This window comes from Pleurodeles waltl, chromosome 5, assembly GCF_031143425.1.
Source record: "Pleurodeles waltl isolate 20211129_DDA chromosome 5, aPleWal1.hap1.20221129, whole genome shotgun sequence".
Taxonomy (NCBI): Eukaryota; Metazoa; Chordata; class Amphibia; order Caudata; family Salamandridae; genus Pleurodeles; species Pleurodeles waltl.
The window spans coordinates 1,141,678,245-1,141,966,602 of NC_090444.1; the positions used below are offsets into that span (position 1 = coordinate 1,141,678,245).

The 288,358-nt window shown below is 45.3% G+C and overlaps 1 protein-coding gene across 1 annotated transcript; it reads right to left on the reverse strand.

Annotated features, from left to right (window-relative positions):
- Window positions 1–1,022: 1,022 nt before the first annotated feature.
- On the reverse strand, window positions 1,023–196,543 carry LOC138297098 (G-protein coupled receptor family C group 6 member A-like). The gene is made up of 6 exons (XM_069236599.1): window positions 196,531–196,543; window positions 190,885–190,981; window positions 123,298–123,601; window positions 103,051–103,779; window positions 102,703–102,808; window positions 1,023–2,161 (listed from the first exon to the last, which is right to left on the reverse strand). The coding sequence occupies exons 1-6, from the start codon at window positions 196,541–196,543 to the stop codon at window positions 1,134–1,136; spliced, it is 2,277 nt and encodes a 758-aa protein (XP_069092700.1). The 3' UTR covers window positions 1,023–1,133.
- Window positions 196,544–288,358: the final 91,815 nt, after the last annotated feature.

A 288,358-nucleotide genomic window follows, 5' to 3' on the forward strand; every position in this document is an offset into this window, starting at 1 on the left:
ACAAGTGTTATTGCCCCTTGTCTTTCTCTACATTTTTTTCCTTCCAAATGTAAGACGCTGTGTAAAAAAGACATCTATTTGAGAAATGCCCTGTAGTTCAATTGCTAGTATGCCCCCCTGGAATTCAGAGATGTGCAAATAACCACTGCTTCTGCTCCGGGTACCTAGGGATCTTGATGAAACTACAAGCCGTATATATCCCTGAAACCAGAAGAATCCAGCAGACGTAACGGTATATTTCTTTTGAAAATCTGACATGGCAGGAAAAAGTTAAGAGTAAAACGTGGAGAGAAATGGCTGGTTTTTTTCACCTCAATTTCAATATGTTTTTATTTCAGCTGTTATTTTCTGTAGGAAAGCCTTGTAGGATCTACACAAATGACCCCTTGCTGATTTCAGTCTTTTGTCTACTTTTCAGAAATGTTTAGCTTCCTGGGATCTAGCATTGGTTTCATGCCCATTTCTGTCACTAATTGGAAGGAGGCTAAAAGCACACAAAATAGTACAAATGGGGTATGTTCCAGTAAAATGCCAATATTGTGTTGAAAAATGTGGTTTTCTGATTCAAGTCTGCCTGTTCCTGAAAGCTGGGAAGATGGTGATTTTAGCACTGCAAACCCTCTGTTGATGTCATTTTCAGTGAAAAAGCACCACAAGCCTGCTTCTGCAGCAATTGTTTCCCATTTAAAAAAAGAAATCGCTGTATTTTGGCTAATTTCTTGGTCTCCTTTAGGAGAACCCACAAACTCTGTTTACCTCTAGAATCCCTAGGATGTTGGAAAAAAAAGGATGCAAATTTGGCATGGGTAGCGTATGTGGACAAAAGGTTATTTGGGCTTAAGTGTAAACTGACCCAAAGAGACAAAAAAAAGGCCTGGCACCTGAGGGGGTAAAGGCCTGGCAGCAAAGGGGTTAATTATGCTCCATGTCGTGAGCTGCCTTTTACCTCTGTTGCTGGCTCTGGCAGCAGCCATTGTGACCTCAAAGCTCGACTGTAATTGTCCTACAATGGCCCAGGTGTGTGTTTTCTTTATTATTGATGACTTGGTGTCAAAATTAGTGACTGCCGTTTATATAGGGTTTTCAGAATTCCATGCATTAGATATTGATTGCACAATGCATATTTAAGTATTTTAAAAGCTGCCACATCTTTTCCTGATTCCTTTGTCATGGGTGATTTGTAAGTTGGTCTGAGATCCCTTTGAGTGGAAATGAGTAGCCTCTTTCGTTTCTCTCATAGAAAACACGGGCCTTCTTAGTTTGTAAAAGGTTCTGATGCTCTGCAAGTACTTGCTCTTATTATTACTATTTCTCTTGAAAACAATAATGTAGGCGGTGGGCAGTAGGTGGCAACATATTATGCCATAGCTCGAAGCCAAAATGGCCACCACCTGAACAGCAGGAAGATACACTCCAACCGTAGTGACGTAGATTGGGATGAAAGCGATCCATACAAACAGGTAGATGAGCATGCTGAATGTAATAAATCTGGCTTCGTTGTACTTGCCGGGAAGGTTCCGACCCCTGAAAGCAACACCAAAGCAAATCAATGCAAGGACAGCGATGTACCCTAGCATGACACCAAAGGCCACAGTCGAACCTTCCATGCACTGAAGCAAAATCACCTTGGGGAATGTATAGATTTTTTTAAGCAAAGGTGGACTGTAGAGGAGCCACACACTGCAAATCAGAACTTGAAGGGATGTGACAACAAAAATAACAATGGCCGGCTGATAGGTGATTTTTAGGTTTGCTTGCAGTCTGTCAACCATTTCAAAAGCTAGTAGGATCCTAATAGATTTTAGCAGAACGCACGCCACACAGAGTGTGAAACTAATGCCATATAGAGTCTGCCCTGTCTGACAGAAATAATTATTAGGTTCACCCATGAAGAACGCAGTGCTTACAAAGCTACTCAAAAGAGAGCCGTTCATTACACATGAATAAATTCCACCTGCAGCCTTCACTGCTGGTGTATTCATGTGGATCAGAAACAAAACTGCTATTGCCACCACTGTTAAAAATCCAAATGCAGCAAAAGCTGTTAGCAAAATGGCGAAGGGGTCTTTCCATTGCAGGAAGCTTTTCGTTCTGTTTAAGCAGTCAGACTTTTCCCTATTCGGCCATGTGTCTTTTGAGCATGGTTTGCATTCCCTCATATCTGAAAAAGAAAAGTATACGTTAAGCAGTGATATTGCTGCAACAAAGTAATTTTATCATCATTATCATCACTCATTTAAGCAATACACTTTCACAAGAATTTATTATAAGCACTGTTGCAACTATCTCAATATTCACCCAAGTGTTAACCAGGCAAACATTTAGATCATTAAAACAGTCGAAGAAGAAAAGAAAAGTAAACTTGCCTGAATTGCAAATTAAATGTGATTTCATTGTATAATCGGACTCGGACTTACCACTGACCCTCGGGTAGGTCGCTCCCCTGCTCACGCAGCGCCTCCAGTCCCTGACTGCCTTCCTCTCCTGTGAGTGTGCTCCCCCCTTCTTGCCCGTGTACCCCGAGTGCTTGTGCTTGTGCTGGTGCTGACTAAAAATCCCTTTTTTCTCCTTGTATCCCGTGCGTGTGCCCCCGAGTGACTGAAATTCCCTTTTCTCTCCTTGTATCCCGTGCGTGTGCCCCCGAGTGCCGTGCGCCGTCCTCCCCTCTCAGCCCCTCCTTTTTAGTAGATTTTAGTAGGCTCTTGTTCCCTTTTCACCGTCTTGCCGCTTTTTCCCGCCGCTCCTACCGCGCTTTTCCCGCCGTTTTTTGCCGCTCTTTTTTGCCGCTCTTTTTTGCCGCTCTTTTTTGCCGCTTCCAGCTCCCCTGCCCGCCCACCTCCCGCCTCCCAGCTGACCCCGCCTCCCCACCTACCCCTTAAATGGCGGCCGCTGCGAGGCCGCGCAGCGGGCGCGCCACTGGCGCGCCGAAGGCGCGCCTAAGGCAAGCCCGTCTGCGCCCGTCTGCGCCTGGACCGCGCCCAGCGCCCGAACCCCTGGCCCCCGCGCCCCCCGCTTGACCTATGACTCCGCCACCCTCGCCAACCTCAACCCTGGCCGCGTGCCGGGCTGCTACAGCGCCACCCCGAAAAGAACCCACGGACCCTTCACCTGCAGCAACTGCCGCTTCACCTGCCTACGGACCCACACCGCCACCACCAAGAACGACGCCCCCGGAAGCAACCTCGAATGCATCCTGGTCAACACCCGCTCCGTCCACAGGCACGCCATCGAACTGTGGAACCTCATCAACTCAACGAACCCAGACATCGCCTTCCTCACCGAGACCTGGATGAACCCCTCCTCGGCACCCGACATCGCCATAGCCATCCCCGACGGCTACAAAATCATCCGGAGAGACCGCTTCAACCGCACCGGAGGAGGCATCGCCATCGCACACAAAAGCTCCATCAGCATCTCGACCCACACCGACAACTCACTTCCCGACACCGAACACCTCCACTTCGCGATCCACATCGACCCCAAGACAACCCTAAGAGGCACCCTCATGTACAGACCACCAGGACCCCGCACCAAGTTCAGCGAAGACATCGCAGACTTTGTCAACCCCCACGCACTCTCATCCACCGACTACATCCTCCTAGGAGACCTCAACTTTCACCTGGAGAACCACACCGACAACAACACCACCGCCGTTCTAGACAACCTCGCCAACCTGGGACTGAAACAACTGGTCAACACCCCCACCCACTACGCCGGACACACGCTCGACCCCATCTTCTCCTCAAGCAAACACATCACCTTCAGCCACACCACCGAACTCACATGGTCGGACCACAGCTGCATCCACTTCAGCTTCAAGAAAACCACCGTGCATCACCACACCCGGCAACCACCAAAAAGACACTGGAACCGAATCACCACAGAACAACTCGCAGCAACGCTCTCCCTGAACCAACCCACCAGCACCAGCAACCCCAACGAGGCCGCCAACAACCTCACCAACTGGATCTCCGACTGTGCCAACCTCCTGGCCCCTCTGAAGACCCAAACCAACACCAACAACCACAAGAAAAACTCCTGGTTCACCACCGAACTCAAAAACTCCAAGAAAGAATGCCGCCTCCGCGAGAAGACATGGCGCCTCAACCCGACAGAGGAAAACCTGACAGCTCTCAAGGACACCACCCACCAACACCACCAACGCCTCCGCACCGCACGAAAAACAGCCTACCAGAACAGACTTGACAACAACGCCCACAACAGCAAGGAACTATTTGGCATCGTCAAAGAGCTCTCCAACCCGGACGCAGAAACCAACCCCATCCCTCCCTCACAGGACCTCTGCGACTCCCTCGCGACCTTCTTCCACCGTAAGATCGCCGACATCTACAACAGCTTCACGACCACCAACATGAACCCGCCCCCGGAAGCCGCAAACGACATCTCCACCATCCTCGCCTGGAACCCTACCACCACCGAGGAAACCACCCGCGTCATGAACTCGATCCACTCGGGATCACCCTCCGACCCCTGTCCTCACCACATTTACAACAAGGCCGACAACATCATCGCACCCCACCTCCGAGACGTCATCAACGCCTCCCTCACCACCGCTACCTTCCCTGAAAGCTGGAAACACGCAGAACTCAACGCCCTCTTAAAGAAACCTACAGCAGACCCCACCGAACTCAAAAACTTCCGGCCTATCTCCCTCCTACCGTTCCCCGCCAAAGTGATTGAGAAAATCGTCAACGCTCAACTCACCGCCGCCCTGGAAACCTCCGACTCCCTCGACTCCACTCAGTTCGGATTCAGGGCCAACCACAGCACCGAAACCGCCCTCATCGCAGCCACGGACGACATCCGAGCCCTGACCGACAAGGGTGAAACCGTGGCCCTCATTCTCCTGGATCTCTCTGCAGCCTTCGACACGGTCTGCCACCGCACCCTGATAGACCGCCTCTGCAGCGCCGGCATCAGAGGCAAGGCCCTGGAATGGGTCATCTCCTTCCTCTCCGGAAGAACCCAGAGAGTCCGCCTCCCCCCCTTCAGATCCGCAGCCACGGAGATCATCTGCGGCGTACCCCAAGGATCCTCCATCAGCCCCACCCTATTCAACGTCTACATGACCCCCCTGGCAAACATCGCACGCAAACACGGACTCGACATCATATCCTATGCCGACGACACCCAGCTCATCTTATCCCTCACCAACAACCCCACATCAGCAAGGACCAGACTGCACGACGGCATGAAGGAAGTAGCGACCTGGATGACAGACAGCCGACTGAAACTGAACACAGATAAAACGGAGGTCCTCATCCTCGGCCCTACCCCCTCCGCATGGGACGACTCCTGGTGGCCCCCCGCCCTAGGCAGCACTCCCCAACCGACCAACCACGCACGCAACCTCGGCTTCATCCTGGACTCCTCCCTCTCGATGACCAGACAGGTCAACTCGGTGACCTCAGCGTGCTTCAACACCCTCCGCATGCTCCGCAAGATCTTCCGCTGGATCCCCATCGACACCAGGAAGACCATCACCCACGCCCTCGTCACCAGCCGCCTGGACTACGGGAACACTCTGTACGCCGGCATCACCACCAAGCTGCAGAGGAAACTTCAACGGATCCAGAACGCCGCAGCATGACTCATCCTGGACATACCTCGCCACCACCACATCTCCGGACACCTGAGAAAACTCCATTGGCTCCCGGTCAGCAAGAGGATCACCTTCAGACTCCTCACCCACGCACACAAAGCCCTCTACAACCTCGGACCCAAACTCATCAACTCCCGCGTCTCCTTCTACACTCCTCCGCGCACTCTGCGCTCCACCGGTCAGGCCTTGGCAGCCGTTCCCCGCATCCGCAAAACCACCGCCGGAGGAAAATCCTTCTCTTTTCTGGCAGCGAAGACCTGGAACTCCCTGCCCAGTCACCTTCGCGCCATACCCGAACACCTCCCCTTCAGAAGGCAGCTCAAGACCTGGCTCTTCGAGCACTGACCCCTTCCCCCCCAGCGCCTTGAGACCCTTATGGGTGAGTAGCGCGCTTTATAAATGTGATTGATTGATTGATTGATTGCAAATAACACCATTTATAAAATTTGCTTTGACGTAGATATCAATGTGTACCATGACCATAGGGATCAATGCACCATTATGTGTAATCTAATTCAATTATAGGTAAGCACTGGCCGATTTTTTAAGTCAAGCAACTGACGCAATTGACAATAATTGTGATGAGGAAACCTAGGGAAACATTTAGGACCTTTAGATTGTATTTGTGTCTAGTCCTCCAAAGCACGCCATCATTATCCACCATAAAAAAAACACAGCAGAGCCTAAGGCCCTTATTTACAAGCGGACTTTGCCGCAGGTGCGTCACTTTTTGTGATGCACGGGCAGCACAGGCTGCTGACCCATACCTACAAGGCCACACAAAGCCACTTTGCGTGGCTTTTGTTGACCTTATAGATATGGAGTAAGACAACACATCGCAAGTCACTACGTTGCGTTAGTGAGGTGTTTCCATGAGTGTTGCATGGGTGTTCCCAAGCAACAGCCATGGTTTTTGATGCATTCCTAGATTTACAAGGTTTTGTAAACCTGGGAATGCGTCAAAAGCCTATACCACCCGAGGGGTGGCGTAAGAGTGACACAACGGGGTGAAATATCTTTATTTCTCCTCGTATTTTGCTCTTTCTATGTGAGCTGCATTCAGCACAACACATAAAAGGTGGAAATCTCCTCCATTGATTGTTTTTGTGCAGGAAGGTGTCCCTATCTGCACAAAAACAATCATCCCTACAACGCAGGCACCCTTGCACCATTGTGCAAGGGTGCCCGCATTGGTGCATGGCAGCAATTTGTGCGCCAGCGCAGGGGAAGAGGACAGAAATGTGCCATATGTTGTAGATATGGTGCATTTCTGCCCTTTCCAGGTGGCGCAGGGTGGCACAGCAAGACACTTGCTGGGCCTACCTGTGCCACAGGCCTTGTAAATATGGCCCTACGTTTTTTTCTGACTACTGACAAAACACCAGGGTGTTCTTTCCCAGCAAGATGATCAAAAGGGCGGTAAAGGGACACATGTAAGAGCCAGTTGAACCAAATAATACCCTCTATAACCATGAGTATTGGTTAGGAGCCTGAATCGGCCATAGCCAATATGAGGGAGGTTCTCCCTTGTTCTACAGATGCAGATACAAACCGTTAATATAATATACTCAAATACAACAGTGACATCCATATAATACAGCTAAACATGCTGCAATATAGGGAAGACACACAAGGGATTGCTTTGCCATTAATGCAATCTTTTCTTTTCAAAAACTGCCAAAAAACAGGATCAACACAGCCAAGACATCTAAGGACAGGATGGCCTTAGGCATCTGTAAGATTCATCCCTCTCTTGCTGATTATATCCTATCTATACATGCCCCAACACAGACAGTCAAACTCTCCCAGCTGAGTAGCCAAATATATGAATGTGGATGATATTTAAATTCACATCTAGAGAGACAACCAACCATTTATTCCCATCAACATCATACTGTGCTGAAACCATGTACTTCACTAGAAGGATAACTTCCACTGTGTTGTGATTCCCTCACCTTTATCTGCTTTTTGTATTGTGTGTAATAAACTCTCAATGGGTTGTTGGCTTGATCATGTTCAATTAATTAAAATTAATTAAAAGAAATAAAAAAATTACAGAGTAAAATGTGGAGAGAAATGGCTGTTTATTTCACCTCAATTTCAATATTTGTTTATTTCTGCTGTTATTTTCTGTAAGAGCACCTTGTAGGATCTACACAAATGACCCCTTGCGGAATTCCGAATTTTGTTTACTTTTCATAAATGTTTAGCTGTTTGGGATCCAGCATTGCTTTCACACCCATTTCTGTCACTAACAGGAAGGAGGCTAAAAGCACAAAAAATAATAAAAATGGGGTATGTCCTAGTAAAGTGCCAAAGGTGTGTTGAAAAATGTGGTTTTCTGATTCAAGTCTTCCTGTTCCTGAAAGCTATGAAGATGGTGTTTGTAGCACAGCAAACCCATTGTTAATGACATTTTCAGGGAAACAAACATGCTTTCTTCTGCAGCACTTTTTCCCTTTTTTTGCAGAAAAAATGAAATGTTAGCTGTATTTTGGCTAATTTCTTGGTCTCCTCCAGGGAAACCCACAAACTCTAGGTACCTCTAGAATCCCTAGGATGTTGGAATAAAAGGACACAAATTTGACGTGGGTAGCTTATGTGGACAAAATGTTATCAGGCCTAAGCGCAAATTTCTCCAAATAGCCCAAAAAAAGGCTTGGCACAGGAGGGGGAAAAGGCCTGGCAGCGAAGGGGTTAATTGAACATGTTGTAGAGAAATCAAAGTGTGTTTTCAAGCATCAGAACTGGCTATCTCTAGGTCATATTGCACCCTGCAATCTGATCAAAATGGTGATCCTTCCTAAATGTTTCTACCTATTTAGGGCCATTCCTCTATAACTAACAGTTGTGTTCTTTTCTCTGGTGAACTGGTCATAGGGTCAGGTTATCTGGCAATATAAGTGCCCATGCCACGCAACTCAGATCTTAAAATTTTCGAAAGATTAAGGCAGATGCTTGCTCTTCATTTTTTTAATACCTTTATTTTTGGATTTTACATGGTTACAGTATGATGCTAAAGGAGCACAGGAACTATTGAGATATACCATCAACAGTTAACGTGCTGCCTATCGTTCCCGCACCCAGTGTCAACACAGACAGCAAATATCCTTTGGAGAGCAACACACACTTCAGGAACCAAGACAGAAATCATACATGCACTTAGCCCAATTAATATAATACCTGGAGACTGAATTCATACAGAGGTGTGCTGAAGTAGTAGACTATGGGGGTCATTCTGACCTTGGCGGTCCATGACCGCCATGGCGGAGTGCGGCCGAAGCACCGCCAACAGGCTGGCGGTGCTTCCTGGGCGATTCTGACCGCGGCGGTAAAGCCGCGGTTGGAAAAGGGGAGCTGGCGGTTTCCCGCTGGCCCAGGGAACCCGCCATGGCGGCGCTGCTTGCAGCACCGCCATGGGGATTCCAACCCCCTTACCGCCAGCCTGTTTCTGGCGGTGTCCACCGCCGGAACCAGGATGGCGGGAACGGGTGCCGTGGGGCCCCTGGGGGCCCCTGCCCTGCCCATGCCACTGGCATGGGCAGTGCAGGGACCCCCTAACAGGGCCCCACAAAGATTTTCACTGTCTGCTTAGCAGACAGTGAAAATCGCGACGGGTGCCACTGCACCCGTCGCACCCCTTCAACTCCGCCGGCTCCATTCCGAGCCGGCTTCATCGTTGAAGGGGCTGTCCCGCTGGGCGGGCCGGCGGTCTTCTGGCGGCTGCCCGCCGGGCCAGCGGGAAAGCCGGAATGACCACCGCGGTCTTTTGACCGCGGTGCGGTCTTTCGGCGGGAACCGCTTGGCGGGCGGCGACCGCCGCGGTCAGAATGACTGCCTATGTGTCTCCCTCTCTAGAGCTGGTGACCCAATCCGACTCAATGTCACTTTCACTATGAGTTTGAGCTTGCAGACTTGTGTGTCAATTCCATTCTGTCAGTAAAGGGGTTATTCAGTTCTAATTTCCATGCCTTCTGGCCCGTAATGATGGAAGGGCTGTATCATTGTGGGGACCCTGTACAGGTGTGTGATGTGGTGCAGTCCCCCATGCACCTGTCTGAGGAGCCCACCTAGTACTGGTGAGCATTCCGGCGCAGCCAGGAATGTACACCACACCTCATGAGCAGTACTTTCCAGTTTTGCATGTTACAAAATTGCTCCTTTCCCACTTGAAAAGTGTCCTGGCCCTCTGAAAGCATATGAAGACTTCCCCAGGATATAGGTCACCAGCTAAAAGAGAGCCACCCCTCCTCCAGAGCTCCATAGACATGTCTGCATCTACAGTGTGAAAGCAATGGAGATCTCACAATCTGAGCTCCCTATCTAATGGCACTCTTCAGATTATCTAGTGACCAGCTTTTCCCAGATAGCTGCAGTCTCTCATATCAGGTAGAGGATTGGAACATCTGCTCGCCCTCCCCTCATGAGGAGTCAAGGCAGTGTCTCGACACCCAGTATCCCATGCAACAGATGTTTCTCCCAATTGTCCAAGTCAACAGGCAGCTGTGCCATATATTGCTGGTGAGCCATATAGTAGCAGTGCCAAATATCAGGCAGAGACAGCCCTCTGTCAGTCATATGTCTTTTCAATACTCGTAAAGCAACTCTACTATGGTGGCCAGCCCATACTAAGGAAATTATCAAGCTATCCAGTTTCCTGAAGACCCCCGAGGGTATCGGACTCAATGAGTTCTGTACTGTGCAAAAGAAGCAAGGAAGGGATACCACTTTGGCAATGGCTACCCTGCCCATGAAAGAGAGGAGTAGCATTTTCCAAAGCTGGATGGACCTGCGAAGGCCCATGACCACTTGGTCTAGCTAATAACAATTTTGTCATGACTTCGTAGGAGCCTAAATGACCCCCAGGTACAAAAAGCATTAGGTCTTCCAACAGAATCCAAGCTCTGCAAGGTGGTCTTGTGGGACATTTGTCAATGACCCTGGGGAACATAATAGGATCTACACCTTTTGACCTAGAGCACAGAGAACTCTCCAAATGCTTAAGCATGGCTCATTAAGGCGCAGTCCTCTTACCTGGGGGAGCCTACATATATGAGCGTCATCCGCTTAAAGCAAGATAATGTGTATAGAGTCTCCCACTAGGATTCACCATTCTCTGATCTCCCTGTGTGATAATATAGCCAGTGCTAATGCAAAAAGCAGTGAAGAGAGACAGGGCAACCCTGTCGAGTGCCCCTTCCTAACATCCAACTATGTGAGAGCACACCATATTCCCTGACCCAGGCCACAGGCTCTGTGTACAACAATTGCACCCAGGCTATAAAGAAGGGACCAAACCTCATTGCTGTGTTGAAGGCCTTCTCTGAATCTATGGTTATCAGGGACATATCTTGTTCCTTCCCCACAATCTCTTGTAAGACATTGGTCAGTTGATGTATGTTCATCACCGTGCTTCCACCTGGGATAAAGTCTTATTGATCAGCTTGCACTAGATCCGGTATCATTACCCCAACTCTGGTTGACAGTAAATTACAGAGAACCTTGATGTCCGAAGTAATCATAATAAGAGGCTGGTACCAGGAAGGGTCTGCCATGTCACCTCCTGGCTTAGGCAACAGGTATGTGAGAGCCCTTGAGAACAGTTAAAGGGAGAACATTCTTGGCACATGCTTCCTGGAAGACCTCCAATAGTCTTTTTGACGAGTGGGCAGTGTAAGCTGGGTAACATTCTGCCAGGAAGCCATCACATCCTGGCATTTTAGATTTATTAAGGTCCTGTATGGCCCCTCCTCAGTTCCTCTAGAGACAGGTTGCCATTCAGCTATTGCATGCTCTCCGTGACAAGCCGGAGGAGCATTGTCTCATGAAAAAATGGCTCCACTATTCCTTTGTCAGCAGTCTATCCCTTTCTGTAAGCCATTTGTAGGTGGGCCTTAAAGGTTTTCAGTATGTCCAATCGACTTCTAACTATGTTCCCCCTGGGGCCCTCGGGTGCAGTATGGGAGGTTCTCCAGTTCTCACTTCAAAATCCATGCCAGGAATTATCCAGATTTGTCCCTGTGTCTATGCACGCATTGTCTATGATGAGTGAGGGTACACTTGTCCAGCATATTCAGAGGTCATGTAATCTATGCCTTGTGTCCTCTACCCCCTTTCTGCCCTCAGGAAATCTGCTTCCTCCTTCTGCTGTTCCACTAACCGCCTCTCCTGGAGTGCTACATCTGCTGCAACGCATTTTTGCATCCGAATGGTGGATCCAATGCAGATTAAATGGCCTCCCATTCACTGACTCTGGTAGTCGTCGTACCTCAGTTGTATTCTAGATACTGCATCAATGCTTCAGCCAATGACACCCTACATTTGTTGTCTGGGTAAACACCATTTTCTCCCCACCACATCTTCCTCTGTGCATTGAATACAAAACTCAGGTGGGGCATGATCAGAGAGAAACCTCCCCAGGTGTACTGCCTCCTTCGAGGCATAATGTGGAAACCCGGCCACTAGTTTGTGATCTAACTGACTAAAGGTATTGTGCTTTAAGGAGTGACAGGTGTACTCACACTTTCGGGGGTGGAGTGTCCTCCGACTATCCAGTAAGACCAGATTGTGCATGACTTAGGGCTGGATTTAGATTTTGGTGGACGGGATACTCCATCACAACGGAGATGGGTATCCTGTCCACAGAAATATAAATCCCATTATTCCCAGCAGGATTTATATTTCGGCGGACAACATATTTATCACCGTTGTGATGGAGTAACTCGTCAACTGAAATCTAAATCATGCCCTTAGTCATAAGCCATTTCAACCCCAGACGAGGCGGGTGGCGATCAACAGTACCATCAAAAACTCAGTTAAAGTCCACAGCCCAGCATATAGTGGAGCCAATACTATCCTAAAGTATGTCTTACATCTCTATAAAAAAAGTGTCTTTCACCTAAGTTGGGTGCATAGGTATTCAGGATAGTAATAGGTTTTCGCGCCTGTGTACCCTGTACCATACATATCAGCCCTTCAAGGCCACCTCAATGTAAGTGTGGTGGAATGGCACTCCCATATAATCACCTTTTTGGCGTAGGAAGAATATGTGGCAGAGTGGAGCTTCCCCCAACATTTTTTGCCAGTTTTGTTATTTCTTCAACTATGAGGTAATTGATTCCTGCAAACACACTATGCTGTCTTAGTGCTCTTCAGGAAAGAATAGACCCGGCATATTCTCTCAACACCAGACATTCCAGGAGATCACACTACTGGGGCACATCATGGAGGATCGTTTGAATCTTTCTGTGTCCCTTTATCCCCGATATGCAAGTCACACAGTGACTTCCATCTCCCCCTGTGTTTTGATATAACCAAGGACAATGTGCAGTAACCATGTCTTAAAAAACCCTGCAGAAAGCAATAATAAACCAAACAGTAAATGAACCCATCCCCCTTCCCCAGCAAACAGTGGGACAAAGAACAACAACAGTCATATTTGTCCATCCATGTGAAGCTACCAAGATCTACAACATAAACGCTGACCATTAAAAATGGCCTACCACTCCCAGAGTGGGATTAGGACCCCCAACCTCATGGATAAAGCCAGACTCAAAAGACACATATGAATGCACCCTCTTACCTGCTACCCAGCTATCTTTAAATGAGTATCACATACTCTCATGTTCTTCTCCAAATTCAATAGAAAATCTGCATTACAATGGGTAAACAAGGGCACAAAGTCTGCCCTCCTCGCCGAGCAACACACTCAGTTTGAGTACCAGTTTCAGTTGTAGTCCAGAGAATACACCAATGTTCAGGTAAATACCAAACGGTCTCTCTCCACAAGGGTGAACGTAGACTGCGGCTTCTCCATCTCCATCGAAGCCCCCTCTCCGCTTCCTCCACCCCCGGGGTCAGATTTACTGCCATGGTGCTATCTGATTGGATCACTTTTCTAGGAGATACTGGTCTCCCATCAGCAGCGGTGGTCCCTTCATCCATCTTTATCCTCCAGTTACAGCAGGGACCAGCTACTCAATCGGTGAGCTTCTTCATGGTCCACTGCTTTCTCGTGATACCTTATCCCACATTTCCAGCCATCTCCAACCATCCTGTGGACAGTTGCAGAAGTGTGATTGGCACTTTAAGACCACTCGCAACATGGACTGATACAGAATCATATACTTCAGCCCCATGGCTCTCAACTTTCTCTTGACCTCCAGGAATAATGTCCTGTCCCCCTGAACTCGCTGTGTGTAGTCAGGGTAAATGGAGATTTTGTGGTTGTCATAATGAGCGTTATCTGTATCACGAGCAGCCTGGAGGATACTGTTTTTATCTTTATAGTTCAGAACACAGCAATCTACTAATGGGTGGTGCCCGAGGGGGTGGTGGAGCTGTTAGTGCTATATGTGCCCTTTCTATGAAAAAGTAACCCGAACCTTCTGCTATCCTCAGGACATCTCAGACCATTTCTCAATAAATTGCTCTGTAGACCTCACATCAGCATGCTAAGGAAAACCCAGGAGCCGAACATTATTACAACGTGATGTTTCTTCGGCATCCTCCACCCGGGCCTACAAAGTTTCCGTCTTGGTGAGGACACCAGCCATCTGTTTTATCAAAGTGGCCACTTTCAGTTTGAGGCCCCCAATGCTCTCCTCGGCTGTATGCACCCTTTCAGAGAGTTTGCATAAATCTGCACAGAGGAAAGTGACTTCAATGGATACTGCCTCCATTTCTCCATCCAGCGCAACCCTGAAGCCCTGAATTGCTGTTACGAAGTATACTCTGGAGTGCTGTCCCTCCTGCAAATCTGGGGTGGGAACCCCCCCTGAAGGCACCCATGACACTTTTGTCTGTGAGTACCTTCTTGGGGTGTGTTATAGTGTTCCATAGTATTTCCCAGGCATGGGGGTTCCCAGGTTCTACCCTTCTCTGATCTAGTCTCTCAATTTATGATTCCAAGTACAAGCTTTTTAAAATATTTGCGAATTGAAAATGTTTTTCATAATCAAGTTAAGCACTCAGGGATGCTGGATAGTATTCCCTGCATTGAACTTCTGTGACACACTTTCTGTAGTGGGAGGATTAGTCAATTTTAAAAGCTATTAATTTCAGACTAGGCTGACACTATATCGGTTGTAGCCTCTAAATGGACATCTAAACTGTCAATACAAGTTGGCATTGACATGATCAGGGAATAGATTCAGTTGAATAATCGATTTTTAAATATATCAAGTGTTAGACCTGGCATCCTTGGTGTGGTCCACCCGTTTGCTTCAACTCCCCCCCCCATGTTTTGCTGACTTAATATTTGCTGGCTGTGGGACTCTGGGCACTTTACCACTGCTAACCAGTTCTAAAGTGCATGTGCTCTATGCTTGAAACTTGGAAAGGTTGGCTTATCCACAAATGGCCTTAATTTACCTGCAAATCTCTAATAAAGTGTGCTATATGTGCCCCGGGCCTGTAAATTAAGTGCTAACAGTGGGCCTGCAGTATTGATTGCGTCACCCACTTAAATAGCCCTTTGAACATGCCTCAGGCCTGCCACTGCAATCACAATTTAAAATCACAACTGATAGTGAAGTCAGATTTCAAATTGTAATTCTGAAAACTGCACTTTTAGAAAGATGACATTTTCTTTAACCATCTGGTACTGTCTGTCTGTCTCCAATACATGCCTTGGGTGAGTGAAAGATGGCTTCCTATATTCTATCTAGACATCCACACACAAAGGAAGGTTAGGTGTGACTGAGTAGTCATCTCCATGTTAGTGGGTCATCTTGAGCCGGATGGAAGGGAGAAGCTAAGACTTTCTCCATTATGGGCTGTGTTCTGTTCCCACACAAAGGGATGCATACCCACCTGTGGTGAGTCTGGAGCAAGGGCACTAAAGAAAGAGACTTGTGCACTTCAAAGGCATCTCTTTGAAGTCTCTCCCACTTCAAAGGCTGAACTGAGTATAAGTACTGGACCTCAAACACCAAGAGCTCAGAACACTTCTGGAACTGAGGACATTTACCAGTAAGAAGGACTGCTGTGCTGCTGGAGGGACTGCCACTTTGCTGAACTGCTTTGCTGTGTTGGTGTGCTGCGCCTTGCCTAGGAGTGAGAAAGACTGTATATACAATCTCTACATCCCAAAAAGTACGTTTTTTCCAAGGGCTTGCTGACTTACCTCCTATCCTGAAGACTCAGGGACATCTAAGACGTCTCGTCCATCTACAAACAGCACCTGGACTTTGCTTGCTGAAAGTCTTTCTCTGCCAAGTGTTGCAGACCCAGTCCAAGGCCCTTGGAAGTGCATATAAAGTTCTGCATCTGCCAGGAGCTGTGTATCAACACTGTTGTAGCGATCAGCACTGATTCATTCCCTGCTGCATGATCGATGCATCATCACTGTCGTAGAGACCAGATCAGCACTTGCTAGTTGGAATTGCTGCACTCTGAAACAGCATTTCGCTCAATCAAACTGACTGTTGCACGTAGAAATCCTGCACAACCACCCAACTGTGTGAGGATCATTGACGCATGTAGTGCTGAGACAAGGATTAAGGTACTTTTGCTCAGCGGACCCATTAATGGGTCTTGTAGACGGCCTGGGCTCCATCGCGGTCACCCTGAACTTTTGACTTTCTCCCGGCCCAGCATGACCAGATACACCAATAGGCGCTTATTGCTTCTAAGCAATATTTTTACAGTTATTCTTTAAAAGTCCATATCTCAACTTCGACTTATTCTATTTTTGTCATTTTGGTCTCATTTTACTCATAAAACTATAATCTATTTTTCCAACTTTGGTGTGGAGTCTTTTTGTGGTGTTTCCACTGCTCTACTGTTTGAAGTGTTGCACAAATACTTTTGACATTGCCTCTTAAGATAAGCCTGCCTTACCTGTGCCAAGATACCAGAGGGTGAACACAGGCAAAATTATGAAATGTATTGACTTACTTTGACTGAGATTGTGTTTCCTGCTTGGACAGTGTGCATACCTCTGCCAACCAGAATTCCAGTTTCCAGCATCTAGATTGAAGGTTTAAATCAATATTCTTTAGGCTATCTATTATACTCCTAAATGCCTATTTAACTGAGGTTGTCAGATAAGCTCTGAATGCTTCCCATGTGGTGAATCAGGGGCAGATACTGGTCATTACTTTACTGGAAGAGGCTCTTTCCTGAGATCTCCAGGGTTACTCAAAGTCATTTTTATCCATCTGCTCAGTTGAATATTTTTGGTACATTGGGGGTATTGCCTAGGAAGTGAAAGGTATTGCTTTTTATGATCTTAACTGCTCCTTTTTGTGCGACATTGGTTTGAACCGAATCCACTACTGGCTATTAGTTGGTATAAGCAGTTCATAATAATTTATGGAATTGAGTTGCCCCTTGTTAAGGGGAATCCAGCAAGGAAATGTTTAAGACAATTGTGGGCCAAAATGAAGATAGATGAGCTGGTGAGCAGATGGGAGGATCCATGGGTTTTGGTTTCATTGGCCTCTTTTTCTTTTTGTTATTTCTTTTCTTTTTTGTGTTATATGGTGTTACCTCTCTCTTGCATTAACAAAAAAAGGTGACCGGACCTAGAGATATAAGTATTGCTCACCTACCCTCAGTGAATGCAAGGATATCAACTTCAGGTCTGCTTACTTTGGAAAATATTTCCACTATTTCATAATAACTATTGCGTGTAGTTGAAAGAGTACTTGCCATGGCAAGCCTACAATACTTAATGTACAATCACCTACATTCATATCCTCAAGTCCCCAAAGATCACAAAGCTAATTAGATGGATTGTACCAAAATCTCCATAAACCACATCAAACACTCACTGAAAGCTGCCTGATGGCTTCATTTAGGATCAGTGACCATGTACCATTCGATGTATGGTGAGTGTTGGAAATTATTATCTTTTGCATGGTGTTCTCACATATTTGACCATCTTTTGCTGATCTTTGTTGGTCACAGAACTCGGCACACTTTACCCCTGCTATCCAGAGGTAAAGTTCCTGTGTCCTTGTCTTCAAGCCTGGTAAAACTGGTATACATAGAATACAATTGTTATATTTCATTTTTTGCATGTCCTGGCAGTGAAAATTCTCCAATGTTGTTTATTACTGTAGCAAGGCTTGCTCTCTCATATAGGTTAACACTGGTTTATATTATTATATTTCATAAGTGCTAAATTCAGTTTGGAAGCTGTTAGACAAATGTTCAAAGCACTCGTTTTATTAGTAATTTAAAATCGATTGTAATGGGTATGCCAGGTCTTATATTACTATTTTCCAAAACTTCACTCATGGACTCTTTTAATTATAATTTTCCGGCCTAAAACCAAAAGGCTTTCCTATCAGTGCACAAATGTCACCTGACCCCTGATAGCTCACCTGTGGTAAGATGTGTATTGCCCCCAGACATGGACAAAGGGCTCTGGATGTGGAAAGGGGGATCATTGCCCCTGACAAGTGGCCTAGGGCCTTGCCCAGCCCCTTCCAGATCTTCTAGTGATGCCTACCTGGTTACTGGCAGATAAAGCCCACATGTGGGCCTACCTCCCTTTTCGCGTCTCTCAAGTCAGGCTGGATCCAACCCAGTGGGAGGGGAATAAATGAGAAGAGATGATTTGGGGGGTGGGCAAATGATTACCCTAGGCCCATAAGCCTGGCATTGGGTTTAAAAGTGGACCTCTCATACCTTTCTCAGACCACTCCTGGACCTGTGAAGAATCAGAAGGGCAGTCCTGCTGTGTAAAGAACCTGGTGGAGGATTGCACCTGCTTTCCTGGACCAAGGGGCCCGTAGTGACTCCAAGGATCAGTTGGCTGACCTCCTGTTTGAGCAACAGAGATACAACAAGCTTCCAGAGACCTCTCTTCTTGCAAATACCCAGCTGACCATTTCCAAATGGACCTGCTTGGATCCTACTGCTGGCCTCAAGTGAAATGAGTCACATGGTGCACCCATAGGTCCTGGACCGTTGGCTGATGTTAGAGTGTAGTTCAACTGTCCCCAAAATGAAAAAAACAGCACAAAGAACATTTTTACCAGGTTTCTGTTTTGAGGACCAGTAGAGCTAGAGACTGCCATCGAAGTCACAGCCATCGACGATGAATCACAGGTCGACCTCAAATTGCTGGTTTGCCCCAATGATGGACCTCTGACTTCCACAAAAGTTTCTAAGTCCATACATAGACGGCGTCACCAGGACCAATGCCGAACAGCAATTGTGGTCAAAGAGATCTTACTGAGCATGGACCTTTGATTTTGTACACCTAGATCTTTGAAACCGTCCATGATGACTGCAATGGAACCCCCCTCCTCAGCAACCTGCCGTCATTGAGCCCCACTTCAGATCCAGCATGCAGCTTGCCCCGCTGACAACTCATTGACAACCATTTTTCTTTCATTAATATCAACATAAATAAAGCAAAGGTAGTAGTAGTAACCTAGAAGCACTTCCCATGAGTGTCCAACAATCAAACTCAGAAAGTATGTTATGGTGCTATGTGGTCATTGATGTCCTACTACCTGAATTCAACAAAGTATGTATCACAGAGAATACACCACATATGAACATTTACTGAGGACCACAGCACTCCAGCAAATATGTATAAAACAGTAATTATTAGTTGTTCAGAAGTCAAACATTTAATAGATTAGTCTTTGAAGAAATTCCAATGAAGACCCTCTTTAGAAATAACCTTGTGGTTTATTTATATGAAGAAAGTCCTCCTTGACTTTAGTTTGTTCCGATTTAGTCAGTCCATATGGTAACAACACAAGTCAATCTTTGCAATAACAGCCACACGCAGTCAATCTTTGCAGTAACAGCCAACACGTGTTTCATCACACAGCAACTTTTTTCAAGGCTGTGAAGAGACTAATATATGTACTTATTGGAAAGTACAGTTAACAAATGCATAAGGACATGACAGATCCAGAGGGAGCTCAATTACCAAATGTGAAAGAAAAAAAAAGGTTTTTATTTTTTTTCTTAATGGTGCATGGGTTAAAAAGGGTGGCATATTGTAATTGTTCCAGAGGAGCCACTTACATCACCAAAGCAAGTCATATCAGTGCCAAAGCATACTACCTAGGTGAACATGCAGTCAGTGTGTGTGTATATGTTAAAAGCACAACTGAAAGATGTGGACAAGAGACCCTGTATCCGAAACAAGTAAAAAGGTAAGAAGATGGTCAAAAATACTATTCAGGCTTGTAAACCTACCAGAAATGTTAAAATGATGGGTCCTATACATATTTCAGATCAGTCAAATGAGAAAGCTGAAATATAATGATATAAGTGGAAACTAATGTATTAAGAAGGATAAAAGATATGGAGTGTACATTGCTCACCAACCGTATAAAAACGTGAGCCAAGTTATATGGGGTAATGTCAAAAAATGACCTGCATTAGAGATGTGTAGTAGGACAACTGTCACAATGTGGTCCAAATACCAAAATGTCCATAGTGTCCCCAATCTGGGCGAATTCCAAGTATTCCAAGTTGTATAATGTAGTTAGCAGTTTATAGGGCCATGATAAGTCCTGCATCTACACAGAAACAAGTAAGATGTAAAAATAGAAGGAAAGGAAGAGGAAAAGGTTGAAAGCAAACATAGGAAAGTATATCATTGTATTTTGGAAAAGTAGGTCAGTCATAGCATTGGCATAATGTAAATTTTAAATGAATACTATATAGTACATAATACCGATTTGTCTCGACTATTTTACACAGAACAGGGAATATACAGCTTAGAAGAAGCAAAATGGGTCCAATGAGCATAAAGTTCAGATGAACAACAAGTAGAGTGTCTAAAAGTCCATCTATGTAACCCAGAAGTTAAACAGGACCTTAAGAAGAACTTAGTTTAAACTACTACATGTGAGTTGTGGTTATCAACTCAAAATGCAGTAATTGGCAGTTCTATATAAATAGTTATGGTGGTTATCAACGCATCATACAGTAGTTAGCAGTACTTTATAAATAGTTGTGGTACCCCTAGGGTAGAGGGTAAAGAGAAGACCCATATATGAAATATAATGTCTACATGGGGGAATATTGTTATAGGTTTAACCAAAAGAAACAAAAAGGTAGCAGCGTTGTGAGACTTGTTTATAACACAGGTCTATGGACATCTATGTTGAAACATGAGTCCCGATGATGTCATAATTTAAGCAAACTAGTGGCCAAACATTGTAAAAGAGCATTGTGCATATAAGTAGCAAGTGTCTGCCATTAATTGCTGCAAACCAAAGTCATATATAGCAATTACGTAAAAATCAATCCCGAAACGCCATTAGAAAGTATACAAATCTGGTACCATCTGTAAAAATCCGAATGTCTGGGTCGGGCCCCTCTAACATAAAACAAGAAAGTAATTTTGTAACATACCTCGATAAGTTAGCGAAGTGTCCGCCATCAAAAGTTAACTGGCAAGGAATCGAGGAACTGTGTAAAACTAACTTAAGTAGATCCTAATTGAAATAGACATAGGACTAATGCTCATTGGAAGTCCTCCAAAGATAGGGATGACGGCGGCCATCTTAGGGTGTAGGAATTGACATATATCTATTGCGTGTGTCTAGTACCCTCCGTAAAACTCCTGAATGTCAGGATCAGGCCCCTCTAACATAAAACAAGAAAGTAATTTTGTAACATACCTCGTTAACTTAGCGAAGCGTCCACTGTCAAAAGTTAACTGGCAAGGAACCGAGGAACTGTGTAAAACAAACGTAAGTAGAGCCTAATTGAAATAGACAAAGGACTAATGCTCCTTGGAAGTACTCCAGAGATAGGGATAACCGCTGCCATCTTGGAGTGTGGGAATTGACATATGAGATAAGTATTGAAAACAAATAAGAAACCCAACATGAGTGATTGCTAAATGAGAACGATCCCACCAGTGAAATAGGGAGGGAGCATGTGAAAAAAAGACCCGCAAGATATGTGAAATACGTGCCAGGAAAGTTAAGGAGAGGACTTCTGAACAACTAATAATTACTGTTTTATACAGAATTGCTGGAGTGCTGTGGTCCTCAGTAAAAGTTATTTCATTAATAGTTTGTAAGTCAAAGGTAAATGTTTCACCTGGACAAACTTTGTACCTGTGTCTGACCCATGCTCTATTGTGGTTGGCCTTACGTTTTAACTGTGACCCAGTGGCATTTAGGTTATGTCTAGATGATCCTGCAGAGCCTAACAAAGTTATAGAGTTTTTTTTAACCATAATGACAGGAATTTATGGTGGCCTATCAGCTATTAAGAGTAGTACATTGTGTGAGAGAAAGGGCTGGTTTGATTTGGCATACCAGGGCCCATAAGAGATAAATGGAGGCCCTGTATAAAACAACTAGATGCATGCATGAGGTCCAGGCATGCAGACTTGATCAAAAGCTAGCTATTAAGAAGTGGAAGAGAGGTTGGAGGAATGAAGCATGAAGCAAACCTCAGTAATGACAATACTGCTTTATGGCATGTCAATAACTCTCCTCTCTTGCAAGCAGCAGATGACCCACCGCTTTGAGATCGCTATTGGTGAAACAGACTGGGTAGATCACTTCTGGAACATCTGTTCAAAGTCCTGTGAAGGGCCGCAGGGCTAGGTTCAACTGCTCTTGATTTTCTCATTGTTCTCCATCCCCAAACCTCACCATCCTTTCACTTACCTTAGAGGAGGTAAACGGGGCCCTAAATGCGAGTTAAAGGGGAGGAAAGTGCTGGGTCCCGATGGCATTCCTGTGGACCTTTTTAAAGCTAATATTCCTTTATGTGACCCATTATTAACTCTGGTCCTGGAAGCCTGTAGTAGAGTAAGGTTCTTGAAAACTTGGCCCAAATCACTTATAGTGCCTATTTACAAGGTGGGGGATTGTCATAATCTTGCCTGTTATAGGCTGATTTCTCTATTAGATTCATTGGTGAAGGTAGTTGGACGTATTATTTTGAATCACTTACAGGAATGGGCAGATTCTAATGAAATACTTTTAGTCTTACAATATGGTTTCTGAACAGGTTTGGGGCCAATAGAACAGGAATTAAATTAAAATTTTCAATTGGGAAATGTTCCCAAATAAAATGAGGCACTTTGTTTTAGCTTTTGTTGATGTACCTTCCTCATTTGATTGTGTTGAGCAGGATAAGCTGTGATCCATTATGTTAGATCTTGGGGTTGACCTACCCATAGTACAGTTCTGTGGGAGCTGTACATGGGGAGATACGCCAGGGTACTATACGGAGCTAAGGGAGAGTGTACCCATTCGTTCAGCATTGAGACAGGGGTCAGACAGAGCTGCACACTGGCACCCTTCCTGTTCACATTATTTATAAATATTTTGGAAAGTGTGCTGGTCAGCACATGTAGAGACCTACCCCAAATAGTCCATCACACAATCCGGGACCTCATCCTTGACCACCATTCTGTGCTTATGGCCCGTACACCTCTGGGACTTCAGCATCTACTTATCTGTTTTGTTATTTACATGCAGGATTTAGGTCTACAAATCGATGTAAGTAAAAGTTTTGTCAAATGTGGGAAAAGGCCATTGAAGTGCTGAGATATAACGATTGGAGATACAAATATCTGTTTTACTATAGTGTTTTCCTAATTGGGTATTCTATTTAATAAGCAGGGTTTTCAGGCATATGCTATTAATGCCAGGAGGCTCCAGTTTGTGAAAGCTACCACAGCACTTTTTAATTTAGCAAGAAAACTCAGCAAGAGGTCTCCGAATGAGGTGTGGATTATTTATAAAGCAAAGTGTTTGTCTACCTCCCTATATGGGGCAGAAGTGTGGGGATACAATAATTGTCAAACTTTAGAAACAGTGGGAAATGCTTTCTTACCACAACTTCTATCCGTTCCTAACAGCAGTTTATCAATTATTTGCCATGCTGAGCTAGGTGCACATTTTTTAGTTGATATAGTTAAGACCCAGTCAATCTTGCTTTGGTATAAATTCTGGTCTTATGAGCACACTAGTCTAAATTGTGAAATTATTAGGGACCGTCTTAAATCACCCTGCACTCTTGAAATACTGTGGTTGAAATATATTAAAAACTTTTCAGGTGATCTGAGGCATCCAGCCTATTTTCATTGTCCCGAAACCCCGGAATGTATTAGTTGAAAGGAATTAAAAGCTGATTGTATGTCATTGCTTGAGGATCTAAGATTGTCCACAGAGGTGCTGAAGCCAAGCGTCCTGAAAAATCAAATGATACTGGCCAAATTTGGCATGCAACCTAATCTTAAACTAGTACCCAATGCTCAACAAAGGCTTGTTTTAACCTGTTTTAGAATGGGTATATTCCATCATTTGATTAGTTTTCCTAATAAAAATGACTGGTCCTCAATTTTAATTAATTGTTCTTATGATAATACTTCGACCCCAAAAATACCATGCATACTGTTCTATTTTGTAAATGCTATATTACTTAAAGGAAATTATTAATTTTACCACTGCTAAGGTCTTATGATTTTGTACAATGTCTGCCGGCATATTTATTTCTACAAACCTTGTTGAACCAGTTTATTTGTAGTATTATAAGGTTTCTTGAGGGCTGTGCAGAAAGAATGAATAAGATTGTAAGATTGTCCTTGTGGCGTATTTTATTCTTATATGTACTGTATATATGTTTTTAAAGAAATCCTGTTTTTTGACAAAATCTGCAATGCTATATTTTCTGTTTTTATGATTTGTAAAGCAAAATTGAATAAAGCTTATTTGATTTGAATTTGACTCTGACCCTGTTTAGCGCAACCAAATGACAGTGGTTCAAGTTTGGTGCTTCTTTTGTCAATTCAAAATTGAAAATTTTATATCTCCATTTCTATTTTTAATTTTGGTCATTTTGGTGTCATTATATTTATTAATTTTAACTCTATTTTTCTAAATTGGTTTGAGATTTTTATTGTGCTGTACTTCTATTTTATTTCTATTTGAGTGTTGTATTACATACGTTACATATTGTCTCTAAGTTAAGCCTAACTGCTTTCGTGCCAAGCTACCAGAAGGTTAAGCACAGATGAATTTGGTGACTATTGTCGTTCACTCTGACATGCATCATGCTTGGAGCTTGAGTAAGGTTTCATCATCCTCAACCAATAACCCAAGTTCTTACAGATGCCATTTCAAATGTATTGATGTTAGGGCACTGCAAAGGCTTCTTTGGAGTGCATTTTAACAGAGATAACACCTCTCCCTTGGCCGTCTCTACTCAAATGTCCGCCCCTTCACTCCATCTGTAGTGGCAGAATGAGAACAACTTTATTGCCAACACTGAAGTGCACCTCCTCCCACCCTTTTGCACTGATGTTCTCCACCTCTGTGAAACAACATGGCTTTAGGTGCTGTGGGACTCATTCAAATCTAGGACATAGACAGAGTGAGGGATGTTCTTAGCAATGAAATAGAGAGGAACAACAGGATCTGCTTTTGCAACTCCACCCCCCAGATCCTAGGTACCTAGGCAATGTACATTGCAAAATATATCTTGATACAACATAATTTTTGTGCAACAGACGATCAATTTCAAGAGTGACATGACTGTAGGTAGGTATGCCCTGTAAATTGGAGAAAATGTAGTTCGAATATCTAAAAGCTACCATTAAGAAAAATAATATTTACAACAAATAATAATTATTCATTTAAAATGTTAGTTACATATTTCTGAAACATACACTCACCAAAGTATTTAGTGTAGTGTCCTTCTACGCAAGGGCTGCAATTGTAGCAACAGCTGATCTGTGAATGAAGTTTGTACTGTCCAGGTGTGCAGCGTTGTGAGCAGTTCAGATTGGGAACCTGCAGGATTATAATAATGCAATAATGAAAATCATGCCTGGAGGTTGGCAGTATACAGATTCATAAAACCTAAAAATCGGATGGTATGGTTTATTGGACAAAAAGAGGGTCATTATGAGTTCGGCCGATGGTTTTTACAGTCCGCTGAACTTCCACAAGCTACCTCCCTGTCGGCCCCATTAAGAGTGTCCTGCTAGGCCAGCGGGTGGAAACTTGAGTTTCTGCCCACTGGCCTTGCTGGAAACAGGCCACAGCATTGTCTTCAGCTCGTAATCGAGCCGGCGGCAATGCTGTAGCCTGCAGGGTGCATCAGCACCTTCGCAATGTTCACTGTCTGCTAAGCAGACAGTGAACATTACAATGGTACTGGCCAGGGGGATCCTGCACTGCCCATGGCAAGTGCATGGGCAGTGCAGGGCCCCCCTTTGGCCCCCTGTACCTGCTCACTGCCAGCATATTCATGGCGGTGGTACCGCCATGAAACCGCTGGCAGAGAAGGGGGTCGTAATCTCAGGGCAGTGCTGCTTGCAGCACTGCCCTAGCGGATTAGGACTGCCACCACCTTGAGACCGCTGGGATCTAAGATCCTGTTGGAGCTGGCGGTACCCTGGTGGGCCAACTGCCAGGGTTGTAATGTGGCGCTCGGACCGCTGCATTGGGGCGGCCTGACTGCCACCCGCGAGTCTGGCAGTCTAGTGACCCCTAAACTGTTTTGCTTATTCAGAAACATTTCTGATTGATGTATTTAATCCATTCATGTAAAATTTTGATTTCTGGCTTTTCTCCTAGGCCTACAAGCTCTGCTTCATTCATGCTAGTGGTAATATGTAGTCTTCACTAGTACCTAGTTTTGGGGAATAGGACTTATTTCTCATCATCAAACTTAGACAGAAAGAAGGCAAGAGGGAGGAAGCTAGAGCATTGAGACCGAAGTGTGAATACAATGAAATATACTATAATGCTGATAAAGGTAGAAAATAAGTGTGGCTAGGAACAATGAAGAGTGAGATAAAGAGAAAGGAAGTTCAGTATGGCGGAAGAAAGGCATGCAGTGGAATTAAGTCTAGACATCCTTTGTATTCTGTAACTTCAGCATTCAGAGGAGTCAGGTGTGGGGGCTGTTAGGGTAAGCCTTGATCCTTTGCATTTATTTTTGTTTTATTTGCAAGTTAAAGCTTCCCTAAAAGTGGATACTCAAAGTGTGAAATTATCATTTAGACAGATGGGAACGGGGTGCAGTCCAAAGGTTTTTATTTGCACTATGGTTAAGTACAAAAACCTAGCCAGATAAAGCCCCCAGAGAAAAAAAAAATCTATTTAAAGTATAATTGTGCCACGCGGTGGTAACGTGGACAAAGCCTAAAAATATTAGCATCAAGAAATGGTATTTGTTAACTTCCACTGTATGTTATAGCAAAATGAGAAGGGGAAATAGAGGGAAACCTAGTTTAACCATTATAACGAAACTAAAGAAAAGTGGTCACTGACTTGGTGGTCTATTTGTCGAGAATAAGGAGGCAGATAGGAAAATTCTGTTGTTATCAGCGCTAGGACAGACATCAGCCTATCTTCTGATTGTATGCAGTCAAAGTGGTATGGGTGTTTACCTTTTTAACCAAGATACCTTCAGCTGTAGACATTTGAATAAATCTCACTTCTCTCTAGAATTGACTTTATTGAAGCTTTATCTCATTAGGATTTCACTTGGTCAGATAGGCAATGCACCAGTTTCTTGTGAAGATGACATGAGGAAATACAATTTCCAACTGGGTTAAAGCACTTGTCACGTCTGGTGAAGTTGCTGCTGGAAATTCAGACTGAGGGGGTCATTCCGACCCCGGCGGGCGGAGACTGCCAGAAGACCGCACCGCGGTCAAATGACCGCAGCGGTCATTCTGACTTTCCCGCTGGGTGGGCGACCGCCATAAGGCCGCCCGCCCGCCCAGCGGGAAAGCCCCAGCAACGAAGAAGCCGGCTCCGAATGGAGCCGGCGGAGTTGCTGGTGTGCGACGGGTGCAGTGGCACCCGTCGCGATTTTCAGTGTCTGCTAGGCAGACACTGAAAATCTTAATGGGGCCCTGTTAGGGGGCCCCTGCAGTGCCCATGCCAGTGGCATGGGCACTGCAGGGGCCCCCAGGGGCCCCACGACACCCGTTCCCGCCAGCCTCTTCCTGGCAGTGTAAACCGCCAGGAACAGGCTGGCGGGAAGGGGGTCGGAATCCCCATGGCGGCGCTGCTTGCAGCGCCGCCATGGAGGATTCATTTGGCCAGGGGAAAACCGGCGGGAAACCGCCGGTTTCCCTTTTCTGACCGCCGCGGTCAGAATTGGCCAGGAAGCACCGCCAGCCTGTTGGCGGTGCGTCCGTGGTCGTTGGCCCTGGCGGTCAATGACCGCCAGGGTCAGAATGACCCCCTGAGTTCATTCAGAGGATTTTGCCAGAAAGGCATTACCATAGCATATGAAGGCATGAGAGCCTGAGAACGTGGTTTTGAGGACTTTGATCCCTACAAATGAAGTGGTACTCCTTATGATAAAGCGATATGAAACACATTCGTCAATGAATGCCTAAGTCGTTCGTACAGAATTTAAAGGAGGCTAGTTTATGGATACAAGGTCTGTCCTAAGCCGTCATTCGGTTTGGACTCTACAGCTCCTTGACCATCTGGCTTATGGAAATCTGGGGGTCAGTTTTCCGGTGACACAACATGTAGATTTGTGCTTAAATGTAATTATATCTTCTCTTTAGTCACTTTGTGCCCAAGGTTCAACTCAACTCACGAGATGTAAACACACCTGCAAAAACATTCAGTGATAGATTGAAAAAAAGATACGCAGAATTGTAAAAAGTAAGTAGTTTCTTATTTCTTACCTGGCCTTTTCTTTTTTGTGATAGAAGAAACACTAATTGTACACACTAAAACGTGAGGCAACGAAATAATCAATGAAAATAGTAATCAATGGAAATACAGATCGGTGTCAAAATAAGTGGCAATACCAATTTTGTTATAGTGAGAGGGTTCGTTTCCATATGAAACTGACCATTATTAATTGCTTTTTTTGAAAATCAAAACATGGATTCACTTTTTATTGAAACAATACTTCGCTCATAAAAATATCTGAATTAATTTATTCCACTATTCCACTATTGATCAAATAAAGGATAATCTTAATTAGGCCACCCCATATACCAATCTTCCCAGCATTAGACAATGTACAAAACACAACCTGGGCCCTCATTGGATTGCATTTTGTGTGTCTGATAGAGCATAATCCATTGGCAGAGATGAGTTTATCAATGAGTTTTTGCATACATATCATTAATCTTTAGAAGGATCAGTGCTATGAACTGTAATTTAGCTGGGTAGCTTTCTAACATCAACACCCAACAGAAGCACAGATGTTGTAATGCAAGGACAACCGCTAACATCACAGTAGCCTGTCTAAGGAACCAACTAGAAGTGGTGAGGTGCTACCCAGAAGGAGTGAATAATACTAAGGAACTGCCGAGAAAAGGTAATAAATGGCATTCCTGTGTAAGTAGTAACTAAGTAGACCATTATGATGGGTGACATATGAAGAAAGATATAGAGGGGTATACAGGCCAAAACATGGAAGAGGTCACAGGAAGATGCTCTTATCCTTTTTACCCTATATCAGGATGCCCTTGCTGAACACTTTATAAGGAGAGGTTAAATGAAGTGTAAGATAATGATATCAGCCGCAGTTGCTCATTGGCAAAAAAGAAAAAGAGCACAGGACAGGAAAGTGTAGGTGAAAGCTATCCAATTGAGGTGCAGCTGATGCAAAAGTTAAAAACAAAGGCAAATATTTGCACAAAACCACCATGATGAACAAATCAATATCTCCACCCCACAGATGGCTGTTCCACCTCAATGTAGCAAACACTGGGCCTGATTTAGATGACAGTGGTAACAGTCCCATCGGTATTCTGTCAGAAACTTGTCTACCGCCATGATGGTCTGCCCGCCGTATTTAGCTGTTGGCTGTCCCATAGACTTGAACCCATTCGAGTTCCGCCAACTTCGCCTTGGCGGCAACATAGGGGAGGGTGGATGACTGTGGGACTCCACTCATGCTTACAGCCAAGCAAATTTGGATGTGCCATATCGCCAAGCAAAAAGTGGTAGCTTGACCTTCACTTCTTACTTGGCGAACTAGGGGAAAAGAGAGTGAAAACTCACCTTTTCTCCTGATTCCACTTTCGTTTCAGGCTGGAAAAGACTGGACAGTACCCTCTGTCGCTGCTGCCACGAGGCCCCGGAGAAAACATGACCACCCATTGTTGGACACGAAGGTAGGCACCCCACATTTGGGGGTCACTACACATGGGCACAGACCACTGAAGACATGTACATGTCACAGTAATTATTTTAGTTACTGTGACATGCATATGTCGAGGACACAAGTGGGATAAACACAAGTGGGGACACACTGGTACACAACACATTTTGCACATATACACAACTGTCATTATGGTACCAGTATTCTTTGGCAAATGAATGCTGGCACCACAATGACGGTACATGCACACCTGTCAACTGTGTCCATGTGTGCACATTGCCAGGGGACCTATACCTGTCATGTTGTGCTGCGAGTTGTGTGTGTGTGAGCCTTTATGCGTGGGTTTGTGTGTGTGATGCGACTGGCTGGGTGAAGCGGATGGTCCTGGAAAGGGTGATGTGGTTGTGTCAGTGTGTATGCCACTTGCATGTGGCTTGGACACTGTTATGTATGTTGTGTTGTTGCGTGCAACATTCAGGTGAAAGTTGTTGTTTGACGTTGTTGTCATGTTGTGTGTAGTTGTGCTTGTGTGTAGGTGTGTGTGTATTGATGAGTGTGTAGTTGTAGCTGTGTAGTGTGTGCAGTGTCACTAGTGTATGTAGGTTGTGTGATAGATGTATGTCAATGTGTGTTGTGGCATGCACGTTTTGTATTGTGGTGGAATGGCAATGGATATTGATGTGTATGTGGTGTTGTGTGGTGTGTTGTGCCATGTGTGATGCAGGGGATGCATAGGTGAAGGGTAAAGTATGTGTGATTTACCAGTATTCCGCCGCTACTGGCATTGTCCGATGTCCATTGGGTCCAGCGATTTCCTTCCTCTGTCAGAAAACCACCGGCAGGACACAGCCTATCGAACTGTAGCATCTAATTATGACTGGCGAGAACCTGCCTGCCTGATGGCTAGAAAGAGCGCTCCATTGTGGCAGTCTTCGGCTAAGCTGCAATGCATCTAAATATGTCAGGCAGAACACCGTCAACTTGACGGTCTTCTCGGATCCGCCACCAATGCAGCTTGGTGGTGCAACTGCCAAGATCTAAATCAAGAGCAAAATCTGCAAAATTAATTACTGCAATTTTAAGGTCATTGGGCCACAGTAAAGATTTAGAACTGAACTGAATTACTTCAGTGCATCACAACAGTAAGGTAACATTAAAGCATCAGACATTTGTGTAGAAGGTGAGCTGTTCTGACAGCTGGAACTTCACATACGCCTAAATGAGCTGGTAAACATCTATGCACAACCCCATGAAATTAATGAAGAGTTTGTTAATGTGGTTAAGGTTTAGCCTTGATGGCTTTGCAGGTCTCCATTCACATACTGAACACCGTCAAAGATATGTGAAGTTTACACTGGTTATACATTGTGTCAAATGGGAAGATACATCAGTGTGTGTGTGTTCACATTTTATAATATTTTGTGATGATTGTGTATTGTGAGTGATGTGACTGTGGAGATGATACAGGGTTATGTTACACTTTAAAAATGAGGATGGATTGTGGAAATGGGGCTGTCAGTGTTCAAATGTTATAAAATGGTATGGTGGACTGATCAAATGCAAAAGCGGGTGTTACATGTTTGAAATGGTTGTGGGACGGGAAGATATTTTTCTTACAACAGCCCCTCACTAATACACACCTTCAATGACAAACTTGTATAAGCAATAAAAATATATATGCAAAATGTATATACATGTATATAAACAACCTTCACTAAAGCACCATGTTTCAAACTATAATGTGTCACCACTTTACGTGAACCATGATACTTTCAATATTCCAGGGCATATTTACTAGAAGTGGTGCAGTGCGGCCTTTGAGCCAAAATTGGCAGTGCCCTCTGCATAATTTCTAAAATGCAGGGATACACCGTGTTTAAATGAATACAGCACACCCCTGTGTTTGTCCCTGCACAAGCACTAAATTATACTTTGTGATTATAATGTTCTATTTCTCCTTTTTGTTCAAGTTCAAAGATTTTGATTCATTTGCTGACTCCTGGCGGTTTTGGCAGTGGTTGACCGTCAGTTTACGTAGTTGCATGTGTTGGGTAAGAAAAACTATTTACTCCAAATCAGTGTTATTGCCATGCAAAAATTACTTCTTTTAAATGATGTACTAAATGCAGGATTGTGTGTAAAATTGTCTTTAGATTTGTGCACAATATTTGTCTTGTTTTATGTGTAATTTTATTTTAATTTTCCTTTTTAGTGAGGTATCACATGTGCTTGCTGTGTCTGTCTAGCTTTTTCAGGCAAGTGAGTGGTATCATTTTTGAGTACATAGGTCTTTGTGATAAAGCCACACTTTGTTTATTACTTGTTTTACACAGTGTTGGTTGTTGTTGCCGCATTTGTCAAGTTACTTTTATTAGGAAGGATCATGGCTAGCTGCAGGATGACCACCTAGCAGGCTGTTTGCATGCTTTTTGAGTCATCTTCTGACCATGATTATGAGACTGACTCTGCATCTGTGGCAGAGGAGGAAGTGCAATATTCTAGCAGTGAATTTGTTATCCAAGAAGAATCATCTGATGATGAAACCCCTCTCAATGCAGATGAAGTGCCTGTTTTAGAGGAGGACACTGATGTGCCAATAGTGCAGCAGCCTGGGGCTGAAAGGCTTTGCATAGGAAGACCTGAACTCTGGGTTGCCCCAAACATCGAGCATCTGGTGTTGCCTCCCTTTAGTGGTCTCCCAGGGTGTAGAGGAATACAGAAAACGTTTTGCCTATCAATTTCCTTCAGTTGTTGATGGACAAATGTATTTTTGAGAGAGATTGTTGAGCAGACTAATTTGTATGCTGAACAGTATTTGAGGGACAGCAGTGCCAGACTTAGGCCACACTCTAGAGCTACCCGGTGGATTCCCGCAAATCTGGAAGAGTTGAAGAAGTTCTTCGGTTTAACTTTTTGATGAGGCTGATAAGGAAGCCATCACTGTCTTCATATTAGTCTACTAATTCCTTGATAGCAACGGCTAATTTTCTGCAACCATGAGTCATAATCGGTATTTGCTTCTTTTTCAGATGCGATGTTTTGTCTCTGATCACTTTTTTAGATCGTTTTTCAGAGTTCTGTGTTCCAGGGAAAGAAATAGCTGTGAACGAATCTTTGGCCGTGGTCAAGGGGCGTTTGATTTTTAGACAGTACGGTATGGAATTAAGATGTATATGCTGCCTGAGAGCAGTACAGGATGTGTTTTTATAACTTCCAGGTCTACACTGGTAGGGATTCCAGTAATGACCTCCCTGGTTGTCCGTCCCCTTTTGGAGTTAGTGAGAACATTGTGTGGGAACTTGGTAGACAACTGTTTACAAAAGGTCATCATGTGTACCTAGGGAACTTCTACACTGGAATGCAATTGTTCAGGGAATTGTTCAAAGTGGACACTGTTACTTGTGGCACAATCTGCTCTAACCATAAAGGCTATCCAAGGGAGCATGTATGTTAAAAACTTGAGAGGGGACAGTGCAGTGCCTTGCGTAATGATGAACTGCTAGCTCTGAAATTTGCAGACAGGAGGGATGTCTACATGCTGACTACCATGCATGATGAGTGTACTTCACCTGTGACTGTCTGAGGTCAGGTTGTTGAAGTAGGTAAACCTGTGTGCCTTTTAGACCACAATAAGCACATGGGTGGAGTAGATGGAGTAGATCAGAGGTTGGAACCTTACACTGCTGTTCGTAAGGCTTATGTTTCATATAAAAAGGTGGCTAAACATCTCTTCCATTTAGCAACTTTTAATGCTTTTATTGGTTCAAGGATTGTTCCCGAGTCAAAGATGACATTTGCTAAGTTTCAGGAGTCTGTGATAAAGAGTCTTGTTGTAATGGAACAGGCACGAGTTCCAAGAGAAGCAGTGGTGGAGGCTGTGGCTAGATTGAAAGATCGCCACTTTCTGGATCACATTCCTCCCACACCCTAAAAAGACTTTCCTGCTAAGAAATGTAGAGTCTGTGCCGCAAGAGGTATCAGGAGGGAGACTTGTATGTACTGCCCCGATTGTCCTTCTAAGCCTGGGCTGTGAATGGCTGGCTGTTTCAGAAGCTACCACACTCAAAGGAATTATTGGAAACTACCATGAGCATAAAAGTAAACTGCCTGTTCTGTATTTTTTTATAATTTTTGTTCAGTTTCACGGTTGGCATTACTGTCATGTATTTAGTTAGAGCTTTTGTGTTTGTAGTTTTGTACTTACTTATAATTAGTTAGTGTTTTCTTTTTTGTAAAAAAAATGTGATGGTGGTGTGCATGGAGTTGCGCTTGGCTGGCGGTGTGTGTGTGAAGTGGCTCCTGGTTGGCAGTGTGTGTAAAGAGGCGCTTGGCTGGTGGCATGTGTGGAGCCATGCTTGGCTGCTGGTGTGTGTGGAGTGACACTCGGCTGGTGGTGTAAAAAGTGACTTGCTGTTGGTCACTACAATACATCCTGTCGCCAAACGCCAGTCTACAGTCTCCATCAGCTGGTATGATTGCTGTGTCAGGTATGTGGGCATATGAAAGTGATGGGCCCTTGAATGGCGCTGTCTGTTGATGCGAGTGTTGTAATGTGCTGGGCCTGTGGCTGGCAGCATGAATGGTCTTCTGCATGTCATATATGAAAGGTGTGTGAATGGGCTGTAAAGGGGTTGGTGCCTTGTCGTGGCTTTACAGCTCACAAGCGGTTATTCACCTGTTCAGGTTTTTGGCCTTTCAGTTATTAACAGTGCATTTCATTTTTGTGAAATCTCTTGTTAGTAAAATTTGATCTATTGAACCATCACTCATCCTCGTGCCGAATCCAATCAGTATGTGTGGTAAAATAAAAAATGAAAAAACCTGCTTCTCTTTAACCTGGCATCAAAGCACACCCGTGGCATGCTAGGTGTCTCAGGTGGGACCCCAATGAAGTAGCATGCCAACAACTAGGTTGGTGGGTGAAGGGTATTATTAACAAAACCTGGAGGGTTTCTTTTCACAATTTGAGTGTTTCGAACATCACAGAAATAAGCGTCTTAGTAGTGTGCTCGCTTCTTCTCTAGGGAAAATGTACCAACTCTAGATAAGTTCCAAAACTAGATACCCATTGAAGGTCAGGTGCTCTTCTTGTGGATCCCAACAGGTTTTTTAGCCACAATATCCTGTAAACTTTAAAATGTGACTAAAATCACTCAATTTTCTTGTATCTCTGTGCCATATTCTTCCAGAAGCCAACATAAAGTAGAAACTTCCTACCACCCACCATTCCCCCGGTCTCCTGATAAAAATGCTACCTCACTTGTGTAGGTGGGCCAACTGTCCACAACAGGGAAGGGATCAAAACACAACGTGGACACATCAAACGTATCTATTACAAAACGACCTGTTTTTACAAGTGGGGGCACCTGTGTTTCTGGTCCTGGGTGTAGCGGTCATTTTGTAGTTTGGAAACCTACCAAACCCAGACATTCTTTTAAAACTAGACACTGGGTGGAGTCCAGGGAGGTGTGGCTTGCATGGATCCCCCAACATTTTCTTGCCCAGATTCCTTTGCAAACCTCAAGATTTGCTTAAAAAAAGCACCTTTTCTTCACTTTTCTTTGTAGGATCACTGCACCGGCACAAATTTCCTACCACCCAGAGTTCCCCTTTGTATCCCAAGCAAAATTATACCTCACTTATGTGGGTCCCCAAAGCAGTCAGACTACAAATGTATAAATAAATTGTGCTTATCAACTCGCTGTGATATACCCCTCAATCTCTACACATTGTTGTCCCTGCCCTGTTGCAGGCACGTGGACCACCCACACAAATGAGGGAAACTCTGGGTGGTAGGAAATTTGTGCTGACGCATTGATCCTACACAGAAATGTGAGGAAAAGTGCTATTTTAGCTAAATTATAATTTTGTACAGGATTCTGGATAAGGAACTGTAGGGGGATCCATGCAAACCACACCTCCCTGGACTCCACCAGGTGTCTAGTTTTCAAAAATGTCTAGGTTTGGTAGGTTTCCCTAGGTGACCCGGGACCAAAAAAGCAGGTGCCCCCCTTGCAAAAAGAGGTAGTTTTGTAATAGAAAATTTTGATGTGTCCATGTTCCATTTTGGGGCATTTGCTGTCATGGACACTAGGCCTAGCAACACAAGTGAGGTACCATTTTTTATCAGGAGACGGGTGAATGCTGGGTGAAAGGAAGGTTGTGTTTCCCCTCTGATTCCAGAACTGGGTGAAAGGAAGGTTGTGTTTCCCCTCTGATTCCAGAACTTTGCATCAGCAAAATGTGAGGGAAAAGTGTTTTTTAGCCACATTTTGAGGCCTGCAAAGGATGCTGGGTGACAGAACCCATTGACAGCCCCACAAGTTCCCCATCCTGGACTCCTCTAGGTGTCTAGTTGACAAAAATATATAGGTTTGGTAGGTTTCCCTGGGTGCCGGCTGAGCTAGAGGCCAAAATCCACAGCCAGGCACTTTGCAAAAAACAAGTCCGTTTTCATTGGAAAAATGTGATGTGTCCATGTTATGTTTTGTGGCATTTCCTGTTGCGGTCTTTACACCTACCCACATAAGTGAGGTACTATTTTTATCAGGAGACTTAGGAGAATGCTGGGTAGAAGGAAGTTTGTGGCTCCCATACGATTCTAGGACTTTCCATCACCGAAATATGAGGAAAAAGTATTTTTTTAGCCAAATGTTTTGATTTGCCAATGATTCTGGGTGATAGAATCTGGTGAGAGCCCCACACGTCACCCCATTCAGGATTCCCATAGGTGTTTAGTTTTAAAAAATTTACAGTTTTGGTAGGTTTCCCTAAGTGCAAGCTAAGCTAGAGGCAAAAATCCACAGCTAGGCACTTTGCAAAAAATACGTCCATTTTCATTGAGAAAATGTGATGTGTCCACATTGAGTTTTAGGGCGTTTCCTGCTGCGGGCACTAGGCCTAACCACACAAGTGGGGTACCATTTTTATCGGGAGACTTGGAGAAATTCTGGGTGGAAGGAAGTCTGTAGGTCCCTTTAGATTCCAAAACTTTGCATCAATTGAAATTTGAGGAAAAATAGTTTTTGGGGACAAATTTCCAGGTTTGCAAAGGATTTTGGGTGACAGACCCTGGTGAGAGCCCCATAAGTGACCCCATTCTGGATTCCCCTAGGTTTGTAGTTTTCAAAAATGTGTGGGCTTGGCACGTTTCCTAAGTGCCAGCTGAGCTAAGGGCCAAAATCTAAACGTAAGCACTTTGCAAAAAACGTGTCATTTTTTATTAGGAAAATGTGATGTGTCCACATTGAGTTTTGGGGCATTTCCTGTCGCAGGCACTAGGCCTAACGACACAAGTGAGGTACCATTTTCATCTGAGACTTGGGGGAATGCTGAGTGGAAGGACGTTTGTGACTCCCCTCCGATTCCAGCACTTTCTATTGTTAAAATATGAGGAAATTCTGAGGTTTGCAAAGGATCCTGGGTGACAGAACCTGGTGAGAGTCCCACATGTGACCCCATTCTCGGCTTCCCTAGGTGTCTAGTTTTGAAAATGTGTGGGTTTGGTAGGTTTCCCTAACTGCTGGCTGAGCTAGAGGCCAAAATCCACAGCTAGGCACTTTGCAAAAAACATGTCTGTTTTCTTTGGGAAAATGTGATGTGTCCACATTGAGTTTTGAGGTGTTTCCTGTCACGGGCAATAGCCCTACCCACACAAATGAGGTACCATTTTTATCAAGAGACTTGGAGAAATGCTGGGTGGAAGGTAGTTTGTGGGTTATCTCAGATTCCAGAATTGTGCATTACCGAAATGTGAGGCAAAAGTGTTTTTTTAGCAACATTTTGAGGTTTGCAAAGGATTCTGGGTGACAGAACCCAGAGAGAGTTCCACAAGTCACTCCATCCTGGATTCCACTAGCTGTCTAGTTGGCAAACATGTGTACATTTGGTAGGTTTCCCTAGGTGCCGGCTGAGTTATAGGCCAAAATCCAAATCTAGGCTCTTTCCAAAATACAAATCAGCTTTCATTGCAAAAACATGGGGTGTCCACGTAGTGTTTTGTGGCATTGTATGTTGTGGGGACTAGACCTACACACAAGTGAGGTACCATTATTATGGGGAGACTTAGGGGAATGATGGGTGGAAGGAAGTGTGTGGCTCTCCTCAGATTCCAGAACTTTTAGGCACCAAAATGTGAGGAAAAAGTGTTTTTAGGCACATTTTGAGGTTTTCAAAGGATTCTGGTTAACAAAACGTTGTGAGAGCCCCACAGGTCACCCCACCCTGAATTCTCCTAAGTGTCTAGTTTTTAAAAACTGTGCAGGTTTGGAAGGTTTCCCTAAGTGCCGGCTGAGCCACAGCCCGAAATTCACAGCTAGGCACTTTCCAAAAAACACATTAGTTTTCAATGTGAGAAGTCCATGTTGTGTTTTGGGGAGTTTTCTGTTGCGGGCACTCGGCCTACCCACACAAGTGAGGTACCATTTCCATCAGGATACTTGGGAAAACACAGAATAGAAGAGCAAGTGTTATTGGTCTTTCTCGAAGTTTTTGCCTTCCAAATGTAAGACAGTGCCCCTCATCAAGACATCGGCGGTAAATCCCGCTTACCGCTGCAGCGACGGCTGCCAACATACCGCCACGGTGGCGAATATCCGTTTGCCATGACACTTTAGCGACTCTTGGACTTGGTCCCCTTCCCTTACAGGTCCTCAGGTCCCAGAATCTGTCTTCAGTGCTTTGCAGTCAGGTCCTTGCAAAATCCTTTATCACAACTTTACTCCTGCTTTCCTGAGTCCTGGGGTGGGGTCTCCTCTACACCCTTGGTGTATTCCTACACTCCCAGTGACCCTCTACACACTACACTTGCCTAAGGGTGCATTCGTGGTTTGCATTCCACTTACTTAGTATATGGTTTGTGTTGCTGCTGGGCCTATTGCATTCTATTGTGTTTTACAGTGTTTGCACTACTTTCTGACTGTTTTACTTACCTGATTTGGTTATTTGTGTATATTTTGTGTATGTTACTTACCTCCCAAGGGAGTATATCCTCTGAGATGTTTTTGGCACATTGTCACTAAAATAAGGTACCTTTATTTTTAGTAACTCTGAGTATTATCTTTTTTATGATATGGTACTTATATTATATAGTGGTATTGCAGGAGCTTTGCATGTCTCCTAGTTCAGCCTTGGCTGCTCTGCTATAGCTACCTCTATCAGCCTAAGCTGCTAGAACACTACTACACTATACTAATAAGGGATAACTGGACCTGGTATAATGTATAAGTACCATTGGTACCCACTACAAACCAGGCCAGCCTCCTATACATCTCATACCCTCACCCTCACTCCCATCACTCAACTCCACCCCACACAATGCACCTACACAAATGACTAACCCCAGTGCCAAGCCCTGCATGCTATACCACTGCATGGACAGCCCTCCCAGCCCTGCATGTACACCCATCACCAAAGCATGCACAGTGTGTAGAACTAACAATCCCACAATACATCACCATACACAAACAAAGGTGGCAGGGCAACAGCAACAATAGAGGGGAAGCTAGGGATGTACAAGATGTCACAGACATGACCTCTGGACTTCAGGATCTGGATGATCTACCTGGCCAATCAGGGACCACTGGTCAGTCGGTCACCTCAGTCCACTCGCAGTCAACCACAGTGCGTCCCCCATCAGTATCCAAGACCACAGCACCCACCCAGTGTACCCACACCTCTGTCCCGAGGACACATCAATCAGCAGTGTGCCCACCTGTACAGGGACGCCAGTCCACACCTCACACCCAAGACAATCAGGGACCTGAGGTCAGTGGTAATGGGCACACCATTCAGGAGACACAGGCACAGGGCAGCAGGGACACAGGGAAGACCGCTGTGTGCTGGGGGAGGACAGGCCCAAAGAACCGACTCTCCAGGAGGCACTCACCAATGCCTTGGTGACCTACCAACAATCCCAGGACACGATGGGCCAGATTCTTAGCAACATGTAGGAGAACAAGCGGCTGCAGGAGGAACACCATCAGGAGATAAGGGAGGACTTGCAGGCTCTCAACACCACCATGACCTCCATAACAGGGGTGCTGCCACTACTGCTGCAGCTAGTGGGCAGGAGGCCGCGCCACAGTTCCAATAGGCCACCAGCACCCCTCCCCCTGCAGAAGGTGAACCACCTCACAAACATTCCCTGTGACCCAGACAGAAGCCAGAGGCACTTGCCAAGACCAAGACTCCCACCAGGAAATGAGACTCTCCTGAATATCCCCCTTGTGTCCCACGCTGTCACCTTGTCCTCTTTGAACTGCTTTTGCTCCCCTTCCGATGGCCCATTGGGCACTGGACCTGTGCTACAAACAGACTAGAACAATACCCTGGACTTTCCTCTACCCTCACCCCATTCCATTGCACATTTCATACAATTATTTGCACTACAATAAACACCATTGAACACAATTTGAGTGACACCGTTTTATGTGTTGAAAAGGTGCATCTATGGGAACAGTCACATATAGTGTAAATGATCTGAACACTGTGATAGCCTACACATAATGACCTGTAGCTGTCTGCAGTTAACACATCAGGACACTGTTGTCATATCACCAACATCTGTAGAAGGGCAAGCCATAGGTGACAGTAAGTTGTGTTGCAAAGGACGTGAATTCCTTCATGCTACAGCCACACAGAAATATCAGTAGTCAGAGTAATGGTCAGTTGCAGTCTCACCTGTGTGTCATTGGAAGTATTGACGTATAACTGATGTTCTGTTGTCCACATCCTCATCCTCTGCCTCCCCATTCTCACTATCCTCAGGGTCCACAGCTGCCACAGGGCTATCTCCAGTCCCCTCCTCCTGCTTAAAAGGCACATGTCGTCTGAGGGGCAGGTTGTGCAACATGCAGCATGCCACTACTATCTGGCAGACCTTCCCAGGTGAGTAGCACAGGGTTCCACCTGTCAGATGCAGGCATCTGAACCTGGCCTTCAGGAGGCCGAAGGCCCTCTCGATTATTTTCCTGGTTCGCCCATGTGCATCATCATAACGGTTCTCAGCCCCTGTCCTGGCATTCCTCGCAGGGGCCACGAGCCATGATAGGTTTGGGTAGCCTGAGTCACCTGCAAATAGTGAGGGACAAAATTTAGCCTTACACAATCCTATGGGGATAACACTTGAAGGCATACCCTGAGGACTCAGGCTCACCTATTAGCCACGCCCTATGCCTCTGTAGTTGGGCCATCACATTTGGGATGCTGCTATTCCTTAGAACAAAGTCGTCATGCACAGATCCAGGATACTTGGCAGTGACGTGGGAGATGTAGTGGTCCGCCAGGCACACCATCTGCACATTCAGTGAGTGGAAACTCTTGCGATTCTTGAACACCTGTTCATTCTGGCGGGGGAGGATAAACATAATATGTGTACCGTAAATCGCCCCAGTATATTGGGTATGTGTCCCATTGCATAGAATCCGGCCTTCACCGTGGCCAAATCTTCCACCTGGGAAAAGAAATGTAGCTGCACATGCGTTACACCAAGGCAGACAATACCCTTGCCAGCATGATTGAGAACATTGGCTGTTACAGTCCTGCTGCCAAGCCCACTGTCACTTTGAAAGAACCAGTTGCCAAGAAATAGAGCACAGATAGAACCTGCAAAAGGGGGGTATCCCAGTGGGATGATGGATAGTTGACATCAGGTCATGCTCCAATTGTGCACACAGCTCTGTGATTGTGGGACTGTCCACTCTATAGGTGAGTATAATGTGCCTGTCCTCCAGTGTAGCTAGGTCTACAAGAGGTCTATACAAGGCGGTTTGTCTCCTCCTCCCGTTCATCTGCATTGGTAGGTATCTAAGGGACACAAGAGTGAGTAAGACATCAGAATTTGAACAATGGAACCACCACCTCAGTGTGCATACAGCCTTAATGTGATGGCACAGTGGGAATGGCAATGTATGTGAAATATTTGGCAATGACGCAGTTATGGAAGATCTGTATGTAGTCCACCACCATGGAATGGAGACCGTCTGTCCTGTACCCAGGGACAGGTGGAAGTGAGGTAACTCTGCCGACGTTGGGCGTCGTGGCAGAAGGCGGTCTTGCACCGCCATGCAATTCCTCATTGGCTAATATGGGTCTCTATGGAGTACAATGGCCAGTGGGGGTCAGCGTCAGTGGTGACGTTGTACACCGCCCTGGACGTGACTGCCATTTTCTGTCTATAACTTCACTTTGATTTCTGACTTTCCACAGGAGAACACCTACACTGTGTGGGCTGCTGTGACATGTGTCTGGGACCTACTGTGGCTTGTGTGACCGGGGAAAGGGCCCCTTCCTTTACTTCGGAGGGTTTGGAGCGGTTGGCAGATGGGGTCCTACCCAAGTATGGACAGCTATATGGGCCTCCAGACCAACAGGTGAGTACACCTTGGGCACGATGCATGTGGGAAGGTTGCATGGAGACGTGTGTGCAGGCATCGCGTCATTTGGGGTGGATGCCCATGCACCTGCACCCAAGTCCAGCAGATGTACTCCTCCAATAACCACTGCATCAACCTCTACTCCCATCTCTCCTCCCTCATCCTGCCCCACCGTCCCTAAGAAGCTTTTCTTAGCCCAACTTGACCACTTCCCTTCCCACCGTCCTTCCCATAAGAGCAGGATCCCAATGAACGATCCAGCCTAGCACCTCAGCCAAACAGTTCACGGGGACAGTGGGGGAACCTCCTAATCGTGAAGGCAAGACAGTGAAGGGTACTACCAATGCAAGAAAAGATTCCCACTCAACCACCAATGTAAGAAAAGGTTCCCACTCAACCACCAATGCAAGAAAAGGTTCCCACTTAACCACCAATGCAAGAAAAGGTTCTCACTCAACCACCAATGACAGGCAGAGGCTGCCCAGGTGACACCTCCCCCAGCAGAGACAATGCAACCCTCACCTCCAGTAGAGGCTGCCCAGGTGACACCTCTCCCAGCAGAGACCATGAGGCCCTTACCTCCAGCTGAGACACAGCAGCCCTCACCTCCAGCAGAGAGCATGTAGGCCACCCTCCAAGGACTGTTGTACAAGGAGCCCCCTCCAGGATCAGTAGGCAAGTTCCCCACCTCAGTGACTGTAACCTTGCACTCCCCAGCATTGGGAAATGGGCATGGAGTCCCCTCCAGGATCAGTGGGCACGTTCCCCACCTCAGTGACTGTGACCTTGAACTCCCCAGCATTGGGAAATGGGCATGGAGCCCCCTCAAGAACCAGTGGGCGAATTCCCGACTTCAGCTGAGGTGCCCCTCATCCCCCTTATCCCTGAGGTGACTGTCCACTTCTGTGATGATGCCCCTGCACATTTTTGTGCGTAGTTAGTCAGGATCAAGTTGGGGCTTGGACTGTGGCATTGGCCCTTTCTGGACAATTGTTTATGTCTATCTGTTCAAAATTGGTTCATATGGTGGTTTTTGCCTTGCAAATACATTTTCAGTACTTCCAACCTCTAGGTATTGTATTATTATGCTGTATGCCATTGGTTTATGTCTTTTGTGGATGGTGTGTGTTGTGCGTGTGTGTGTCACTCTCCTTTTCCTCCTTCCCTCCCTCCCTTGTGTGTTAGGTGGCTGTACTCACTGTTGTAGTCTTTGTCGGCGTTGGTAGTCCAGGTGGGGCATCGCATAGAAGAGCATCGGGAAGACTTGAAGTTCCGGTTCCATGGCAGTATTGAGCTTCTCTGTGATGTGTTTAGGCCAGGCTTTTGATGGCGTTGGTACTGCCCCAGAAATCGTGGCAGTGTGCTGTTTCATAATGTGGTGGGCGGTACCTTGTCTTCTGCCTGGCTCTTGCTGGCTACTGCCGTGGTACATGGTGTTTACACCCTAGCAGATGGTGTGGTACATTGGCTGTCTATGGGAGTTATCACTGCCATGGTCATAATTTGGTCGTAATTACTGCCAGCCTGTTGGCGGTATTACTGCCACTTTAACATTCACAGCCAATGTCATAATAATCACCAGTGTGAAAGAAAGAAGTCATTTTGAGAAATGCCCTGCAATTCACATGCTAGTATGAGGACTCCCAAATTTAGAAATGTGCAAATAACCACTGCTTCTAAAGTCCTTATCTTGTTCTCATTTCGGAAATACAGAAGGGTCCAGCAGATATAACGGTATACTGTTTTAATAAATCTATCTGTCATGTAGACGGTAATGTTAGCACTGCAAACCCTTTTCTGTTGCCATTTGCAGGGAAGAAAAACATGTGCTCTCTTCTGCATCACTGTGTTTCCCATTTTTCCCCAAAAAAACACATTTTAGCTGTATTTTGGATAATTTCTTGGTGCTCTCCAGGGACACCCACAAACTCTGTGTACCTTTAGAATCCCTAGTATGTTGGAAAAAAAGAATACACATTTGATGTGGATAGTTAATGTGAACAACAAGTTATGAGGGTCTAGACACGAACTACCCTAAATAGCCACAAAAAAGGCTTGGCACAGGAGGGGTAAAGGCGTGGCAGCGAAGGGGTTAAAGAAGATGCTACATCAGGTTCTGGAGAACACTCAGAATATCATTGTTCACATGATGGCAACAAAAAGACTGGATTATGCAAGCAGTCTTTATTTGGGTCTTCCTGCTCATTTAACCCACAGGTTCCAGTTGGTGCAAACTGTACCAACAAGACTGATTTTAAGAATTTTAAGAACTCCATATCATCAGACTATTTCTCCTCATTTGAGATGTCTACACTGGCTGCCAATTGTCAAGCATGTTAAATTTAAAGCACACACCTTGGCCTTTAGAGCAGTCTCAGGATTCAATCTGTTTTATTTAAGAAAAAGATTACTTTCTTACCAACAAGCAAGAACATTAAGATCAAACTGCCTTAGACTTCTGCAGGTCCCTAAAAGGATAGAAAAGGAGGCAAATCTTTGCATGGCTGACTTTCAGACTATGGAATACACTGCCTTCTAGTCTTTGGATGTCTCCCTCTGAGTCTGTTTTCAAATGGATGCTCAAACCTCTGCTTTTTGATGAGGCTTAAATTCTGTTCTTACATTACCAGCAGGCTAGTGTATCTTGCTATTTAGAGCTGGCATGCCTCTTCTGAAGCAATTGTGTGCTACAAAATCACAATTTGAATTTGATTGATCTATTAATAGGTATTTAAATTCACCCATTTCTATATGATGACCAGCCTACTAGAATCTTTGTAAACTTGGCAAACGCCATTAGGTCTAGTAAAGTTGCAGACCCAAATATTTATAAATATTTAGGCCCCGATTGAAGAAACACTAGTGCCACATTAGAGTCATTTTTTCCACTAATGTGGTGTTAGGCTTCAGAAATTGCCACGCCATATTTGCAAAGTGGTGCAATCCATGCATTGCGCCACTTTGTAACAGATTGCGCCACAACATACCTGAGCCAGTCATAGTGTTTTCAAGGGGGTGGGCATTCCCCCAATATGGAGACTGCAGAAATGGTGCAAAGAAATCTAAAAAAAGTATTTTCACCATTTTTTTCTGCATTTTTAATGCCTGCTCAGAGCAGACGTTAAAAGGGGACACACCATTGGTTACAATGGGCCCCCATGTACTGCTCAAGGTTAGCGCCAAAAACATTACATCAATAGCATCAAAAATGTTGATGTTATAGCCCCCCACCCTGCACCATGGTGTGCCGTATTTTAAATATGGCATACACTTGGTGGAGGTACGGGGGGCACTAAGAGGTGCACATAAAGTGCTGCTGCACTGGGTCCAGCGCCACTTTTCTTAAATCTGCCCCTTAGATTGCTGTCCAATTTTTACTTGTAACATTCCAGGGGGCTGGACCATAAAAACCTCAAATTGGTAGAATAGACATTTTGGGAATTGGGGAAGCATGTGAACAACATCTAGTTGATAGCAATGATACTAATTAAAAACACAATTTCGGACACTGAAGAAAAGGCACGCTGCAACTACCCACAAATGGTGTTTTGCAATTTTTTTACAAAGCCTTTAACTGTTAATGCAAAATAGAATAATATTGTTCTCCATAACAAGACTTATGTCCTCATTACGAGTTTGGCAGTTTGCTGGTCAGACCGCTGTAATGCCAGCCCCCAAAAGGCCACCATATATGGCGGGAGAGGTACACAGCTCAGAATGCCAAAAAACAGCCAATTTCCCAAAACCGCCAGGACACTGGCAGAGGGAAAAAAGGCAGTTCGACCACTAGCAATGCCAGCCTGACAAAATTCAACCAATTTAATTATGATCCACAAATCACAAATGCGGTTCTTCCAAGGTGGAAAGCCACTGGCGGTACGAACCGGGGTGGTCTGAACTCACATAGGTCAGAACACTTCACCACATTGGATAGTTTGAATACCCCACACCTGACACACATTCACACACTAGACCCACTTACAAACTGCACTATAAAACACACCCCTCCATAACCAACAATCCTTTGCAACCAGAATGCCACTAACAGCCAGAGAGTAGCCGAAAAAAAGAACTAGCTAAGCAAATAATAGGCCCCACTACACATTTCACTAAGCACTCATCCCACACTTGCACAACATACACAACACATAATATTCCAACCCACAATATACACAGCCATCACCTACTCACAGCATAGCATAGCACCCACACCTCATCACTTATATTACTCCAATTTTTTCACTACCTCACCATCTTTAGCACCACTACTATGTCACCATAAAAACATACATGTTTCACTAATGATGAGGTGATGGTCATTGCGGTCGAAATTATCAAGGTAGAGCCATATCTATTCGGATCACAGGTCCAGCAAACATCAGTAGACAGAAAGATTGAGTTGCGGCAAAGGATAGTCAACAGGGTGAATGCTGTATGCAGTTACCCACGCACAAGGTAGAACATCAGGAAGAGGTGGAACTACCTGAGGGGGAAGGTATGTTACATGGCATCCAGGCACCAGCTAGTGGTCCTCAAGACTGGCTTCCACCTCCACCCCCACAGTTCACATCAAGAGAGGAGGAGGTCTTGGACATCCTGCATCCTGATGGCCTGACAGGGATACCTGGAAGAGTGGAGTCGGGTAAGTCACAACACTGAAAATGTCACCCTAATGTTCTGTCTTGCATGCTCACTGATCACCTTTCCTCACCTCAATGACCAAACCAATTACCACACCTCTATTGAAATGTCCAAATACCCCTCTCTGCCATGCCACAAGTCAAGTAAACTCACCCTGGGCCACAGTGTTTGAGAAGGGCACGTGAAGTACTGTGAACTGACAGCACTACAACTCCCAGAAGGCACTGTTCCACCATTAAGAAAACCAGAACAGTATACAAAATTTGAAATGTCTTGCATGTGAAACTAACAATCAAAGTAATCCATCCTGAATGTTCCACCATAAAACAGTTCTTGGCAATGACAGCTATGCAATGGCCCACTTCCAGTACCATTACAAGCAAATCACAGCTACTGCTTTGTGCCATACCACACTGGGCCCTGAGAGAAGCTCCCTAATCATGCCATATACTCACCTTCAGGGACAACTAAATGGCAAACTGGATTCACTTGCAGTACATCCAGACAGATGCCCAGATCAAATTGTAACTCTTATATCGTGTGCCAGCTCTGTCACCATTGTGCATTGTTCAGCTTCCAGATGACTCAATGATGCCATACACCTTACTAGAAGAGAAATGTACATTGTTATGTCTTTATTCAGACAAGATATGAGGGTTTCAGCCGCATCTAAACAACAACATACTCCAAGAGCTTGGAGCCTGCTGTATGCAACTGCAATTCCCTGTGTTCCACATTGCACTAACCCAAACTTTTACCGGAGCTGTCATTGTCATTTCAGGGGATCATGTAAAGGCAGTGTGTGCATCTCACATACCATGTTTAGTTGTCTAATTCATACATCACTTGTTGCATCACTTATAGCAACTGTGTGTTCTACTTCTCCTACAGCTAACCTTGCCATACCCAACATGGAGAGGACACCAGAGACTGACGCTAGCCATCTGGTTGAAGGCCCAAGTTAGGAAAACACCCCTGGATGTTTGGACACTGAGGACGAATCTAGCCCATAAGGGACAACTGGTCAGTCAACAACGGACAGCCTCACCCTGCCCACAACAACTCCTCCCAGCCCTGTTGCAACCCCATCACAGGCAACCATCTGCCCCCAAACCTGTGTCTCAAGGACAGTCTCTTCCATTGTGTGCCCACCAGTACAGGTACCTGAGTCTCCTAATGTTCCCCCTGACAATGATGGTCCTGCCACCAGTGGGAGTGGGCACACTGTGCCAGGGTCACAGATACGTGAGGGTAAGGTGCGTGGGAGGGGTGGTGTGGGCCAGAGGATGGGGGCACCAAGGGACACAACTGACCAGGAGACCATCTCTCCAGTCTTGGGAGCCTACCAAAATTCCCAAGGCATGATGGGCCAGGTACTGACCATGATGGGGAAGATCCAACACCTGCAGAGGGACAGCCACCAGGAAGCCATGCAGTAGTGGCAGGCCCAAAATGACATCCTGGATTCCATTGCTGGGATGCTGAGGGACATTAACACTACCTTGAGTAGGTTTGGCACCCAACATCAGGCCTCTCCCACTAGCAATGAGACATCAGGCCCTTCTACATCGATGGCTGCTAGTGGAATTGAGGCCCTGCCAGGAGAAGGGAATGCCTCAGACACCCAACCCACTGTAACAGAAGAACCCCCCAGCAAACGTGGACATCCACCCAGACATCCAGGAGGAGCAGATGCCACGCCCAAACCCACTGCCAAGATGTGAACCTCTCCTGATTGGTTCCACTTGTGTGTCACTAATACACCCTAGTGACTGTTCTGAAACCTAACTCCATTTTCCTATGGTGCAAGGACACTGGACTTCTGTTCCGAAATGGTGTAGCAGCTACCCTGGTGATTTCATTCGCCATGACTGAACCCTTCACTCTTAACCTTGTGTTATTTCTGTTTTAAGTTACTAGTTTTGTTGTGCAATCCACAATAAATACCACTTAACCACACGTCCTGTGTAAGTGAGGTATATCACACATATACAGTTGTCATGTATGATAACTATTGTAGCAAACTGTTACTCTACAATGTTAAACCTTTGCCATGGTAATCACACATGTACTGGATAATCAGATATGACGCAAATTACCTGTATTGTACATCTCCACATATTACTTTGGAGAATGGCAATCAGCACATAGCGAAGTACTGTTGTGGACTTCAGTGTTTCTGCGTAGGTATCATTCACTACCAATCAACAGAGTTCAGAAGTTAGGGACATGTCAGTCTTTCACCATCCCAGTAGGCAGACAGATTGGTTCCATGTTTCATCAGCTAAAGCCTTATCACATACCCATACCTTAGCTTCCAAATAACCATAGGCTATGAAACAGTCAGAGATCATTACTAATCTCCTGAGTCATGGAACCTTACAATTACATGGTCAGGTATCAGTGGGCTCGCCACTCACCTATGTCAGTCTTCAGACACATGCACTTTGGTTTGCAATGAGGAAACATGCTGACAGCTATGCACACGTCTGTACACATACAACACAAACCATAATGATGGTTGAGGGTCTAGATACCACATCATGACATGTGTTAGACACAAATGCACACACAAATGGCACCATTAAAGCCACCTGCAATAACTAACAGGTCTTTTGTGTGGGAAATGACACTTCCATCCCACTGTCCTGACTGTCTGGGCATAGAACACTCACACCACAAATCTCATGCTAAACAGTACCTGTGTAATACATGTCCACTTTTCATGTCAGTCTGCAAATCCCATCTGCCTGTGACACTGTCTGAGACCGCCAAATGAGGATGAGCCAAACAGCCAATCTGCAAATCTGTAATTGACAAAGATTAGGTATAGGCCAGAGTGGGACACATACCTCACATTGTCAATGCATAACTACAAATGTGACTTTGATTGTGCATTTACAAAACAATAGACTCCATACACAACAGTTCGGTACACAACTCCAAGTAACAATCTGCATGCATATCTGAGTCATGGGCTATGGAGCCTCTTAAGACCTCACTGATGGTGGTAAATAGAACATTACCTGGCATGCATAACCTAAACAATACCCCAAGGAATCACATTTGTAACATCTCATCATATACCTTGTGTCAGTTGAAGTACTGATTGATCACATATGCCTTGGTGTCTCCACCTTCAACCTCATCATGCTCATCCTCAATTGGAAAATCCGCTGGCTCCCCCTCATCTGGTATGAATGGTATCCAACATCTCAGGGCAAGGTTGTGGAGCATGCAGCAGGCAACAATTATTGGCATACCTTGTAGGGTGAGTAGAGGAGGGTTCCTCCAGACTTGTCTGTATTGCAAAGTCTTGCCTTCAGGAGCCCAAATGTCCCCTATACGACATGCCTTGACCTTCCACGGGCCTCACTGAAGTAGATTTCCCCCGGCTTGGACAGGTACCTCACTGGGGTCAAAAACAAAGGACAGTTTGGTTAGCCAAAGTTCCCTGTAAGATATAGTTACACCAATCCAAACTTTAATCTTGGACATCCACATACATGGTTGCAGGAAAAAAGGTACAGACACACATGACATAATTAACTTACCTACCAGCCAGGCCCCCTCTGTGTATAGTCAAATCATCAGCAGTGGGATCTTGGTGTTCCTTATGATGAAGGAATCATGGACTTATCCTGGATACCTTGCACAAACTTGTGAAATGTCTAAGTCACCCAAACAGACCACTTGGCCATTTATGGAGTGGAAGTTGTTCTTGTTCCTATATATCTGTTCATTAGAACTTGGGGGAACCAAGGCTACATGGGTGCCATCTGTGGCTCCAACCACATGTGGAATATGCCCCAAAGCATAGAAATCTGCCTTCTCATGGGCCAAAACCTCACACTGGGGAAATCTGATGTATCTGTCCAGGTGTTTTAGCAATGCAGACAGTACAGCCTTCAAAACAAGACTGGACATGGGCTGAGACATCCCTGCAGTTAGGGCCACTGTATTCTGAAAGGACCCAGTGGCCAGGAAGTGTACGTAGCGGACATGAACGCCATCTTCTGAACAATCCCTCACTTGACTCCTGACACTGCTGCCAGCAAAACCTCCATGACCTGAGCTGCTGTATACTGCATCTGGGAGCAATCATGCCACGTCCTGCAGGTGATAGAGCCCCTGCCTTCTCCCTGGAATAGCTGGCCAAGCCTGTGGAGGAGGTCCTACCACTGTATGAGGAGCTAAATGGTGCACCTGAGGAACAGGTGAGTCCAATGCTATGCTACACCATTGGGTGAAAGGTAGAGTGTATGATGATGTAGATAAATTGTGCAGGAATGAAGGATTGAGCTATCATGTGTAGGTAGATTGACATGTGCACATGTGCATAGAAATTCTGTTACCGCTGATACATAGTAGGTAGTGTGTGATGTATGTACCGTGATCCGGAAATGTTCATTACAGCATTAACATCAATGTTGGTGTGAGAAATAGTTGTAGAAATATACCATTTTAAGGACTTTCTTGTGGTCTGATCATATGTTTCTGGCTAAAACATGGTGAAATGGGTTTTTTGGTTGGCAGTCAGGTTACCCCCTGTCCAAGCAAGGACCCTCACTCTAGTCAGGGTAAGTCACACACAATCCAAATTATCCTGTGCCCACCCTCTGGTAGCTTGGCACTGAGCAGTCAGGCTTAACTTAGAAGGCAATGTGTAAAGTATTTGTGCAATAAATCATACAATAACACCATATTGTACCACAAAAAAAACATCACGCAGTGCTTAGAAATACGGTGTTGCATCAGGTCAATCTATATTAAATGTATAAATAGGAGAGTAATGTGTGCTTTACTTCTATAGCTGTCTATAGTTCCAGCTGGGAGGAACACCTGCTCCACCTCAAGGAGGTGTTTCAGGCTCTACAACAGGCAGGCCTGACCATCAAGGCTAGTAAGTGCCAGATTGGGCAGGGTTCCGTGGTGTACTTGTGACACCTTTTAGGTGGTGGCAAGGTGCAGTCACTCCAGGCCAAGACTGAAACTATCAAGGCCTGGCAACCATCCATTACACAGAACGAAGTGAGAGCTTTCTTAGGCCTCACTGGATACTACAGCGGATTTGTCAAGGACTATGGTATTAATGTGTCATCCTTGACAGAACTTACTTCCAAAAAGCAACCTAGGTTGGTGAATTGGACAGAGGCTTGTCAGAAAGCCTTTGATTTCCGGAAAGAAGCCATGTGCACAGCCCCCATGCTCAAGGCCCCTGACTACTCCCAAGACTTTATTGTGCAGAGAGACGCTTCAGAGCATGGCATATGGGCTGTTCTAGCACAGCTAAATGAGTAGGGCTCAGACCAACCAGTAGTCTTTATTAGCAGAAGACTATTACCACAGGAACAGAGGTGGAGTGCTATTGAGAGAGAAGCATTTGCTGTGGTCTGGGCACTGAAGAAGCTGAGACCATACCTGTTTGGGACTCCCTTCTGGGTTCAGACAGACCACAGACCCCTCAGATGGCTCACACAGATGAGGGGTGAGAATCCTAAACTCTTGAGGTGGTCCATTTCCCTACAGGGGATGGATTTGATGGTGGAGCATTGCCTGGGGATTGACCACGCCAACGCTGATGGTCTCTCCAGATACTTGTGCCTTAGCGATGAGAGCTCTCAGGAGGTTGGGTAGGTCTCTCCACTTTCAGCTGGGGGGGACACATGTTAGACCTGACAGCCTTAGGGTGGTCACCCCTAACTTTTTGCCTGCCTCCCTCCACTTTTTAGATACTGTTTTTGCTGGTTTTAGGACTCTGCGCACCTTACCACTGCTAACCAGTGCTAAAGTGCATATGCTCTCTCCCTTTAAACATGGTAACATTGGATCATACCCAATTGGACTATTTAATTTTCTTATAAGTTCCTAGCAGAGTGCACTATATGTGCCCAGGGCCTGTAGATTAAATGCTACTAGTGGGCCTGCAGAACTGATTGAGACACTCACTTAAGTAGCTCCTTAACCTTTTCTCAGGCCTGCCATTGCAAGGCCTGTGCGTCCAGTTTCACTGCCAATTCGACTTGGCATTTAAAAGTACTTGCCAAGCCGAAAGCGCCCCTTTTTCTACATATAAGACACCCCTAAGGTATGCCCTAGGTATCCCATAGGGCAGGGTGCTGTGTAGGCAAAAGGCAGGACATGTACCTATGTAGTTTACATGTTCTGGTAGTGTAAAACTCCTAAATTCGTTTTTACACTGATGTGAGGCCTGCTCCCTTCATAGGCGAACATTGAGGTTGCCCTCAAACATTGTTTGAGTGGTAGCTGCTGATCTGAACGGAGTAGGAAGGCCACATTTAGTATAGCCAGAATGGTGATACAAAATCCTGCTGACTGGTGAAGTTGGATTTAATATTACTATTTTAGAAATACCACTTTTAGAAAGTGAGCATTACTCTGCACTTAAATCTTTCTGTACTTTACAATCCATGTCTGGCTGAGTTTAGTTGACAGCTTCTTGTGCATTTACTCAGATACACCCCAAACACAGGATACTCAGCCTCACTTGCATACATCTGCATTTTGAATGGGTCTTCCTGGGCTGGGAGGGTGGAGGGCCTGCCTTCACACAAAGGACTGCCACACCCCCTACTGGGACCCTGGCAGCAGACAGTGAAAATCTTTGTGGGGCCCTGTTAGTGGCATGGGCAGTGCAGGGGCCCCCAGGGGCCCCACGGCACCCGTTCCCGCCATCCTGGTTCCGGCGGTGGCCGCCGCCAGAAACAGGCTGGCGGTAAGGGGGTCGGAATCCCCATGGCGGTGCTGCAAGCAGCGCCGCCATGGCGGGTTCCCTGGGCCAGCGAGAAACCGGCAGGAAACCGCCGGCTCCCCTTTTCCGACCGCGGCTTTACCGCCGCGGTCAGAATCGCCCAGGAAGCACCGCCAGCCTGTTGGCGGTGCTTCCGCCACACTCCGCCATGGCGGTCATGGACCGCCAAGGTCAGAATGACCCCCATAGATGGTTAAGTCCAGGAGTAAAGGAAAACAGGGAAGAGAACTGCTCCAACAGCTCATAGCAGTCTCCTCTCTGATCTAGAGACAGGGAGTCAGAGAGAATGACACCCTCCACTGACCCATCACCTTCTTTGGCAGAGAGGAGGTCGGTGAGAGGTTCACTCTCCTCTTCCATGTCCTCCTCTGTGACGAGGACCATACTGACCTCAGACCTCTCAAAGTGAGGTTTGAGTCTGTTGTGATGGAGAATCCTTAGGGGTTGCCTAAGGGTCTTGAGGTCACTAGGTTAGTGGCCTCCCCCTTCTGTCTCTTAATCTCAAATGGGCCAGACCAGCGGTCCTGGAGAGCCCAAGGCTCTACTGGCTCCATCACCCAAGCTTTGTCTCCAGGTGAGAACTCAACCAGAGTGGCCCTCCGGTCGTACCACTCCTTCATCACCTCTTGACTGGCCTCAAGGTTACTCTTGGCCTGCTTCCAGAAGTGTTGGGTTTGGTTGCAGAGGGCCAGCATGTAGCTGACCACATCCTGGGGAGGTGTCTTGGGAGCTTTCTCCCAGCCCTCTTTAACTATGCTTAGCGGTCCCCTGACAGGGTGACCATAGAGAAGTTCAAAGGGGCTGAACCCCACCCCTTTCTGTCGCACCTCCCTATAAGCAAACAGCAGGCATGGCAAGAGGACGTCCCACTTATGCCTCATGCCTTCAGTTAGGCCATTGATCATGCCTTTAAGGGTCTTGTTGAATTTCTGAACAAGCCCATTGGATTGAGGATGATAAGGGGTGGTAAACCGGTAGGTCACCCCACACTCATCCCACATGGACTTCATGTATGCAGACATGAAGTTTGTGCCTCTGTCAGGCACAATTTCCTTAGGGAATCCCACACAGGTAAATATTCCCAGCAGGGCTCTGGTCACCACTGTTGCAGTCACTGTTCTCAGAGGGATTGCCTCTGGATAGCGGGTGGCATGGTTCACCAAAACCAGGATAAACCTGCTGCCCAAGACAGTTTTGGGGTTCAAGGGACCAACAATGTTGATGCCCACACTTTCAAAGGGGGTACCAATGACAGGGAGTGGGATCAGGGGAGCTTTAAGCTTTTTCCCTGTCTTCCCACTAGCCTGGCAGGTGGGGCAGGCTCTGCAGACATTATGTGCGGCTACCCTCATTCTAGGCCAATGGAAGTGGGTGACAAGCCTGTCAAAGGTCTTGTCTTGGCCCAGATGTTCTGCCTGGGGAATGTCGTGAGCCAGACCCAGTAGGAAGGCTTGGTAACACTGGGAGACCACCAGCACACGTGCTTCCCCAGGGCCCGGAACTTTAGGCTCGCTGTAAAGGAGATCATTATCCCAGTAGATATGGTGAGTACCAGAGGCATCACTGGCCACTTGGGCTGTGGCCTGTTGCCTCAGACCCTCAAGGGCGGGGCATTCCTTCTGCACCTTGCAGAACTCTGCCTTGGTTGTCCCACCCTCTACTTGCTAGCCAGCAAGTTCAGGCAGGTTGCCCAGGTCAGCTATGTCCTCTCGAGTTGGCTCAGGGTCCACCTTCTCGTCAGGGTCCCCATCCACCACCGTGGGAACATCTGACGTGGGTTTCCCGCGCCTCTTGCCTTTCCACTTTGCAGCTGTCTGGGCCATTGTTCTAGGCTCCAGACCCCCTTGACTCCCTTCCCGGGCAGCCATGGACCTTGTGATCATGCAGACCAACTCAGGCAAACCTAACATTTCCAGGTGGAATCTGAGCTCTACCTCCTTCCAGGCAGTATTCTCAAGATCATTGCCTAACAGACAATCTACAGGCATGGCAGGACTCACAGCCACTTTCAGAATACTAGAGGGCCCCCACCCCACTGAAGGGGAACCAGAGCCATTGGTAGGTGAATCTCATGATTGTCAGCGACTATGACCTGGTGGAATGCATTAGGGACTATCTGCTCTGCTGACACCAGCTGACTCTTGACAGTAGTCATACTGGCTCCTGTGTCACGCAAAGCCTCCACCCTTTGCCCATCAATGGTGACCCACTGCCTATACTTTGAAGTATTTTCTGGCATGTGAGCTTTAGGCACCATCTCTCTATCTCCCAGGAACACTAGGGAAACCTGCTGTCTGCCCCCCCAAAGCTAACTGGGACTGTCTCCCCCCAAGCACTACACTAGCCAACCCAGGTGTCTGTCCAGTAGTGGACTGTGCTCTCTTGGACCACTGGGAGTCTCCCTTAGAGTGTCCATGGTGATAGCACTCCAAGCATTTGGGGATAGACTTCCCTAACTTTCTGTCAAAGAATCTTGGTTTCTTCCCAAATCTAGAAGAGGAATGGTTACCACCCTCCCTTGGGAATTGTTTTGGGGGCCTTTAGAGAACTCTTTATCTTTACGTTTTTCTCCTCCCTCTTTCTTCTGTTGGGAACCCTGACCATCTTTGTGGGTATCCCCCCAAGATGTCTTCTTAGACACTCTGGTGCTAATCCAGAGTACCGCCTCCTCAGCAAGCTTCCTTGGATCAGTCAGCTTGCTTGCTATCTACCAACTGCTGGTGCAACTCTGTAAAAGAAATACTGAGTATATGCTCTCTCAGAATCAATTCATATAACCCTTTGTAATCATCTACTTTGCTGCTTCGCATCTATCCATCCAGTGCCTTATTGGAGAAACCATAACAATCTACCCAAGTTTGTGTGGAAAGTTTGATGTTGTCCCTAAACCTCTGATGGTATTTCTCAGGGGTCAGCCCAAACTTGGCCAGTAAAGCAGCTTTCATGTGTCAATAGACATATCTATCAGGTGGAGCTAGTGTAAGAAGTGTGTCCCTCCCCCCTGCTGGTAGATAAAACCACAAGGCCGTCCCCCGGTGCTTCTCATAGATTCCATGGGCCCTTAGTGCAACTTCAGAGGCAGCCAACCACTTGTCAATGTCATCTCTCACCACAAAACTTGGCACCACATTCTTGGGTATACAAACCTTTTTCTCCCCAACAGGTCCTGCATGTGTGCTGCCACCATCACCACTGGACACAGACTGTCTCGCCTTGATCTCCAGCTCCTTGAGACTCAGTTCATGAGCCAACAAAAGTTTTTCTCAGCCAAGGCTCTCTCAGCTGCTTTTGCTTCTCTCTCTGCCCTCCTTTCCTGCTGTTGAGCCTCAATTTTCAACCTTGCCACTTGCAATTGAAATTTCCTCTCCTCTCTCCTTTCCTCTGTGGTCAGGCCCTTATCAGAGACACTGCTCCCTGGTTTGGTAGGGGGCACAATTGCAGCAGTAATCTCATCCACTGATGGCAAAAAATCCTCTGAGGGGTCATGCCCTGAACCCTCTTCCTCAACATCCTCCTCTGTCTGGGCTTCTGCCTAGGCCCTCAGCGCCATTTGGAATTCCTCCTTCTTGGAGGCTTTCTGGGTAGGTACACCCATATCCCTGCAGAACGCCCTCAGCTGTTTAACAGTGTAGGTCTCCAGTATAGCCATATCAAAATCTTCATCTCCTGCTTGAGACCCAGCTAGAGACATGTTAACTCAGGATTTTAGTCAAAAATTGTCAGGAAAAATGAAATTGCAGAAAAAAATAAATTGTGGGTAGGTAGTGAAATACTTATCTACTGCACAAATACAATTCCTATCCTCACTGCTGATCACCAATGTTAGAAATTGTGTCTTTGGTTGGCAGTCAGGTTACCCCCTGTCCAAGCAAGGACCCTCACTCTAGTCAGGGTAACTCACACACAATCCAAATTATCCTGTGCCCACCCTCTGGTAGCTTGGCATGAGCAGTCAGGTATGAACTGTCAGGCCTTAGAAGGCAATGTGTAAAGTATTTGTGCAATAAATAATAAAATAACACCATATAGCATCACAAAAAATACACAACACAGTGCTTAGAAAAATATATAATATTTATTTGGATAAATGCAGGTCAAAACGATTAAAGTGCAATAAGTATATGTTGAGATATCACTGAAAAGTGATATAAAGTGCCTTAAGTCTTTTAAAAGCAAACAAAGTCTTTTTTAAGCACAATGTACCTGGTTTGCGTGAAAAATCTCTGCAAAGAACCGCAGAGGAGGAAAAGCGTGGAAACAAAGAGGTGTGCGTCGATTTCTCGGGTGGCACATGGCGATGTGTCATTTCGTTTTCACGCAGGGGCAGCTGTGCGTCGATTTCCGGCGCTCGGTCGTGGATCCTTTTTGGGGTGCAGGTTTTTCAGATGCCCCGGGGATGATGCGTGGATTTCCTGCCCTGGCAGGACGAAGTCACAGGAGCTGCATCGATCCGGTGGGCGTTGCGTCGAATTTTCTACTGCACGGCAGGTGTTGCATCAATTGCTCTCTGGAAGTTGGGCTGCGTCTTTCTGGTTCAGCTGTGCGTCGAATTTCCGGTTGTTATGCTGGCGCTGCTTCGATCTTCTCATTCCGAAGTCGGGCTGCGTTGTTCCAGTTCGGCGTGCGGTGACATTTTCACTGCAGTGCAAGCTGTGCATCCTTTCTGGCAGGCTGTGCATTGAATTTCGCCGCACAAGAGAGTTGAAGTCTTTTTGGTCCTGAGACTTCAGAGAACAGGAGGCAAGCTCTATCCAAGCCCTTGGAGAGCACTTTTTCACCTCAGCCAGAGAGCAGCAAGGCAGCAGGGCAACAGCAAGGCAGCAGTCCTTCACAGAAAGCAGACAGGTGAGTCCTTTGGGCAGCCAGGCAGTTCTTCTTGGCAGGATGCAAGTTCTGTGTCAAGTTTCTTCTCCAGGAAGTGTCTGAGTTGGTAGGGGCAGAGGCCCTGGTTATATACCAAAATTTGCCTTTGAAGTGGGGGAGACTTCAAAAACTGGCTTAGAAGTGCACCAGGTCCAATTTCAGTTCACACCTGTTTGCCAGGGTCCCAGTAGGGGTTGTGGCAGTCCTTTGTGTGAAGGCAGGCCCTCCACCCTCCCAGCCCAGGAAGACCCATCCAAAATGCAGATGTATGTAAGTGAGGCTGGGTAGCCTGTGTTTGGTTTGTGTCTGAGTGAATGCACAAAGAGCTGTCAACTAAACTCAGCCAGACGTGGATTGTAAGGCACAGAAAGATTTAAGTGCAGAGAAATGTTCACTTTCTAAAAGTGCCATTCCTAAAATAGTAATATTAAATCCAACTTCACCAGTCAGCAGGATTTTGTATCACCATTCTGGCTATACTAAATATGTCCTTCCTACTCCTTCCAGATCAGCAGCTAACAATCAAACAATGTATGAGGGCAGCCCCAATGTTAGCCTATGAAGGGAGCAGGCCTCACAGCAGTGTGAAAATTAATTTAGGAGTTTTACACAACCAGGACATACAAACTATATAGGTACATGTCCTGCCTCTTGCTTACACAACACCCTGCCATATGGGTTACCTAGGGCATACCTTAGGGGTATCTTATATGTAGAAAAATTGGAGATTTACGCTTGACAAGTACTTTTAAATTCCAAGTCGAATTGACAGTGAAACTGCACACACAGGCCTTGCAATGGCAGGCCTGAGAAAAGGGTAAGGGGCTACTTAAGTGGGTGGCACAATCAGTGCTGCAGGCCCACTAGTAGCATTTAATCTGCAGGCCCTGGGCACATATAGTGCACTCTGCTAAGGACTTATAAGTAAATTAAATAGTCCAATTGGGTATGATCCAATGTTACCATGTTTAAAGGGTGAGAGCATATGCACTTTAGCACTGGTTAGGTGTGGTAAAGTGCACAGAGTCTTAAAACCAGCAAAAAACAATATCTAAAAAGTTGAGATTGGCAGGCAAAAATTTAGGGGTGACCACCCTAAGGCTGTCAGGTCTAACACATGTTATATGCCTGACTCCACTTCACACATGGCCTGACTGCAGATGATGACTTGAAAAAGATTATTAAGTGAGAGGAAGGGTATGTCTGACTACTTGCACTAACTTGACTTTTCACCCTACTTGTTTTGGGTTGGAGCATGTGGACATGACTTTCTCCTCTTGTCTGTGTCATCCATGCAGGTCAATGCCAATCAGAAAAAGGGGTCTGGCGTGCCATTGCCAAGAAAGTGCGGACCCTGGCTTCCCCATCAGCCGCTGTAGGAAGCAGTGGGAGGACCTGAGATGCTGGGCCCAGAAGACCTCAGAGGCCCAGCTGGGGATGTCCTCCCACAGAGGAAGAGGTGCCCATCAGTCCTTGACCCCCCTAATGGCTCAAACAAATGCGGTGGCCTACAGAGATTTTGATTGGCATTTGAGGGCAGCACAGCAGCCACAAGGGGTTTAGTACTGACTACTCTCATTTACATCCCTCTGCCAGGTCAGTGTATGATTTAAGAAGGCTCTGAGCTGTGACAATGTTGTAAGTGCAAAAGGTAAAATGTCTCCTAGATGTAAATCCTCACAATTGGTACATAGACGTGTACATAGTATTGTTTATAAGGACATATTACTCACATATATCATCCCTTCTGCACAGTAGCATATGATAATGCACATGTGACTGTGTCATATGTGTACCACTACACTGCTCTTATCACCCTGCTGTTTAAGATCCATCCTGTACAGATCCATACTCCCAATATCCTGATGGTAAGTTGTCCTGGTCTTTGCCCTCTGTCCATTCCAATGCCCCTTGATCCATCTCTATGTGCAACATGGAGTGTGGCAAGTAGAAAACAGTCCTACTATTCCTGAGGTTTCCAATGAGTGTAAACCTATTGTGGGCCTGTGATCTCAATCTGAAATTTCACATGCCACACTTGTTACACTTACTCAGACCTGTTAGGAGGTGTCCCCATTGGTAATTGAGGACTATACATTGGCACCTGTGATGTTTCATCTGAATGGACATCCTGCATGTAGGAAACCATGGTGGTATAACTAGACTCATAGTGCAACCCATATTGTTGATATGAGAGCTCAGAATATTAGTACCATGTACATTGGATGATAAGTGGCTACACAGCAAGTTCCTATTCCAACTTGTTTTGGGCATGCTAACTGGGTCACAACATCTTATTAATAGATACAATCTACACTGATTTTTGCCAACATCATGTGTACATTGTTAGGTTCACACATATATCAACATTGTGATGCAACTTAAACATAGTTACTTTTGCTACTGTGGATATGTTTTGAAGGTGTTCCGTATGGAATCATGTTGTTTGTACTCACTTAATTGTGTTACAGGTGTGGTAGTTCACCTTCACATGTTGGTGGAATGGTATGTGTAGTCAGTCATTTGGGTTGCCTCAAGGTGTATATCTCTATCATGTTAAGCTCAGAATGGTGTTATGGCATTGAAATATTCATATTCAGATGTAAGATTGCTCATGTCTGAAATGAGGATAGTGATGTTGCCACTTAAATAATGGGCTACTGATGTTGCTACTCATCATGAGTAGTTCTTCTGTATGTGTCCTTCATGCACACAACAGGTGTCTCTTGTATTTAGGCTGCTGGTATGGTACCTGGGGTTGTCTGTTAGTAAATCCTGCGGGCTAAGTAGGCCCCTGTAAGTGTACATGACTTTATTTATAGGTGGAGAGTTACTAGAATGAGTAGCTCAACAATGTGTGTATCATCCTTTCCTACATGACTATTGGGACATTTGTTGATGATGTGTTATAACTCTATCATACTCCAATTTATGATTAGGCAAATATAGTTGTTGCATATTTGCAAATGTCAATTGTGAAGGTTGTGGACTCTGTGACATGGAATGGTTTTGGCTTGTATGCAATATGATAAGGTTCCTTTCCTGGTACATTACATCAGCTAATAATGTAGGTTTGTGTGGATTTTGTATGAATTATATGTTAAAATGAATGTTGTCACTATTTCCCATTGCTTTGTTGTTGTTTGACTATGTAAGTGTGGATAGGGACTCAGTATCATGTTTGCAAGTCAGGTTGTTCTGGACTGGTTATTGTAATAATCCTACTGATATGATGGTATAGTAGGTGTGCAATAGGTGGCTTAGATGGTGTGTGACATTGTTGTAATGTACTGGTGTAGATGGTAAATAGTTGTGACATGATGCAGGGACTAATGTGGTTCTACCTGGGGTGTAGTACAAGTGGTTGTAATGTGATTAATGTGTATAGTGTGATGATAATGTTTGAAAAGAATAGGATGACCCTCTCTCTCTTTCTGTTTTCCAGCATCTGCATCGACAGGCGAAGTAGACAGGGCGCAGCCGAGTGGGCAAGCTGCTGGCCACGGGACCTCAAGTCATGATATCACCGACACGAGGGACCCAGTGGCCTGGAGGGCAGAGGGAGTGTAATGAGTTAGACAGGATCCACGTCATCATCTTCGGAATTCTCCTTCAGCAGCATCTCTGTCCGCCATTACCCTTTCTACCACCACCCTACCTGTAGCTCCCCAACCAGTTGGCTGTGCTAGCTCACCCAAGAGCCGCAGCCCCTGTTGGCCCTGCTGCCCTCAGTGAGTAACCACTTGACCTCCTGAAGTTGATCTCTGCGGGTCAATCAACTATTGTGAATGCCATACAGGGACTGCCAACTCAAATCCAACATACTAATGTGTTCCTGGAGGGCATTCACGGTGCACTGGCTGGCCTACAGTTAGCCTATCAGGCTCTGGCCTCCATACTGATGGCAGCCCGTCACCCTTTGTCTTCCGTCCCCCCTCCACCTTCCTCTTCCCAAACCCAAACCCCTCTTCCCAGACCAAGCCAAAGCACACAAACAGACAAGGATACATCCACCTCAACATCCAAGGGTGGCTCAGACAGACATAAGTACTACAAGACACACCACTGGCACCCACACAAGTGACATTCAGATGCACACACAGCAATAGTCACAATCTGCCCTGACACTCCCACCACCCCCAGCATCCTGGACAGCACACCTGGCACATCTGCAGACACCACACCAATATTCACAGATCCAGACACTACACCTTTTCTACCCACAGACAGCACCACAGCAGACCCTCAAACATCCACCCCAGTCAATACACCAGCAGACACCACTACTACTGACACTCCTACATACAGCACATTCACCATACCTGCTGCCACCACCCCAACAGACAGTCACCCCCCACCAAGACATCCACACCAACTCCACAGACAACTACTCCCTCTCCCTCCACACCCAAACCCTTTAGCTATGAATGTCCCTGTGTGTCTAAAACAGCTTTCCTTTCGGAGTTTGCCCTTTTCCCTACTCCCCCCGTGAGACCAATAAACGCTCAGTTTCGCTCCCCAAGTCTGTCCCTTCCACCTCCAAGGCCTCCCCTACCCACTGCAAGTACTCATGCCCCTCCCCCTGCCAAGAAGTCTACCATTCCCAAGAAAAGCCAACCCTCCCCTAAGCCTAAACCTAAAGCCCCTACTCCCAAGCCACATTCCAAAGCTCCCCTCCCAAACCTAAGCCCAAACTCCCCCTTCCTTCACCCCACCCAGATAATCCCTGAGGTGCCTTCCTGCCCACTTGATGCCCCTACCAGTGGAGGTTACATGGGTGTCAGAAGACAAGTGCAGGACACCCATATGTGCATTGTGTGCAAATTTACTTTGCTCTATGGACTGGCCTTTGGCCTTAGACTTTACCATTACTAAATTATTAATATATTTTAACTGACCTGTTGTTGGTTTGGAGGTTACATTCTTGTCATGCATTTCTTTCCCTAGTGTAGCGTTGGTGCTGGCTGACATTGGTTGTGTGTCAATTTTTGTGTGTGTGTGTGGTGCTTGTGCTACCTGTGTTGTTTGGGTAGTATGTGAGGTTGTGTCCAGTGGTTTTATCCCCCGGTGGTAAGGTGCATGTTGGGTGATGGACATATGTCTGCTCTAAACATTTTGTTGTTATGCTATTGAGTGGTATTTTTTTTCCATGTTTGTTGCTGTGTTGTGTGGCTTTGTGTGCTTTGAATGTGTGTGTGTGTGTTTCATGCATGGTATGATAGATACGATGTGCGGTGTGTGATGTGTATGTTGAGTGGTAAGTTATATGGTTGTGTGATAGTGTGTGTTTGTTTCCTGTTTGTGGTGGGTTGTGCTGTATGTGTCATGTGTCCCTGCGTAGTGTCTATTGTAAGTGCTTGCCAACGTATTGACAATAGTGTGGTTGTGGTGTTGTTGTGAGGTGTTGCTGTGTTCTGTGGAATTGTGTGTGACTGGGCCTGTGCTGTGTTTCCATGCGTACGTGTGTGTTTTTGATGGATGTGTGTGTGTGCTGGCTGTACTATGTGTACTGTGTCTGTGCGATTGTGTGTGTGCTTGTATGTGAGTGTGTGTGTCAGTGTGTAGTAGCGTGTGGTTGTCGCCCTCGCAACCCCTTCCTGATGGTATATTGTGTGAGTGTACAGACACTGACATTATACAACAGTTATAGGTAAGTGTTTGTACTTACGGTTGCTGTCATTGTCGGTGAAGATTCCATCGTCTTTGTTTGAGCAGGAGCAGCGGAATGATGTGTAGTTCTTATCCATGGCGGCTCTGGCCGAATATGGCTTTCTGAACATGAGTGTCTCCTTTTAAGAAGTTCGTTTCCACCTGGGTTTCCATGGTGATGCGACTGCGGCAGAAACCATGGCAGCGTGCTTCCTTGTTATCTGGCTGGCGGAAACAGGGTCGCTGACGCCCTGCAGGTGCATTACATCATCCATTGTGGTCTGACCGCAGTCGCGGTGCCGGCAGTGCTTTGGCTATATTCTGTTGGGAATACTGCCATGGTCATAATTTGGCGGTCTTCTTCACCTGCGGTACGAACACCAACATGGCGGTCCTGAGACCGCCAAACTCGTAATGAGGCCCTTAGCCTATTTTTAACAGACTATGGACCTGATTATCACCTTCCATTACATCCTATGGAACTTGTAACATGGTGGACAGGATATCTGTCACATTTGGGATGGAGTACTCCCCTCTGGCAAGATCGTAATCAGGACCTATGCTACTCAGGAGTCCAGGAAGCTGTTTACATTATTCTTAAAACAGTCCAATTTCTTTTGTACATTCATATTAATGGATAGCTTACTGGTAATCTGTGTTACTCTGATTCCATATTCTTTGCCTCATTACTCACTTCATGCAGTTTTGAGGATAAACCTCACCAAATGTACCCCTACCAAGCTCCTCTTAAAAACAAAAACAAGATCCTCTCAGGAACTTCAATTCACCAAAATGCCAGGGGTAGTGGAAGTAACATCACGCCCTATTTAAACTTTACTTTCACTCACACACAAATGCTTATACACATATACACTCTCGCCAGCAAGCACCCACACAACATGCATTTAAAGGCGTTTTTTACATATCTCAGCTGCCAGGAAAGGTCATATTTCAGCTAATTGTAATCCATTTGTTTTTACACCAATAGTGAATAATAAAATATAATTTACTACTAGTGGGAGAATAAACTGACAGAATCCAGGGAAAGTGGAGCCCTTACCGACATCCAAAGGACGAGCCGCGCCCTTGTGATCCTGGCACTGATCTTGCCATCTCTGGAGGACAGAGGTCTCAAAGGGCAAGTCAGGGGTCACAGTTGCAACCCCCGGTGACCCCTAAATGATAAGAGGGGTTTAGGGAGGGTTAAGGGGGGATATAGGGAGGGACATGACCCAAGCACAGGAGTAAGTCAGTTGCCTTACTGTAGGGGTGGAGACATGTAACTTATGCATTTGTAGTAAGTTTACACTCAGAGTTTGTGAATACTGAAAGTTGTAAATATACTCAAAAGTGTAACTTATGTTTGTGAATCAGGCCTATATTCTGAGAAATGGTCAGTGAAACTGGTTCTGCATTTGAGATTGTGATGGTGCACAGTATTGGATGGGAATAACCAAATGGCAATTTTTAGGGATTTGAATGTGTTATAGATTGTGGTCAGTATAGGTTTGCATTTGAAGATGTCCTTGTGAATAATTTCTAATTTGTTTCGTCTGACAGTACTGATGATCTTTGAGAAACTAGCTAATCAATGACAGTTTGTTAACAAGTGTTAAACAGTAATTTGGATACGCACAGAATATCCAATCCATGCTTAGAAATGACTTTGAAGATTTCTGGATGATTACTAATGAGTGTCCTGCCATTTAGTAGAATACACTTTAGGTGGGCGTTGGTCTTTGGACCAGAAGATGGGGCTCTGTTACTGCATTTGGCAATATTGAGATTGTATTAACACAGTTGTAGTAAAAATATTTAGGACACATATATAAGGTGGCTTGATTACCAGATGGTAGGAATAGGGAAGTGGACTTTGGATAGACATAATGCGGAGTTTGTTGCATAATTTTCCAGAGCTCAATTTGTAAGGTAATGAATGCTTGTGCCCAAAGATCTGCTCAGAAGCCTTCAGCTGGCGCTTTTATTTGTCTGTTTGGTCTTCAGTCCACCAAATGCCTTTTTGGCCAGTACCAGACAGACCTTGTCCTGATATCTCACTCTTGCAGGTCCCTTCTCTCTCCCTTTGTGACAGTTTTAAAGTCTTTTCCTTCCTCTGTCTTTCCACTTTATACTGTTTTCCTCTCTTACTCTTGAGAAACATCTGATGAGGAAAAATAAGTGCTGGTCCCCAGAAAAAAGATTGCAGTGCTCCCCACTGTGAACCACCAGCTGAAATTACACACTGACTTAAGGAGAAATAATGTGAGAGTGCTGATGGAGTTTTGTGGACGAAAGGGGAATTCCATAAAGTTGAATTACTCACATGACCAGGAAGTCTTGGAATCTACTGGGTTTCTGTATATAAGTTGTTCTCATCAGCAAAAGTCAATGGAAATATTTTTTCTTTCTGTGCGCATTCTTGGACTTTTTCTTTCTTTTTAATTGGACCACAAGACCTTAGCATCACATTGGTGTAACAACAATCCATAGTCCTGTACTAGGCTTGCAACAACAGCTGAAGGCAAACTAAATATTAAAGACAATGTTTTTGGATTCCTGTATCTACTTCATACTAGAACTATACTTATACATATAACACACTAAAAACAACTTGTAGGTGGCTTGGGGCATCAAGATGGGGGTGCTCCGGACCCCTCTGTTATTCGCCACCACCCAATTCGATGACTGCCTTCAGTGAATGTATGGCTGCCCTACAACAACTCCCGCACACCACTGGCCCCTGTGGGTGGTGAATGCAGAACTGACGAGGGCGCAGGGAACTGGGAGACAGACCATGGTGGTGAGCTAAAAGGGCAGGCCTGTTCTGTAGCTGAGCCTTTGGTTCCCAGTAGTGGCGGACATGCTGCCCTTGGACCCACTCGCCACCTCCTTCACCCTTGGTGCTAGCTGGCTGCTGGATTGAGGCAGAATGTGACTGACTTTGCTGAGGACCCCCACATGCCCGCCCCGGTGAGGTTCTGAGATGGCTTGCTGTGCTGATGTGGCCGGCTGGAACCCCGCTCCTGGTAGACCCTGGGAGATGGGAATGGAATAACCCGGGTGCAGTGCAGGGGCCTAGTGGGAGGAGATGTAGGTCTTCCCTCGCCTGCCTGCTCATGTGATTTGAGAGCCATGGGGGCCACCTTGTTTGATGCATTCCCCGTGCTTCATCTTCAGTTTGGAGGGAGGCACTGGCCTTCATTGAGTGTGCCCTTACGCGAGACCTCTGAGCTTGTTCTGTGACTTCTGCCTTCAACCAGCGAGTCCGCGACCCGGCAGCTGCCATGCTAATGTGGGCCCAACCTCATGCTACACCCCTGACCCGTGGTGACCTGCTAGGTGCCTCTTTGCTGGGTTCTGGTCTGGGGGACATTACCGCATCTCAGCCCTGGAGCTGTGGAGCTCTGGCAATAGTTCCTGCTGGGGGACCTGGTGTTTCTCTGGGGTTGCACCCCCCACCCCTGACCTATTGGTAAGGAGCGTGAGTAAAGGGTGCTGTGCAGCGCAATCTTTGACCTTGCCCCTAAGGCCCCAAGTGGCTGCCTGAAGTATACCTATGCATAGCAGGACTTAGGCCCTCATTATGACAATAGGGGTAAATCCCGCTTATCGCTGCAGTGATGTCTGCCAACATACTGCCGTGGTGGCAAATATCCTTTCACCCTATTATGACACACACACACCAATTTGACAGAATACTGCCACATAAACAAATCTGCCAGCCCAAAGGTCAGTGCTAAAGTGGAGGTCCCAACACCCAAACCATTATGCCAGCAGAACAACGCCCACCACATTAATACCCACGAATCACCACAGCGGACATTCAAAGGCGGTATACCATAGGTGGTACATGCCGCCACGCTCAGAATGGACACCCACATACAAAACAACACCACATTGGCCAATACTAAAGACACACACCTGCCACTGATACCCACACCGCACCCACACGCCCACACCACTATAAAACACACACCCACATTACCCACAACCGAATACAAATCATTGCCACTAGACACCAAGACCCGTGCCACAACGACACATACACACACCACTTACACCCAGACATCCTTCATGCACCCCACATCATGCACCCCACTACATTATTCAACACACTCTCACCAACACACACCACACAGCACCCAAGTCCCCACAAAGGCCCCCCCGTTTCACTGATGAGGAGTTAAGGGTCATGGTAGAGGAAATTGTCAGGGTAGAGCCACAGCTGTTTTGAGCACAGGTACAGCAGATATTCATTGCAAGGAAGATGGATCTCTGGCAGAGAATTGTGGACAGGGTGAACGCCGTAGGACAGCACAAGGGATGACATGAGGAAGAGGTGGAACGACCTAAGGGGGAAGGTGCGTTCCATTGCAGCAAGGCACCAGCTCGCCATACAGAGGACCAGCGGTGGGCCCCTACCTCCATGCTCACAGCATGGGAGGAGCAAGTCTTGGTATTACTGCATCCTGAGGGACTTGCTGGAGTAGCCAGAGGACTAGACAACAGTATGTCAATATTTACCACTTATCACCCCCCTACCTGCATGCCATCTCACACCCTCACCCTCACTCAAATCACTCCACCACATCCCACATACTGCACCTACACATATGACTAACCCCAATGCCAAGCCCGGTCTGCTATACCAATGCATGGACAGTCTTCCCAGCCCTGCATGGACACCCATCACAAAATCATGCACAGCATAGGGAAACTAACAATCACACAATACATCACCATACACAAGCAAAAGGTGTCAGGGCAATGCCAACGATAGAGGGGAAGCCAGGGATGTACAATATGTCACACACATAAAGCATACTACATTACTTATATCCCCACAGGTACCCCAGCCAATGTCAGCGGAGAGGAGGTGCCATGACTATCCAGTCCCCCAAAAGAAGATGTCCCCAGTGATGGCAGTAACTCTGGACTTCAGGATCTGGACCAACAACCTGGCCCGTCAGGGACCACTGGACAGCTGGTCACCAAAGCCCACTCACAGTCCACCACAGATCCTCCCCCATCAGTATCCAACACCATAGCACCCACCCAGCATACCCACACCTCTGTCCCCAGGACACGTTGATCAGCAGTGTGCCCACTTGTACAGGGACCCCTGTCCACACCTCGCCCCCAAGACAATCAGGGACCTGGGGTCAGTGGCAGTGGGCACACCATTCAGGGTACGGAGGCACAGGGGAACAGGGAAACTGGGAGGACTGCTGTGACTAAGGGCAGGACAGGACCAGGGAACCGACTCTCCAGGAGGCACTCTCCGAGATCCTGGGAACCTAACAACATCCCCAGGACATGATGGGCCAGATTCTTGACAATGTGCAGGAGAACAGGCGGCTGCAGGAGGGCCAGCATTAGGGGATCAGATAGGACTTGCAGGCCATTCACACCACCCTGATCTCCATGCAGGGGTGCTGGCAGACATGGCCAATATCATGAGGGAGGCAACAGCACAGCAGTGGGTCCCTACCACTAGCCAGTCCATTGACCAGCCCTTCACTTCTGCTGCAGCTAATGGGCAGCCGGCCCCACCACAGGACCCACAGGCCACCAGCACCCCTCCCCCTGCAGAAGGTGAACCACCCCACAAACATTCCCTGCGAACCAGACAGAAGCCAGAGACACTTGCCAAGACAACCACCAGGAAATGAGACTCTCCTGATTGTCCCCCTTGTGTCCCACACTGTCACCTTGTCCAGTTTGAACTGCCTTTGCTCCCCTTCCTAGGGCCACATGGACACTGCACCTGTGCTACAAACAGACTGGAACAATACCCTGGACTTTCCTCCATCATCACCCCATTCCATAGCACTTTCCCCTCAATTTCTTAGCACAACAAAAAACACCCTTGAACACAACTTGACTACTAGTGTTTTATGTTTTGAAAATGTGCATTTATGGAAACAGTCACATCTAGTGCAAATGAACTGTACACTGTGAGAGCATAGAAATAAAGATCTGTAGCTGGCTGTAGTCAGCACATCAGTACACAGTTGTTATATCACCAACATCTGTAAAATGACAAGCCATAGGTGACAGTAAGTTGAGATGCAAAGGAAGTTAATGCCATCATGCTACAGCCACTCTGAATACACCAATAGTCATAGGAATGTGCAGTTACACTGTCTCACCTGTGTGTCATTGGAAGTACTGAAGGATAACTGATGTTCTGTAGTCCTCGTCCTCATCCTCAGCCTCTTCATCCTCACTGCCTTCTGGGTCTACTGCTGCCACAGGGGCATCTCCAGTCTCCTCCACATGCAGAAAGTGTACATGCTGTCTGAGGGCCAGGTTGTGCAACATGCAGCATGCCACTACTATCTGGCAGACCTTCTCAGGTGAGTAGCACAGGGATCCACTTGTCAGATGGAGGCACCTGAACCTGGCCTTCAGGAGACCAAAGGTTCTCTTGATGATCCGTCTGGTACACGCATGTGCCTCATTATAACGTTCCTTTGCCCCTGTCCTGGCATTCCTCACAGGGGTCAGCAGCCACGATAGGTTTGGGTAGCCATAGTCATCTGCAAGTATTGAGGGACCACATTTAGCCTCACACTATCCTATGGGGGAAGACTTGAAGGCATACAATAACGTACAGTGGGTGGGGAGCAAGGATCACCCATTAGCCACACCCTGTGCCTCTATAGTTGGGCCATCACATTTCGGATGCTTCTATTCCTGAGAACAAAGGCATCATGCACTGACCCAGGATACTTAGCATTGACGTGGGAGATGTACTGGTCCGCCAGGCACACCATCTGCACATTCAGTGAGTGCAAACTCTTTCGATTCCTGAACACCTGTTCATTCTGGCGGGGGAGGGACAAACTCAATATGTGTCCCGTCAATCGCCCCAATAATATTGGGGATATGTCCCATTGCTTTGAATCCGGCCTTCACAGTGGCCAAATCTTCCACCTGGGGAAAGAAATGTAGCTGCACATTTGTCTCACCAGGGCAGACAAGACTCTTGCCAGCAGGATTGAAAACATTGGCTGTGACATTCCTGCTGCCAAGCCCACTGTCACTTGGAAAGAAGCAGTTGCCAAGAAATGGAGCAGTGATAGCACTTGCACAAGATGGGGGATACCAGTCGGATGATGGATAGATGAGATCAGGTCTGGCTCCAATTGGGCACACAGCTCTGTGATTGTGGCGCTGTCCAGTCTATAGGTGAGTATAATGTGCCTGTCCTCCAGTGTAGCCAAGTCCACAAGGGGTCTCTACATGGGGGTATGTCTCCACCTCATATTCATCCGCAGTGATAGCCATCTAAGGGACTCAAGAGTGAGTAGTCTGTCATCATTGGAACAATGGAACCACAACTTTAGTATACTTGGTGCACTTATGTAATGGAACAGCGTTAATGTTGAGGTATGTGCCAATCTAATCTGTGACGCAGTTAATGTCGATATGACCGTTGCCCCCCCCTGAAATGGCGACCATCTGTCCTGTATGTAGGGACAGGTGGAAGTGAGGAAATTCTGCTGATGCTGGGTGTTGTGGCGGAAGGCGGTCTTGCACCGCCAGGCAATTCCTCATTGGATAATATGGGACTTTAAGGAGTACAGTGTTCAATGGAGATCTGCGCCGGGGGTGACGGTGTAGAAGGCTGGCCTGGTTTGTGGTGGGTACCTTGGGTACTTACACCTTATACCAGGTCCTGTTATCCCTTATTAGTGAAGTAGTAGTGTTCTAGCAGCTTAGGCTGATAGAGGTAGCTATAGCAGAGGAGCTTAGGCTGAACTAGGAGGCATGCAAAGCTCATTCAATACCACTTATAGTTACACAGTACTTATACACAAGTAAAGACAATACTAAGTGTTAGCAAAAATAAAGGTATTTATTTGGGTGACACAATACCAAAAATATCTTAGAGACAATTCTCCTTCTGGAGGTAAGTATTATAGACAATAAATACACTAGACACCAAAATTAGACAAGTAAATAGTCATAGAACAATGCAAAAAGTAGGAAATCGTATAGAATGCAATGGGAGAAACTAGGTCTATGGGCAACACAAACCATATACTAAAAAAGTGGAATGTGAATCACAAATTCCCCCCAGACAACTGTAGTGTGTACAGAATCGCTGGGAGAGTAAGAATGCAGTAACTGTAAGTAAATTACCCCACCCCAGAGCCCAGAAAAGCAGGAGAAAGGTAGGCAAGTTTCCGTAGAACACACTACACGTCGTTTTTGGGATTTTGCAGCAGCCAACCAAGTCTGCAAAGAACAACTGCTGGATTATTGGACCTGAAGACCTGCAAAGGAAGGGGACCAAGTCCAGAAGTCAAAAGAAGTTCCAGGAAGGACAGTAGCCCCTGCCAACCCAGAAGAGGGTACAAAAGAAGAGTCCCGGGTTAGTCGAAGACTGCAGAACCCACCCTAGGAAGATGCCAACGGGTTCCTGCATGATGCAAAAGATGTCCCATGGTGTGAAGATCGTTGCAGACAAGATTTTGTGTTGGAAGGCACCAACAAGCCTTTGCTGCAGGATCCGGGTTCAAAGGAGGTGTAAAATGCAGTTGATGCAGCAGAACAAAAGAAGGTCCGCGCCGCTGGTAAACAAGTCAGCGAGGTGAGTGTTGCAGGGTGCAGTGCTGGAGACCTGAGCCAGGCTTTGCACAATGGAATTTTGCAAAGAGTGCACCGAGGCCTCAGGAGGCGAAGAAGACACAATACACAGGGGTACCATCGTTCTCAGGGAAGGCAAGGTCTTACCTCCTCCTAATTGTGTCAGCAGGACCTCAGGACAGTCTATCTTCTGTGTCATTAGGAGCATGCTCGTTGCCGTGAGAGGAGTCCCAGGGTACTGGTCGTCGCCTTGGAAGGTGTCTGCTTGGAGCAAGGGAGTGACTCCGTCAATCCACTGGAGATTTCTTTGGTCCTTCTGGTGCAGGATGAAGACAGGGAGTCCCCAGAGCATCCACACTGTGGAAACTGTTGCAGTTGCTGACTTGGAGCTGAGGTTGCTGAAGAAAAGTGTCTCTTGTAGACACTTTTTTGCAGTTACAGCGTTTCTTGGAGCAGGCTGTGGTTGATCTGAGGTCAGAAGAGTCTGAAGTTGTTGCAAAGGATTTCTGAAGAAAACTTGCAAGCAGAATCTGAAGAGAACCCACAGAGGAGACCCTAAATAGCCCTGAGAGGGGGATTGGCTACCTTATCAGGTATGGACCTATCAGGAGGGGTCTCTGACGTTACCTGCTGGTACTGGCCACTCAGAGCCCTCCAGAGGCACCCACACCTTGCAAAGCAAGATGGCTGAAGTCTGGAGCACACTGGAGGAGCTCTGGGCACCACCCCTGGGGTGGTGATGGACAGGGGAGTGGTCACTCCCCTTTCCTTTGTCCAGTTTCCTGCCAGAGCAGGGGACAAGGGGTCCCTGAACCGGTGTAGACTGGTCATGCAAGGAGGGCACAATCTGTGCCCTTCAAAGCATTTCCAGAGGCTGGGGGAGGCTACCCCTCCTCAGCCTGTAACACCTATTTCCAAAGGGAGAGGGTGTAACACCCTGCTCTCAGAGGAAATGCTTTGTTCTGCCTTTCTGGGACTGGGCTGCCCAGACCCCAGGAGGGCAGAACCCTCTCTGTGAGGTGGCAGCAGCTGTAGCTGCAGTGCAAGCCTCAGAGAGCTGGTTTGGCAGTAATGGGGGTCCATGGTGGAGCCCCCAGGATGCATGGAATTGGTTCCCCAATACTAGATTTGGAATGGGGGGCAATTCCATGATCTTAGACTTGTAACATGGCCATATTCGGAGTTACCATTGTGAAGGTGCATATAGGTATTGACCTATATGTAGTGCACACGTGTAATGGCATCCCCTCTCTCACAAAGTCCAGGGAAATGGCCTGGAACTATGTGGGGGCACCTTTACTAGTGCAAGGGTGCCCTCACACTCAGTAACTTTGCACCTAACCTTCAGCAAGTGAAGGCTAGACATATAGGTGACTTATAAGTTACTTAAGTGCAGTGAAAATGGCTGTGAAATAGTGTGTGAACTATTTCACGCAGGCTGCAATGGCAGTCCTGTGTAAGGGTTTGTCTGAGCCTCCTATGGGTGGCAAAAGAAATGCTGCAACCCATATGGATCTCCTGGAACCCCAATGCCCTGGGTACCTAGGTACCATATGATAGGGACTTATAAGGGGGGGTCCAATATGCCAATTGAAATTGGTAAATGAAGTCACTGGCCTACAGTGACAAATTTAAAAGCAGAGAGAGCATAAGCACTGAGGTTCTGGTTAGCAGAGCCTCAGTGACACAGTTAGGCACTACCCGGGCACACACATTAGGTCACAAACTATGAGCACTGGGGTCCTGGCTAGCAGGATCCCAGTGAGACAGGCAAAACATACTGACCTATAGGTTTTTATCTATGAGCACTGTGATCCTGGCTAGCAGGATCCCAGTGACACAGTGAAAACACACTGACACACACTCACAAACAGCCCAAAAGTGGGGGTAACCATGCTAGAAAGAGGCTACTTTCCTACAAACGGTGTACACCGCCGCGGACGTGACCGCCATTTTCTATCTGATTCCTCACGTTTCCTGACCTTCAACAGAACACCTACACTGCGTTTGCTGCTGTGACCTGTGTCTGGAACCTACCATGGCCTGTGTGACTGGGGAAAGGGCCCCTGCCTTCACTTCGGAGGAGTTGGAGCGACTGGTGGATGGGATCCTACCCTAGTACAGAACTGCTGTATGGGCCTCCAGACCAACAGGTGGGTACACATTGGATATGATGCATGTGGGTACGATGCATGGGGATGTGTGTGCAAGCATCGTGTCATCTGGGGGAGGGGAGGAGAATGTCTTGTGGTGGTGTACATGGTGTGCGCCGGCCTATGTGTGTGCCAGTGGTGATGGAAACGTGTATGGTGGGCCATTTGTGTGACAGGCTGGACTATTGTGTTTTCCTGTCTGTATTTCCTCTGCAGGTCAGCGCCCATCAAAAGAAGGGATTATGGCGTGCCATTGCCAAGGATGTGCAGACTCTGGGGGTCTATGGACGGTGGGAGGACCTGAGGGGCTGGGCATGGAAGACTGCAGAGGCCCAGCTGAGGATGGCCTCCCAATGAGGAAGGGGTGCCTGTCGGAACCTGACCCCCCTGATGGCCCGCATACTGGCGGTAGCCAACCCTGAGCTGGATGGGTGCTTGAGGGAATCACAGCAGCCACAAGAGGGTGAGTACAGTGGGTATAATTCAAACATTTGGCAGGTGGGGTGGGATCCGGGTAGTGTAAGTGAGTTAGTGGGTGCCCCTAAAGCCAGGCCAGACATTGCAGCGTGGGTCAACTCTAGGGTAATGGGTGTATATCATATGCAGGTAACCCAGTTTCTTAGCTTTCCATTTCAGGCAGAGCTTCGTGGGTACCAGGAGAGGTGCAGTTGGCAGTGTGTGGCCGCATCTTGCCTTAGCATCTAGCCATACACTGGCAGTGCAATGCATAGTGCTTAATCCTGTGTGACGGTGTGGTGTATGCCAACCAGGTGACAGCACAGACTCAGATACCTCCTCTGATGGGAGCTCCGTGGTGGTGGGGGACACCTCTGTGACCACCCTAGCTGCAGGTACAGCTGCCACCCCTGTACCAGCACCCCCTTCCCAGTAGCCCCTCAGTGAGTTGCCCATGCCTGCTCACCTAGGAGGGTGAGCCTCTCCTTCGCCCCAGACACCTCAGGCCCTGCCCCAGTCAGCCTTGCTGCCTGAGTGAGGAGGCTATTGACCTCCTGAGATCCATCTCTGTAGGACAGTCAACCATTGTGAATGCCATGCAGGGGCTGGCATCCCAGATGCAGCTGTCCAATGTATTCATGGACAGCATTCACTGTGGATTGGCGGCCCAACAGAGATGGATTCAGGCTCTGGCCTCCTCTCTTATGGCAGCCATTGTCCCTGTTTTTACCGTCCCCCCTCCAACTACCACTTTCCAGTTCCAGTCTCTTCAACCGCAACCCATCCCAGGCACACATACTGACGAGCATGCACACAATACAACACCCAAAAGTGGCATAGGCAAACACAAGCACCACACTTCAGACAGTTGCAGACACAACAACATCCACTGCCTCCACTGTCTTCCCCTCCCCTCCTCTACTTCCCTCCCAGTCATGTCCACACTCACACCTGCATGCACTGCATCAACATCCACCACCAGCATCACCACATCAAGCAGCATACACACCTCAACAGCAGACACCTCCACAACATCCATGCACGTGTCCCCTGTGTCCTCTCCCACCATGTCTGTCCCCCACCGAAAGGACACAAACTCAAGCACTCACACACCCAACAGCCATCCACCTCACATCAGCATACTGCCCATTCATCTGCACCCAAATCCAGCAGCCATACACCTCCTACAACCACTCCCTCAACCTCCACTCCCATCATTCCTCCCTCTTCCTGGCCCACTGTCCCTAAGAAGCTTTTCCTTGCCCAACTTGACCTCTTTACTCTCCCTTCCCCCTGTCCTGCCCGTAAGAGCAGGGTCCCAACGACCCAGCCCAGCAACTCAGCCAAACAGTCCACGCGGACATGGATGAGACTACCTTGTTGTGGTGGGAAGGATACCACATCTCCAGCCAAGAAGGGGAAGGAGCCTGCACCTCCAGCCAAGAAGGGGAAGGAGCCTCCACCTCCTGCTTTGAAGGGGAAGAAGCCGTGACTCCTGCCTGGAAGGTTAAGGACCATGTACAACCTGCCATGAAGGGGAAGAAGCCATCAACCCATGCCAGGAAGGGTAAGGATTCCACGCCCCATGTCATGGAGAGGATGTAGCCCACTACTCCAGCGTAGGCTGTCAGTGTGACACACCCACCAGCGGTCACGGGGCCCCCACCACCAGCTGAGGAAGTGCAGCCATCACCACCTGCAGAGGCTGTCCTGGAGGCACCCCCATCTGCCACCAGAGTGCAGCCATCACCACCTGCAGAGGCTGCCCAGGAGGCACCTCCATCTGTCACCACAGAGCAGCCATCACCACCAGTGGAAGCCATGTAGGCCACCCTCCAGGGGCTGCTGTACGAGGGGCCCCCTCCAGAACCTGTGGGAAAGTCACCCACTCCAGAGACTGTGGTCTTGCACTCCCCAGCACAGAATGATGGGCATGGGGCCCCCTCCAGGACCAGTGGAAAAGTCACCCACTCCAGAGACTGTGGCCTTGCACTCCCCAGGACAGAATAATGGGCATGGAGCCCCCTCCAGAACCTGTGGGAAAGTCACCCACTCCAGAGACTGTGGTCTTGCACTCCCCAGCACAGAATGATGGGCATGGGGCCCCCTCCAGGACCAGTGGAAAAGTCACCCACTCCAGAGACTGTGGCCTTGCACTCCCCAGGACAGAATAATGGGCATGGAGCCCCCTCCAGGACCAGTGGGAAAGTCACCCACTCCAGAGATTGTGGCCTTGCACTCCCCAGCACAGAATAATGGGCATGGAGCTCCTTCCAGAACCAGGGGAGAGTCACCCACTCCAGAGACTGTGGCCTTGCACTCCCCAGCACAGAATAATGGGCATGGAGCCCCCTCCAGAACCAGTGGGAAAGTCACTCACTCCAGGGAATGTGGCCTTGCACTCCCCAGGACAGAATAATGGGCATGGAGCCCTCTCCAGAACCAGTGGAAAAGTCACCCACGCCAGAGACTGTGGCCTTGCACTCCCCACCACAGAATAATGGGCATGGAGCCCCCTCCAGAAACAGGGGGCTTGTTCCCGAATTCGGCTGAGGTGCCCCTCTCCTTCCCCCTGAGGTGCCTGCCCACTTGCAAACTGATGCCCCTGCAGAGTTCTATCTCGATGAAGTCAGGATTCAAGTTGGGCCTTGGACTGTGCCCTGTGGCCATGTGGGTCCCTTGAACATTGGACTGGGCAGTGTCCCTTTGTGTACATGTGTACATATCTGTTTCACGGACAATTAGATTATTTGTTGCCTGTTGATATTAATACATTCACCTTGGTGCATTCCTGTTGTCCTTGCATTATTCTACTGTGTATCGGGTGCAAATCTATTTTCGTGCTAAGCTGGACATGTGTGTGATGTGTGTGTGTCAGGTGTGTGCTGTACGTGTGTGTGTCACTCTTGTATTCCTCCCTCCCTCCCTTGTGTGCTAGGTGTCTGTACTCACAGTCATCGTCTTCGTCGGCGTTAGTGTTCCAGGTGGAGCATAACGAAGAAGATCATCGGAAACACTTGCAGTTCGGGTTCCATGGTGGCGTTGTTCTTCCCTGTGTCTCCTATGTTGAGTCTTTTCTTTTCAGTGATGTGTTTCTGCCAGGCTTTTGATGGCGTTGGTTCCGTCCCGGAAAACGTGTGCGGATTGTAGGGTCTTAACATGGTGGGTGGTACTTTGTCTTCCGTCTGGCTGTTGATGGCGACCGCTGGCTTGCATGGTGTTTCTGCCCTGGCGGATAGTGTGGTACATTGGTTGTCTAAGGAAGTTATCACCGCCATGGCCATAATTTGGCAGTTATTACAGCCAGCCTGTTGGCAGCATTACCGCCACTTTATCACTCACCACCAGGGTCATAATGAGGGCCTTAGTCTCCTGGAGGCGAGGGACACGCACAGGTCATATTACACCACACTTTCTCCCTGGTGGTGACCCAGACTTGGACTTATCCCCAAGGTCAGTATCTCACCCTTGCAGGAACAACAGAGGGACACCCCTTAAACATTCTCTGCCTCTATGCACCCCCTACAATGCTTGACTCCTTCCTAGTAACACTCCTGGGTGTTGTGACCCAGTTGCCTCCAGGTCCTACTATTATAGCCAATGTTTTTAATGTGGTTCTAGAGCCCATGATGGACTCTACTAGTCCCCCATCAGACGTGTGGCATTAAACAGCCTCCTCCCTACACAAATCGGTGACCACCTTATGATTGTGCGACATGTGGAGGATCTGTAATCCTAGGATCTGGCAATGCACACACACTTCGGCTACACATCATACACACGAGTGCATAGATATGTTGTTCATGCTGGGTACTGATTTACCATTGGTTTCACAAATCCGCATACGTTCACAGATGATTTTGGACAATGCTCTGTTGCTCCTATGCGTTGGTCCATTGGGTTTCACCCCATACCCCATGTGTCGGCTCAATGCTTTGCACCATCAAGATGAGAACTACACCCAAAACATCTGCCATGAGTTCGAGGCATACTTCCACACAAACGTGGGATCGGTCCAGCATGTCAAAACCCTGTGGGCAGCGGGCAAAGCCACTGTTCGGGGGTACTGTAAAGCTCTTCTCAGGCAGAAAAAAAATGCACAACAAGACCGAATCACCCAGTTAGAGGCCCGGGCCTTCCAACTGGAATCACAACTCTCTGACACCATTCATTACGACGTTACCAGGCAACAGACCCTGGTTCTGCAAGAAATCAGAGCCCACTCTTTAGAGACAGCAAAGCAAATCTGGTGGGCCTCTACTGCACAGGGCTATGGGTGAAGGGGAAACAATAGGGAAATGTTATATTGGTTTGCCGCTTGACCCCTGGCTGGACGGATTATACCCCTGGTAGCGAATTCATGAGGACACATGCAGAGCTCCCCCCTAGACATTGCCTCCATGTTTGTGGAATATTACGCACCACTATACTGGGTTGTCCCACATCCTGATACCAGAAAGGTCGCTGACCGCCTTGCGAGTTACCCTTGCCTAGCCTGTGCAGTGCCGATCATTAGGATTTGGATCAATCTGTCACAATGGACGAAATCTGAAAGGCAGGCTTGACAATGGAACCTGGCAAGGAAGCAGACAGCTATCCCACAGAGTTCTACACCAAATGCAAAGATATCCTTACCCCTCACTTGCTAAACCTTTACAAAGAGGCAGCGAGAATGGGCTTCTTTCCATGCGACCTTGTCCAGGCCACCAAAGTGGTCATACCAAAGACACACCCACCGTCCGTTACCTGTGCCGATTATTGGCCCATTTCTCGTATTAATAGAAAAATTCAGATCTATGCAACCGTGTTGGCTAACCATCTATGACAGGTCCTAGGGTCCTTAATCCAGACCAATGTGGTTTTATGCCTGCCCACAGTACAAGACACTTCTTGTGATGCCTGCATGTAACACTTGTCCAACATCACTTACTTCCACCTCCACTGGCCTCACTCCTGATAGGCTTTGAGAAGGCCTTTGATACGCTGGACTGAAGCTCCAGGTGATGAAGAATGCAAATTTGGGCCTCATTTCTGCAACCTGGTGCAAGTCTTATATTCCAATCCAATGGCGTGTGTAAAAATTAATGGGGTGGTTTCTGATGAATTTTTTATCTGCTGCAAGACCCAACAGGGCTGCCCACTGCCCCCTCCCATCCCCTTTGCACTGGCCATTGAGTCCCTTGCCAGGCTCATACCTTGTGACACTCAGATCAAGTGGTGGGAATGGAGCATGGGACATGAAGACAGCATCACACTCTATGCCAATGACATGTTGCTGTATCTTTCAAACCTGGCAGACAGTGGCCCTCAATACCTCTACCTCCTGTGACTTTTCATGGAGGCTTTTAGCTTGATTGTCAACTCAGGTAAATCTCTTCTGGTGCTGTTGGTGTGTTCGTGAGACTGTACGGATTGGCAAACAACTATCACAAATCCATCGTCTTAGCTTCCGCTATCTGGGTGTCCATGTGGACCTTAACCCAGCCCTGACCTGGTACCTTAATGTTACTACGGTCACCTGGAAGGTCAAAGCAGACCACAAGAAGTGGCAAGCACTACCCCGAAGTGCCAAGGGAAGAATATCATTAGACAAAATGATGGTGTTACCTAGTTTTTACATCTCTGTCCGTCAGTATTTCTCGCCACTGGTTTAGAGAAATGGACTCCTTGGCCAGCTCCTTTCTTTGGCACAATGCCAGACCCCTTCTGGCCTTCCACACTTGTCAACACGTGCCCTACGTTCGGCGACAGGGCATGACCAACTTGTATTTATACTACCCAGCATCCCACATTTTGGTTATTAATGACTGGTGGTTGGATCCAGCTTATCGGTAGGAGCTCACCTCATTGGGGTTTCCGCGCAATATGGAGCTGTTCTATGGCTGCGCCATTGTCAATGGCCATTCTGGAATTGACTAAACTGGTGTTAGAAATGGGGCCTGTAGTTGGCAGTCATATTACATCCTGTCCGAGTAGGGACCCTCACTCTAGTGGGGGTAAGGGATTCACACTCCTAAGATAACCCATGCTCACCCCATTAGTAGTTTGACACGAGCAGTCATGCTTATCTCAGCGGCAATGCATTAGGTATTTGTACCCACACACAGTTACAGAGTGAAACCACTACAAATGGTCATCACACGAGTTTAGAAAAATAGCTAAAATTTGTATGAGTAAAACAAGACCAAAATGACAAAAATCCAAAATATACATGCAAAGATTAAATCCCAATAAAGCGCTTAGAAACACAATAGCTCTAACTGGGGCTATCACAACGTCTTTGACACAGTCATTCCCAACAGTCCGACACCAATCGTGCGGGATTGCAACGCCAGGCACTGAGTTCCACTGACCCCAGGTACAATACATTAGAAACAGAAAACAGAGTTGTTGCATGGAGTCGCAGAGGTGAGGCATCGCTGCAGCTGGTACAGCACTGGTTCCTCATTGGTACCAGGGAGTGGAGGTGTTGGTTCCTTACTGCGAGGCAGGGAAGGTGAGGCAACTGGTCCCTTAAGGTTGCAGGGGAGGTGATGAGGCGTAGGTGGCAAGGCATGGTTCCTTACAATCCGACGGGGGTTGATGAGTCCAGCGTCAAGATGCGATGAGGAGACTTTGCAGTGTGGCAGTCACACCACGGGGCCACAAGCACCCCAGCAGAGTCGGGTGTCACAGAAGTCGGTGACACGGCACTCTGGACTCACTATTTTGCAAAACTTTAGAGGCGCTGCAGCTGCTTTTAGCCAGCGGCGACTGGCGTGCGTCATCGATCGCGGTTGTTGCACTTCAGCGAGGACAAGCGCTTTGGGTGCAGGCATCGGCGTGGAGTCGGGCACCAGTGCTGGTTCTGAAGTCGTCTGGAGCCGATGTGCCTGGTTCTTATTGCCCGATTTCACTCCTAAGGGCCCAGGAACTGGAGTGGGCACCACCTGGCGACTTTTTGGAGTGTTTACTGTATTACTGTGTATGTTGGTACAAATACTTTACACATTGCTTCTGAGTTAAGCCTGCCTGCTTGTGCAATCTTTCAATCTTTGGGGTTTTAGTTATAGAAGGCCTTGTGAGTTTCGCACAGGCATTTTGACCAGACATGTTTTGTACATTAAAGATTAAACATCTGTGCATTGTTGTGGACTCACAGAAATGTCTGATATATGACTGGATAGCACAATTTAAACTTGGAAACTTATGGTCCCTAAGTACATTGAAGACATTCACATTTTCTTAGCCCTGACATGAACATTTATACATAAATTCACCCAGGGCTACACATGTCCACTGCCCCTCCTCTCTTCCTCCACAGCCAAAGGCAGACTTACACCATAACTACAAAGGCGACAGGGCCTTGGAGGGAGACAGTAGGGCCTTGCATACATCAGCATAGCGATGGCAACACTGCTATACTGCTTTCGTTGTTCTACGTAGTGGCCTTGTAGAGTTCTGTGGAGGAATCCGGAGCTTCTGGAAACCTCATTCTGCATTCACAGCTGTCTGGTAACCCCCAGGGTTCCACAGAGTGAATAGCTTGTGTGGCATGGAGGAGCATTGACAGGAGTTTGCAGCAGATTGCTTGTGTCCAGAATGCTATTCATAAGAAATACTTAGGCCCAGATTTATAGTTTTTCATGCAAAACGGCACTAGTGCAGTTTGGTGTCAAAAGCTTCACCGTCGGCTTGCATCATTCTCAGACGCATGTTGGGCATCATATTTATAGAATGGTGCAAGCTGGAGGTAAGGCCCAGCTAGCATCCTGAAAAATGACGTTAGCCGGGTGGGAGTGGCGGTAGGGAATGAGAAGGTTGTGCCTCAAAAAATGACTCTAGCCTGGTTAGAGGCAAAAAAAATGCCCCTAACCAGACTAGCGCCATTTTCTGGTGCACAACCTCCAAAAACATGACTCCTTGTGCCATGCAGGGTGCCCCAAGTTAGAGCCCTCAATGTCACTTTAAAAAATAATGTAAGCATACTTCCCTATACTTACCCTACATATCTGGAATCCCCCATCCTGTGGTGTCCCTCTGGTGTGGGTGAGGGTGTTCCTGGGGCTTGGGATGGGCACCCGTGGACCCATTCTATGTTGTCTGCCCATGGAAATGGCTCCACAGGACACCTAATGCCTGGTCTGACCCAGGTGTTAAATAATGGTGCTAAGCAAGCTTAGCTCCATTATTTAACCCCGCCTCCCACCCGTGCATCATTTTAGCACAGGGGACAAACATGGAGCTATGGGGATAGCACAATTCTTTAGATGGGAACTCCTACCTTGCATCTCATTGACGCAAGGTAGGTTCAGACATCCAAACCATGGTGCAAATGCCTATATTTTGACGTTAGACGTGTCTAACGTCAAAATATAAATATGGAGTTCAGTTTGCAGTGAATTTGCGTTAAAAAAAAGGATGCAAATTTGGCACAGAGTATAAATATGCACCTTAGTGCCTGAGGGCGTTGTGGTTTACAAAAACCAGAGGGCTGGGGATGGAGATGCAGGCTTAGCTCAGAGCAATTGGCTCCAGACGCAAGATTCTACTGAGAGAGCTTAGCTTATATAATCAAATATTAACATGAAATGTTTATGAACTAATGCATAATAATGTTGCATAGAAAATGTATTAATGTATTTTGCTAAACGCATGCTTGAAATGTGCCCACGGGGAGTGGCCGTCAATGTATACGGAGACTAATGAAATTGACTAATAATGATGAAATGTATTAATAAGATATAGTTTTAAAATAATTATTAAAGGTTATATGCTTAAGTTTTGCTAATAAATCATTAGGCCTTAGTTAGCAAGAGTCAAGGCCTAGCTGTCTGGCTCTCATATTAAATGTGTTTTTGTAACGTGCAGTGTGCTGACTTGCTGAAGGACATGAACTCTTGTTTTTCCAAAGCTAGAAGATGAATGTAACCATAGTAGATCCATTCTCATGAAATTCGACTTGCTTATAGAAACATTTTAGCTGAATGCAACAGTGTAGATTATTACCTGGCACAAGGTCACCTGAACCGGTACAGACAATGGAGCTACTGAATGAAGATGTGCAAAAGACCACGATAGGATGAAATCATGCCGGACATTCTACCCGCTGAAGATGTCAATAATAAGAACCAATAAACTACGTGAGAACTGTTATGGGGTGACAAATTTGATGAGCTAATTGAGTCTTTATTGGAGGGAGATAGTGGGGTATCGACTTTGACCAATAATATTTTAGGGGACTGTACAACGCAAAAGGGATAAAAACCTTTGACACAAGGAGCAACGTTAGATCGAGGATAGACGGAGAGATGAGAAGATTAGTTAGGGAAATGCTATTGATATGATCCAGAAACGTTGTCACTCTGATTGGTGACTTGCTAGATTGGTTCTTGAAACCATTCTTGCTTACATTGCCCATTTATACTTTACTTCCTTATGAGGGAAGTACTCTTTACCCTTTTGCCCGACATGCTGAGTACCTGATTGATGGCAAATCGACTGATGTCCTGAAGAAGAAGACAGAATCTGAGTGCTGACCCAATACGGAGGGTAACTATATGACAATGATATTGTGATTGTCTGTTTGCTTTTCCTTTCTAGGTACCAACTGCTACTTTTGACAGAGACCATAGTTAGAGGTTTTGTAAATTGATGTTGCTAAATTGTTTTGCATGAAGCCCAGCATGCCAATGCTAATTCAAGGTTAGTGGGGGGATTCACTAAATGACGCAAATAGACAAATGACTGAATCTATGCTTTGTTGAATTGATGCGTTAATGATACTCTGCTAAGGATAACCTATGTTGACGTTGTGTTATGTTCTAATAATTGTGATTCTTGCTTTGATGAAGTCTTATTCGAGTTGCCAAATTATGACAATGTTGATGAGCTTTTTGCTATTGAGATTAATAAACTTGCTATTAGAATTGTAATCAAAAGGGAATAAATATCACAAAATCTTACTAAACTGGTGTGGTTATTCATGACTGAAAGGTCATGGTGGTTTCTGAATTTTATTAATGTCTTTGACTAAAGTGAATTGTCTTGTTATAATAAATATTGATGACGTTACTGACATATTGATTGACATGTTGATCAGTTATCTCGTCCTAAGGTGTCTTCAATCAGGGTCGAAAGATTCATTGGCCTAAAACGAGTCCCAATGTGTATAAATTAGTCATAAAGGGACGCATTAGCAGTTCTGGTAGCAGAGGATGGTTTGGCCCTTTGGGGGCCCTAGGACGGAAGACCATTGTTTAGAATTGTTTTTTCGAAATAATGCAAATTGGGGGAATGATGTGTTTCTAAGTTCCCCATGACTTTCCCGGAATCTCGGAGCCTGCTTAAGTGAGTTGGGTATGTTCTCGGCGTCTTAGTATGTGTGGGCTAGAATTTGCGCTTGCTCAGCTTATGCATATTGCAGGTGATTTGTGAAGGTTTTGTGTGTTTAGGCCAGGTAATATTGTTTTAGTAGGAGTGGGCGTACTCTGCAGTATGAGAGTAGGGGAAGTCGGCGAAATTCATGTGAGTGTGGCACTTTGTGCAAAAAAATTATCCACATGGTTGTTGGTGATGTACGGACCCGTCGTGGTCTAAGACTCCGGAGTATATTGACAAGTGTAGGAGACACTTGGGTTTATGTTGTAATTTGTGTAGTTTAATAGGTCAATCGGGCGTGGTTGACAAGTCGAGTTTGAGTCAAATTGTTTGAATGAAACCTTCGATGGAGATTTGGCAAGTTCTAAAGTGCACTAGGACGAACCATTACAAGTCGAGAGTAGGATTTGCGGGTCAAATTCTGCTTGCGTATGTGGGAGCTGAGAAGGAGAGAGTAGCGGCTGAGGCTTCAAGTGAAATTCCTGTAAAGTTCTGAACCGATTGTGTTACCCTTCCTGTAGTAAACCGGCAAATTTGGGTTTTGTTGTTAAAAGTGCTCGCAATATATTGCATTAGTTTTGCATGAGGAGGACAAGCCGCAAGACTTTGTCAGCCGTAGTGTGTGTGAGTGTGACGTCAGTTGAGCCGCGCTGGGATAGGTCAGTTGCCGAGAGTGGTCGCGCACGGATTGGTAGCCATCCGTGAGAGGCAATTGGTTGCGAAAGGTGGGTGAAGAGTGTTCTGGGAATTAAAGTCACTTCCTGCTTAGATTCTAAACCAAATAAAAGGTGCAAAAATGAAGTTTTTCAAGGCTTTAAAGTGTTCCTCAAAGGGAGATGCATTTATTACAGCCAGTGTGGGAGAGCCTACACCACCTGAGGGTACTCCAGCTTATATCGTAATGGAAGAGAAGGGAGTCGCGCCATGTCTTTGGTTAAAGCAGTGGTGCAAATTGACGGAGAAGGAGGGATGTTTGGCGTTTCCAGAGCACAGAACATTTAATATGAGAATTTTGGAGAATTTTCGGTGGATGTTAAGTTTGTAAAAACCGCCTCCAAGGCCAGCTCAGTATGAGGCATTAGCAATCTGGAATTTAATGGCCATTCGACAAGGACAGCAGAAATTTGAAAAGAGAATGAAAAGAGCAGAAAAGACATTAGCTGAGGCTAGATGGGATAACAAGAACAGGATGTGGAGAAGGGGAGTAGTTGACGGACTTAAGATGTTTCCGGCAATAACTCAGGAAGACGAGACACAGAGAAAGAAAGCCACTTGTAAGACAGACAAGGGCTCTAGTAAGACAAAGGAGACACAGAGGTCTTGGGTAGACGAAGATGACTCAGACGATGAAGAGTTTCTTAATCAGTTGTTACATGATCGTCCGCCACCATATGCCATGGAAGACAATACACAGAGTACTAGTGTGGGTCCTGAACATCCGGCACAGACTAAGGGAATCATAAGTACAGTGCAGACAAGTGATACAGTTTTGATACAAAATGGTGTCAGTGTACCCACTGCGCCAGACACGCAGATACAGTTGCAGCCACCACAGATTCAGAGGCTCTATCCAGATGTCCCAGTACTAGAGACAACTACGAGCTTAATGGTGCCGCCACAAGATCAAAGTTAGTAGAGATTGAGCCAACTCCACAATTGCTGCCCCAGCCGCAGCAACAAATGGTTCTGAGTTACACTTCAGTTGCAGGGTCACAGCCAGTAGCTACCGCACATATGATAAATCAAGCTGTGGGAGTTAATGCTCCACAGGGTGCGGGACTTGGACAATCACCAGCTGCTATATCGTTGCCAATTACTGTTGGTCCACCAGTACCGCTGTATGCGCAGGGTAAGCTGGCGTATATGATCAGGGAATAATGACCGAGGAGGTGATAAGAGGAGGGTCTACAGGAAACTTGCAGGGAATAACACAGGGAGGACAGTCAGCTGAAATGTCTAGGTCCCTACTAGACTTCAGTCCAATTGGGGTTCCTTTGGAAACGATGAGGCTAGCAGGGTTAGGTACGCTAACCCCACAGGTAATGAGTACTAATACGACACAGACACCATTGGTGCAGTCTGGAAATGTCTTGTTGCACGGCTTAACAGCGCAACAATTGAACGAGTGGTTAGACAAGCTCAACACTACGCAAACTACTACTGTGACTGCAGAGAGGTCAGAAAGAGTCGAATACCTGAATTTTGTGAGACTAGGTGTAGAAGCCACAGAACTAGTAGAAGGGACAATGGGGGTGAACAGATTAGAGTCATACACAAAGGCAGAGTTGAGGTATCTGTGCCCCAAAATAACCAGAGAAGTGAGCAAGGTGCAAAAGAGGTTGGCAAACCTGGCAGACAAATATGGCATAGACATAGAAAATACTAAGCACCTGAAGAGGAGCTACAAGTTAGACTTTGAGCCCAAAGACTTTGAACACATGAGATCTACAGGAATGAAGGCACATCTTAAAGAGATACTGCAGAGTGCTCAGATTTGGGGAGCATTAGAGAAGTGGGAAGGCAGATGGGCGAAGAAGAGAGATAAAGAGAAAGGTGATGGTCAGGAACCAAAGCAGGCTAAAGCCGCACCAGACACGGGGACAATAAAAATGTTACCAATGAGAGAAACAGCTGGAGGAGTTTTAGTCCATGTACCGTGGTCAAGAGGTGACATTCTCTCATTCACAAATGATTATCCCAGGTTGAGGGAGAAGCCGATAGAGTGGTACCAGCAGACAGATAGGTTTGTGAAGCTTGCAAAATGTCTCTGGGAAGACTTGAATACCCTGTTTGAGATCATAGTTCCACCTGACTTATGGCTTGTGTGCAAAAGAGGTGTGGACTGGGCGACAGTGGAGCCGGCAAGGGATAAGGTTACTGGAGCACCATCACAAGATGTGATGAGGTATTATCATAAAGTGATTGAGTTTCTGAAGCAGAAAGTGTCGGCGAAGTTTACTGATTGGCAGAAAATCGATCGAACCTCACAGGAGGCCAAAGAGTCGATCCATGCTTACTATGAGAGGCTGTTAAAGGCGTTCAAACATTATAGCGGCACTGAGACCATAGAACCGAAAGACATGAATCACCTTGTGTTAAGGTTCGTTGAAGGGTTGAGACCAGAGATTAGTCAGATGATTAAGAATCATTTGATCTGTTGGCAGGCAAAGCCGATTGATGAGGTGTTGCAGTATGCAAAATACTGTAGTGCCGAGATTGAGCTGAAGCAGAGAAAGTTGAAGGAGAAAGTGATGCTGATGCAGATTAAGGCAGCACAAGCAGGGATGCAGGGAAATGGAATACAGCAGATGGTACAGCAGCAACCGCATGTAAATGGAATGTTTCAGGCACAACCAAGAGGATGAAGTCGAGGAGGTTTTGTGAACAGGGGTCCTGATATTAATACCGTTGTGGTTCAAAATGATGTGCAGGGGATGAAAAAGGTGTCGCCATGTCACGCGTGCGGGAGGGTGGGGCACTGGAAGCGGGAATGTCCAATGGTGGTGCAGGATGGTGTTGTTCAACAAAGCAATGATGTCAGTACATTTCAGAATGTGAGGGGTCCAAAAATGAGAGGTCAAAATCAGAACTTCCAAAATAACATGGTTCAGATGCAGGGGTTACAACCCGTGCAGCAGATGCAAATGCTGCGTGTTCCGCCAGCACAAGTACAACAAGTGCAACAGCAGATTCCCATGGTACCTAGACAGCAAATGCAGATACCATTAGCTCCGATGGGACAGCAACAGGTGATGCTTCCTCAACAGGTCACAGGTCAAACAATGAGTCAAAATAACACAGTACAGCAGTTCCCATTGCGTGGTGCGGATGGAATAAACGATGAATGGTCTGATGATTGTTCAGATAGTGAAGAGTGCAGGCTTGCAGCTTCCCTAGAAGTAGATCAGAGGGGTCCCTATGTAGAGGGAAAGGTGATGGGACATAAGGTTTCATTCCTGGTTGATACAGGGGCTCCACGCTCCACAGTCAGAAGTACAGAGGTTCAGAAATTGCCACTTTCGGGGCGTACCATAAGGGTGATAGGAGTAGCAAATCAGTTCCTGACAAACCCGGTTACAGATCCGGTCCAAGTTGAGATTGGTAACTTCCAGGGATTACATAAATTTGTAGTCTGTGATTCGAGTCCCGTATCCCTACTGGGAAGAGACTTAGGGGGTCATTCTGACCCCGGCGGGCGGCGGGAGGCGCCCGCCTGGAGGGAACCGCCAGAATACCGCTGCGCGGTCAAAAGACCGCCGCGGGTATTCTGGGGTTCCCACTGGGCTGGCGGGCGACCGCCAAAAGGCCGCCCGCCAGCCCAGTGGGAAACACCCCTCCATGAGGATGCCGGCTCCGAATGGAACAGGCGGAGTGGAGGATGTGCGACGGGTGCAGTGGCACCCGTCGCGTATTTCAGTGTCTGCAAAGCAGACACTGAAATACAAAGTGGGGCCCTCTTACGGGGGCCCATGCAGTGCCCATGCCATTGGCATGGGCACTGCAGGGGCCCCCAGGGGCCCCACGACACCCCTCACCGCCATCCTGTTCCTGGCAGGCGGAACCGCCAGGAACAGGATGGCGGTGAGGGGGTCGGAATCCCCATGGCGGCGCAGCAAGCTGCGCCGCCATGGCGGATTCCCATGGGCAGCGGAATGTCGGCGGTACACCGCCGACTTTCCGTTTCTGGCCGCGGCTGTACCGCCGCGGTCATAATGCCCGGCGGAGCACCACCGCCACCGCTGGGGCCAGAATGACCCCCTTACTGTGTAAGACAAGGTGTTTAATTACCTGTTCCAATGAAGGGATTGAAGTTCAGACAAACAGTGATGATGAAGGGGACGATGTTCAGATCTCTGAACCTGAGACAGAGATGGTAAATGAGGAATACCCTTTGATAACCTTATTCCTGATGCTCACAGTGAACGAATTACCAGCTGATCTGCAGGGAACAGTGACAGAAAAGGTATGGGACCTGACAGGAAAGGAAGTAGGGCTAATACAAGGAGTAGAACCAGTCAAAGTAGAGGTGAAGCCAAATGCAGTGTTTCCTTAAGTACCGCAGTGCCACATGACAGAAGATGTCCTTATACAGGTGACACAAATAATTGCGGACTTTGTGAAGCAGGGGGTTCTGAAAGAAATATTGAGCAGCCCATGTAATTCACCAATAATGGGTTCGAAAAAGCCTTGTGGGAAGGTTCGAATTGTTCAAGATCTGAGGAAAATAAATGAGATTGTGGTAAAATGTTGCCCCATAGTGCCAAATCCAGCAGTGATTATGTTTCAGGTTCCGTGTGATGCAGAGTGGTTGACAGTTGTGGACTTGTCTCAAGCCTTTTTTTCGGTGCCTCTTCATGAAGGCAGCCAATTTCTCTTCAGTTTCAAATTCCTGGACAAGGTCTACAGTTGGTGCAGAATTCCTCAAGGGTTTTCTGAGTCACCTTCCATCTTCAATCAGATATTGAAGAAGGATTTGGAGTCACTAGAATTGCCTTTCAGTTCGACTCTAGTGCAGTACATTGATGATTTGTTGATTGCGTCCAGAACAAAAGATGACTGCAGATACGACACAACTGCCTTGTTAAATCATTTGGGATAGAATGGACATAACGTGTCCCCAAAGAAGCTGCAATACTGTCAGAAAGAAGTGAAATACTTAGGTCACCTGATTGAAAAGGGGTCTAGGAGAATATCGAAAGAGAGAGTGACAGCCATACTGCAGATGAATCCCCCAACAACAAAAGGAGATGTCTGGATGTTTTTGGGAATGGTGGGCTACTGACGCCAGTGGATTACCAACTTCTCGATTATCTCTAAACCTTTGGTGAGGTTGGCGGTTAAAGTGATTCAGGATGGCCCGGGTGCTATAACCATGTCGGAGAAAGAGATGAAGGCATTCATGGAGCTGAGGGAAAGTATGTGCAGGGCACTAGCTTTAGGTATGCCTGATTACACTAAGCCTTTTGTACTGTTTTGTCATGAACGTGATGCTTGTTCTTTGTCTGTCCTGACACAAGTCCATGGAGGTGCAAATCGCCCAGTAGCATATTTTTCAGCTACTTTGGACCCAGTCGCAGCAGCCTTACCAGGTTGTTTGCGTGCAGTTGCAGCAGTTGGTCAAAGTCTCACTCAGTGTGAAGGTATAGTGATGGGACATCCCTTAACAGTAATGGTCCCTCATTCAGTTGAAATCCTGTTGACCCGAACAAAGACGCAGCATATGATAAATGCAAGACTTACCAGATATGAGACAATTATACTGGGATCACCCAATGTTTCTCTTAAGAGATGTATGGATTGAACCCGGCAACTTTGCTTCCTATTGAAAATGTGAACGTTGATGATGCTGAGGAAGTCGAACATGATTGTCTTGAGGTAACAGATCTGTGCACCAAACCAAGACCTGACATTAAAGATACTCAATTAGAGGAAAATTATTACATTATGTTTGTTGATGGTTCATGCCTGAGAGATGTAGTAGGAGTACTGAGAGCTGGATATGCTGTGTGTACAATCACTGGTATCTTAAAAGCTTCCTGGCTCGAAAGAGTGTACTCCGCTCAAGTTTCTGAAGTAGTTGCTCTTACCAGGGCATGCCACGCAGCTGAAAAACAGTCACTATCTATACTGACAGCAGATACGGATTTGGAATTGTGCATGATTTTGGCCAACTATGGTCACAGAGGGGTTTCATGACCTCTTCTGGTTCACCAGTGAAAAATGGCGAGAAAATTAAGGATTTGTTGCACGCGATTCAGTTACCTCTTGAAATTGCCGTGGTGAAATGCAATGCTCATGTTAAATCACAAGACTTTTGTGTCGATGGGAAATGGATATGCAGATCAAGTCACAAGATTTTGTGCATTGAACTGTATATCATTTCGAGATCAGTGGGAATTGTTACCTGAAACTGAAAATGAAACATGCACAGGGTATGCATTGAGAGTAGTTGATACATTAGAGGAGTTAAAATCATGACAGGGATGTGCCAGCAAAGAGGAGAAACGCTCCTGGGAGAGAATGCAATGCTTACAGAGGTCTGATGACTTGTGGGTCTCAGAGGAGAGAAAAATGGTTTTGCCAAACAGTCTTTTGTCACAATTTGCAAGATTCTACCATGGTCAAGCACATGTAGGGAGAGACGCAATAATCAGGTTATTCAAAATCGATTGGTTCAATCCGAAATTCAGACAAGCTGCAGAGGTTATCTGCCACAGGTGCATCATCTGTCAGCAGATGAATGCGGGGAAAGGGACCGTGGTGAACTTGAGCCACATTGGGAGAGCTGGAGGTCCATTTAGCAGGATGCAGATAGAGTTTATTGAGATGCCTGTGTGTGGAGGACTGAGGTACGTGTTGGTGATTGTGTGTGTGTTCAGTCACTGGATTGAAGCTTACCCTACGGGTAGGAATGATAGTCTCACAGTAGCAAAGCTGTTGCTTAGGGAACTGATACCACGTTTCGGGTTTCCGATCTCTTTAGAATCAGATAGGGGCAGACACTTCGACAATGAGGTGATTAAGTTCTTGTGTGCCGCATTTAACATTGAACAGAAGCTGCATTGTAGCTATCGCCCTGAAGCATCAGGACTAGTGGAACAAATTAATGGTACTTTGAAGTCGAGGATGGCAAAAATGTGTGCACCTGCCAATCTGAAATGGCCAGATGCATTGCCCTTAGTGCTGATATCAATAATAAACACACCTGACAAGAAGACAGGACTGTCTCCCCACGAGATTCTAATGGATCGAGCTATGAGATTGCCCGCAGTGCCTGCAAATGCTCTTGTGAATATCATGGATGATATGGTGTTGGAATACTGCAAGGGTCTAGCTGATGTGGTCCGCTCTTTTTCTCACCAGGTGGAATCCACTACATGGCCACCGATAAGTGATCCAGCTCACACTCTGAAAGCCGGTGACCGGGTTGTTGTCAAGAAACACGTGAGGAAGTCGTATTTGGAGCCATGTTGTAAGGGGCCATATCAAGTAATACTGACACCTACTACTTCTGTGAAGTGTGCAGGTCTTCCAAATTGGATACATGCCAGTCACACAAAGAAAGTGACGTGTCCCACTGATAAGGAACTTGAATTGTCGAAAACAACAGCTGCACAGAAGGGAGTGTCAGGGCTGGAGAGAAATCAAAGGGGAACTGAGACTGAAGGAGAGCCTGCTGAGGACGGCTTAGTCACTCAAACAGTAAACGAGTTCGAGAGGGGTGGCAGTGAGCCTATCTCAGCGGAGGCAGCAGGGGAACCGACACAGAGAGAGGTTCTCCCAGAAGCAGACGGATACAGGTTTGAAGTTGAGCCCATAACAGACCCTGAAGGCGAAGGAAGTGAGGCAGAGGGAAGTCAAGGTGTTCTGACTCCTCCTGAGCCGCTTGCAGGTCCATCAAGAGAAAACACCATAGCACAAGAGGAGGGAGCTGTTCAACGTCCTGAAAGGCAAAGGAGAAAGGAAACACTAAAAGGAGATAACTGGCCGGAGCCACAAGCTGCAGGGGGAAAAAGTGATCCCTAATGACACAATAGAGAAAGAAGTTGACACAACCAGAAAAGAAGATCTCAGTGAAGGAGAGTTGCAAGGTGATCGCAAATTGAAAAGAAAAAGAGTCGCAAACAGAAGATACGCAGGTCCTAAATGGGCGTATACAACGTCAGCTGAATGGCAACAAGAATTCTTAGCATTCAGTTTTGATAAAGAGGTTCCAGGTCAATACTACAGCACCTGAATTCAACTTTAGAGAGAGACTGTGTTAAGTTGAAAATTGAAACTGAAAGCTGAAAAGCTGAGAAAAGAGACTGATAAATTACCGGATGTGACACTGTTAACCTGCATTGACTCAGAAAAACCGATTATGACAAGCTGCTAACCTGATTTGGCAAAAGGGGTCCTGGAGTGAGTGAAACGCTGTGAATACTGATAAGAGAGAAAGAGAGACTTTGCACAAGAAAAAAAAAATAGTTTTATATCGTCCTCAAGTTGATTGTTTGCTTTGTATTAATCTACCTTCTGATTCTTAACAGATCATGAGTTACACTAGGGATAATAGTAGTAAGGGTAGGACTCGGGGTTGTTTAGCTGTTGGTGTGGGAATTATATGTGCAGTAATAATTATAAGTGTGATTATGGGAATGCTGTTGGTGGATAAGAAAGTGACTAATAATGCTTCAACTCCTGAAACCGCTACACTAACACCGTGGGAAAAGTTTGAGCGGGATACTAAATACTTACATGAGGGAACTAATTCAAAAAGGGAACTATCTACCAATGTCTTCTATTGCTTGCTGAATGAGTATGTCGACACAATGGTTGCGAAGAATTTCTATGTGTGCACAAAGATCTCTTCGTCAGTACAAGAAGGGGTTACTTACCATAGTCTGCCACTCACTTACGGAATTAGCTGTAGTTTGCTTTTGACGACATTCTATAATCAGGAACATGTGCAATATTTCTACTCTAACCTAGATGTAGTGTTTTCTTTTGTGCCCGTGATTGAGTTTTTAAATAAATTAGCTAAGAATAATAACATAAAAATAGTTAGGGGTTTTCTTTGAGCCGACACTGACATTTGGGACAGCTTATGCGCACCGCAATAATTTAACCTGCTTATTAACGCCTGTAGAGAAGAGCTTCTTAGATCATACTGATGATAGACGAAAGGCATTAAAGGAGAGGCTAGAACAGGGCTTAGAAAAACGCATGTTTGCAAATGATTATGCTTACACCGCAATAAAGACACAGGGTAAATTAGCAATAGATGCACTGCATGTAAGAAAGCTTTGCATATATAGGCTGAAATCTGAGCATGACACTTTGTTTGTGGGAACGAGTGAATGTAGGCATGTGTTTTTGTTTCAGAGTAAATGGACGTTCATGTTAAATGGACAGGATCCAGCGATCCCTGGGATCTATTATATAGGTGGACTTAATGCTTATTACCGTCTTCCTAAAGGATGGTATGGGACATGTTATTTGGGAATAGTTTTTCCAAAGATCTACCAGATTGATGACTTAAAACAACTACCTAAAATGTCTGAATTACATCATGCTAGACAAAAGAGAGAGACAGTGGCTGCTGTCGTAGGTGACATATTTGGAGCCATAATTCCTTCAGTAGGGGTTATCTTAAACTCCATAAACATTCGAAAGTTGTCTACTATTGTGGATAACATGCTGACAAACTTCACAGGGGCTATACTCCTGATGGATACTGAACTTGCTGCAGAGAGGGCTATGACTCTTCAAAACTGGCTTGCTTTAGACATTCTTTTAGCGAAAAGTGGCGGAGTCTGTAAGATGCTTAACCAGCGCCATTGTTGTGCGTTCATGCCAGATAACAGCAAAAAGATTAGAGGTATGCTTACTAACTTAACAAGAGACAGTGCAGATTTGAAGGAACTGAAAGAACCTGGAGTTTGGGAAAAGGTAGGGAAAGGAATTACCAAAGGAGGCGGGGGTATATTGATTGTTCTAATTTGCCTATTGGGGCTATGGTTATCATGCAAAATTAATAAAAGAATTAAAAGAGATTTGGTAAAACAAAATAAAAGAAAAGAAGAAAAGGAAAAAGAAGAAATGTTCAAAGAAATTTGGGAAAGATCCCATAGGAAGGAAGTAGTGGAAATGCAAAAATTTAAGAAAATGAAAGGTTGTGAAGGGAAAGGTTTTGTGTGATGACAAGTGTATTCAGAAGAGGGACTGAGAAAGCGTAGCTTATATAATCAAATATTAACATGACATTTTTATGAACTAATGCATAATTATGTTGTGTAGAAAATGTATTAATGTATTTTGCTAAACGCATGCTTGAAATATGCCGTCAATGTATACGGAGACTAATTAAATTGACTAATAATGATGAAATGTATTAATAAGATATAGTTTTACAATAATTATTAAAGGTTATATGCTTAAGTTTTGCTAATAAATCATTAGGCCTTAGTTAGCATGAGTCGAGGCCTAGCTGCCTGGCTCTCATATCAGATGTGTTTTTCTAACGTGCAGTGTGCTGACTTGCTGAAGGACATGAACTCTTGTTTTTCCAAAGCTAGAAGATGAATGTAACTGTAGTAGATCCGTTCTCATGAAATTCGACTTGCTTATAGAAACATTTTAGCTGAATGCAACAGTGTAGATTATTACCTGGTACAAGGTCACGTGAACCGGTACAGAAAATGGAGCTACTGAATGAAGATGTGCAAAAGACCACGAGAGGATGAAATCATACCGGACATTCTACCCACTGAAGACGTCAATCATAAGAACCAATAAACCACATGAGAACTGTTCTGGGATGACAAATTTGATGAGCTAATTAAATCTTTGTTGGAGGGAGATAGTGGGGTATTGACTTTGACCAATAAAATTTTAGGGGAACTGTACAACGAAAAAGGGATAAAAACCTTTGACACAAGGAGCAACGTTAGATCGAGGATAGACGGAGAGATGAGAAGATTAGATAGGGAAATGCTATTGATATGATCCAGAAACTTCGTCACTCTGATTGGTGACTTGCTAGATTGGTTCTTGAAACCATTCTTGCTTATATTGCCCATTTATACTTTACCTCCTTGTGAGGGAAGTACTCTTTTGCCCGACTTGCTGAGTACCTGATTGATGGAGAATCGACTGATGTCCTGAAGACGAAGGCAGAATCTGAGTGCTGACCCGATACAGACGGTAACTATATGACAATGATATTGTGATTGTCTGTTTGCTTTTCCTTTCTAGGTACCAACTGCTACTTATCTGAATCTATGCTTTGCTGAATTGACACGTTAATGATACTCTGCTAAGGATAACCTATGTTGACGTCGTGTTATGTACTAATAATTGTGATTCTTGCTTTGATGAAGTCTTATTCGAGTTGCCAAATTATGACCATGTTGATGAGCTTTTTGCTATTGAGATGAATAAACTTGCTATTAGAATTGTAATCAAAAGGGAATAAATATCACAAAATCTTACTAACCTGGTGTGGTTATTCATGACTGAAAGGTCATGGTGGTTTCTGAGTTTTATTAATGTCTTTGACTAAAGTGAATTGTCTTGTTATAATAAATATTGATGACGTTATTGACATATTGATTGACATGTTGATCAGTTATCTCGTCCTAAGGTGTCTTCAATCAGGGTTGAAAGATTCATTGGCCTAAAATGAGTCCCAATGTGTATAAATTAGTCATAAAGGGACGTGTTAGCACTACCATTGTCAGAATTCAAGGATCCTCTGGAAAAATTGGAATCAGGTGGAGAGTATCAGACCCCATTCCACAGGCAGGGACAGAAGCAGTGATTCAACGATTTAGGGCCAGATGTAGCAAACGTTTTTACCCATTCTGTGTCTATGGGAAAAAGTGTTCGTACATATGGCCCTTAATTGGGTGGATTGGGGAGGTTCTTCAGTGGTTTAAACCTCCCTCCACCATGTTCCAACTGAGGGCCAATGTGACAATGAGACGTTTTAGGGTGCTTTAGTACATTTTCTACAGCTCTCACTCTAAGTCCATGTGGTATAAGTTAAATGTGCATATATGTGTTAGAAATGCATCAAACATGTTTCTGAAAACCCAGATTCTAGTGATACAACTGCACTGTATCTCCCTTACCACCCCTCTGGCATTTAATTGTAAATTCCCAGTGGTCTATGTCCAGTAGTAAACTATCTCTACCTAGCAGGCATCCGGGAGCATGCCCCAATGCACAGGAGGCTGAGCTCAGAAAGCTTTCTTCAGGAGTAGATGTACCTTACAACATCTAAACATTGGCAATCTCAAGGGGTAGCATGCCAAGTGTTTTGACTTACTGCAAGCATTCCTTCTGTCACTTTTGTGTGTTTGATGTACTGCCGTTAAGTGGCAAGGGTACGACTAGACGTGGGTCCCGTCCTCGCTGTGTCACTGCAGCCAAGCTACACCCAACTGATGCGCTCCAATCAGGGTGAAACCGGTCATGGGTTGCTTGCGTTCTGGTTCAGTGGGGACCTGGCCTGCCTTGTCTGTTGCTATTGGAGTAGGGCCCAATGTGATTTGCGTATAGCTGGGTCCAAATTGGGGTGGCATGGTGTCAAAAGAGCAATGAGTTGAAATGCTACCCCGAGCAATTGTCAGTGGTTAGAATTATTGCAAGGATTCCACCCATCACCTTTTCTCTGTTTGATGTACCACCAGAACATACCATCTTTCAACATTCCATTCACTTTGCAGGCAGAAAAACCTCATAAATATATTGATCGCACAGGACGATGCAGAATCTGCTAGGTTATTGCACCACACTGTGTTAAATCTCCTAGACCAAAACTGCCATGTTTTAGCCAAAATGTGAAAGGAGCACAGTTACAGCGAGGAAAACAAACTCTTAGCAATTCCCACACATAAGACTATGCTACATGTCAAGCATAAGTTATGTCTATTTGGATCAGAAAGTTTAGTAAGTAACCCCAAATGGGTTAAGAAAAGACGAACATGTAACTTACAAGGTGATTTCTTAGACCTATTGTACCTTCGCAAATAGGTATATATATTTATGCTTTGATGTTGGTAAGAACAGCCTTACTTATGTAATTATTTCAATCCCGGCCAGCTAATTGAATAAGTTAAACACTTGATGCAGTCACCGGCATAGCTTTGAGGGCGAGAGCATATGAGAGGAAAGAGTTGATATAAAACAGTTTTTTAACATAGAAAACGAGTAGAAAAAAACAACTGATACGAATACATATTCACACTAATTTTACAGATAAGTAATGAGACAAGATTACATTAATGGAAGGTTATTTACCGTGTTATTCAACGTATTCCAAATAATATGAGTGTCTGAGACTTCTAAACGCCCTTCCAACCAATAATTTCCGACAACCGTATATTTCAGAGTGCCATTATCATTCTGCCAGTTAACAAAATCATATCCATTAATGGAATCTCCAGTTTTTGTGAAGTAAAATGGCGTGCCATTTTGAGAAAACGTAACCCTTTTTATCTTTTCGAGCAGCTGTGAAAGAAGAAGCAGGGTTGTTTATAGAGATAATTTAATTATCATGTACAAACATTCATGAACACTTATTTCTGTTTATTGTAACTATGATTCGTACAAGCTAAAGTGGGCCCTCTTTGTCAAAATGTTATGTTTGTGGCAAGCATCTTCCACAGTGGGTAAACACTGGTCTGTCAGAAGCTTTTGTGGAGCCTGGATCATACTATTTTTTGCAGGCATCTCTCTAACTTTTACCTTGTAAATTCTCGGGGAAAGAGAAAATACATTATTTGTCATAACCTAGTGGAGACACCGAGACCGTGTTAGTTATATCATCTTGAATGAACAGGGAAGCCTGCCTGTTTAGTATTTTTTTATAAACTAAGGCCCATGTGCGAAGCAACTCAAAAATGATATTCATGAAGCCTTGCAAGGCCACCTTGCTTTACCCGAGAGCTTTATAAATCTCTGTTAAAGCAATACAGCGCAAATTGTGGCATTGTCTTACTTTGCACAAGGGAGGCATTTCATGGGAGTTGTGTGGCTGCTTTTTGCAACATCCATTAATTTGACACCTTTCCAAATTTATCAGAAGTGGTAGACCTGGGAATGTGCAAAAGACCTATGCCTCCCCAGGGAAACGTAACAAGGAGAAATGTCTTTATTTCTCCTTGTTTTTTCCCTATTTTTTCCATTCTGCAGCACGCATAAAATAGGAAAAGGCTTCAGGGGATTGCTTCTGTGCAGGCACCTTTGTACCATGGTTTAAGGGTTCCTGTGTTGGCACTAGAAAGCCCATTGTGCACCAGTGCTGGGAAAAGGACAGGAATACTCTGCACTGGGATAAATATGGCACCTTCCTGTCACTTCCCTGTGACACAGCGCAACAAGGTGACTTGCCGTGCTGTGCCACTTGGCCATAAATATGGCCCACATTTGTAGCAGAAGTGTGGGGCCCTTCAGGACTGTACTGGTCATTTTTCTCACCCGCCATTTTCCTGGTCAGCAGGAGGTACTGGAAGTCGTTTTTTGAATAATCGCGAAATCTGCTAATGCCTTTTTCACTTTACTGCATCAGGCACAATGGGCAGAGACATAAGCAAAGGTATAGAAACAGAGGAGGGAACGAGAGACAGAGGTGAATGAAAAAGCAGAAGGGGAGAGAGAGAGGATGAGTGAGATCAGAGCAAGAGGGAGAAAACAGAAGGAGTGTGAAAAAATGATGGACAAAGTGATTAGGGATGAAGGGAGTGGGATGGTATGTTCCAACTGTCCTCAATTTCTGACAGCCATGTAATGTCACAATCTTAAACTGTCAGCTTAAGATATGATGGTTATGGCAGCTCTGGTATAAACAGTACTTTAAGCCATTTCTGCCATATGTTTATAATTCCTGGAGATTGTGGGTAATACTCAGTGAACAACATCACAAAACAAAATAAAATGATGGACGGAGTGTTAAAACTTTTCAAACACTCACCCCCATTCACAGATCTTGGTTTAATCCATCATTATTTTGCTCGCCACGTCACCCCAGTTTAGACCCAGCCATATTCAAACCAGTCTTGACCCTGTTCCCCAAGGAAACAGTCCAGCCCGAACTGCTAGGCCAGGTCCTCCCTGGACAGGAAACAAGCATCCTGGGACCGGTTTCATGGTATCACCCTTCATCGGCCAGGCTAGCTTGAATCCAGTGACGCAGCAAGCAAGGGACCCACGTCTGGGCATACCCCTGCCACTTAGGGCGCACAAAGAAACATCACAAAACAAAATAAATGATGGACGGAGTGTTGAAACTTTTCAAACACTCACCCCCAGTCACAGATCTGGGTTTAATCCATCGTTATTTCACTCGGCTCGCCACGGCACCCCAGTTTCAGCACTCTGTCCATCATCCTTTTGTGTTGCTAAAGTTGCCCTAAGTGGGAAGGGTATGTCCAGACGTGGGTGTCGTTCTCACTGTGCCACTGGATTCAAGCTAGCCTGGCTGATGAAGGGTGATACCCTGAAACTGGTCCCAGAATGCTTGTTTCCGGTCCAGGGAGAACCTAGCTTGCCAGTTCAGGCTGGACTGTTCCCATGAGGAACAGGGTCAAGACTGATTTGCATATGGCTGGGTCCAAACTGGGGTGGCATGGTGAGCAAAAGAACGATGGATTAAACCCAGATCTGTGACTGGGGATGAGTGTTTGCATTGTTCAGCACTCCGTCCCTCATCCTTTTGTGTTGCTAAAGTTGCCCTAAGTGGGAAGAGTATGCCCAGACATGGGTCCCGTGCTCACTGTGCCACTGGATTCAAGCTAGCCTGGCTAATGAAGGGTGATACCCTGAAACCGGTCCCAGAATGCTTGTTTCCGGTCCAGAGAGGACCTGGCTTGGCAATTCAGGCTGGACTGTTCCCATGAGGAACAGGGTCAAGACTGATTTGCATATGGCTGGGTCCAAACTGGGGTGGCATGGTGAGCAAAAGAACGATGGATTAAACCCAGATCTGTGACTGGGGGTGAGTGTTTGCATTGTTCAGCACTCCGTCTGTCATCCTTTTGTGTTGCTAATACTCAGTGAAGACTCTATTTCCATTGGTTCTTATTGCAAAACACAGTAGCAGCAAAAGGGTCACAGCAGCAAAAGGGTATCGGAAAAAAAAACACGCTATAAGTAATTAATAGAAGTTGTGGAAAATGGCCTGCACACCTCCAAGCAAATTTCAGAAATGTTTGAAATGGTGCGTGAGGAAAAAAGATGCCAGTAACAAAATCACAAGACTTTTTTAATTTGCAGAAATGGCCCGAACGCTAACATGACCAACGAAGATGTCAAAAAGTTTTACTGACATGTATGTTGCAGATATATTGCAGCTCTTGGGTTATTTAGAATTAAAGGCTAAGCAGGGCAGGTTTCTCTGTGCAATGAGATGTTTTAAGACAAAGGCAAAGCGGTTGGTTGCCCAGAGCCCCACATTTCAAAGCCCCCGTAGGAAAAGTGACCTTTTCTTTTATCCCACCTTCTCTGTCTCAAACTCCTTCTTTGCCTACCTCTACCTCGCACTCTTTCCCCCTATACCCAAGGATTTGGATCCCTCAGCAAGACATATATCAGTTGTTTTGTGACCCCCACCCCCAATTTCAATTGTTTTTTGATTACTCAATGATATGTATCTTTTAATGGTTGTTTATGCTGTACCTTGTTGATGGATTTTATCTCCCGGTCTGACAATAAAGTCGATGAAGATGCCAAACCAATTTCTGTACTTTTGAGTATGATTCAATATCATTGGGTAGAATGCTGGCTTGAATTAGGAAACAATGAGTAATAAAATTAGAAGTTTTTCCAAAGTGTCCCCAAAATGTGTCTTGCCCAGGGCTCCAAATTTGCTTAAGATGATACTGTGAGTCACCACAAAAATATGCTTGTTGGCAAACTAAAATGGTCTCTGATATACAACAGGCAAAAGCATAGAAATTTGTAAATAGATTCAATTTGGTGGAAATGAGAATAACTAGACAAGGCCATGAAATTACAGAACAATACCTGCCAAGGAGGAAAATTGAAGTGTCTGTTGCACGTTCCATTAGCACACAGTAAATTTCTTAGTGCTTCGGCTATTGCTTTCACTGCTAAGTGAGCAGCGTAAGAACCACCAAGATCGATGTTCTTGACTAGGGTGTCATTTGTGAAGTTATATGCGCTATACTCTTCCAAAAACGAATTGACTGCTCCAGGCGCAGGCTGTGGGTTTCGCAGATAGTCCGTGAAGCCACTGATGTTGTCTCTCATGAAACAAAAGCCAAGTATGGTGCCAAGTTTATGCAACTCTTCCACAGAATCAAGTACTTTTGAGGTTGACCAAACATCACTTGCTATCCAGACCCTTTGCACATTTTGCCTTACGGCCTCCTTCAACAGGATATTGACAATCGGGCTGTTTACGAAGAGTACCACTACCTTTGCTGAATACTTTTTGATTTTGCTCACTGTGCCACGGATGCTGTCATTGAGAGTTTGAAGACTTGCTTCGTATGGGACTATGATTTTGAATTCTACACAAACTGACTCCATATCAAAATGTTCAGACAAACTGTCCATTGCTGAACGTCCATATTCATCTTGAGTTGCAATGATTCCTACCCAGTTCCATCTAAAATGATTTATGAGCCGAGCCAATGCTTTTGTTTGAAATATATCACTTGGAACAGTTCGTAGAAATGAAGGAAATCTTCTCTCATCGCTGAGAATTGCAGCAGTAGAGGCATAGCTCACCTAGACAAAAAGGAAAGGTCATTTATATCTTCACGACAAAGCAATCTTGTAGAGAAGAGAGCATTTATTAGTACAACATTAAGTAAAATATTTCCACTAATCTCATAAAAGGTGTTCAACAGCATTGTAGTCTATTGACATCCATTTTAGTTACATATATTATTACTCACATAAAATTAGAATAAAAAATATCAGTTAACTACTGCATAGCTCCCAGTGGTAGTTGGGATTAATTACATTTTTGGGAGACAGTTCAAATTGAGTCAGGGGCCAGGAAGGCTTCTCTCTCTGTCTCCAATGCTATTGGCACTGTCAAAGGAGCAATTAGAATGTTAGATTAAACAAAATTACTTGTATGCTAATGATATCTGTTGGAATTTGCCCTTTTGCAGGGTAATCCCCAATCTTTTTGCCTCCTTCCTCCTATTTTTTCTGACCTGTTTTTGTTGGCTTTAGAACTCTGAGCACTTTACCACTGCTAACCAGTGCTAAAGTGCATTTGCTCTCTGTGTAAACTGTATTGTTGATTGGTTTCTGCATATTTGCTTTACTATTAAGTCCCTAGTAAAGTGCACTAGAGGTGCCCAGGGCCTGTCAATCAAATGCTATTAGTGGGCCTGCAGCACTGGTTGTGCCACCCACATTAGTAGCTCTGTAAACATGTCTCAGACCTGCCACTGCGGTGTCTGTGTGCCTTTTTAAACTGTAAATTCGACTTGGCAAGTGTACCCACTTGCCAGGCCTAAACGTTCTCTTTTCTGACATGTAAGGCATTCCTTAGGTAGGCCTAGGTAGCCCCAAGGGCACGGTGCAGTGTATGGTTAAGGTAGGACATATAGTAATGTGCTTTTTATGTCCTGACAGTGAAATACTGATAAACTTGTTTTTCACTGTTGCAAGGCCTGTCCCTCTCATAGGTTAACATGGAGGCTACCTTTAAATATGATTAAAGAGTAGATCCCTTTTGGGAGTGGATGGACATGTGGAGTTTGGGGTCTCTGAGCTCAAAATTTGAAAATACATATTTTAGTAAAGTTGATTTTAAGATTGTGTGTTTGAAAATGCCACTTTTAGAAAGTGGGCATTTTCTTACTTAAACCATTTCTGTGACTCTGCCTGTTTGTGGATTCCCTGTCTGGGTCTGTTTGACAGTTAGGCTGTTTGCACTGCTCACTAGACAGTGACGCAAAGGAAGCTGGGGTGTAGTCTGCATTTTCTGATGAACTATCTGTGCTAGGAGGGAGGGGTGGAGTGGTCACTTACACTTGAAAGGACTGTGCCTGCCCTCACACAATGCAGTCTCCAAACCCCTGGTGTGTATCTGGAGCCTGGCCTGGGCAAGGCAGGATTTCACAAACAAGAGAGACTTTTCTTTGAAGTAAGCCTAATTCATAGGGCAAACTGGTATAAGAAGGGTACCCAAAACCACAGACTTTAGAGTACTTCTGGAAACCAAGAGGAAACTCTGCCTGGAGAAGAGCTGAAGAGCTGAGGAAGAAGAGCTGCCCTGCCTGTGACTGTGCTTTGTGGAGCCCTCCTGCAATTGCTGTTTCTGCCTGTGCTAGAGGAAAAAGACTGGACTTTGTGTTGCATTCCTTCTTGTGAAGAACTTTCCAAGGGCTTGATTTAGAGCTTGCCTCCTGTTGTTTGAAGTCTCGGGGACAGCAAAGAATTCTCTCTGCCAGCACCTGTAGCCTCTGCTGAGACTCCTACTCTGCCAAGTGGTGCCCATCCAGTTCCTTGGACCCTGAAAGGAGAAGCTGGCAGGCCAAGAGTGAGAAATCCATGCACCGACCTCCATGCGGGGAAAAGATTGACGGTACTCCGATCTGCAGCTGAAAAATCGACACGCCGCCGGCTTCGCGGCTGAAAATCAATGCTCGCCTGCAACGCAACTGGAAAACGACACTCGCGGCTGGAGAAATGACGCGCAGCATCGTTGACGGAGGTTGGTGAGATCGCAACCAGCGCTGCATGGTTTTCAGATCATTGTGCAGCAGGATTTCCAACAAAAGCATCGCTGAGCGTGTAAAAACAACACAAGGCCTGCCTGGACCTGCCTGGACCTGAGAGTGCAGTTCGAATCAACGCATCACTCTCCTGCGGAGAGAAGAAACGACGCACGTCGACTCAACTGAAGGAGAAACGACACACAGTCTCACTCGTGAGTGAAATTGACGCATCGCAAGCCCTTTTTGACACACACTCACCCATGCAGGGTTATTTTTTACGCACCCGGGTACACTTCCACGCTAACAGTGTTAGTGTTCTGTTTAAAATTACATGAAGACTCTTTTTGGTTTTTAATTGATAACTTGACTTGTGTATTGTGGATTTTTGTCTTTTTGGTCTTGTTTTGTTTAGATAAATATTTTCTATTTTTCTAAACCTGTGTTGTGTCATTTTGTAGTGTTTTCATTGAATTACTGTGCGTGTTGGTACAAATACTTTACACCTAGCACTCTGAAGTTAAGCCTACTGCTCGTGCCAAGCTACCAAGAGGCTGAGCGGGGGTTAGCTGAGGGTGATTCTCTTTTACCCTGACTAGAGTGAGGGTCCTTGCTTGGATAGGGGGTAACCTGACTGACAACCAAAGACCCCATTTCTAACAATATCCTTGTATGTAATCCTATCCTGATATTCTGCCACAGAGCACAAGAAGGACCATCACTCAGGTGCTCATCACTCACAGTCTGGACTATATCAACACTCTCTACACAGGAATCTCCAAAAAACTCCTAAGTCGACTCCAAACAATTCAGAAAGCCACCACTAGACTCATTCTCGACCTCTCATGCAACACTCAATACACACCGTACATCAAGGAGCTTTACTCGCTCCCATTCACAATAGCAATCAATTCAAACTCTTCACACACACATACAAAGCCTTACACAACATTGGACCAGCATACCTCAACAGCTGCCTACACTTGCACCAGTCAGCCAGACACCTACATTCTCCCACACTCTCAATCGCACACACCCCCTGCATCCACAAAACTAAGGCAGGAAGTCAGTTAATCTATTACATTGCATCCAAAATATGGAATGACCTCCATCAACACATCAACACATCTCCTCCTCACTTCTTGAGTTCCGTAACAGGCTGAAGACCTGGCTCTTTAAATAATACTGTGGGGACCACTCAGTGAGACACATGAGACACCTGTGCAAGTGCCATTATACCCTCAGGAGTGACTAGTGCACTGTACAAATCAACAGAACATAACATAAAATTTCCAGTAGACCCATGGGCCACAGTTCTTAGTTTAATGCTAGGTTAGAGAAGCTCTGCTGACATTGATGATTCAGCATCAACTGGAAAAAAAAAAATACTTTGTTACCTGTGCAAAATATGTCCATCAAGTCCCTCACACTGTACCACTTATATAAGTGCTGATGACATTTTTACTTGGATAAGGAGATTAGCACTAAACCTGAAGGGGTATATTTTATCAAAGTTTTGCGTGTCCCTTGCATCGCGCAAGGTAACATAAGGGTGATGCAAAACCTAGATGAGATTTACCAAGTAAAATAAGGCCACCTAGTGTGCCCCTACATAGCCAGGTAAATATAGAGTAACACAAGGCAACGTAAGCCATTGCCTTGTGTTACGCTGTCCCAGGCAGGCGTTCTATGGGTGTACCATGGGTATTGCTTCACATTCACCCATGGATTTTGGTGCATTCTCAGACTTAGAATGCTAAAAAATGCTACACCTTCCCAGGAGATGCAAAACAATGAGAAACATTTTTTTCTCCTTCTTTTTTCCTCTTTCTGTGTGTGGTGCATTTTGCAGCTCACATAGAAGAGGGAAAACGCCTCAGAGGGCAGTTTTTGTGCAAGATTCTGTTTGGAACACATGCACCCTTGCATCTTGGTGCAAGAGTGCCTGCATCTGTGCCAGCCAACACATAGGGGGTCATTCTAACCCTGGCGGTCCAAGACCGCCAGGGCTAAAATGACAGGTTGGCGGTGCCCCGCTGGGCATTCTGACCGCGGCGGTTCGGCCGTGGTCAGAAGTGGAAAACCGGCGGTCTCCCGCCGGTTTTCCGCTGCCCAAATGAATCCTCCATGGCGGCGCAGCAAGCTGCGCCGCCATGGAGGATTCTGACACCCCATACCGCCATCCTGTTCCTGGCGGTTCTCCCGCCAGGAACAGGATGGCGGTATGGGGTGTCGCAGGGGCCCCCGTAAGAGGGCCCCAAAAAGAATTTCAGTGTCTGCTTTGCAGACACTGAAATTCGCGACGGGTGTAACTGCACCCGTCGCACCTTCCCACTCCGCCGGCTCAATTCTGAGCCGGCGTCCTCGTGGGAAGGGTATTTTGCACTGGGCTGGCGGGCGGCCTTTTGGCGGTCGCCCGCCAGCCCAGTGCAAAACCCAAAATACCCTCAGCGGTCTTTCGACCGCGGAGCGGTATTTTGGAGGGGGGAACTCTGGCGGGCGGCCTCCGCCGCCCGCCAGGGTGAGAATGACCCCCATAGTGCACCAGCTCAAGGAGAGAGCAGGAATGAGCCATATTTGATAGATATTGTGCCTTCCTGCCCTCTTTGTTTCACATAGTGCATTTGCGTGAAATAATGATAAATATGGCCCAAAATGTTTCAGGAGTGTAATAAAATGATGCTTCTTGACAAATTTTAAATCAGTATCATACACTCCAGAAAACTGCCCTTCACTCTTTGGTAGGGAACTTAGTTTAAACTATCCTTTCTGTGTTTCCATTTCCTACTTAAGAAACCCCCATACATTCTTCTGGAATGTTAATGTTGTTTCATTCACCTTACTTTTTGGGTCTAATTCTCCAAGAAATATTTTTACAGAGGGAGGCATTTTTTTTACCATAATGTAGTCGGTATTACCCGGCAGCTCATCTGTTTATGGTAAATCAGATAGCTTACTTCTTACTGTAGGAACCCTCTATTTGAGAAAATCTGTTGGCCATGTAATATTTGCACATTATCTATGGAGTGAGCAGGTTAGAAAATATTTCATGTGCTATGGTTTTAGTACTTGAGGCCTGGGAAGCTGCATTGAAACTAATGAACATAATCAAGATTGGTGATATTTAAGGCAGAGATAGCTAGAGCCCTTTTCTGGACAGCAAATGAGCATTGGTTCTGCATGGACAGAACTCAGAGACTAATGTTAGGGCAGTGACAGAGAACCTATTAGCCAAGATGGTCTCCAAAAGATATGTTACCCTCATTTGTAAACTACTAGACGCACTGGAAGGTCTTGAAGCGATGCTAGGTGATTTACTTAGGTTTAATTGAGGAAGAGAGGTGAAATGAAACCCTTATGTGAAGTAGTCATACAATCTAGTTTAAAGCTCATAAAACTTAAAATGTTAAATATATTATAAGGTCACATATCCAGATTATTTGTCATTTGTTCAAAAGGGAGCTCTTTTAGTATAGGCTGCAGCCATTAAAAGGGAATATTTTACCATCTACTCGGGGATATGCTAGGACTTTTAGGTAGAAGATGAATCAACAATTGACCATTGATAATGATCCTGGAAGATGAACTTGTTTTGTCCCACTCACATGGGCATTCTGGATATTCGGAGAGAGGTTAAAATCCTGCACACAAACCAGCTCTGTCTAAAATGGGCTTAATGCTAGCCCACAGATACGAACCCTATGAAAACATAGAATACAGGGGCTGCACCACATTCTAGTAAATACTTAAGCATCAATCACTATGGGAATGTGGAAGGGTAAAGCAACAACTTCCCTGTCAGGCTCCAAAAGTCTATCAGTCTATAATTAAACGACTACGCCGTTATCTCTTTAAAAAAACATAATAATAATAATTGCACCAAAATATCTCCTTTCCAGATACAAACAAATATGGTGGAGGAATGAATGTTCACCACCTACGTAAGGCATATAAATAATTACCTGAAAGCACATTTATCCCTAAATATTCAGATTGCATTAAGTATCTGATATATGAAAATGTTAATAATTGGACCACCTGAGGTTATTCACAATTTGACAGGCATAATTGTTTGTTAGGCACAATCTGACAACTGTCCATTTTAATGTTGATAGATAAGGCCTCTACGTGATCAAGCCAACCAACTATCCCTATCACAATAATTGAAACATTTGTTTCTTCCTAAAACCACTTTGCAACCAGTTTCCAAAAAAGTAATATTGTCATTATTTTGTATTATTTGGAGAATGTGTTTCCACCTCCTTAGCGTTATTCAAAGCTGGTTCACCAACTTCTCATTACTGTAAATATCCTCTTTCCACGCAGGCTCCTCGGCAGCAATTGGATGACCCGCACAAGGCATGAGTATCTTTAATCTATCATGTGCCACAAGCAATGAAATTCCAGGCCCATTACCCGATTTCTTTGAAATCGTGTTAGCAAAATAAATATATCACCAGTACATATATCTCTTTCATTTTTTTTATTATTTTTTTTTATTGAAGATGCACAGTGTACAAATACCAAAGCAGAAAGAAGGCTGAATAAATACAATGAATACATTAAATAAATACACATCATTACATACATTAATTTCATCAATCTACAGCAGACATCAAGACCACTGAGAGGGGGCGTATGAAATAGCCTGTTCACGACCATTAGAATACAAATAAAGTGCCAAAGTTGAGCATAATTAAATAAATGAATAGATCCCCTACGAGCCTGATTCAATTATTGCCTAGCCACTGTGCAAACGGGGCCCAGATAGCTTCACCCAACCGTCTACGCCCGCGGCCCTTACACGCATAAGCGCCCATCTCTAAATAAAACAATGAGCACATCCGAGCCAGCCAATGGGTAAAAGTTGGTGGAGTTGACTCCAACCAATCAGATGCAATACAGCAGCGGGCCACAGACATGGCTAGAAACAAAAACCTCTGTGAATATTCTGGGGATACCACTCCATCAGTTCCAAGTAATACTAACTGCGGTGAAATTACCACCTCCCGATGGTTAGCCTAGTTAAAAAGTTAGCCATATCAGTAAAAAATTCATGTAGCCTGCTGCACTTAAAAAACATATGTACCAGGTCGGCCGATACACTCTTACATCTGGGACACACCACCCCCCTTGAGCTGCAACAATTAAATAGCTTAGCGGGAGTATAATATAAGTGAAAAATAGTCTTATAATGTTGGGCTTGTGGCCCAGCAGATAATATAAAACGCAGTGCCATATCTAAAGAAGTACGTGCTGCCACTTCAGAAGCTCCAATATTCCGAGCCCACCTCTCCGCCTGTTTACTCAAGTCATCTGGCATTAAGTTCAAGAAGAGCGGATAAAGCGAGCAAACCCGCCATCTAGTGGAGTTATGAAGAACCTCCATAACTGGGATTCTATCCCCCACCTGGCCAGATGCTGATCTAAAATTTACCCCCCAAAAATGTCTAATTTGCAAATATTTAAAAAAATCCTTGGTGTTTAATGAAAATTCATTTGTCAGTTCTTCAAAAGATTTAAGATGGGTATTCCCATAGAAATCACCAATACACCGAACACCAAGCTGTGCCCACCTGGTACAGTATTCATCCTTAAAAATGTCAGGAAGTACCGACGAATTCAAAATTGGGGTGTAAAAATTGATCCGGACGATTCCAATTTTTTTTTAACATTGGTCCAGACCTTAAATGCAGCCCAGACAGTCTTGAACTTAACTTTTTTAAAGTAACTATGCTCCACTGTTCTTAAGAAAGCTGCATTGGCATGACTTCCCCAAATCATATTATATATAGTAAAACAAATTTCGCCAAAATCTCGATTATCAGCCTGTCGATTAATTAATGGTTGGATATATTGCAGTGCAGATACCCAGTAATAAAAAAGAAAATGAGGGGCCGCCCACCCCCCCTCTCTCTGGGTAGCACTAAATACTTATATGCCCGCCGTACTTTTTTAAAAGACCAGATAAAATTAGTCGCTAAACTCTCCATATGCTTAAACCATTCTTTGTTAAATTCCAGCGGGATAGTGCGGAAAAAATATAGGACCCTAGGTAAAAAAATCATTTTAATAAGATTGCATCTACCAATAATTGTTAAATGCAGATTGTTCATATGATGCAACTCTTTCCTGGTTTTAGCTAAGACAGGAGCAAGATTGCTCTCTACTATCAAGTCCAAACTAACCGACAATCTGACACCTAGATAGGTCACTTGATTGGCCCTCCTGTTGTCTTCAATAATGGCCCACTCATTGCCCAATATTTGGCATTTACTCCTATTTAATGCATAGCCTGAGATTTGCCCAAACTCCGCAGCTAGTTTCTCTATTTGTTCGATCGCCTTCCCTGGTTCAGGAGTAGTGACGGCTATGTCATCAGCATATGCCAAAATTTTAAACCTGCCCTCCGCCATTACCATAGGCGAGATCAATGTACTTTGCAATAACTTCTGAATCAAGGGGTCTATATAGAGTGCAAACAATAAAGGGGAGCAGGGGCAACCCTGCCTAGCTCCTCTTGTAATATAGAAGGGTTCTGAAATTGCCCCGGCTAATTGAATTCGAGCAAGGGGCTTCTGATATAAACCTTGTATAGCCTTTAATAAAACCAGCCCCTATATTAACTTTACTGAGCACTGTCCATAAGTATTTCCAATTGACCCGATCAAAAGCCTTTTCGGCATCTAATAATATTAATGCCATAGGGGCCGCCATAGCCTGAGATGCATCTAACATGGTGATAACACGCCTAACATGATCGGCAGTCCCCCGCCCGGGAATAGGGGAAACAAGCCCACCAATAACTCGGCTAAGCCTAGCCGCAAGGATTTTGGCATACCATTTGGCATCCGCGTTTATCAATGAGATAGGTCGGTAGGAGCCTGGTAAAAGTGGGTTCTTCTCTTTTTTTTTAAATATAACAATGTTAGCCTCCAGCCATGAGCCCGGCGCCGCTCTCCAGCCTGTACTGACATAAAGAGTGCCATGATATCATCCTTCAATTCCTCAAAAAACGTTTTAAAGAATTCTATTGGGATCATATCAGGGCCAGTGGCATTCCCATTAGATGTAGCAGTTAGAGCCGAGATAATCTCATCCAACTCAATGGGGGCAGTCAACTGACAGCCCTCCTCTTGCAATAACTTTGGGCACGACATATCACTCAAATACTGAGCAATCTTTACGTCTCTCTCATCCGAGAAGAGATTTTCCTGCTGGTACAATGCGGAATAATATTCTTTAAACACCTGTAATACTAACGTATCTCCATACACAATCTGCCCCAGCCTATCTTTAATTGCCAAAATGGCACTCCGAGCCGCCTTTTGTCTAGTCTTATATGCAAGCACCTTGCCCACCCTCTCACTAAACTCAGAACATTCCTGCGTACGAATCTGGGCTTTAATGATGTCTTGGTCTAAATACAACTGAATGATCTTGGCCTTCATGACCGTCATCTTATCCAAAGTATCTTGTATTGGAGCATTATTCCTTGCAAGCACCACTATCTGACTCTCCAAAGAAGCCAATTCAGTCTGGGCCGCAGATATAGCTAGGTGCCGTTGTTTCTCCCGCCTAAGGGCGTAGCTCAGAGTTTCCCCGCGCATAGCAGCCTTTAAAGCATCCCATAACATCCCCGGTGGAGCCGTACCCCTGTTAAAACCCAAAAACTCAGTTAGCCATACTTTCATCCGTAACACATAAACTGAGTCAAGCAGCAAGCCCCGGTCAAAAGACCAGGGTCTCAGATGTCGCTCCTTGCGCAAGTCCGACAGTTGTCCTACCAAGGGATTATGGTCAGATATGACCCTAGGGAATTTTTCCACCAGAATTCCTTCGCATAACGATGAAGACAGAAAAAAGTAGTCTAACCGGACAGACTTTCGGTGGGGGTATGAAAAGAAAGTGTAACCAGGATCCATAGGCATACAATGCTGCCATGCATCCAGAAGACCATGAGTCTGCAGCAACATTTGTAAGGCGCGAAACACCTTCGGCTTTCGTCCGACGTATGAACCCTGATTCTGTAAGGGGATATTAGTCTCAGTATGTATATTAAAATCCCCACATACAATAAGCGGTAAGGCCCAGAGCGCAAGTTCAGTATTCAACATATTAATACCAGCCGGATCATCAACATTAGAGCCATAGATAGAACACACAGTAAAATTCGATTGTCCCATAGCACACTCTATTATCACCCATCGGCCCATGTTATCAACCTTTTTCTTGACCACCTTAAGAAAATCTCGCCGTGTAAGTACTGCAACCCCTCTAGTGTTCGTATTTTGGGTGGTGTATGCGACTAATTGGAAACCAGGAAAATCCAACAAATACTTTTTAGCCGGGGTAACATGCGTTTCTTGCAAACAAATTATATCTGCCCTTAATGTTCTAAGCTCATGAGTGGCAAGACGTCTGTTCTTAGAATCATTTAGCCCACATATATTTAAGGTGGCTACCCGTAAAACATTACGGTCCCCCATTGAAAACTGTAACAAATACACTCAAACTTACATCTTGTTTCATCATACACCTAATAATCTCCTGTGCCTTCAAATACATATTTCTGTGCATCTCCCATGCAAAACCTACCCAACCCCAACCCACCACACCAATCACCTCCCCACCCACAAAAGGAAACACTACCTCCCACCCAGCCCCCACCCAACCAAATGAGGCTTCCAGACTGTAGTCTGTAAGATGTACAAGCAGCCCTCCCCCCTTGAAGGGCTCCTGCAGCGACTCCTAGATTAAGCAGATTGACTAACCAAAGAAAAATTGTTTCCCCTAAAAGACTAGACCCCCACAAACCAACCATTTGAATAAGAGCACCCCTCCTCCTCTTCTGCTCTTCCCAGGCTACCCACCTCTATCACCCGCCCCTTTCATTTTTCCTTTTCTTTTTTTAAATAAGCCCTGCTTTTTTTTTTTTTTTTTAACCATGTATCAACCATGTATCAAAAGTTAAGTCAAAGACTGCAAGTACTCCTTGGCTTTGATCTCGGATGCAAACACTCGTATCATCCCATTATATATAGTCTTAAGTCGAGCCGGGGACAATAGATAGGCTTCCGCTCCCTTCTCCTGGAAGGGGCTAATCAGTTGTCTCAAACGCCATCGTCTCTCTACCGTAGCATGGCAGAAGTCGGGGCGGGAGAAGAATGTACAGCCCTCACAGCTAATCCTAGCATCAGGGCGGGCTTTCTCAAAAACTATTTGGCGCAACAGATAATTGCCAAAATAGACTATAAAGGCCCTAGGCTGTTGCTGGGCTGTTCCACTTGCTCCTGTTAATTGTTGATTCCTCAGACGTAGTGGAAACCGATGGGCTCTCTGTATTTCTTTCTCCCAGTCCCATCCAGTCTGCTCCGGGAGTGCTGCTTTAAGCAATCTAATTATAAAGGCTCTTGAGTCCTGCCCTTCTACACCTTCTTGTATCCCAATTAAGCGCAAGTTGTTACGACAAAAGTCCTCTACTTTCCACTGAATATCAGAGAGTTGACTCTCATGCATAGCGGCTTGTTTTGTCACTGCACCCAAATCTGGTTCCAGTGCGTCCGCCCGGCACTCAATAGCAACAATCCGCTCCCCAATTTCACAGCATGTCTTCGCAACCTTACTGATTGCCACTTGTAGTTGCTTCGTGGCCACCCTGGCTTTCTTGCTGTCCCTCTGCGTTTGCTTATGCTGTGACGGGATGGTCTGATAAATAAGGTGCAGAGAAGGGGAAGGGGGCACAGACTCTACATTCAGAACATTAACCTCTGTTTGATCTGGAGCCACTGAAAGATCACCCATACTATGCAGCAGTTGTTGTGTTTCTGTGTAGTCCCAGGACATAGCTCTCGTCCTAGACACCTTCTTCTTTTTTTTCCCCTCTTCCCACTGGACTCACCAGCTTTGTCTAGTCTTGTTATCTCAGTCTGCTTTGATTGGCGTTTGACTGTGGTGCCCCTCAACACATAAATAGGGGTTAAAGGCGCTGTAGAACTATCACAAGTCTCTGAGTCTATGGAGGGGCAGGTGCTGTCCTCATCCGAGTCTTGAGATTGATCCGACAGGGGAAAAAAATTCTCCCCAACTTCACCCTGAGCTAATAAGTCCACTCTACCCTGCCGGTAATCACGGATCGCCTCCAGAGTACAAGCTGGAGCTGACGGGTCGATGCTTGGCAATAAGCATACTGCTGCTACTGCTACTTGCTCGCAGTACCCTGCCCCTGACACTACTTCTTGCGCCAGCCCTACATTGCTTTGAGACCCAGGGGCATATAACGGCAGGTCAATTTCCCCCTCAGATGCAGCTGCAAGCCCATTACCCCCTACACAAAAAACAGAAGCCTGTGGGGATCCCCCAGCACTGCAACTTACAGTTTGATGTACATCCAGAAAGCGGCTACCAACATTGGTTTTCACCTGAAGCGACCCTCCACTATCTGAGGAAGCCAGACATCCGGGACCAGTGCTGTCGCCATCCCCAGCCAATTCTGCTGCACCTCATATAGGTCCAGTATCAGAGTCCTTTATAATAGTGCTGCCCCCCGTAGGGGCAGAGTTATGAAGGGCTTTAAACATCCGGGGTATAGTCACCACTTCCTCCTTTTCTCCAGTCTGTTTTGCGCCATTCTTTGCCTTGTACGTCTACCCCAAAGCCGCAGAGTTCCCTGGGGCTGGCTGCCTGCCCTCCGGCACATTCTCACCACTGCCGGTGTTTCCAAAGCCGCTGTTCCTGGTGATCCCCCCCGAACGAGGGGCTGGGGGTCCAGAGGTCGTCGTTCCTGCGACCCTGGTTTTAGCCGGCTGCCGCGTGCAGCTTTCGGGGCCATCCGCCGCTGTTTGCCGTGATGGGGTAAGAAAATAGCAAATGTCCAAATGAGGAAGCCACGGCCGTTATGGCCGAAATCACCCAGGGAGCTCCTAATAAATCCGCCGATTCCGCGCGCAATACTGCTCGGCAGGTGATTACCGCAGATGTAAGCGGGAATGCCTTCATCTGAAGCCGCCCGCATAATCCTCCCCGCGAGGGAAACAAAAAACGCCGCACAGGAGCCGGGGGGAAGGAGAGCTTTCTGACCGCTAGCAACTCGCGGCCGCCATCTTGCCTCGCCAAACTAATTTTGTGTTTTTCTTGTCAGGGCCACATATATCTCTTTCAAGTACACTTAGTATAACATCTGCTAAACAAATAATACCCTCCTTCTTGGTGGACCTAATTACCCATAGTAAAATGTGTATATTTAATTCACCTATGGTAGAGTCATTTTCATAGAGGGTGTGAAAATTTTGTTTAATATGACATTCCTGGGGAAATCTCAAACAGGTCTCCAGTTAGCCTAGTCATCGAACTACAGCCTTAATCATTAACTCCACAGCTCATCATCAAACTCACAACCCCATTATAGTTCTTATCAATTTATAATAAGAGCCCCTAATTTATAATGAGATGGTTCCCAAACCCAAAAACATTCCAAGAAGGGTCTGCTAATGCCAAATGGAACTGATATAAAATTCAGAAAGATAGCATTTCAAATGCCCTGCAAACCATCAGAGATTTTTCCATCTCCTACTGGAAATCCCTGACGACTTGTAATGTAATGCCAATTATTAGTCAACCATTTGACTCCTCTAAGGCAACCAAGGACTAGCAACTGAAAAACAAATAACTGATTCACTTACATCTGCCATCTTCTGGAAGTGGGAAGGCTCTGGACCATCACTGGTTTAAGTCCCACATGACCAACCAGCCTGTGGATCCATGTTCAAGGCTACAAGTTTACCTGTACTATGTTCAATAAAACATGTTTTCATTTCAATTCACAGAGGCTTCACATTTGTCTTCCAAAAGTCTCCTCATCTCACTGTGTTAAACTATAGAACGTATTTGTGCCTTCTCTGTGCCTCCCTGCATGTTCTGCTTGATTATTGGTTCTTTCTCTGAATGAGCAGTTCCAACATGTTGAAAATCTGGCTAGGTCTCACCTTTCCTAAAACAAACTTAGGGCAAATCCACAGATCAGAACATTTTTGCTTATTCATCAGTCTTTTTTCCTGGCAAATGTCCTGGAGAGCTGCAAGGAGGCCCTGCTCAAAAATATCCTTGAGAAAGCTTCCCTAATTAATGAAGTCCAGTCATGGATCAGACCAGGCACAGCATGGAGACTAAATCAATAAAGATTCTAGATAATGACATCTACATATTGGATAACCAAGTATCCTTATCATGCTTGACCTGTCTGAGACCTCAGCAATAGTCAACCATTCCATTCCCCTTGAAACACTCAAAGAGCAAATGAGTCTGCAAAATACAGACCTCATTTGGTTGTCCACAACATACATAGAAAACTAGATGTAGTACATAGAAAATGGCCAGCTTCCATCCTTTACACTATATAATACGGATGCCTGTCCCCCATGCTCTATTCCCCTGTGAGAAATTGGGCTGTTGGTTAAGTGGGGTGTTAGCCTTGCTCAAACAACAGCCACAATCCCTGCTTAGGTGACGCACAAAAGTCACTAAATTGTCCTGTGCTTAACCCTCTGATAGCTTGGCACAAAGGTAGTCAGACATAACTTAGAGGCAATGTGTTAAGTATTAATGCAGCACACAAACAGTAATAAAGTGAAAACACAACACAAGACAAATCCCACATCAATTTAAACAAATAGAGTACATTTTAATAAATGGTTTGACAACAAAAATGACAAAAATCCAGTTATTAGAACCAGAGTTATGAACTTTTAAATGTTTACCCCCATGTTTCTGGATATTTACTGCTGGTTTTTCCACTCTGAGAGTGCATTGAGGCCTGCTGTTCTGACCCCATACAAATTGCATGTGAAATTGGATACACTCATTTGGCAAGGACTGACTTACTTACCCAGGGCACCATTACTAGGTACTCATAAAGTCATGTAAAGTAGAGTGTCTACTAAGGGCTGCTGAACCATTTGTTCCACTCTGTGGGATGAAGTACATAAATGGCTCCCAGCCTGCCACTACAGACTGGAAGGACAGTGTTAGCGCTGCCAGTTCGACTTTGCCATTCACATTAATGGCAAAACCATATTAATCCTTAACAATATATAAGTCTCCCCCAAAAAGAGCTATAAAGCTCTAGGGCAGGGAGCTGTATTTTGTTAAGTAGGACATATATTTTCAATATGTCTTACTAGCAATACTTCCAAATTGCCATTTTGCTGTGGATAATTTAGTTGCCCCATTGGCTAACACAGGGTTACCAGTGGGCACACCAACCCGGCTAACTATTGAATGGTACTACCTATCCAGGTCATGTAAAGTATCAAATTAATCATGGCATCAAACCTGACCTGATAGCCAGGTAGAATTTAATATCATAATTAAAGTTTAGCAACTTTTAGAAAGTTGTCATTATGTGCTCCAGTTAACTCAGCGGCCTTACAAAGGCCCTGGCACAACAACAGCTCTCTTACTGTCTGGGGAGATGTGTAAACAACTTCCAGGCCCAGAAACAAGGGCAGTTACAGAAAAGTGAGGTGTTACCCCCTCACTCAGGATGGCCACTCAGGGTGGTAGCCCAAAAGGTGAGTTTCAAAGAGAAAGCTGCCTTTGTAAGGGAAATAGTGCCAACAACCCTGAGTAGGATGCATTTTGTTCCTTCAGACAAAGTGGAGACAGGGCCAAGGAGGAGAACTTGTTCCCAAATCAATTTTACTGTGGGTGTGTAATCCTCTGGTAGACACACCCCCCGGGTGAGCTACCAAACTCCTGACGAACGAGGAAGGGTTGTGCCATCTTGAAAAGGGCAAACATGTGGCACTCTGGGATAGCCAGATGCCACACATCACAAACACCTTGTCACTAGGTAGGAGGGAACCCAGTAGCTCATTGGCTAGTGACTGCATAGTCCTCTCAGGCACTTTTCAGGGATAAATGTGGCACCCCTGGCACACTGACCCACAAATCATGCTGGAATCAGAGAGAGGACCACAAAGGACTGCCCTGAAGCACTTTGGCCTGCCAAAGATTGGACTGTGCCTGCAGGTCCTGGCACACAAAATTTTGGTTTCCAGCCCCAACCTAAAGCAGGGACTCCAAAGATCAGTCAGCGGATCTCCTGGAACCAGCTCCAGGGAAATGATCTGAAGAAGCCCAAACTGACAAGTTGGGGCCACCTGAGAAATGTTGCAGGGACCAGTCACTGGACACCCAAGAGGACAAATCAGAGTTACTCAAAAGTTGCACCTGAGTCTGCTTGAACCCGGAGGGCTATCCAAGTACAGATTCATCACACCCAAGGGACACCAGTCCCAACCTAAAGATTTCTCCCCAACTGCAGTTCAGACTCACCAGTAGCCCAGCAGTGGCTGGACTGCTTCTGCAACTTAGAGGACTTCGAGGGACCATAGTTTCTGTAGCCAAGTTGGCCCCGCTTCACCCATACCCCGAGCAGTAACCACAAATACATCCCCATTGGCTGCACCATAACTGGAGCATCCTTTGAGCATCTTTTGCCTGCATCCCTCAGCATCAGGACCACTCAGTTGATGACTATAGTGATCATCCTGTAAAGTTTGGATCTATCCCTTAAAATGCTCTGGTGGACAGGTAATTGTCTAGAGTGTCCACTCTGGTCCCCTAGACCTCTGACCTTCCAGAACTGGTTGCCCACTCCATGCCAGAGTATCCAAACTAGCTATTTAAAAAATTTCTAAAGTTTCCAAAGTTTTTGATGACCAATGTTTGTTTGCGGTTGCATTTAAAACTGATAATATCTTCTAAAATCTGTAACTCAGAACTGTCCAGTGTATTTTGCTTATCAACAGCTCTAAAAATTCATAAAAATGTAATATATTTTTTAAATTATTGTCTTCTTCGTTTCATGTGTTGTGGCATCCTTTTTGTTGTTGTTTGGACCTATGAAATACTTTGCTCCTAGTTACTTTGCCAAGCTTTACTGCTTGCAAACCCAGCTACCCAAGTTTGAGCTTATGGTTAAGAAAACACGTCTGATTGGACCCAAGATGGTATTTGTGAGTATACTGCACACTAAGGCCCCACTGCCATATCATATAGTACCCCCAAATCCTCACAAATAGTGTCTAAAAGATCAAAGCACTAACCTTAGATAGCTAGTTGCACAAGACTGGGTCAAAATAAAAAAAAACGGTCAACCGCAAAGGAATGCGATTCGGATACAAGAACTAGATTGTGCCCAGTCAGCACTTACCTTTAGACTTAGAAGAAATGTAAAAAAAAATGTCTGACAAGGTAGACGTTTAGAGGATCAATTCTGCAAGTGGTGTCTGAGGAGGAGGCGCCATCATTAGGGAGCCGCTGGACGATGTCACAGTGAAGATTTAAGACTGAATTATATGTCGACAGAGGGAATTCTTCTTCAGAAACGTGAGGGATATCCCGTCCACTGTATTACGATCCCCAAAGGATACAATGGGATTGTAGTACAATGGACGGGATATCATTCACATTTGTGATGGAGTATTTCCCTCCACCAACATATAAATCAGGCCCTTAGCCTCTTATTTGGAAGTCACAAATCTCCAGGGGAATGAGGCTGGAGGCTGTAGCCGACAAGGGCTTTGCGAAGCCAGAAACTCCTTCTGTGAGGGACCACTAAATAGGATGTGCTGCTCTGGAAAACAACACAGCAGGAGCTGGAGTTTGGCTAATTGGGCATGTTTGCCACTACTTCCAGGGGTCCAAGACTGGAGGGGCACCACCGGGAGGGTCAGGACTCACTCAGGATGGGTCCAGGTGTTGGTAAAAGATGGAGGGAGCCTTTTTTATCCCTGAGGCTTTGATCAGGAGGACGGCCAATTACACCTCTGATAGTTCGAGGCAGGCATCGGGCAGCAGAGCAATCCTTCCGGGGGCAGCAAAGCAGCCTTTCAAAACACATAGCAGGCCAAGGTAGGAGGTAGTCCTCTGAGAGTACTTTCACAGTCCAAAAAGTGTGATGAATAGAGGGTCTGTGGTCTTATTTTAATATCTGGTGTCTTCTTTGAAATAGGAAAAAATTACAGATCATTTCTTTTGACATGTTAGGTGTAGTCTGCCTTGCTTTCTCTGGCCCTAGCCTGTCTGCATGAACAACTAAGAAATGTGAAGTCCTTTTTATAAATGCAGGGCAGATCCTGTATTCTTGTAAATGGGGCTGTGCCCAGCTGTGCCTCCAGTCCCGCCAGTGATGGCCCATTCAGGCACACCTAATCCCTCTAATGTGTGGCTGTCTGGGAGGAATAAACAAAATTCAACGAACACCTGCACCCAGTCATGTGGCCCAGGAACACGCTGATGGCACAAAATAGCATGGGAAGAAAATGTCAACTTTCTAAAAGTGGCATTTTGAAAATTTTGGGCCCGATTTAGATATCGGTAGAGGGGTTACTCCATCACAAACATGACAGATATCTCTGTCTTTATCATTAAAGCCCTACTTGCTCCCAATTCATTGTTAGCACTTATTAAATGTCATAAAGTAAACCAGTGCTATCCTATGGGAGAGGTAGGTCTCACAGTAGTAAAAAAAGAATTTAGGAGTTTTTTCACTGCTGGACATTTAAAACCTAAAAGTACGTGACCAACCTTTAAATTACAATGCACCCTGCCTTATGGGTTACGTAGGACTTACTTTGGGATTGTCTCATATGCAATAAAAGGGGAGTTTAAGGCTTGGCAAGGAGGTTACATTGGCAAATCGAGTTTGCACTTTAAAACTGCCTACAGGTTGCAATTTCAGGAATGGGACATGTTTTAAGACGCTACTTACGTGGGTGACACAAAAAGTGCTTCAGACCCACTAGTAGCATTTAATTTGCCTTCCCTGAGTATATGGTATAGCCCTTTTACTAGAGATGTATAAGTAAATGAAATATGCCAATTTGATCATGTTTTAGGGAGTTAGCACAAACACGTTAGCACTGGTTAGCAGTGGTAAAGTGTACAGAGACCTAAGGACACCAAACACAAATTCAGCAAAAATAGGAGGGGTGAAGGCAAAAGGTTTGTGTGTGACCCTGCAGAAAGGGCCAAGCCTAACATCCTCCACCCCACTGTGCACAAATCAACATACTTCTAAGTGAACACAGAGCAGTATACCTTCAGGCACACATTCATGCTGTTCACTTTAACTAAGTCAATTCAATCCTTGCTTGCTTTGATACGATTTTCTATCGGGACATTCTAGTGAAGTCCGCATGCTAAATTCACCGATGTTCTCTACATTATACATGAAAACATGATACAATTTTATCATATGTTCAATATAAATAACAGTAAACATATAAATGAAATTCCAATCCTCTCTGCACTGATTTTTCTTTATAAGAGTAATAGTTTTCCACGAGGCTTTTAAGCGCCAATCTGCCAATCCGCTCCCCAAAGTAAGTCAGAAAAACATCAATAAATGCACGGCCTTCGGTGACATAATCATTTAAATGATTTTAGTGCGGTCAGAATTTGACTTTTTTTGAGTTATCCAATCTTTTCATCATAACTTCGGAATCTTTGTACATTGCAACTGTTACACAATTTTTGTTTTTTTGTGACGTTGACATCAATTTACCTGTGGTATCAAGTGCAAACTTAGTGTCTTGGCTACTGTAATGGAAACATCTGAATACCCAGCTCCCACCACGGCTTTGACTGATGGTATGTATTCAGTGTAGTTGCACATCACGTTCAACGTTCCCTCAGATGAATTGCGCGTGGACATGAACCGCATGGCCCCTTGGAGGCCTGTGACAGGAGCACCACAGGTGTCGTACACTTCATAGCCCAAAGTAATATTAGGCAATAGGGGGGATTTATTGATGGTTTCAATTGTGTATATAAAAGCAAGAGACCGTATGAAAGATCGCATATCAAATCTGCAACAAAACAGAAATACAGTTAAGTAACAGAAAGACTTGATTTTTAGTGTTTTCATTCATGAAGCGAGTCCGAATTCTAAAAAGGTAATGGTTCAAATTGCAAGCTCAGAGAAAGACCTTGAAATAAAAGGGACTGCCAATCAATAAACTCACTATAGCTTTATCGGCCATCTATTCTCCAACATATGGTCTTTGGGGCACGTGAGTCTACTTTGGTAGGTGTCAGGGAACAAAATGCTTTACAGTTTTTCCTTAGAGAGAAAATAAAACAAATCCAACCAGTCAAGCAACAATAGGGGTGTAAAATGTAGGTTAATGGATCAACGTGTGTATTACAACGCACTTAAGGTACATGTGGTTATAACAAATGAGTCTTGGGCTATCACAAACTATTTCCAACATGTAAATGTTTTACTTGTGGAAATAAGAAGAAAGTTAGCAAGTTCGTTTTCACTCTCATGTTTTGGCTCAGAGAAGTCAGTTTTACACGTCTATCAAAGCCTATGTGATCACCAAACAAAAAAATGCAAAGAGAAGAGCTTTGGGCTAGCACTCTTCAGGTATACTTTTCTTTAAATCAGTCTAGTCAGTCATTGATTTTTGAAAGTGTCAATAAAATTGTGGATCAGCTCACAGTAGTATTTTTAACTAGCCTTTTTATTTACTGTCCTTCTACAGGCTGATACATTTATTAGTCAAAGTATGGAGTGCTGTCATCGCAAAGTGCAAATGTTGAAGCATTCATGCACTATAAAGGAGGTGTACCCCTTTACCTACTTCAAACCTCAACCAAACTCTGATCTGACTTCATTGCTCCCTTTGAAAAATATTCCTCATAGTATTACTTCTACTCCGACTCCTACCACTGATCCCCCAATACTGCTACACTCACTCCTATGTCTACTAATATTCACATGACTACCCCGGGTCTTACTCACTTGTCCCACTCCTACCTCTGCTCCCATTCCTAGAAAGATGTTTACTCATACACCTACTACTAATATTACCAATACATTTTCTTGTATACTTTTTCTCTTAAGAGTATAAGTTTCATAGCCCTACCCCAAGAGTAAAGCAATTGGTTAGCCTTGTGTGATTGGGTGACATTCTTCCCTAACCCTGTCCCTGACCCTGCCTATACTCCTCTTACTGCTTCTTAACCCCATCCCCTTTAGAGATAATTCTGCCCATTTTCCTGCCCATCTCTCTGTGTCCCTCCCACATGTACTTATGTGTGCACAGACTCTGCAGTCAGGATGTAGAACTCCACTCACATAACTACACTTGAAACTTACATTTCATAGTACATCTTGTATTACTACAAAATGACTACAAATTGCAGTTTGTGAATCAGTCCCTACTAATATAAATTTACTAAAAATGATAAATTTATAAGTGCTTACTCCCTAAATTAGGGGGTGGAGTCTAATCTACAAGGTTTGTTGTGCGATTCCTACTCAGATAATAGGATTGCATTTTTAGGATGCCAGAGTGTGAGAGACTGCGTCTATCCACATCATTAGTAACTGTTGGTCTAACTCCTGGCTAGCTCACAGTGCTTCACCCAAGCCTCCAAACCTACTGGGGTACAAGGTGATTATGGCAACCTGATCAATACACTCTGAGTTCTCAGGGAATCGTGGAAACAGATCTTACCCCTTTCGTGTTTGTAATCATGCATGCCAAGGCAAGACACAAATGATGCAAGGTAAGTTTTCAATTAATGTTTCGAAACATTCTCAATCTGGCATATAAAGAGTGAGCCACAATAATTAGGCAGATGAAACAAAGCCAGGTAATCAGCATTACAAACATGGTAAAGAAGATAAACAATCTGACCATGGTTTGCGTGGGTCTAGATTTCTAGAGATTCTAGAGGCTCCTACCTAATGCTATCATTAGGCAGAGAGCATAGCGGGTGTGCCCTTCTGTCCAGCTCGATCTAAGGTATTAGCCCCCACCCCATTCCTGGAGACAGTTTCAGAAGTCAGCCTGTGGTGTAGATGGCAGTCCTCTCATGAGGCTGGTATATCAGAGGCTAACTAAACAAGAAGTTTGTTCCTCATATTCCTAGTATAAAAGCAAGCTGATAAAATATGTAACAATCATTGCTAAAAGCAGCCTTATTCAAACAAATAAAATATGAACTATAAAACAAAGCTAAAACATGGGTGACCATTTCGGGTTCTAGAGGTCCTCACTACAGTTTAAAGTAACTAACTTTTCACACATATTTTGAGGTGTCTGCCACTAGGGCAATGATCTCCTCATGGAAAAGTAAAGTGAAAGATTTAATAGTTTATTAAGCTTTTAAGATGTCAAAATATCGTTACGTTAAATATTAATCTAAATTAATTTTAATTATTTATTTAAAATGGAGAACAGAATGAAAACAATGTTAAGACATTAGTATCTTCATTTTGAAATACATAGGGTCAGATGTAGTAACCCATTCTGTGTCTATGGGAAAAAGTGTTCGTACACATGGCCCATAGTTAATTATCTGAACTAAATAAAAATATGTTTTTAAAAATGTTTTAAAAAACCCATAAAGTATAACATTCATACTTTTGCTATCTCCATAAATAGGGTGTAGATCTCCCCATAAAAATGATAAGTTAAGGAGAAGTTGACCTCTGTACATAGGTCAGTGAGTAGTAGTTTGTAATACATTAACAGTAATAATATAGTTCTACTAACCTACTACAAATTGCAGTTTGTAAATAGCCCCCTTTCTCTTACTTGTATGTTTGCTTATCTTATTCCTACTATCTCCCACTCCTTCTTCTGCTTACACCTACATTTGGCATAGAGACAGCTTTAACAGTCAGACAAAGCTTTTAAACAATAGAAAATACAAGAGAGAGGCTTTGTTCAGGTTACATTCAACCGTTGGTTGCTTAAGCTCAGACTCCTTTAGCTGTTGCATGATTAAAGTATCATTCACATTTTGGGTTAGTCTACATGAGTATTTGTAATTACCTACCATACTATTTGCCTTTAGGTGTGTTAGTCCACCCAAATAGTGCTTGTATTGCTATGCAAGGATGGTGAAATGTTGGTTCAATGCCATTGAGACGTCCCCTTTTACTTACTCCCAGCTAACGTTGACCCTTACTCTTACCCTTTCTCCTACTCCCTAATCCTACTCCTATTTCTATTCATATTACTGTCTCTACTACTAACATCCCTATCTCACTCCAAACTCTTCTCTTGCCCCTACCAATATGCCTACATGTACATCTGCCATTTCAAGGCCTTCTCCTACCACTATTGTTGATATGCCTTCTCTTTCTCATACTTCTACTAATATCTTACTCAAACCCATACCTCCTCTTAGTTGTTCATAATTTTACTCATACACTTACTTCTGTGTTCTCATATTCTTACTCCTATATACTCATTTTCATAGTGCACTTTACTTGTGCACTTATTCCTTCACTCATGCCTACAAATTCCTATCCGCCCTAGTCTTACTTTTACTTCTACTTTTATTCTTTCAATTGCTGCTCCTCCTCTTATACTCCAATTTGTAATCTCTTACTCTCATGTTGTCTTGTCTAATATATATCCTTACTGATTTTCCCTTAAATGCACTTCTACTACAACTACTTCTATGACACTCTCATTCTCTAACCATTTGGAAAAACACCCTGCTCCTACTTTGCCCTCCTTAGTTCTTAACTATAGTCACTCATATCAGTTCATCAAATTATCATGGCTCTGAGGTCAGCCTATGCTTCCGAAACTGTCATTATTTTTCGTGACAAGTTGCCATCGCTTATGCACATGATCCTCGTATGTACCAACACATTTAAGGCCTGGTCATGTAAGTCATTTAACTCACTGGAACTCCCCTTGACCCACAACATATACGTGACACTCTTGTGTTAACACTCTGCTATTCAATGCACCCAACCTACTCACAAAATGTGCCTGCACCAAGCCCATTTTTCTAGTCTTACCATGCAATACACTTACCAAAAATGTTCTAATCCCAAATGTGCCAGTCTAAGCACTGACACTGTCTAAAGTGCATGCACTAAATATCAGGCTGGCCAAAGCTCATGATCTTGAAATCAGCAATATCATTTCTTCTCATAATTTCAGCATTTGTGTATCACCATACACTGACATTGACATGTTAGTTCCTAAAGGATACAAAATCATGCATTGTCACAGACAACATATATCATGAGATAGAAGTACACTCACTGAAAAGTACATCTTTTTCTTTATATGTGGCAATTGTATTGGTGAAGTTTCTGTTCTACGACACTGCATAATCTTATGAAGGGTTTGTTCCTTCTCTAGTCAAAGGTGACACCTTTTATTCTTGTGCATGATGTTCCTACACTTTCGGTGAGACCCCTTCGCTGGGTCACAATATCCACCTGTCCTCATGCAATTGGTTAATTTTCAAGTCTATGTTAGCCTCGCCCTCTATATCTTTTATGTTCTGATTTGGTAGCGAAACGTCTGTGTGACAAAAAGGGACTCAGGTTCTTGAGTGGCTAGGCTCTTTTCAGAGACTGGATCAGGGCTTGTGTTAAGATGAGCATGGAATATGGAGGTTTGTGAATAACCTGAAAGACAGGGGGCCTGATTTTAAAAAAGTGACGCTGCACCCAGTGCAGCACCACTTTTTTTGCACCCCTTAGCACCCCCACTAACTCCACCTATCTAAGATATGGCACACCATAGTGGTAGTTAGGGGAACTAGCATCAACAATTTGTACACTAGTTCAGAGCTTTGCAGGATTAGCGTCAAAATGTTTGACGTTATTCCTGCAAAGCCCATTGAGGTCCATTGTAAACAATGGTGTGCCTCCTTTTGACACCTGCTCTGAGCAGGTGTTAAAAGTGCTGAAAAAAATGATGCAAAGAAATCTCTTAGATTTCTGTGTGGCATTTTTTCACCCCCCCTAATGGGGGAATGCATATATTATGCCTGGCGCAGGCATGATGTAGCGCAATGGGTTACTTTGTAAATTTGGTGCACTGATTTAGGCCTTGTTGGGCCACAATAGTGTAAAACAAGCATTTACAATGCATCGGGTCTCACGTTTGCTCATGTTAGAGCTGATCGCGTTGTAAACTCCTAACCCGACTTTTCACCTATGGGCAAAAGTGCATTTATGTACGTAACCCGAAAAAGTGAAATTAAGTAGGTAAAGCGCTCGACTTCTGCCAAGCGAGATCGGGCTCGTAAATTAGAGAAAAAAAAGTCCACGAGCCCGATGGAAAACAGCGAACCTCACATGTTTTTTGTACTTGGTCGCTGAGCTGGAGGAGGGCTAGCCACCGGAAAAGGCATGCCATATGCGTGCCTTCGACTAATGAAAGCAAGTGGATTTTATTAGGGAAACCCTTGAACCAATAAAAAACACTGATGTGAAGTTGACAGCGCTCCGAGCCCTTTTATAAATACAAAAGAGTCTCCCTGCAAAACGCATGCGCGAGCGCATGCAACGCAGGCTCGACCCTAAAAAGTGATGCTAATGTGGTGCAAGGAGGCACCAGAGGCTCTTAAACTAGCCCCAGAGTTCTTTGCTTTCTAGTTTTTTAAGTTGAAAAAGACTATGCTGCTTCAGTATCTTTTGTAGTGATCGATTTAGTTAAAAAAGTTATCTCAGCCACCCACCTTGTGGTCCACATCCTAGATTCTATGTTTTCCCAGAGTTCCACTCTCACCTTTTCACTTCCCTTCCCTCTCATCGGTTTTGATAATTTTGCTGTGCCTTTTTTCTTTCCCACTACCTAGTACTCTATCTGTTGCACTCAGTGTGGCCCAGCTTCTTTCACCCACAAGTTCTCCCGGCTAGATTTGAACAAATCTTTGCTCACTGTGACATCCCATATTAACTCTGCAATGGATTATTGCAGTGACTGGATTTTATACATTGTCAATTCCCTTGACCTACAGACATAGAATAGGACCAAACGTAATGCCCCTCCGCACCATATTTTCTCAGGGGAACTTTGAGGCACCAAGTGCAAATTCAAGGCCTTTAAGCAATCTTGGCAAAAGTTTTATAATCCAATAGCAAAATATAAGTATAAAATGTGATTAGAGAATGGCCTGATCCACACAGTATGTACCAAGTACTTTGCAAGTGAAATGGAGTCTGTAAGCATCTCATCCAGGGTAATCTTTTTTATTGCTCAGAGTTTTCTTAAACTCATTGCTTGCAACAAGACCATCCAGCCAGCTTAGGAGTTATGTAACAGACTCTCTGCCTTAAACCAAGACAAAGTTAAAACTATGCAATCAGCGTTCAAAGAAAAATCTTATATTGGATTAATTATGTTCTTATGTACTACTTCATCATTGGACAATTCTTCTCTCCACCATCCCTTGAAATGATCTGCTCTTTGGTATCTTCTATCAAATCAGAATTCTTCTCGTATCCTTTCCTGTTTGCTCCCAGGCACCTGATAAAATGTGCCCATCTCTACTCTATCTCTACCAACTCTCATGCCATCCACTACAGTTCCGGAAACTTTAAAACATGCATCCATCACTTCCTTCCGCTCTATTAAAACGAGGTCAGCTGTGGGGTACCACAAGATCCATCCCATAGTTGTACCCTTTTCAACTGCTACATTGCCCCTCCTGCACTTTTGGATTCAATATCATGTTGTATGCAAATATGACATGCAGAGTATCATTTCTATCAATGATAATACTGCCCACATGCAGATAACATTCAGTGCCAGTATGCCCCATGTTGCCACCTGGATAGAAAAAATACCTCAAACTAAACAAGGACAATACAGCAGTACGTTTTTGGGGGAAAAGCTCTTCCATCAGGTATTCAGCCTGCTGGCAGTGTACTATAGGCCCCCCTTCTGTCTTCCACTTCACAGCTAGAAAAATTAGAATTATAGTTCAACAAACTGATCTCGTCATCCCAGGAGTTCAAGTCACCACTATTTTCTTCTCCATGATGAAATTCACAGAAAAAAAACGCTGTTTCTTCCTGGAAGATGTAAGTGTAGGCCTTAGTAACCTCAGGCCTGGATTACAGTAATTCCCTGTGTTTGGGGATCTCTAAAGCCTTACTTCAGAGTCTGTCAGTCATTCAAACCTGATATCGAAACTCTCCCTGATCCTCTGTCTGCCCTAGGCTTAAAGACCTTTATTGGCTGCCCATTCAGAAGCCTGTCTTCAAGAAACCTCTACATTGTACATCATGCTATTGTGAGAGTGTAGATTTTAGTGATAAAAACCTAGAATTATTATGAAATCCTTTTGACAGACTAATAAGTGATTTGACTTTGATTAATAATTGTATTAACAAAATGGGTGACTTTTTGTGATGGCCACCATATTATGTTGACTAATGCTAACTTAAGCTAAATGGAGTTAATTTTCGTTATTCAGTTTTTCTCAAAAGAAGAGTGTGATTCTTAACCAATAAATGCATCAATAGTGACATCTGCAGGATAGACGCAGATGTTGTTACAAGGTCATTGTGTAATGCAGCTAATGGAAATGTTTCAACAGACACTCTGGGGGTCATTCTGGGTTTCCCACTGGGATGGCGGGCGACCGCCAAAAGGCCGCCCGCCAGCCCAGTGGGAAACACCCTTCCACGAGGAAGCCGGCTCCGAATGGAGCCGGCGGAGTGGAAGGTGTGCGACGGGTGCAGTAGCACCCGTCGCAAATTTCAGTGTCTGCTAAGCAGACACTGAAATTCAAAGTGGGGCCCTCTTACGGGGGCCCCTGCAGTGCCCATGCCATTGGCATGGGCACTGCAGGGGCCCCCAGGGGCCCCACGACACCCCTCACCGCCATCCTGTTCCTGGCAGTCGAAACCGCCAGGAACAGGATGGCGGTGAGGGGGTCGGAATCCCCCATGGCGGCGCAGCAAGCTGCGCCGCCATGGGGGATTCCTCAGGGCAGCGGAAAACCGGCGGGACACCGCCAGTTTTCCGGTTCTGACCGCGGCCATACCGCCGCGGTCAGAATGCCCTCAGGAGCACCGCCAGCCTGTTGGCGGTGCTCCCGCCGACCCCGGCGGTCAAGGACCGCCGGGGTCGGAATGACCCCCTCTATGTTTGAATATCTCATTGTTAGAGAAACGTTACTAACGTGTATTTTCCTCAAGGGTAGAAGTAAGGGAAACAGTGGTAATGGTTCTTCCTGCGTGTTCTTATTCATGGTGAAGTGGGAACAAAGGATCCACAGATGAGACAGAAGAGAAGGAAGTCAAGAATATTAAATGTATTAGTTTAGGTTTCGTCAATGGAGCAATAGCGAATAGAAAACTTGGTGTAAACTAGTGTATAATTTCTAGATATCTGTTAATATTTTGATTGGACATCATTTTCTCACCTTATGTCTCATCCATTCATTTTCACTGAGAAGTTTAACTTAATGTTCTGTCACCATTGTCTGGGGGGCTGTTCTTTGATAGTTTGTTGGGGTTCAGAGTTTTGAGCTGCTCAATCTTGAGCAGTTCTTCGTGGGTCTGTCACTCTGTCAGATCTTTTGGGAGTTCATGTGCAATATTATTGTTCTTAATGTTTAAATGGTTTAGTGTATCATATAGTCCAAAGTCTAAACCATTACCTCTATCCTGGATCCTGACGCTGATTGCTGAAGTTGTTCCTCTGATGAAGTAGATGTAGTTGCTGACCTCAATAGTGCATTGGTAATTTATGGTCTATGATTTGTGCATTGGTACTGTATGGTCTATGATTTGTTACATGTGTCTTTTGTTTTCCAGGTACCAGCTGCAAAGGATTAATTAACTGCTGCATATAATGTTTGATATAACCCGATGTTTTCCTAAATTTGTGTTACTAAAACTTTTACATGAAGCCCAACATGTTAATGCTAATGGTGGTTAGTGAGGGAAGTGTTTTCTCATATGCTCGGTTTTGGACTTTTTTGCTTATGCAGGGTCATCCCCAATCTTTTTGCCTTCTGCCTCCTATTTTTTCTGACCTGCTGCTGTTGGCTTTTGAACTCTGAGCACTTTACCACTGATACCAGTGCTATTGTGCATATGCTCTCTGTGTAAATTGTATGTAATTGGTTTTATCCATGATTGGCATATTTGATTTACTAGTAAGTCCCTAGTAAAGTGCACTAGAGGTGCCAGGGCCTTTATATCAAACACTACTAGTGGGCCTGCAGCACTGGTTGTGCTACCCACCTTAGTAGCTCTGTAATCATGTCTCAGACTTGCCACTGCAGTGTCTTTGTGTGCAGTTTTAACTGTCAATTCGACTTGGCAAGTATACCCACTTGCCAGGCCTAAACCTTCCCTTTTCTTACATGTAAGACACCCCAAAGGTAGGCCCTAGGTAGGCCCAAGGGAGCAGTGTATGGTTAAGGTAGGACATATAGTAATGTGTTTTATATGTCCTGACAGTGAAATATTGCTAAATTCCTTTTTCACTGTTGCAAGGCCTGTCCCTCTCATAGGTTAACATGGGGGCTACCTTTAAATCTGATTAAAGTATGGACTCCCTTTGGGAGCAGATGGACATGTGGAGTTTGGGGTCTCTGAGCTCACAATTTAAAAATACATCTTTTATTAAAGTTGATTTAAGATTGTGTGTTTGAAAATGCCACTTTTAGAAAGTGGGCATTTTCTTGCTTATACCATTTCTGTGACTCTGCCTGTTTGTGGATTCCCTCTCTGGGTCAGTTTGATAGTTGAGCTGGTTGCACCTCACACTAGACAGTGACACAAAGGGGGCTCGAGTGTAGTCTGCATTTCCTGATGAGACATCTGTGCTATGAGGGAGGAGAGGAGTGGTCACTTACACCTGAAAGGGCTGTGCCTGTCCTCACACAATGCAGTCTCCGACCCCCTGGTAGGTGTCTGGTCTGGGGCCTGGCCTGGGCAAGGCAGGATTTCACATTCAAAAGAAACTTTACTTTGAAGTAGGCCTACTTCAAAGGAGAAACTGGGTAGAAGAAGGGCACCTAAAACGCAGACTTTAGAACACTTCTGGAAACAAGAGGAATCTCTGCCTGGATAAGAGCTGAAGAGCTGAGGAAGAAGAGCTGCCCTGCCTGTGCTTTGTGGAGCAACCCTGCAGTTGCTGCTTCTGCCAGAGTAAGAGAGCAAAGACTGGATTTTGTGTGCCTTCCATCTTGTGAAGAAATCTCCAAGGGCTTGATTTAGAGCTTTCCTCCGGTTGTTTGAAGTCTCAGGGACAGCAAAGACTTCTCTCTGCCAGCACCTGGAGTCTCTGGGGAGACTCCTGCTCTGACAAGTGGTGCCCTATCCAGTCCCTGGGCCCTTGAAAGGAAAGCTGGTGAAAATCCATGGAAATCGGCTTCGGATGACTTTGGACCGATGCCGATGCTTAATCCGGTGACGCCGCCTCCACCCGACTCCATGATCTTCGCTGGAACGCGACGACTTTCGCAGGCCCGACACCGCTGCAGCCCCGCCAAAGTCCGCGACTCCGTGGAAGTCGCCGCACCACATAGTGACCGACGCTGCACAAAGTACGCGGATTCAACGTTTTGAACAGATGCCGCGATCCATGACTTCGCGCATTGGCTCGTTTTCATTTCTTCACCAAGGTACTGTACCTGGGGGTCTACGCGACTCCGTGTCCCGCGCCGCTGGTGTCAGATTTTTGGGAACAACTCCGTTACAATGCCGTGTGAACACTCATCAAAGCATTTTGTGTTTCTAAGCGCTATTTTTGAGTTTAATCTTTAAAAACTCATAACTTGACTTGTGTATGTCGGATTTTTATCACTTTGGTCTTGTTTTGTTTAGATAAATATTTCCTATTTTTCTAAATCTGTGTTGTGTCATTTTGTCATTGTGGGGGTCATTCTGACCTCGGCGGTAAAAGGCGCTTACCGCCGGCCAGAAGGCCGCCATAACACCGCCGCGGCAAACCACCACGGTCATTCTGACCCGCAACTGGCAAACCGCCGAAAACCCGACATCCGCAAAAATCCGCCACACCAAAGGTCAGCGAAAAAATGGCGCTGACCAAACCTCCACCGTCACGCCAACAGAAATACGCCCATACCATTCCGACCCACAAATCCACGCGGCGATATTCCATTGGCGGTACACACCGCCGCGGTCAAAATACACACACACATAGAAAACTCATTCACATTGGTCAGTTCGAAATACACACACCTGATACACATACTAACACCACTCCCACACACCCAACACAATATAAAACACACACCCACATCACCCACAAGCCCCTACGACCCGAAATCATTGACGAAGGCTAGAGACAGAGCACAGAATAGAGAATCCCACAACACTGAGGCACACAACACCATCACCCACACAGAATCCACGCACCAAACACCACACACCACCACACGCACCACACTCATCACCACAAACGCCACCCCACACCTCAACCACACCACCCCATGGCACCCCAAAGACACCCCAGGTTCAGTGACGCCGAACTCAGCGTCATGGTGGAGGAAATAGTCCGTGTAGAGCCCCAGCTTTTCGGGGCACAGGTGCAGCACACCACCATTGCCAGGAAGATGGAGCTACGGCAAAGGATAGCCATAGCTACTCTACGGTCCTCCAGACCAACAGGTTAGTACACAGGGTGCACGTTGAATGGGCTATGCCTGTGTTGAGTGGGGTGTATGTAAGATGGTGGGGAGGGGAGCGAATGAGGAGTTCAACGCACGAAAGATGAGAGCATGTGCCACATGGCAAGGTTGGGGAGGGGGGGGCACTCACATTGACCAGGCAGAAAACTGATGCGATTTCCTTTACCACCCTGTACATGTCACATAGGTCAGCGCCCATCAGAAGATCGACATTTGGCGTGCCATCGCCAAGGACGTCCGGGCCCTGGGGGTCCACAATAGACGGGGCACCCACTGCCGAAAGAGGTGGGAGGACATCCGCCGCGGGACCAAAAAGACCGCCGAGTCTCTGCTGGGGATGGCCTCCCAACATAGGAGGGGTGCCAGCCGCCAATTGACCCCCCTGATGTCCCGGATCCTGGGGGTGGCCTACCCCTATTTGGATGGGCGCGTGAGGACATCACAGCAGACACAAGGGGGTGAGTATCAGCACATTCTGCTATCTTTGCGCGCAGGAAGGTGTCTGGGTGGGGGAGGAGGGCTGTGGCTATCTCTAGGCCAGGGCGCATTCTGTAGGCTAGGCCCCTCCGTTAGACACGGCCCTGTGCCCCCGCCCCCCACCTCTGTAGGGTGCCAAGTACAGCTATCCATGGTCCGGCCTCACCCATGTGTGCATCTGTCGTCCATAGACCCGTAGGCCTAGTCACAATAACTGAGTAGTGTACCCCCATTGCGCGGCCTAGTTCAGGGGGCTTCTGTGTTTGTCCTCTCCGACAATGGTGTTGCCAATGCATGCACTCAACCTGTCTTCATTTCTCCCCCCCCCATTTTCTTTGTCTTCCTGTTCATGTGTGCATTAGCATCATCAGGCGGAGGAGAAGTGGCATCGGCGCACTAGGGAGCTGCATCTCACATGGCCCCAGAGGGCCATACAACAGACTCCGAGTACACCAGTGAGACGGAGGGCGAGTGGAGCTCCACAACGGGGACCCGTGGAGACGTCAGCGACACCGACACGTCCTCGGAAGGGAGCTCCCTAGCGGTGGCGGCAACATCCGTGCCCACCGCCACAACAGGTACAGCCGCCACCCAGCGCACCAGCCCCGCCCTCCCAGCAGCCCCTCAGCCTTCGCTACGTCCCCGCTCGCCCAGGAAGGCGGGCATCTCCTTCGCCCCAGGCACCTCAGGCCCTGCCCCAGTTACCCCTGCTGCCTTAAGTGAGGAGGTCATTGACCTCCTCAGGACACTCATTGTTGGGCAGTCTACCCTTTTGAATGCCATCCAGGGTGTAGAAAGGGAGGTGCATCGGAGCAATGCATACCTGGAGGGCATTCATTCGGGTCAGGCTGCCCATCAGCGATCGTTCAACGCTCTGGCCTCAGCACTGACGGCAGCCATTGTCCCTGTCTCCAGCCTCCCTCTTCTGACTCCCTCCACCCAGTCCCAGTCTCCTGTTCCTCTGCCTATCCCATCCACACCATCAGACCAGCCTGCACACACCTCTACACCCAAGGGCAGCTCATCCAGACATGAGCACCACAGATCCCACAAGCATTCACCCAAGCAACATCCAGATGCAGACATGCCAACAGTCACTACCACCTCTGTGTCCCCCACCTCCTCATCTCCCTCCTCCCTCCCTGTGACGTCTCCACTCACACCTGCATGCACACCACCATCAGCCAGTACTTCCATCATCAGCACACCCTCCATTACAGTCCGCACACGTGCAGTCACCACCCCCACTGCCATTTAGACGTCCCCTGTGTCCTCTCCCAGTGTGTCTGTCACCCCCTCTTCCAAAGCACACAAACGCAGGCAGCCACCCACCCAACAGTTATCCACCTCACGACAGCCTCCGTCACAAGCACCTGCACCCAAAGACAGCACACTTGACTCTCCTACAACCACATCCTCTTCCTCCACTCCCAAACCCACTACACCTACCCGTCCCTGTCCTTCCAAAGTCCTTTTCCTTTCCAACCTTGAGCTCGTTCCAATCACTGACCCACCCCCTCCATCTGGTAAGACTAAAAAAAGCACCTCAGCCACCACCAGCCCTGCATCTACTGTGACCATAGTGCAGGGCTATTGGAGTCCACCAGATCCTAGGGCAGGGACATCGGCCAGCAGCAAGGGGACAGCCAGCCCCCCCCCTGGGAAGAGGACAAAAAAGAAAAAGGCCCGGCGCGACAAGCCTGAGACGGCTGCCACCAAGGACAGTAGCCTTGCCCCGTCACCTGCCACATCATCCAAGGGAGGCAAGGCCCACAGAGCTCCAGCGAAGGAGGGCAAGGGCAGCAGGGCGGAGAAGTCAGGCAGCAGGCGAGCTGCCCAGGAGGGCCCCACCAGCCCCATTCCGGGTGTGACGGACGACACCCACGGGCCCAGGACTCCATCACAGGAGGGCAAGTTCGGATGGTGAATGAGCGGGAAGTCTTGGCCAGGTCTGGCTCCCTAGACACACAGGACAAGCACCGCTGAACAGGGCCCCGCCGGGAGGAGCACCGCTGAACAGGGCCCCACCGGGACAAGAACCGCTGAACGGGCCCCGCCGGGAGGAGCACCGCTGAACAGGGCCCCGCCGGGAGGAGCACCACTGAACAGGGCCCCGCCGGGACAAGAACCGCTGAACGGGCCCTGCCGGGAGGAGCACCGCTGAACAGGGCCCCGCCGGGACAAGAACTGCTGAACGGGCCCCGCCGGGAGGAGCACTGCTGAACAGGGCCCTGCCGGGACAAGAACCGCTGAACGGGCCCCACCGGGAGGAGCACCGCTGAACAGGGCCCCGCCGGGAGGAGCACCGCTGAACAGGGCCCCGCCAGGACAAGAACCGCTGAACGGGCCCGCCGGGAGGAGCACCGCTGAACAGGGCCCCGCAGGGACAAGAACCGCACCACTGGGCCCTTCATCTCAAGCCGTGCTCCTCTGGGCCCTTCCTGTCAAGCACCGCTCCGCTGGGCCCTTTATCTCAAGCACCGCTCCGCTGGGCCCTTCCTGTCAAGCACCGCTCCGCTGGGCCCGCCGTCTCAAACATCGCTCCGGTGGGCCCTTCATCTCAAGCACCGCTCCGCTGGGCCCTTCCTGTCAAGCACCGCTCCGCTGGGCCCCGCCGTCTCAAACACCGCTCCGCTGGGCCCTTCCTGTCAAGCACCGCTCCGCTGGGCCCCGCCGTCTCAAACACCGCTCTGCTGGGCCCTTCCTGTCAAGCACCGCTCCGCTGGGCCCCGCCGTCTCAAACATCGCTCCGCTGGGCCCTTCATCTCAAGCACCACTCCGCTGGGCCCTTCCTGTCAAGCACCGCTCCGCTGGGCCCCGCCGTCTCAAACACCGCTCCGCTGGGCCCTTCCTGTCAAGCACCGCTCCGCTGGGCCCTTCCTGTCAAGCACCGCTCCGCTGGGCCCCGCCGTCTCAAACACCGCTCCGCTGGGCCCTTCCTGTCAAGCACCGCTCCGCTGGGCCCTTCCTGTCAAGCACCACTCCGCTGGGCCCTTCCTGTCAAGCACCGCTCTGCTGGGCCCCGCCGTCTCAAACACCACTCCGCTGGGCCCTTCCTGTCAAGCACCGCTCCGCTGGGCCCTTCATCTCAAGCACCGCTCCGCTGGGCCCCGCCGTCTCAAACACCGCTCCGCTGGGCCCTTCCTGTCAAGCACGCTCCGCTGGGCCCTTCCTGTCAAGCACCGCTCCGCTGGGCCCCGCCGTCTCAAACACCGCTCCGCTGGGCCCTTCCTGTCAAGCACCGCTCCGCTGGGCCCTTCCTGTCAAGCACCGCTCCGCTGGGCCCTTCATCTCAAGCACCGCTCCGCTGGGCCCCGCCGTCTCAAACACCGCTCCGCTGGGCCCTTCATCTCAAGCACCGCTGGCCCATTGACAGTGCCGGTTCTGTGTCGAGCAGGGCTTCAGGAAGCACTCTGGGCACCATGCCTCCTCCAATAACAGTGGAGTCGGTAATCCATCTGATGGACTGTGGCTTTGCACTCCCCAGGATGGTTCAGTGGGCATGGAGGCCCCTCGTGGATCTGGCATCGTAGACTCATGTGGCTGAGGTGCCCCCCCTTCCCTTCCCCCTGTGGTGCCTGTAGTTTTATCGTCTGATGCCCCTGCAGTGTTCTCTCCAATGGTATCTGGTCTCCTGTGTGGGCTTTGCCCATGTGTTTGTGCACATTGGCCCACGGACTATGGAACTTTCACGGAATGTGCCGGACTTTTTGCCTATGGATATATTGTGGACTATGTTCATTCCTTATTTTTGTATCTTTTATATGGCATATTTGCCATTCCTTCAATGGAGCTATTTATACATATATTTTATAGATCATTTAAATTGTGTCTTTGCATTATTCCGGGGGGTTTGTGTGGTGTCACTCTGACTTGTTGCTCGGCATTGGGGTGTAGGTATTTGTGGTGGGGGGGTGGGTGTATGGCGCATGTGTGTGCCCGTAAGCTTTCCTCCTCCCCCCTCGCCTGTGTCGTAGGTGCAGTACTCACCGTTGTCGTCTGCGCCGGCGTTCGTACTCCTGGTAGATGAGCAGGTAGACAATAGCCGGTAGGATGTGTAATTCGGGCTCCATGCTGTCCTCCTTCCTCGTGGAGTGTGTAGAAGTGAGCGTTTTCCCGTTCGTAGTCTGTTTCCGCCGTGTTTTTATCGGCGGGGCTCCCGCCCCGGAAAAGGTGGCGGATTGGTGAGTTGTGATAGGGTGGGCGGTACATTGTCTGCCGCCTGCCTGTTGGCGGTGACCGCCGCGCTGTTTGTCGGTCCCGCCGTGGCGGTCGGAGTGTTAAAGTGGCGGCCTGTGTTGGCGGTTCCCGCCAGGGTTAGAATTCCATTTTTTTGACCGCCGGCCTGTTTGCGGGTTGGCCGCCGCTTTATCACTGACCGCCAGGGTCAGAATGACCCCCTGTGTGTGTTGGTAAAAATACTTTACACCTAGCACTCTGGAGTTAAGCCTACTGCTCTTCCAAGCTACCAAGGAGGTAAGCAGGGGTTAGCTGAGGGTGATTCTCTTTTACCCTGACTAGAGTGAGGGTCCTTGCTTGCACAGGGGGTAACCTTACTGTCAACCAAAGACCTCCTTTCTAACACTCGTGATATATTTCTAATGCTTTTCCATTTATCATTATACTTATGTATTCAATCTCTCTTGCTCAGATTCTGGTGCTATGGTTTTGTGTTATAGCCCTTGAGTTAATTTGTCTACTTGCATTGATTAAACTCAGATATATAAGGCGTTCCAATCAGCCCTTGTTATCTCTCTATATGTATCATTTGTGTTTGAGAATCATTTTCGTAACACTAGCATTGTTAATATATTATAATAAAATTGTTAACTTCTTAATAAACTGGTGTGGTTAATGAAGTGTTATTGAGATTGAATTGATTCCCATATATTGTTGTTATATTTATGGTGCATTACAGTTGGCATCTCCTCCATACAATGTTGGTTAGGTTCATCGGCCTGATGCCTAAAATTCACTATTCAGTCTAAGATAATAGCTAGGGTTTCTCTGCACCCACACTATCCACAGGGCAGGCCCCATCAGTATCAAGCAAAAATGTAATCTGTACTGCCCTGCTCATTCACTCTGCTCGTGTTCGTCCTGTTTGCTCCCATTTCCTCGTATTTTACTTAGCAGCTCTGGCAACTGTAATGTCTCCTTCTTGGCATTCAAGCTTTGCAACTCCCCGCCTTCTCATCTTAAACTTTCCCATTTGCATCTCCAATTCAGAAAGAGGCTGAACACCTGGTTCTATAATATAACATTATATGCTTAATCTTTATGCACTTCCTCAGTGGCAGACTGCCCTCTTTTAGGTGACAGTTGTGCTAAATATATCTCTGTTGACTCATTTATTCATTAATCAGGTGCATATATAGTATGATGAAGTTTCAATCAGCATCATAGCAAGGTTGTCATTGCACTCCTTCTATCTAAATTGGGAATGTTATCTCCCATTAAAATTGTGTGCTCATCAATTCCATCTTTAATGATTTGTCGTTTACGTCCAGTGTTTAGGAGATTGGTATAATCCTCAGTGTCGTGCAGAAAAATCATTGCATGTTGTCATTTTCTGTCTATACTCTAGCTGCACATATTTATTTTCACACATGTGATGCCCTAGAACGGGGCATAGCTTGGGTATATGGCATCAATCATCTTGAGTGTCAGTCATTTTGGGAAGCGAGTAGTGCTTGTGTGCTAGTCTAATCTGTTTTGAATCTATTGTTATTTGTTTTTCTTTTCTGAGTGTTCCATCTCGCTGCATAATTAGTCTCCATAGATTCGCAAGCTTCTTCCAGCTTGTTTTGACTGACAAATATTCTGGTGGGTGATTGGGACAGATTTGCTAGATCAGTGTGGACTGATTGGGACAAAATTGGGCCCGCCTTCTGTACATAATTGGTTCTATTTGCTCTAGAATGCCAGGCGCAGATGGGTTTTATTATACATTGGATCACTAGATAACTGGAGAAAGTAAATCTACAGTGTAGATGTATACATGTAAATGTGTGAGGTGGGATCTTGTTACCTCACGGTGTTTAGTGTAGTGCCTTTTACATGCCCTCACAGTCTGCTAACAATGAGAGTGGTATAGATGCACAGAGTCTGGTTAACAGGTCAAGTAGTCAGTCTTTAGTCATCAAGGCGTATAATGCTCTCGTGGTAGAACTCACTAAATAATGTAATAAGCTTGAGTTTGTCCATTCCAATATCCAATAAGAAGTTTAATTCTTGTTCATGAACTATTTATTTTTCACTGGTAAATCATTGTAATGGAAATGTAAGTATGAACTGTATGCAACCACATCCACCCATTTGTCTACCCACAACTACGGTCCCATTTATCCACTTTAGTACTCTCACTTATCCAAGCATGCACTCGTCTATTTATCTTTTCATCTGCACATCCGCACACATTTAACTACAGCTATGTGACATTCCGCTCAGCTCTTTGCATTCCATCATCCACCTTCACCCAAACTCATACCCTCATACCCATCTTGGCACAGTCAAGCAGTTATCCATACACATGCACCCGTACAGCTGCTTTGCAAACACACTACTACCCAACTACCTTTGTATGAAGTCTTGGCCACACAGTTACTTATTCCTCGTGTATAAATTACATAGCTATCCATGCATCCAACCGAAATCCACTTGGTTGTCTGACCGAATTTGTACCTATATGAGTTTGAAATCTTTGTATTGAATTACCTTTATGCATGTGTGACAATAGATGCGTTTTCTGTTTGTACATCCAAACATATACCTCGTACACGTTGCCTGGCCAAGACGGGCTTAAGTTTGGGATGGGTCAAAGGTAAGGGTCTGATTATACTCTGTTGCCCAATTAAAGGATGGCATATACATCCGCCAGACACTGACCTCTCGCATACTCTTATGCAAGTTGGAAATGGAAATAACAAAGAGTATTCTGCGAGACTGATGAAACACAATTTAATCGTGAATAAAATCGGGAATAAACAATTTCTCCTTCCATTGATCTTTTAGCGCTCACATGCACAACTAGAAAGTGAACCTATGTCTCATAGGTCAGCCAGATCAACTTTGCATTGGCACTGCCACCGAAAAGCGCCTTCAGTACCACGTTCTTTAACCTTAAAATGTTCTGTTAATCTAGAGAGATGTGGGGCGCCTTCTGAAATATTTCAATGGATTAAGGCTTTTGATATAGCTATAAAGTGTGTTCTGCTTTCCTAAAATGTTGGTTTGTTCTAGGGGAGAAAAAAAGATGGATTTGAATCCATGTGTTTCTTTCGAGAACTAAATCAAATTGTGAAAATATTCATTTGATTTCAATTCAAGTTTACCGAACTCATTTCAAGAGAAATGTATTATTTAGTGCTGGTATGCTAATGATGTAATTTGTATACTTCTCAAGTCAGATGCTCTACATATTCTAAAGAATGTATGATAATGTATCACTGAAAAGACAACAATGCACAAAGCATTGCTCTTCCCTGAAATTATTTGTAAAGAGGAACTAACACCTGTTGCTCAATTGCAGACTAAGGGCCAGATGTAGGTAGCCTTTTGCGCCTCGCAAACGGCGAAAAATGCCGTTTGCGAGGCGCAAAAGGCCTCACGCGATGCAGAAACACATTTTGCGAGTCGGTACCAACTCGCAAAATGTGTTTCCGACTCGCAAATAGGAAGGGGTGTTCCCTTCCTATTTGCGACCGCATCACGATGTAGGGTTGATTTGTGACCGCGAAAGCGGTCGCAAATCAACTCGCAGTTACCATCCACTTGAAGTGGATGATAACTCATTCGCAAACGGGAAGGGGTCCCCATGGGACCCCTTCCCCTTTGTGAATGCTCACAAAATTATTTTTTCAGAACAGGCAGTGGTCCTATGGACCACTGCCTACTCTGAAAAAAACCGAAACAAAAAGGTTTTGGTATTTTTTTCTATTTGCAGCTCGTTTTCCTTTAAAGAAAACGGGCTGCAAAGAGAAAAAAAAAAACTGCTTTATTTAAAAGCTGTCACAGACATGGTGGTCTGCTGTCTCCAGCAGGCCACCATCCCCGTGAGTGCCTAGACTCGCTATGGGGTCGCAAACTGCGACCCATAGCGAGTCGCAGAAGGTGTCAGAGACACTTTTCTGCATACCAGTTTGCGAGTTGCACTTTGCGAGTCTGAAGGACTCGCAATTTGGAAGTCGCAAATTGGTTTGTATCTACATCTGGCCCTAAGTGTGTGAGAGGAAAACCTGGACTAACATCCCAGATTTCACACTAGGCTAAATTATGTGCGACTGACAAATGTACTTTTACTCAATCACAATGTTATTTACTTGATTTGGATAATTATAATGTTTTGAAGACAGCACTTTTGGATGGATTTGGCTTAACCACTGAACAATATAGGATTATGTTCAGAGAAACCAGAAAAGAGTCTTCACAAGATTGGATAGACTTTGTGGGCTTTTCAGTGAAGGCTTTAGAAGATTGGTTACATGGCAGCAAAGTGTCTGATTATGAGGGTTTATATAATCTAATCCGGAGAGAGAATTTTCTTAACAATTGTGTGTCTGACTTGTTGCACCAGTACTTGGTAGACTCAGATCTCACCTCTCTCCAAGAATTGCAAGGTTGGATAATAAAGTGGACCTGCTTGAGCCTTCTTCAAAAATTACAAATAGTTAACAAAAAAAAAAAAAGGAACCAACTGCTTTTTACTACAAGAGCTTGTGTAATATTTGTTTTATTGTATATATTGTAGCGTTCATATGATGGATCTTTTGATTACTAAAATCAGGCTTTGTCTCTCTCTATGTATTTCTCGGGATGTTCTTCTCTAACCACACAACAACATGCAGCCATTTCAACAAAGAACAAATACAACTAAAACAAGCCAGGCCTATTAGCTTTGACAATTCTTTACACTCTTTGCATGTGAACAAATATGCTTGTGTCAGCTTGCTTCCAAATATTAATTTAAACCTTTTTCTTAGGTGTTCAGTTGTAAACCTGCAACTTTTTGTAAGTTTATATGTGTGTCCTGCAAAAGGTTTTATAAACTGTAAAAAGCTGGGAATCAGCACTCATGTGAGGGTGAAAGGCTGGGGATGAAGATTTCTGAATATTAAGAATGTTCTCCTTGTAAATTTCTAAATTTTTAAGAAACAGTCCCTTCACACAAGAATGCAAAGTTTGGTCATTTTACAAATTCATATATAGTTGGTCCGGATATCCCATTTTACTCTCACAACAGTAACAGATTTCCAGTCAATAGAACCAGAGTGATACATTTTTAAAGTTTAAAAAGAAAAATAGGGTAAAAAAGATAACAGTACCAACTATGGATTTCTATTCTCGCAAGACAGAGGCAAAGTCAAAACTTATGGTTGACCACAGTAAAGCACGGTTTGGATACAGTAAGTGCGGGATTTAATAGAAAACGACAGTGCGTGGTGCTGTTCCAAACGTGGCAGCGTTGCACACTGTAATTTTCAAAATGCAGGGGTTTGCCTTATTTACCAGAATATGGCACACCCCTGTGTTTCCCCCTGCGCCGGCATAAAATTTGCTGCTGAGTGCCAACACAGCCACCCTTGTGCCTTGGTGAAAGGTTTCCTGTGTTGAGAGGGAGATTGTTTTTGTGAAGGAAGGAACACCTTCCTGCACAAAAACTATCTTAAATGGTGATTTGCTCTCTATGTGTGCTGCATGTGTAATATCCGTCAATGTTGCAATGGAGTAACCCCTCCGCGATATCTAATTCAGGTCTTTGGTCTGTTTTTTGTATGTCAAGAATCTCCAACGGGATGAAGTTGCAGGCTGTAGCAGATTAGTGTTCCACATGGCTGAATACCTCTTCTCCAACGAGTCACTGAACAGGATTTACTGCGGCTGAGAAGAATGTAGCAAAAGCTGCTGCAAAGTCAGACCAGTGATGTATTTTGGGAGGATAAATTAGAAGGTTGGTCTCGGTCTCCTCTCAGTTCTCAGAGAAGTTTTCAGACAAAAGTTTTTAAGTCCAAAGAATAGGAATTTTGCTTGCTGAGCACAATTACAACCATGACCAAGGGTCTAGGACAGGAGGGGCTCCACTTGTGGGATTAAGACTCCCTCAGGCTGGAGCCAGGTGTGGATCCACGATGGTCGGAGCCTTTTCTGTCCCTGAGGCTATGATCAGGAGGCAAGCCAACCAGCATTTGAAGTTATTGTGGTAATCATAGGTTCATATAGTGGAACAGAGCTCCAGTATGTTTATGGGGTTCAAGGCAGGCTTAAGGCAGCAGAGCAGTCAGTCCAAGTGTAGCTAATCAGTCCTCTGAAGCACACTGCAGGCCACAGCAGCAGGCAGCCCTCCAAGAGTCCTTCTTCAGGTCCATAGAGTGAACTGAAGAGTGGGCCTGAGTGCCCTTTTATTATACTTGGCAGCTTCTTGAGGGAAGTTTCTAGAGAACTCCCTTTGAAGTTCTTGATGTTTCCAGCTTCCCCTTCCCTGACACCAGGGTGGCTCCATGAACAATGCAGTGGTGAAGTCCTTTGTGTGAAGGTAAAGCACAGCCTATTGTGTTGCAAGTGGGCCTGGGCTTAGCTCCACTCCTGCATCCTGCCTTTGATGGCCGATCCAGTCACACCTCATCCCTTTTATTTGTAGCTGTTTGGGAGGAATAAGAAAGTCCAACTACACCCAGTCACGTGACCCAGGAACATGCTACATGCATCAAAAATTTGGGGCAGGAAAGTGGCAACTTCCTAAAAGTTGTGTTTTAAAAATTAATAGGATAGTTTGTGCTTGGGCCCCCATAACGTATTGCCCACGTCAGCTTTCCACACTGAATTTGTGTCATTTTTTCCAGCATCCTGGGGATTCTACATGTACACAGGGTTTGTGGAGAAATTAGCCAAAATGTAGCTAAAAGTTGGACTTTTTGGAAAAAAGGGGAAAAAGAGCTACAGAAGAAAGCATCATTTTTTGTCCCTTCAAATGGCATTAAGTAAGAGTTTGTGGTGATAAAATCGCCATCTTCTCAGCTTTCCGGAACAGACAGGCTAGAATCAGAATTTTTTATTTTTTTTGCAATTTACTGGGAAATACGCCAATCTTCCTATTTTTTTGTGCTTTCAACCGCCTTCCAGTTAGTGACAGAAATAGGTATAAAACCAGTGGTGGATCCCATAAAGCTATACATTTCAAAAAATTAAGCAATATTCTGAATTCAGCAAGGGGTCATTTGTGTAGTTCATGCAAGGTTTTCCTGTAAAAAGTAACAGTTGAAATAAAAGAAATATTGACATTGAGTTGAAAAAAACTGCCATTTCTGTATACGTTTTCATTTGTAACTTTTTCCAGCTATGGGAGGTTTTCAAAAGCAATATAATGTTACATCTGCTCGACACTAGCAGGGATATATAGAGCTTGCAGGTTCACCAAGAACCCAAGATACCCAGAGCCAATAAATGAGCTGCACATTACAGTGGGTTTTCATTGTATACCGGGTATACAGCAATTAATTTGGTAAAATATAAAGCGTGAAAAGCAAATATCAGGGAGGCGTATGTACTTCTGAAATAAGCACAAGAAATAGAGTTTAGAGGCAGTGGTTATTTGCACATCTCTGACTTTGGGGTACCCATACTAGCATATAAATTAAAGGGCATCTCTCAAATTGACTTCTTTCTTACACACTGTCTTACATTTGGGTGGCGCAAATACAGAGAAAGACAATTGGAAATAACACTTGTTCTGCTATTCTGTATTTTCCCAAGCCTCCCTACAAAAATGGTACCTCACTTGTGTGGGTAGGCCTAGTGCCTGCAACAGGAAACACCCCAAAACGCAATGTGGACACATCACATGTTTCCATTGAAGACTGATGTGTTTTTTGGAATAGTGCCTGGCTGTGGGTTTTGTGTTCTAGCCCAGCCGGCAACTAGAGAAATCTAGCAAACCTGCACATTTTTGAAAACTAGACGCCTAGGGAAATACAGGATATGGTAACTTGTTGGGCTGTCACCAGATTCTGTCACCCAGAATCCTTTGCAAACCTCAAAATGCAAAGTTCTGCATTCTGAGGGGACCCACAAACTTCCTTCCATCCGGCATTTCCACATGTCTCCCACTAAAAATGGTACCTCACTTGTGTGGGTAGGCCTGGTGCCCATGACAGGAAATGCCCCAAAAACACAATGTGGATACTTCACATTTGCCAATTAAAACACAGCCCACCTGCGTGGCTGGGCCTACTGGAGCAACAGGAACACATCAAACTAAGGATAATGGGAGCGCTGGCGTGGAGAAACCTATTGACCTTGGTTGTGTCCGTTCATGTCACTGGCACTAGGCCCAGCCACTCAAGTGGGGCAGAGTTTTTTTCGGCACAGGAGGGGCAATGCTGGGTGGTAGGAATTTTGTGGATTCCTGCAGATTCCGGACGTTTCCATCAAAGAAATGTAGGGAAAATATGCGACTTTAGGCAAAGTTGGAGCTTTGCACGGCACTGTGGGTAAGAAAATGGAGTAGGGTGCATTGGAAGAACACCATCCAGGACTTCCCCAGATGCCTACTTTTCAGATGTTACTGGGTCTGGTAGGTTTTTCCACGTAGCAGCCTAACCAAGGCCAAAAAGTGCAGCTGCTCACCATTGCAATACCGGGAGTTAGCCAAGCTCTGCTGCCCCATATGTGAAATTAACACCCAAAAGAGCCTTGGCATTGGGATGAGATGCTTTAGTTAGTGGGAGGGGCAGAAAGACTGGCCCATTTCGGGGGGTACGGGCATTGTCATGCCTATGATGGGCATCCCCCACCCCTAATAGTCCATGGGGTCTAGTAGGCTTTCTGCCTCCTTTGGGGCAGATCAGGGGCTATTGCCTGCATCTGTCCCCCTAAGGGGAAATAAAGACTGTGCCTATGTTTTTAATGGTGGGGGTATTGCCAAGCACATACCGGGCAGTCCTCACTCCCCACCCCTACACTAATAAAAAAGATAATCCCTGGTGCCTAGTAGGATTCCTGCCTCCTGCCCCCACACCCCTGGGAGGGCAGATCGAGGACTATTGCACACATCTGTCCCCCATGGTGCCAGAAAGACAGTGTCCTTTTTTTGGGGTGGGGGCATTGATAGAGCCATTATGGCCAGCCCCCATCCTTACACTAATAAAAAAATAATCCCTATTGCATAGTGGGCATTCTGACCCCCCCAACCCCGGAGTGCAGCTTTGGGACGTTTACCCCCATTGCCCCCCAGCAGAGACAGAAAAACTGTGCCCATTTTTATTTTGGGTTTGGGGCATTGACAGGGCCATCATGGTCCACTCCCACCCCTAAACTAATTAAATAAAAAGAAATCCCTGATGTCAAAGTGGGGTTTCTCTCCTGCTGGGGGGGGGCAGATCAGGGACTATTGTCCCCATCAGCCCCCCCATGGGGGCCAGAAAGATTGTGCCCAGTTATTTGGTGTGGGGGCATTGACAGGGCCATCAGGGCCAGCCCCCATCCCTACACTAATACAAAAATAAATCCCTGGTACCTATTGAGTTATCTGCCCCCCTGAGAACAGAATGGGGGCAGAAATATTGTGCTAATTTTTTATGGGTGGGGGCATCGATAAGACCATCATGGGCCACTGCAACCCTTACACTAAACAAATAAAAAAATCCCTTGTGTTCGAGTGGATGTTCATCCCCCAGGGGAAAGGCAGATCAGAGACTATTGCCTTTATCTGTCCCCCGAGGGGGCAGAAAGACTGAATTGTACCTAAAAATAATGGAGGAGCAACAGCACTTGCCCAAGGGGCTGCTCCCTCTCCCTTGGGTCTAGTGGGTGGATTCCTGCTTGGGTATTGCCCTGCTTGGGCAATCCCCAAGCAGGGATCCGCTTAGGAAAGATACTATTGGAAAGGGGATATTCTCCCCTTTACAACAATACCTTTCCTGTCTGGATCAGTGCTCGGGGGGTTGAGATAATCCCACATGCACCTGTGCAGAGAAAATGAAATTAGCTAATCAGCTCATTTCACCTTAGTTTTCAGGTAAAACAAAGAAGCAGCATGCAGAGAAAATGAAATGAGCTGATCAGCTCATTTCACCTTAGTTTTCAGGGAAAACAAAGAAGCAGTGTCAAGAGGCAGGGAAGCACCATGGCGTTGGAGGGTTCCCGGTCATCCGACATATGGAACAGGTTAAACCAAGTAAGCAACCTCAGTTAAGAACAAAGAATCAGGTGTAATCACCAACCAGTCATCAAGGATCCTGAGGAAAGCACCTGTGCACAAAATGGCTCCAAATTCCTCAACTCTATGAGCTGAGGTCACAGAAATTGTTTCAAATTGTTTTTAATCTTACCATCAAACACCATTATTAAAGGGTTAAATCATACAGGTAACTAATGAGGTAATTTTAGCATTTTTTCCCCTTCAATTGGATCCCCGCATTATGCAGAAAGATACATTTCAGCAGTCCCTCAGACTTCTTTTAACGAGGTTGAGTCCGCCCATCTTACCTGTGTGGGGATAGGTGGTCAAATGATGAAGCATGACCCTATAATGTGTGTGAGACAACCTAGTCCTTAAGAGGAACTCCTCCACCCTTCTCTGAACACTCGGCCGTCACTACCACATCCCATGCCAACAATTAGATCACCAAGTCGGTTACCTACTTACCTGTGGAACGGGCCAGAGTAGCCAGATCTTAGCATTCCCCATACACGTTATGGTATTGTATCTTGTACAAGGGAGATTGTATGGGGTATATACACTCCCAGAACTATCTTTGTGTGTAATAGTACCTTCAACGTCTAACCAGAGAGGAGAGGAGCCCAGCAATGAGGAGTAATCAACCTCAATTTCTTCACTCTGGTGGCAGGAAGGAACACCATATCGACACCTGTGCACAAGTGAGCTCCAATGAAAATCCTGTCTTGCTGTGGTCTCAGATGACTTAGGAAAAGGACAAACCCTCAAGGCTTCCTCTGATGGGGGCATACCGAAGTCAGCCATACAAATATGTGAATTGGTGCCAACATTATTGGTGAAGAAGAGCCACAATAGAAGCCACCACATTTGTGAATACATGCAGGTTTTAAAGCAGATGAAAGGACAAGGAAGGGAATTGATAACAAGAAATCGCTGATGGCAAGCTGCTGTGGACTTATGCAGATTGGCATCTATATGATCTATAATCATATGAATGCTCCCCTCGCCACAAGTGGGATGATTCATTTGAAGGGTTTTATCTTGAAGGGAACCTGCATGATTTGGTGGTTGACTCCTCTCAGATCAATAAAGTATCTGAAACCTCCTGCTGCTTTGGGGATCAGAAAGGCCATAAAGGGACCCTGGTTCCTTTTTCCATCTTAGGGATCAATACTACTGCATCTTTCATTAGTAAGACTGCAAAGCCTGAGATACAGCAGATCTACAGAGGACATTGAGGCAATAGTGTAGAAGTATCAATGAGTCTAATGGAGGAAAAGAACATTTTACATGATATCCCTTTTTCACCACCTGAAGGATCTAATGTAGATCAGTTGCATGTTGTTGCAAATGTTTGGAGTCATGCTCCAAACTGCCATTGTCCCTATAGTCAGAATTGCTGAGGCTTTGTTGGTGAAAAAATATTTATTTTTAACATTAAAGTATCCCCTGAAGATCCTCGCTTTACTGTTTTGTGGAGGTAAAGGCATTCTAGAAGCTAAGAAAAGAAGACTTTGACGCAGGCCTAGATGCGGAAACAATTAAGAATGTTTCCTCTCTTTAAGCATGTGACACAACTTATCATCAAGTTCAGCCCCAAAGAACCTAGTACTGTTAGAAAGCATATAAAGAATAGCAGCATTTTCAGAAGTATCTGTACCCCTGTCCTTGAGGAAAAGATTATGATAGACAGCCACAGACAACCCTCCTGCCATATCAATAGCACAGACACCAAATAAGATGTGGGAAAGAAAGTCAAACTGGGTCTTCATTAATTCTAGAAGAGAGGATGTGAAAGACTGGGTTGGTGGGTGAGGAAGATGAACTCGTACTCAATCACCAGCCACAATCCTTGTCAGGGTGAACCACAAACAGTCACAAACTTAACCTGTGTTTTGCCCTCTGATAGCTTGGCACAAAAGCAGTCAGGCTTAACTTAGCGGCAATGTGTAAAGTATTTATGCAGCACACCAACAGTGATAAAGTGAAAACATAACACACAAAAATATCCCAAACCCGTTTAGAAAAAATGGAGTATAATTGTAATAAAATATTTGACACCAAAATGACAGAAAATCCAATCATTGGAACCGGCGATATGCCATTTTAAAGATTTAAGATAAGTATGGTGCCTAAAAGCCCGAAGAACCACTTGTAGTTATCTGGTCATGCGAGACTGAGTGAAAGTGACAAGTTAAGGCCAACCACTCTGGACTGTGGGCCAGATACAAGGAGCAGCTTAGTCTAGCTGAAAGAGTTACTTTGAAAGTATAACACCAAGAGTCCAGTTCTGCAGTAGAGTAGGACACAAGCAACTGGGAAAGCATAGCAGATAGTGATCGCTGGAGTGCAAAGAGCAGAGTGGGCAGACTGTCCTGTGGGCATTGTGGATGGTTGTTACTGGAGCTTCACGTTGGTAGTCAATGAGGGCTGTAGATTTTGAGGTGCACAGTGCAGATCTCGAGTTGCTAGTTGTTGCTGGCAGTAGCTTTTGTCTGAGGTGTTCACTGGAGCTTCGTGTTGGCAGTTGGAAAAGGCAGCACAATCTTTGTGGGAGATTTCTCCTTTTGTTGAAAAGGAGTTCAACGCATGCCCCAACAAGGACACACGGGGTGGGAGGCACCTCTTGGGGATTGGGAACTCACTCCAGCAGAGGACAGCAGGGTTTAGGCTGGTCCAGGTGCAGGTCCAGGCAGATCCAGTTGCCGCAGAACAGCTGGATAGATGCAGAGAGGCCTCTGGAGCTTGTTAAGTGCCTGTAGCTCAGAACAGGATTTTATTCAGCTGGCTCTTGGATTCAATTCAGCCTGGGATGAAGGATGCAGGTCCAGTCTCCCTTTTAAGCAAGCAGTGCAGTCCTAAGAAAGCAGCAGCAGGGCAGCAGGGCAGCAGGACATCCTTACTCTCTAGTATCCACAGGTCTAAGAGTGTACTGAAGAGTGTGTCTGAGGGCCCTCTTTGTATACCTGGTGCCCACTTTGAAGTGGCAGTATATTCTGGAGGCTTCACCTCATAGAAATGTTTGGAATTGCCTGCTTGCCTACCCTTGCTCCTTCGTAGCTACAAGCACAATTAGTTTAAGTGATGACCTTTGTGTCTGTGGTGAGGTGACCCCATTGAATTGCAAGTGTGGAAGATGACAGCTCGGCTCAAAAGAGAGTCTGGGTGTTGGCAGGGTGGGCCCCATGCCAATGATGGCTCATCCTGCTAACACCCAGACTCTCTGTTGTGAAATGGTCTAGGAGAAATACACAAAGGCCAACTGTCAACTACACCTAGTCATGTGACCCAGGAATGAGCTGCAGGCACCAAACACATAGGACAAGAAAATGCCAATGTTCTAAAAGTGGCATTTTCAGCATTCTGACTTAAAATCGGACTTTACCATTAAATAGGGTTCTAACCTATAATTCTGCAGAAACCAAACATGAATTTCATACCTGATCCCAATCAAAGGTTAGCACACAATATGTGTAATAAGGCAACTCCAAAGATATCCTATGGTAGAGATAGGTTTGCGGTATTGGAAAATTAATTTAAAAGGTTTTCACTACAAGGATATGCAAAACCTAAACATACATGTCAAATCTTTTAAATTCAATTCAGCCTGACCTGTGGGTTGTATTAAACAGAAATGTTTCGGGCTGGAAAAGGTTTATTTTGCCAGGTTGACATGGCATTTTAAACTGCTCAGGTCAAGCTACCAGGGGGATGAGATCAGGTTAATTTGGTGCTTGCTTGTACCTTACCCTGACAAGGATTGTGTGTGTTGCTTTACCAGGGTCACACCCCTGTCAACCAACAACACAATTTCTTACATCATTTGCCTGAGTAACAAGAGTCAAGGCTCTTTTCCTCATAACCAGAAGACCTTCAATGTAATTTGAGATGTAAAGATGGAGAATGAGAACAATAAGAGCAGAAGTCATCTAAATGCCTCCTGTTGTGTATATGCTTGTTCTTCGTTACAGGACTAGTGCCACATGAAGACAGCCGAAAACACTGGTATTTACCCTAAGCAAAGAACCCTTACAAATGAACTCCTGACTTCAGAAACAGTGGGAGTCAAAATTAAAAGTATAAGCACATGCTGTATGTTCCAGACTCTTTGCTCCATTGTGCATATTGTATGCACACATACTTTCTCTTCATCTTTTAAAAAAAACAAAGATATAAAAGCTGTTGTGACATCTCAAGAGATCTAACCAACGTTTGTGGAAACAGGAACGAAAAGAAGAGGTGACAAACTGACTAAGAATACCCAGAAGGTCAGTCCCTGGATGAGGACTGTTCTTCGATGGCCGGAAGGAATCTTTTGATACCACTCCTTGAAGCTCAGCCTTTTCACTCCATACATTGCAAAGACGTACCCTGGGTTGCAACATTGCGGGCTCAAGCCTGACAAGGACCCAACACACTGCATAGTTCTTGGTCATGAGACAGGAAGAAGACTTTGTTGAATATCAGAAATCATCTAATTATGGAACACAAGACTACTGGAGAATTACTGCCTATCATATTTATTGTTCCAAAAAAAGTTAATTTCCTCCATTGCAGTCTAACTATGGTTGGCAACGCAACTCCAGAGTGTTTATACAAGATGGCTCAAACCCCATGGCAGGAAGCCTAGCTTAACCCACTGTGACACTCATCAAGTGGACCTTCCTACTTCCCCAGGCAATTTTGACTCACTATGATTATTTATTTATGTGACTGTGTACCATCTAATGCTCATTCAATGATGTTTAATAAAATAGGAAACTTGTGATCACCTAATAATTATTTGTATCTGTGTATTTGGTATTCGTACAGTGTAAACTTTGCCAAAAGTAGCTACTTTGCAAATCAAACTTAAGTTTTAATTTACAAGTGTGCTACAAAACATTGACACACTCTAACCTTCTCCTCCCACACTTTCCTGTACCGCAGCAGTTATTAAGATGGAAATCCAAAATGCTGTAACTTTGCAGCCAGAGAAAGGAATATCTAACACAGTAAAATACTTATTGACAGCTGATCAGAAGAAGCTGTCGGACATTTGAAAAAAACATTAAAGATTGCAAGGCAAAAAGTGCAAAATTCTCTTTTATTACTAACTGTTTAGTAAACTCCTGCAGGTTTTTTGGGGGGGACTGCAGCACCTCCTGCATCAGTTTCATTGTCAATATTGGAAAGTGTATCAAGCGTTTTCTTCTAGAAAGAAAAGGTGTTTAAATAACATCTGATTTTAAGATTTGATAGGCATAAGTGACCCTTTGTGGCTGGAATGTTAACAAAAGTAGTAGGCTTAGATGGTTCTTAATTACTGGGGTAGTTATATACATTTCAATCCAAGGTAATCTTATATGTTGTAATTTACTGTACACTTGTTTTCAGAAAAAGTGGAAAGAACGAGCAGGTTTATTTTTATTTGGGTTAGAGTACTTTTGAAAGCTTACCGAATAACAAAAAGAAGATTGTTCTTAGGCAAATAAACGTTTGCTGGCTTACTCAACGAAGGTACAAGAGCCACTGGAACTGGCCTGAATATCTAGGCAGCGCTGGAAAAGGAAACCGGTTTACTAGGGTCTCTGATACATTTGGGCTCATGAGGTGGCAGCGGAAAAGGGTGAAACGCCTTGAGTATAGCCATGAGGAGCAGAGCCTGCCGTTCATCTGTTCGATATTTTGTTTAGAAAGTTGCCAGTAATTACAACTGTGATAGTAAAGTTCTTCTGATTTATTTAATTGGTCACAAACAGAGGGCATTTTAAAATATCTGCTGCAGAAATATTTGCATACCTATTAACTTCTTAGCCATAATAAGGTGAGATAACACTGGTGGTTAATATACAAACCTGATAGATCTACGTGCAGTCTATTCACAGGTTTGACTTGTCATTAAAATAGCATAGAGGGTTATTGTGCCTGCTGTCACAAATTTATATTTTATATAGATAGCGTCCAGGGTTACTGCTTTTGTTGCAACAATCATTGTTTGACCTGCAGGCATCTTAGTGACCTATGGAGTGGCATCAAGGAGATGCAGGCAAATTGCATTGCTTACATTGAGAACCTTAATATTTTATTCGTAATCTTTTGTTATTCTAAGGTTGCAAAAAAGGGTTCCTTAGGGTAGTAAAAACAGCTATTAGTAAATGCCATATGCATGGTTATCAGTGTAATCACTCCTGTAGTCAGAGACATCTGACATTCTTACTGTGCTTGCATATATCTTACAGTCAGAGCTTGGGAAATTCAAAAGCCTGCCTACAAATAAGAGTTATTTATCATGAACTTACGAAATGACAAGCTGAGTGCCTGTCTTTCCTGGCCATCAAGATGTTAAGGACCAGCTAAACTCCCAGACAGGATGAGATGCAGGTAAAATGTTTTCCAATGGCCCTTAAGGTAGGTCTCTGTGTTGGAGAAAGCTGGAACTGATTTCCTCACCCCTTGCAGGTTGTTGCTCTAAATTCACAGCAGAAAACGTGCGGGTGTTGCATAACATGTCCTGGTGTTGGAAAATTCCACTATGTGTTGTTGATCGCTTTCTTGTTGCAGTTTTTTTCAGCAGCAACCAGCAGTTGATTGTACTTTGCTTATGTGTCCTTACATCAGTATGTCTGTCTATCCATAATTTTGATAATCACAACTTTTTATAAAGCTTGATATTGCAATGTTGCTGCTTTTAATACTGACATTTCTATTTCTTATTCTAATGAGTGTGTGTGTGGGTGTGTGCGTGGGTGTTTTTGCAGGGCCAAAGAGGGGTACGGCTATTATCAACAAATCGCTTGCCATGTCACAAGGGGTTAGAGATATGTGGCGCCCACCGCCTTTTTATGGAAGTCTTTTGCTGTTAAGTGGAAAGGTAGGGGAACTCAGTTTCCTTGATTTCAGTAGGCCCGTGACACTTGATCCAGATATGACAAAAACTTGCACTGCTGCTGTCAGTGCTCCACTATTGTCTTGCAATGGAGGATGGAACCAGAGCTGCTAATTTTGTTTTGTGTGGTATTTATTTCTGTATTTATTTATTGAAGAGTTTTGCATAGCTCTATATGTTGCCTTTGAGGAACTTGTATAAGGAGAGGTCATTGCTGCTGCATGTGCTTTAATCAGTGGCCTAACAAGCACTGGTAAGTCCAATAGCCCTGGCATTATTGTGGTACCACATCCAAAAGCAGACATGCACAATGCTGTGTGTACACATTACTCTAGTAATGCGAGGCCTACTGGCTCTGCCAATTCTTGTGTCCCTCGAACAGTTTGTACAAGTTTAACCTTTTAACATATTCTCTTTCAGAATGTGATCAATGGACTTATTTGGTTAAACATAGTGCTCGAAAGTCCATGGCTTATAACTTCAACGTAAAATGTTCATCCACTGTATTGCTAATCTTAAACACATTTCTCTGTTTCCCTTTGATTTTGAGAGCAAATTTCTGTTTCTCCCACTCTAACTTGTGGAAGAAGAAAATCAAAAAATGTTTTTTTGCAAAGCAATTGGACTACATGTTTAAAATATGTGTTTTGGCACGATTCCAACACTGTGAAACAGTGCAATATATTGTCCCTCAAAATACATAAGATTGATATACTGAACAGTACAGCTTTACATTTTTATTTTGCTGAGTAGTCTTTCTGTTTATGCGGCACTGGTTATTGTTAGTTTTCAGGCAATCTAACAACGTTCCTAATAAACAAGCCTCTTTTTCATTTCCAAGTAAATTATGATATTTAAAATGAAATATTTTTACTCACCCAGTGCAGTTGAAATCTTCTGGCCGAGTACGACTGTCTAAATTTGAAATCGCATTGTGAATTGGGAACAGCGCTCCTATTATAATGTCTCCTGGACCCCGAGCAACAACATCATAGGGGCTGCTACAAGAAGTTACCAAATGAAGAGAGGAGAAGAAAAGGGCCAAAGTAATAAAAATATTGAGGTACATTTTTCCCCTTGGCCAGTTTTTGTTGTGTCTGCTGTGCTAACTGCTAGCGTTTTAATTTAATACGCCCGGAAATTGAGTTCGTAAATATATCTGAAACTTTTATTTATACAACACATTGTGGGGTGTGGTTACACCATCCCATAAACTGCTGCTTTTGTATCAACAGAAACGAAGGCAAACGAGCAATCGAGTAGTATCTGGATTTTTTTTTTTTACAAACACATTTGTTTAGAATCCCTTCCAGTGGTTGTTCTCTATATTACCTGTTTTGTCGAATTACAATAATACATTCACTCCTTCGACTTACTCTATATTATAAGAGAAGGATGCAATTACTATTAGTAATTCCACTTATACTCACCTAGAAAGATAATTATGCGTTGAGTTAAGAATAGAAAATATAAACGTACTATACAATGTATTAGGTCAGTATCATGGATACAATAATATTATTCAGTTTCAGGTCTGACAGACAGCCTTAAATCGAGAACTTAAACGTTCAAGTAGTGACACAGGGACAGAGTAGGGGGTGGAGGTTAAGAACATGAGTGGTGATATCACTTCTGGGGAATTGGAGATGACCAAGCATGTTCTGATTGACTTTTTTTAATCTCATTGTTAGATATGGGGTCTTTGGTTTGGCAGTCAGGTTACCCCCTGTCCAAGCAAGTACCCTCACGGTAGTCAGGGTAAAAGAGAATCACCCTCAGCTAACCCCTGGTTACCCCCTTGGTAGCTTGGCACGAGCCGTAGACATAACTTCAGAGTGCTAGGTGTAAAGTATTTGTACCAACAAACACAGGGGGTTATTACAACTTTGGAGGAGGTGTTAATCCGTCCCAAAAGTGATGGTAAACTGACGGATATTTCCACCAGCCGTATTACGAGTCCATTATATCCTATGGAACTCGTAATACGGCTGGTGGTATATCCGACACTTTACCGTCACTTTTGGGACGGATTTACACCTCCTCCAAAGTTGTAATAACCCCCACAGTAACTTAATGAAAACACTACAAAATGACACAACACAGGATTAGAAAAATAGGAAATATTTATCTAAACAAAACAAGACCAAAACGACAAAAATCCACAATACACAAGTCATCAATTAAAAAGCAAAAAGAGTCTTCATGTAGTTTTAAACACACACTAACACTGTTAGTGTGAAAATGTACCTTAGTTGCGTCAAAAAGGGCTTGAGATACGTCGATTTCACTCACGAGCGAGACCTTGCGTCGTTTCTCCTTTCGTTGGGTCGGGCGCGTCGTTTCTTCTCTCTGCAGGAGAGTGATGCGTCACTCCGGTCAGTACTCTTGGGTCCGGGCATGCCCTGCGTTGTTTTTTACACGCCCTGCTGTGCTTGCACCGGAAATCCAGCTGTACAATGAAAGCAGCGCAGGTTGCGTTCTCACCAGCCTCCGTGCGTGTTGTTTCTCCAGCTCTGTGCGTTGATTCTTCAGCTGCTTTACAGGCGAGCGTCACTTTTCAGCCATGAAGCCAGCCGCGTGTCGATTTCCCAGACGCAGATCGGAATCGCATCGATCTTTTCCCCGCACGGCACTATGTGCGTGGATTTCCTCCTCTTAGGCTGCCAGCTTCTCCTTTCAGGGTCCCAGGAACTGGATGGGCACCACAGGGCAGAGTAGGAGTCTCTCCAGATACTCCAGGTGCTGGCAGAGCGAAGTCTTCGCTGTCCCTGAGACTTCAAACACCAGGAGGCAAGCTCTAAATCAAGCCCTTGGAGATCTTCACAAGATGGATGGCACACAAAGTTCAGTCTTTGCCCTATTAATCTGTCAGAAGCAGCAACTGCAGGATAGCTCCACAAAGCACAGTCACAGGCAGGGCAGCTCTTCTACCTCAGCTCTTCTGCTCTTCTCCAGGCAGAGGTTCCTCTTAGTTTCCAGAAGTGTTCTAAGGTCTGTTGTTTTGGGTGCCCTTCTAATACCCAATTTCTCCTTTGAAGTAGGCTTACTTCAAAGTAAAGTCTCTCTTGAATGTGAAATCCTGGCTTGCCCAGGCCAGACCCCAGACCCTCACCAGGGGGTTCGAGACTGCATTGTGTGAGGGCCGGCACACCCCTTTCAGGTGTGAGTGACCACTCCTCCCCTCCCTCCTAGCACAGATGGCTCATCAGGAAACGCAGACTACACCCCAGCTCCCTTTGTGTCACTGTCTAGTGTGGGGTGCAACCAGCCCAACTGTCAAACTGACCCAGACAGGGAATCCACAAAGAGGCAGAGTCACAGAAATGGTATAAGCAAGAAAATGCTCACTTTCTAACACACAATCTTAAAATCAACTTTACTAAAAGGTGTATTTTTAAATTGTGAGCTCAGAGACCCCAGACTCCACATGCCCATCCGCTCCCAAAGGGAATCTACACTTTAATAAGATTTAAAGGTAGCCCCCATGTTAACCTATGAGAGAGACAGACCTTGCAACAGTGAAAAACGAATTTAGCAATATTGCACTCTCAGGACATAGAAAACACATTACTATGGCCCTCATTCCGAGTTTGGCTGGCGGCGGTAGCCGCCAGCCAAACGGGAACCGCCACTTGGCCGCTCCCATTCTGGCTTTCCCGCTGGGCCGGCGGGCGCCCGCCAAAGGAGCACCCACCAGCCCAGCGGGAAAGGCCCTGCAACAATGAAGCCGGCTCCGAATGGAGCTGGCGGAGTTGCAGGGGTGCGACGGGTGCAGTTCCACCTGTCGCGATTTTCACTGTCTGCAATGCAGACAGTGAAAATCTTTCTGGGGCCCTGTTAGGGGGCCCCTGCACTGCCCATGCCAGTGGCATGGGCAGTGCAGGGGCCCCCAGGGGCCCCACGACACCCGTTCCCGCCATCCTGGTTCTGGCGGTGAAAACCGCCAGAAACAGGCTGGCGGGAAGGGGGTCGGAATCCCCATGGCGGCGCTGGAGGATTCTCCAAGCCGGGGGTAATCCGGCGGGAAACCGCCGGACCCGGCTGGGCGACCGCGGCTTCACAGCCGCGGTCGGAATACAAAAGGAAGCACCACCAGCCTGTTGGCGGTGCTTCCGTGGTCATCGGTCAGAATGACCCCCTATATGTCCTACATTAACCATACACTGCACCCTGCCGTTGGAGCTACCTAGGGCCTACCTTAGGGGGGTGTCATACATGTAAGAAAAGGGAAGGTTTAGGCCTGGCAAGTGGGTACACTTGCCAAGTCGAATTTACAGTTAAAACTGCACACACACAGACACTGCATTGGCAGGTCTGAGACATGATTACAGAGCTACGTCTGTGGGTGGCACAACCAGTGCTGCAGACACAATAGTAGCATTTGATTTACAGGCCCTGGGCACCTCTAGTGCACTGTACTAGGGACTTACTAATAAATCAAATATGCCAATCACGGATAAACCAATTACATACACATTTTGGAAAGGAGCACTTGCACTTTAACACTGGTTAGCAGTGGTAAAGTGTCCAGAGTAACAAAAACAGCAAAATCAGAGTCCAGCACCCATGGGAAACAGAGGCAAAAAGTTAAGGGAGACCATGCCAAGGATGAAAAGTCTAACACACATATTGAAGTACCCTCTTTCCTTTTTTTAGAAGATAGGCTAAAATATGGGTGTCACTTGCTCATTAGTTGCCTATCCAGACAGTGAATGTAAAAAAAGTATTAAATGTAGCTGCATGTTTGATTCTAAAGAGGAATATAGTTTTTCTGGTCAATGTGATAATCAATATTTTTCTCCATTCGTTTAACCTACGAGTCATTTGAGCTAAATTTCTTTTCCATACTATGTTCACTTTGTAAAACAAGGGTATGTGTTTGTTGACACATAGTATCCCTGGTATCCTCCACCCTGTAGAGATTGTCCAGCTTGGCTAAACATTTGTAGAATGTCCATTTGGTTCAGATGTGATCGTGGGTTGTGTGGAATAAAGCGCAGTGTTGCTTTAAGAAAGTATTATCATTTGCAAGCCCCGCTGCTGACGTTGGGACCACGGGTACATGAATCTCACTCTGCATTACAAGACTCTTCCTTTGGTACCCTGAGCCTTCCTGTGATTTCCTGTACTAGCGGTGAGACCTGTGATTCCCTGTGCTAGTAGTGAGATCTGTGATTCCCTGTGCTAGTAGTGTGATCTATGAGTCCCTATACGAGTAGGGAGATCATGTCTTTCCCCTAACACTACCTTCCTAGGTACACAACCTCTTGGGTGTTCCTAAAGGCTGGAGTGCATTCACCATGTCTCTGTTGAAGAGTTTTTCCAACGGGATATTTCTTTCCAAAGTTCCCAGTGAACATCACATGCATGTTGTACAATTCAAAATGTAGTCTTCCATTTCTTGATATGAAACGTCCCAATCCATCAGGATAAATCTCCCTTTCAATTTAGGAAGATACTCTATAAAAGGAAGTCCTTAGTTTAGCTGCATTGCTTCTCTTTGGCGTTTGTCCCTACATGTGTTTATTAGCCAATATGTTCATTTCGAAGAAAAGGAGGTTAATCAGTGGCTGCTTACAGCCTGTGAATACACTCCCCTTTGACTAGATCTAAAACTACTAGACAGGTTGAGCCCTCTCAATGGTTCTTCGGTTAATTATAAGCTGTCAAAATAAAGCTCTGCAATTTGGAACGGAAATGACATAGAGGCTACTCATCTGAAAAGTGGGTTCGCTTTAAAGATGGCATGTCAGAATATAAAGGTTTGTTATTACATACTAAGACGCTTTTCTTTACTAATCAAATACAGCAGTCACTAATAAACAAAACAACATCTTAAGAAGTGTGCCAGAGCTTTCCAAGCAGTCTTTAACAATGGCTCCTACTTAAGAATTATGTAAGTTGATGAATGTTAATTTTACTGATAAAATACAACTTATCAAATACAGTATCTAGTTTAGCAACAGGGAGCTGATATTCCCTTCCTCAGAGAGGTTCTTGCTTACTCTCTCTACTTTTCCTCTTCTTCATTAAGAATGTATTTCCTGCTTGATGGGTAAGGTGAAGTCTGGAACACCAAATAGCCCTTGTCCCCCAAAGTTTTTTAACATTTTTCTACTTGACAGTTTGGGGCCCATTCAATCTCTCAGAAAAAAACAAGGTGAAGTTTTTTTACTCTTAAAACATTACTGTCCCATTTACCTGATGCCGTTGCCAGCTAAACTTTTGGCTGCCCGTATGTCGCAGGTAATTTGCTCTCACCTCGAAGCCTCCCAACTCTTAAGTCTGCATCAGGCTGGCTTTCGTCCGGCATACTGCACTGAATCAGTAATAATATCTGTTTTAGATGACATGTGCAGAGATTGTGATAAAGCTCTGATAACTGCTTTAGTTTTGTTAGATCTTTCAATAGCCTTTGACAAGGTTGACCATAAATTGTTTGTAGACCTTGTGGAGGCTTAGGTTGTTCTCCTCTTGAATGGATTAGATCTCAGTTATTATTCTGACTTGATGTTTCTTCTGTCTTTCAGGAAAACTTTCAAACACTCATTTGTTTTTATCTAGGAATGGACGGGCAGTAATTATTTAAAACTCAATGCAGAAAAAAATGAAATAATAATTTTGAATAATAAAGTCAACCTATGAAATCCCTCTTATTGACCACCAGAAATGGGTGTGGCTCCGACCCGAAAAATACAAGCAAAGGTGTGTAACAACTTTGAAACCAGAAATAGGATCAGTGATTTCAAAATGTTTTTGAGAAAGGAAAATGAAAAAGATATCTAGGTTCCTTAAGCAAGATGCCTTAATCGCTGTGATTATGGCCTTAATAATGTTCCAGCACAACTATGTATATTGGCCTTCCAAGAACTCAATTATATAGTTTACAGATTGTTATAAGTCCGGTAACTAGACTGATTTTTAAACAACCTACAAGTTATAATTTTACTCCCTTTCTAAAGGACCTATTGGCTCTGATAGATCAAAGAATTATATGTAAAGTCTGCTGTATCTTTAAGGCTTTTCTCAACAGGGGCTCCCAATTTCTAAAATCAAGAGTTAGGAATTATATTCCTGCTCAGGAGCTTCGCTCTTCATCCTTAAATTTATTGACCATTCCTAAATATAGCAGGAAAGGGATGGGCTGTTGCATTTTATTTGTACAAATCCCAATAATCTGGAACTCTCTGCCTCCTTTGTTACTTTATCACACTGACCTTCTGAGTCTTAGGAAAAAATGGAAGACTTGGCTGAATATTAAAGCTTATCAATTGCAGTAATATCCCTGCTAAGTATTCAGCAGTACCTTCCAATTTTTTCTTGGCTCTAGGAAGCCATATGTTGTATGTGTGCTTAATAAATTACACTTAACATAACATACCATCTGTTCTGGATGTTATTCTCAGCTCGCCTGATCCTCTATTTTAGTCTCCTGAGATCCCAGATGAATTCTGTGACTGCTTAATACAAAGTATTGTTCTAGCTGCTGTCTGTTTTTTCTCCTAATATTTCTGTTTGCAATATTTCTGTGTTTCATCTGAGATACAAGTTACTGGCATAAATCAATCACCTTTATTTTCAGTTCAAAACCCTATGCCATTGTCAAGATCACCTATGACAGGAATGTAAGCAGAAAGCGTCTCTGCCTCCCAGTAGCCTAATAAAACTACAAGGCAAGTAAAATCCAGTGCAAAAAATTATAAATAGAGGACATAGGAGAAAAGGAGTAGGGAAAGGAGATGTAGGCTCTCATTATGACTTCGATGATCTTTTACAAAGACCGCAGAAGCCGCGGGCTCCAACATACCGCCAGCTGTCGGTATCTTTGGTGCCCTATTATGACTTTTCCGCTGGGCCAGCAGATGGAAACAGCATTTCCGTCTGCTGGCCCAGCGGAAAACTCACCACAACATTGAAGCCGTCTCATAATTGAGCCGGCGGCAATGTTGAGGTGCGTCGGGTGCAGAAGCACCCGTCACGCATTCCACTGCCTGTAATTCGGGCAGTGGAATGCGTGATGGGGCTGTGCATGGGGGCCCCTGCAGTGCCCATGCCAAGTGCATGGGCACTGCAGGGGCCCCAAGGGGTCCCCCGAGTCTCCCATAACGCCAGCCTTTCCATGGCTGGCAGATGGGGACTCGTAATCCCCAGGGCAGCTCTGCTTGCAGCGCTGACCTGGCAGATTACAACTGCTGGCGGTATCAGCGGTACTACCGTCGCAGCACCGCCACGGTTATAATGTGGCGGTACTACCTCCACGTCATCGCCTCCCGCTGGGGTCATATTAACCCACATAGGTGGTCATTACAACCTCGGCGGTCTTTTAAGAAGACCGCCGAGGGACCGCCGTGCGGAAGACCGCCAGTAGTGGCGGTTTGCCGTGTGGCGTATTATGACCGTTGGCTGCCCTCCGTCGTTTTTCCGACGGAGAGCCGCCAACAGCCATACTTGCGGGCGGCGGGGAAGTGGAGGTTGCTTCACCTCCACCGCCACGCCAACAGAACACCGCCGAGCTAATCACGTCCTGTGATTCTGCGCGGCGGTGTTCTGTTGGCGGTGTGGTGTTGGCGGAGCTGCCCCCATGGCTCCCGTCCCCTCCCGGAGGATCGACGGAACAGGTAAGTCGATCGTCCGTTAGGGGAGGGGGGTGGGGGGTGTTGTGTGTTGTGTGGATGCATGGGGGTGTGCGTCTGTGTATGTAGGGGGTGTGTGAGTGCGTGTATGCTTGCGGGGGTGATGCGTGTTTCGGAAATGTGTGCGTGTCTGTCTGTATGTATGTCTGTATGGATGTGTGCGTGAATGTGTGAATGTGGGTGTACGTGTCTGAGTGTGTGTGTGGATGTTGGCATGTATGTCGGTGTGTGTGAGTGTATGTGTGTTGGTGGTGCCTGCGTGCGTGTCGGGTGTGTGTCAGTAATGTTATGTTGGGGGTTGGGGTGGGGAGGGGGGCCCTGCCACCTTTGGGGGGTGGCAGGGGTGGTGGGGTGTGTAGGGGAGGGAGTCGGGGAGGGGGTGGGTGGGTGGGGGAGACCCCTATCAGTGCCAGGGAAGGAATTCCTTGGCACTGATCGTGCTTACCGCCATGGATCTCATGGCGGGTCCTACCGCTGGAAATCCACGGCGGTAAGCCGGGTCGCAATACCGGCGGCGGTATTGTTACAGCCGCCGGGCTGGAGACCCAGGTCTCCAGCCCAGCGGTCGTCTCCGCCCTGGCGGGCGGAACGGGAAAGCAGCCGATGACGCCATGGTCATAATACTAAAAAAAAGACCGCCAGCCTGTTGGCGGTCTTACCGCCGCTTTAACACCGTCCGCCAGGGTTGTAATGACCCCCATAATCTTCTCTGGTTGAGGGCTGTAATACATCTATTGATTATTAAATATATATATATTAACAAAGTGGTTTGTAATAAAGTTTGTCAAATGTATACATTTACTCCTACTTCTCACCGTTCTGGAAGCAAAGGAGAGTGGAGCCACAGGTGGCACCTGCCAGAAAGTACTAGGTATAGACATGATCAGTGTTTCAAGGGGGGCAACCAGGCACATCAATGGTAAGTTCAATCAGAGGAGAATCCTGAATGGAAGTGAACTCGAGGGAAGACTAAAAAACAATAATTTGGAATAAGCTGGATACAAGCTAGGAGCAAGAGTGAAAATTCCACCAACACACTCAGTTGACTCGCAAATAATTTAATCCCTGTCTACTTTTAAACTGAGCTACCAATGTTTTAATTGGAAGAGGAAGTAAACTCATGGTAGGTGTCATCTTGGAATGGTTGTTGTTTATCCCAAAGACTAATTGTGGTCGCCATTTTGTATTGGGAAAGAGGCAAACTTTTCCATCTATTTTGTTGTCTTGTGAGACCCAACAGCCATGTGTTTCATGGACAACATTACTTCCATCTATCGCTAAATTGACCATGCCACTGCCTACTCACACCCACCAGCCCATATCTTCATCAGACCTGGTGTCACATACATATGATACCACACTTCTGCCTTTGCACCTAGAGAAAGTTTGCACTAGTTTGTACAGCTGAATATGATTTTTGCTTCCAGGTGTGTTTTTCCACTCAATGTGTTCCCACACTCTGGCTGATGTTTGTTGCACCGAGGGTGATTTTTCACCAATATGCGATTTTGCATTGGAAAGTAATTTTGAACCTAACTGTGTTTCACCCTGAAAAGCGATCAACAGTCAACACATTTCTGTGTGATACAAATCTAAAACGAAAATACCTTAATATTTGATGAAACCCTAGCAAGCAGGTGACACATCAAATATCAAATTTCCCCTTAGTCTACCACCAAATACCACAAATGGTATTAGCCAGCACGGAAACGTTATTCAGTGACAAATAGCATAGTCAGACACGAGGCTCAATTTAAACTGGCCTAGCATTTTTTTGCTGAGGACATGCCCTCCTGGAACAATACACAATACTTTTGGAATTTATAGGGTGTAATACCTGTCACCTATTACAAATTTAACTTGTAAAAATGTAAAATAACATGAATTATTTAGCAGGCCCAGGAAGTTACTTGGCATTGTTGACTTGTTAAATTTTGGCAGGTTCAGCTGCCTAAACCTGATGGGGATTACAGACTTTATTGCAGCCAGTGATTACTTGGTGCAACAAACATTGCACCACTTATAATTGGGATAGCAGAGCAAACAAATGTTTGTGCAGGGATCACAGTTGATTGGTCCACTCATAAGGAGGGTCTGGGTGACAAAGAAACAAAAATCCCTTGTTGCCTGTTGATACTCCTGTTAATTTATATAAATGTGATAATGACCTATAATCTATAGATTATGTTAATTTAGGGTTATAGCTATGTCTGCCAAACAGTTGAATCAGTTGACACAGATGTGAGGATTATACATCTACCTTTCCAATGTTTGACTCTATCTATTGAGAACATTACTTAATGTCTCCTGACAAGGTATTATATTCATAATAAGTTCCCAATGTAGTTTCTTTAATGCAGATCGGTTTTTCGTCACTGATCAGGAGGACAGTGTTAGATATTATTCAATTGTCCATAGGTATTTTCCTGTCATGTCAGTGGTGTCTCAATCCTGTATAATTATGAGCCATTTGTCCAGATATTTTTTGGCAGCCACGGATCTTCTAACCTGTAATGTCACCCATACAAAATGAGTCCCTGCACTTGCCTAGAGACATATATATATAAAGGTCTTTGTCAGCCATGGCTCCCCAAACTAACTGAGGCCTGTGATTGCATTTATGTAGGAACTCTGGGCCTGATTTATATGTTGGCCAATTTATAAACGTATGTTGAGCCAGAGGACATTTAATGCATTGACAGGAACAGCCAAATTGAAAATAATTTAAAAAAAGGTGCCTCCCCCCTCACCATTGGAGTTCTCTCCATTGTAAGTTATCTCCCATGGTGTGGGGGCATTTTGCATTTCCTACTGCCCCTTTCTACCAGTGTTTTCCTGGTGGTGATTGACAGTGAAAAGCAACCTACATGTCCTCCCATCTAAATTAGGTGGGCAGACATACAGGTCAACCTTTAATGGCCCTTATTCTGTCGAACTGTCAGAGGGGTCTAACCATGGGAGAGACAGAGTAGTCTCTGCTGTGGTTACACCAAAGTTTCACCCACTTTTAAATCTGGAGGGTAGACCATTATGTTGGTGTGAAGGGTCCTCTGTTCTAGTTGTGACTGAGTACCATTTCCATCAACATATATATTGGGCCCTAAGTCTTCCGAGCTCCACCCATCTCTTGCCCCCATTTCCTCTACTGCTCCCTCTTCTATCCCCACTCTTTTCCTCTGTAGGTTCTCAAACAAGTATCTGGGAGGCATGATTATGAAGAGTGTGAATGCTCAAGGACCATCTCTGCCTTTATCAAAGCTTGTGCTCAACATGGCAAGATACCTCCCATGGTGCCTTGTTTCTTGGTGTCCTCCCCTTATATACATACAATGTAGGGGTACCTGCCATGATACATGGGACATGCTTAGCTGGGCACGCTAGTTTTGCATAGAGACACACGCTACGAACCTCTTTAACATAAATGCCTTCAAGAGCACAGAGTATGAGCACCACTTGGAAAGAGGTATCTTATTTCAGATAGACACATTACATTAAACACAAGAATGAAGACTAAAAGGACTACATGCACATTGTAGCTGCATGACTCTCACAAGATTTTCAAATGGTGGTGGCCATCTTGAATGCTTAGAGTATAGTTTTTGTGGTCGATTAAATTCTTCCTAGGCAATCATAATACATTGTTGCTGTAGCCTTTACTTTGTTGTCAAAAATTGGAAACTCCATAATCAGTAATCCATGGAAGTAGACAAAGTCTAATCCAGAGTCAGTATTATTGTAGCACAACACTAATGTTATGCAGCCATAGAGCTTGAACTTGAACATTATGGGCCTTATTACAACTTTGGCGGAGGAGGTTAATCTGTTCTAAATGTGACGGATATCCCACCCGCCGTATTATGAGTCCATTATATCCTATGGAACTCATAATACGGCGGCGGGATATCCGTCCTATTTGGGATGGATTAACCCCCTCCACCAAGGTTGTAATCAGGCCCTGTGTCAGGAATCATTTATTAGGGATTGAAAAGCTTTGCATTGCACATGTTTGTTAATTCATTTGGGATTCAAACTCTATATTTCATTTGTTGTTTTTAAAAAGGGGTTACAGAAATCTCATGTTGTATAGTCCATAATATGCTTCTTCAAAGACATAGGTTACTGCAGTATTATTTTAGATTAATGATACTCAAAGTACGGCCATGGGGGTCGCAAGTGGTCATCCTGGTCTTCACATGCCACCCACTGCTGAGCAATCACACTGGGCTGTTGTTTACTTTAGAGAGCACTAACATTCAGAAACAAATGTCAAATAAACAGGCAAGGGTACATTTTTTTTTTTAACCAGCTTGCAACAAACATGTAATAATATGGCAAACTCTCTTCAAAATTCAAAAAACTGTATTCCAGTAACACATAGAAGCATTTCACATCAGTACATTAGGTGTAAGAATTATTCATTTAAAAATTATAGTTTTTGACAAATGAACTTAGAAATATCCAGGCTTCCTCCCACCCTGACAACAATGCCAGTAGTGAACTAAGATGCAAGTCAGTTGTGTGGAACTATCTGGATGACACAGTTTGGTCAAGTGGGGTAGCCATGATTGCTCCCAGATTTTCTCAAAGTACTGATAGCGAGCAGTGAAGGCTTGCCCAAAGATGTGGTAGAGGAATAGCGATTCAGATGCAGTATTGCCAAATCTATGACTTTTCTAGAGACTAGGGGCTTAATTCAGAAGGCAGTATGTAACAAATCCCTCAAAATAACTCCATGACTCACTGACCACACCATGTACATGCCTTTCTTCCCCAATGACCACCTTACCCCCTACAAAGCCCCACCTCCACCCTGCTGGCATCATTGCTGCCCTGAGACACACCACAAGCCATACTTTGTGGCCCCTGGGAAAATTTTGAGGGTGCCCATGCTTTAAATGAACACATTATCGCTAATTATTTAGATTAAATATATGATATAAATGAGCACTTTGCATGCTGCAGTTATGAAACAAATACATTGAAAGTAATCTAAATCAAAAATATGATCTCATAACTATGAATGTTGTTCTCTTCAGCAAACAATACATAATAGCATAGAGCATTGTTTGCATTTATTATACACATTATAAACAATGACGTTCATTGATGTTCATTGACAAACAGTTAGAAATAGAAGGACCACCAAAAGGTAAATAATGTAGCATACTAGAAGTTAGATGGCACAGTCAGCATAATAGCAAGTCTAAAAGACTTGTCTTTAAATATCAAGGCTCCTTCAGTGTCTACCAACCTCAGCTGTATGACCAGGAAGTTTAACAATATCTAGTCCTTTTGTCCCATTCCTTTGGGTTGGCAAAGCATGGAAGCACACATCAGTTCATTTGGCTCTGGATTGAAATGTTAATGCATCTTGACACTGCCTTTCAACTGCACATAGTGCTACAGGGAAGGGGAACAACAAGGCCTATAAAGGGACTTGCTGCCTACTCCTCCCTTTTGTGCTACTGCCTATACCTCAGAAGCTGGAATCTCAGAAAACAACCAGTGAAGGTTACTTCGAACAATGTCATAGGAAAGGTCCCTTGGTAGTTGTGAATAATCGTATACATATATGGATAGTATTCCCCATGCATCTTGTCAACTTACTTCCCTATTGGGGTTACAGTGGCCTCAGTGACAGTAGACAGATTATTAATATGTGGATTTTTGCAATACAATCCTTTGCCTATTCATGATGTTTACATATGTTTTACCAATATATGGGCAGACTTCAGGGGCTTAATGAACACCCCCACAGCCCCAGGTCTTCTCTACAGGACGGGGTCCACTCAGCGTGTCTGTGCAGTGTGCATCTCTCTAAAGCAGTTGCAGTGTGTTGCATGATTTGAGCTGACACTGCGCTGGCCCCAGACTAAAAAGAACCACAATAACTCATTTGTTTCTTTTCAGTCGGAGCCTGCCAGGCACTTTACAGGAGTGGGTGGGAGCTCCTGAGAGAGGGTCCTCTGCAGAGCATTGCATGTTTTAGACGGAAAAGACAGCACAGAACCTAATGGAATAGAGGTAGTGTTGCCACCTTTCCCAGAGAAAACTGCCAGCCCGCTTTCACATTTTAAGATTCTACAAAGCCCTACACACGATTGTTAAATTAAAATTTATATGAAATAATCTGTATTCATTTTAATATTTCCTTTATGTCTTTGCTTACTTAAGTTTTCAGTCGATGGGTCATTAGGACAGCTGTAGAACACATTCTAAAGTGTTTTCTTCCTACATTACCTGTTTAACTTACGTACTGAAAAGGGGAATATCATAAGCCCAGGACAATAAATGCTAGTGGTTGCAGGTGATTTTACAGCGTTGCCATTAAAATATGGAATGGAAATCCAGAGTTCTTATTTTTCTCAGGTATACTTTGAATAATTTTGAATAGTGTGCCAGGTCTAAGTCAAAATCAATATGCAATACATATAGTTTAAAATAATTGACAAAAATACACCAATAAAAGCACAGCATTGAAAAACAAGTGACAGGGTTTACTGAAATATTTACAAGTGCTTCATGTATTTCTTTAAACCAAATGAAAGCCTCTGCATTCCATAAAAAAAATCAACAAATTCAATATTTAAGTTACGACATAAAAACAGAGTTCTCAACCTCTCTCTTGTCAGAGGCATATTGTTTTTTTAAACCCGACCGTGCTATTTTGCTTTTCCCATTATAGACATGTCTACCAATACCAGAATGCAGTGCATTACCTACTCATAGCTGAAAAGGAAAAAAACGAGGTGACTGTTTAAGGTCTAAACTGATAACTTCTTGTACACATATGGGGGGTCATTACGACCCTGGCGGAACAAGTCCGCCAGGGCCGTGGGACGCGGTGGCACCGCCGACAGGCCGGCGGTGCCCCGCGGGGCATTCTGACTGCGGCGGCTCAGCCGCGGTCAGAGAAGGGAAACCGGCGGTCTCCCGCCGGTTTCCCGCTGCCCCAAAGGAATCCTCCAAGCCGGCGCAGCATGCTGCGCCGGCATGGGGATTCCGACTCCCCCTCCCGCCATCCAGTTCCTGGCGGTTCTCCCGCCGGGAACCGGATGGCGGGAGGGGGAGTCGCGGGGCCCCCGTAAGAGGGCCCCTAAAAGTATTTCAGTGTCTGCAAAGCAGACACTGAAATACGCGACGGGTGCAACTGCACCCGTCGCACCTTCCCACTCCGCCGGCTCTATTACGAGCCGGCGTCATCGTGGGAAGGGAGTTTTCCCCTGGGCTGGCGGGCGGTCTTGTGAAGACCGCCCGCCAGCCCAGGGGAAAACTCGGAATACCCTCCGCGGTCTTACGACCGCGGAGCGGTATTTCGGAGGGGGGAAGCCTGGCGGGCGGCCTCCGCCGCCCGCCAGGCTCGGAATGAGGGCCATGGAGTATGGAAGCCTTTGCACATGATTTTATAGGTTAGGTGATGATCGTGGCAGGCGGCCATAAGAGAAATATTACTGAAAGCGGAGTCAGGATATTGTGAGAGGTCCAAATGAAGTCAATGTGCTTTGCTTGGTAAAATTACTGACACAATAAGTTACCCACAAAGGGTCCTTGAACGTGCATCAGGAAAAATTCCTGCTACGTTTGCATAAATATTGTCTGCTTAGTTCAGAGACAAAGTTTCCCCTAAGGTGTCACTCAGAGTGTTACAGGTTAGGCTTGTCACACTTGAGCTGTTGTAAACAATGAAATGTCACACAGAAGCTGACTTAAACTTGGTAGGCGTGTTTCAAATAGATAAATGTAGGCATGGTGACCCCTGCATATGCAATAAACGAAGTAGAGGTGTTCTGTAGGGACATGCAATTTATTTCAATCGAAGAGATGCATTGAAAAAAGACACCCATCTCTTACACTGAATGTGAACCTCTCAACAAGTAACTTAAAATTGTTACCAGGGCCATTGAAATTATGCAGCATGGAAGGTCCAGCGGAAGGGCTGACTATATTATGTGGCAAAAAAGACAAATTAAGTGAGATAATGTGTCACATTTTGTGATAGTATTATTTCAGAATGTTGTCATTTTGTAACAAGTTAACACTGTTCGGAGAAAGATTGACGTAATGTGTTTAACATACAAATAGAGTAAAAACGCAAATGAAAGGTTGCTGGTCAACTTTTGCATAGGGCCTGCTACTGCATGGCAACACGTAACTTAAGTTAGTAAAAATGTTATTTTGCTAAAATCTGTAGCTTATGCAGCAGATGATGAGTTATGTAGCAAATGCACAATGTGGAATATGACGCAGCCGCAGAAGCACACAATTCCAGTGACCTTGTCAACAGCAATTCCCCTGTGCTACCCATGCATGCGTAGGCCATTACATACATCTGCATTATGTTCTCTGTGTGTTTTACTATATGCTATGTTTAAAATACCACTAGCCAGACCATCATTGATATCGCTAGAAGTGAACTTCAGAGGGCACACATTGACTCACAGAAAAATTGGTACTGTACCTGGACACTCAGAATAAGGTATTAAATGGGTAGAACTGTCAGTCTCGTAGAATTGGAGTTCCACAAATTTATGGTGGATTATCTTGCTCTGCCAAAATAGAAATAACTTGCTTAATCTTCACCTTTTGGTGACTAGATTTATTTTGTATTTTCACATTCCTTACAAATCTATGCCCCTATTTAGGCGTGAGTGAGAGGAACATTCACTCAGCCCCTAAAGTTAAATTGTGTTAGGAAAAAGTATACTAATATTATAATGAAAATATGAACACGGCTCGATTTGTATTTTAAATGTACCTAGAGCATACTCATCGCACAAGAATAATTTTTTTCCCTTTGATGCTAAACGTGTCATGGAAACTCCTGCTGGATGTCGATGCGCGCCCCAGAGGTGAAGCACTTCTACAGGGTGGTTGGCCACTGCAAGAAAATGGGCATTTGGGGGTGGGGTCTTCACCATTTCTTGCAGGGGGCCTACTAAGGGTGTGTTATTCCACTGGCAGACTCCACATATATAATGCAACAAACATGGCCATCATGCTCACATCATCTTCTCACACATGCTTCTTCATAAATATAAGGGGAAAACAAGGTTAATTTTGCATATTTTTTTCTTGTGTGAACCACTACAAACGTTATTGCACTTCTGCTCGTGGGATCATGAGATGAAGTAAACAAAAACATGATGAGTGGGATGCTTGTATCAATCACAGCCACTAAAAATTAGGGGTGAGTGGAACTCGTGGAGTTTCACTCAGCAGAAGTCCAAGGAGTTACAAAAAAACGCCACCAGATTCTCCGCATTCCACCAACTGGTGGAAAATATGGAGCTTTCACTGCTCGTTCTGCAATTACCCGCTGGTAGCGTGAGCAGCACTGAAAATCAGCGCAATTTGCACCATACATTGCTCAAGAGCACGTGGCCATTTGAGTTGAAACAATTACTTGGGCCACATCACAGTCCATCGTTGCTTTGCCCATCGTGCCACCTCTTTTTAGTCTCAGCTATGTGAAAATCAGACATGTGAGTTACATTCAGTCTGAACTGCCACGCAGTGACATCTCTGAAGTAGAACACAACCAAGTGGTAAAGTTAGCACAGGACCCGTATCTGGGCCTAACTGTCACACTTAGGCCCACATTTATACTCTGTTTTCGCCAAATTTGCGTCATTTGTTTTTACACAAATTTGGCACAAACTTAACTCCATATTTATACTTTGGCGCTAGACCCGTCTTGCGCCAAAGTTATGGAGTTTGTGAAAAATTTTGTACGTGAAAACCTACCTTGCTCTAATGAAATGCAAGATAGGCGTTCCAGTGCAAAAAAATTACTCTAAGGCATGTGTGCCTTATTTATCCCCCGGCGTAAAAATGATGCACAGGAGGAGCCGGGCCTTAAAACAAGGCGTCCAACCTGATTTGCACCATTTTTTAACGCCTGGGTCAGGGCAGGTATTAAGGGACCTGTGGGCTCATTTCCATGGTCTCTGACCATGGAAGCAGTCCACAGGTGCCCTTCCCTGCACCCAGGGACACCCCCTGCCACCCTCACCCACCCCTGGAGGACACCCAATGCCTGCACTTCATTGTCATGCCCCCCCACAGCACCGGAACCCCCCCCTTGCATACAATATGCCTGGCGCAGGCATAATGTGGCGCAAAGGGTTACAAAGTGGCGAAATGCAAGCATCGCATCACTTTATAAATATGGCATGTGGGAAATGCCACCTTAACTTCACATTTGTATCAAAATAAATGCTTCAAATGTGGTGCAAGGTTGTGCTAAGGGCTCATAAATATGCTCTAAGTTGACAGGTATGCCCAGATGTGCCACTGGAACCAAATTACATATGACTGAAGAACCTCATTCAGGAAAATGGGGTTTTAGGTTGCTTACGTCCTTATTCAGGGATGACCTGGCCTGGCCTGGCAGATCAGGCTGGACTGTTCCTACTGGAGTGAGGTCAAGAAAGATTTGCATATGGTGGGTCAAAACTGAAGTAGAATGGTTTGCAAAATATTGATGTACTGGAATGCTCCACCCAGTAATTCAAGCTTTCCACCAATCACTTTTCTGTAAACTTAAGGGGCAGAAATGAACATCTTTAGCTTGAACCCTGATTTGAATAACACTTGCCTACTATCAGCAGACATCTCATGAATCGTATGTTGGTTTCTTCACATAAGGCTAGGTTTATTATATCATAGGTATCCAGAACTAATAAACACGTTCTAGCATGCGAACACCTAAAACAATCCCTTCTGATCTTTAGTAGAACTGCCTGCATATCTATAAACTGATCCAGTCTTAGTTTATGTCTGTGGGAGGGCAGGTGGGACCCATGCCTGTCTTCCTTGCTGTGAGGGCCACATAATCCTACAAACAAGGGCCTTGGGGGGTCAAGAGAAATCTACTTGATGTGAGGAAAACCACTAGGACCCTTTATCTTATGGCACAATTACTAAATCTGATTACTACAATCAGGAACTTGACATACACAATGCTTTGCACCAAGACGCCATAGTCAAAAGATAATGATGCAAACCCTGAGTTTCAATGTCCATATACTGCTTCAGGATACTGGCAACCTGCATATCTACACCAGACTGTTTGGTATACTGAAAGCCCTAAACAATTCTAGGTTGGTTAGGGGCAATACCACTGCTATCATGCCTATCACCTCTACTGATTACAGATTACTAGCTCCTCCTCCTTTACTACCCTGATCTACCCATTATTCCTCACTCCCTTCTCAGAGAGTGAAATCAGATGACAAAATCCAAGCATAAATCAATGGTGGCTCTTCTATATCTGAGACAAGTCCACTCCTCTACTTACACACATCCCAAATTCCTGTTAAGGACATAAAACACAGCCCTACCAGTAGCCACAAATGCCTATTGATGCAGCCTCCCTCTGTCAACCTACCTAGAGATCCAGTCCAAATACACCAGAACAAGAGCAAACAAACTGATTCTCCCACAGAACTCAACCACAAATAGGCATGAATCAAATGTGACATTTAATTACTCCCCACATTCCTTATTATTGCCACTTAATACCGACCAAAGAACAAATCTCTTCATTGTCCAAAATGAATTGCTTGACATCAAACTGAAGTTTGAGCACCTGCAAGAGATGGTACCAAATTTGCAAGCTGCAGTCTCTATCTCTCTTCCACAAGCACTCTCCGGTCAGTGACTTCTCGCCTAACCTCAATTGTCACTTAATTAACACTCCTACCACTGAAAATCCCAACATTTAATTACTTCTAATGCATGACATTCACTCCAATACACTCTGATCTCACATCCTAAAACACATCTTTTCACACACCGACAAACAGACATCTTGTCTTGCAAAGTCCATAGCTAGACTTCCTAAACAGAAAGTTCAATCACCCTATTAACAAATAAAGAATAATTTCTTCTCAGCCAGATGACCCATCTCATACAGATCACAACAATCCTATCCTCCTGAATTACTGCTCTGCAGTCTCTAATTCAACTTTTATATCTACCCTCATCCAAGGCTCTAAACTTGATGGTGTTGGAGTGCTGAAAAGTAATTCGGCTCATTCTCAGTGAAACATTGATACCACCTTGAAAGAAAAGGTAAAGATGATGGAAGCTGCCTCCATCTACAAAAAGGCCCTTAATTGCAAACTGAGTAACTCAATAAACTACTCCTGTTCTAATGTCTACTGTGAGAATTAAAAACTTTATCAGGTTAAAGTCTGAAGAACTTGATTGATTGTTTCCTTGATCATAATAATGGTCAACTCAACTCCACTTGTGGCCAGATTCTCCAGGGAGATTTCAGTCTCCACTAAGAACAATACAAACACATCTCAGTTCTTTCTTAAATTCTTCCTGTCAGTCAGGAATGTATCATTGCAATTTCCCTACTTACAAAAAGGGGTCTATCCTGGGCCTGATGGTCATAAAGAAATATTACCTGAATCTCTAACTATCTTCATTTGCATTAGTCATACCACTTCTACATTACTTTCAAAATCAGGACCTTTTATACCCTTGCTAAACTGAACCGGAGAGAGAAATGGTAAAATATAGAGTTCTCAAACACACTGACAAAAAACATTTACAAAGGGTACTTACAAGTACACCAAATTTTACTGATATAATTATATATTTTCTCCAATTCAATAGATGATTCATCCTATGAATTTTCAAATATGAATTGATCCTATTAGCTTCCTGTAGCTATACTAATATGAAAAAATCTCCAATTAGTATTGTTAGTAATATTAACGATGATGGATGCTCATTGGAATAGTCACATTTAAATCAGTGTGACATGAGATCTAATTAAGCAGAGAGTAACTAATTTATGATTACCTTGTTTAAAAAATATGCTGATTGTTTATCTTTTGTCTTTGCATTAGGATGTTTTTTAGATTATGTCAATATTGTCTATTCACTCACTTTTTGGTCTTGATTACTATTGTGACACACATGTCTGCTACAACAAGGCTAATGTATACTAACTGTGATGAAAATGAAACTTGAATATTAGCAAAAACAGCAAGATTATTTCATAATTGTATTTCATTAAAGTATTTGATGACAGGTTGCTAAAATATTGAATGTGTAATTTAACTTTCAACAAACAAAAATAAAGTTAAATTCAAGAGAAACTGTTGGGATAAGAATGCCCCCTGCATGGTAAACAGACTTGTAACTCTGCCCTGAGAGGAGTACATGGCTGTTCACTGATATCTGTTTGCTGATATCTGCATATGTACCCCTGCCCTGAGTGTGGTTCATGCCTGTTTACAGATAACTGTTTAGTGATATCTGCATGCCATATCTGCTATTCTGACCTTTTGCTCTCTAAAATGTTCACTGAGTGTTGGGCCTATCCTTTAACTCTGCTATCCAGAGACTAAGGTGGTCATTACGAGTTTGGCGGACACATGCCCGCTACGCCGGCAGTGGCGATCCAACCACCAACAGACTGGCAGTGCACACCGCCGTAATACGACCATGACGGTGAACAGGCCAGCACATACCCAGTACACCGCCTGTACCGCCAGTGTGGGCCGACCCCTGATGACTGTGGATGTCATCTACAGGGCGGCGGAAAGAACCTTACCACCCACCATTTTAGGGATCAGCACAGTGCCCCGATTTCCATTGCGGGCCAACCTCCACTCGAAGCATGGTGGAAAGGAACAGTATAAAAGGAAACACTTACTGCAGGGACACAGAGGAGGCCGCCAACGACATGGAGCGTGAACTGGAGATTTTCCTGATGTTGGTACTTTCTTTCCACCTCCAGGACATACAGCGCAGATGAAGACGACAATGGTGGGTACGCCGCTTACCACGCAAGGGAGGGAAGGGGACAATTACACACCCACATGACACACACACCCACAACAACGCCCCTATCCATAGACACACACACATACACACACACGCGCGCACTCACAATACACTCACACACAACCAGAACACACACCACGTTGCACAGACACAACACACACACACATCAAACAACACCAATCATAAACACGTCACAACACACATACCCAGCCACGCACAAACTGATCACAAACCCACGGCTGACACAGACACCAGGCAGAAGACAGCATACCAGACACACATAGAGCACACAACCACATGTGTCAATCACACATACTCTGATACCATACCATGACACCATTGTCCATACCACTCACTCCATCCACCCCATGCACAACAACTGAACACACAACGCAAACAAATACCCACACACATACCATCCACACCAACTTCCAAAACTATCACCACACAAACAGCATTGCACACACAAATACAGACAGTGGCAACATTGAAAAATAGAAGTGATGCACCCACACAAGCACAGTACACATGCACAGATGGGGACAACGATGCACATACCTGTGCACATGAGGCAGCCATAGTGAAACGCAGGACAACTTGATCAAAGTGCGCCAACTGTGCATGTTGGCAAGATATAATAAATTTAAGTTGGCAATCACAAACTATTTACAAATGGGCCCATTTGGCAGTCCATAGGTTAACGACCATGCGGCCAGACAAGCACAGCAAGGCCCCAACCTGACTCCTGACGCGACCATGGTCTCCACAGGGCAGAGGCATCAATGGGGCAGGCACCTCAGGACACAGGGGAAGGGGTTGATGGTGGGGATACAGGTCATGAAGGGGGGGCTTAGGCTTTGGTAGGGGTGGCTTGGGCTTCGGCTTTGGTAGGGGTGGCTTGGGCTTGGGGGGGCTTGACCTTATTACCTGATGGAGACTGGTGGGTGGTAGAGGGATCAGGGCTCTTGCCAGGTGTCTTCTTGGAGGTGGAAGGAACATGGAAACTGGAAGGAAGGTCCAGGGAGGAACATCAGGCGGAGGTACTGGGTTTGGGGAGGCCACAGGAATGCACAGGGACAAGATGGGGTGGGCCAGGAAGTTCAAAAAGGCCAATGCGGGAAAGGAAAAGTGTTTTAGGAGCACAGGGAGGGGCTGAGGAAACAGGGGTGGGAGTAGAGGTAGAAGGAGTGGTCGTAGGCCTGTAGGTGTGCTGGACATGGATGCAGGTAGGTGCTCAGTCTGCTTGTGTGTGGTGGATGAATGTGGGGCTCCTGAGCGGGTGCGTTTAACGTGTGTTGGGAGGAGGTGGGTGAAAAAGGGTGGGAGAGGACAACCAGGCTGTGTGAATGTAAGTTGTGGTAGTGTCTACATGTCTGGTGTGTGTGCGGAAGGTGTATGTAATGGTTGTTGTGGTGAGTGGGGGTGTGGTGTCTGAGGTGCATGTCTGGGTGACTGCTGTTGTGGTAACTGTGTCAATGGGGGCAGGATCTGGGAGTGAGGATTCAGTGCTTGCAGGAGTGTGTGGTGAGGTTACTGTAAGGGAGGAGGGGTGGGCAGACAGTGGAGGACGTGTCTGTTGTGTTTGCATCTGTATGTTGAGTGTGTGCATGGCTGTGGTGTGACTTGTGGTGCCTGTGTGTGTCCTTGTGTGGCGTGTGTGTTGTTCTGTGTGCATGCTGTTTTGCTTGTTTGCTTGGGATGGGTGAGGGGTGAGGGGTGCTGGATGGGGCACAGGTTGTTGGAGGTGGGGCAGAGGTACAAGGGACACTAGCTGCCGTCAATGAGGAGGCCTAAGCCTGGAACGATCTCTGGTGGCCAGACAAGGCACCATGAATGCCTTCTAGGTAGGCATTACTCTGCTGCATCTGGGATACCAGCCCCTGGATGGCATTCACAATGGTTGTCTGTACCACATAGATGGTCCTTAGGAGGTCAATAGCCTCCTGAGGGCAGCAGGGCTGACTGGGGCAGGGGCTGAGGTGCCTGCGGTGAAGGCGACATCCACCCTCCTGGGTATGCATGCATGGGCAACCCGGTGGGGAGCTACTGGGTGGGCGGTGCTAGTATGGGGGTGGTGGACAAAGATGTTGTTGGGGTGTCCGAGAGGGGTCCACCACCACCAGGGAGCTGCCATCGGAGGAGGAATCTGAATCTGAAGTTGCACTTGTAGTAGGCTCCCCGTGGTGCTCCCCGCACCCTCTAACCCACTGGTTCCCTCAGCATTGGTGACTGTGCCTCCTGGGTCCCGTGGGCTGCAGCATCCCCACTCCCCGGTTCCTCTGCTCATTCGCTTGATGATGCTGATGAACACAAGGACATAAGAAAACAGAGAGGGAGGGGGGAGACAAAGAAAGGGATGCAGGCTGTGACCAACTCAAGTATGAGGCATGTAGGCACACATGCAGTACACTTCAGTCCCTGAGTTCACCTTACCATGCCTTTTCACTAAAGGAATGTACCACTGATAGGGAGTAGGCCTGCCTCTTTGGAGTACACTACACTGACAGTGGTGCCCTACAGATTCAATGCACTTGTCCTGCAACTCCAACTGAAGTATCCATTTAATTCTCATATGTCATGAGTACCACTATGTCACTTAGTAAGTCAACCGGAACACTACCTGACTGAGTGTACTATACAATTTCCACCTTACCTGGGTACACATGCTCCCAACACAACTAGGTGACGTAACCCTGCCAAGAAGCTGAACACCTGCATACCCTGATACCTATGAGTTACTGTAACAGCAACCTTTCCCCACATTGCCTACCATCCCCCAAAACAGTTGGCATGCAGGACTGTGTTAAAAACTCACCCCCTTGTGGCTGCTGTGATGCCTTCAAGCGCCCATCCAAGGCTGGGTGTGCCTACCACCAGTAGGGGGGTCAGGGTCCAATGTGTACCCCTCCCTCGTTGGGAGGTCATCCCCAGCTGGGTCTCCGCGGTGTTCCAGGCCCAGCATCTCAGGCCCTCCCACCGTTTCCTGCAGTGGGTGCTCCGCTGGCTATAGACCCCAAGGGTCCGCACGTCCTTGCCGATGGCTCGCCATAACCCTTTCTTCTGATGGGCGCTGACCTGCATGGGAGAAATTTGGAATACACATTAATTTAGACTGACCACACACATGCTGACATAGGCTACAATCGCACTGTCAGTTGACAACAATACATTCCATCATCTACCTACAGGTGCACATTGATGACCTACTTCACCACTCCTACACGCTTGGTAATCATACATTCACACACGGCTGCACCCAAGTAATTGCACTCACTGCTAGGACACTGTTCATTCACTCACCTGCTCCTCTGGTCACCCATACAACTTTATATACAGGGTTAGGACCCCGTCCACAAGGCTCGTCAGCTCCTCCTGGGTGAATGCTGGGGCCCACTCCCTGTAGCACATGCCATCTTCGTGACCAGATGCAGGACACAGCAGCACACACAGTGGAGTAGTGGTCGTGATGAGTATAGGAGTCAAGTGGCTAAGGGAAATCAAAATGGTAGTGAAGACCACAGCAGTATGTATCTTGATTGGCCCTTGTTCCCCATAGACACCAATGTTAACCAATGGGGAATTGCACAGCGGTACAGACCGCCTAACGCAATGACAATTTACACCAGCCGAGTCATGTCACTTCCATCTGTCCTCAGCATGTAGAACAGGTGACCACCATTTGAAGTGTAAAATGTAATAGAGTGCAATCTATACACGCCCTCCATGCTGTCTTTTCTTCCTGAATATGTCATGCACACCAGTCATGCGAAGCATTACATGCCATATGTGATATGTGGCATCAATTATCTGCATTTATAGGTTGCATGGCACTATGTACACACGTCGATTGTCACAGTATTAACTGCATGCAACCCTTCAATGATGTGAAGGCTACGTTTGTGCAGTTATGTGTGCACTGACATCATCCGTAATGTTTTGGTGTCTTGAAATATGTGTATTGTCCCTTCCTAGGTACCGACCCCTGCGGAGACTGAGGAATGTACCAGTGTATCGGCCCCTAGTTGACCTGCAACCATGGAGGAACGGCACATCATACTGACCTACCGTCTGAACCGGGTGACTATTTGTGAACTGTGTGCATACTTGGAGCCAGATCTACTGCCAGGCCTACGTAATCCCTAAGCTATTCCACCTACTGTGCAGGTGCTATCTGTGCTACATTTCTTGGCCAGCGGGTCATTTCAGGCGACAGTCAACTTGGCAGCAGGTGTGTCACAGCCAATGTTCAGTAACATCTTAAGGGATGTCCTGACTGCCTTGCTGAAACATCTCCACTCCTACATCAAATTTCCCCAATCTGCTGGCTTGCCCACTGTGAAATCAGATTTCTATGCCATTGCACTGATTCCACATGTGATTGGGGCCATAGATGGCACCCATATTCCCTTGATGCCTCCCAGGGTAAATGAACCCTGGTATAGGAAACGTTATCACTCCATTAATGTACAGGTGGTGTGTCTTGCAGATCAGTAAATCTCCCAAGTAATAGCCAAATTCCCTGGATCTGTGCATGACTCTTACATTTTGAGGAACAGCAGTGTCCCACACCTGATAGCACGACTACAAGGAGAGAGAGCCTGGCTTGTGGGTGAGTAAGATGTGAGAGTGCAGTAGCTAACAACCTGCGTGTCTAACTCTTTGCCCCCTACACAATGCTGACATGTGCTATGTATTCCCACTCTTCCTAGGTGATTCTGGCTATCCAAACCTGTCATGGCTATTGACACCAGTGAGGTATCCCAGGTCAGGGGGTGACATTAGCTACAATGAGGCACTTGGCAGGACAAGAAGAGTTATAAAGATTCTGGTGCCTGCATTTGCCAGGCGGATCCCTGTTCTACTCCCCAAACAAGGTTTGCCAGATCATCGTGGCCTGCTGTATGCTGCACAACTTGGCACTAAGGAGACATGTACCCCTACTGGAAGATGAGGAACGACATGATCCACTGGTGGCAGCTGAGGGGACAGAGGACAGCTACGAAGAAGTTGGAGGATGATGTGGACTCCAGAACTCAGCTCATTCAGCTATACTTCCAATGAGTTGAAGGTACATTTAGCCTAATGTTTCATACAACATTTCCTACGTAGATTTGTGTACAGTTGTAAGATTGTACAACCAGTGCTGGTGACACAGCAGTGTGTGTCTGGTGCAATGTGTGTACTGTCACATCTCCCTTACTGCTTCATATGTTTGATGACTCCCAAAGGTAGTTCACACACAGAAGTTTTGTTTTCCTGGATGTGTTTCCTGCCTTCATATGTACGGACTGTTTGGACTACAGTTGTACTAATTTTCTAGGCTTCATATGTATGTGCATAACTGTAAAACAACTCACAAATGGTAATACTGGTCAGTGAATAAGTGACAGTACTCTGACAATGGTGTTCAATTTTGAATACAATGCAGGTACATATGTCATTGAACAAACTGTATCTAAATGTATGCTACATATCTGGTCCTTGCAGGTCTTAATATGCTGGGATACCCTTTGCCATGCCTTGTACAAGGAGTATTAGGACATTCCTGGTTCAAGTGTGAGGAAGCCATTTCTCAGATTTGGAATGTTACATGCGTGCAGACATTTGCCTTAGCCAAATTCTGGTACTGTTTAACATATGGCATAGAGAAAGTAATACATCACATGCATGCATTAGGAGTAAAACACAGGTACATTGGGTGTGTATGTACAACTTTTAATTAAGTGCAGCAACATGAGGGATGGTGAAATACAAAGGATTGGGCAGATGGTGGACAAAATAGTCTGTTTGGTGTTCACAGAGGTTGGTAGCACAGGTCCAGAGTCCAGGAGGCATTTAGGAAATGGAGCAATGGCAGTAGATGGTCAACAAGGTGTGTCAGTGGCACATAAGGGAGACAGTACAAGAAGGGATCACTTCCTGGTGGTGGGTTTGGTCATGGCTACAGTGTTTGAGGTATGTCTGGTTGGACGGCAAAGTTTGCGAGGGTGTTCTTGGGCAGCAGGGGAAGGGGTGCTGGTGTCCTGTGAGTTCCCTGGCAGGGCCACCAGTCCACTACCAGCAGCAGATGTGGAGGGCTGGGGTGTCTTGTGTCTTGTGGACGAGGCCTGCATGCGGGTGGAGATCTCACGCAGTACTCCAGTCATGTCCTGCAAGACCTCTTTGATGGTGCCATGGTGGCATTGTTGGCTTGCCATTGCTCCAGGGCCTCCTGATAGTGTTCACTCTGCAGCCTCCGAATCTCCTGCAAAGTAGGCAGAATCTGGCCCATCCTGTCCTGAGTGTGCTAGTATGCTGACAGGATTTGGGAAATACCTGTGTTTGGCTCCCCCCTTGTCCTACAGATGGCCTCCCACCGGGCCAGGTCCCTGTGCCTGTGACCCCGTTACAGTCACCCCACTCCCACTTGGACCAGGACCTTCATCATCTTGCCTGGTGATAAGTGGTGATTCTGTTCTCTGTACAGGTGGGCACACAGTGGCTGAGCCAGGGGAACTGGTTTGGAGGCATTGGGCCACAGCTGTTGGTGCTGGCTGTGTAGTGGGGGTCTGTCTGGTTGGCTGGGTGGGGTTTCTGGAGGGTGACTAACCAGAGGTTCCCGATGGGCCAGGCTGCCCATTTTGATCCAGACATCCTGCTGTATTGTCATCACAGAGGCCTTCTTCTGCTGTGGGGCTGGCACTTCCTGGCACCTTCTGGCGGCTGCCATGGGCAGTGTCACCTGTGGAGTAAAACAAATCATGCTGATTGTGTGTCCTGCAGAGTGTTTGACTGTGCTTTAGCTGGGTGGCAGTAGTGTTCAACAGCTTCAGGAGATATGGCATTTACAGTCAGTTGCCCATGACGGACATTACACATGTGCATTGCTTGCACACATTTGCAGTGGCATGTGTTTTCTTCTGTTTCTGTTCTCTGTCCTGTCATTGTCATTTACCTGTCAGCATCTGCCATCAGTTGATTGTGCTTACATCCCCATACAGCTGCATGCAGAACTCCCATTAGGATAGGTGCAGTGCACGGAATTAGTGGGATGGGTGTTGCATTGTTGGAATTGTTGTGTTTCAAGCATTACAGGCAGGGATTGGTGGTTGTGCGCAGATTGGTTCCATAGGTGTTAGTGGAGTGCATGGGCATGCAGGGGATGGGTGTGGGTGGTTGATGGGGTGGGATGGATATGGGATAGGGTGTCTTGGGTTCGGTACAGGGGGAGGCGGTGACATGCCTTTCAGGTGCAGGTGGTGGGAGGGGTGTGTCATTGACTTACAAGAGTCCAGGGCTCCAGTGAGTCCCTCAGGATGAAGGATTGCATGATCTTCTCCTCCCACTCGGTCAACTCGGAGGGGAGGTGGTGGGGGACCACCGCCAGTCCTCTGGATGCCAATCTGGTGTAGTGCGACCATTGCCTGGACCTACCCCTGCATGTCGTTCCATTTCTTTCTGATGTCATCCCCGGATTATTTCATCCACCATGGTCTGCAACTCCCTGTCAGTGAAACGGGGGCTCTTAGTGGGTGCCATAGTGGGTTGTCTGGAGAGATGTGTGCTGTGATGTGGTGGTGTTGTTTGGGGTTGTGAAGTGTGTGAGTGAGTTGGTCGTAGGTGTGGTGACAATTGAAGGTGAAGTTGCGGGATGCGTGGTTGTGTGTTTGTGAGTTATATGTGGAGTGGGGTGTGCAAAGGCGTGACTTGAGTCCGTGGTATCCCTTTCCAATTGGCCAGTAGTTGTGTGGCAGCAAATAGGTATAACTCAGGATTCTGGGTATTGTGGGGGGGTGTTTGATAGTGGGGTCTGTGGGGGTTGAAATGTATGTATGTGTCTCAGGTGTGAGGTTTTCAAATTGTCCAATGTGGGATGTTGTTGTTGATGAGTCCATTTCATGACCGCAGCGGTCCGTACTTCCAGTGGAATACTGCCGTTGCACAACTGCTGTTCTGATTTCTGATTCGTATTTTTGAAGGCGGTTTAGTTTTTGCCATGGCAGTGGGGGATTTTGTGCAGCCTATTTACCGCCGACGTTCGGCCTGGCGGGGTCAGATGCCTCGCTCTTTTTTAGTGGATTTTACCTTTGGGGACGTATTACGGCGTAAGTTTTCCATGCCGGTCTATTCACAGCAGACTGCCCAGTCGTTGTCAGTAATTACCACCAAACTTGTAATGACCACCTAAATGTGAGACCTGTAATGATGCACAAAGTCTGATCTCTAGCTCACATAGGACTATAGTCTATGTCCTAGGTGTTGACATTAAGTGGCTCATTTACAACCCCCTTGCACCACTGTAGCATCATTTTTTTACACTATGGTGGTGCAAACTGTCCGTACACAGCGCCAAGTTTACAAGTGGGGCAATGGTACCACTGTTCCAGTTTGTAAATCCTTGTAAAGCCTTGTGGCCCATTATACTTGCACCAGGTATAAAGTATGCTAGGTAGGTGTTCACCCTCAAAAGAACTGCAGAAATGGCACAGTGACCTCAAATTTCACTGAGCTATTTTGTGCCAACACAGCATACATTTTTTAATGCCTGTTAAGGGCAGGCATTAAACTGCCGCTGTGCTGTTTTCAATGGGGACCCCGATTAACGCTAGTTCAGCAATGGTACGGTTTAGCGCAACAACTGCGTCAAAATTCCTGACACAGCTGTGGACACTGTGTGCCATGGAGCACTGTACTGTAAATACAGTGCTCCCATGACGTTGTTTTGATGGGGCACAGGGCAGGGCAAGAAAACTGGTGAATCTATCACACGCCAGTTTCTTGTAAATGCAAGAAACTATACTATTCTGGCAGAATACTATTTGTATAAATTTAGCACTGAACAGACCAGCATGTGTGAGACTCCTGGACCATTGAGCTGACATTACACATGCATATAGAGTACATGTTGTGTATAGGATACATTGTAGCAGGGCTACCTAGGAATGTGATTGTAAGATTGCTGAGACCCGCATGACCCATTTTGGATTGTCCAGGTTATACATGGCGCAGTATGGAGTTCTGTTGCAGCCTCCACATACAGTGGCCCCCAGAGACTGAGGTCTGGGAGAATAAGAACAGGACTTCTTAGACCTGTCATCCTTAAGGTGGTGTTCCCCCTAACATTTTCCTTACTTACCTCCCATTTGTGCTGGATTTCATTTTTGTTGGCTGCTAACCAGTGCTAAATGCTAGTGATCACTCCCTTATACATGGTTTCATTGGCATATACCTAATTGGCATCTTTGATTTATTTTTAAGTCCTTTCAAGAGTGGCACACCATACATCCAGGACCGGTAGTTTAAATGCTAACCTGTGGGCCTAAATTACTCATCGTGTCACCCACTTAAGTAGCCCTCTAAAACATGTCCCAGGCCTACCATTGCAGCATTGAATGTAGTGCTCCACTGTCACATTGACCTGGCATTTAAAGAAATTTCCAAGCAATAAACTTCCTTTTTCTTACAGGTAAGTCACCTCTAAGGTAGGCCCCAGGTAGCCGATAGGCTGGGATGCTATATAATTAAAAGGTTGGAAATGTACTCTTAAGTTTTCAGTGTCCTGGTAGTGAAAAATTCCTAAATTTGTTTTTCACTACTGTGAGGCCCACCCCTCCCATAGGAAAACATTGGGGGTTCCTAATTACATTTAATACGCTGCAATTCAGGAAAAATATACATATGTCATGTTTGGTACCTATGGAATTGTAATGATAAATCCTAAAAGTTCGATTTTTCATTTCTATTTTGAAAATGCAATTTTTTGAAAGTTGGCATTTCCCTACCCTTAGCTTTTTGTGCCTGTAGCCTATCTTGGGTCACATGATGTAGGTGTAACTGACAGACTTTGTGAATTTTTCCAGACAGTCATACAATACAGGAATTAGGTGTGCCTCAACGGGCCATTTGCTGGCTGGATGGGGGCTGAGCTAAGCATAGACCTAATGACACCTGAATAGCCTGTGCTCTACCTTCACACAAAGGACTTAACAATCCTATATTGTCACTGCAGTCAGCTTGGAGCCTGGGCATGGGAGTCAAGCAATTCATGCACTGTAAAGAACATTTCCAGAATCTTCTCCCATCTTCCAGAAGAAGGGCACCAGAGTATGAAAATAGGACCTTCAAACCCACTGTTCAGTTCACTACTGGACCTGTGGAATGACTACCAGAGTGCTGGCTGATGATGTGACCTGCTGTGTACTCTGCCAGATTACTGCTGTAGCCAGAAGGACTGGTGTGCTGCCAGGGCCTTCCTTGAACCCTCAGAGGCCAGACCTGATGTTGTACCCTGCATCTTCATCTGCAACCAGGGCTACATAAAGTGAATCCAAGGGCTAGTTTTCTGGCCTCCTGTTCAGAGCCACAGGGACATAAAAGGCTCCCACCGTCATGAACCCGCACCTGGACCCAGCCTGAGTGAGTCCTGAACCCCCTAGATGTCTCCCACTAGCCCTGGATCCTCGGTTGTGGTGCAAAAGGTGCCAAGATGACCAATTTCCAAAACTAAGGACTTTTGGCCAAAATGTGCTCTGAGAGACTAGGACCAGCCTGCTTGCCTATTAGCTAATTGTGCATAGCCGGTTAGATTGACTTTTTTACTTCTTCCACTATGTTCTTCTCTGCAGAAGCAAATTCATTGAGGCGGTCCTTCACCAAAGGGGTATTCGACCTTGTGGAACTGTCTTCTGTTACAGCCTTCTGCTTTGTCCCACTGACGTTTTTTGACTTACATTTTGGCGACTAAGTCTGAATGTACAAATCTTCACAACAGCTTCTACCCAAGGCCATCTGACAATGAAGCTCCCTTCTCCGACACCTCCTGCATTTATGCCCCACTGAACTTTACATTCTCAGACATTATTCTACAAGAATTCTTCTAAGTCCGAAGGTAAGAGCTGACCTGGCCCAATCCACTTCTTGTGCTTGAACAGTACTTCATCACACTCGGCCTTAACTTTCGACTTTGGCCCGGTCTCACATGACTGGATGTGCACAGTTAACAAGATGATCTTTTAGGTGCTATTCAAAACTCCAATTCTACTATTTTTTTGTCATTTTGGTGTCCAATAATTTATTAAAATGTGCTCTATTTTTCTAAATTGGTTTGGGAATTTTCTTGTGTTGTGTTTTCACTTTATTGCTTTTTGTGTGGTGCATGAATAATTTACACAGTGCCTCAAAGTTATGCCTGACTGTTTTTTGAGCCTAGCTACCCAGGGTTAAGCGAGTGATCACTTAGTATCTTTTTTGTGGTTCACCCTGCAAGATATTGTGGCTGTTGCTTGACACTGACTCACACCGCAGTCAACCAGCAACCCAATTTCTGAGAGGACTGCATTCAGAAAATACAAGGAATTAATAATTAGCCCTTCCTGTGCACTGCTATTTGGGTTAATGGCAGGGGAATAGTGGTGAGTCAGGAGACTCTACTGTTAGAGGGAGGGAAGCTTCTAGGTAGGGCTTGCTCTTTCAGAGTACCACTTGATTCGCCTTTCCCCTAATGCCCTTGGGAATTCCACTATTTTTGCGGATGGGCTTGGGGTTCATGTGCATGGGGAATCAAGTATGTACACATATTGATCTCTGAGTATATTCACAAATGCATCTCCTGTGGGCTTTTTGTGAATTGCTCGCATGATCTTACTGTATCTGATCATTCCCCAGAACACATTGGCCATCTTAAGGGTGGTTTTCTTTTTAAAACACACACGGCACGACACACCTGTTTTCTCTGGAGGTTTTTCTAGAGATACTTACCGGGAAACATCTGTGCTGGGGACCTCACATTTTTCATTCTTGGTACCTTCAAAAAACAACACATCACCTTTCATCTCTGTGGTTAAATGAGATGATCCTACAAGAAAAAATAAATAAATAAGGTTAATAAAGTTATTGAATAGGGACCATGCATAACTGGAAGCCTTCTTCAGAAACTTAAGAGTGCATACTCATAGATATCAATTGATAGAACCTATGGGAAATTGGGGAAATTGTTGAAAGATTACTGCAAATAAGAGGATGTGAAAACAAGGATTAGAGTTTTCTTGTGCAAGACATTGCTGTGTAGAAAATGTATAGTTTAGAAGGTTAAAATAATAGTTTTTTAATGTATCAAATCATTTCACAGAATAATCTCTCAAATAGACAGGGGGGCTTTTAGAAATATATGAAGACTGTTAAGAGGATTGTGTGTCTTAATAAGGGATTATTATTTACATGCTACAGGTGGTATGAATCTACAAATAAATCATGTATTTGAAGAGTTTGAGTATTTTTGTTGCTACAAAGCAAAGTAATTTATGTAACTTAGTCAAACGTATTAACCATCTTCAATTGTGATTTTGCTGAGTGATCCACTGAAAAATGTATCATGATACACAAGAAAATAATAAGAACATTAATGCTTTAAGTCACCATTCCTAGAGAGTGTCAGAGTGACCCTAAAAGGAGAATTGTTTAATACTAGTTCCAAGTTGTAATTGAGAAACTTAATTGCTTAAGCACAAGCCAAACTCAGGTTATTAGTTATTGCATTATGTGTTTCAGTAAGGTACCCAAGGTGCACAGTCCAGAACTACATGATCCTTAAACTACAAACCCCTGATCTTCCCATTTCCACCATCCTGACCTTATTCTGCCTCTTTTGTGTTGAAAACCCATGTTGTACCTACAGTATGCAACCTTGTGGTGATTAATGTTTCTTGTTTGAGGTGGCACATTTTGGTGTGATTAACTGCTTCAATCATAAGGTGTTTGCACAGTCTGTGCCATGACTTTTGTTTTCTAAACAATCATCATCAGGTTGTTTGAATACATGTACCTCTTTGTTCTGTCTGTGAACCCATAAAAACAGTATGGTTTTTTGGATCATTTATGGCTACGTATTAAAGCAAACCAACATCAGTATTTCATTAGGACCTGAAGATATAACAAAAACGTGAAAATATTATGATTCTTTTAACAAGCTTGTTCAGTATTTTGTTGCATTTCTCAATGGATAAACATAAATTCTAGAAGGCCAGCCAAGGAATGTTGATCTGAATGTGTGGAGTCTAGCAATACCGTGTACGTACGCTTTGTGTCTGCATAATTCTGTAATTCTAAGGCACATCACAAAATTGTAGCAGAATAAGTATTTTCATTATACTTCACATTTGTTGACAGATATGAAACTCAGGATGATGTGTAAAGTATAAAAACTATACATTTTCTAATTCTGGTTGGTATAGCTGCTGGGCGGGATTTCACACTGAAGATGACCTTTGCCAGATTTATGTTTTTACCCTAAACCCTGGAAATTTCCACCATTCTCCTTCATGCGGAAGCATATTCCTACAAATACTTGACCCCAATATTTATTTCCTGTGTTTCATGGGCATTAGAGTATCTGACACGAATGGGTTTTCTATGAGTTCAGGATGTCAACGAGCAAAATACTGAGTGCAGTGCACTTCAGACATTGGGAAAGTAGCTGCAAGCTAAATGCTGGTTTATGGAATGTTTTTTAGTCACAGATGTCACCTATGGTCTGTATAGAAACATGCCACAACTATACATCTATACATCCTTACGTACTACCTCTGGTTGCTAGACCTCCCTCACCTTAATTAGCTGGCCAAATCGCACTGAACATGATGTTTGTCAGATTTGTAACATTTTTGTTTACAAAACAAGGAACTTCCCTCCAGTCCCATGGGGCTACATATCCCAGCCAAGACTTGATGCCAAATCTTTTCCTCTGGGGCTCCTGAACATGGGGGTGCCAGAAGTGTATGGGTCCACAGTACCCATAAGCAATACACTGGGCGCAGTAAAGTTTGAATGCTAGGAAAGCAGCTACAAGCAAAATGATGGTTTACGGTATTTTTTGTCACATATATAACACCTGGGTTTTATGGAAAGATACACAACCATTTATATTTTTTTTTAATCTACTCATCCTAGTGCTTCTATTGATGGGTTCTAGACCTACTTCACCGTAACTGTTGATGAAGCAGAAAAAGAAAGGCTTACAAACGCTTATATATCATGTAACAAAATCGTATAAGACAATGTGATTTTAGCAAAGAAAAATAATGTATGTAGAAAATGTGCCCACGAAGTAGGTCGCCATTATTATAAACAAGCTTAATTAATCATGAAGAATCGACAATGTAGTAATCCGTCATAATTACAGATGTATTTTATGATTTTCTTGTTGAAACTGTTATATGCTTAGCTTAAATTTAGCAGAGGCTTTGGCCTAGTTACCTGGTCTCAAATTTAACTGCATGGTTTTCACTTGTATTAACAAAGACGTTAAACTTTAAATCTGTATTTTTCCAGCAGAAGTGACTAATACACTTATCTCAAGGTTTTGTGCTAGGCAAGTTTCATCCCCTTTGACGCAAGGTCAGTTTCTGCAGGTGCAGACAATAAAGACACTAATGTAGAATTAATTGGCAACTTTGTTGCTACTTGTGTTCCAAAACTCCAAGGACACCTTATGCGTGGTTGAACATTAAGAGAAGGACACTATTCATTGGTCAAAGAGAAACCACCCTATGGACCCTCCAATGGAAGACCCTGAAGAATTTGGAACATTTCTTACTTAATCCAATCAGACAAAGAGAAGTCAGCCATTTTCTTTGATGCCATTTTGAAGCAAGATTCAAGAAGCCATTTTGATGACCCTTTGATGTTTTTTCTCTATCCTAGAGAGAGACTTTAAGAATTCTCACCCTAGAGACTTTAACTTTAGTTTTACCCCGTCTTGCCTATACGATAACTTTTGCCCCATTTTCCTTGTTGCTGCAAGGAAAACTTGCCTCAAACTTTGCCCCTTTGAAGTCTGCCCCATGCTGATCGAACCGGTACCTGAAGGACGAATACTTTTCCTTGAATGCTGATTATATTTGGTAACTATAAAAGGACAAATGTATGGTGCATTGTATTTTCCTTCTTAGGTACCAACTGCTTATTTTGACAGAGCCCAAGCTAGAAGTTTTTCTAAATTTGTGTTGACTAAATTCGTTTTTGCATGAAGCCCCACATGCCAATGCTAATCAGAGGTTAGTTGAGGTATTCATTTGATGCACCGTGCTGAATTGAAATCTTGTTATGCTGACCGATGTATGCAATTAGTCAAATTCAGTTACTCTTATTAGTGATTTGCATTGCTGTAACTGAGTGCATTATAATCCAAATTTTGCGTAGATTGCGTTTCTTCCGTCGTTATGGACAGCTAGTAATGTTCGTATATGTATACCATTTGATTTTGAGACTTACTTATATTGTATTAGCTTTGTTAATATAGGGAAATAAACTCATTAACCTTAATAAACAGGTGTGGTTATTCATGACTGAAAGGTTATGGTGTGTCTAATTACTGATTTTCTGTTTAACTAATTTGTTGTTTGATTTATTAATTGAGCATTGGTCCTTGATTATAAATGGTTATTAATTATTGATTTGAGAAATCTGACTATTCTTGGATGAGGAGAACTCAACCCGGTCAAAAGGTTCACCGACCTCCGGCGTGTCCAAGTATAAGTAATTTATAAAGATTGGATGTGCTATCAGTAGATGGTAGCAGAGTTTAATGGTTAGGCCCTTTGGGACCCCATCCGAACAATAGTAGGATTCGAGTTTGAATTTTCTTCGATAAAACAAGTTGGAGAGATGATGATGCCCTAAATCCCCAATGACTTTCCCGGAATCTCGGAGCTTGCGAATGGAGGAAATGGAGGTGTGAGGATGTTTTCTGCGTTTCTAGTGACGGTATGAGTGAAGTTAGGGTTTCACGCTTGCACAGCTTATGCCGCAGATGAATTGTGAAGTTTGGGAGGATTTTAGGGGGTTACGAACTCCAATTAACATTTTAGAGGTGTGATACCCCAAAGTGTGAGAGTAGGGAAGTCGTCGAACTTCATATAAGTGTAGCGCTTTGTGCAGAATTTTTTTTCCACGTGGTTGTTGATGTTGAGACGGGCCCTGCGAGGTCAAGAGACTCTGGAGTATGTTGAAAAGTGTTTGAGACACTTGACTGATGTTGTAATTTGCTCGGTTTAATAAGTTGATCGGGCGTGGTCAACAAGTTAGTACGAATGTTGAGGAATAAAAGAAAATATTAGACTTTGAGATTTGACGAATTCTAAAGTGCACTAGAATAGTTTCATTGATCAGTTGAGAGTAAAATTTGCAGGTCATATTTTGCTTGCGAAAGTGGGAAACCGAGAAAGATGGAATAACTGCAGAGGCTAGTGAAACATCCCTAAGGGTTCTGAAGAGAATGTATTACCCTTCCTGTAGTAAACCATCAGATTTGTTTTCTTCTTTTTGATTAGTGCTCGCGATATATGCAGCGAGACTTTGTCAGCCGCAGTGTGTGAGTGTGAGGTCACTAGGAGCCGTGCTGGGATAGGTTAGTTGGTGAGAAGGGTCGCGCACGGATTGGACGCAGTCCGCGAAGAGCAATAGGTGGGAAAAGGCAAGCGAAGAGTATTCCGGAATTAAAGTCACTTATTGATTACATTTTGAAGAAAATAAAAGACGGAAAGATGACATTTTTCAAAGCACTTAAGAGTGCCTTAAGGGGAGATGTATATATTAAAGCAAATGTAGGAGAAGAAACACCGCCTGAGGGTACACCAGCTTACATCGTGATTGAAGGAAAGGGTGTCGCACCATGTCTTTGGTTATAGTAATGGTGTAAATTAACAGAAAAGCATGGAAGTGTAGCATTTCCCATCCATGGGACGTTTAACCTAAGAATCTTGGAGAATCTAAGATTTGCGCTATATGACATGAAAATACCTCCAAGACCAGCACAGTTTGAAGCATTAGTAATTTGGGAACAAATGGCTAGAAGGCAATTACAAAAGAAATTTGAGACAAGAGTGAGAAAAGTAGAAAAGACACTAGCGGATGCTAGATGGGATAGTACTCAAAAGGTTTGGAGATCAAATATATTGCAGGGAATTAAATTGTTTCCAGCAATTACTGACGAAGAAGAGATGGAAGGAAAGAAAGCTACCCATAAAACAAACAGGAGTCAGTCCAGAGATAGAGAAAACAATAGAAACTCGAAAAGGTCAGACGAATCAGATGATGAGGAGTTCATTCTGCAATTGCTAAATGACCATCCACCACCATATGTGGAAAACGAAAAATGGCCTAAGCACTAGTACTGCCCCTCCAGAACCTACACAGGATACTGTAGCCCCAAATTTGAGAATATTGCAGAGGCAAAGTAGTCCCGATATGCCTTTTACACCAGAAATACCACAAGTTCAGAGAACATATCCTGATGTGGCTAAATTTAAACCTGTCAATGATTATCAGCCACAGGTTCAAAGGTGCTCTCATGAGGAGCATAATTTGGAAATGACCTCTAATTTAATGGTGCAGGGAGGACAGAATTACCAAAGACCGACATTGATTCAAACCGAATCAACACAAATTTTGATGCCTCAAAAGCAGATGCAAGAAGTGCCAAAATACATTCAAACAGAAGAAAACCAATTAGACATGCCAGCAATGATGAACCATAATGTGGGAATTAACATGCCACAGAATTTGGGGAACAGACAGAATCCGGACGCAATATCTTTGCCTATCACTGTAGGTCCGCCAGTACCATTATATATACAGGCAAAGCCAAGTGTATGCGATCAAGAGGTAATGACACAAAATGAGACAGGAAGGAGATACATAGAAAATACTCAAGAAACGACTCCTGTAGGAACATTGTCAAACAGATCTGGGTCTTTGTTGGAATTTAGTCCAATTCCAATTTGTGCTCTGTCAACCATGGTAAGGTCAAGTCCACCACTAATAGTACCGCTAACTTCAAAAACAGAAGTGTTACAGAAACCATCAGTAGCAGTAGACGTAAATGTCACATTAATGGGACTGAACGCACAACAGTTAACACAATGGTTGAACTGCCTGAACTCCCCACAGAGTACACCCAGCGGGAATGGAGAAGAATATTTGAATAAAATAAGATTGGGCATGGAAGCAGATGAACTAGTAGAGGGAACGATGGGTCTGAACAGGTTAGAATCATACACAGAAGAAGAGCTGAGATACATTTGCCCTAGAATTACAAGAGAAGTAAGCAGCATACATAGGAGGTTACAAGAAATTGCAGACAGACACAAAATAGATATAGGTAAAACCAAACACTTGAGCAGAAGTTACAGGTTAGACTTTGAGACAAAAGATATTGAACACATGAGGTCTGCAGGAATGAAAACACACCTTAAAGAGGTACTGCAAAGCGCGCAGGTTTGGAGATGTTTAGACAAGTGGGAGAGCAGGTGGGTTAAGAAAAAGGTTAAGAAGAAAGAAAGTACCCCAGATCAGAATGAGAAAGTACAACAGAATGATGATCTCATAACCATGTTACCAATGAGAGGAACAGCAGGGGGAAAACTTGTTCATGTACCATGGCACAGATGTGATATTCAATCCTTTACGGATGATTACCCAAAGTTGAGAGAGAAACCGATCGAATGGTATCAACAAACAGATAGATTTGTGAAACTCACAAAATGTCTTTGGGAAGACCTGAATACTTTATTTGAAATTGTAGTTCCGGCAGATTTGTGGGAAGATAGTAAAAGGGCTGTAGATTGGCCAACAAGTGAACCAGAAAGAGATAGGGACACAGGTGCACCATCGCCTAGGTGATGATTAGAGCAGCTCAGACAGGTTTGCAAGATTTCCAACAACAGTTGCCGCAGCAGCAACAGCAGGGAAATGCGATGTTTCAGCCACAGATGAGAGGCAGAGGCCGAGGAGGTTTTGTGAATAATGGTCCTGATTTAAATACTGTCGCGATTCCTAATGGTATACAGGCAATGAAGAAAGTGATGCCATGTCACACAGGCGGAATCGTCGGTCATTGGAAACGGGAGTGCCCAATGTTGGTGCAGGAAGGTGTAGGTCAGCAAAACAATGATGTCAATACATTTCAGAATATGAGAGGCCCGAAATTGAGAGGTCCAAATCCAAATTTCCAAAATAATGTAAATCAGATGCAGGGTCTACAACCTATACAACAACAGCAGGTGCAAATGCCCTGTGTACAAATGGCACAAGCACAGCCAATGCAACAGCAGTTTACTATGGTACCTAATCAGCAAATGCAAATACCATTAGCACCAATGAATCAGCAACAAGTAATGCTTCCTCAACAGGTTACAGATCAAGGAATGAATCAAAGTAACACAGTACACCAATTCCCGTTACACAATGAGACTGGAATAAACAATGAATGGGAGAGTGAAAGTTCAGATGAGGAGGGAAATTGTATGCTTGCAGCATCTTTGGAAGTTGATCAAAAGGGGCCATATGTGGAAGGAAGAGTTATGGGTCACAGCGTTTCATTCTTGGTTAATACAGGAGCTACATGCTCTACGGTTAGAAGCATCGAAGTACCAAATTTGCCACTTTCAGGGAGAACAGTTCAAGTAGTGGAAGTAGCAAATAGGTATCTGACAAACCCAATTACAGATCCAGTGCAAGTCAAAATTGGTAACTTTCAAGGGTTACATACATTTGTGGTGTGTGACTCAAGTCTGATATCCCTATTAGGGAGAGATTTACTGTGCAAATTGGGATGCTCAATTATGTGCTCAAATAATGGAATTAAAATTCAGACAAACAGTGATGAGGAAGAAGAGGACAGTTTAGAAGAAGACAAAGTGGAAACTGTTGATGAAGAGTATCCCCTGATTACTCTTTATCCTATGCTCACTGAAGCAGATATTCCAGCTGAGTTACAAGAAACAGTTGAAAAGGAAATGTGGGATATGACAGGGAAAGAAGTAGGATTGGTCAAAGGAGCAGAACCAGTGAAAGTGACTGTAAAACCCAATGTCAATTTTCCTCAGACTCCACAATATCATATGTCACAAGACACTCTTATGAAAGTCGCCCAACTCATTGACGAATTTGTGAAACAGGGAGTACTGAAAGAAGTACTAAGTAGTCCATGTAATTCACCAATCATGGGACTAATAAAACCAAGTGGAAAGGTCCGAATTGTTCAAGATTTGAGAAAAATAAATGACATAATAGTAAAATGTTGTTCTGTAGTACCAAATCCAGCTGTAATAATGTGTCAAATTCCCTGTGATGCAGAGTGGTTCTCAGTCATCGACTTGTCACAAGCATTCTTTTCTGTGCCTCTTCATGAGGACAGCCAATTTCTCTTTTGTTTCAAATTCCTGGACAGTGTCTACAGTTGGTGTTGAATTCCTCAAGGGTTTTCGGAGTCATCATCAATTTTCAATCAGATTCTAAAGAAAAATCTGGAATCATTGGAATTACCATTTGAATCAACCTTAGTACAGTATGTTGACGATTTACTGATTGCATCCAAAACAGAAAATGACTGTACAGTTGACACTATTGCCCTACTGAACCATTTGGGAAGGAATTAACACAAAGTGTCTCCTTCAAAATTGCAATTTTGCCAGAAGAAAGTGAAATATTTGGGTCACCAAATAGAGAAAGGGTCGAGGAGAATAATGAAAGAAAGAATAACAAGTGTACTTCAAATGAGTCCACCCAAAACGAGAAAAGAGGTGAGAACGTTTTTGGGAATGGTGAGCTACTGTCGCCAATGGATTCCCAATTTCTCGACTCTAGCCAAACCTTTACTGAAACTGACCCAGAAAGATGCGCAGGATGAAATAATGTTGAAAAGAGATTAAATGGATGCCTTTGTTGAATTAAAGGAATGCATGTGCAGAGCTCCAGCTTTAGGTATGCCTGATTACACAAAGCCGTTCACATTGTTTTGTCATGAACGTGATGCATGTTCTTTGTCTGTCTTGACTCAAGCCCATGGTGGTGTAAACAGACCAGTAGCATATTTTTCAGCTACTTTGGATCCAGTCGCAGCAGCCTTACCAGGATACTTGCGTGCTGTATAAGCAGTTGGTATAAGCCTAAATCAGAGTGAAGGAATAGTGATGGGACATCCTTTGACAGTTATGGTCCCTCACTCAGTCGAGATACTTTTGACACGTTCCCGAACACAGCACATGACTGGTGCTAGGCTTACAAGGTACGAGACAATAAATTTGGGATCACCAAATGCGCAATTGAAAAGGTGCACCACATTGAATCCAGCAACTTTGTTTCCCAGTGAAAATGTTGAGATTGAACATGCGGATGATATTGAGCATGACTGTCTTCAAGTGACTGAATTTTGTACAAAACCAAGACCTGATATTAGAGACACCTGATTGGAAGAAAATGATCAAATTATTTTTGTTGATGGTTCAAGTTTAAGAGATGCACTAGGAATATTGAAAGCAGGATATGCTGTATGTACAATAACTGGTGTTCTGGAAGCATCTTGGCTTCAGGGAGTTTACTCTGCACAGGTAGCGAAACTAGTAACCCTTACTAGAGATTGCCAACTTTCAGCATTAATGAAAGTCACCATTTAACCTGACAGTCAGTACGGACTTGGAATAGTGCATGATTTTGGACAATTGTGGTCACAAAGAGGCTTCATGACCTCTTCAGGATCACCAGTGAAAAATGGTGAAAGAATAAGAGAATTGTTACATGTCATCCAGTTACCAGGAGAAGTAGCAGTGGTAAAATGCAGTGCACACTCGAAATCACAAGACTTTGTTTCCTTGGGAAACGGATATGCAGATCAAGTCGCAAGGTTTTGCGCATTGAACTGTATATTGCTCAGAGACGAATGGAACTTGATGAATGAGCCAGAACTTGAACCAAGTGAAGCCTTTGCTCTAAAAGTTGTGGACACAATAGAAGAATTAAAATTACTACAAAATAATGTTAGTAAGGATGAAAAACTCTCATGGAATAAATTACAATGCGTAAAGAAACCAAATGATTTGTGGGTTTCAAGTGAAGGGAGATTAGTTTTGCCAGACAGTCTTTTATCCCAAATAGCTAGGCTATACCATGGACAAGCACACATTGGAAGAGATGCCATGATTAGATTATTCAAAATTGGTTGGTTTAATCCCAAATTCCGCCAAGTTGCTGAAGCAGTTTGCCATTGTTGCGTCATTTGCCAACAAATGAATGCAGGGAAGGGAACAGTAGTAAATTTGAGCCACATTGGAAGAGCAGGTGGGCCATTCAGCAGGATGCAAATGGATTTCATTGAGATGCCTATGCATGCAGGCTTGAAATATGTGTTGGTGATTGTGTGTATTTTTAGTCACTCGACTGAAGCATACCCTACATGCAGAAATGACAGTCTCACAGTTGAAAAACTACTCTTGAGAGAACTAATACCACGTTTCGGATTCTCAATCTCTTTAGAATCAGATAGGGGAAGTCACTTCAATAACGAAATAATCAAATTATTGTGCAGCACTGAACATTGAACAAAAATTGCATTGTAGCTACCGCCCTGAAGCATCAGGACTAGAAGGGCAAATGAATGGCACGTTGAAATCAAGGATGGCGAAAATATGCGCATCCACAAACTTGAAATGGCCTGACACATTGCCCTTGGTGTTAATGTCAATGAGAAACACACCTGATAGAAAAACTGGACTATCACCACACGAAATTCTCATGGGCAGAGCCATGAGACTTCCCACAGTTCCTGCAAATGCTCTTGTAAATATTACAGATGATATGGTATTGGACTACTGCAAAGGTCTGGCTGATGTGGTCCACTCTTTTTCTCACCAGGTGGAGGCAACCACCTTGCCACCGATCCAAGGTCCAGGACACACCCTGAAAGCAGGTGACTGGGCTGTGATAAAGAAGCACGTGAGGAAGTCGTGTCTGGAACCCCGTTGGAAAGGACCTTCTGACAACTACCACCGCTGTGAAGTGTGCGGGAGTTACCAACTGGATTCACGCCAGTCGCACGAAAAAGGGTGACGTGTCCCACAGAAGAGGAAATTGAAGCGCTGAAATTACCAACAACTGACAGGAAAGTACCAGGCACTGAGACAGAACGAAGAGAGCCTGAAAGCGAACAAGAAGAAATCGAGACAGAATAAATATTCTCTGAGAAGGACGCAGTCGATCCTTTTGAGGACAACAGAGAAGAAGCCTCAGGAAGTGAGAAAGATTCTGGAGGTGACAAAGATCCTATCTCAGGTGAAGAAGCAGGAGAGCCTAATAAGAGGAGGGCTTTCCCAGAAGCAGACGATACAGGAAAAGAAGGAGAAAACCTGATTGACCTCCTAGGGGAAGGAGACAAGACAGAGCAGAGTGAAATTGTTCAAATTCTTCCAGAACCGGTCGCAGGTCCATCAGGTGAAAGCAGCGCAAAACGAAGACAAAGCATATAAAAACGAAAGAGACATTGAACGAAAACAAATGGCCAAAATTGAAGGAGAAAAGAAAAGAAGTGTCTATTGTAATAACAACATCGAATGAAGAAAAAGACACAGCCAAAGAACAAGACATAAGCAAAAGAGAATTGAAAGGAGATGCACAATTGAAAAGGAAAAGGATACCGAGCAGAAGATATTCTGGTCCAGAATGGGCATACACAGCCACTAACGATTGGTCGGGCGAATTTCTATCTCTCAGTCTTGAAAACGAAGAAGCAGAACGACACTTTGGTAGATTTCGAGACAAAAGCTGCTAAACCGATAAGAGACTAAGCTGCTAAAGAAAACCGTGTGTACTTTGACCTCGTTCATCCTTTATATATATCTGCAAATCTGATTTGATAAAGTGTCTTCAACTTTCTGATTCTATATAGATCATGACAGACAATACTACACAAGGACATAAAATGAAATGTTGTATATATATGTGTATAGGTCTAATAACTGCATGTGTACTAATAATTATGGCAATAATTCTTGGAATGCATGAAGGGAATGAAAGAGACGCGAATGATGCTTCTACTTTTAAAACTACTACTGAACTAACTCCTTTGAAGAAACTCAAACAAGAAGAAAAATATTTGCATGACAAGAAAGAACTTTTGTCCAACGTTTTCTATCGCTTGCTGAATGAGTATGTTGAGACAATGGATGCGAAAGATTGTTATGTATGTACACAAATACCTACCTCAGTAATAGAAGGGGTGACATATCATAGCATGCCTCTTACGTATGGAATAACATGTAGCTTGTTATTAACCAGATTTTATGGCCAGGAGTATATTCAATACTTCTATTCCAATCATGATGTTGTATTTTCATATGTCCCCATAATTGAGTACCTGGGTAAAGTAGCCAGAGATTATTATATAAAATTAGTTAGGGGTTTCTTTGAACCATTATCACCTTTTTCCACAGTTCACGCACATAAAGAAAACCTTACATGCTTGCTTTCACCCGTAGAGAAAAACTTTTTAGATCACACTGAAGATAGAAGGAAAATGGTAAAGGAAAAATTAGAAAAAGAATTACACAAAAGGACATCTGTAGATAACTATGCTTTTGCCGCAATAAAGACACAAGGGAAACTAGCTTTAGACGCAATGCATATAGGGAAGCTTTGTATATATAGACCTAAATCATACTATGACACCATCTTTGTAGGAACGAGTGAATGTAAACACGTGTTTTTATTCCAGAGTAAATGGGCGTTCATGTTAAATGGCCTAGATCCAGCTACTCCAGGAGTATACTATATTTGTGGACTCAATGCCTATTATCGTCTTCCAAAGGGATGGTATGGGAGATGTTATTTGTGAATAGTATTTCCAAAGATTTTTCAACTGGACGATTTAAAGAAATTCCCAAAGCTGTCTGAATTACATCGTATTCAGAAAAGGGAGACAGCCTCTGGTGTGGTAGGGGATATATTTGGAGCAATTATTCATTCCATTGGAGTTATATTGAATTCAATCAAAATACGAAAGTTGTCTACTATTGTGGATAACATGCTGACAAAATTCTCAGGAGCCATGATCCTGATTGATGCTGAACTTGCTGCAGAAAGAGCTATGACTCTTCAAAATTGGCTTGCTTTAGACATTCTTTTAGCAAAGAATGGCGGTGTTTGCAAAATGCTTAGTGCACGTCACTGTCGATCTTATATACCATACAACAGTGGACGAATTAGAAATATGCTTACAAATTTAACTAATGATAGTGCAGATTTGAAAGAATTGAGAGAACCAGGAGTATGGGAAAAGGTTGGAAAAGGATTTGCTTCCGTGGGAAATTGGCTCAGCAACAATTGGAACGGAATATTACTGAAAATAGTAAAAGGAATATTAATAATATTAATTTGCTTAAGAGGTATTTGGGGAATATGGAAAGCTATTTAAATATTGAAATCAAGAAGCAAGAGGAGAAGAGAAAAGAAAGAACAAAATAAAATAGTATAAATATACAGAGAAAAATCAAAGGGAACAAAAAGGAAGAGGGAGATGACTGAAATGCCAAATTACTAAAACAGAATTTTAATGAAATAAAATTTGTTGTGGAAGATTTAATGTGATGACATAATTAGTCATCAGAGGAGGGATTGATGAAGCAGAAAAAGAAAGGCTAACAAACGCTTATATATCATGTAACAAAATCGTATAAGACAATGTGATTTTAGCAAAGAAAAATAATGTATGTAGAAAATGTGCCCACGAAGTAGGTCGCCATTATCATAAACAAGCTTGATTAATCATGAAGAATCGACAATGTAGTAATCCGCCATAATTACAGATGTATTTTATGATTTTCTTGTTGAAAATGTTATATGCTTAGCTTAAATTTAGCAGAGGCTTTGGCCTAGTGGCCTGGTCTCAAATTTAACTGCGTGTTTTTCACTTGTATTAACAAAGACGTTAAACTTTAAAGCTGTATTTTTCCAGTAGAAGTGACTAATACACTTATCTCAAGGTTTCGTGCTAGGAAAGTTTCATCCCCTTTGAAGCAAGGTCGGTTTCTGCAGGTGCAGACAATAAAGACACTGATGTAGAATTAATTGCCAACTTTGTTGCTACTTGTGTTCCAAAACTCCAAGGACACCTTATGCGTCGGTGAACATTAAGAGAAGGACACTATTCATTGGTCAAAGAGAAACCACCCTATGGACCCTCCAATGGAAGACCCTGAAGAATTTGGAACGTTTCTTACTTTAACCCATCGGACAAAGAGAAGTCAGCCATTTTCTTTGATGCCATTTTGAAGCAAGATTCAAGAAGCCATTTTGATGACCCTTTGATGTTTTTTATCTATCCTAGAGAGAGAGAGACTTTCAGAATTTTCACCCTAGAGACTTTAACTTTACTTTTACCCCGTCTTGCCCATACGATAACTTTTGCCCCATTTTCCTTGTTGCTGCAAGGAAAACTTGCCTTAAACTTTGCCCCTTTGAAGTTTGCCCCATGCTGATTGAACCGGTACCTGAAGGACGAAGACTTTTCCTTGAACGCTGATTGTATTTGGTAACTATAAAAGGACAAATGTATGATGCATTGTATTTTCCTTCTTAGGTACCAACTGCTTATTTTGACAGAGCCCAAGCTAGAAGTTTTTCTAAATTTGTGTTGACTAAATTCGTTTTTGCATGAAGCCCCACATGCCAATGCTAATCAGAGGTTAGTTGAGGTATTCATTTGATGCACCGTGCTGAATTGAAATCTTGTTATGCTGTCCGATGTATGCAATTAGTCAAATTCAGTTACTCTTATTAGTGATTTGCATTGCTGTAACTGAGTGCATTATAATCCAAGTTTTGCGTAGACTGCGTTTCTTCCGTCGTTATGGACAGCTAGTAATGTTTGTATACGTATACCATTTGATTTTGAGACTTACTTATATTGTATTAGCTTTGTTAATATAGGGAAATAAACTCATTAACCTTAATAAACAGGTGTGGTTATTCATGACTGAAAGGTTATGGTGTGTCTAATTACAGATTTTCTGTTTAACTAATTTGTTGTTTGATTTATTAATTGAGCATTGGTCCTTGATTATAAATGGTTATTAATTATTGATTTGAGGAATCCGACTATTCTTGGATGAGGAGAACTCAACCCGGTCAAAAGGTTCACCGACCTCCGGCGTGTCCAAATATAAGTAATTTATAAAGATTGGACGCGCTATCACTGTCTGACTGGTTAATTGCACTGAACTGGACTTTTGTCAGATTTTTAGAGTTTTTTTCCAAACATATAAATTCCCACTAGTCTCCCTCACAGAAGAATGTATCCTGTCAATCATGGCTCCTCCCTTTGTTCACCTCTTTATCCTGAGCATGTAGGTACTAGACATGTATAGGTTTTGTGTAGGATCAAGTTGCCCATAAAGGATAAACTGCGTAAAGTCCATTTAGGAAATTTGGAAAGCAATTGCAAGCAAAATGCTTGTTTATTGTATTTGTCTTTGGTCACAGATATCACCGCTGAGCGGTAATGAAATACAACAACCATAGATTTTCACCTCATCTATACATCCTAAGGCTTCTATCACTGGAGACTAGACCTTCCTCACCTTGACTGGGTGGCCTAGAGGTTGCAGTTGACATGACCTTTGTCAGATTTTTAATGTGCCTTACAAAACATGGACATTCCCTGTAGTCTTCCTCATGCAGAGAGATATCTCTGCCAAGATGTGGCAGTTTGTTCATTTGGGTCTCTTGAACATGGCGGTACCAGACGATAAACTGACTTTAGTGCACTTCGGAAATTTTGAGAGCAGCTGTAAGAAAAATTCTGGTTTAAGTTACCTTTCTTTTTGTGACAGACGTCACCATATGGCTCTAAGGAAACATACCACAATCACGTATCATGCATTTTCAACATCTTCAAGTTTTTTTGAGGTGTCAAACTGCCCTTACCTTGATTGGCAGGCTGCGATAATGCAATGTTCAGCAGATTCTCCACATTAGTTTCCCCAAAACATGGGTGTTTCATTTAGTCTTCCTTAAGCAGAAACATATATTTTCTAAAGCCTGACCCACCTCTGTGATCCCCTGAATGTACCGTTTTCAGGTATGTTTGGATTTTCTATGAGTTTGAGGAAGGGCCTTCATCCTAGAAGCTAGAGAATATTTTTGAAAGCTGGGGAGAGCCTTGGGGGACAGCTGCAGTATTTGGGCCTGGTTTCAGTCAGCATCCAGGAGAACTGGGGACAGAGAAAATCAAAGTGATGTGTCTTGTATGATGCCCACCAGGTTTTTCTACCTAGTATGTCTTGCCAAGAAAGCCCCTATTTCTTCCCTTTCCTGTAGAAGGAAACCCCCGAACATCAGGCAAATGTCAAAGGCTCTACCATCCAACATTCTAGCACTTCTTCTAATAAACCTGTGAGAGTGGGCCTATTGCATAGAACAGCTGTAGGCCAAAATTATGATTATGTGAAGATTAGGCCCAGGCAAAATTAAAATTACACTGGTGTAATTCCATACCTTCACGAATTTCTCGTTATGCTAGTTACATGAAATTCCTAAAATCCAGATAGCTTCTGGCTTCTCCTAGAGGCACCAACGCGTGTATCTGCGAACGAGCAAGGAGCTCAATGCTGTATGGATTCTTCATTAGGCAAAGGCAAATTCTAGCTAGTGTCAGGCTGTTCACAGCAGAACAGGTGTGTGTTTACGTCCCTGCAAAGAGTTGGGTGCTGTTTGGATTATTCCTTATATTAAGAAAAAGTCTAGTTTTTGCCCCCTCAGTGAAGTGCATTTGTGCCTGCCGACCCAGGCGTTGCTGGGATTCATATATGTATGTCTGTGCAAAAACAAAGAGACAGACAATTTGTCAATTTTTTTCTGTCGCTCTCAAAAAGTTCAAACAGCATCTGGCTCCTTGGTCGTGAGCCGGACATGGTATGGATTCTTCATTAAATTAAGAGAAACAAATCCACATAGGCTAAAAAAAAAAATCCAAACAGTGTCTGACTCCTCGAACCTTAGAAAAAATCCAAAGAGCATCTGTCTTCTTCCTGGGGTGCTGTTGTGTATGGCTGGCCCCTTTTGGCTAAGGAAAACATACAAATAGCATGCAGCTCCACTCTGAGGTGGAGACATATATGTCTGTTTCTAAGGATGGAGCCAGACTATGATTTTCCATGAGTCTAAAACAAATTTAAATATTTTCTAGCTCTTTACTGAGTCTCAAAACGGTGTTTTTGCACTAGACAAGAGACTGACACGTTTGCATATTTTCTTAGTCTAATAAAACCCAAACAGTGTTTGGCTTCTTACTAGAGCACAGAAATGTCTCTGCTTCCTCTCACAGTGCTTCTCTTAGACATAGATACAGCAAAACGGAAAGCGTCTATATATATGATAAAGCAATGATGGCAACCAAATGCTTTATTTGCACATAGACCAAATTGCAAAAGCTTTCATATAAGCAATGATGCAGTGGGTGCTAGTGCTCAACATGCCCGGTGCTCGTTTAAGTGCTACACAATAGTGATAACACGTAACGAACGTGTTTATCAAGGAAACAAGATTAGCATGGGTCATCAATGCAGTGAACAAAATGTAGTGGGTCCATAATTAAAGTTGACAATGTTTTGATCCCTGCAGGGGTGTTGCGATCATACACATGTAGATAGCGTTTTATCGCTTTTGTGTATCACTTATGAGATAGTACCTCGTCGTTTTGAAATAGCACCCTCTGCATTGCTGTTTTTGTTAATATTTTGGCAATTTGTTCAAACTGCACATAAGCCATATGGTTGCAATCATTGCCTTCTCTGATATTAGTGACCACTGTCCATTTTGCTATAGCCATACCCCGAGTCCCTAACGATTCTTGAGTTTTGCTTGTTCTGTTGATATTCTCTTACACACAGAAGCATCGGAAGACGAAGGAGCTTTCTAGAAACCAATCAGGAAGCTGGGACTGGAAAGCTAGGGACTGGGAAGATTTCTAATCCAGACCCTTTCAATCTCCACCCCTTTGTTTGTTCCTTGCCTTGATAGGGTGGATGTTGTGGTGGGCGTGATGGTAGGGGGAACTGGGCTGCACCTCCTGCACTCTCTTCCATCTTCCTCCAATGAACAGAAAAAAGTGACTTGAGCTGGTGGGCATGGCGAGTGATAGCCGCCCTTAGCTCCTTGTCAATACCACTCAAAATACACGAGTAAACTGGCAGGCAAGTTAAATGCTAACCCCCATTAAAGACTGCCTCTGAAGCACTGAGGCGCATATTTATACTTTTTCATGCAAAACTGCGCTAATGCCAATTGTTTTTCTTATCTTAGTTCTATAGTACTCTCTCAAGTGCACCGTTCGAGCAATGCAATAACAGCGAGAACAATGCAAGTCTCCACCAAGTGAGGTGTCAAGCGTGAGTGAAATTTGGCATCCCCTAGCATGATTTTGAGTCGCTATCAAGTATTCTGTTGTGATTTTGTAATGCTGATGGTCACAGGGCTGTTTGTTGAGTAGGTTTTCAACTCAAGCGGTTGCCAAATCAACTTGAATGCCTGCACACTCTTGCATTGATTTTTCAGTGCAAAACATGCTATGAGCACTAAATCGCAAAATGAGTAGCGCAATTTCGTTTTTATCCGCCTATTGGCGGACCTCTGTGGAATATCATTGAGTTTTAATGTAACTCCTCCGTATTCAGCAGAGTAAAATTCCGCTAGTTTTGTGCACTCCAACATATCCATTGCCAAAATGGGTCATTTTTCATAGTGAAATGTGATGTTTCAGTTTAATATTTTGCGGTCTTGCCTGCCAAAGGTGATAGGTCTACTAGCACACTGGTTTTATTGAGAGAAGTGTTAAAACATAGAGTCATTTATTATCAATGAATGGATTTCTCTAAATTTTTTGCTTCCAAGTAAGAGCCAGTCTTCAAAAAAGAATACACCATGAACGTCAATTCACCAAATTGGTAGGGGTAGCAGAAGTGACATCACACAACCTTTGACCTCCAATTTCAAACACATACACATATTTACACTCACACTCTCTCACATAAACACACACCCACCTGCAAGCTTGCACACTGTTATGTTTGGGAATTCATGAAGGTACCAAGTGGGGAGGGGTATTTGCTGTATCGCGTGTGCTGTAACACGTTGCAACTATTGTTTCCCCCTGCCCACTGGGGATGCGTGGTTTATCCCTTGAGGTAGGGGAAGACAATAAAAGGGCCGGGTTGGCGTGGCGCCAACAGTTCCCGAGCCGACGCAATTATCCAGGAGTGTGGTGTGTTTTTATTTAATCACCGGCGCTGCGATCTATTAGGAGCCGGGCCGTGATTCAGAACGACTGCGCAAAGCCAGCGGGTATGTAACAAATCGCCGACGAAGACGAAAAGAACTCACGTGGCCTGCAGAGCGGCATGCCAGCCCCGGCACATCAAAAAAACTCACGCTGAGAGCGCGTGTAAAAAGAAAATTAAAAAACGAAGACTCGATTCCGGAAGACCGGGGTGAACACGGAGGCTCAGCGCGAGAACCACCACGAAAGGCAAGTGACGCGCGCACCGAGGGAAGACGCGCACACCGAGGGAACACATTATCCCACCCCCACTGACGCCCGGAAACAGGCCGGCAGCTCCGCACCAGGTAAAGGTGAGAGAAAGAGCAGCCCATCCCACGGGAGAGCGAGGCCAAAGCATTTTGAAAAAAAAAAAGCCATCGAACTCAGTGCCACTACACAGCAACATACAGAGAAGAGAGGGGGGCCAAAAAACAAAAAAGAGGATAATAAGAGAAGACACATATTCCCAACAAATATCCAGGCAACAAAATAAATAAAAAAAATAATAATAAAAAAATAAAAATAAAGAACAATCACAAGGAAGGAAACAATCATAAGCCACAGCACAAGGGGACAATAATACATACACGGGCTATACAAGGAAACATAGAGTGAAAAAAAAAATGGCCACTTTTCCCGTCATAGAGCCTTTTGTCATGGAAGGGCCCCCATCAGCGCAAACCGCTAAATGGAAATCCTGGGTGGAATGTCTAGAGAAATATTTAGCAGCCGTCGCACTAGACCCAGATAGGCAAAGACTGATGCTTCTTCATATGGTGGGAGCGATGCTACACAGAATTAGCAAAACAGTGGTTGAAGAAGGACCCCCATTCACGTACCGAACCCTAAAAAGGGCGATAACAGCCTATTTTGAACCCATGGCAAATCCTGACTATGAACGTTTCCTCCTACGACAAGCCAGAGCGCACTCAGATGAGTCGGTAGACACGTACTATGCAAGGCTAAAGGAACTAGCAAGCACATGCACATTACCTGACCCGGATGATGAAATAAGAGCGCAATTTATACAAGGATGCCACTCGACAAAATTAAGAGAACACATACTTCAGATCCCAGGCATGACAATGGTCCCCCGTTCTCCAGCCATGATTTCGCAGCATATTTGGCATCTCATGCTATTCAGCACAGGAAAATTACCCCGCGATGGCCTCAAGCCAACGGAGAGGTTGAAAGATTTATGAGGACTCTAAACAAAGTACTAAGGATTGCGATAGTGAGAGGGAAGAATCTAGACTGTGCCATTTTTGAATTTTTGAGGGAATATCGCCTGACGCCACACAGCACAACAGGGGTATCCCCGAGCCACATTTGCATACAACGAGAAGTAAGGGACACCATTCCACAAGTGGAGACCATGGCAGAGAAGCCGGGACTGGTGAAAACCAGGCAAAACCAAGTGGAAACAAGACTACGACAAAGACGTGTATACAATGAGCGGATGTCAAAGAAACGGAGAGCTCGCACAAGAAGTCTGACCATAGGGGATGTGGTGCTGATGAAGAACCGACGTCCAGGGGGCAAGTTCAAAACTCCCTTCGAGTCCGGTCTGTGGGCAGTCACCCGAGTGAAGGGAACTCTAGTGACTGTCACGAAAGGGAGTGAAGTAGTCACAAGGAACATTTCATGTTTCAAGAGATATCATGGAGACCAAATGGATCATCAAGAGAGCGGAAATGCCAGCGACCAAGAGGGAGAAGAATATTTTTTCAGGGGACCAGGTTTCACTGCCGAGCACTGGCTGGCGAGTGGCCACTCGCAGATCTGGGAGGGACTGGCAGCAAGAAAAACTACACCGCCGGGGTCCCCTGTCCAGAGCAAGGAAAACCTTCCTGCAGAAGCGCCGGCTGAGGGTAGCAGCCCGGAGGCAACTCGAAGAAGAGGCATGGGCAGGTACAACTTGCGATCCCGCACGACACCCCCAGAGAGACTGAAAGACTATGTGTGTGAGTAATTGGGGCACTTGAGATCATATAGCCGTCGTTTGGAGAAGGTTAGCACAAATGTTTTGGTCAAGGGGAATTTCTTATAGGTATCTCTGTAGTTTGGCCCGACCATAATTACATCACTGTTTACATTTATTTATCATCGTTAGGTTAATTTATTTTATAGTTGAGGAGGAATGTTATGTTTGGGAATTCATGAAGGTACCAAGTGGGGAGGGGTATTTGCTGTACCGCGTGTGCTGTAACATGTTGCAACTATTGTTTCCCCCTGCCCACTGGGGATGCGTGGTTTAGCCCTTGACGTAGGGGAAGTCAATAAAAGGGCCGGGTTGGCGTGGCGCCAACAGTTCCCGAGCCGACGCAATTATCCAGGAGTGTGGTGTGTTTTTATTTAATCACCGGCGCTGCGATCTATTAGGAGCCGGGCCGTGATTCAGAATGGCTGCGCGAAGCCAGCAGGTATGTAACAGCACACAACATACATTTAAATGCACGCTTCCACTTACCTCAGCTGCCAGGAAAGACTAAATTCTAGCTAATTTTACTCCATTTTTAATACACTAGCAATGAATAATAAAACATTATTCACTATTTGTGTAATAAAAACTGTGAGAGAAAATAGTGTGGAGCCCCAACCAACTTACATAGGAACGAGCTGCTACTGTGTTCCTGGCACTGTTTTTGCATCCTGTGTGGCCAGGGGTCACATTGACAGTAATTGTGGTCGCAAAGGGTAAGCCAAGGGGTCGTAACTGCGAACCCCAGCGACCCATAATTGACATCTATGGAACACTCGTTGCAAAATGCTCTATGAATCACATGATAGTTTAGGCAATTCCAGAGTTGTACATATAACCACTATTTCTAAACTCTGTATATTGCGCATTTTTATTATTTATTGGAGTTTACCAGATGAACTGCTGCATTGTCTGTACACAATGAAAAGTCATTATAAACTGCAGCTCGGTTGTTGGCTCTGAGTATCATGTATTCTTAGACAAACAAAAAACAATACCCATGCCTGCAATCAGGAGGATCTGAAGGATGTAATGACATATCATATTACTTTTGAAAATTGGCCTACGGACAGAAAATTAAATACACAAAAAAATTGCCATCAATTGCTATTTTTTCCCTCTGTTTCATTGGTTTCCTTGAGAAAACCATTATCAATCTATGTAAATGGTCTTTTGCTAAATTCTGAATTTTGTTTACTTTTCTGAAATATATCGTTTTCTGGGTTCGCCACCAAAAATATGAAAAATGGACTAAAAATGCAAAAATTGTGGTAAACAATCATGTATGTTTTTACAACTCTGCTTGTTCCTGAAAGCAGGGAAGATGATTAACGTTGCACAGCAAAATGTTTGTGGATGTCATTTTTAGAAAAAAGCTACAATCTTACTTGCGCAGTGCTTTTTTCATTTTTCCAAAAGATTTTATATTTTGCTTTGTTTTGATTATTTTCTCAGAGCCCTCCAGAGGAATCCACAAACCTCAGTATCTTTAGAACCCAAAATATGTGGGAAAACCCACACACCAGTTTGGCCTCCTTATCTTTTGTGGAAAAAAACTTAAAAGGCTTAAGCGTGAAGTGGCTCATTCATCAAAAAGTATTCAGCTTGCGTAGAGGAGTGAAATAAGGCTCAGCAGCTAAAGGGGTCATAAATATAAATGCAGATCTGGACTGGAGATTATCTTATTGAACTTTGCATCAGGCACACATATTAAATATCATCAATTAGGGTTGCCACCTGGCGTTTTTTAACCGGCTTCGCCTGTATTTTTAAGGCCAGGCCTGTGAAAATAAGAGGAAAGGGAGTGAAAACCTGTATGTTTCCCATCTGCGTCCTAAATCTAACACAGCAAGCACATGAAGGAATGTATTTAAAGTATGTGAGAGCTGTCAAAATCATTTCAAATTCTTTTTTCTCCTACTATCTTTTGGCTGGTCCAGAATACCTAAGATAGCAATCCAATCATCAATTGACATATGTTTTCACAATCGACGTGTAATTGTATATATACACACACAACTCCACCCTTCTTAAATCGTCTTCTTTATTCAACCATAAACGAAAAGAGTGGCTGTTGAAGGACAACTCGAGGGCAGGGTATTTTCATCTCTCTGATGACTCAGCTTTCTAGTGATGCTCTTTTAACCAAGAACACAGTGTATCAATTTTACAACTTCTCCTGGTTTCCAATATTTGCTCTCCAATACCCACCTTTCAAAGCTTTGCCGCATATTTACAAGCCCCTTGCGCCACTTTGTATCACCATTGCGTCATTTTTTTTACATTAAGGAGTCGTTAAGGAGGCCTCCACTGTTCATCATATTTACAAAGTGGTGCAATGCATGCATTGTGCCACATTGTAAGCCCTTGCACCACATTATACCTGCGCCAGGTATAATATATACGAAGAGGGCGTTCTCATGCAGGGAGCTCCAACAAAATGGCGCAGTGAAATTTACCAGATTTCATTGTGCCATTTTTTCCATCATTTTTAATGCCTGCTTAGGGCAGGTGTTAAAGTGGCACTCCAATGATGATCTATGGGCCTCCTTGTGCTTTGCTAGACTAGCAACATCATTTATGGTGCTAATCCAGCAAAGCACCACAATGGCGTCATAAATTATGATGCTATAATGCTAACGTGTCCCATGGTGCACTATATAGTAAATACAGAGCTACCATGGTGACGTTAGGGGGCGCAGGGTGACTCAAGAAAAGTGGCACATCAGAGCTGATGCGCCACTTTCTTGTAAATATGCCCCTTTGGGTCTTCTTGTCATCACTATAAAATACATATTTACAGAAAGCCAGTACTAAAATATAGACTATTTGGAAGTTTTGCTGTGATCTAAACAATTTGTTGTATGGAATTTCCCAAAAACTTAGATTAAAAAGATATTTGCCAGCAAGGAATACGTGGGGCCTAATAATTTTTTTTACTTATTGCGTCATACTTCATGCTTATTGGCCAGATTGTACTTATGTGTTGGCCCCTTGGTCGGCATCCCTGCCATTAATGCACTGATGACCAAGGCAGAGAGGAGGCCCTTTGCATCCAAATTATGTGATGTTATGATATTAGAATTTGTGTATCTCAGTCTACCATTGGATTGGTTCTGACACAATTTCTTATTTGACGTACCTTTTTTGCATGAACTAGGTTTTTCAACCATTGTTTGTGTGCGGTCATTTGCTTTATATGTTTACTAAAGATTAACTATGATTGTTTAATTCACCACAGAGGCTGAGGGAAAATTTATGTTTTCCTTGCCTACATTCGGTCCCATGATACTGTTTCCGTACCACTGATTCAAAACCAACGCTGATGATGTAATGATATATAAGTAAATGAAACAAGGATAAAGGCAATGCAATATAACTGAGGAGACTAAGGCCCATATTTACACTTCAATTACGCCACATTTGTGTCATTTTTAATGCAACTTCAGCGCAAACCTAACTCCATATTTATATTTTGACGTTACACACTTCTAACGTCAAAATATAGGAGTTTGCACCTTTTTTTGGATGCGTGCACCTACCTTGCGTCAATGAGATGCAAGGTAGACTTTCCCATCTAAAAAATGATGCTATCTCCGTAGCCCCTTATGTATCCCCCTGCTAAAACTGGTGGGAGGAGGGGCTAAATATTGGTGCAGAGCTTGCTTTGCACCATTATTTAACGCCTAGGTCACACCAGGCCTTAGGGGACCTGTGGACCCATTTCCATGGTTCAGCACCATGGAATGGGTCCACAGGTGCCCTCCCCAAGCCCCAGAAAGCCCTCCACCCCCACCAGCAGGACACCGGAGGATGGGGGACTCCATCTCAGATAAGTCTGGGTACTTATTTTTTAATTTATTTTTTCTGCCATCGGGGGCCCTAACTTGGGGCTCCCTGCATGGCAAAGGGTGCAATTACCAAGCCCAGGGGGCACTTGTCCCCTGTGCTGGCCACTAGGGTGGTGGGCATGACTCCTGTCTTTCCTAAGACCGGAGTCATGTTTTTGGTGGTTGTGTGGCAGAAAATTGTTAGAGGCATTTTATTTTGCCTCTAACCGGGCTAGGGTAATTTTTTGATGCACAGCCCCCTCCTTCCAAACCGCCTCCCACACCCGGCTAGCGTAATTTTTTAAGATGCTATCCCAAGTTTAGCGCCTCCTTGTGCCATTGGTTTAATATGCCGCCGGCTGGCACTTTGGAATGGGGCAAGCCAGTGCTATACTTCTTGTTGCAAAATTACGTTTGCGCAGTTTTGCGGTAAAAATATAAGTCTGGGCCTAAGGGCCAGATTTAAAGATCGGCGGGCAGGTTACTCCATCACAATGGTGATGGATATTCCGTCCTCCAAAATGTAAATCCCATAGAATATAATGGGATTTAGATTTCGAGGGACGGGATTTCTGTCCCTGTTGTGACAGAATAACCCATCTGCCAAGTTCTGATTTAGATCCTGTGTAGGAGGCTGGACTGGCTTGTAGTGAGTACCAAGGGGTACTTGCACCTTGCACCAGGCCCAGTTATCCCTTATTAGTGTATAGGGTGTCTAGCAGCTTAGGCTGATAGATAATGGTAGCTTAGCAGAGCAGCTTAGGCTGAACTAGGAGACGTGTGAAGCTACTACAGTACCACTTAGTGTCATATGCACAATATCATAAGAAAACACAATACACAGTTATACTAAAAATAAAGGTACTTTATTTTTATGACAATATGCCAAAGTATCTTAGAGTGTACCCTCAGTGAGAGGATAGGAAATATACACAAGATATATATACACAATAGCAAAAATATGCAGTATAGTCTTAGAAAACAGTGCAAACAATGTATAGTTACAATAGGATGCAATGGGGACACATAGGGATAGGGGCAACACAAACCATATACTCCAAAAGTGGAATGCGAACCACGAAAGGACCCCAAACCTATGTGATCTTGTAGAGGGTCGCTGGGACTATTAGAAAATAGTGAGAGTTAGAAAATTAGCCCTCCCCAAGACCCTGAAAAGTGAGTGCAAAGTGCACTAAAGTTCCCCTAAGGACAAAGAAGTCGTGTTAGAGGAATAATGCAGGAAAGACACAAACCAACAATGCAACAACTGTGGATTTCCAATCTAGGGTACCTGTGGAATAAGGGGACCAAGTCCAAAAGTCACAAGCAAGTCGGAGATGGGCAGATGCCCAGGAAATGCCAGCTGCGGGTGCAAAGAAGCTTCTACTGGACAGAAGAAGCTGCGGTTTCTGCAAGAACGCAAAGGGCTAGAGACTTCCCCTTTGGAGGACGGATCCCTCTTGCCTTGTAAAGTCGTGCAGAAGTGTTTTCCTGCCGAAATAACGCCAACAAGCCTTGCTAGCTGCAAATTGTGCGGTTACCGTTTTTGCATGCTGCTGTGGCCCAGGAGGGACCAGGAGGTCGCAAATTAGACCAGGAGAGAGAGGGGACGTCGAGCAAGACAAGGAGCACTTTTAGCAGCAGGTAGCACCCAGAAAGTGCCAGAAACAGGCACTACAAGGATGCGTGAAATGGTGCTCACACGAAGTCGCACAAAGAAGTCCCACGTCGCCGGAGAACAACTTAGGAGGTCATGCAATGCAGGTTAGAGTGCCGTGGACCCAGGCTGGACTGTGCACAAAGGATTTCTGCCGGAAGTGCACGGAGGCCGGAGTAGCTGCAGAAGTCGCGGTTCCCAGCAATGCAGTCTAGCGAGGTGAGGCAAGGACTTTCCTCCACCAAACTTGGACTGAAGAGTCACTGGACTGTGGGAGTCACTTGGACAGAGTTTCTGGGTTCGAGGGACCTCACTCGTCGTGCTGAGAGGAGAACCAAGGGACCGGTAATGCAGCTTTTTGGTGCCTGCGGTTGCAGGCGGAAGATTCCGTCGACCCACGGGAGATTTCTTCGGAGCTTCTAGTGCAGAGAGGAGGCAGACTACCCCCACAGCATGCACCACCAGGAAAACAGTCGAGAAGGCGGCAGGATCAGCGTTACAGAGTTGCAGTAGTCGTCTCAGCTACTATGTTGCAGTTTTGCAGGCTTCCAGCGCGGTCAGCAGTCGATTCCTTGGCAGAAGGTGAAGAGAGAAATGCAGAGGAACTCGGCTGAGCTCTTGCATTCGTTATCTAAAGTTTCCCCAGAGACAGAGACCCTAAATAGCCAGAAAAGAGGGTTTGGCTACTTAGGAGAGAGGATAGGCTAGCAACACCTGAAGGAGCCTATCACAAGGAGTCTCTGACGTCACCTGGTGGCACTGGCCACTCAGAGCAGTCCAGTGTGCCAGCAGCACCTCTGTTTCCAAGATGGCAGAGGTCTGGAGCACACTGGAGGAGCTCTGGACACCTCCCACGGGAGGTGCAGGTCAGGGGAGTGGTCACTCCCCTTTCCTTTGTCCAGTTTCGCGCCAGAGCAGGGCTAAGGGGTCCCCTGAACCGGTGTAGACTGGCTTATGCAGAATTGGGCACATCTGTGCCCAAGAAAGCATTTCCAGAGGCTGGGGGAGGCTACTCCTCCCCTGCCTTCACACCATTTTCCAAAGGGAGAGGGTGTAACACCCTCTCTCAGAGGAAGTCCTTTGTTCTGCCATCCTGGGCCAGGCCTGGCTGGACCCCAGGAGGGCAGCTGCCTGTCTGAGGGGTTGGCAGCAGCAGCAGCTGCAGTGAAACCCCAGGAAGGGCAGTTTGGCAGTATCAGGGTCTGTGCTACAGACCACTGGGATCATGGGATTGTGCCAACTATGCCAGGATGGTATAGAGGGGGCAATTCCATGATCATAGACATGTTACATGGCCATATTCGGAGTTACCATTGTGAAGCTACATATAGGTAGTGACCTATATGTAGTGCACGCGTGTAATGGTGTCCCCGCACTCACAAAGTCCGGGGAATTGGCCCTTAACAATGTGGGGGCACCTTGGCTAGTGCCAGGGTGCCCTCACACTAAGTAACTTTGCACCTAACCTTTACCAGGTAAAGGTTAGACATATAGGTGACTTATAAGTTACTTAAGTGCAGTGTAAAATGGCTGTGAAATAACGTGGACGTTATTTCACTCAGGCTGCAATGGCAGGCCTGTGTAAGAATTGTCAGAGCTCCCTATGGGTGGCAAAAGAAATGCTGCAGCCCATAGGGATCTCCTGGAACCCCAATACCCTGGGTACCTCAGTACCATATACTAGGGAATTATAAGGGTGTTCCAGTAAGCCAATGTAAATTGGTAAAATTGGTCACTAGCCTGTTAGTGACAATTTGGAAAGAAATGAGAGAGCATAACCACTGAGGTTCTGGTTAGCAGAGCCTCAGTGAGACAGTTAGGCACCACACAGGGAACACATACATATAGGCCACAAACTTATGAGCACTGGGGTCCTGACTAGCAGGGTCCCAGTGACACATAACAAACATACTGAAAACATAGGGTTTTCACTATGAGCACTGGGCCCTGGCTGGCAGGATCCAAGTGAGACAGTGAAAACACCCTGACATACACTCACAAACAGGCCAAAAGTGGGGGTAACAAGGCTAGAAAGAGGCTACTTTCTCACACAACCCCCCCCCAAACGAAGGACAATAAGGCTAACCTTGGCCAGTTGAGACTTTATTGTCTAAGTGGTGATAAGTAGAGAGTAGCTCTGCAATAGACTTGTTACTCCCTTTATCATCCACTATACTGTATGGTTACTTCCCTGTGGGGATGTAAACCACCCTGTTTGAAGTTTTTTAGCTAAGCAACAATGTGAAGATGTATTTTCAGAGTTTCTATCAGTAAGTTTTAGTTTAGAGCAGTGGGAATTGTCCACTGAACCTATTTGTAGTGATGGAAATGCCAGACAGGGATGCTGTCTCAGAAAAGCCATAGCTGGGCAAAAACTTTGTCCATATGGCTGGAAGAGAGAACAGGGATGCTGTTTCTCTTGATTTGGAGCAGGGCAGGGATGCTGTCCTATGAGCTCCACACTAGGGCAGGGATGCTGTCCTAAGTGTTGTGAGGCAGTGCAGGGTTTCTGCACTAAAGTTTCTCTGGGAGGGTTGGAGGGATGCTCCATGTTAACTAAAATGATGCTCTTTTTCTCACCAATGTTAGTTATCCCACAGAGAGGTACTTCTACCTCAGGGAGTACAGCTTTGCCAGCTGATGTTTCCCTTGGAACAGGTGCCACCCCAGGAGAGGTTTCTCCCACCACAGGAATGGTATCCTGAATGGTAGGGTGGTTAGGGGATACTGTGATACCCCTTTTACCTGTTGTTGGAGAGGGATCCTGAGTTTTCAGGCCTTCTCTCCTTTGCTTTTTCATTTCAGTAGAAATGAGAGGGAACAATTCCTCTGGGATGCCCAGCATGGCTGCATGGGCATAAAACTCTACATCAGCCCAACCTGAGGCCTCTAGGTCATTACCTAAGAGACAGTCTACAGGTAAGCTAGGTGATACCACCACCTGCTTAGGGCCAGTAACTCCACCCCAACTAAACTGAATTATAGCTAAGGGAAGAAACTTAGTGGAGTTATGGACATCAATAATTTTATACTGTTGTCCAATGATGTGTTGTTCAGGAGCCACTAGGTTTTCAGTCACCAAAGTGATACTGGCACCTGTGTCCCTGTAGGCCAAGGCCTCAACACCATTTATTGAAACTGTCTGCCTGTACTTATCCATTGTAAGGGGACAAGCAGCCAGTGTGGCAAGGCCAATGCCACTAGGTGTGACAGAAACTGTCTTGGGACTGACTACCCCAGTTTCTACTACGGACCCATAAGTGAACCCAACTACACCCTTAACTTGACTGTTGCCAGCAGTCCCACCACTAGTACCACTACTGCTAGGGGCACTAGAGCTTGATGTATTAGTGGTGGTAGGCTCAGGGGGTTTACCTGGACAGGACTTATCCCCTGGCCTATGGCCTCTGTTTTTACACACAAAGCACCAAGGCTTTTTAAATTGTGTAGGTTGAGAAGAAGAGGAAGAATTTGTTTTATCCCCACCCCCTGAAGAGTGTTTAAGATTTGAAGTGGGATCTTTGGTTTTACCCTTATCCCCATGCTTATCTTGAGATTTTTCACCATCTTTCTTCTTAGTGTTCTCTTTGTCACCCCCTGTATGAACTTTTCTGTTCACCCTTATTCTGACCCATTTGTCTGCCTTCTTTCCCAATTCTTGGGGAGAGGTCAGATCAGAGTCCACCAAGTACTGGTGAAACAAATCAGACACACAATTATTAAGAATATGCTCTCTCAGGATCAAGTTATACAGGCTGTCATAATCAGTAACTTTACTGCCATGTAACCACCCCTCCAAGGCCTTCACTGAATGGTCAATGAAATCAACCCAGTCTTGTGAAGACTCCTTTTTGGTCTCTCTGAACTTTATCCTGTATTGTTCAGTGGTTAAGCCATAACCATCCAGGAGTGCATTCTTAAGAACTTTGTAATCATTAGCTTCATTTTCTTTTACAGTAAGGAGCCTATCCCTACCTTTTCCACTAAATGATAGCCATAGGATAGCAGCCCACTGCCTTTGAGGGACATCCTGTACAGCACAGGCCCTCTCAAGTGCAGCAAACCACTTGTTAATGTCACCCCCCTCCTTATAAGGGGGAACTATCTTGTGCAGATTCCTGGAATCATGCTCTTTTGCAGGATGACTATGGGGAATACTGCTGCTGCCACCATGGGTTTCTAAACCCAGTTTCTGTCTCTCCTTCTCTACTTCTAAGGTCTGTCTATCCAAATCCAGCTGTTGCTTCTTGAGCTTCAGTCTGGTTTGTTCCACTCTCAATCTATTGAGCTCCCTTTCTAACAATCTGTCATCAGGGTGGGTGGGAGGGACATTCCTTGAAACAGAATTATGGTGAGAATGGACAGAAGGAGACCTGTCCCTTACAGAGGGCACCCTAACAGCTTGGCTAACAGAAACATCAGTACCACTGTGGTGTGAATAAATGCTTTTGCTATGATGTGAGACAACACTATTTGTGTGGTTTGACCCAACATCATTACCAACTATGCTAGACTGTCTAGTAATGGGCAGGCTAGGAAGTTTCTTTCCTGAATCTTTTCCTGGGGGAGTCCCTGGATCAGATTGGGAACCATTAGCTACTTTTTCAACAGATGGGGCACTTCTTGCCTTATCTTGTTCTCTAAGCATGTTAAGTAACAATTCCAAGGAAGGATTCTTCCCTACACTCAAACCTCTCTCTATGCAGAGACTCCTTGCTCCTTTCCAGCTAAGGTGATCATATGCAAGTTTGGACAGATCAACATTTTGGCCTGTGCCAGACATTTTTAGAGAGAGTTAAAATGATAGAAAAAGAGAAAAAAGTTTGTCAGAGCTTTTAGAAAGACAGAGAAAAAAAACTTTTAAAACTTTTTAGAACTTTTTAGAAAGTTAGAAGTACTTTTCAGCACTTAGAAAAGAGTGAAAAGAGGAAATGCAAAACTTTTTGGCTATGTGTATATACACTGACCTTGTTTTGTATATTTTTCTCTTATGAAAAGTACAATGACAAGAGTGGTAAGTAGTCTCAAAGCACTTATCCCACCGCTGCACAACCAATGTAGGAGGCTGGACTGGCTTGTAGTGAGTACCAAGGGGTACTTGCACCTTGCACCAGGCCCAGTTATCCCTTATTAGTGTATAGGGTGTCTAGCAGCTTAGGCTGATAGATAATGGTAGCTTAGCAGAGCAGCTTAGGCTGAACTAGGAGACGTGTGAAGTTACTACAGTACCACTTAGTGTCATATGCACAATATCATAAGAAAACACAATACACAGTTATACTAAAAATAAAGGTACTTTATTTTTATGACAATATGCCAAAGTATCTTAGAGTGTACCCTCAGTGAGAGGATAGGAAATATACACAAGATATATATACACAATAGCAAAAATATGCAGTATAGTCTTAGAAAACAGTGCAAACAATGTATAGTTACAATAGGATGCAATGGGGACACATAGGGATAGGGGCAACACAAACCATATACTCCAAAAGTGGAAAGCGAACCACGAATGGACCCCAAACCTATGTGACCTTGTAGAGGGTCGCTGGGACTATTAGAAAATAGTGAGAGTTAGAAAATTAGCCCTCCCCAAGACCCTGAAAAGTGAGTGCAAAGTGCACTAAAGTTCCCCTAAGGACAAAGAAGTCGTGTTAGAGGAATAATGCAGGAAAGACACAAACCAACAATGCAACAGCTGTGGATTTCCAATCTAGGGTACCTGTGGAACAAGGGGACCAAGTCCAAAAGTCACAAGCAAGTCGGAGATGGGCAGATGCCCAGGAAATGCCAGCTGCGGGTGCAAAGAAGCTTCTACTCAACAGAAGAAGCTGCGGTTTCTGCAAGAACGCAAAGGGCTAGAGACTTTCCCTTTGGAGAACAGATCCCTCTCGCTTTGTAGAGTCGTGCAGAAGTGTTTTCCCGCCGAAAGAACGCCAACAAGCCTTTCTAGCTGCAAATTGAGCGGTTAGCGTTTTTGGATGCTGCTGTGGCCCAGGAGGGACCAGAAGGTCGCAAATTGGACCAGGAGAGAGAGGGGACATCGAGCAAGACAAGGAGCCCTCTTAGCAGCAGGTAGCACCCGCAGAAGTGCCAGAAACAGGCACTACAAAGATGTGTGAAATGGTGCTCACCCGAAGTCGCACAAAGAAGTCCCACGATGCGGGAGAACAACTTAGGAGGTCGTGCAATGCAGGTTAGAGTGCCGTGGACCCAGGCTGGACTGTGCACAAAGGATTTCCACTGGAAGTGCACGGAGGCCGGAGTAGCGGCAGAAGTCACGGTTCCCAGCAATGCAGTCTAGCGAGGTGAGGCAAGGACTTTCCTCCACCAAACTTGGACTGAAGAGTCACTGGACTGTGGGAGTCACTTGGACAGAGTTGCTGGATTCGAGGGACCTCGCTCGTCGTGCTGAGAGGAGTCCCAAGGGACCAGTAATGCAGCTTTTTGGTGCCTGCGGTTGCAGGGGGAAGATTCCGTCGACCCACGGGAGATTTCTTTGGAGCTTCTAGTGCAGAGAGGAGGCAGACTACCCCCACAGCATGCACCACCAGGAAAACAGTCGAGAAGGCGGCAGGATCAGCGTTACAGAGTTGCAGTAGTCGTCTTAGCTACTATGTTGCAGTTTTGCAGGCTTCCAGCGTGGTCAGCAGTCGATTCCTTGGCAGAAGGTGAAGAGATAGATGCAGAGGAACTCGGCTAAGCTCTTGCATTCGTTATCTAAAGTTTCCCCAGAGACAGAGACCCTAAATAGCCAGAAAAGAGGGTTTGGCTACTTAGGAGAGAGGATAGGCTAGCAACACCTGAAGGAGCCTATCACAAGGAGTCTCTGACGTCACCTGGTGGCACTGGCCACTCAGAGCAGTCCAGTGTGCCAGCAGCACCTCTGTTTCCAAGATGGCAGAGGTCTGGAGCACACTGGAGGAGCTCTGGACACCTCCCAGGGGAGGTGCAGGTCAGGGGAGTGGTCACTCCCCTTTCCTTTGTCCAGTTTCGCGCCAGAGCAGGGCTAAGGGGTCCCCTGAACTGGTGTAGACTGGCTTATGCAGAATTGGGCACATCTGTGCCCAAGAAAGCATTTCCAGAGGCTGGGGGAGGCTACTCCTCCCCTGCCTTGACACCATTTTCCAAAGGGAGAGGGTGTAACACCCTCTCTCAGAGGAAGTCCTTTGTTCTGCCATCCTGAGCCAGGCCTGGCTGGACCCCAGGAGGGCAGCTGCCTGTCTGAGGGGTTGGCAGCAGCAGCAGCTGCAGTGATACCCCAGGAAGGGCAGTTTGGCAGTATCAGGGTCTGTGCTACAGACCACTGGGATCATGGGATTGTGCCAACTATGCCAGGATGGTATAGAGGGGGCAATTCCATGATCATAGACATGTTACATGGCCATATTCGGAGTTACCATTGTGAAGCTACATATAGGTAGTGACCTATGTGTAGTGCACGCGTGTAATGGTGTCCCCGCACTCACAAAGTCCGGGGAATTGGCCCTGAACAATGTGGGGGCACCTTGGCTAGTGCCAGGGTGCCCTCACACTAAGTAACTTTGCACCTAACCTTTACCAGGTAAAGGTTAGACATATAGGTGACTTATAAGTTACTTAAGTGCAGTGTAAAATGGCTGTGAAATAACGTGGACGTTATTTCACTCAGGCTGCAGTGGCAGGCCTGTGTAAGAATTGTCAGAGCTCCCTATGGGTGGCAAAAGAAATGCTGCAGCCCATAGGGATCTCCTGGAACCCCAATACCCTGGGTACCTCAGTACCATATACTAGGGAAGTATAAGGGTGTTCCAGTAAGCCAATGTAAATTGCTAAAATTGGTCACTAACCTGTTAGTGACAATTTGTACAGAGAGAGCATAACCACTGAGGTTCTGGTTAGCAGAGCCTCAGTGAGACAGTTAGGCATCACACAGGGAACACATACATATAGGCCACAAACTTATGAGCACTGGGGTCCTGGCTAGCAGGGTCCCAGTGACACATAACAAACATAATGAAAACATAGGGTTTTCACTATGAGCACTGGGCCCTGGCTAGCAGGATCTCAGTGAGACAGTGAAAACACCTGACATACACTCACAAACAGGCCAAAAGTGGGGGTAACAAGGCTAGAAAGAGGCTACTTTCTCACAAGCCCTAGAAAACCCAAAACCGGATTCTGCTTTGTTTGTCCTCATCAGGGAGATGCAACGTATGGCACAGCGCGGAAGTGATCTATGTCTAAGCATACCTGCCCCTTGAGAAAGGGACTAGGTTGCAGAAACCTTGACATTTTTCAAAGCTTTCCGGAAATAAAGACAACTAATGTCTGATATTAAGATTATAGGTTAAATGCCTTATTTTGCACATGGCTAACATGCCTTTATAATTTAAATGAATGTGCTGTCATTGAATATTCAACAACGAAAACAATTTGCATAAATGAAAAGAAAACAAATGCTCATATTTTGAAGAAAATGGGAGAGCTTTTACCTACGAAAGCAATGTAAGAGAAAACTGAATTAATACATCGAACCCGTTATTCCCATTAACCACAAGTTAGGAACACAAGTTTCATGTGAGTATAAAGATAACTGTGGAAAGGAGACTTCATAGCTGCCTAAAAAACTAAGCATTAGCAAATGTAGCAGGTTTTACCCTGCCAAACTCTTGGCATCTGCTGTCTTATGTCTGGAGCCAGGATTAGCTAAATCTGTCCATTAATGCACATTACATGTATGTGCTCCAATCATTCTCTTTTGAGATAGTGAAGCTTGTATGAGGAATGACACCAAAAGTATGACATTATGTGCAGAAGTGCAACACATACATGGATAGTTATTTTTTCAGGCATGCATGACGATGTCACTTGATTTTAATTATCTAAACAACCTAGGTCAGATCTTTGGCTTGTCAGGAAAAATTTCAGGGAAAACACCTACATAACATTTTCCGTAAGCGGTGCCGATGCCAAGTGCCATTAGAGTGAAACTTAACTGTTAATGAACCAGATGAATGGGTGAACTCTTTCAATTTCTAAGTGACCCATATCATAAAATAACTGATAGAATGTTACAGTTGGTGGTAAATGTGAAACTTGTCTTTCAAATGCCCTCCTTAGAGATTGGTTGAAGGTGTATGTGAAAACTTGGTTCCCAGGTTCCCTGCTTACTCCAAGGTTACTGAGATCCTGGCTCAGTGTCAAAAGTACATTCTTAGGGGGACATGGCCCTCAGCTATGATCAAACATTAAAGCTGTGCACTATATGTGCATTTTTCCCAAAATATTTTGAGGCAAAATTTGCAGTGTACACAGTTTTAAAGCACACAGTGCTTTTTGGTGCTTTTTTATTATTGGGGTGATGCTGGTACTACTAAATGTTGACTCCCTGTTAGTAATTGGGTTACTAGTTGACTGGAGTGTATGGCCTGATCAAGCAGCAACCATAATCTAAGCCAGGGTAAGACACAAGCAGACCCCAAATGAATCTGAGTTCACCCCCTGGTAGCTTGGCACAGTACTGTCAGGCAATGTGTAAAGTATTTGTGCAACACTTCAAACAGTAAGACAGTAAAAACACCCCACAAAAATATCCCCACAAGGCTAGGAAACTAAAAGCTTAATTCAATAAATAAAACAAGACCAACAAGAAAAAATACAATTAGTAGAACTGGAGATATTGAATATTAAAGTTTTTAGGGAAAATAGCCAGCTACAGGGATTCATGTAGACTTGCTGAACAGAGTACCTTAAATCCAGTGTTGTGGAGCATTGCATGGATCCGTATCAAAGATGTGTCATGCAGACAAGGCGATGCATCGGTTTCAAGATGCGTTGAAGCTGAGGTGCGCAGTTCTGTTGCATTGGTGTCGAGGATCCCATTGACAGGGCTTGCGATGCGAAGACTCGTGTCTTGGATGAGGAGTGCAGTCTAGGAGATGCGTCAGTTCTAAAGTGCTGCAAAGCTGTGATGCAGAGTCTGTTGTCATAATCGAGGCTGCGTAAATGAGAGATATGAGGGCCTGTGCCGAGGATGCGCCACACAGAGGTGGTTCGAAAGGTGATGTGGGCTGCAGCAGTGATGTGAGTCTTTGTGATGGGTCCAATACATGCAGCAATGTAGATGCATCGGTAATTCTCAATGTTGCACAGTGCAGCAGAGGTGATTTGTCAGTTCTGCTGGATCCACAGAGACTGGCAAAGCATATTTTCAACTTACAAGGGTACAGGACTGAAGTGCCACTACTTGGTAGGGTAGACTCAGAGATGGTAGAGTCCAGGTGCAGATGCAAGGTTGAGGGAAGTCTGTAATGTCCCTGAGGCTTCAGATCAGGAGTCCAGTTAACAAGTCCTTGGAGTCATTCTGGGCTGTGTGTTCAGTTGAGGCAGGTCCAGTCCTTCTCACCCAGGCAAAAGGTCACCAGGTCAGCACAGCAGGGCAGCAGTTCCTTCAGAACAGCAGTCCAGCAGAGGGACAGTCTTTGTAGTAGCACAGATGTCCTAGTATCCATAGATCAAGAAGCGTACCGAAGTAGTGGTGTCTGAGGACCTTCCTTTATACACAGTTAAAGTGGGGGAAGCTTCTAGAGGCATGTCTTTGAAGTGTATAGGTGCCCTGCCTTCCCTTGCTCCAGACTACCTACGGGTGGTATGCAGCCCTTTGTGTGGAGGCAGGTCACAGCCAATAAATGTGTAACTGCGGGGCTCAGCTCCTCTTTCCCATCCTGCTAGTGATGGCACATCTAGTCCCACCTAAGCTCCAATTGTGTGTGGCTGTCTAGGCAGAACACACAAAGCCCAACTGCCAGCCTCACCCAGCCATGTGACTAGAGACACAGACAGGCTATTGGCACCAAATTAATAAAGCAACAAAGTGCCAAATTTCTAAAAGTGAAATTTTCAGATCTGGGATTTAAAATCTGACTTCACCATAAGTTAAGATTTTAAATTAGAATCCAAGAGACACCAAACATGAGTCACTGATCTCCTCTCATTTGGAAATGACACTTATACATGTAATGATGGATTCCAACTGTTATCCTATGGGAGAGATATGCCTTGCAGTAGTGAAAAATGAATTTAAGAGTTTTTCATTACCAGAACATGTGAAACATAAAAGTGCATGTCCTTCCTCTTAAAGACAAAGAACCCTGCCCTGCGAGCTGTCCAGGTCCTACCCTAGGGGTGAGGTATATGTATCAAAAGGGAAGGTTTAGGCCTGGCAAATGGTTTATTTTGCCAGGTCTAAATGGCAGTTTAAAACTGCACACACAAGTTCTGCAATGGCAGGCCTGAAACATGTATAAAGAGCTACTCAAATGGGTTGCACAATTTGTGCTGTTGGTCCACTCGTAAATTACACACAAGTGATGGATGAGATGTTTGGGTTAATCTCAGCTACTGGTAACTACTCGGAGCCGCATCCCAATCCATCATTTTTTTGGGCACCAGGTCACCTCAGATTGGACGCTATATGTAAATCAGTCTTGACCCTGCTTCAATTGGAGCAGTCCAGCCCGAATTGCCAAGCCAGGTCCTCCCTGAACTGGAACACAAGAAAGCCAGGACCGGTCTCACCATAGGTATGGGCTCATCAGCTGGTTACAGCTTGGTTCTAGTGAAAAAGTGTGCACTTCTGGGAATAATCGGACCACTAGTAGCATTTAATTTACAGGCCCTGGGCACATGTAGCAAAAACAGGACGTCTGAAGGCAAAAAACTTTAGGGGGAACCATGCCAACGATGCCAGGTCTACTACCCTGAGAATATCTTGGTACAAGCATTTTGAGGGCAGACTATGGAAAATCAATTGCACATAGGGAAGTATAGGTTTACTGTTCCAGCTTTAAATCATATCAGTTAGATTTGATTTAAAGTTGAGGGGTCTTAAGTTGTAAAGTCAGTTGTCTTGCAACTTTCTATATTTTTTATACTTTTCAAGCTTTGTGAAATGCAAAGGTCATGATGTTCTTTAAAAAAAAATAAGCTGTCTTCAGCTCAGGGCACTCCGTCCCACACCTCTCGGCTGAGGTGGTGAGCTGGTGACTGTCCAACTTCCACACACAACATATTTTTGCTGGAGACTATCCTATAGAAAATTCCAAATCAGGAAATCATCACACCTGGAAGGCCTAAAGGGATAAAAGTTACCTCATGTAAAGGTAGAAAACGCCATCTGCTTCATGAAATGTAGGGTTACCTGATTCCAACTCATTAAGTGACGCTTTAATTTAGCTTGCCAATAATTTAGAATAACTTTACAGAGAGTTTTGAGCATATTCATTAAGGATTTGGGAAATTAGTGGCGGATAATGTGTTTTAAAATGAAAGAGCAGCAAAAATAGTGACAACTAAATAGAATGTAAATGTAAATTATAGGGAAAGTTGGGAAGGCCCAACAGCAAATTTCTCCATAAAGTTGCGATGGATAGTTCAAATACATTTGATCAAAAACACCAGTCAAATCTGCATGAACTTGTAGCAGGATCCGACATTAACATACACCCTGATAGTTACAGAGAGGTTGTGTGAAAGGTTCTGTACAAAATGAGACATTCCACATACACCAACAAGCAAGACAGGTAAACATATAATAAAGGATGGGTGACTGTGTGAGCATTGAATGTGTCAGTTTGAGACCTATGACCTGACTGAGCACACTTGTTCAGTGTCCACAAAGAGGAGTCATAGATAGGTAGGCAGCATCATTCTCTTTAAGGTACGGAGTGGTGTTCACAGTTTTCAACTAGGATCCTGCTCTGTGATAGCTTCTTTCCTTGATGCTGCTTGCATGGTATCTGCATTTTGAATGATACTGAGGGGCATATTTATACTCCGTTTGCGCCGAATGTGCGTCAAACATTTTGACGCACAATCAGCGCAAATGTTGCCCCATATTTAAACCCTGACGCCCGAGGCCGCGCACGAGAAAAAAACGCAGTGTGCGCCATTTTCTGGAAGCGGCAACCCGCCCTGCGTTAATGACATGCATGGTAGGTGTTCCCGTCCAAAAAACGACGCACACAGCCGTGCGCCGTATTTATGCTTCCGGGCAAAAAGGACTCTCGGCCGGTAGGCGGAGCAAAAAAATGACGCTAAGCCTGATGAGCACCAAAATTTAACGCCTGGGTCAGGGCAGGCGTTAAAATGGGGCAAACACACCTGTATTTAATCAGAACACACAGAACAAACAACAGAGCAGCAGAGCAGCAGAGCAGCAACAGGGAGACATGGAGGTGATTGTTATTCAGCGTGCACGTAGACGCAGAGCCCTGCAGCAACAACAGCAGCTACAACAACAACAGCAGGGACCCCAAAGGCAGCGCAGAAGGCAGGAGAGGATATTCCGCCCAAAAACAACCCTGCATGGCCTCAGGGAACATGACATCATACAGAGGTACCGTTTGAACTGGCAGGCCATTCAGCAGCTGCTGAGAAATATTGAACAGCAGTTGGCCCCCACTTTGGTGACACTCCACACCATAACAACAGAAACAAAGCTGCTTGCCGTACTTCACCTGCTGGCAAGTGGCTCGTTTCATACAACTGGTGCCCTGGTTGGTGGAATATCACAACCATCATTCTCTGCATTCCTGCCAAAAGTACTGGATGCCATCATTCGCCTGACACCCGCCACATCTGCTTCCCTAACACACTGCAGAAGCAGCAGGAAACTAAACAGGGGTCTACGCCATCAGTGGCTTCCCACACGTCCTTGGTGCAATCGACTGCACACACGTACGCCTAGTGCCACCTGCTGCAACAAAACACCTCTACTGCAACAGGAAGCACACACATTCAATCAACGTGCAGGCCATAGTCGATCACCAAGGATTGTTCAGCAACATCGAGGAAAAATATCCTGGGAGTGTACATGACGCATTCATCTTCCGTCACTGCACCATCAACCAACACTTCCAGGATGGACGGTATGGCAATGGACTACTTGTTGGTAAGTACAAAAATCAAACTTATATACACACTGCACAGCAACCCTCTAGGACAAACAACACCTACACCACAATAGCAACACCTAGCCAGGAACACACTGAGGTCCTCACATCACTAGCCATGTTTCTGAAGTCGCCATTGAACCTGTCACACATTGGAATTTACTCCACAGCTTAATGTGAAGACATTAATGAGTATGGTTGCCTAAATGTCACCTTGCAAATTGGAAGTGTCACAATAACCTGTACATTAACACATTGCATAAGTCTTAAGGTATGGGATGTCCAGGGTACTTTCATATGAACGTGTTAACTACACTTTCATGTTTTAACTCTGCATGGAACTATCATCTCACCCCCAGTGAAGACACACGGACACGTATATCACAAGTCACAATGCAAGGGAGGGCACACTGTTCTGTGAATCCAAATACATACTGCTGACAAACGGTTAGCTAACAAACACTTGCTCAGCCAAGGAAAAAACTCAATGCAAAACTTTTCTCCTACAAGTATAGGTTGTCACATTAGTACACAAAAGAGTCACAGACAACACAACACAACTACTGCCATCAAAGGTCTGTACAAGAGTGCCTCCTACATCGAATTGATCCCATTCTGTGTTTCTCTTTCAGCTGATCAGGGGTATGGCATCCAGCCTTGGCTAATGACACCATTTGGGAACCCGACTACTGCTGCAGAGCGGGCATACAACGACGCCCATAAGAGGACACGCAGCATTGTTGAGCGGACCTTTGGGATCCTAAAGTCAAGGTTCCGCAGCCTTGACATCACTGGCGGTAGCCTACTATATTCCCCAGAGATGGTCTGTAGGATCATACTCACTTGTGCCATATTGCACAATATTTGTGTAAAAAGGAACATTCCCCTCCTTGAACCAGACCCAGACATGCCGGAAGATGATGAAGAGGAGGATGCTGGCCTGCAACAGGAGGGGGAACAACCAAACACGGCTGCTGGAGTGCGTAGGCGCCAACAGCTTGTAAATAATTTCTTTTCATAATTTCTTATGTAAACACTTATTGCACAATTGTAAATAAACACAGATAACAAACACCACATCATGCTTTGGCCTATTCATTTCTGCCCACCTGTAGTTTGAATTTGCTGAAGAAGAATGTCGTCTCATTGTGCAATAATGACATAACACTCATCACACAAAACATATACACCACAAATGTCTGCACAGAGGCTATGATGTTTCATGATACATTACCATCCACAGAGGCCAACAGGAGTACAAATGTTCCAATGACACATGCCGGATCCAGACACCTGAGACAGTCTCTCACTCAGCACAAAAATGTAGCTCATTTGAAAGTCTCATTACACGTGTTCAGTGACAGGGTGGGACCATCCATGTGTACGTGACCATGTCCTCAATGGCTTGTATCAATTTTTTAAATAAACAATACCCAATTGCAACAAGAGTAGCTGCCACTAACTCATGAGAAGACCTTGAAGTTACAGTGACAACATACACCCAGACAGTTGATAGTGGATCCACATTCGCCCACACATATAAACATATGTCATCCAATCAACCAAATATTTGCAAGCAGCCGATCACAGTAGTGTCCCAGTTCGAACCTAGCAGGAAGAATGTAACATGCCACTAAACCAGGTAATGCATAAAGGGCCACATACATCAACAACCTATTTGTCATCAGCACATGAGGAACGCCGAGATTGAGCAAACATAGTCAGTGCAAAATGGTATGTCAGATTGCTCCAAATAATCAATAGGGCAAACGTCAAATGGGCAAATGGGATGATTGAATGGCTAACAGCGATTCATACCCTATGGCCTTCCATTAGCCTGCTGCTGCAGGTTTAGCATAACAGCATAAATGAAAGACCTGGATAAATTAGCAAATCTGGAAGGGCAAAACCTAGGGTGCTGGTGGCCTAAGCCCACCTCTACCGCCCCCCAAATATACAAGTATTAGGTAGATGTGAAGTAAACACATGCATAAGGCGCATGTGTGGCCTAGATGCCAAAAGTCAAACACAAATCAGATACACAAAATCATTAATAGGACATGGTTAGCCCCATAAAAAATGTAAGTGACTATTGCACTCCCTGTTTGGACTATAGATAAATGCATTACCGTTATAAATGTGGACACATTTTTGAGAAGGAATACATCCTGGTATCCCATTCATCATTTCCAAATAGCCATCAGCAATTACCCAAAATATGTGTACAAATATGGTTAATAAACATTTAGAGCAATCATAAATATTACAGTGTGAATGCCTTCTACACATCCAATAAGGGACATGTGTCATAGCTAACCACAAATGTGTATCACATAGCACCGTTTGGCCATGACAAAGTTCCTTTCACAACTTGAAAAAATTTAGACATTTTTGTCAAAATGCATCATATTTTGACGCATACAGCATGGGCGTCATACTTTTTTCACGTACAGGAGTGCACAGATTGCAGAGTAAAAAAATATGATATGAAAAATAATAAAATGATAAGGTACATTACATGCCCACCATATTGTCTATGAAGCGTCATATTTTGACGCATACAGCATGGGCGTCATAATTTTTTCACGTACAGGAGTGCACAGATTGCAGAGTCTAAAAATATTATATGAAAAATAATAAAATAATAAGGTACATTACATGTCCACCATATTGTCTATGAAGCGTCATATTTTGACGCATACAGCATGGGCATCATAATTTTTTCACGTACAGGAGTGCACAGATTGCAGAGTCAAAAAATATTATATGAAAAATAATAAAATGATAAGGTACATTACATGTCCACCATATTGTCTATGAAGCGTCATATTTTGACGCATACAGCATGGGCGTCATAATTTTTTCACGTACAGGACTGCACAGATTGCAGAGTCAAAAAATATTATATGAAAAATAATAAAATAATAAGGTACATTACATGTCCACCATATTGTCTATGAAGCGTCATATTTTGACGCATACAGCATGGGCGTCATAATTTTTTCACGTACAGGAGTGCACAGATTGCCGAGTCAAATATAATGTTCATATTTGGTTCTCATATTTGACAGCAAATTACAAATCTACTGTAGAACTGTAAACTCAGCCTCACACAAATGTAAGGGAACAATGAAGAAATTAGTTTTGACTCTGCATTATGTGCAATGTTATGCGTCAAAAAATATGACGCACAATCTGTATGCGTGAAAATATGACGCATACCGGAAAAATAAAAACGGCGGCCATTTTCTGAAGCAAGTGATGTAATAGGATATTCTGTTTACATAATCTGTACTGTGAGTTTACTTTCACTTTCACTTTGCAGTCTCAGATTCTTCTAGACTGTGTGGCTGTGTGAAAAGTGTTGTCCTGTGTTTTACTGCTTTTGTGTCCTGTGTACCTTGTATATTGTGCTTTTGTGATCATAGTGTTGCTGTCTAATATTGTCTTAGTCTGTTTTGTATACTTTTGTCAAATCCTGTGTTTGTTTGTTTTGTCTGTGGGAGTCTGTTCAGGGTAGTTTAATTTTGGGGTTAGTTGGGCTATTTTTCATAAGTTTTCTTTTTCCTTCACTACTCTACCTTTCCCCATTTCCCACTTTTACGTCTATTTTTTCACCTTTCAATTTGTTAATATGTCAGGTAGGCCTCGGCTTGGCAGGATGGGTGAGGAGGAATTGGGGGGATTAATTTGGCTTGTTTGCCATTTCCTCCCACTCATGCTAGAGGCCGTGTGACACAGGGGTATCACACGGAGGCACGCAAAGTCTGGTGGGGGAAGGTGTGGCATCACCTGGTCCGGTTCTACGGCAGCATTAGGAATGAGCATCAACTCAAGCACCGCTGGGCTGATCTGATATCCAGGGAGCAGGATCTGCTGGACCACCTGGGAATCAGGATTGGTGGCCATGTTGGTGAGTACAAATCAATTACATGTGAATAATTTAAAGCTCTGTGGGGACATGTGATGATTGTTACCCAATCTGCTAGATAAGTAGCTGACTGTGTGTAATGCTAGGGAAACCTAATGTGTATTTGTTGCACAATGTGTAGGAAGACCAATGCTAGCAGTCAGATGGCTCATGTTTTCAACACATACCGGATGCCTGTAGCTGTATGTAATGTAGTGTTGCATTTGTGTCAGACAAGCAACACGTTAATGCCTCTTTTTGAACTCTACAGGTCATAATTGCCAGTGAAAAAGTGATGTTGAAACATCATACCTACATATGTAGACGCCATAGCTAGACAGAAAATAGTAAACCCATGATGATGCTATAAATGTGTGGTGCCTTCACGTCACATGAAGTTAGCTATGTTGTCCACAAATATGTCACATGTGTGTCTGGTTGGTGTGTGTTGAAAATGTCCACATAGCCTGTTTGAGTTTGAGGGGTCATGCAGTCCTCAAGTAACCAGCTTTTGGTTTGCTCTCTGGGATGCACATGATGAGATGAATGCAACCCTATATTGTTGGGGCATAGTAATGGAGGTGTATCTTTGACACCACATGACTGTCCTGGCCACTGTATGTGTGTAGTAGGGTGTGTAACTGTAGCAGGAGACTCATCCAATGTAAATGTTGCTTAAAAATACATCCATGCAGTATGAGCATGTGTGAAAGTGTATCATTACGCATGTCATATTCACACAGTGTCATAGTAACTGCAATTATTTGTCAGTGCACGGAGTCTGAGTATATTCTTCCCTTCATGCTTTACAGGTGGACCTGCACCGTACACCGTGGGAGAGGTGGCACATTTTGAGGACCCCGATACCTACAGTGAGTGTGGCCTGAGTGCTATTTTTATTTTTTGCTAGTGATGCATGATGGACTACTGTGTGTTCAACAGAATTGAAGATTTGATGCGCTGCCCGTTCATTGGCATTGTTGCTTTAGTGGGATTTCAAATATCACTTCTGTTTCTGTAGACCAATACTTAGCCATCTCTCAGATTTAGGGGCTGTAGGTCATTCCAGTCGGCCCTCTATGGGGAGTGGGATGAGTCATGTGGAATACACTGGTTAATGTAAGAGTTGCTCTGGGACTTGGCTTGGACTGAGTCTGCATATCAGACTGACATTCTCCCAGATAGCTTTGGCAAAAGGCTTGTATAAAATATGCAGCTTCCTAGTTGAGGATGGACTGTGTACACTGTAGGTTGGATCTTCCGGGGGCATGTACTTCCACAAGTTGAACTAGAAGTGTGTGTGACTAGAGTGCAATGGCCTAGGTGTTCAGTCGACTCATGATCATGGGTGTTCTTGCTCCTCTGTGTGTGTGGTAAAACATGCCTCACTGGTAGTATGTGATGTTGGCCTGAGTCAGTGCATTTTGACATGTGTGGACCTTGTATAGGACAATGTTTGGCTGACTCCAAAGTGTTGCTAGCCCTTCATTGGTGTTGTTTGTAGAGCCAAATACTTGTTGACCTTTCTATACACTCCTGGGTGTGCATTGAATCTGGGATTGTTGGTTGTTCTTCCCACCCCACCCTCAAAGAGTGCCATGTGATTGGGAATAGGGTACCTAGGACTGTAGCAACCAGTATGTTACACATACTTGTGACCTTTTGCAACTTTGTTTAGAACCTAGTGTACACATTCGGTTATGGCCCATGGGTTCAATATTTGCAAACAACAATTTACAAATGGCATTGAGTGAGGGTTGTGATAGTTATCACATAGAGTGACATATGTAGTGAAGTCAGTATGCGGAAGAGGTTCAGCCATAATGTCAGCTGCATTAGGCATTATTTGGATGAGAAGCTTAGGCTGATGTCACCCATCATGTAGAGACATGGATATGCTAGGTGTGAGATGGCCTTATGTATGCAGGCTTCATATGTACTTCCTCTGAGACTTTCAATGAACTATGTTGTGACAATTGCTGGAACAAATACAGTACAAGTAATGTGCAAATGACCCATTGTGCTATTCCACCCAATGCATTTCCCATGGTAAATATTTGCCATATCTTTTCACAGCTGCAAACATGAGTGCCGCAGATAGACACCAGTTTGAGAGGCGTGCCATGCGATACCGGTATATCCTGCAGGTGCAGTCGGGGTACAGGAGGATGGCCCGCAAATACCAAGCAGATCGGGCCTCCGGGGCATGGTGGGCCTCACCACAGGGTGGCCCTACATTGCCCACAACAGCCACCACCACCACATCCACCAGGTCTCCCCAAGTGGCCCCAGCAATGGCGGGGACAGTTGACCCTGCCTCGTCATCAAGACCTGGACCCAGCCATGTTCCACACCCAGGACAGTCCAGTGGGCATTCAACTACTGGCACAAGGTCCACCTCGGTCAGCACACAGACTGCAGCAGCCCCTCCTGTGGACCCAGCCGCATTCCTGGCATTAAGCCGTAAATTGGACAAAGTGTTTACAAAGGTGGACAAGCTAAGCCAGGATGTGGCATATATCAAGAAAAGGGTTCGGTCCATCAGGCGGACCCTACGGAGGGCCAACCTCTAGGACTTTTGCCATGTTTTACTGTTACCCCTCCCCTCTCTCCTCTTACCTATTTTGTACTGATAGTTGGGTTTTGGGGATTAGTATTAGGTTAGTATAGGTTGTTAGCTTAGTTAGTGTTAGGGAAGAGGGTGGGGGGTCCTTATTCTTTCTATATTTCTTTTTTTGGGGGTCAATTTTGGGATTCCTGTTTGTTTAAAAAAAATTTTTTACAAAAATTACTAACAAAAAAAAAATACAAAAAAATATATGATTGTTTAGGATAGTATAGTATGTGTGTAGGTTAGTATGTGTTGTCCTGCATGTGTCCTGTCTCATAATGGTGGGTGGGGGGTTGATGTTTAGATCGTTTCGTTTTATGTGTAGAGTAAGTTTAGCTTAGGTTAGTTAGGGACAGTTGTGGGTTAGTAGTAGTCAGGTTAGATTAGTGTAGGTATTACTTTTCCCTTAGTTGCCTCTTGTGTGAATAAATAGTAATAAATATATAGTTAACCCTTTGCATGATGCGTTAGGTGCTACTTTATCATGGCCTTGACATCAGTGTAGGTGAATGTTTTTCTATGACATTAGTGTCCTATGCTACCCACCACAGAAAATTGAGGTTTAACATGCCAGCTACCCGTGTGCTAACTTGGTAAGTATCCACCATTTGGGAGACCCACCATTGGTAGTTTGCATCGATTACCAAGGTTTTGTGTTGATGAGTAGGTATTCTACTTCACAAAGTGTGCTTCTAGACTTGTTATTGTGGGTAATTTAATAGGTCGGACTAGAGTGTGATGTACAGGGAGATCTTTGTAGATGAGGTGTTGTTAACACTCTTGTCTTGTTGCCTTCATTGCTGACCTAGATCATGTGTGTAATAATTCAGCATGACTTTCCTTCATGGAAGTATACTCAGAAAGGGTGATTGATGCAGTGTCATCTTTTTTTGTTTGCTTAGATTTAGCTGCATGATTTCATGTTTTAGTATTGCATGGTGCCTACATTTCTCAGCCACCATTAGTTGACTAGAATTGCTATAGATGGAGCATTATTCTGTCCAACACAGCATGATTGTGTGTGGTTTCTCCCTTCATCAGTTATTCTCCTCAGGATGGTAAGGCTATGATGCAATCCTGGCCACTGCACAGATGTATCAGACTACATGATGTCAGGACAGTTGTATTGACAAGCTACATGGTTGCCACACAGGCACTTGAGAGTCATCTACTGCACAGTTGATGTGTCAAATCACACAGAGACATATTAGGTGTGCAAGTGCTATTTATTGATAGGTGCTGTAGTGCAAAATGTCCATTGTCCATGTTTGCTGAGTCCGTTCTGGTGCATTCTTACATGGTGATCCTACAGAAGGGGTGTGGATGATGCTCCTGACATGCTGGGGTGATGTCACAGACAGTGCAGAGGGACAGGAATTGGCAAATAGTAGGAGAGAGACATTCACTGGCAATGGTGATAAGTCATACAGTGGATTGCAGAACAGTCATTGAGTGTAGTTGTAGTGAGACTGGCATTTGACAAAAAGTAGGACCTTGGTCAAAGTAGGCCATGGTGCAGGGACTAGTGCTTCCGGGTACTCTTCCGCGAGAATGTGATCTGTCCCATGTCTTCTTCTTCTGATGTGTGTGTTGCCTGGTTTGTCCTTGTTGTTGTTGATTGTGAATGGGCAACACACACCTCAGTTTAGAAGACGTGGAGGCAGACATCCCGGGGGCTGGTCCCTGTGAAGTTCTTAAGGGCAGTACTGCTGCAAGGAGGGCCTGCTGGTTTTTGAGAATAGCAGCCACATCACGATGGTAGGCAGCTAGGTCGGCCCTGAGGGGTTCAATGTTGCATTCGTGCACACGTTGACTGGATTGCAGTTGTAGGTGTTTTGTCAACTGGATGACAGCTGTACTGATTTCCTTCTGTGTTTTAGCAAGTTCCTGCAAGAGAGATGTTAGGGCTTGCATTGCAGCTGCCTGAACTGCAAATGACGTCATGCACGAACGCACCCCCTCAAGGCTGGCTGCCATGTTTTGCATCCCCACCCGCACCTCCTTGGCCAGCTCCCGCTGGACACCAACTACAGTTCTTTCAAAGCTGGTGCCAGTGTCGTCAGAGTCCTCAGCTGTGTAGGAGCTGGCAGGTCTTACAATTGGGGTGGTGGGTGGGTCTTCTGTGATGGCTGCTTGTTCTCTGCTCCTCCTTGTGACTGAAGGTGGGGTCTGGAGGGTTTCAAGGACCTTTTGGATGGTCTCCTGGGAAATGTTTAAGGGCTCGTCATACATGTCATCAGGGAAATCAGGGACAGGCATATCGGCAGGAGATCCATGTTCCTCTGCAATGAAACAGGATGAAATTAGTGTGTCTGTGTTGTGACAATTTTGCCATAACATGCAAGCCTTTTGCTGAGTTTACTTTGTGCTCTGGTTTGGTATTGGTATCTGCTGTCCTTCATATGAGCATTATTATAGGCCTATGGCCCACCTGTGTGTCACATGTATGATATATAGTTATCAGACTTGTCTGCCTAATCGCCTCTAGGTGTTGCTTTGTACCAATTAGGGAATTGCCATCTTTTTGTCCCACTCGTCCCTCCGTGTATATCTATTCTTATGGAGAGACATTTTGGAGCGTGGGCTCTCATTATCCTAAATGAGACTACTGGATTTCTAGGCAGCAGGATCGATAACGGTGTGGGGGCCTGAGTCTGACCCACTTGTAAAGAACTCTGTCACCCTAAATCTTTTTTATGGCTCTGGCTAACTAGCAGTGCCTCATGTCTCCCACGGGGAATAAATGATTAGGCAGCCGAGCGCATGACATTTTTGCAACTTCTCAGGGAAGTGGTGGTCACTCAGATCCAAACCAACTCTCTCATTTCCAGTATGATCTCATATACAAATGACAAAGACTGTATGAGTTTTATATGATGGTTTCATTAAACAACTGTATTTTAGATAATAAGGCGTGAGCCGCAATAACCAGAACAATACAACATAGTAGAATTGAAATAGTCACCAGGAGAGTAAAACTTAAGAACAAAGCTATCATAGTGCCTAACAGTTTCTACTCTCCCTCTGCTTGTTCTATTTAGAGCACAGCATGTTCAGCTTCTAGCTTGCCTTTCCGAATCACTGGGGAGACATCAGCCCTCATACCTGAGCAAAGGCCTGTGATCTGGTTCAGCATCTGCAACAAGGCAGGCAGCGTTTAGTTGTGGTTCTCTGTTCGGAAACTCCCTCTTGTGTGTGTTGGGACAAGGAAGTGTTTTTATAACTAACATGTCATCGTGATCACAAAATGTCCCTACGCAGGAATGCGACATCTAAACTCCTACCACGTCTATCGGCAATGTACCAGACTGTATCCTTGACTGAAACACAGAGTGAATATGTTATGGAGAACTCCAGTGCTGAAGTAGGCAAAACAATGTGAAATGAATACAAAACAAGACTGTAGAACTGGCTATTTGAAAATAATAGTATGATGCCTAATAAAAAGCATTTAGTGCAAAGTGCACAGAGGCTCTAAGCTGTCAGCAAATGAATAAAATACATTCAGGGCAAAGTGCACAAAGACATAAAGCCTGAAGCTAATGCGCAAAGGATACGTAAAACTTACCACACTACACTTTCACTGGCTGTGGGTGTTGTGATTGCCCTGCCAGCACACTTGCCTCTCAGGACCTGCCCCAAAATCTTTTTATTCACCTTGCCCTAAATGTAATTGGTATGTGACATATCCTATGCATGGCAATGTTAGGATGTGATATGGATTTAAACATTGTTGATGTTTCCAGCTGATGTTGGGTAATGTGTGTTTAATTGGATTGCCCTGTTTATCGTATCAATGACCTATTTGGTTCTCAGACTGTGCAGGTGTGTTTCAGTGACCAGTTGCATGTGTCCCCTCCTCAATGTTGTTGTCTGAGCAGTATGACATTAGTGATGTTGCCTTGTTAGCCAGGCACGTGAGAGAGCCTGACGTATGCAGCATGTGTGTGTCCTTAGTGCTGTGTGGCTCCTATTGCTGTTTACTTTGGCTGATGTATGTGTCAACTATGGGCATTAGCATTTGAGTGTACTGGTGCCTTTGTCTTATTTCTAGAAATAGTTGCAGAAGTCATCCTCACCCCCTAATTTAGGTAGGTAGGTTCCTGCCATTTGCTACTGTAGCTGCACAGAGATCAGAGGTGTTAGTGTCAACTGTTGTTGCAGTTACATTGCAGTTGTTGTTTTGGCTACTGGATTACTGATAGGGACCTAGTTGATGTAGGATACATTTTGACTGTCGAGTGCCTGGATGTAAGTTTGACGTAGTGGCCTTCCCACCTGTCGCTGCTTTCCCTTAGCTCCATTGTTGTCATGACAGGATGGCCCCATGGGACTGTTGTTGGTGCTGTGTTTTGTCGTGCCCCAGCTTCTGTCTGTGCTGGGCATGCCCCCCTGCCGTGCCCCTTTACCCATGCCACTTCATATATATGCTGACTTACATGCATTGTGTAGTTGGTATTCCCCACCCCGGTTGCAGTTGTCATTATTGTATTATAATTCCCCATGTGACTAACCCTGCATGTGCGTTGTGTCCTGGTAGTCTGCGCTGTCCTGTCCTTGAATCCCTGTGACGATCTCCTCAGGGATGACGGCTGCGACCATCTCCTCCATGTGGTCCAGGGCCTCCTGTTGTGCTGGACTCCCCCCTCCAGTCTGCAGTGCTGCCTTCCTGTTCCTGGCCATTTTTTCCTTTGTCCTACGTTTGCAGTCATGCCAGCGTTTCTTACACTCGGTGACTGTTCTGCGTTCTTCAGCCACACTGTTGATCTTGTCCACAATTTGTTTCCATATGGCCTCTCTCCTGCTAATTGGCAACTTAGAGGTGATGAACAGTTGGTGCTGGTGTTCCGTCACCTCTTTAACCAGGATTTCCTGCTCCTCTGCACTGAAGCGACACTTTCTTTTTTTTCTAAAAATGTCCTGGTTCATGTATGGATTATCCTGGCTGGTTCCTGGTCTGCTGTCATCTTCCTGGGGTATGTTGGGGCATCTGGGATCCATTTTGGCTCTCCTCTGCTGAAAGGGCAGTGTTCGCGGGTAAATTTTACGCTATTGCGTCAAAATTGACGGCGCTTTCCGGGTTGCGCTGTCGTAAATCGACCCACAGTCATTTGCGTCGCGTTAACGTGAATGACTCCCACCTGTTGGTTGCACCGCCGTGCGTCAAAGTATAAATTTGACGCCCGCACGGCGCATCGAAATGGCGTTAGCTGGCGCAAATTTTTTTGACGCAAAACTGAGACGGCGCAGCTTTGCGTCAAAAAGTATAAATATGGCCCTGAGTCTGTCACTTCCTGAAATATGGATATTCTGATCTCTTTAACATGCAGTAGACCCCTTGGATAGAATCCTCAAGGTGGCACCTTATTTAAATGAACACTAGAAAGCCAGGTCACCTTGATAATAGAACGTGAACTTCTCTGCAGGTAGGTTATACTTTCCAGTGCCTATTCCAGCAAATATAGACATGACTGATATGCATAAATATGGAATGTGTCAGCATTTCTCCCCACAAGCATATAATAACAAACAACAAAGGAATGGCATTGTTAATTAATTTGTAACAAGCTATGTGAATCAAGTAAACATGATTAGACATGTATAGGACTTTAATGACCACCAAGCAAGGTGATTTTGTTATTGGTATAGTACACTAAGACCCTCATTACGACCTTGGCGGTAAATGCCGCCTACCGCTGTGCTGAAGGCTGCCAACATACCGTGACCACGGCGGTATACCGGTACGGGTATCATGACCCACACAGAGAAATCCGCCACTATACAGACACCCACACAGGTCCGCCAGACCAAAGGTCAGTGATAAATTGGCAGTACGAAAACCCACACCGTTGTGCCAACAGGAATACGCCCACAGTATCAGGACCCACGAATCACTGCAGCGGTCTTTCAACCGCGGTAAACCATTGGTGGTACACATCGCCGCACTCAAAATACACACACACTTACAAAACTACACCAAATTGGACAATTCAAACTATACACACCTGACACACATACACACACCACACCCACAACCCTTTCTACATAAAAAAAGATTGCCAACAGAGAGAGACACAAGCCGTGAGCACCCACTCAATCTGAGCCACAGAACACTATCACCCATACACCATCCACGAACCTCATACCACACACCCCAACACATCACCCCACACATCACCCCACACATCCTCACACCTACTACTCACACCACATCCATGGCTACCCAAAGACACCCCAGGTTTTCAGAGGAGGAGCTAAGGGTCATGGTGGAGGAAATCATCCGGGTAGAGCCACAGCTATTTGTATCACAGGTGCAGCAGACGTCCATTGCTAGGAAGATGGAGCTATGAAGGAGAATGTCGACAGGGTCATGTGAGAAAGTAGCCTCTTTCTAGCCTTGTTACCCCCACTTTTGGCCTGTTTGTGAGTGTATGTCAGGGTGTTTTTACTGTCTCACTGGGATCCTGCTAGCCAGGGCCCAGTGCTCATAGTGAAAACCCTATGTTTTCAGTATGGTTGTTATGTGTCACTGGGACCCTGCTAGTCAGGACCCCAGTGCTCATAAGGTTGTGGCCTATATGTATGTGTTCCCTGTGTGATGCCTAACTGTCTCACTGAGGCTCTGCTAACCAGAACCTCAGTGGTTATGCTCTCTCATTTCTTTCAAATTGTCACTAACAGGCTAGTGACCAATTTTACCAATTTACATTGGCTTACTGGAACACCCTTATAATTCCCTAGTATATGGTACTGAGGTACCCAGGGTATTGGGGTTCCAGGAGATCCCTATGGGCTGCAGCATTTCTTTTGCCACCCATAGGGAGCTCTGACAATTCTTACACAGGCCTGCCACTGCAGCCTGAGTGAAATAACGTCCACGTTATTTCACAGCCATTTTACACTGCACTTAAGTAACTTATAAGTCACCTATATGTCTAACCTTTACCTGGTAAAGGTTAGGTGCAAAGTTACTTAGTGTGAGGGCACCCTGGCACTAGCCAAGGTGCCCCCACATTGTTCAGGGCCAATTCCCCGGACTTTGTGAGTGCGGGGACACCATTACACGCGTGCACTACATATAGGTCACTACCTATATGTAGCTTCACAATGGTAACTCCGAATATGGCCATGTAACATGTCTATGATCATGGAATTGCCCCCTCTATGCCATCCTGGCATAGTTGGCACAATCCCATGATCCCAGTGGTCTGTAGCACAGACCCTGGTACTGCCAAACTGCCTTTCCTGGGGTTTCACTGCAGCTGCTGCTGCTGCCAACCCCTCAGACAGGCATCTGCCCTCCTGGGGTCCAGCCAGGCCTGGCCCAGGATGGCAGAACAAAGAACTTCCTCTGAGAGAGGGTGTTACACCCTCTCCCTTTGGAAAATGGTGTGAAGGCAGGGGAGGATTAGCCTCCCCCAGCCTCTGGAAATGCTTTCTTGGGCACAGATGTGCCCAATTCTGCATAAGCCAGTCTACACCGGTTCAGGGGACCCCTTAGCCCTGCTCTGGCGTGAAACTGGACAAAGGAAAGGGGAGTGACCACTCCCCTGACCTGCACCTCCCCTGGGAGGTGTCCAGAGCTCCTCCAGTGTGCTCCAGACCTCTGCCATCTTGGAAACAGAGGTGCTGCTGGCACACTGGACTGCTCTGAGTGGCCAGTGCCATCAGGTGACGTCAGAGACTCCTTGTGATAGGCTCCTTCAGGTGTTGCTAGCCTATCCTCTCTCCTAGGTAGCCAAACCCTCTTTTCTGGCTATTTAGGGTCTCTGTCTCTGGGGAAACTTTAGATAACGAATGCAAGAGCTCATCTGAGTTCCTCTGCATCTCTCTCTTCACCTTCTGCCAAGGAATCGACTGCTGACCGCGCTGGAAGCCTGCAAAACTGCAACATAGTAGCAAAGACGACTACTGCAACTCTGTAACGCTGATCCTGCCGCCTTCTCGACTGTTTTCCTGGTGGTGCATGCTGTGGGGGTAGTCTGCCTCCTCTCTGCACTAGAAGCTCCGAAGAAATCTCCCGTGGGTCGACGGAATCGTCCCCCTGCAACCGCAGGCACCAAAGAACTGCATCACCGGTACCCTGGGTCTCCTCTCAGCACGACGAGCGAGGTCCCTTGAATCCAGCAACTCTGTCCAAGTGACTACCACAGTCCAGTGACTCTTCAGTCCAAGTTTGGTGGAGGTAAGTCCTCGCCTCCCCACGCCAGACTGCATTGCTGCGAACCACGACTTTTGCAGCTACTCCGGCCTCTGTGCACTTCCGGCGGAAATCCTTTGTGCACAGTCCAGCCTGGGTCCACGGCACTCTAACCTGCATTGCACGACCTCCTAAGTTGTTCTCCGGCGACGTGGGACTCCTTTGTGCGACTTCGGGTGAGCACCGTTTCACGCATCCTTGTAGTGCCTGTTTCTGGCACTTCTTCGGCTGCTACCTGCTGCTGAGAGGGCTCCTTATCTTGCTCGACGTCCCCTCTGTCTCCTGACGCAATTTGTGACATCCTGGTCCCTCCTGGGCCACAGCAGCATCCAAAACCCTTACCGCACGATTTGCAGCTAGCAAGGCTTGTTGGCGGTCTTTCGGCGGGAAAACAATTCTGCACGACTCTCCACGGCGTGTTGAATCCGTCCTCCAATGGGAAAGTCTCTAGCCCTTGTCGTTCCTGCAGAAACCTAAGCTTCTACAGTCCAGTAGCAGCTTCTTTGCACCCGCAGCTGGCATTTCCTGGGCATCTGCCCATCTCCGACTTGCTTGTTACTTTTGGACTTGGTCCCCTTGTTCCACAGGTACCCTCAACTGGAAATCCATCGTTGTTGCATTGCTGGTTTGTGTCTTTCCTGCAGAATTCCCCTATCACGACTTCTTTGTCCTTTGGGGAACTTTAGTGCACTTGGCACTCACTTTTCAGGGTCTTGGGGTGGGCTATTTTTCTAACCCTCACTATTTTCTAATAGTCCCAGCGACCCTCTACAAGGTCACATAGATTTGGGGTCCATTCGTGGTTCGCATTCCACTTTTGGAGTATATGGTTTGTGTTGCCCCTATCCCTATGTGTCCCCATTTCATCCTATTGTAACTATACATTGTTTGCACTGTTTTCTAAGACTATTACTGCATATTTTGGTATTGTGTATATATATCTTGTGTATATTTCCTATCCTCTCACTGAGGGTACACTCTGAGATACTTTGGCATATTGTCATAAAAATAAAGTACCTTTATTTTTAGTATAACTGTGTATTGTGTTTTCTTATGATATTGTGCACATGACACTAAGTGGTACTGTAGGAGCTTCACTCGTCTCCTAGTTCAGCCTAAGCTGCTCTGCTAAGCTACCATTATCTATCAGCCTATGCTGCTAGACACCCTATACACTAATAAGGGATAACTGGGCCTGGTGCAAGGTGCAAGTACCCCTTGGTACTCACTACAAGCCAGTCCAGCCTCCTACATTGGTTGTGCAGCGGTGGGATAAGTGCTTTGAGACTACTTACCACTCTTGTCATTGTACTTTTCATAAGAGAAAAATATACAAAACAAGTTCAGTGTATATACACATAACCAAAAAGTTTTGCATTTCCTCTTTTCACTCTTTTCTAAGTGCTGAAAAGTACTTCTAACTTTCTAAAAAGTTCTAAAAAGTTTTAAAAGTTTTTTTCTGTCTTTCTAAAAGTTCTGAAAACTTTTTTCTCTTTTTCTATCACTTTAACTCTCTCTAAAAATGTCTGGCACAGGCCAAAATGTTGATGTGTCCAAACTTGCATATGACCACCTTAGCTGGAAAGGAGCAAGGAGTCTCTGTGTAGAGAGAGGTTTGAGTGTAGGGAAGAATCCTTCCTTGGAATTGTTACTTAATATGCTTAGAGAACAAGATAAGGCTAAAAGTGCCCCATCTGTTGAAAAAGTAGCTAATGGTTCCCAATCTGATCCAGGGACTCCCCGAGGAAAAGATTCAGGAAAGAAACTTCTTAGCCTGCCCATTACTAGACAGTCTAGCATAGTTGGTACTGAGGTGGAGTCACATCATACAGATGATGTGCTCTCACATTACACTGTCAGCCAAGCTGTTAGGGTGCCCTCTGTAAGGGACAGGTCTCCTTCTGTTCATTCCCATCATACCTCTGTATCTAGAAATGTCCCTCCCACCAACCCTGATGACAGATTGTTAGAAAGGGAACTCAATAAGTTGAGGGTGGAACAAACCAGACTGAAGCTTAAAAAGCAACAGCTGGATTTGGATAGACAGTCTTTAGAACTAGAGAAGGAAAGACAGAAGTTGGGTTTTGAAACCCATGGTGGCAGCAGCAGTATTCCCCATAGTCAACCTGCAAAAGAGCATGATTCCAGGAATCTGCATAAGATAGTTCCCCCTTATAAGGAGGGGGATGACATTAACAAGTGGTTTGCTGCACTTGAGAGGGCCTGTGTTGTACAGGATGTCCCTCAAAGGCAGTGGGCTGCTATCCTATGGCTATCATTTAGTGGAAAAGGTAGGGATAGGCTCCTTACTGTGAAAGAAAGTGATGCCAATAATTTTACAGTTCTTAAGAATGCACTCCTGGATGGTTATGGCTTAACCACTGAACAGTACAGGATAAAGTTCAGAGAGACCAAAAAGGTGTCTTCACAAGACTGGGTTGATTTCATTGACCATTCAGTGAAGGCCTTGGAGGGGTGGTTACATGGCAGTAAAGTTACTGATTATGACAGCCTGTATAACTTGATCCTGAGAGAGCATATTCTTAATAATTGTGTGTCTGATTTGTTGCACCAGTACTTGGTGGACTCTGATCTGACCTCTCCCCAAGAATTGGGAAAGAAGGCAGACAAATGGGTCAGAACAAGGGTGAACAGAAAAGTTCATACAGGGGGTGACAAAGAGAACAATAAGAAGAAAGATGGTGAAAAATCTCAAGATAAGCATGGGGATAAGGGTAAAACCAAAGATCCCACTTCAAATCTTAAACACTCTTCAGGGGGTGGGTATACAACAAATTCTTCCTCTTCTTCTCAACCTATACAATTTAAAAAGCCTTGGTGCTTTGTGTGTAAAAACAGAGGCCATAGGCCAGGGGATAAGTCCTGTCCAGGTAAACCCCCTGAGCCTACCACCACTAATACATCAAGCTCTAGTGCCCCTAGCAGTAGTGGTACTAGTGGTGGGACTGCTGGCAACAGTCAAGCAAAGGGTGTAGTTGGGTTCACTTATGGGTCCATCATAGAAACTGGGGTAGTCAGTCCCAATACAGTTTCTGTCACACCTAGTGGCATTGGCCTTGCCACACTGGCTGCTTGTCCCCTTACAATGGATAAGTACAGGCAGACAGTTTCAATAAATGGTGTCGAGGCCTTGGCCTACAGGGACACAGGTGCCAGTATCACTTTGGTGACTGAAAACCTAGTGCATCCTGATCAACACATCATTGGACAACAGTATAAGATTATTGATGTCCATAACTCCACTAAGTTTCTTCCCTTAGCTATAATTCAGTTTAGTTGGGGTGGAGTTACTGGCCCTAAGCAGGTGGTAGTATCACTTAGCTTACCTGTAGACTGTCTCTTAGGTAATGACCTAGAGGCCTCAGGTTGGGCTGATGTAGAGTTTTATGCCCATGCAGCCATGCTGGGCATCCCAGAGGAATTGTTCCCTCTCATTTCTACTGAAATGAAAAAGCAAAGGAGAGAAGGCCTGAAAACTCAGGATCCCTCTCCATCAACAGGTAAAAAGGGTATCACAGTATCCCCTAACCACCCTGCCATTCAGGATACCATTCCTGTGGTGGGAGAAACCTCTCCTGGGGTGGCACCTGTTCCAAGAGAATCATCAGCTGGCAAAGCTGGACTCCCTGAGGTAGAAGTACCTCTCTGTGGGATAACTAACATTGGTGACAAAAAGAGCACCATTTTAGTTAACATGGAGCATCCCTCCAACCCTCCCAGAGAAACTTTAGTGCAGAAACCCTGCACTGCCTCACAACACTTAGGACAGCATCCCTGCCCTAGTGTGGAGCTCATAGGACAGCATCCCTGCCCTGCTCCAACTCAAGAGAAACAGCATCCCTGTTCTCTCTTCCAGCCATATGGACAAAGTTTTTGCCCAGCTATGGCTTTACTGAGACAGCATCCCTGTCTGGCATTTTCATCACTACAAATAGGTTCAGTGGACAATTCCCACTGCTCTAAACTAAAACTTACTGATAGAAACTCTGAAAATACATCTTCACATTGTTGCTTAGCTAAAAAACTTCAAACAGGGTGGTTCACATCCCCACAGGGAAGTAACCATATAGTGGATGATAAGGGGAGTAACCAGTCTATTGAAGACCTACTCTCTACTTATCACCACTTAGACAATAAAGTCTCAACTGGCCAAGGTTAGCCTTATTGTCATTCGTTTGGGGGGGGGGGTTGTGTGAGAAAGTAGCCTCTTTCTAGCCTTGTTGCCCCCACTTTTGGCCTGTTTGTGAGTGTATGTCAGGGTGTTTTTACTGTCTCACTGGGATCCTGCTAGCCAGGGCCCAGTGCTCATAGTGAAAACCCTATGTTTTCAGTATGGTTGTTATGTGTCACTGGGACCCTGCTAGTCAGGACCCCAGTGCTCATAATGTTGTGGCCTATATGTATGTGTTCCCTGTGTGATGCCTAACTGTCTCACTGAGGCTCTGCTAATCAGAACCTCAGTGGTTATGCTCTCTCATTTCTTTCAAATTGTCACTAACAGGCTAGTGACCAATTTTACCAATTTACATTGGCTTACTGGAACACCCTTATAATTCACAAGTATATGGTACTGAGGTACCCAGGGTATTGGGGTTCCAGGAGATCCCTATGGGCTGCAGCATTTCTTTTGCCACCCATAGGGAGCTCTGACAATTCTTACACAGGCCTGCCACTGCAGCCTGAGTGAAATAACGTCCACGTTATTTCACAGCCATTTTACACTGCACTTAAGTAACTTATAAGTCACCTATATGTCTAACCTTTACCTGGTAAAGGTTAGGTGCAAAGTTACTTAGTGTGAGGGCACCCTGGCACTAGCCAAGGTGCCCCCACATTGTTCAGGGCCAATTCCCCGGACTTTGTGAGTGCGGGGACACCATTACACGCGTGCACTACATATAGGTCACTACCTATATGTAGCTTCACAATGGTAACTCCGAATATGGCCATGTAACATGTCTATGATCATGGAATTGCCCCCTCTATGCCATCCTGGCATAGTTGGCACAATCCCATGATCCCAGTGGTCTGTAGCACAGACCCTGGTACTGCCAAACTGCCTTTCCTGGGGTTTCACTGCAGCTGCTGCTGCTGCCAACCCCTCAGACAGGCATCTGCCCTCCTGGGGTCCAGCCAGGCCTGGCCCAGGATGGCAGAACAAAGAACTTCCTCTGAGAGAGGGTGTTACACCCTCTCCCTTTGGAAAATGGTGTCAAGGCAGGGGAGGAGTAGCCTCCCCCAGCCTCTGGAAATGCTTTCTTGGGCACAGATGTGCCCAATTCTGCATAAGCCAGTCTACACCGGTTCAGGGGACCCCTTAGCCCTGCTCTGGCGCGAAACTGGACAAAGAAAAGGGGAGTGACCACTCCCCTGACCTGCACCTCCCCTGGGAGGTGTCCAGAGCTCCTCCAGTGTGCTCCAGACCTCTGCCATCTTGGAAACAGAGGTGCTGCTGGCACACTGGACTGCTCTGAGTGGCCAGTGCCACCAGGTGACGTCAGAGACTCCTTCTGATAGGCTCCTTCAGGTGTTGCTAGCCTATCCTCTCTCCTAGGTAGCCAAACCCCCCTTTCTGGCTATTTAGGGTCTCTGTCTCTGGGGAAACTTTAGATAACGAATGCAAGAGCTCATCCGAGTTCCTCTGCATCTCTCTCTTCACCTTCTGCCAAGGAATCGACTGCTGACCGCGCTGGAAGCCTGCAAAACTGCAACATAGTAGCAAAGACGACTACTGCAACTCTGTAACGCTGATCCTGACGCCTTCTCAACTGTTTTCCTGGTGGTGCATGCTGTGGGGGTAGTCTGCCTCCTCTCTGCACTAGAAGCTCCGAAGAAATCTCCTGTGGGTCGACGGAATCGTCCCCCTGCAACCGCAGGCACCAAAGAACTGCATCACCGGTACCCTGGGTCTCCTCTCAGCATGACGAGTGAGGTCCCTTGAATCCAGCAACTCTGTCCAAGTGACTACCACAGTCCAGTGACTCTTCAGTCCAAGTTTGGTGGAGGTAAGTCCTCGCCTCCCCACGCCAGACTGCATTGCTGGGGACCACGACTTTTGCAGCTACTCCGGCCTCCGTGCACTTCCGGTGGAAATCCTTTGTGCACAGTCCAGCCTGGGTCCACGGCACTCTAACCTGCATTGCACGACCTCCTAAGTTGTTCTCCGGCGACGTGGGACTCCTTTGTGCGACTTCGGGTGAGCACCGTTTCACGCATCCTTGTAGTGCCTGTTTCTGGCACTTCTCTGGGTGCTACCTGCTGCTGAGAGGGCTCCTTTTCTTGCTCGACGTCATTTCTGTCTCCTGACGCAATTTGCGACATCCTGGTCCCTGCTGGGCTACAGCAGCATCCAAAATCCCTTACCGCACGATTTGCAGCTAGCAAGGCTTGTTGGAGGTCTTTCGGCGGGAAAACACTTTTGCACGACTCTCCATGGCGTGTGGGATCCGTTCTCCAAAGGGAAAGTCTCTAGCCCTTGTCGTTCCTATAGAAACCTAAGCTTCTACAGTCCAGTAGCAGCTTCTTTGCACCCGCAGCTGGCATTTCCTGGGCATCTGCCCATCTCCGACTTGCTTGTGACTTTTGGACTTGGTCCCCTTGTTCCACAGGTACCCTCGACTGGAAATCCATCGTTGTTGCATTGCTGGTTTGTGTCTTTCCTGCAGAATTCCCCTATCACGACTTCTTTGTCCTTTGGGGAACTTTAGTGCACTTTGCACTCACTTTTCAGGGTCTTGGGGTGGGCTATTTTTCTAACCCTCACTATTTTCTAATAGTCCCAGCGACCCTCTACAAGGTCACATAGGTTTGGGGTCCATTCGTGGTTCGCATTCCACTTTTGGAGTATATGGTTTGTGTTGCCCCTATCCCTATGTGTCCCCATTGCATCCTATTGTAACTATACATTGTTTGCACTGTTTTCTAAGACTATTACTGCATATTTTGGTATTGTGTATATATATCTTGTGTATATTTCCTATCCTCTCACTGAGGGTACACTCTGAGATACTTTGGCATATTGTCATAAAAATAAAGTACCTTTATTTTTAGTATAACTGTGTATTGTGTTTTCTTATGATATTGTGCATATGACACTAAGTGGTACTGTAGGAGCTTCACTCGTCTCCTAGTTCAGCCTAAGCTGCTCTGCTAAGCTACCATTATCTATCAGCCTATGCTTCTAGACACCCTATACACTAATAAGGGATAACTGGGCCTGGTGCAAGGTGCAAGTACCCCTTGGTACTCACTACAAGCCAGTCCAGCCTCCTACTGGTCAACGCTATGGGACAGCACCCCAGAACAAGGGATTACATCAGGAAGAGGCGGAACGACCTACGGGGGAAGATGCGTTCTGTGGTTGAAATACACCAGGTAGCTGTACAGAGGACTGGCGATGGACCCCCACCTCCTCCCCCACAACTAACAACATGGGAGGAGCAAGTCTTGGCGATCATGCATCCTGAGGGCCTCGCAGGAGTAGCAGGAGGACTGGACTCTGGTAAGTCAAATCTTAACTACTTTATCCCCCACCCTACCTGTATGCCATCACAAACTCCCACCCCTACCCACACCCCCATCACCTCACCACCTCACACATACTCCACTATCACAACCCACCCATCCCAATACCAAGCCCTGCATGCCACAACAATCCATGGACCCCCATCACAGACCCGCATGGACACCCATCACCACAGCATGCCCATTAGAGAGAATCACATAGCCCACAAAATCACCACACACACAAGGCAAAGCTGACAGAGCAATCACAACCAGACAGGGAAACACACCCATGCAGAAGATGGCACATGCATATACAATAACACTGCATTTGCAACCCCACAGGACCCCTACTCAACGTCATCGGAGAGAAGTTGCCAGCAACATCCAGTACCCGCACAGAAGAGGCCCAAAGTGATGACAGCAGCTCTGAACGCCTGGATCACGATGATCAACCTGGCCCATCAGGGGCCTCTGGACAGTTGGTAACCCTGCCACAGTCCCAAACCAGCACAGAGCCTCCCCCCTCAGGAAACACCACCACAGCACCCACCCAGCAGGCCCATGCCACTGATATTACTTCTGTTGTCCACATCTTCTTCCTCTGCCTCCTCTTCGTCACTGTCCACAGGCTCCACCGCTGCCACAAGACCATCTCCAGGCTCATCCTCCTGCAGAAAAGGCACCTGGCGTCTCATGGCAGGGTTGTGCAACTTGCAACATGCAATGATGATATGGCACACCTTCTTGGGTGAGTAGTACAGGGATCCATCTGTCAGATGGAGGCACAAGAACCTGGCCTTCAGGAGGCTGAAGGTCCGCTCAATAATCCTCCTTGTTCGCCCATGTGCCTCATTGTAACGTTCCTCTGCCCTTGTCCTGGCATTTCTCATTGGGGTCAGTAGCCATGAGAGGTTGAGGTAACCAGAGTCACCTGAAAACATTGAGGGACAATGTTAGACACACACTAACCCTTAGGGACAACCCCATACCCAGACACCAACATATACTGGGAGGGGACCTTGGGCTCACCTATTAGCCACACCCAGTGCCTCTGGAGTTGGCCCATCACATATGGGATGCTGCTATTCCTCAAGATGAAGGCGTCATGCACAGAGCCAGGATACTTGGCATTCACATGGGAGATGTACTGGTCCGCCAAACACACCATCTGCACATTCATAGAGTGGTAGCTTTTCCTATTACTGAACACTTGTGCATTTCTCCAAGGGGGGACAAATGCTACATGTGTACCATCAATGGCACCAATGATGTTGGGGATATGTCCCAGGGCATAAAAGTCAGCTTTCACTGTGGCCAAATCCTCCACCTGGGGGAATACAATGTAGCTGCGCATGTGTTTAAGCAGGGCTGACAACACTCTGGTCAACACGTTTGAGAACATTGGCTGAAACATCCCTGATGCCATGGCCACTGTTGTTTGGAAGGAACCACTTGCCAGGAAATGGAGCACTGACAGGACCTGTACTAGAGGGGGGACACCTGTGGGCTGGCGGATAGCTGACATTAGGTCTGGCTCCAATTGGGCACACAGTTCTTTGATTGTGGCCCTTTCAAGTCCGTAGGTTAGGAAAATGTGCCTGTCCTCCATTGTCGCAAGGTCCACCAGGGGTCTTTACACTGGAGGATGTCTCCTTCTCATATTCATCCTCAGCGGTCGATTCATATGGATGAAAACGGTGAGCAGAGGGTCATAATCACACAACTATTGCAATAATGATGCATTTCTTCCTTTACAGAACCAGTATGTGAATCCGAGAGTCAGTTGCTGTGCCAATGTCTGCAGTGACGCAGTTAGGTGCCATGGCCTGTGACCCCTAAAATGGCGGGTGCCTGACCTTTGAGGAGGGACAAGTGGAAATGAGGTAATTCTGCTGCCCTTGTGCACTGTTGCGGTAGGCGGTCGATGACCGCCGCGAACCTTCGCATTGGTTATCATTGGGCCCTATGGGTTCCAGGAGCCAATGGCGATGTACGCCGGCGGTGACGGTACACACCGCCGTGGACGTGACCGCCATTTTCTATCTATTCACTCACTTGCTACACATGACTTTCAACAGGAGAGGACAAACCCTGCAAGTGCTGCTGTGACCTGTGTCTGGAAGCAACAATGGCTCATGTGTCTGGGGAAAGGAACCCTGCCTTCACTGCGGAGGAGTTTGAGAGACTGGTGGATTGTGTCCTACCCCAGCACACGTTACTCTACGGTCCTCCAGACAAACAGGTGAGTACACTCTGAGCATGAGGTGTGGGCCATGAATGAATGGAGTGCTGTGTGTGTAAGCCACATGTTGGGGGGAGCTGAGGTGTCCTGGGCAGAGTGCTGCGTGTATGGTGGTCAATATATGTGCGTCAGGGGATGGGAGGGATATGGTGGGCCATGAGTGTGACGGTCCGGACAGTTAACTAATTCCCTTTTCTGCTGTCATTTTTCATGCAGGTCAGCGCTCTTCAGAAAAAGGGTATTTGGCGTGCCATGGCCAAGGAGGTGCTGACCCTGGGCGTCTTTGACATGCAGAGCACCCACTGCCGCAAACTGTGAGAGGACCTGTGCCGCTGGGCAAGGAAGATGGCGGAGGCCTAGCTGGGGCTGGCCTCCCAATGAGGAAGGGGTGCCCGTCGAACCCTGACCCCCCTAATGTTCCGCGTCCTGGTGGTGGCCTATCCGGAGTTGGATGGGCACTTGAAGGAATCACAGCAGCTACAAGGGGGTGAGTACAGATTCAGAATCCTGACTTTTCGCGCATTAAGGGTTAATTGGGTGGGAAATGTGGACTGTGTGTGCCCCTAGGCCAGGGCGAAGATGGCAGGGTAGTCCCTTGTTGGGCAGGCTCTGAAGCACTCCTACCCCAATAGTGTTAGTGGGCAGGGTGGGCAGGGGTCCTGTGGGTTTCAGGTGTGTCGCTAATGGCGTTAGGCAATGTACCCCATGGGCTGGTGACTATCTTTGTAACTGGTAGTGCATGGCCTAGTGCATAGGGCTGCTCCCTGTGTGTTGTGTACGCCACTGGTAGTGTTGTTGCTGGCATTGACCAAGTGTATCCTCTGTCTCTACCCCTCTTTTTGTTTTGTCACCCTGTCCTTGTGTGCATTAGCATCATCTGGCGGAGGAGCAGAGGTACCGGCGACGGAGGGAGCTGCATCCCACATGGGCCTGGAGGCTGAATCCACTGACGGTGAGGGCATCAGTGGGACGGAGGGCGAGGGGAGCACCACGATGAGGACAGGAGGGGAGACCACAGACAGCTACTCCTCGTCCGATGGAAGCTCCCTGGTGGTGGCAGACACCTCTGTGCCCACCCCAACAACAGGTACAGCCGCCACACCCCTACCAGCACTGCCCTCCAAGCAGCCCCTCAGCGTGTTTCCGTGCCTGCTCACCCAGGAGGGTGGGCATCTCCTTCGCCCCAGGCACTTCAGGCCCTGCCCCAGTCAGCCCTGCTGCCCTCAGTGAGGAGGCTAATAACCTCCTGAGATCCCTCACTGTTGGGCAGTCAACCATTCTGAATGCCATCCAGGGTGTGGAGGGGCATTTGCAACAAACAAATGCATACCTGGAGGGCATTCACTCTGGCGTGGCGGCCCAACAGAGAGCATTTCAGGCTCTGGCCTCCTACCTGAAGGCAGCCATTGTCCCTGTCTCTAGCCTCCCCCTCCAACTTCCTCTACCCAGTCCTAATCCCTTCAACCCCAGCCTATCCCAAGCACACCTTCAGATCAGCATTCACCCAAATCAACATACAGAAGTGTCTCAGGCAAACACAAGCACCACACTTCATCTCACAGGCACTTATACAGCACCATCCCCATGCAGACACACCAACATTCACTGGCTCCACTGTGTCCCCCTCCTCCTCCTCCCTCCCAGTAGCGTCTCCACTCACACCTGCATGCACTACATCCTCATCCACTACCTCCATCACCAGCATGCCCATCACTACACACCCCTCACTGGCAGTCACCACCCCCACATCCATGGACACGACCCCTGTGCCCTCTCCTACTGTGTCTGTGACACCTCCTCCCAAAGTACACAAACGCAAGCACCCACCCACCCAACAGCCATCCACCACACAACAGCATCCAGCCCATGCACCTGCACCCAATGTCAGCAGAGATACACCTCCTACAACCACTCCCTCTTCCTCCACGTCCAAATGTTCTCCCTCTTCCCGCCCCAGTGTCCCTATGAAGCTTTTCCTGGCAAACATTGACCTCTTTCCTACACCTCCCTCCCTGTCCTTCCCCTCGGGCGAGGGTGGCCAAAACCCAGCCCAGCACCTCAGCCACCAAGTCCACATCCGCTGTGGTTCCTGCACCTGTCAGAGGATCAAAGGGGGCACCCGTCAGACCAGCCACCAACCCCTGCCAAAGCAAAAACTATTCGTCCACCTGTCAAGGTGAAGAAGGGGACAGCATCCAGCAAGGGGAAGGAGCCACAACCACCCAGAAAGGCCACCTCAAAGACTCCAGCTGCCAAAGCCAAGGTCACACCACCATCTGGCAAGGTGAGGAAGGGCCAGAAAACACCAGGCAAGGCACGTCAGCCGTCCGAGGGTGCAGGTGAAGTCCTGGTGGCTACCAGCACAACCACTGGCACCTCCACCTGCACCATGGCCAGCTCCGCCAGCAGCTCCGCCGCTAGCACCGCTGCAAGCACTGCCACCAGCACCGCCACCTGCACTGCCGCAAGCACCACTACTGTCAGTAGCAGCAGCCCCAGTGGGCGGCTGTCCGAGGCTGCAGGAGAAGGGCTGGAGCCTCCCCCCACCACTGGCAGCACCGGCACATGCACCGCGGCCAGCACCACCACCTGCACCACCGCAAGCACCGCCACCTGCACCGCTGACAATAGCACCACTGCCAGCAGAAGCAGCCCCAGTGGGCAGCCGTCCGAGGCTGCAAGAGAGGGGCTGGAGCCTCCCTCCACCACTGGCAGCACCGGCACTACCACCACTGTGCAGCCGTAGCAGCCGGCGGATGGACTCAGGCCCTGCCTCCATGGACTATTTTACATCCTGGTCACTGCAAATCTCCTGGCTCAGACACCCAGATGAGGGACTGTGAACCACCACACCCCAAGTGTTGCATCACTGGGCACAGAGCCCCCTCCAAAACCAGTGGAGATATGCATCCACTCACCCTATCCTTGACAGGATGAAGCACACTGGGCACAAAGCCCCCTCCAGAACCACTGGAAGAAGGCATCCACACTCCCTATCCTTGGCAGGATGAAGCACACTGGGCACAAAGCCCCTCCCCCCCCAGAACCAGTGGAGATATGCATCCACTTTCCCTATCCTTGGCAGCATGAAGCACACTGGGCACAAAGCCCCCTCCAGAACCACTGGAAGAAGGCATCCACTCTCCCTATCCTTGGCAGGATGAAGCACACTGGGCACAAAGCCCCCTCCAGAACCAGTGGAGATATGCATCCACTCTCCCTATACTTGGGAGGGTGAAGCACACTGGGTACAAAGCCACCTCCAGGACCAGTGGAAGAAGCCATCCACTTGAGAGACTGTGGCCTTGCACTCCCCAGCACCAAGCAGTGGGCAAACCACCCACTTGAGAGACTGTGGCCTTGCACTCCCCAGGACCAAGCAGTGGGCAAACCACCCACTTGAGAGACTGTGGCTTTGCACTCCTCAGGACCAAGCAGTGGGCAAACCACCCACTTGAGAGACTGTTGTCAACATCAGGACAGTGTGCGCTCTACGGGCGACAAAAATGCAAAAACCCAGCCTTTATGCAAGAGCATAATTCATGTATTGTGTTTATATGCAGTATGTTAACCTTTTGCATTGCAGACTTTAACCTTGAAAAATGCTATTAATGATGTTTGCAATAACTGTTCATTTGCAAGGTATTGCTGCAGGCTTACTGAGTGTGTTAGGGTGTGGTCCCTTTCTAGGACCTTCTAGAAGCTTTCCCTGCAGCATGACTGGGTGTGGTTTGTGGGCTGGGCCAGACTATGTAAGGGAGCCAGCCCAGCTCCACCGGCTCACTATTCAGAGGTCCCGGTGCACAGCAGCAGCAACTTCCTGAGCTCCTGTTCCGGAGGCCTACCTTGATGTTCCAGTCCTGCCCCACATTATATTGGTGACCCTTGAGTAGGGCGGTAAGGCGGAGATCGGGCTGGGCCCCCGAACCCGTTCTCAAAGACTCTTGAGTTTTGGGCCTACTTGTGAAACTTTCAGATTGCTCAATTCATTGCTCTCAAGTAAACCTTTGCATTCAAATCGGCAACAGCTTGCACGATCATTTCATGGCATTTGCATATTCTTGTTCGAATCGGCAGTGTGCGCGATTCATTTCCAGCGTGTAAAACTTGATGTTCAGATCGGCAACAGCTTGCGTGATCATTTCATGGCATTTGCATATTCTTGTTCAAATCGGCAGTGTGCGCGATTCATTTCCAGCGTGTAAGACTTGATGTTCAGATCGGCAACAGCTTGCGTGATCATTTCATGGCATTTGCATATTCTTGTTCAAATCGGCAGTGTGCGCGATTCATTTCCAGCGTGTAAAACTTGATGTTCAGATCGGCAACAGCTTGCGCGATCATTTCATGGCATTTGAATATTCTTGTTCGAATCAGCAGTGTGCGCGATTCATTTCCAGCATGTAGAACTTGATGTTCAGATCGGCAACAGCTTGCGTAATCATTTCATGGCATTTGCATATTCTTGTTCGAATCGGCAGTGTGCGCGATTCATTTCCAGCATGTAAAACTTGATGTTCAGATCGGCAACAACTTGCACGATCATTTTATGGCATTTGCATATTCTTGTTCGAATTGGCAGTGTGCGCGATTCATTTTCAGCATGTAAAACTTGATGTTCAGATTGGCATCAGCTTGCGCGATCATTTCATGGCATTTGCATATTCTTGTTCGAATCGGCAGTGTGCGCGATTCATTTCTAGCATGTAAAACTTGATATTCCGATCGGCAACAGCTTGCGCGATCATTTCATGGCATTTGCATATTCTTGTTCGAATCGGCAGTGTGCGCGATTCATTTCCAGCATGTAAAACTTGACGTTCAGATCGGCAACAGTGTGAGCAATCATTTCATGGCAATTAAAACTTTGGTGTGTTGTGTTTGTTGAGGTACACACATTTATCGTGAGCTTTTGGATTTTCTGTGAAGATGCTAAATTCAAAATGTGACATTCTTTGTGCATATTTAGTCCTTAGTACAATTCCTATTGTTTTCCAGGGAATGTATCAGATAGCATTTTGTCCTCATGTAAAAATGCAATGTTTGTTCCGAAACATTATTCTAGAAGGTTCTTGTATTTCACAGTATGTGATATTTCATGAAAAGCTCATATGAAACATTGTATTAACTCATTCTTGATTTTTTCCAGGTACCTAGATTTCTTGAGGTCTAGTTATAGTCACTTCTTAGGTTATCCATGGTTACAGTATGAGGACTTTTAGAACCATAGTCTATTGAAAGTCAATGTGATTATATCTTGATATTGTGTTGTTTAACCTTTTGCTTCCGACAGGTCTCCTTCCCAGCTGTTCCCTACCTAATCCCCTTTTCCCCCACTTGGACTCTCTCAGGCTCTGTTATATTCTATCGGAGCTTTGGAGCTGTCTAGTTGTGGACATGTTGGGAACGTGCGCAGGCCCCGAGGATCTGGTCTCCCTGACAACTGTGGCCTTGTACTCCCCAGGACATCGCTGTGGGCATGAAGCCGCCTCCAGGAGCAGTGGCGTTGTCCCATCTTCCGGCTGAGGTGCCCCCCCTTCCATGTCCCCCTGAGGTGCCTGTGTGTTTTCGACCTGATGCCCCTGCACTGTTCTTTCCGTATTGAGACAGGAGTCAAGTGTGGGCTTGGCCTATGGATTTTGGCCCAGTGGCCCACGGACATTTTGAGTGGACAATGTACATATTGAATATTTTTGTAAATACTGTTGTTCAAATTGGAATGTATATGTGACTATTTCTAATATGACAATAATTTGACTCAATTCCTTTTGTCCTTGCATTCTTCCAGAGGGTTACGGGGTGTTGATGTAATGTTGATGCATGTGTTTGTGTGTATGGTGTTGTGGGTGATGGTGAGGGTGGGGGTGGGGGTGTTGCATGTTGCGTGTGTGTGTCACCCTCTTCCCCCCCCCATCCCCTGTGTGCTAGGTGCAGTACTCACCGTGGTCGTCGCCGCCGCCATTCGTAATCCTTGTAGATGAGAAGATAGACCAGCATGGGAAGGACCTGCAGCTCGGGCTCCAAGGCCTCCTGGTTCTTCATTGAGTGTCGAGAGGTGAGTGGTTTCCCTTCTGTGTACTGTTTCCGCCGTGCTTTTGATGGCATTGGTACCGCCCTGGAAAAGCTGGCAGATTAGCCTGTTGTAATAGGGTGGGCGGTACATTGTCATCTATTTGGCTGTTGGCGGTTACCGCTGCGGTGTTTGTTGCTACCGCCGTGGCAGTCGGAGTGTTAAAGTGGCTGTCTGTGTTGGTGGTTTCCACTGTAGTCGTGATTCCATTTTTATTACCGCTGGCCTGTTGGCGGTATTACCGCCGCTTTAACACCGGCCACCAGTGTTGTAATGAAGGCCTAAGTTTTATTCAAAGCAAGTAAGTTCAAATTTGTAAATTGAAATCACATTGGGTGAGGAGTATTGGTCAAAACACAATAAGCTACAAATTCCACATCAAATCTCTAGTCATTGATTCTCCATGTGTATCTAGCTCTAGTTTTGCTCCTTGAGGCTTTATTTTACTTTCACTCTTATCGCCTAATCTCTATCCCCACTGCCTCTCTCATCCTTTTCCCCACTAATCCTTTTGTTTGCGGTTGCAACTGTCTACCTTCCCCTTCCTGTCTCTCCTGTTACCTCCTGCTTTTTCTGTTTACTCTCTTACCTTTCTCTCCATCACCTCCTCTTTTCAAAAACCTCTTTTATGTAAATCCTAATATTTCACATTCTATCTCTAGTCCTCTTCTCCATAGACCATGTATGGCAATGGAAACTTTCTCTTCCTTGTGCATGGCCATGAACAGCCACTGTTGGCCATTCTGCTTTTCGCTGTTCTTCTGTCCTGGAAGCCTATCAACCTGGGAGCCTTCTGGAACTGGAGAAGTCCCTTGCGATCATGGAACAAAGAAGTTAGTGCAATGTGGTCATTATATCCATGCAGCTTGTTTTCCATTTTTTTGGCCTGGACATCAGGCTGCACTACCTTCATAGTGTGATGGACTTCAACAGGTTGTCAACAGCACTGGAAAAGAAAATGTTTCTGGTAAAAACACCTGAAACATTTTCTTTTCAAAAATCAAAGTCGGGCGTGACTGTTTTGCGTAGCAGTCTGTGTGCTCTGACATAACAGCAAAATAAAAGTGAAAGCAGGCTGCACCAATGGAATATACTTAGGCTCACAAATGTCCTACTACACAGCCTTCCTACCCTTCTACACCACTTGTGCAGCTGGGTTATCACCCGTAAAAGGAAAGGCTTCAAAACACAGCAAGAAAACATCACAATTTTGACTTGCAAATTGACCCATTCTGGTGATGAGGGTAGCTGTGATATTTAGGCCAGGTCTGCACCCAGGGAAACCTTTCCCAGACAGTTCTGAAAACAAGGCACCTATGAAAGTCTAGCATGGTGTGGCTTGTATCCCAATACCTTATCTCATTCAGAATGCCATGCTAATACCAAACATTAGCTAATTTACAGATTTTCCTTATATGTCTGTGAAGGGAAATTCCAGAATCTGCGAGGATCCATAAAATTCCTACCACCCAATATTCCAATACGTCCCCTAATAAAAATGGTGCCCCAAATGCTTACCAAGTATTATACTTTTTGTACATTGTTAGACCTGACAGCCTTAGAGTGGTCATCTCCCAACTTTTTGCCTGCCTCCCTGCACTTTTCTGACCCGGGTTTTGCTGGTTTTAGGACTCTGTGCACTTTACCACTGCTGGCCAGTGCTAAAGTGCATATGCTCTCTCCCCTATACATGGTAACATTGGTTCCTACCCAATTGGCAGTCCCTAGTTAAGGGCTGTGTGTGCAGTTTCACTGCGACTTCGACTTGGCATTTAAAACTACTTGCCAAACCTTAAACTTCTCTTTTTCTACACATAGGTCACCCCATAAGGTAGGCCCTAGGTACCTCATAGGGCAGGGTGCTATGTAGGTAAGAGGCAGGGCATGTAGTTATGTGTTTTACATGTCCTGGTAGTGAAAAAATTGTTTCCACTAAAGTGAGACCTGCTCCTCTCATAGACTAGCATTAGAACTGCCCTCATATACTTTTGAGTAGTAGATTCTGATCTGAAGGAGTAGCCCTGCCATATTTAGTATTGCCAGAATGGTAATAGGAAATCCTGCTTACTGGTGAAGTTGGATTTAATATTACTATTTTACAAGTGCCACTTTTAGAAAGTGTGTATTTCTCCACACTTACTGCCATCTGTGCCTTATTGCCCTGTCTCCAATCCACGTCTGGTCTGTGCTGGTTGACAACTCTCCTTGTGCATTCTTCTCAGATAGCCATAAACACATGACACTCAGTCTCATCGGCATACTGAATGGGTCTCCCTGGGCAGGAATGGTGGAGGGGCTCTCTCTTACATTTGAAAGGCCAGTGGTCTACCCTCACACAAAGCACTACTCCCACAGGGATCCTGGCAAATGGACCTGGAATGAAAGGGGAACTTGTTCACTTCAAAACCACTCTTTGAAGTTTTCCCCACTTGAAAGGCATTTGTGGGTATAAAAACTGGGTCTTTGACCCCACCAAATCAGATACTTCTGGATCTACACCTGAACTCTGTCAGAAGAGCTGCCTGGCTGTCCAAAGGACTCATCTGGATTGCTTTGCTGAGAAGGACTGCTGTCTTGCTGTTGCTGTGCTGACCTGCTGGCCTCTGACTTTGCTGGAAGGAGTCTGCCTTCCCCAAAAGTGCTTTCCAAGGGCTTGGAATGAGCTTGCCTCCCAGGGCCAACAAAGACTTCACCAGCCAGCTTTTAGCTAGTTTTCTGACTTCAGCGATGCCAGCAGCGATGCCGCAGCCTGCTCCCACTCTATGAACATCGCTGTACACAATGACCGCGTCCTGCAATGCTAGTCTGATGTTGCTGTGACACCACTGACATGACACAGGGTCATTGCGACATTGCGAAGGCGACACCACATCTTGACTGCCTGGATCCATTGAACCCACCGGGTCACTATGAACTGACGCATTGCCATTGATGCTGCCCCAGCTCTCTCTGCAAGCAGACGGAACCAACGCCTCGCCTCCCCCTTCCTCATAATGCAAACCAATGCCTCATCTTCCGGGATGCTGTACGGGACTGACGCCGCACCGGCCCCAGTGACACCGCATCTTCCTGACTCAGGGAAACATCTTTGCTTCTTTGTTTCGAAAAGGTACTTACCTGGGGGTCCATGTGACTACGTGACTTGTGCCTGTAGCATAAGATTTTTGGGAACATCTCCAGTTTTAGCTATTGTGCTATTTTGACCTTATTTTATTCAGATAAATATAATCTATTTTTCTAAACCTGTGTGGTGTATTTTGTGGTGTTTTCACTGTGTTCCTGTATGACTTATTGCACAAATCCATTACACATTGCCTTCTAAGTTAAGCCTGCCTGCTCTGTGCCTAGCTACCAGAGGGTGAGCACAGGATAATCTCGGTTGAGTTGTGACTTACCCTGACTAGGATTGTGGTCCCTACTTGGGCAAGGGTGTATACCTCTGCAATTAGAGACCACAATTCCTAACATACATCAATTACATAGGGCCTCACAACAGTAGTTTATTTACTATGATCCTAAATTATATAAAAACAAAGCAGAATTTCAAAGGCGTCAATAAATTTTAAAAAGTAAATTCACACCACACAGATCCTGGATTACAATACGTACAAATCAGAAAACTTTAAGAGGTCAGTTAAATAAATAAATATAATTATGTATTTATTGTTTCAGCTGTCAGCCTTACAATAGGTAAAAACAATGATAAATAAAATAAGGAAAAAGGTTAAAAAAAGCAAATATTGAAAGATGAAAATATATAAAATCATGTGCAAGATGGTCAGCTAATAACATTGCAGCTAAGCACAATCCTGTTAAGGTACTCATCCAATTATAGGTACAACACAATTAATTAAAATACACATAGAGCATGATCATCTAAACATTACAGCAGCACAAAACGTTGAATGCCTTATTGAGTTCACACTAGTCAGCCAACTAGATTACCAGTGCAAACCTAGGTTGTACAAAAGTGCTTCTGAATAAAAGGTTTGGTAAAAAAGGAGCTAGTGTATAAAAGGCTTGGAAAAAGCAACTAATATGCTGAGCAGCCTGGTGCCGTACATTGTGAGATCTGCAGTAAGCCACTCAATAGAGGAAACAAATACCAAGTTTTTATCTTGCATAATCGCTTAGCCCGAAGATACACTGATGGCTTAAGGGGTTCTTTCCATTCGGACACACCAAGCTTAGTTGGCAGTTCTCTCAAGCAGGGCCATGTGGCCCATATATAAGATGCTGCAGAATTGTGCACCCTGATGTCACAAGGCCTAGTACAGAGCGCTAATGCAGCTTTAGTACACTTTACCCCACAACACTTGAAAAGGGGCAGGAGCCACTGCAGCAGAGTAGAGTTACATTTTTTGCAAAACAGGGTAAAGTAGGCTAAGTTGTCGATCTCTCCAAAGCTGCAGTGACAGTGCTGTGATCCCACTGCAAGCCTGCAGGTGCAAGTAAGGTAGCCCCAAGTCAGTAATGAGAGGTGAATTATAATACTAATGCTTTCAGTCTCATATGCCCTGATTGTGGTTTCCACATTATTTGGTTCAAATAAAGAATGATCAGCTTGTTGACCCTGGCAGGGATATCTAGATATTGAACCATTTTTAAAAGATAATAGTTATCTAGCTACTAGCCCTTTGTGATATGACAGGCTATATTTGGTCCTTTCACTTTCCCACTACTGCTATTTAATGCATTTGCAGCCCTCTTTAACAGGCACATTACCCAATCTATCTGGATCCTGCAATCAAAATAATGTGTGCTCGAGCGAATATATTTTCTCAACAGCTTTAATTCTCACCAGGTCAGTGCCCTTAGAAAAGTTGTAGGTCAGAGCAATGACAGTCAAATGTCAGTCATACCTGAATTGTAATGACTCCTTCTCAGCCCAATAGGTTTAGCAAACACTACACCTCAATGAATTCTAGAGATTTCCTGATTGGACATTGCTTCTGAATGGCTGGTAGGTTTAGGTAATGGCAGCCACTTCTGTATCAGGAATATGAAAGGTCATGAGTTGCTAGCTTAAGGACAATGTGACTCAATGTCCTACACTATTGTGCAATCTTTTCACACATCAAATTATTGTTTGACATGCTATATATGTCAGAAGCGAGTTCAGCTAATGTCCATTGAATTTTTGGCTTCTCAACTGTGACTGTGAATTAGTGCTGGTATCACCTTTCACATCAGCTCCTCACACACACCACCATGGCGTCCCTCAGGGGTCCATCACACCCCATCTATTATTCAACAGCTACTGAATCCCTTTACAAACCCTGATTAAATAATTAAATCTTACCCGTTATAGCTATGTAAATGACACCCAAAACATTTTGAAAATGGATGGCCTGGAAGACCTCTGCAATTTAAAACTTGATGACTGCCTTCGGGCTATAAACTCATGGATGATATAACCATCTAAAACCTAGTACTTCAAAGACAGATTATGACCTGCGGACAATGGAAAAAATACCAGCCTAGTGCCATATGTCCTTAGAAAAATGAGGATCCTCCAACAATATCAAGATGAATCAGAAACCTAGGGATAACCGTAGATTCAGATCCATACTTGATACTTCTTCTTAACAATGTCACATAGAGTTACTTCTACACAGTGAAAACACTTTGTCACATCTTCCCAAAGCTTGGATACCAGCAGAACTGCAAATCAATCTCACACTCATAATCTCCAAAAGTGTGTGCTAAAAACCTATACCTTGGTGTGCCCACAATCATCATACACAAAATACAGCTCTTCTAAAATGCTACTGCAAAACTTCTTCTCTGCCTTCAACCAGGAAAACAACCAGGAAAACACATGACTCCAGTCTTGCAATCACTCCACTGGCTACCTATACCTAGAAGAGCAATGTTCACCCCACCTCCCATTTAAAAGGACCGCTATACCTATAACTTAAATTCATGCAACAAAAACAAAACTGAACAATGCTCTCCATGCTTGCACCTCTTATAATCACACCCTCTCAGCATATGAAATATGCAGGAGGCACTGCTTTCTCAGTACAAGTTGGCAAGCCCTGGAATTCACTACCAAAGATCATTCAAAGCATCCAATAGCCTTTATACTTTGGTGGACAGTTGAAACCATGGCTATTTCAAAGACAACGTACATCTCGGCAACAGAACCCAGAAAGAGAATTGCACAATTCACAGATTGGAAATAACCCAAAGAGCAAACGAATTTCGATAGGCATGTAAGTTAAGAAGGTCTGACCTATGGTACGATTGGGTATTATATAGTTATGTAATTTCATTTATAACAGTTGTGGCACACTAATACCATAACACTCAGTGGTCAGCAGCAAACTGTAACTTATACCTCTTCCATTCACATAAGACATTACTGCTACAAGAGTTGTCGATCACCAGAACTCTGCAGCTGATAAACCAGCCACCACCAAATTAACATGTATGGAGTAACTAAAGAAATCTGCTGGTTACACAGAGGACTTATATTTAGTTCACCACTGCAAATATCGAAACCACTGTAGCCGCTTCATTACATCTCACAATGACACTCAGCTATAGGGCAATAGTAACAATACCCACAGCATCTCTTCACTTCTGTCCAGCCATGCCAGCTCAGGCCCACAACTATACATACATCTTCTGAATGGACAATCCAGTATGGTAACCAGCTAAGCAGGCAATAGTCATATGGAATACCATAAAGGGACCTGCAGAGCTGTTCAAAGCTGCCAGCATACTCAAAATCCATAAACTGCAACTGTGTCTCTCACACCTACTTATCCACCACACTGCTGTGCTCTGTGTCTCATAGCACGATAACCACACCTCGGTGGTCATCACGCATGGCATTGAAACACTTCCCACTTAGGACCACAAAACAAAAACAACATCCTTCCAACCATGCATCCTATATAACATTGCTGTCCATGTAGGTAAGTGATTCTATGTCACACATAGGGGTAGGAAGCGCTATACAAATATTGCAACAATACAATATTTATAATTGTGAATTACCAAGATTTGTTTTGATCCTATTAAACTATTGTTCCAGTCACACTTCAAATGCTTTCATAATTGCTGATTTATTTTGAAATATGTGTATAGTTATGAGCGCTGGGGTTTACATTTTGTTGTGTTTTTAAAGTCATTCTTTTCACACTGCCTGTATCCCAGTGAGATTGTCACAGAGTTCGCTTTACCAAATTTTCATACTTTGTAGGCCGAAAAAGAGAAGTGAGTTTTTGATAATTACTGAGCCAGCTGCCTGGATCGCTTAAGATTCATATTGGCTGGCCACGCCTCCAAGAACACCCCCCCTCCCCCCAAACCCCCCTCCTCCCACCCCCGTGGCTACAGCACTGCTGAGAACTAATTGTAACATTTGGATCGTTAGGACCCGGGTTGTTGTGAAAATCTCTTTTTTGTTTTTCGGATTCGTGGTATTTGGACCTCTGCTCTGTCACTGGACTCCCTCACGGAGTCTTATCCACTAAATTATTTGTGTAAAATATTTTGAGCTGCAACCTCCAGTCGCCACTGTCTAAAATAAGGGCATTTGCTATGAGCAGGTAGAGCATGACATGTGCACACATGTATGTGCATAAACGAAGGCTGTAGAGCGAAGACTGTTGTCTGATTCAGTCTAATACCAGTGCACAGGAAGGATTATGGCATATGGCACTAGTCTACTTTTTAATACTTCGAATGGGGAATGAAATTAACTGCACCATTCATTTTGGGTTAAACTGTATAATGTGTCATGCTTTCAATTTTTTCCACTTTATATTAAAACTTTGTTTGAATTGTCTCGTGCTTGGGTTAGAATATGGTAGAAGGATCAGAGTCGCTGACGTATACATGTTTCTGGGCCAGGAATCAATTTCTAAGGGTATTAATATCATTGATATAGTATGGGTTCCATCATTTTGTTATGTAAGGCCAAGATTCTTCGATCCAGCCCTTAATGACTACCCTTTGTGCCAGTGCTTAATTTGTAAATAAAAAGGTGCAGGTGCTCAAAGCTCTCCTCTTAAACACGCACTGCTGCAGTTAAAAGTGTGAGCAACGAATACTGAGGCAGCGTAATCCTGAAGCCACCTCGGGCCTCTCCAGTCCATTTATAGCCACTCCCTGCCCCTTCAGCTCACTCTTGTAGCTTCCTGCTTTTACCCTTCCTCGTGCTCTTTCGTTTTTCTCTACCTCCTTCTTTCCCACGTGTCTTTTGCTCGCAGCAGATGCTTGAGACAGAAAACTAAGCGCCGGCCCTCAGAAATAAGTGCTGGTACTCAGCACCAGAAACAACAAGCACAAATTAAGCACCGCTTTGTGCTGCCTGGCTGTTTTAATTGTCTTTGTTACTATGATTACTATGCTCCTCCACCTGGAATGTCAAAAGACCCAGTAGACAATAGGCCAGTTCTGGTGCGATTGAGAATGTTCTGCCAAATGAAGGGGCAGCACTGGACTCTCTGTAGCTAAGCACCAGCAACTATCGGTTTTGATCCGGGTCCAATAATGGGGAAGGGAAATCTGTCAAGGCTTGGGTGGAATTGAAAATTACACCATCATAATTCACGTAATTTTTTTAAATTCCACATTAAGGCCTTTATTTATACTTTTTGACGCAAATCAGCGCTAGCGCAGATTTGTGTAAAAAAGTTTAACGCCAGCAAACGCCATTCCAATGCGCCAGCCGGTGCCATATTTATGGAATGACGGTAGCCGGCGGTGCGTCCTGATTAGCATCAAAATAAATGATGGCAACCGGGCAGCGGAGGCGAAGGGAAGACTGGGGGTTGTGCGCCAAAGAATGGTGCAAGTCAGATTAGAGTGAAAAATATTGGCTCTAACCTAACTAGCGCCATTTTTTGATGCACAACCCCCATGGAAATGACTCCTGTTTTAGCAAAGACAGGAGTCATGCCCCCCTGTCCAGTGGCCATGCCCAGGGGAATTTTGTCCCCTGGGCATGGCCATTGTGCACAGTGGCATGTAGGGGGCCCAAGTTAGGACCCCTATGCCACTTAAATAAAAATAAAAGAAATACTTACCTGCACTTACCTGCACTCACCATAGATGGGTCCCCCCATCCATGGGTGTCCTCCACGGGTGGGCGAGGGTGGCAGGGGGTGTCCCTGGGTGCTGAGAAGGGCACCTGTGAACTGCTTCCATGGTCTCCCACCATGGAAATGAGCCCACAGGTCTTATAACGCCTGCCCTGACCCAGGCGTTAAAAAACGGCGCAAATCGAGTAGTTTTTTGCACGGGAATGCCTACCTTGCATGACATTAGCGCAAGGTAGGTTTTCACATACAAAAAATGGCGCACACTCCATAAGTTTGGCGCTAGATGGGTCTAGCGCCAAAGTATATTTGTGGAGTTAAGTTTGTGCCGAATTTATGCCAAAGTAAATTACGCAAATCCGGCATAAACAGAGTATAAACATGGGCCTAAGTTTGTTCTGAGAAAGTCCTAACATTACCCCACTATGTCATATTGTGTAATTCCAAGCCATTTGCAAGAAAAATTTACTACAATTTCAGCATTTGCTGCAAGAATCCACTGTGAAATGGGCCAACAGAACAAGAGCAGGTGGTCACTATTTTTTAGTATGAAATGCATTAGAAATTGACATGAAGGCACATTTTATAGTGCTAAATGATGGATTTGCATTTTGCATAATGTTAGACTGTACAGCCCTGGCGTGGTTTCCCCTGACTTTTTGCCTTCAAACCTCTTCTTTTGCAGACAGATTCTTTGCTGCCTCTAGGACTCTGGGTACCTTACCACTGCTAATCAGTCTTAAACTGGATATGCTTTCTGCTTAAAACATGTTAACATTGACCTATCCACAATTGACATGTCAATTTTCTGCTAAGTCCCTAGTAAAGTGCACTACCTGTGCCAAAGGCCTGTAAATCGAATGCTACTAGTGGGGCCTGTAACACTGATTGTGCCACCCTCTTAAGTAGCCCTTTAAACATGTCTCATGCCTGACATTGCACAGCCGCTGTATACAGTTTTAAACTGCTTTGTCGACCCTGCAAAATAACCCCATTGGCAGGTCCAGACTTTAGGCCCTGGACAGCCTAAGGGCAGGGTACAGTGTATTTAAAAAGTAGGACATGTACTTTTAGGTTTTAATTATTCTGGTAGTGAAAAACTCTTACATTTGGGCCATATTTATACTTTTTTTAGAGCCGCATTTGCGCCACTTTTTGATGCAAAAGCAGCTCAAACTTACAAAATACAGTTGTATTTTGTAAGTTTGTGTCGTTTTTGCCTCAAAAAACGGCACAAATGCGGCGCAAGGAAAGTATAAATATGGGCCTTCGTTTTTACTACTGCAAGGCCTATCTCTCTCATAGGATAACATTGTGATTACCTTATTACATTTTATAAGTGTAATTTTTGATTTGGAAGAGATGGGACCCCCAAGTTTGGTGCCCCTGAAATCACAATTTAGAATCACAACTGGTGAAGTCGGACTTTCAATTGGAATTCTTAAAAATGCCACTTTTAGAAAGTTGGCATTTGTTTACTTAAGCCATTTGGTGCCTACTGCCTGTCTCTGAATACACGTTTGGGGTGGGTGACAGCTGGTCTTTGTGCATTCCCTCTAGTAAGCTACACACAAAGGGAACTTAGGTGTGAGTGATGGGTCATCCACATCCTGATGGTTCATCCTGGGCAGGATGGGAGGGAGAAGCTGATACACCTGAATAGGCTGTGTCCTATCTCCAAGCAAAGGGCTGCATAGCCCCCTGTAGGGAGTATGGAGCCAGGATAAGAAGGGCAGGGACTCTCTGAACTTCAAAGTTACAACTGGGTAGAAGTACTGGACCTCTGACAACACCACTTCAGTACACATCTGGACCTGTGGATACTCTGCCAGGAAGAAGGACTGCAGTGCTGCTGAAAGAACTTACACTCTGTTGAACTGCTACACTGCTAGATTCCTGCTCTAGCGTGCTGACCTGCTGCCTGCTGCACTTGTTGCCTGGAAGTGCGAAGGACTAGACCTTCGTCTCTCCAACCCACAAATAAAGTAACTCCAAGGGCTTGCTGGCTTGTCTCCTTTTTTGGAAGTCTCAGGGACATAAAATACTTCCAATTCATCGCATACAGCACCTGTGGGTTTTGCCCTGCGAAGTGGTGTCTATCCAGTCCTGGGCCCTTGGAAGTGGGTATAAAGTGCTGCTCAAGGCAAAATCAATGCATCAACGCAGTTCTGCCACTTGTGACTGGCACATCTCAGGCAATGCCGATGCATCACTGCTGCTGCGAGGACCAAACACTGCATTGCTGACAACACAACACATAGCTTCCATTTGTGACACATCTCTGACTTTTCACGGCTCAGAACCGACGGTTCACCCACATCCTAAGGATTGATCCTGCTCCTCACATCTCCTCGATGTCAATGCAAACAAGGTACTGTTGCAGCGGGCCAAGGCTGGTCCCGGTATCTGACCCGTGTTCCATTACGGTCGTCCTGTACTTTCAGATTTGACCTGGACTAGCGCGACTAGAGAGCCCTGGTTGGCGCTTTATGCCTTTAAGCATTACATTTCAGTTTATTCTTTAAAATTCATATCTCAGGTTCTACTTATTAGATTTTTGTTGTTTTGGTCTTTTTCTCATTAAATTAATCTCTATATTATTCTAACCAGGAGTGGTATCTTTTTGTGTGGTGTGTTTACTGTTTTAAAGTTTGAAGTGCTGCACACATTGCCTCTTAATTTAACCCTGACTGCTCTATGCCCAGCTTCCAGCGGTGAGCACAGGTTAGTTTAGGATATGCTTGTGACTTACCATGCCTAAGATTGTGGTTCCTGCTTTGGCAGGTTGCATACTTCTGCCAACCAGAAACCCAAATTCTAACACATAAGTATGAGTAATTTCATGTAATTTTGTTGAAACTGCTGTAAGCAAATTATGCAAATTCCACACACCTTTACTTTTGTCTCCACTGCCAAGCAGTTAACCCCTTCAATGATTTTAGAGGTAAGAGTCAATCCTGCATAGGCAGAAATATACTCAGAGGCTGATTGGGTTTGGTTTTGAAGCGTCATGCCATGTTGAATTCTAACCAGAATGATGTATGCAGGGGTAGCACAGTCGAACAACTGTTTACTTGAGTGTAATTTAGAGATTGAGGCTTGATCAGGAATCACCTAATTGGGTGGGTACTTCAACAATCATAGAAATTCCCAAGTCCAATTTCCAAATCCATCTCCGATCCAAAAATATACTCTTTGCTGAAGTTGAAGGGGGGGGCAAGGGGTTGATAATATTGATGTCTACCAATTGACTTGGTTCTGGCTTAGAAAAGTGCAAGAGCCCTTCTATATTCTGATTCATATTACGCAAATAAACAAATGTGAAAGCAGGCATTTGGCTCAAGGGTCCTGCTAAGTATAGCTCATAGACAACTGCTTCAGGAAATTCTGATACTCTTACAGGATTACCAATCTCTTGGAGGCACCTGGCTATGGGTTGATGAGCTCACTGTAAAGGAGTCCATCTTCCCAATTCACACTGAACGTTCTTGTTGAGGTCTGGCCCATGGCCACCATTCAAAGGCCCACAGGGGTAGATCGTTCTGTTGGGACAGTGCAAAAATGCTTTTCCATGATGATCCTCCAACTTTTAATAGAAAATATTGCATTTTGGACAAGACAATATCTAGTACAATCTTGAGACCTTGTGACTTGTCATTTTACTAATTGCTCTACCCTGATGAATAATATTCAACTTTCTTCACAGAAAACCAAAATCTTTCTGGTAATTTTCAGAAATCTTACCCCATAATATAGAGACCATCACATACATTGGAGGAGAATCTTATAATTCTCTAAATCAGCCTTCTTGAGGAACACAATTTTTTCTTTAAGCACCTTGCTTGTTGTCATCATAAACATTTCAGTATGCAGGCCTCTTAATTAACAAGAAATGATGTTGATGGAATATTACTGTTGATTCACTTGTGTACATGTCCAGCACAGGCTCACTTCTGTATCCTTTTGGAAGAAAATCATCATCTTATTCATTAATATTTTTGATGCAAAATCTTCCACGGCATCAAACAATTATTTCACTTCTCCTATCCACAAGTCTAAGATTTAACCCCAAACCAAACAAAACTTTTGGGCAGTATGTTACCTAACGTTAGCCAGTTGATAATGAGCAAATGAAAACAAACTGTACTATCATCATACTAACATTGATGGCACACCAAAAGCATTATTTATCAGCTTCTACATGTAGGGGCACAATACTCGGTTAGCAACTTGACTTCCAATCACACTTATCTTCAGCTTGAACTGTTTCTCAACAAATTACCTCTAAAAAGGGCAAATCCTGCTTAAGCTCCTTTGGCCACGAGGAGTGGCAGGGGTCGGCCATTTCTTGGGGGAGCACAGCAACACTTTCTCTGCATCTGCTTGATGCTGTGGCCCAGGGTTTGGGGCCTGGGCCCTTCCCCTTCTGGTCCTTAGGGCGCAAGACAGCCCACTCCGGTTCCTCCTGGGGGCTGAGGTCTGCGAATAGGGTCCTGGCCCTCATTACATTGCTGAGGTGTCCAAACCTACATGGCTTGATGATTACCAGCCTACAAAAGTGGTGTATCGAAACTGGAGGGGGCCCCCTGCAATGAACATGGAGGGGGCCCCCCTCCACACCCAGTCAGGCCAGGTGCTGTGCTGATGTGTGCCCCAGGAGTCCCCCTGCATTGCAAGGGCTGCAGGAGCCTTTGTTATGCCACTGGCCTACTGCAGTGTTGCTCCTTTGTACAATCATTCTGCAATGGATTTTCCCATTTTAATCTTCTGCCTGATTTACTGTGCTCTCACGGTCGCACATAAAAAAACATACTACCTGCACATAGAATAGGGATTAACTACCTAAAGACTTGTAGAATGTAAATCTTTGACAACCAGACTTCTCTTCTGAAGGTACCCACCTAAGGTTGTTGTTTCCTATCCTTCTTGTTCATTCCTCTTCCTCTACCAGTCCTCCAGTAAACAGAAATGTATGGCCTTTGTCCACTGCAACTCCACATGTGTACCTTATAAACAACATTTTTAAAACTATTACTATGAATTTCTGTAATTAATTCTAAACACTGTCTATCTCTTTACTCTATTATGACTATGCTATATATGATGAGGTCTAGTGACATGCTTTTTGGAAAACAATAAAACTTTTGGAACAAACATTTTCATTAGCAGCTTCAGAATCATAACTTCCTCACAGCAAACTACAATTTAAAAAACATGCATTTCAGGTATATTTTGGTGAAGGTTTTGCCAGTAATGTCTGGAATTATAGCTTGGTAATTGTGAATAATGGGGATGTTTTTCAATGTGGGGTATTTAATGTGGGGAAATTAAATAGTCGAGAGTGAAGCTGCTATCACATTCCACCAATCCTGTTAATTAAATTATTATATTATACAGCTGTGACTAATGCAACTGTTTCTCTCTTGAGCTCCTTCAGTACTCATCAATGGAATCTGTGCAACAGTTTCCTTTTTGGGCTCCCTCAGCCTTCTCTAATGGCATCTATTGCAACTATTTGCTTCTTGGACTCTCTTAGTATCCTCAAATAGAGTCTCTACAACTGTTTACTTTTTGGAGTCTTGTGAAACGGTTTGCATTTTGGGCTTCCACGGTACTTGCAGGACTAACCCGGAGGCAACAGTACTACAACTGTTAATCTCAGTCTTCCTCAATATTCCCTAATGGTGTCTACTGCAACTGTTTTCCTCTTGGACCTCCTCAGGAATCACCAATGGAGACTGCTGCAACTGTTTGCTTCATGGGCTCCCTCAGTACCCACCAATGGAGTTCACTGTCAATATTTGCCTCTTTGACTTCATCAGTGTAAGGAAATGGATCATTAGTTGTGTGCCTGCGCAAGTAATGGGTCCACATTTGCACTCCACTGGGAACCAAACTCCTTATTGTACTGATTGACTCTCTCAGGGTAGCAGTGCAGAGCAGTCCAAGGCCTACTCAAGGGAGGTGGTGTGGCCTTATAATCACCATTTGCTGGCACACAATAATAGCAATCAATAAATGATTGTCCAGGCTTTGCTCTTATAAAAACACTCACATCAATCAATACTATGCAGCAATTTACAAATATTTACAAATATACATAAGGTTGATGGAAATACCTTTTGTTGACATTGCATAATCACCTCTAACACCCAGTAAAGAGGTCAAGTTCAACAAACCACATGCAAAAACCATAGATTTAGGAGTAAATGTGATAATCAAACATACACTTATTAATGATAATAAAGCATTTGCACTTTGTTAGAAATTGGGTTTCTGGTTGGATAGGGTATGCCCCTAACCCAGGCAGAACCCACCCACTTTAGTCAGGGCAAGGAAGTTACACGTCCAAGATAACCCCTGCCCTCCCCCTTGGTAGCTTGGCACGAGCAGTCAGGCTTAACCCGGGGGCAATGTGTAAAGCGTTTGCACAACACACACAACACACGTGATGCAATAAATACACCACAAAGGAAACACAACACCAACTTATATAAAAATAAACTGTATTGTATACAACATCAGTAGACCAAACACAACAGGTCAGTAATACCCTACTACCCAAGCAGTTGTCAGAATGTTACATAATAATGTTACTCTGCAGAAATCAGCAGAAGTCATGAATAACACACAGGCTACTTATTATTCTGCAACATAAGCAGTAGTCAGGAAAATATTACAAAAGACTTGCACTTGTCCTGAAAGTATCATAAATGTCCATACCAGGAACATTAGGAAACATAGGGCAAGTCATGAAAACATATTAGCGTAGAGTACCCCTAAAAAGGGCATTAGAAAATGCAGGTCATGAGAACACATCGTCGGATTAGCACCTGCGCTTATATTACCCACGGGTGGTAACCTCCAGCCTCCTTTGTGAAGAGAAGGAGTTCCTATGTGGGAAAATACTGTACTCTCAAAACTCATCCAAAAAGGACAGCAAGGTGCTCTGCAGGGACAGGACCTCCGGTGATGGCTCCTCTCCCGTCCTGTGAGCTGCCCAGCGAAGCAACACTTTGAGGACTGTGGCTGAACCCAGAGGAGCTCACGCGCTCCCTTCACATCCAATGTGGCAGATGGGGCTCAGCAGGGACGGGCCCCCAGTGAGGGCTCATTTCCCGTCCTTCAAACTGCCCAGCACAAGAGTTAGTCTCCAATGCAAGTTTCACTGGGGGAGGAGAGAGAAGGCACCCACCACCGGGACCAGCAGAAAGACCTTGCCTTGTCTCACCTCCTCTGGGATCCACTAAGTGGCTCCTTCTCTACCAGGAGTAATACGGTACCTCTCCAGGCACAGTACACATATATGTTTGGGTTGTGCCTCAGGGGATTCCTCCGGTGGGGCCCAGCGAATCCTGTCCAGGGCCTCCACTGCTCCGCCGGCGATCGCACCCGCGTAGGTGCGACAAGGGGTCACGGACAGTCGGCGCCTCCCTCTTTTTCTCACGAGGCAACAGCGTTCACCACGTGCTTCCACTGGAGAATTCTCAGCGCTCACCACTCACTTCAGCAGAAGAATACTTAGCGCTCACAAGGCACAAGGAATACTGGAACCGGCACTCACAAGGTGCCAATGTAATAAAAATGAAGAGCTCCTCAGGTGCTATAAGCAGGCCAATGCAGGGGTCAGGGGCCACAGCACTCAGCCCCTGGGGACACAAAGGTGGAGCACAGGGTGGTAGGGCCCAGCAGCAGGCCAGCACAAAGGGGATGCAGACAGTGGCAGTTTCTCTAAGTGAGCAAAAACGTCACGGGTCAGCACAGCAGCAGCAGTTCATAGCAGTTCCTGGTGAGTCCCTCCAGCAGTATTCTGTGTCCAGTTCTAAGTATGTTTCTTGTGTCATTTAATGGGGAAAAAACCCTGTACTTATACTCAGTGTTGCAAAGCATTTTCAATGACGGGGAGAGGGAGTTTCAACCAGTTAGAACTGGTTCTGGGAGTGTCCCCTCTCCCCTCCAGCACAGGCTCCAAACATCAGTTGGTGGTAAACCATCCCTTTGTGTGAGGCTGGGGCACAGCCTTTACAGATGCAAGGGTGCCCTGCCTCCTCTTCTCTCAACCCAGGAAGACCATTCAATATGTAGATGCACCTCTGTGACACCTCCACACTCCCTGTGTACAGGTTGTCTGAAAAGTATGCACAAAGCCCAGCTGTCACTCTGCCCAGACATGGATTGGAGTCAAGCTGCAAAATACCAGTCATAAACACAGAGAAATGTTCACTTTTTAGAAGTGGCATTTCTATAATGATAATAAAAAATCCACCTACACCAGTAAGCATAATTTCTCACTATCATTGCAACCATACCAAACATGCCTACGCTACCCCTCATAAATTAGACAATACCGCCTAGACATAAGGCAGGGCATTTCCAATGCAATCCTATGAGGTCAGCACTCACAGCAGTGAGAAACCAAATAGGCTGTTTGTCACTACCAGGACAGGGCACGCTACTAGGCACATGTCCTGCCTTCTACCAACATAGCAACCTGCCCAAAGGGCTAGCAAGGGCCTACCATATGGGTGACTTACATGTAGGAAAAGGAGAGTTCTGGGCCTGGCAAGTAGATTTATATGCCAGGTCTCTGTGGCAGCAAACTGCAGTCCTGAGACAGGTTTGAAAGGCTACTTCAATGGGTGGCGCAAGCAGCGCTGCAGGCCCACTAGTAGCATTTAATTTACAGGTCCTGGGTAGAGGGATATTCCTGTATAAGGGACTTACTGGTAAATTAAATGTACAATCAGGTATAAGCCAATCATACCAAGTTTACAAGGGAGAGCACATGCACTTTAGCACTGATTAGCAGTGATAAAGTGACTAGAGTCATAACGTTAGCCAAAAAGGGTCAGAAAAATTAGGAGAAGGTAAAAAGTTTTGGGAATGACCCTGTAGAAAGGGCCAGATCCAACACACTTTGATCACTAATTCCTGTCAACGTTATTGTTAGAATTGGGGTCTTTGGTTGGCAGTCAGGTTACCCCCTGTCCAAGCAAGGATCCTTACTCTAGTCGGGGTAAGTCACCCACAGTCCAAATTATCCTGTGCCCACCCTCTGGTAGCTTGGCACTGAGCAGTCAGGCTTAACTTAAAAGGCAATGTGTAAAGTATTTGTGCAATAAATCATGCAATAACACAGTATAGCACCACAAAAATACACCACACAGTGTTTAGAAAAATATATAATATTTATCTGGTAAGATGCAGGTCAAAACGATTAAGATGCAATAAGTATATGTTGAAATATCACTGTAGAAATGTTGTAAAGTATCTTTAGTCTCAAGTGTCTCTTCCAAGCACAAAGTACCTGGTTTGCGTTCAAATTCTCCGCACGGGACCGCAGAGGAGGGGATGCTTGGAAAACGGGGAGGTGTGCGTCGATTTTTCTGTTGCACACAGGCGATGCGTCATTTCGTTTTCACGCAGGGAAGGCTTTGCGTCGATTTCCGGCATACGGATTTGGATCCTCTTCGAGTTGCTGGGTTTTCAGACTATCCACTGGGCCATGCGTCGAATTTCCGGTCGCTACGCTGGTGCTACGTTGATCTTCTCCTTGTGAAGTTGGGCTGCATCGTTCCGGTTAGGCATACAGTGATTTTCTCACCGCGATGCAGACTGTGCATTGTTTCTTGCAGGCTGTGTGTCGATTTTCCAGCACAGGGAGTTCTTCTTGCAGGAATGAAGTATTATGGGTCCTGAGACTTCAGGGATCAGGAGGCAGGCTCTATCCAAGCCCTTGGAGACCACTTCTCCAGCACAGCCAGAGAGCAGCAAGGCAGCAGGGCAGCAGCAAGGCAGCAGTACCTCTCAGAAAAGCAGTCAGGTGAGTCCTTTGGGTAGCCAGGCAGTTCTTCTTGGCAGGTTCTGGTTCAGGTTCTTCTCCAGGAAGTGTATGATGAAGTAGAAGTGTCTACCTCAGAAGTGTCTGAGTTGGTAGGGGCAGAGGCCCTGTTTAAATACCCATATGTGCCTTTGAAGTGGGGGAGACTTCAAAGAGTGGCATAGAAGTGCACAAGGTCCCCTTTCAGTTCCATCCTATCTGCCAAGGTCCAGTTAGGAGGTGTGGCAGTCCATTGTGTGAGGGCAGGCCACTGTCCTTTGACATGTAAGCGTCAGGCCCTCCACCCACCCAACCCAGGAAGACCCATTAAAAATGCAGATGTATGCAAGTGAGGCTGAGCATCCTGTGTTTGGGGTTTGTCTGAGTGAATGCACAAGGGAGCTGTCAACAGCACCTAGCCAGAAGTGGATTGTAAGGCACAGAAGAATTTAAGTGTAGAGAAATGCTCACTTTCTAAAAGTAGCTTTTCTAAAATAGTACTATAAAACCCAACTTCACCATTAAGTAGGACTTTGTATCACCATTCTGGCCATACTAAATATGACCTGGCTACTCCTTACAGATCAGGATCTACCACTCAAACAGTATATGAGGGTAGCCCTAATGCTATCCTATGAAAGGAGCAGGCCTCACAGCAGTGTAAAATGAATTTAGGAGTTTTACACTACCAGAACACATAGAACACACATGTTCATGTCCTGCCTCTTACCTACATAGTACCCTGCCCTATGGGCTACCTAGGGCCTACCTTAGGGGTGACTTATAGGTAGAAAAAGGGGAGTTTAAGGCTTGGCAAGTACTTTTAAATGTCAAGTCGAAGTGGCAGTAAAACTGCACACACAGGCCCTGCAATGGCAGGCCTGAGACATGGTTAGGGGGCTACTGATATGGGTGGCACAACCAGCGCTGCAACCCTCTAGTAGCGTTTAATTTACAGGCCCTGGGTAGATGTAGTGCTCTTGACTAGGGACTTACAAGTAAATTAATTGGGTATGAGCCAATATCACCATGTTTTAAGGAGAGAGCATATGCCCTTTAGCACTGATTAACAGTGGTAAAGTGTGCAAAGTCCTAAAGCCAGCAAAAATGAGGTCAGAAAAAGAGGAGGAGGAAGGCACAAAGTTTGGGGGTGACCCTGCAGAAAGGCCATTTCCAACAGTTATTATATCAATAAAGCATTAACAACAAAAAAGGAATTTCTCATGGGTCTGTGTGATGTTTATATTCTTGCATTATTGAAAACACAATTATAAAAATAGCCCCTAGAAAGCACCACATTATCATCACACAGAACTGTAACCATTGGCTTCATACGCTCTTTTAGACACCTTTAGACCACAATAATATGACCATTAACGTATTTGTTAAAAAATGCTGAACTCCCAGTTTAAGAGTACATGCTCCAGCTTAGGAATTGCTTGAAACTTTGAGGAAAACCCTGGGTAGGTCTTTCTTTTTGGGACATTGTAAAGCTATGGTCAGAACTTACGAAAGCTTATTATGGTCTCATTGGCGGAGTTCCTGCACTTCTACTGCTCCCCTGGGATCTCTTTTACATTGTGGTGGCCCCAGTCCACTAGGGGCCAACACAAGAAGAAAGACTGGCAACTGGGAAGACCCTGCATGGCATTGTGGGGAACTTCCTAATCTTTTATTAGTGGTTTCACTGCTTCGCTTTGTTGAGCTGCATGGGCTTGTGATGTGCAGCTTGTCCTTTGCTCTTTTTTATCCTCAAGTGTGCCTTAGCCCACTTGGCCACCCCTGTGTGCTCTTCACGATGGGAACAGCACAGGGAGCCCACTCCTGTCTGCCCCACCAGCTCCCCAAGCGAGTATAAACCTATCTGTATTGCTGTGGGAGCCGGGAGGTCTCTTCTGCCCCACATGTTCCTGAACACAGGGCTGGCTTGTCGTGGCAGACTCCTGCTCTCCCTGTAATGGCCACTGGGAGTGGAGTGGGGTGGCCACTTCTGGGGGCAGCTTCCTCTACATCTTCTTGATTCTGGTGCCCAGGAGTTGTGTCCTGGGTGTAGGAAGTTGGCCTGGTGTGTGGTGGACACCTATGGTGTTTGCACCTTATGCCAGGTCCAGGCAACCGCTACTAGTTGGTGGAACAGTGTCTCAGAAGCCAGGGCTCTCTAGTGGTAGCTGTGGTGAGCAGCCAAGGTTTATCTAGGTGGAGTGTAAATATCACAGCAGTCACACAGCAACTTATCTCACATGAAAGGAACCACACAGTGTTGCAGAAATAAAGGTACTTTATTACAGCAACACTGAACTAGATTACTATAGACAGTCTCCCACTGGAGGTAAGTATGCATTATATATACATAGTAAGTACTCGGAATTAGCATAGAAAAACAACAAGCATTGGCAAATAATAGTAGAAAATAGCTAGGGCCCTATCGGGGGGGGCAAACCATATACTAAAATAGTGGGATAATGTAGGAAGTTGGCTCTGTATGCACTATTTCAAAGTAAGGAATAGTATGCACAGAGTCCAAGGGTTCCCCTTAGAGGTAAGATAGTGGCAAAAAGATAATACTAATGCTCTATTTTGTGTTAGTGTGGTCGAGCAGTAGGCTTATCAAAGGAGTAGTGTTAAGCATTTGTTGTACATACACACAGGCAATAAATGAGGAACACACACTAAGAAACAATTCCAGGCCAATAGGTTTTTGTTATAGAAAAATATCTTTTCTTAGTTTATTTTAAGAACCACAGGTTCAAATTCTACATGTAATATCTCATTTGAAAGGTATTGCAGGTAAGTACTTTAGGGACTTTGAAGAATTACAGTAGCATATATACTTTTTACATAAAACACATTTAGCTGTTTTAAAAGTGGACACACTGCAATTTTCACAGTTCCTGGGGGAGGTAAAGTATTGTTAGGTTTTGCAGGTAAGTACACCACCTACGGGGTTAAGATTGGGATCCAAGGTAGCCCACCGTTGGGGGTTCAGAGCAACCCCAAAGTCACCACACCAGCAGCTCAGGGCCGGTCAGGTGCAGAGTTCAAAGTGGTGCCCAAAACACATAGGCTTCAATAGAGAGAAGGGGGTGCCCCGGTTCCAGTCTGCCAGCAGGTAAGTACCCGCGTCTTCGGAGGGCAGACCAGGGGGGTTTTGTAGGGCACCGGGGGGGACACAAGCTCGCACAAAAAGTACACCCTCAGCGGCACTGGGGCGGCCGGGTGCAGTGTGCAAACACGCGTTGGGTTTTCAATAGGTTTCATTGGGAGACCAAGGGCTCTCTTCAGCGATGCAGGCAGGCAAGGGGGGGGCTCCTCGGGGTAGCCACCACCTGGGCAAGGGAGAGGGCCTCCTGGGGGTCACTCCTGCACTGGAGTTCCGATCCTTCAGGTGCTGAGGGTTGCGGGTGCAGGGTCTTTTCCAGCCGTCAGGATTTTAGAGTCAGGCAGTCGCGGTCAGGGGGAGCCTGGGGATTCCCTCTGCAGGCGTCGCTGTGGGGGCTCAGGGGGGACAACTTTGGTTACTCACAGTCTCGGAGTCGCCGGAGGGTCCTCCCTGAGGTGTTGGTTCTCCACCAGTCGAGTCGGGGTCGCTGGGTGCAGTGTTGCAAGTCTCACGCTTCTTGCGGGGATTGCAGGGGTCTTTAAATCTGCTCCTCTGTAACAAAGTTGCAGTCTTTTTTGGAACAGGGCCGCTGTCCTTGGGAGTTTCTAGTCTTTCTTGAAGCAGGGCAGTCCTCTGAGGATTCAGAGGTCGCTGGTCCTGGGGAAAGCGTCGCTGGAGCAGGTTTCTTTGGAAGGCAGGAGACAGGCCGGGAGGACTGGGGCCAAAGCAGTTGGTGTCTTCTTTCTTCTTCTGCAGGGGTTTTCAGCTCAGCAGTCCTCTTCTTCTTGTAAGTTGCAGGAATCTCAATTCTTAGGTTCAGGGGAGCCCTTAAATACTAAATTTAAGGGCGTGTTTAGGTCGGGGTTAGTAGCCAATGGCTACTAGCCCTGAGGGTGGGTACACCCTCTTTGTGCCTCCTCCCAAGGGGAGGTGGTCACATTCCTATCCCTATTGGGGGAATCCTCCATCTGCAAGATGGAGGATTTCTAAAAGTTAGAGTCACTTCAGCTCAGGACACCTTAGGGGCTGTCCTGACTGGCCAGTGACTCCTCCTTGTTATTCTCATTATCTCCTCCGGCCTTGCCGCCAAAAGTGGGGCCGTGGCCGGAGGGGGCGGGCAACTCCACTAGCTGGAGTGCCCTGCGGTGCTGGAACAAAGGGGGTAAGCCTTTGAGGCTCACCGCCAGGTGTTACAGCTCCTGCCTGGGGGAGGTGATAGCATCTCCACCCAGTGCAGGCTTTGTTACAGGCCACAGAGTGACAAAGGCACTCTCCCCATGTGGCCAGCAACACGTCTCGTGTGTGGCAGGCTGCTATAACCAGTCAGCCTACACGGGTAGTTGGATTAGGTTTCAGGGGGCACCTCTAAGGTGCCCTCTGGTGTGTATTTTACAATAAAATGTACACTGGCATCAGTGTGCATTTATTGTGCTGAGAAGTTTGATACCAAACTTCCCAGTTTTCAGTGTAGCCATTATGGTGCTGTGGAGTCCGTGTTTGACAGACTCCCAGACCATATACTCTTATGGCTACCCTGCACTTACAATGTCTAAGGTTTGGCTTAGACACTGTAGGGGCACAGTGCTCATGCACTGGTGCCCTCACCTATGGTATAGTGCACCCTGCCTTAGGGCTGTAAGGCCTACTAGAGGGGTGACTTATCTATACTGCATAGGCAGTGTGAGGTTGGCATGGCACCCTGAGGGGAGTGCCATGTCGACTTACTCATTTTGTTCTCATCAGCACACACAAGCTGCCAAGCAGTGTGTCTGTGCTGAGTGAGGGGTCCATAGGGTGGCATGAGATATGCTGCAGCCCTTAGAAACCTTCCCTGGCATCAGGGCCCTTGGTACCAGAGGTACCAGTTACAAGGGACTTACCTGGATGCCAGGGTGTGCCAATTGTGGAATCAAAAGTACAGGTTAGGGAAAAAACACTGGTGCTGGGGCCTGGTTAGCAGGCCTCAGCACACTTTCAATTCAAAACATAGCATCAGCAAAGGCAAAAATTCAGGGGGTAACCATGCCAAGGAGGCATTTCCTTACAGATAAGGAGTGAGGTCCCCCACTCATTGATGTGGAGTAGTTACAAGGGAGCTGGGAGAACTCGGGACCCCAAGAGGTGAGTATCTAGATGACCCGCAGCGATCAGGAGAGCAGAGGTAAGTTACGTGGTCTTCCCATAAACTAACAAAGGGACTTGGAAAAGGAACTTTTCGAGAACAGGACCAGTCCAGTGAAACCCAATGGTGGATTCTAGATGAAGAGGACCTGCAAAAGAAGTGGACAGAGTCCAGTCCATGTAGGAGTGTCCAAGGGGGGCAGGAGCCACTATCCCTCTTCTGTGGATGAAGATCGGGGTCGATGGTGGAAGATGACGGCCAGCTGTGGAGCCCAGGAGCTGAAGAGAAGTCCCTGAAGTTGTGCAGAAGCTGTTCCACACTGGTCGCCGGGACGCAGTCAGGTCAGTGGTCAAGAAGACCACCAACAAGCCTTGGCAACGCAAATCCAGGCAGAAGAGGATTTGCAGAGCTGAAGAGGGCCAGCAAGCTCTAGGGGACTCGACCCTTGGAGGTGTGTCTGGGCTGAACCTCAGCAGTTGGAAGAGCCAGCAGTAGGCAGTCATAACCCCCACAGCAACCCACTGGCATCAGGCACAGTAAGTTGCAGTGAGGCCCAGTCAGCACACCTGGAGAGGAGTCCCAGGTCACTGGAGCAGCAGAGGGTAATCTGTCCTTGCAAGGATGAAGTGCTGGAGGCCAGGGCTGCTTAGAGCCGGAAGACCCCTCAGAGCAGGAGTCATCAAGCCTTGGTTGCTGCAAGAGACATGGTGGACAGGGATTGTGTACTGCAAGGAGAGGCAAGGGCTCACCGTTTCCACATCTAGGGGACACAAGGAGGGCACCAACCCACTGACTATCTAATTCAAACAGTTAAGAATTAATCATCCTGTATGATGCCACACATGCAATCAATACTTCATGAAATATTCCAGCAGAAAAGTGATGAATTTCATCGTGAGGGTATATGTGTTCTCTAGATGTGGAGTTAGTGGGACTGGAGTAGGTTACCTGTACTTGTATGCATGATTAATCAGTGCTGTTGTTGTTGTTGCTCTAATTTATTGTGTAAACATAATGATCATAAAAAATTGACATCCATTTTATATTACGCCGTATGTGGTTTTATTCAAATATAGAATTAGTCCATGCTTGAACTAGAACATTGAGGCCCTCATTATGAACTCAGTGGGAAATCCCGCCGAGTTTGGTGCTGGAGGTCGAAACAACGACCGCCAGCACATTGAAGACCCCGCCAGCCAAATAAACAACATTCCACTGGGCCGGCAGGCAGAAACAGTGTTTCCCCCAGCCGGTCCCGCGGAATGCAGGGCCTGTACATTGCCAACGGCTCCTTATGGAAGTAGCAATGTAGCAGTACAGCGGGTTCAACAGCACCCGTCGCTCATATCACTGGCAACATGGCTTTGCACGGGGGCCCCCATTCCACCAGCCTTTCCCTGGTGGGCTAAACCGCCAGGGAAAGGCTGGAGGAACACAGGTTCATTATATGCTTGCAGCGCTGCCCTGTCGGATAAGGAACTCCGCCATCACCAGGCTGCCTGGCGGCGGTAGACTGGCGGTGGCGGAGTTCCGCCTGTGGCGGTCTCGCCATGAACATTAATTGGCGGTCCGGACCGCCATGCCGGTGGCGATACTTACTGCCACCGCCGGCATGGCGGACCGGACCACCAGTGTTCATAATGACCGCCTAAATGTTGATATTCATCTATATTGAGGTAATTATCAAAAGGTGTCCTCCTTGAACATTTGCTACATTAGAATTCTAAGTACCCAGTTCTTTGGAGAATAATGGGTTGCCCTGTCTATTATGATACCCTAGCCACCCAGAGCACTTTTCTTCAGCCTCTAAGGCAGCGAAATTTGTAGGGGACTGATTCCACGGGCTCCCTGTGCCAGCAAATGATCTTTAGTTCCTCTGGACCCCTCTCCTCTTTGGTGCAGAAAGCTAGTCTTGCCCCCAACTAGTTCTCCAGGGGTAAAAGGGGACCAGCTTCCTTGGTCCTGGGGAGAGCCCCAATAGTCGTGGGATCAACTGAAGTTGGAGTCATTATTCCAAATGGCATCAGGGGAGT

Bases quoted from the DNA above. Each gene is read 5' to 3' on its own strand.
- LOC138297098 (XM_069236599.1), bottom strand. The intron at 103,780-123,297 runs GTAAATTGATGT...CTTTTTGTCTAG, and splicing joins GTTTGCACTTGATACCACAG to GTGAGCTATGCCTCTACTGC. The intron at 102,809-103,050 runs GTATTGTTCTGT...TCCTAATTCAAG, and splicing joins TCAATTTTCCTCCTTGGCAG to CCAGCATTCTACCCAATGAT.